This window comes from Somniosus microcephalus, chromosome 2, assembly GCF_052327205.1.
Source record: "Somniosus microcephalus isolate GS21.2 chromosome 2, FLI_Smic_1.0, whole genome shotgun sequence".
Lineage (NCBI taxonomy): Eukaryota > Metazoa > Chordata > Chondrichthyes > Squaliformes > Somniosidae > Somniosus > Somniosus microcephalus.
The window spans coordinates 212582394-212870751 of record NC_140988.1 but is presented as its reverse complement, the minus strand read 5'-3'; the positions used below and the strand labels follow the sequence as shown (position 1 = coordinate 212870751).

The 288358-nt window shown below is 45.4% G+C and overlaps 3 protein-coding genes and 2 long non-coding RNA genes across 10 annotated transcripts; 1 reads left to right on the top strand and 4 right to left on the bottom strand.

Annotated features, from left to right (window-relative positions):
- Positions 1 to 3314: 3314 nt before the first annotated feature.
- Positions 3315 to 24982, bottom strand: LOC147123215 (uncharacterized). 2 transcript variants are annotated; one of them, XR_015080448.1, is made up of 2 exons: positions 24905 to 24982; positions 3315 to 4020 (listed from the first exon to the last, which is right to left on the bottom strand). It is a non-coding gene; the product is annotated as an uncharacterized LOC147123215 (long non-coding RNA). The 2 variants fall into 2 exon arrangements; XR_015080449.1 differs by lacking the exon at positions 24905 to 24982 and adding an exon at positions 24770 to 24893.
- A 23722-nt stretch (positions 24983 to 48704) lies between these two features.
- rhoh (ras homolog family member H) lies at positions 48705 to 72285 on the bottom strand. 2 transcript variants are annotated; one of them, XM_085968988.1, is made up of 2 exons: positions 71997 to 72285; positions 48705 to 50084 (listed from the first exon to the last, which is right to left on the bottom strand). In XM_085968988.1, the coding sequence occupies exon 2, from the start codon at positions 49927 to 49929 to the stop codon at positions 49363 to 49365; it is 567 nt and encodes a 188-aa protein (XP_085825114.1). In that variant the 5' UTR covers positions 49930 to 50084; positions 71997 to 72285; the 3' UTR covers positions 48705 to 49362. The 2 variants fall into 2 exon arrangements, with proteins under 2 accessions (XP_085825114.1, XP_085825113.1); XM_085968987.1 differs by lacking the exon at positions 71997 to 72285 and adding an exon at positions 50578 to 51557.
- A 7984-nt stretch (positions 72286 to 80269) lies between these two features.
- LOC147123213 (uncharacterized) lies at positions 80270 to 86404 on the bottom strand. The gene is made up of 2 exons (XM_085965640.1): positions 85421 to 86404; positions 80270 to 80443 (listed from the first exon to the last, which is right to left on the bottom strand). The coding sequence occupies exons 1-2, from the start codon at positions 86402 to 86404 to the stop codon at positions 80270 to 80272; spliced, it is 1158 nt and encodes a 385-aa protein (XP_085821766.1).
- Positions 86405 to 130132: 43728 nt separating this feature from the next.
- Positions 130133 to 263028, bottom strand: n4bp2 (NEDD4 binding protein 2). Of its 4 annotated transcripts, none has more exons than XM_085968969.1 (17): positions 262384 to 263027; positions 242984 to 244508; positions 230423 to 230547; positions 221275 to 221363; positions 209909 to 209985; positions 187041 to 187190; positions 178306 to 180653; positions 176179 to 176264; positions 175329 to 175374; positions 173761 to 174029; positions 172857 to 172970; positions 169482 to 169603; positions 166794 to 166923; positions 166419 to 166607; positions 153234 to 153402; positions 140519 to 140642; positions 130133 to 134326 (listed from the first exon to the last, which is right to left on the bottom strand). In XM_085968969.1, exons 1-17 carry the CDS (start codon positions 262655 to 262657, stop codon positions 134281 to 134283), a joined length of 5883 nt encoding a protein of 1960 aa, XP_085825095.1. In that variant the 5' UTR covers positions 262658 to 263027; the 3' UTR covers positions 130133 to 134280. The 4 variants fall into 4 exon arrangements, with proteins under 4 accessions (XP_085825095.1, XP_085825106.1, XP_085825101.1 ...); XM_085968980.1 differs by lacking the exon at positions 262384 to 263027 and adding an exon at positions 244662 to 244879; XM_085968975.1 differs by lacking the exon at positions 172857 to 172970 and having other exon boundaries at positions 262384 to 263024.
- Positions 263029 to 264203: 1175 nt separating this feature from the next.
- Positions 264204 to 273061, top strand: LOC147123211 (uncharacterized). The gene is made up of 2 exons (XR_015073848.1): positions 264204 to 264626; positions 272766 to 273061. It is a non-coding gene; the product is annotated as an uncharacterized LOC147123211 (long non-coding RNA).
- The last annotated feature ends 15297 nt before the right edge of the window (positions 273062 to 288358 follow it).

The window sequence follows — 288358 nt, the reverse complement described above, 5'->3', positions numbered from 1 at the left end:
GCCTTAATTTTGCACGCTAATCTCTTATGCGGGACCTTATCGAAAGCCTTCTGAAAGTCCAAATACACCACATCCACTGGTCCTCCCTTATCTATTTTACCAGTTACATCCTCAAAAAATTCCAGTAGATTAGTCAAGCATGATTTACCTTTTGTAAATCCATGTTGACTTTGTCCGATCCAGTCACTGCTTTCCAAGTGCTCTGCTCTTACATCTTTTATAATGGACTCTAGCATTTTCCCCACTACCGATGTCAAGCTTACCCACCTTTTCTCTACCACCTTTTTTGAATAGTGGGGTAACATTAGCTACCCGCCAATCCATGGGTACCGTTCCAGAGTCTATCGAGTTCTGGAAGATGACCAGCAATGCATCTACTATTTCTAGGGCCACTTCCTTAAGTACCCTGGGATGTAGATTATCAGGCCCTGGGGATTTATCGGCCTTCAGTCCCATCAATTTTCCTAACACCATTTCCCTACAAATACTGATTTCTTTCAGTTCCACCCTTTCATCAGACCCTATGTTCCCCGGCATCTCTGGGAGGTTATTTGTGTCCTCCTTTGTGAAGACAGAACCAAAATATGTATTTAGTTGGTCTGCCATTTCTTTGTTCCCCATTATAAATTCCCCCGATTCTGACTGCAAGGGATCTACGCTTGACTTCACCAATCTTTTTCTCTTCACATATCTATAAAAGCTTTTACAGTCAATTTTTATGTTCTCTGCGAGCTTACTCTCATATTCTATTTTCCCTTTCTTAATTAATCCCTTTGTCCTCCTTTGTTGAATCCTAAACTGCTCCCAATCCTCAGGATTATTGCTTTTTCTGGCCAATTTATATGCCCTCTCCTTGGACCTTATGCTATCCCTAATTTCCCTTGTTAGCCACGGTTGGGTCACCTTTTTTGTTTTATTTTTATGCCAAACTGGGATGAACAAATTCTGTAGTTCATCCATTCGGTCTTTGAATGTTTGCCATTGCCTATCCACCGTCAACCCTTTGAGTGCCATTCCCCAATCAATCCTACCCAACTCGCTCCTCAGACCATCATAGTTTCCTTTATTTAAATTGAGGACCCTAGTCTCCAACTCAACTACTTCATTCTCCATCTTAATGAAGAATTCGATCATATTATGATCGCTCCGACCCAAGGGGCCTCTTACAACAAGATTGCTAATTAATCCTTTCTCGTTACATAATACCCAGTCTAAGATGGCCTGATCTCTGGTTGGTTCCTCAACATATTGGTCCAGGAAACCATCCCGTAAACACTCCAGGAATTCATCCTCCACAGTATTGTTACTCATTTGGTTGGCCCAATCTATATGTAGATTAAAGTCACCCATGATGACTGCTGTGCCCTTATTGCACGCTTCTTTAATTTCTCTTTTAATGCCATCCCCAACCTCTGCCTTACTGTTTGGAGGTCTATAAACCACTCATCCAAGTCATTGATATATATTGTGAATAGCTGGGGCCCAAGCACTGATCCCTGCGGTACCCCACTAGTCACCGCCTGCCATCCCGAAAAAGACCCATTTACTCCTACTCTCTCTTTCCTGTCTGTTAACCAATTTTCAATCCATGCCAGTATATTAACCCCAATCCCATGGCTTTAATTTTGCACACTAACCTCATATGAGGGACTTTATCAAAGGCCTTCTGAAAATCCAAATACACCACATCCACTGGTTCTCCCTTATCTCTTCTACCAGTTGCATCCTCAAAAAACTCCAGTAGGTTTGTCAAACACGATTTCCCTTTCATAAATCTATGTTGACTTTGTCTAATCCCATTGATATTTTCTAAGTGTCCTGTTATCACATCCTTTATAATAGACTCTAGCATTTTCCCTACTACTGATGTTAGGCTAACCGGTCTGTAGTTCCCTGTTTTCTCTCTCCTTCCTTTTTTAAATAATGGGGTTACATTTGCCACCCTCCAACCTGTAGGAACTGTTCCATAATCTATAGAATTTTGGAAGATGACAACCAATGTATCCACTATTTCCATGGCTACCTCTTTTAGTACTCTGGGATGCAGATTATCAGGCCCTGGGGATTCATCAGCTTTCAGTCCCATTAATTTCTCCAGCACTATTTTTTTACTAATACTAATTTCCTTTAATTCCTCCTTCTCACTAGACCCTTGGTTCCCTAGCATTTCTGGGAAGTTATTTGTGTCCTCTTCCGTTAAGACCAGAACCAAAGTATTTGTTTAATTGCTCAGCCATTTCCTTGTTCACCATTATAAATTCTCCCGTTTCTGACTTTAAGGGACTTACATTTGTCTTCACTAATCTTTTTCTTTTTACATACTGGTAGAAGCTTTTACAGTCCGCTTTTATGTTCCTTGCAAGTTTACTCTCATACTCTATTTTTCCCTTCTTAATCAATCTCTTGGTCCTTTTTTGCTGAACTCTAAACTGCTCCCAATATCTACTTTGAATAAGTGGAATTAACACTGAGTAGGACTTTTGCTCAAATTTTGGAAGATGCAGAGCTCAATGTCAATGTACTCTTTTACGTGCAGTTTGCATGCATAATTGCACACTTTCTACTCGAGCTTTATAGATGTAATTTTATGATTTTGCACTCCCAGCAGGGAGCCTCGCCCATCAGCAAAGCGTATTGGAAATCCCAGTACGCAATCATGCTTCTGATGGGCGAAGCTCCCTGCCAGAATTGCAGGGTCAGGAGATGAATCCTTATATGCCAGTATGAATTGTGTGGTCTACTTTCAGAGGGGGCTCGGCAAAGTCTTGCAGACAGCATTTTCTAGGCCTCACTCTTACTCACTCACTCTCACTCTAGGCCTCACTCTCCTTAATGTTTATACTACACTGCAATGTAATTTCTAACTTTCTTATTTGAAAGCTGTTGACCTCGATTACTTTTATCATTATAGACAGTCCAACATACATGGTGCACAAAGTGAGTTGACTTAAAGGATCCTCGAAGAACAGCACATTCATTAAGCAGTTGCAGAAAATAGCAGATGCTCTGAAAATAGTGGAAGTCAGTGTATCTGTGCAAACGGTATAACAATGTATGACCGTTGATAAGCCACTTGAATACTTACTCAATCTGTGTGGTTACCTCTGAACAAGAGGATATTGATAGTATCTTTACTGTTCATGATGCAGGTGTACAAGTCAGGCGAGAAAGGAAAAGATGTGTGTGTAGAGTCTACAAGCTGAACATGACTGGGACAGTGGTGAAGAGAGATCTGTTCTGGCTTTCACAGCTATTTCCATATTCCGCGCAGTGAAATAAATTTAACTATCGACATAGCAACAGTGAGTCTGTGATGTAATTACATGATTAAATGTTTAATTTTTATAAATGGAAATTACATTCATAATTTTAGAATGTTCTTATTACGTGCTTATTATTAACATTAATTGAACATTTGGAACAATATCAACAGTTGCAGTTAAAATATATACAGTAAGTTATATACAAAGTACAATGAATAATTAGACAAATATAGGGGTACATTTTGAACTTTAGCGCTCCTAGTGCACAGCTTCACACGCTGGGAGTGCATGTTGGGAATTTGGGTATGTGCCCCCCCCACATTTTTTGCCTATGATGGAAAGAAAATCACATCTGAATTTCCAATATGCTCTCTGCTGGGAGATCTAAAGAGGACAAGTACCCAATGCATCTTTCAACACATGTGACACACATAGATGCACACCTACAAACATAGTGGATAGATGCATATGCTTAATGATTAAGAAACATACATGATGGAGAGAGAAACAGAGTTAACGTTTCCAGTCGGTGGCTCTCTGCACAGATGCTGGCTGACCTGCTGAGTATTTCCAGCATTTTCTGTTTTTAATCCTGATGGAAGTGTCAAGTGAAGTGAGCTCAGCTCCCTTGGTCACCCTCTTTCTGGGTTGAATAGCCAGCTGATGTCCACTGGCCAAATAGATGGAGAAAGGCCATTAAGGCAGGTATGGGGAGGCTACCAGCGCCCATGGAACTATCCCAACATGAGTCCCACCTCTAAGGAAAAAGGGATCAAGGAAAAGAAATCAGAGGGGGAAATAAAAATTTGACAAAAAATACAGGAGAAACATTTAAAAGCATTGATTTTTTTTCTGTTCATAGAGTTTGTAAGGCAGGACGTAGTCAAAACATAAACACAACCTTTACTGAAAAAGTGGCAGAGATGGGTTAAATTGATTGTTAAGCAAAATGTGTTTCTTGCGGTTTCTCGAACCTGCTCAGCAGAAGCGCTAGCACCGTAGTAATTGGTACAATCGGAGCACACGTCAGAAGCGACTTATTAACCAACATCCTGCCCAGAACAGCGCAGCAAGATTGAAACCTGTACTAAAAGTGGGTGGAGAAGTGGTGAGGACTATACCACTTCACAACAGGTGAAAACATTGTAGCAGAGGAACAAAAGGTTTAACATAATTAAAAGATTGCGACTGTCTCAACATCCAAGATAAACACTGAAGTTAAATAACAAGCCCAACCCAGTGGGAGCGTACACGCGCTTTCAGAAACACAATTGAAACCAAACTCTAATTTAACTGACAGGGCACGAATGTTTACTCCCTGAGAAGTGGCCAGGACTCTTTAAACAGCAGTATGACATGTAATGGTAATGGAAACCTTGCGCTGATGTCTGATACATTTTAGTGCAAAAATAATTGGCTAAAATAAAAACCGACACGGCAAGAGAGCCCCAGGTGAGCAGAGGAAACGCTTCAAGGACACCCTCAAAGCCTCCTTGAAAAAGTGCAACATCCCCACCGACACCTGAGAATCCCTGGCCCAAGACCGCACAGAGTGGAGGAGAAGCGTCCAGGAAGGCACCGAACACCTCGAGTCCCTTCGCTGGGAGCAAGCGCAAGCAGCGCAAGGAGCGCACGTCAACCCAAGCACCCCACCCATCCGCCCCTTCAACCACCGTCTGCCCCACCTGTGACAGAGACTGTAGGTCCCGCATTGGACTCATCAGTCACCTGAGAACTCATTTTTAATGTGGAAGCAAGTCATCCTCGGTTCCGAGGGACTGCCTAAGAAGAAGAAAAGAAAATAAAAACAGAAATTGCTGGGAATACATAACATCAGCATGTGAAAAGAGAAAAGAAACGTTAATATTTTGGGTGTAAACCTCTTATCAGAACCGAAGAACCTAATGCAGTGAAGAATGCACTAACTTCATCGTAAAGGCATTGTACTCCATCAGGTTCGGATAGGCCTGCAGTGTATTTCCATCATTATCTGTTTGCATTTCAGATTCCCAGTCTGTGCATTTTTCTAAATCTCCACAAATTAAATTCCCTATTCGATAATTAGGTACAAAGAGTAAAATTTTATGATTTAGCACACAGAGCTTTGCACAATAGGGGTTCTTGTTGGGACTTCAGGCGCAGCCTAAGTCAGCACACCTGATATAAGGCCCGCATAATTAGTAACCTGAACATTGTGAAAATTGTGAATTGGGCACATCAAATCCGTAGTGTTCATTCTCCTCATGCAAAGCTCAGCGCCAGGAGAGCTAACTCCATATATTTCATCCAATATATTTAACAAATGACAGATAGCTTTATTATGTTTTACGGTCACTTTATTTTTTTTAACTTTTAGACTGATAACAGACTGCGAAATATTAAAATATGCAATAATTGATACAGCATATAACATAATCAAAGTGATTCCGCGATTCACTGCTTCCTGCTGGGAACGCTGGATTGTGGAATCAGCCTTTTTTGAAAACTTATCAGAAAGCCAAAATCATTTTTGAGTAAATTTTGTTGGCAGGCTTAAGAATAGCATTATTGATTATTATATAGATGTAGGCATGTATGGCGTGTTATTTAGCAAATATTAATGAGGAAAATAACATTTGAAAAGTCTAAGATCACTCGGACTTGGAAGTCACCCCAACATTTCAGTTCTGGTTGAGATATTGAAGTAGTCTGTAAGTGTTATATCACTTGAATATTGAGGATAACATCATAACCCCCTGTAACTAGGCTATCTCTGTGATGTCACTCTGGTTATCCCCAGCATGTTTATGAGTGGCTTCCTCATAAGTGACCTTTACTGAGTCATTTCTTTATACACAAGTGTATAGTTTACAGAATTTGTGGGTGTTATGTACCGTGCTAAAAGAAACAGCACTTTGACTTCAGGCTGAATTTCAATAATTCCTGTATTTTATCCTGTTCCACATTTGTAAAATTGTAAAAAGAAAACTTGCATTTATATAGCTCCTTATCATGCCCTCAGGATTTCCCAAAGCACTTTACAGCCAATGGACTACTTTTGAATTCACTGCTAGCATAGAATCATAGAATGGTTACAGCACAGGAGGCCGCCATTTGGCCCATCAAGCCCATGCCAGCTCTCTGCAAGACCACTTCAGCTAGTCCCACCTTTAGGTACTTATCCAATTCCCTTTTGAAGGCCATGATTGAATCTCCACCACCCTCTCAGGTAGTGCATTCCAGATCCTAACCGCTCACTGCATAAAAAAGTTTTTCCTCATGTTGTCTTTGGTTCCTCTTAAATCTGTGTCCTCTGGTTTTCAACCCTTCCGCTAATGGAAACAGTTTCTCTCTTATCTACTCTGTCTAGACCCCTTAAGATTTTGAACACCTCTGTCAAATCTCCTCTCAACCTTCTCTGCTCTAAGGAGAACAACCCCAGCTTCTCCAGTCTATCCACATAACTGAAGTCCCTCATCCCTGGAACCATTCTTGTTAATCTTTTCTGCACCCTCTCTAAGGCCTTCACATCCTTCCTAAGGTGCGGTGCCCAGAATTGGACACAATACTCCAGTTGCGGTCGGACCAATGTTTATAAAGGTTCATCATAACTTCCTTGCTTTTGTACTCAATGCCCTCTACTTATTAAGCCTAGGATCCCGTATGCTTCTTTAACCGCTTTCTCAACCTGCCCTGCCACCTTCAATGATTTGTGCACATATATCCCCAGGTCTCTCTGTTCATGCACCCCCTTTAGAATTGTACCCTTTAGTTTATATTGCCTCTCCTCGTTCTTCCTCACAAAATGTATCACTTCTGTGTTGAATTTCATCTGCCACGTGTCCGCCCATTCCACTAGCCTGTCTGTCCTCTTGAGGTTTATCACTATCCTCCTCACTGTTCACTATACTTCCAAGTTTTATGTCATCTGCAAATTTTGAAATTGTGCCTTGTACACCCAAGCTCAAGTCATTAATATATATCAAGAAAAGCAGTGGATCTAGTACCGACCCCTGGGGAACACCACTGTGTACCTTCCTCCAGTCTGAAAAACAACCATTCACCACTACTCTCAGTTTCCTGTCACTTATCCAATTTCGTATCTATGCTGCTGCTGTCCCTTTTAATCCATGGGCTTCAACTTTGTTGGCAAGCCTATTATGTGGCACTTTATCAAATGCCTTTTGGAAATCCATGTACACCTCATCAACCGCATTACCCTCATCAACTCGCTCTGTTACCTCATCAAAAAACTCAATCAGGTTAGTTAAATACGATTTGCCTTTAACAAATCCTTGCTGGCTTTCCTTAATTAATCCACACTTGTCCAGGTGACTGTTAATTCTGTCCTGGATTATCATTTCTAAAAGCTTCCCCACTACTGAGGTTAAACTGACTGGCCTGCAGTTGCTGGATTTATTGTTACACCCTTTTTCGAACAAGGGTGTAATATTTGTAATTCTCCAGTCCTCTGGCACCACCCCTCCCGTATCTAAGGAGGATTGGAAGATTATGGCCAGTACCTCCGCAATTTCCACCTTTACTTCCTTCAGCATCCTAGGATGCATCCCATCCGGTCCTGGTGACTTATCTACTTGAAGAACAGCCAGCCTTTCTAGTACCTCCTCTTTATCAATTTTTATTCCATCCAGTATCTCAACTACCTCCTCTTTCACTATGTCTTTGGCAGCATTTTCTTCCTTGGTAAAGACAGAATCGGCCCCTTGGGCCGGTTTCAGTGAAAAAATGGCAGCCGCCTCGCTTCCGCCCTCTTCTGGCACGGAATGCGATGGCCACCATTTTGGGCATGTCAGCAGCGCTGCCGTTGCCTGTGCTCACTGCAAATATATAATTAGTCAGATCATGAAGTCAATCAGTGTGCAACGCTGAATTGACACACAACCTGGTATTTTGGATGTTGCCGCTCCTTTTAACACCCTCTCCAAAGCACGCACAGCTGAACGAGCGTTCAGCTATATGACAGACTCCCCACCAGTGCTTCTTAAAGGCACACACACACCTTTGAGGTAAGTTTAGACTTTAGCTTTTGTACTGCTTTCTTTATATTTTATTTGAATAGTGGCATGGTGTAAGACATTTAAAAAGTTGTTAAAGTGTGCAGGGAGTACAATGAGTGCTGCTGGACATTTGCAAGGCTTTGGCTCTGAAAAGAAGGCTTCTGAGAAGACCACTTGCTCCCAGTCCTGGGGGCTCTAGTTGCAGTCCCCCTTGGGCTGCAGCATGACATGGAGATGGAGCAGAGGCAGCAAAGGGGACAAGCAACTCACAGAGGGAGGAGGAGGAGGAAGAGGAGGAGGAGGAGGAGGAGGAGGAGGAGGAGGAGGAGGAGGAGGAAGAAGAAGGAGAAGAGAACGAAGCAGAAGAGGAAGGAGCAGAAGAAGAGGAAGTGGAGGGGAGGAGGCAACCCAGACAGCCCCTTTCTGGCTGGGATATCGTGGATTGAACCATCCACCTCTTCTTCTTCTTCTTAGGCAATCCCTCGGAACCGAGGATGACTTGCTTCCACATTAAAAATGAGTTCTCAGGTGACTGATGAGTCCAATGCGGGACCTACAGTCTCTGTCACAGGTGGGGCAGATGGTGGTTGAAGGGGCGGGTGGGTGGGGTGCTTGGGTTAACGTGCGCTCCTTGCGCTGCCTGTGCTTGGCTTCCGCTTGCTCCCGGCGAAGAGACTCGAGGTGTTCGGCGCATTCCCGGGTGCTTCTCCTTCACTTTGTGCGGTCTTGGGCCAGGGATTCCCAGGTGTCGGTGGGGATGTTACACTTTTTCAAGGAGGCTTTGAGGGTGTCCTTGAAGTGTTTCCTCTGCCCACCTGGGACTCTCTTGCCATGTCGGTGCTCCGAGTAGAGCGCTTGTTTTGGGAGTCTCGTATCGGGCATACGGACAATGTGACCTGTCCATCGGAGCTGATCGAGCGTGGTCAAAGCTTCGATGCTGGGGATGTTGGCCTGAGCGAGAACACTGACGTTGGTGCGCCTATCCTGCCAATGGATTTGCAGGGTCTTGCGGAGGTAGCTTTGGTGGTACCTCTCCAGTGCTTTGAGCTGCCTGCTGTATATGGTCCATGTCTCTGAGGCATACAGCAGGGCGGGTATCACTGCTGCTCTGTAGACCATGAGCTTAGTGCTGGGTTTGAGGTCCTGGTCTTCAAACACTCTCTTCCTCAGGCGACCAAAGGCTGCACTGGCACACTGAAGGCAGTGTTGGACTTCGTCATCGACCTCTGCCCTTGTTGCCAGTAGGCTCCTGAGGAATGGAAAGTGGTCCATGTTGTCCAAGGCCTTGTCGTGGATTTTGATAATCGGGGGGCAGTACTGTGTGGCGGAGGCAGGGTGGTAGAGGACCTTTGTCTTACGGATGTTTAGTGTAAGGCCCATGCTCTCGTACGCTTCAGTGAAGGGGTTGACGATGGTTTGGAGTTCGACCTCCAAGTGAGCACAGACGCAAGCGTCGTCTGCATACTGTAATTCGACGACAAAGGGTGGGACAACCTTGGATCTGGACTGGAGGCGGCAAAGGGGACAAGCAACTCGCAGAGGGAGGAGGAGGAAGAAGAAGAAGAAGAAAAAGGAGAAGAGAAAGAAGCAGAAGAGGAAGGAGCAGAGGAGAAGGAAGCAGAAGAGGAAGAAGCAGAAGAGGAGGAAGTGGAGGGGAGGAGGCAACCCAGACAGCCCCTTTCTGGCTGGGATATCGTGGATTGAATCATCCACCTGCAGTACCAGGGAACACAACCTCAATTCTCCTTTCAACATTTGACCCACATCTTATCATCCCTCTGTTACTGACCATCGCAGCATTCTCTTGGCCACGATGCTGAAATAAAAGCTACCACAAAGCAAACTTTCCAATCCAACTTTATCCATATATTTATCCAATATTACATCAAAAAATCAACTAATCACCCTTGCGCATTCCCTTAGTGAGTGTCTTGTGTGTGCCTTTGCCTATCCTAGTCCTATTGCATAGTGCTACCCCAGTGGCTGCAGCATGGCTGCTGACTTTCAGTGAGAGAGGCTGCAGATGGACTTGCAGGATGACCTTGAGCAGCTGGTGGCTGGGAGTGTCAAATCAAGTGATGGTGTTTCTTCTTCTTCTTCACTCTCCTCTCCCTCTTCTTGGCCAACCACTGGCTAGGCAAGCTGAATTTCTTGCATGTCTGAAATGAGGAAGGCACAACAGTAGGGTTGTGGTGAGGAGAGGGCAGGAAAGCAAGACATGCATGCTTACACCATGTGCAGCTTGTAAATCAGAAGATATTGTGGGATGAGGGTGAAGTGAGATGTGAGAAGGAGCATAACGTATGAGGACACGGGCATCATGTATTCTTTCAGCCCTGCTGCTGGCCAAGGGCTCAGTCATGGCCCTGCTATGAATGGCCAGCACCATCTCCTCCAAGGGGGTGAGGTGAAGCTAGGAATGTGAGGTGTGCCTCATGTTTGGTACAGATTGTTGGTAGGTGGGGGGGTTGTGCTTTGAGCAGTGTGTGAGGCTACAGGTGCAGTTGGTAGGAGATGGCTTTTGAAGATGCATTCACTGACCTTGACCACTTATCTGAGATCATGAGATTTCTTTGGGCACTGGAGCTAGGTTGTGGGGGCGACACAGCTGGCAGTGATCGACTCGGCGATCTGGTCCCACATCTTCCTTTCTGGAGGGCCTACTGGCCCCCTGTGGGTAGAGGACCTACTGGCCCTCTGTGGGTAGAGGACCTCTCTACCAGTGTTCACCCCTGCACAAAGGCCTCGTGTGCTGCATCAGGGACCCTGGATGCCCATTCCCTGAACATTTGATCCCTTTGGGTTAGTGCTGAAGCAGTTTTTAAAAAATTTCAGCACCAGAAGGCAGCTCACCTTTAAGAGGTGCAAACTGCCTTTAAGAGGTGCAGGCTAGCTTTATGTAACGCTAGCCTCGCTCGAACATTGAGAACTTTGGCCCCCTGCTGAGTGCACAACCTGTCAGCAGCGCGTTCAGCACTGGGCTGTGCGCTACAATCAGTATAATTAGCAGGCAGCACAAATTGATGTGTGTGGTGTATGTAACCTGTTCCACCTTAAGAGAACATAAGCCTGTTCCACCTTAAGAGATGTACTACTTTCTCTGGCTGCTGTATACGTAATACCGGTGGTGACCACACCAGTATATAAGCACTGTGTAGTAATATTGTATTCAGTATAGTCCCGACCTCCAACCAGTAAAGACCTGTTCAATTTACTCTTGTAGTCTGTGTAGTAATTATCACTATAACACACAGACTTAACAGTGGCGACGAGTCCGATTCTTACCCTGCGGCAGTTATTTCCACGGCGGCTTCGTCCACAGACAGGATGTCGAAGAGAGGTTTCCACCCTCATCACCCTACTGGAAGACACGTCGAGCGGCAGGCATCGAGAAACCGGAGTGCAGAAGACATCCTGACCTCGAAGCCTCCATCAGCGACTGTCAGCTTTCTTCTTTCTACCTCGGTGGTGGGTAAGCCGGGCAGCGACGCAACAGAAAGTCAACCGCGTTGGCTGTACAGACGGGGCTGGGAAGACGGAGGAATAAGGGCGGTGAGATCGATCGCGACCGGAGATAAGGGCCGGGCCGCTTTCGAGCGAGAGGCGCAGTGCGGGGACATCGATCGCGACCGGAGATAAGGGCCGCATTCGGGCTAAAAGGCGCAGCGTCTGGGGAAACTGAAGGCGCGAGAGCCGCGGTGAAGCGGAGACAGCGTCGGGGGACGGTTGAAGACCGCCAAGCGCGGGAAAACCGCCATTTTGTGGGCGGAGGACGACGACAAGAGCGGGAAGCCGCCATCTTGGATAACATAAAAATACAATAAATTGCAACGATGCCTAAACATGGGAACATTAATACCTTTGATAGTGACATCGAAGATTGGGCCATGTATGTAGGACGCATACAAAATTATTGTAAGGCAAATAAAATTCCTGATGCAGATAAAGCACTAACATTATTCAATTTAATGGGTGCGAAGACATACGGGCAATTGAAACACCTGTTATCACCAGATGAACCGGCGGATAAGACGTTCGATGAGATTGTTACTGTCCTGAAAAATCATCTAAACCCCACGCCGCTGATGCTAGCGGAACGATTTAAATTTTATGACAGAAGGCAGCTGCAGAATGAAAGCAATGCTGAATATTTGATGGAATTACGTAAGCTAGCAAAATATTGTCAGTTTGGAACGGGACTGACAGAGGCACTACGAGATAAATTTGTGTGTGGTTTATTTAAACAGGATACACAAAAGCGACTGCTCGAGGAGAATGAGCTGACGCTTGAGAAGGCGGTCACTATGGCAGCAGCACACGAAGCCGCAGCGAGAGGCACGGCAGTAATGCAGCTACGGTCACCGGAACTCGGTACAAACAAACTGGGTTTGAGTTCTGTCAAATGTTATCGTTGTGGAAAGACAACGCACGATCAGAACCAGTGTTGGTTTAAAAACCAAGAATGCAGAACGTGTGGCAGGCTTGGCCACATAGCTAAAGTATGCCGGTCAGGAAAGAAGACCAGCAACAAAAAGTCACCGCAAGGAAAATACGCAAAGGTACACAAGGTGACAAAGAACAGTTTGACCGAACAGAAGTCAGATTCAGACGCTAGCAGTAATGAACTGGATAGCTTAAGAGTACACAACGTTGGTAAGGATGCAGATCTCCAGACAATTTGGGTCACTCTTCAGATAGCAGGAGTCCAAGTAAAAATGGAATTGGACACTGGATCGGCATTGACGGTCATGAATAAGAAAGATTACAGAAGGTTATTCCAACATATTCCCCTACAGGATACGGAGATTATATTGAAAACATACACGGGGCAAAGAGTGTACCCCATCGGAAAAATAGAGGTAGAAGTGGTCCACAAGGGCGAAGAAAGCCAAGTAATGGACTTATACGTGCTACCTGAAGGAGGTCCACCACTACTAGGACGGGAGTGGATTAGGAAAATGAATATGGACTGGCACTCCTTGAAGGCACTAACGGTAGATTCCGGGGAAACAGATGTCAAACCTAAACGATTGTCCAGAATATTGGATGATGCTAAAGAGGTGTTCCAGCAGGGACTGGGAACACTGAGAGGAATTACGGCAAACATCAAGATTGATGAACATGCACAACCAAAATTTTTAAAGCCAGACCGGTACCCTATGCAATACGACCTACTGTTGAAGCGGAACTGGAAGCACTAGAACGTTCAGGTGTACTGTCTAAGGTAGATTGGAGTGAGTGGGCTACGCCCATTGTTCCCGTTATGAAACGTCCTGCGAGCAACAAGCCAGGAGATCCAGGGAAGGTTCGCATCTGTGGAGATTTCAAAATCACCGTTAATCCGGTGCTTCACACGGTGCAGTATCCGCTTCCACGGATTGAGGATATTTTTGCTTCATTGTCTGGCGGGAAACACTTCACCAAGATAGACCTGGCGCAGGCATACTTGCAGATGGAGGTTGAGGAAGAGTCACGCCAATACCTCACGATCAACACGCATCGAGGGTTGTACCGGTACAATAGGCTGGTTTTTGGAGTGGCATCGGCTCCAGCAATTTGGCAGAGGGCCATGGAGCAGGTATTACAGGGAATTCCAGGCACACAATGTTACCTGGACGATATTCTGATCACAGGTGATGGTGATGAACAACATCTCGCAAACTTGGAACTGGTGCTCAACAGACTGAAAGAGTATGGACTTAGAGTAAATCGGCAGAAATGTGAGTTCTTCCAGAAGCGGATCTCGTACTGTGGCCATGTCATTGACCGGGAGGGGCTTCATAAGTCTCCTGACAAGATTGAGGCAGTTGTAAAGGCTCCCGCTCCGGAGAATGTCTCTCAGTTGAGGTCGTTTCTAGGATTAATTTACTATTACCATAAATTTCTGCCAAATCTATCCACGGTACTGCACCCGTTAAACGCTCTTTTACAGAAAGGGATACCATGGGAATGGGGCGAAAACTGTAAGAAGGCATTTCGCAAAAGCAAAGAATTGATCACCTCAGAGGAAGTGTTGGCTCACTTCAACCCGACACTGCCTATTCGGTTGGCTTGTGATGCTTCTCCATATGGTATTGGGGCAGTACTCTCACACAAGTTGCCAAATGGCACGGAAAGGCCAGTCGCGTTTGCATCCAGATCATTGACCTCCGCTGAGCGCAACTATGCGCAGATCGATAGGGAGGTTCTTAGCCTTGTATGGGGAGTGAAGAAGTTTAATCATTACCTGCAGGGCCAAAAATTCACACTTCTGACAGACCATCAACCGTTGGTATCCGTTTTTAACCCTAAGAAGGGTGTTTCGGTGATGACAGCGCAGCGTCTCCAGAGATGGTCTCTTTTCCTAGGGGCATATCAATATCAAATAGAATTCAAAGGTACGAAACAGCATGGCAATGCTGATGGGCTGTCGCGCCTGCCACTACCTGAAGAAGAAGACACGACGAAAGTTGACCCTGTTGAGTTATTTCATTCGACCATCATCGAGTGTTTACCAGTCACCAATGCAAGTATTGAAAGAGAAACCAGGAACGACCCGACACTGTCCAGAGTCTACGAAGTGACAGTGAAAGGATGGCCAACACGGGGTGATCCTCTGTTACCGGCATTTTCGGCAAGGCAAGACCAGCTGTCCGTCTGCCATGGTACCTTGATGTACGGGACAAGAGTGATTATTCCTCCCAAGTTAAGGGAAAGAGTTTTAAACGAACTGCATGAAGGTCATCTGGGGGGAGTTAAAATGAAAAGTCTTGCTAGGGCTTATGTATGGTGGCCGGGTATTGACCAACAGATTGAGGAGTTAACGAAAAGCTGCGCTGGGTGCCAAAAAGTGCAAAATGCACCTCCGATAGCACCGCTACACCCATGGGAATGGCCTTCAGCCCCATGGCAACGCGTACACATTGACTTTGCTGGTCCATTCATGGACTCCATGTTCCTAATTGCGGTGGACGCACATTCCAAATGGCCAGAAGTCATCAAGATGAATACCACTACTTCAGAAAAGACAATTGCGGTGTTAAGAACAATATTCGCAAGGAACGGATTGCCAGAACAGATCTGTTCGGACAACGGACCACAGTTTGTATCGGAAGAATTCCGACAATTCTTAAAGAAGAATGGAGTAAAACATTATACCTCTGCCCCATATCATCCGGCGACAAACGGGTTGGCTGAAAGATTTGTCCAGACATTCAAAAAGGCAATTAAGGCCATGAACGATGATCAGATTCCGCTGCAACACAAGGTCGACAAGTTCCTGATGTCATATCGAAACGCCGATCATGCAGTGACTAACCAAAGTCCTGCCATGATGTTTTATAACAGGAGGTTGCGGTCCAAGTTGGACTTGTTAAAACCAAATGTGTGGAGGGAAGTGGAAAACAAACAGTTTCGGCATATTAACAACAAGACCACTCGAACTTTCGACGTAGGACAACCAGTGTTGGCAAGGGGCTATGGAAACGAAAAATGGCAGTCCGGAACAATTCGGGCCAGACAAGGACCTCTGATGTACACAGTAGATATTGGTCATAATGTGATAAGGCGTCATGCGGATCAACTGGTAGAGTCGAGAGCAAGGGTCGAACCCATGGTTGTGACAGAGACAACTGTGGAAGACGTTAATGAACCTGAAGCATCTACCTCGGCAGGGAATGTACTTGATGATGATGACACCCAATACATTGCAAACCAAATAGAGGAGGCACCTCAACAACAAGAATCAGAGACTACTGAGAGGCGTTAGCCAAGCCGCATCAGAAAGCCTCCTGAGAGACTGAACCTTTGAACTGTTATACCTGAAGTTATATATGTATATATGTTATTATGTTATGTTAAATGGGGATATGACTGTTAAGCTAAAAAGGGAGGATTGTGGTGTATGTAACCTGTTCCACCTTAAGAGAACTTAAGCCTGTTCCACCTTAAGAGATGTACTACTTTCTCTGGCTGCTGTATACGTAATACCGGTGGTGACCACACCGGTATATAAGCACTGTGTAGTAATATTGTATTCAGTATAGTCCTGACCTCCAACCAGTAAAGACCTGTTCAATTTACTCCTGTAGTCTGTGTAGTAATTATCACTATAACACACAGACTTAACAATGTGCTGCCTGAAGTCCTTTCAACAGGCGTGGGCATATCATGTATTGCGCTGCCCATGCCCATTTTTCTGCGTTATCGAATTTCACCCCCTTAGAATCTTACAGCACAGAAGGAGGCCATTTGGCTCATCGTGCCTGTGCCGCCTCTTTGAAGGAGCTATCCAATTAGTTCCACTGCTCGCTCTTTCCCCATAGACCTGCAAATTTTTCCTTTTGAAGTATATATCAAATTCCATTTTGAAAGTTACTATTGAATCTGCTTCCACCACCATTTCAGGTAGTGCGTTCCAGATCATAGCAACTCACTGTGTATCATGGTCTTCCTCAGGGAAGCGTGCTTGCACTGCTGCTGTACAACATCTACACGAATGACCAACCTATAGACGGTGTTACATGCCGTTTTATATATGCTGATGACTTATGTGTCACTGCCCAAAGCACTGATTTTAACACCGTGGAGAAAACGCTTTCTGAGGCCTTGGAGGGACTAAAATCCTACTATGAAGGAAACCATCTTCGCGCAAACCCATCAAAGACGCAAGTTTGTGCATTCCACCTCAGAAACCGTGAAGCCAAACGCCAGCTGAAAGTAACCTGGTGTGGAGCAACACTGACGCATTGCGAGCACCCTATCTACTTAGGAGTCACCCTTGACCGATGCCTCACCTTCAAGAACCACATCGAGAAGACAAAGGCAAAAGTGAGCGTACGAAACAACATCCTGAATAAGCTCACTAACACAAGATGGGGAACAAGCCCGAAAACATTGCGAACCAATGCACTTGCTCTTTGCTATCCCACTGCCGAATACGCCTGCCCTGCATGCGAAAGGTCTACTCATGCCAAGAAGATGGATGCCGTTCTGAATGCAAGCTGCCGATTTATCACAGGTTGCTTAAAACCAACAAACACCAACAACCTATATATCCTGGCGGGTATCGCTCCCCCTGATATAAGAAGAACGGTAGCCAGCAAGAAAGAGCGACTCCATCAAACATCATGTAGTGGCGCTCCGTAGTTTTCAATATGCAGGCACTGAGATTTAGCTTTGAGGCTTTTAGCAGCGAGTAGACACGTGTCGAAATAAAACGTTTCAAAACGTAACTTTGTCTTTTAACTGTTTACTGTAATACATTTCAAACAGGATTTCAAAGTAAAACATGTTTAAACACAGTCAAAAACTGTTTTGCTCCACAGCCATCAAAGCCTCTACCTTCCCTAGCCTCGTGGTGCTTGAACTGTAAAAATGGCTGGATATATCATGTGACAAGCTTAAGGACTATACCATTGGAGCAAGAATAAAGGGGGTCTCTCAGACTATACTATTGGAACAAGAAAAGAGGGGGTTTCTCAATACAATAAGTCAGTCAGGTAAATTAACTATATTCTAGAATATGCATCAATAATAAACAAATGTACATACATACTGTACCATAACATTTAACCAATATTTTAAGGTATTTTCTTTCTTCTTTACACTTTCTTAAACTTTCATGACTCTTACACATTAGATGAGAGACACCCTCTGCATTGTCATACACCTACACCCAGCCGCCTAAAGTCAAGAAAGAGCTTCATGAACAGTGTTGTTCCATTACAATCAACCTCATCTGAAGCCCACATCGCCCTGTGGAAAGATCGGCTCGCCAGTCTTGAACAACCCCCAGCGATGGAAATTTGACTTGATGAAAGCCTTCCCCCAGGAGCTAATTGCAACTGGGCAACCTGGAAGTGCCTTAACAGACTTAGGACCGGTGTAGGTTGCTCAAAGGTGTCACTAAGCAAATAGGGATATTCAACCAGCCCGACAACTTGTGAATGTGGAACTGAGGCACAAACTATGCAACATCTCCTGCAATGCCCATCGTTAGAGGAACCCTGCACTGTTGCAGATCTTGCCGAATTCAACAACAAGGCGCAAAAATGTGTCCAGTTTGTAGTGTATGTACCTTTAAGAGATAACTACTTTTACAGCTCCTGTACACTGTAGTACCGGCAGTGACCACACCTGTATATAAGCCTTGAGCATGCCTCTGTACTGTTAGTCTTTAGACTACCCTCCTCCAGTAAACACCTGTTGATTGTTAAGTTACAGCCTCCGTCTAGTTATTGGAAAAACATCATACTTTAAGAATCACGGATTCAACAGTGGCGACGAGGTCGGTTCGAATCTACCTGCAACTCTGCATTTCCTTTCAAGGGTTCGCTCCGGGAGGACGGTGGAAGAAAGTCGAGGCCAGAAGCACGGGCGTCGACCACGAGCAACCGCCCAGTCATCCGGCAGAGAGTGAACATCGCAGGGGAGGCTGTTGAGAGCTGGGCTTGGTTCTCCAGCCATGACGATCCAGCAACAGACTGGCAACAGGTACAGCGCAGACCTTTCCCGGACAGCGGCGGCTGGAGCCGACCAATGGCACAGAAAAGGCCAAGCAGCGTCAACGGGGTAAGAGAGAGGGTGAAGCACACAGGGCGCAGCCAGGGGTTGAAAACCGAGCGGCGTCGAGGGAAAACAAAAAAAAGAGAGAGAGGGTAAAGCAGCAGCCGGGTTCAGGACCGAGCAGCGGCAACGAGAGAGGCGCACAGGAGAACACGCAGAGCACAGCCAGGACTCAAGGGCTGAACAGCATCCGCGGGGGCAAGAAAGGAAGCGCGGGAGACGCCATTGAGCCGCGGAGAAGAAGGGAGAGCGCGGGAGACGCCATTTTAGAAGCCACAGCGGAGAAGAAGGGCGAGCGCGGGAAGAAAGGAAAGCGCGGGAGACGCCATTTTGTGCCAGCGGAGAAGAAGGGAGAGCGCGGGAGACGCCATTTTAGACAGTTTAATCACACCCAGGGATGCCGAAGAGTGGCAGTATCACTGCGTTCGACAATGAAGTCAAAGATTGGGCGACATATGTGGAACGCATTGAGGTGCACTGCAAGGCGAATGAAGTGCCAGATGCTAGGAAAGCACTGGTTTTGTTGAATTCCATGGGTGCAAAAACTTATGGCTTACTGCGAAACCTAATAACCCCAGAGAAGCCAGTGGATAAGAATTTCGAAAGCATAGTGGAAATCCTACAGGACCACTTAAACCCCACACCGCTGCTGATAGCAGAAAGATTTAAGTTCAACAAAAGGAACCAGCATAAAGATGAAAGTAATGCTGAGTACTTAACGGAACTGCGCAAGCTATCGAAACACTGCCAGTTTGGATTGGGACTAGCACATACGTTAAGGGACAAGTTTGTGTGTGGGCTTCAAAGTGAAGGAACCCAGAAACGGCTTCTATCAGAAAAGGATTTTACGCTGGACAAGGCTTTCAGCATGGCAGTATCACACGAAGCAGCTGCACGGGGCGCTGCAGAGATACAACGGAGACCGCAAGAATATGGCACCAATGAAATGTCATATGGAGCAGGGAAGTGTTATCGCTGCGGCAGAACAACACACGACCAGAAGGATTGTTGGTTCAAGGACCAAGTGTGCAGACAGTGTGGAAAAGCAGGACACATAGCAAGAGTCTGCAGGTCAGGGAAGAAAACCAGCAGCAAGAAATCTCCACAGGAGAAGTACAAAAAGGTACATAAGGTGATGGACAGTAGTTCAGACGAACAGAAAAGTGATACAGACTCCGGAAGCAAGGAGCTGGGTTGTCTGAAACTACATAAGGTAATCAAAATGGAGGATCACCAGACTATCTGGGTCACGCTCAAGATAGACGGAGTCCAAGTGAAAATGGAATTGGACACAGGATCAGCCCTAACAGTCATAAACCAAAGGGACTACAAGCGGCTATTTTCACATATACCCTTGAAAGCTACAGAGATTGTCTTAAAGACGTACATGGGGCAAAAAGTCTACCCCAAAGGAAAAATAAGGGTGAACGTGATATACAAAGGCCAGGAAATACCCAAAATGGACCTATATGTATTGCCAGATGGAGGACCACCACTACTAGGACGTGAATGGATCCGGAAGATACAATTAGATTGGCATTCCATACAGGCACTGAAGGTTGAGGCCAAAAAGGATGACGACGTCACACCTGGACGACTGTCAAAAATGCTAACTGACGCACAGGAAGTGTTCCAGGAGGGACTCGGAACACTAAAAGGCATAACAGCGACGATTAAAATAGAGGAAAATGCAAGCCCAAAGTTTTTTAAGGCCAGACCGGTGCCTTATGCGATCCGACCAGCCGTCGAAGCAGAGCTGGAAGGGTTGGAACGTTCAGGAGTACTGTCCAAAGTAGACTGGAGCGAGTGGGCTACACCCATCGTTCCTGTAATGAAGAGGTCGTTGAGTAATACGCCTGGGGAACCAAAGAAGGTCCGCATCTGTGGGGATTTTAAGGTGACAGTGAACCCAGTCCTTCACACGGTACAATATCCACTTCCACGGATTGAGGATATTTTCGCCTCGCTATCTGGAGGTAAACGCTTCACCAAAATTGATCTGGCCCAGGCGTACCTGCAAATGGAGGTAGAAGAAGCCTCGAAACAATACCTCACGATCAACACTCATAAAGGTCTCTACCAATACAACCGGCTGGTGTTCGGGGTAGCATCAGCTCTGACTATTTGGCAAAGGGCAATGGATCAAGTCCTGCAAGGGATTCCAGGGACCCAGTGTTATTTGGACGACATCCTGGTCACAGGCGAAAATGACAGTGATCACCTCGCCAACCTGGAGAAAAGGTGCTCACTAGATTAAAGGAATATGGGCTACGAGCTAATCGCCACAAGTGTGAGTTTTTCCAGAAGCATATCTCATATTGTTGCCACGTTATTGATGAAGAGGGGTTACATAAGTCCCCTGAAAAGTTTGAGGCAGTAGTCAAGGCTCCAGCACCGGAAAATGTGTCACAACTGAGGTCGTTCCTCGGGCTGGTGAACTACTACCATAAGTTCTTACCAAATTTGTCTACAGTATTACACCCACTGAACACCCTACTGCAAACGGGGGTACCATGGAAGTGGAATGACGAATGTAAACGAGCTTTCCAGAAGTGCAAAGAATTGATCACATCAAAAGAGGTGTTGGCCCATTTCAACCCAGCACTACCAATTCGGTTGGCATGTGATGCATCACCCTATGGTATTGGAGCAGTGCTGTCGCACAAATTCCCAGACGGATTGGAGAGGCCAGTAGCCTTTGCGTCTCGGTCACTAACCTCAGCCGAGCGCAACTACGCCCAGATCGACAGGGAGGCCCTCAGCCTAGTATGGGAAGTAAAAAAATTCAACCACTATCTGCATGGGCAGAGGTTCACCTTGCTGACTGACCAGCAACCACTTGTCTCCATCTTTAATCCAAAGAAGGGCGTTCCGGTGATGACTGCACAACGGCTACAAAGATGGTCCCTTTTTCTAGGGGCAAACCAATATGAAAGAGTATAAGGGCACGAAACAGCATGGAAACGCTGATGGGCTATCACGCCTGCCACTGCCTGCTGCGGAGGAAGCACCAGCAGTGGACCCTATCGAAATATTTTATTCGTCGATAATTGAACGATTGCCAGTAACTAACGCGGATATAGAGAAGGAGACCCGCAATGCTCCGACACTGTCTCGGGTATATGATTTGACGGTGAAGGGATGGCCAACACATGGCGACTCACTGTTGCCAGCATTCTCATCCAGAAGAGAACAGCTGTCAGTATGCCAGGGGACAGTGATGTGTGGATCCCGAGTGGTAATTCCACCCAAGTTAAGGGAGAGAGTGCTCAATGAGCTTCACGAAGGCCATCTGGGAGGGGTGAAAATGAAAAGCCTTGCTAGGGCTTGTGTGTGGTGGCCGGGGATCGATCAACAAATCGAGGACCTAACAAAGAGCTGCTCAGGATGCCAGAAGGTCCAAAATGCACCAGCACATGCCCCTCTACACCCATGGGAGTGGCCCTCCTCTCCATGGCAACGGGTGCATATTGATTTTGCTGGTCCATTCATGGACTCAATGTTCTTAATAGCAGTGGATGCACACTCGAAATGGCCTGAGGTGATCAAAATGTTCTCAACCACTACAGAGAAAACGATTGCAGTCCTATGGACCATATTTACCAGGAACGGCTTGCCAGAGCAGATTTGCTCTGATAACGGACCACAGTTTGTGTCCGAAGAGTTTCGGAAATTTATGAGAAGGAATGGGGTAAGGCATTACACATCCGCCCCGTATCATCCAGCCACAAATGGATTGGCTGAGAGGTTCGTACAAACCTTTAAAAAGGCGATAAGGGCCATGTGCGATGATGAAATTCCACTACAGCATAAGGTGGACAATTTCCTGTTAGCCTACAGAAATGCAACACATGCAGTTACCAACCAGACCCCGGCCATGATGTTCTTTAACCGAAGGTTGAGATCTCGTCTGGATTTGCTCAGACCAAATGTGCGAAGAAATGTTGAGGATAAGCAATTCCAGCACATCAATGAGAAGCCGACAAGGAGCTTCAATGTAGGACAACCGGTCTTGGCCTGCGACTACCGAATAGAGAAATGGCAACCCGGAACGATATGCACACGGCAGGGGCCATTAATGTACACAGTGGATGTCGGGGAGAACATTGTGAGACGCCACGTCGACCAGATCCTAGCGTCACAGGAACGAGTCAACCCCATGTCTCGCATACCTGGGGATGAACCCGACATACCGGTAGCATCTACCTCAGAAACAGTAGCAGCGGAAACTGATGAACTAACCGACGAAAGGGGGCCAGAATCGCCTCCGCACCAAGAACAAGAACCTCAGGAAAGGCGCCATCCAGAAAGGATCAGGAAGCCGCCCCAAAGACTGAATCTATAAATGGACTATTTCAGTTTATTGTGCATGTTAAAGTGTTAACTGTTATTTGAATGTTATGGGTACTGTTAATCTAAAAGGGGAGGAATTGTAGTGTATGTACCTTTAAGAGAGAACTACTTTTACAGCTCCTGTATACTGTAGTACCGGCAGTGACCACACCTGTATATAAGCCTTGAGCATGCCTCTGTACTGTTAGTCTTTAGACTACCCTCCTCCAGTAAACACCTGTTGATTGTTAATTTACAGCCTCCGTCTAGTTATTGGAAAAACATCATACTTTAAGAATCACGGATTCAACACAGTTCTGGCTGGGCTATGTATAGACTGTCTGTGGACACGATAAAAAGACTGTGTAAAAAAGATTCTCATCGCCCTTCTGGTTCTTTTGCCAATTATATTAAATCTGTGTCCTCTGCTTATTGACCCACCTGCCATTGGAAGCAGATTCTACTTAGTTATTTTATCAAAACCCCTCAAAATTTTGAACACCTCTATTAAATCTCCCCTTACCCTGCTCCGCTCTAAAGACAACAATACCAGTTTATCTCATCTCTCCACATAACTGAAGTCCCTCATCCCTGGAATCATTCTGGTAAATCTCCTCTGCACCTTCTCTATTTCCTTGACATCTCTCCTAAAGTGTGGTGCCCAGAATTGGACACAATACTCTAGTTGAGGCCGAAGCAGTGATTTATAAAGGTTTAGCATAACGAGGTCCTACAAACAGCAAATGGTGGTAATGTTTGGGGGATGAATTTAAAGCCTCACTCAAAATATGGCACCTCAGTACAGCAATTAAATATTAGGTTAGATTATGGGGGTTGAATTTGTCACCTACCATGTGTTCAAATCTGTAATGTGATTTGAATCCACAAACTTTAGACTCAGGCAAGGGTGCTACCAACAAAGCCAAGCTAATACTTGCAGCATCATTTTATCCATAAAAAATGCATGCATGCAGGGATCGATCTGCTTTTGATGATTTCCATGTATATCTAGGTAAAGTGTACAAGTATGTCTGGGCTGACTAATTTTTAATACATAAACTAGATTTTAAATGTCACAGAAAGGGCACAGTGACCTTAAAGGGAGAAACTTCTTGTAAATTCAACATGCATTGGAGACTGATTAAAATATAAACAATTATTGGTTTGTATGGCATTTGCAACCAAGTAGGAATCATTAGCTGTAAGTCCATGAGTTGTAAGTACTTCCAGATTAATGCACGTGTTTATATGTTTTCACTGTCAAATGCTTCATTACAAAGTAAATGCACTTTTCATCTGTTACACTTTCATCTTATCCCAAATATTAAAAAAGGATAGATATTCTTTACTTTCCATTTTCTCTGCACTTGTTGAAACTTTTCCCCACCCCATTAATAAACAACCAAACTGGCAAAAATACAAGTATTTGTTCCAAAGAAACAATCCTGAATTGATGTGTTGTCTCAACTCACCTACTCCCTGTTTACTGTGTTTTACCTAAACTCCAAACAAACCTCTGAACTTATTTGTTATTATAAAAACTTTAGCAGCAGCTGATTGGCTGGCCCAAGTTCCTTATTGGGAGATGCTGCCATTCCATTCACTGATGTTCTTCTTCCTGTCAGTTCCTACCTGATATTATGTTTCATTCTGGGACTGAAATCTGTGCTGCAAGTGAAACTCCTGGTCTTACAATGGCCCGTAACTTCCGATCGGGGGCTTCCTGTGTGCGGATGCCTCCTATCGGGAAAAAATCTACGCCCTTACCTGAGGGCTCCCGAGGTGCGGCCATTTCCGCTCCTGGGCCTCTCCACAGTCGCAATGCGCAGGGCTCACGTATCCCAGGGGCGCAGGCGGTTCGCAAGCGTCCCTCGGATCACGTGGGCCAGGCCAGCCAATGGGAGAAGGGAATCTCCGTTCATACTTTTGACAGATAGACCTGTCAAAAGTATGAATAGAGATCACCCCAAAAACACATCAAAACATTAAATACATTTTTACAAAACCATCACTTTTTAAAATGAGTTAAAATTACATTAAATTAAATATTTTAAACAAAAATGTAATTTTTTGAAAAAATAATTAAAGTTTTCTATGGGGCTAAAAATAAACTTACCTTTTTTAAAAGTATTTTTAAATTATAAATGAGAGAATTTTTTTTTTACTTTTTTAAACTCGTATGCTGGTATGCTTTTACCAGGCGTATGATTTTTAAGTGTTTTCAGCGGGCGGAAGTTCTCCAGAAAGCGGAACTCTCCACCAGCAGAGGCCCTTCTCCAGGGCAGGCGTCCGATCTGTCAAGAGCATTCTTGACAGATCGGAAATGCCAGTTTTCAGCGCATGCGCTTCGCATACCTGAAACCGGCATTTCCGATGTCCCTAAGGGTGTGTACACAGCGCATATGCACCCGTAGGCATCGGAAAATACAGGCCAATAAATCAGGAATTCCTGCCTGCAGCCACAAAGTCCGATCCTGGAACAAAGCAGGGAAGTCAGGTAGGAGCTGTAGTCAGGACTGGCAGAGAGAACATCAAGGAGGGAGAGAGTCTCTATGAATTGGGGGAAGGAGGTTAGAGGAATTAGAGTGTCTCTGTGAATTGTTGGGCGGTCTTGGAGAATGAATGGCCCAGAAATTCGGAAGCACCCATTTCTGAGCGTATGGTGGGTGCACAGGATATATACCCTGCACCAGGATGTTGAGGTCTAAGGCTCCTCAGGTATTGGGCTTCGGGCCTCATTATAATGGAACCAGTGTGGCGCAACAGCTTGCCGTCAAAGAGTAGTGAAAAATCGCACCGCTACTAGTGTCACAGCGGCTCTCAGGTAAGTGGGTCCGGGGTGGCGATGAGGCAACACGGGACTGGTGGTCCAGGATCATTTTTTTAAACAATAAATGTAATATAAAAGAAAACCATTGTGAAATAAGCCTGATAAGGGCCCTAGATAAATGAAAGATAAATAGAAAAGTCCTCATATAAATGCTGAGCACCTCAAAAATAGCACCAAATGCCATTAAAAATAGTGGCTTCTTTCTGTTTAAATGGTCTCCTATTAACTTTACTAAAAAAAAGTTCCTCCCATAACATTGCACACAGGAAGTCAAGATTAAGTGAAATCTTCAGGTGAAGCAATGTTAAAAAATGGTGATAATTGGGCCAGTGCATGCAGATGTAATTCAGCCCCCATTTTAAAGTCATGCATTCTGTACTTACTTTTATATCCCCATTATAAATTTCTATGTCTACATTTATAATGAAAATCTAAAAGTAAGTACAGAATGTATGACTGGTACAAACTCTCGCCCAAGTCATTTACAACTGCACTTTCAAACTCCCAGCTACCCAGCCTTTGGCCTTCCATTCACCACACTACTTCTGCAGTTGTTGATTTGCTCAACCACACCCTCACCTTCACCTCTGATGCTTTTGGGCCCAGCAAAACCTTTACTCTCTCCCATCCTGATTGTTCCCCCTGGTATGGCCCCCATCTTCGCTCCCTCAAGTCCAAGGGCACAGACTTGAGTGTATCTGACACACAACTGGTTTAGCCATCCATCACTAGATCTGGCTGGACCACACCAAGTACTATCGGGCCTAACTCTCATGTGCCAAAACCACGCACTACTCCAGGAGTATTGTGGAGAGCAAAGATAAATATATAAGAAATAGCAGTAGACCATACGGCCCCTCGAGCCTGCTCCATTCAATAAGATCATGGCTGATCATCCACCTCAACTCCACTTTCCTGCTCGATCTCCATATCCCTTGATTCACCTAGATTCCAAAAATCTATCTCAGCCTTGAATATACTCAAAGTCTCAGCATCCACAGTCCTCTGTGGCAGAAAATTCCAAAGATTCACAATCCTCTGAGTAAAGAAATTCCTCCTCATCTCAGTCTTAAATGGCCGACCCCTTATCCTGAGACTATGCCCCCTAGTTCTAGATACTCCAGCCAGGGGAACAACCTCTCAGCATCTACCCTGTCAATCCACTTCAGAATCTTATATGTTTCAGTAAGATCACCTCTCATTCTTCTAAACTCCAGAGAGTATAGGCCCAATCTACATAATCTCTCATCACAGGACAGCCCTCTCATCCCAGGAATCAATCTAGTGAACCTTTGTTGCATCGCCTCCAAGGCAAGTATATCCTTCCTTAGATAAGGCGACCAAAACTGTGGACAGTACTCCAAGTGTGGTCTCACCAGGGCCCTGTTCAATTGTAGCAAGACTTCCTTACTCTTATACTCCAACCCCCTTGCAATAAAGGCCAACCTGCCATTTGGCTTCCTTATTGCTTGCTGTACCTGTATGCTAGCTCTGTGTTTCTTGCACAAAGACACCCAAATCGCTCTGAACACCAACATTTAAAAGTTTCTCATCATTTAAAAAATATTCTGTTTTTCTATTCTTCCTACCAAAATGAATAACCTCACATTTCCTTACATTATATTCCATCTGCCACCTTACTGCCCACTCACTCAGTCTACCTATATCCCTTTGCAGACTCTTTGGCCTCGATTTTCCTGGAGCCGTCAGGTGGGGTTTCAGGCGTGTGGGGGGGGGAAATTGCAAAAATAGGGGGTCGCGACCCCCCCCCCCGCCTGATTCCCCGCCCCGTCCGACTTTCGCCCCGGCATTTCAAAGCGACCCAAATCAGTCCTGCCCGCAGCAGGCAGGACTGGTCGTCGGGAGCCTAATCACCAATAATTGGCATCTATAATGCCATTTTAAGGGGCCCTTGCTATTTTCAGCCTTTTCCCACGCTAAACACGCCTGGTGGGAACACCGCTGATGAAACCTGGCGTGAACAATATCGGCTCGCTTACTTTCAGCTGCAGGTCAATCAGGAAAGAAGAGATTTAATCAGACAGCATTTGTAGGTTGCAGGACCTTGTTGTTTCAGGCTTGGGGCAACTTGTTCAAGGCTTAGGCACAGCTGTGGAAGGTTGGAGCCTCACACACTTCTCCAGTGTGAGCTCCTGTGAAGCACCGCTCGGCACCCTCACTCAGCGCTTCCTCAACGGAGGCATCTACCAGAAGTATGGGAGGCCTTTTTTCCCTTTCCTTCATGCCATTAGAGGATCTCCAGCAGCAGAGACGTCAACAGCAGAACCAGAAGCAGCAGCATCAGCAGCAGGAGCGCCAGGCTGCTGCTCACTCACCTGAAGCTGCACAGGCCAGAAGGGGCCAGCGCTTGGATGTGGCTTGAGAGCACCTTGCTGCACATCAGGGGGCCATGGGGACCTGTATCTGCACTGGCAGTCCTACTCAAAAGGACTTCCATGAAGGTCTGGTTTCTCTGTTCAATAGATGCCCATCGCTCCTCAAGAGATGTCATTCTATAATAAACACTCACCATGTTTTCCATACTCTGGCGACTTATCTCCTCCATGGAGGGTGCCAACCATGCATGGTGATGCGTTCATGCGCCAATGACTACGCAAAGGCTCAGCTCATCTTCGCTATGGACTCCTCCATTCGCTCCACACTCGCAGCAACCCTGGAGACAAAACCTGCCGGAAGATGTAGGAGGGGTTCTGAATGAATTTTTTGCGTCTGTTTTCACTATGGAGAAGGACGATGTAGACATAGAAATAGGGCGGGGGGACTGTGATATGCTCGAACATATTAACATCGAGCGGGGGGAGGTATTGGCGGTTTTAGCTGGCCTAAAAATGGATAAATCCCCAGGCCCGGATGAAATGTATCCCAGGCTGCTGTGTGAGGCAAAGGAGGAGATTGCGGGGGCTCTAACACATATATTCAGGACCTCTCTGGCCACAGGGGATGTGCCAGAGGACTGGAGAACCGCTAATGTAGTTCCATTATTCAAGAAGGGGAGTAGGGAAAAACCGGGGAACTACAGGCCAGTGAGCCTAACATCAGTGGTAGGAAAATTATTGGAAAAAATCCTGAGGGACAAAATGTGTCTCCACTTGGAGAGGCAAGGATTAATCAGGGATAGTCAACATGGCTTTGTCAAGGGAAGATCATGTCTGACTAATTTGATTGAATTTTTTGAGGGGGTGACTAGGTGTGTGGATGAGGGTAACGCAGTGGATGTGGTATACATGGATTTCAGTAAGGCCTTCGATAAAGTCCCGCACAGGAGACTGGTCAAGAAGGTAAGAGCCCATGGAATCCAGGGTGCCTTGGCACATTGGATACAAAACTGGCTTAGTGGCAGAAGGCAGAGGGTGATGGTCGAAGGTTGTTTTTGTGACTGGAAGCCTGTGGCCAGTGGGGTACCACAGGGATCGGTGCTGGGTCCCTTGCTGTTTGTGGTCTACATTAATGACTTGGATATGAATGTAAAGGGTATGATCAGTAAGTTCGCGGATGATACAAAAATTGGTAGGGTGGTAAATAGCGAGGAGGGTAGCCTCAGTCTGCAGGACGATATAGATGGGTTGGTCAGATGGGCGGAACAGTGGCAAATGGAATTTAACCTGGAAAAGTGCGAGGTGATGCACTTTGGGGGGACTAACAAGGCAAAGGAATACACAATGAATGGAAAGACCCTAGGCAAGACGGAGGGTCAGAGGGATCTGGGTGTGCAAGTACACAGATCCCTGAAGGCGGCGGAACAGGTGGATAAGGTGGTAAAAAAGGCATATGGGATACTTGCCTTCATTAGCCGAGGCATTGAATATAAGAGCAAGGAGGTTATGATGGAGCTGTATAAAACACTGGTTAGGCCACAGCTGGAATATTGTGTGCAGTTCTGGTCGCCACACTACAGGAAGGATGTGATCGCGTTAGAGAGGGTGCAGAGGAGGTTCACCAGGATGTTACCAGGGCTGGAGCGCTTCAGCTATGAAGAGAGACTGGGCAGGTTGGGTTTGTTTTCCTTGGAGCTGAGGAGGCTGAGGGGGGACATGATTGAGGTGTACAAAATTATGAGGGGCATAGATAGGATGGATGCTGAGGAGCTTTTTCCCTTAGTAGAGGGGTCGATAACTAGGGGGCATAGATTCAAGGTAAAGGGCGGGAGGTTTAGAGGGGATTTGAGAAAGAACTTTTTCACCCAGAGGGTGGTTGGAGTCTGGAACTCACTGCCTGAAAGGGTTGTGGAGGCAGAAACCCTCACAACATTTAAGAAGCATTTGGATGTGCACTTGAAATGCCATAGCATACAAGGCTACGGGCCAAATGCTGGAATATGGGATTAGATTAGACAGGGCTTGATGGCCGGCGCGGACACGATGGGCCGAAGGGCCTCTATCCGTGCTGTATTACTCTATGACTCTATGACTATGAGACTCCTGCATCTGTGTATGGAGATCCATCACCTCTTCTCTTGCGGATAGACCCAGAGGCAGAGGGTTGACATGCAGCTGAGCTGAGCTGGCAGAGTCCTGCACCCTCCGACGAGGACTCTCCACTGCTGTCCCTGTCTCCACAATCTGCTGATGCTCACTTGTGAGCTGTGAAATACCAGGTGACAACACTACTCTATGTCCCGAAGGTCCCCCCGAGGTGTGAGTGTCTGCGCTGGTGCGCTTACTTCTGCTGACGCTGCGTCCTCAGAGGTTGGAGCTTCCTCTGAGGAGTTTGGCTGCACAGCCTCTTCCTCCTCCAAAGTGGGGACGAGGCCTCTGGATGATATTGTGGGGGAGTAAAGGAAGGAGCTAGAGATGTAATGCCAAGGTTCTTCTGGTGAATCCCAACGAGTTGACATCTGCTGACACCTGCATCCATGCAGCCTTGGTCTCAGTGGGAGGCCTCTTCCTCCCTGACCTAGGGAAGAGGACCTCCCTGTGGGCCCTAACCCCATCCAATAATGCCTGCAGTGAAGCCTCGTCGAATTTGGAGGCAGCTCGGGGTCTGGCACTGGCCACAGCTACTGCAGGCTCCTCTGCCATCCTGCATGGTTCGTTTGGAAGCCTTCAGATGATGCAGTGCTTGCTGTGGACCTTGAAAGCACCACGAATGATGACATCATACTGTGGGGCTTTCTGACTGGAAATAGTCAATTAGCAAGGGTTCCCTCACGCTGGAAATGAATTGGCCAATTGAGGGAAAATTGCATCGATGTGGCAGACCCATTTAGATTCGTGTCGGAACCCGACATTCGGGGAACCCGACAATTCCCCGCACCTGCGGTAAAATCGGCCCCTTTGTGTTCTCTTCACAGCTTACTGTCCCACCTAGCTTTGTATCATCAGCAAAATTGGATACATTACACTCGGTCCCTTCATCTAGGTCATTAATATAGATTGTAAATAGCCGAGGCCCCAACACTGATCCTTGCGGCACCCCACTAGTTACAGCCTGCCAACCTGAAAATGACCAGTTTATCTCTACTCTTGGTTTTCTGTCTGTTAACCAATCCTCTATCCATGCTACAGGTAGACTATCCCTTATCCGCAATTCTGAAATTCGAAAACCTCTGAAAACCAAAAGTTTTTTTGTGGAGCGTAACTAGAGTATTTATGGTCTATATTTATCCCACTATTTAATTTACCAAATTATTACTGTACAAATAAACTGTAATACTATTTATAGTCTTTATTTATCCCACTCAGTGTGAATATTCATAAGGTTCGCTGCAGAAATATTAATGTGTTTGCTTACGGGGTGCTGCCCAGACCCCCGCTAGGGTGTTACATACTGATTCTGAATACCATTCTGAAATCCGAAAAATTCCGAATTCCGAAAAACATCTGGTCCCAAGGGTTTCAGATAAGGGATAGTGCACCTGTACTATATTACCCCCAACCCCATGAGCCCTTATCTTGTGTAATAACCTTATATATGGTACCTTATCGAATGCCTTTTGGAAATCCAAATATATTACATCCACTGGTTCCCCTTTATCTACCCTGTTAGTTACATCCGCAAAAAACTCTAATAAATTTGTCAAACACGATTTACCTTTCATAAGGTAATCCCCTCTCACCACCCCTTTAAAAGCTTCATTGTCTACCACCTCCACAACGAGTTTCTCACCGAAGTATGGACTGCAGTGGTTCAAGAAGGTGGCTCACCACCACCTTCGCAAGAGCAGTTAGGCATGGGCAATAAATGCTGGCCTTGCCAGCGACGTCCACATCCTGTGAACGAATTTTTAAAAACCTGCCCTCCTTTTCTCTAGACTGAGCAACTTCTTATCCTCTGATTTCTAGCTCCCCTTGCTGAATTCACTGCCCTCCTGTCCTCCCTAAGCCTCTCTTTCCATATAAACACCCCTTGACTTTGCCATTTCCTATGGCATCCCTACTGCTATAGTCTCGATCACAGACAAGACAATCTCCAATTACTTCCTTGTATCACTCATCACCCACACCCCTCTTATAATATTGCTTCCTTCTGCATCTACCTCCAGAAAAAAACTCTTCCTCAATTCACTTGCAATTGCACTTTCAGAATCCCAACTGCCTAGCCCTCCATTCACCACACTACTTCTGCAACTGTCAATTTTCTCAACCATTCCCTCACCTCAACCTTTGATTCCTTTGTCCCAGTAAACCTATTGCAGTTGTTCCCCTTATCTTCACTCCCTCAAGTCCAAGGGGCGCACAAATGAACGTAACTGGCGCACAACTGATTTAGCCATCCCTCACCAGGGAACCGCACCTCAGGAAGGATATATTGGTCTCGGAGTGGATACAGCGCAGATTCACCAGAATGATACTGGGGCTTAAAGGGTAAAGTTATGAGGACAGGTTGCATAAACTAGGTTTATATTCCCTTGAGTTTAGAAGGTTGAGGAGTGATCTAATTGAGGTGTTTAAAATGATAAAAGGATTCAATCGGGCAGATACAGAAAAACTATTTCCTCTGGTGGGGAATCCAGAATAAGGGTGCACAATCTTAAAATTAAAGCTAGGTCATTTAGGAGTGAAATCAGGAAGCACTTTTTCACACAAAGGGTTATGGAAATCTGGAACTCTCAGTTGTGGATGCTGGGTCAATTGAAATTTTCAAGACTGAGATAGATCGATTTTTATTAGGTGAAGGTATCAGAGGATATGGAGCAAAGGCGGGTAAATGGAGCTGAGGTACAGATCATCCATGATCTGATTGAATGGCTGAATAAGCTTGAGAGCCTGAATGGCCTACTTCTGCTCCCATGCGCCCGTGTTCCTATGTAGATCTGGTTGTACCATATCAAGCACGATCATGCCTCACTCTCCGCTGCCAAAACCATCCAATACTCCAGGATCATTCTGTAGAGCAAAAATAACCCCAGCTTCTTTTGTCCATTACCAATCGTATCCTTAAACTCCTCGTCCCTGTCTCCTCTACCTTCATCTCCAGCAAGTTCAACTTATGCAACTGCTCATGGACTTGTCACTAAAATTGAGAAAATCGATTCAGCTGCCTCTGCTCCTCAAACCCCCTCCTCAGCCTCCTTGACCTCTCTGCAGCCTTTGACGAGGTCGACCACACCATCTTCCTCCAGGGTCTCTCCTCCATTGTCCAGCTCAGTTGGATAGCCCTCGCTTGGTTTCACTCTTACCTATCTGATCATTGCCACAACATCTCCAGAAATGCCTTCTCTTTTCATCCCCGCACCATTACCTCCAAAGCCCACCAAGGATCTATCCTTGGCCCCTTCCTCTTTCTCATATACATGCTCCCTCTTGGCGACATCATCCACAGACATGGGATCAGCTTCCACATGTACGTTGATGAAACCCAACTCCACCTCTCCACCACTTTGCTCAACCCCTCCACTGCTCATGTGTTTTCAGACTGCTTGTCTGACATTTTGAATGAGCCAGTTTCCTCCAGCTAAATAACGGAAGACCAAAGTCAACATCTTCGGCGTCCTCCACAAACCTCGTACTTTTGACATTCATTTCATTCCCCCCCACCCCCCCCCCCCCCACTCTCTGGCCACTGTCTCAGGCTGAACCTGACTGTTTGAAACCTCAGCATTCTATTTGACCCTGAGCTGAGTTTCTTACCCCATATCTGTTAGATCCGTGGTTCAGTGGATAAATAATCACACGGATGCTGTACATTAACAAATAACAGGTCTTTACTGGAGGAGGGTAATCTCTAGACTGGGGTACAGAGGCATGCGCAAAGCTTATATACCGGTGTGGTCACTGCCGGTACTACAGTATACAGGAGCTGTAAAAAGTAGTTCTGACTTAAAGGCACATACACTACAATTCCTCCCCTTTTAGATTAATAATAACCCCCTTAATATTCAAATAACAATTACATTTTTACATGTACATTAAATAACAAAAGTCCATTTATAGATTCAGTCTTTGGGGCGGCTTCCTGACCCTTTCGGGATAGCGCCTTTCCAGAGGTTCTTGTTCTTGGTGCAGAGGCGATTCTGACCCCTTTTCATCGGGTAGTTCATCAGGTTCCACTGCTACTGGGTCTGAAGTAGATGCTATCGGTATGTCGGGTTCATCCCCAGGTACTCGAGACATGGGGTTGACGCATTCCTGTGACGCTAAGATCTGATCGACGTGGCATCTCACAATGTTCTCCCCGGCATCCACTGTGTACATTAATGGCCCCTGCCTTGTACATATCGTTCCGGGTTGCCACTTCTCTGTTCGATAGGCATGGGCCAAGACTGGTTGCCCTACATTGAAGCTCCTTGTCGGCCTCTCATTGATGTGCTGGAATTGTTTGTCCTCAACATTTCTTCGCACATTTGGTCTGAGCAAGTCCAGACGAGATCTCAACCTTCGGTTAAAGAACATCATGGCCGGGTCTGGTTGGTAACTGCAGGTGTCGCGTTTCGGTAGGCTAATAAGAAATTGTCCATCTTATGCTGTAGTGGAATTTCATCGTCGCACATGGCCTTTATCGCCTTCTTAAAGGTTTGTACGAACCTCTCAGCCAATCCATTGGTGGTTGGATGATACGGGGCGGATGTGTAATGCCTTACCCCATTCCTTTTCATGAATTTTTGGAACTCGTCGGACACAAACTGTGGTCCATTATCAGAGCAGATCTGCTCTGGCAAACCGTTTCTGGCAAATATGGTCCGTAGGACTGCAATCGTTTTCTCTGTAGTGGTTGAAGACATCTTTATCACCTCAGGCCACTTTGAATGAGCATCCACTGCTATTAAGAATATTGAGTCCATGAATGGACCAGCGAAATCAATGTGCACCCGTTGCCATGGAGAGGAGGGCCACTCCCATGGGTGTAGAGGGGCATGTGGTGGTGCATTTTGGACCTTCTGGAATCCTAAGCAGCTCTTAGTTAGGTCTTCGATTTGTTGATCGATTCCCGGCCACCACACATAAGCCCTAGCAAGGCTTTTCATTTTCACTCCCCCCAGATGACCTTCATGTAGCTCATTTAGCACTCTCTCCCTTAACTTGGGTGGAATCACCACTCTGGATCCACACATCACTGTCCCCTGGCATACTGACAGCTGTTCTCTTCTGGATGAGAATGCTGGCAACAGTGAGTCGCCATGTGTTGGCCATCCCCTCACCGTCAATTCATATACCCGTGACAGCGTCGGATCATTGCGGGTCTCCTTCTCTATATCCGCGTTTGTTACTGGCAATCGTAAAATTATCGACGAATAAAATATCTCGATAGGGTCCACTGCTGGTGCTTCCTCCACAGTAGGCAGTGGCAGGCGCGATAGCCCATCAGCGTTCCCATGCTGTTTCGTGCCTTTATATTCTATTTCATATTGATTCGCCCCTAGAAACAGGGACCATCTTTGTAACCGCTGTGCAGTCATTACTGGCACGCCCTTCTTAGGATTAAAGATGGAGACAAGTGGTTGGTGGTCAGTCAGCAAGGTGAACTTCTGCCCATGCAGATAGTGTTTGAATTTTTTTACTCCCTGATGCGCTATCAATTACTCAAAAGACTGAGGTTAAGCGAGTAACTAACAGGCTTTTATTAACAAGAGAATGAAGGTGTGCCTCGAGTGGTCGACCAGTCCAGAATACAGAGGGACTGTGGAACAGTCACCTTTATACCTGGACTCGTGGGAGGAGTCAGCCGAGGCATGTACAGACATGTACACAGTGGAATACAAACAGTGGTTTACCACATTCACCCCTTGTTTAAAAATGAGTCCGGCGGGGTGAAGTGTATTAAAAGTTTGTGTATTGGAGTCTCTCCGGAGGTCTTGTCTGCCGCTGTGATCGACGTGGCGACGGCAGGGGTAGTGAAGCTTCCGGCGTCGAGTCCCGCGTAGGCTGGGGCACTGGTGTGTAGTCCTCGTGGGTGTCGAGCGGGTCGCGGGGCCCTGGCGTGCCGTCTGCTGGGGTTGGATATTGGATCATGGGGGGGGGGGTGGTAGTGGGTAGTGGGTTACTGGGGCCCCCGAGGGTGCGAGGTCTCGTATGGAGACTGTGTCCTCCCGCCCGTCCGGGTACGCAATGTAAGCGTACTGGGGGTTGGCGTGGAGGAGGTCGACCCTCTCGACCAGGGGGTCCATTTTATGGGTGCTCACATGTCTTCTCAGTAGGACCGGCCCTGGGGACATCAGCCATGGCGGTAGCGATGTCCCCGATGTGGACTTGCTTGGGAAGACAAACATTTTCTCATGAGGGGTGGCGTTAGTGGCAGTGCAGAGCAGTGACCGAATAGAGTGGAGCGCATCGGGGAGCACATCCTGCCAGCGGGAGGTCGGAAGGCCCCTAGACTTTAAGGCTAGCAGGGCGGCCTTCCAAACTGTCGCATTCTCTCTTTCCACCTGTCCGTTCCCCCGGGGGTTGTAACTGGTGGTCCTGCTTGTGGCAATACCCCTAGCGAGCAGGTACTGGCGGAGTTCGTCGCTCATAAACGATGAGCCCCGGTCGCTATGGATATAGCTGGGGAAACCGAACAGGGTGAAGAGGTCGTTTAGACATTTAATGACCGTGGCACTGGTCATGTCCGGGCAGGGGATGGCGAACGGGAAACGGGAGTACTCATCAATAATGTTGAGGAAGTACACATTACGGTCGGAGGAAGGGAGAGGCCCTTTAAAATCAACACTCAGGCGCTCGAAGGGGCGAGTGGCTTTTATCAGGTGAGCCCTGTCTGGTCTATAAAAGTGCGGTTTGCACTCAGCGCAGACTTGGCAGTTCCTGGTCATGGTCCTGACCTCCTCAATGGAGTAAGGTAGGTTGCGGGCCTTGATGAAGTGGAAGAACCTGGTGACCCCCGGGTGGCAGAGGTCATTGTGGAGGGCCCGCAGTCTATCGATCTGCGCGCTGGCGCAGGTGCCACGCGATAGAGCATCCGGGGGTTCATTGAGCTTCCCGGGCCGGTACAAGATCTCGTAATTGTAGGTGGAAAGTTCGATTCTCCACCTCAAGATCTTGTCATTTTTGATTTTGCCCCTCTGCTTGTTGTTAAACATAAAAGCAACTGAACGCTGGTCAGTGAGCGGGGTAAATCGTTTTCCGGCCAGGTAGTGCCTCCAATGACGCACAGCCTCCACAATAGCCTGGGCCTCCTTCTCAACAGCGGAGTGTCTGGTCTCCGGGCCCTGGAGGGTTCGTGAAAAGAAGGCCACGGGTCTCCCCGCCTGATTAAGGGTAGCGGCCAGGGCAAAGTCGGACGTGTCGCTTTCCACCTGGAAGGGGATGGATTCGTCCACTGCGTGCATGGTGGCTTTGGCAATGTCTTCCTTGATACGGTGGAAGGCTAAGCGGGCCTCTGCCGTCAAGGGAAAAGAGGTGGACTTGATCAACGGACGGGCCTTGTCCGCATAGTAGGGGACCCACTGGGCGTAATAGGAGAAAAACCCTAGGCACCTCTTCAGGGCCTTGAGGCAGTGGGGCAGTGGGAGTTCCATAAGGGGTCGCATCCGGTCGGGGTCGGGACCGATGACTCCATGTTCCACAACACAGCCAAGGATGGCGAGGCGGGTTGTGCGGAATATGCACTTCTCCTTGTTATACGTCAGGTTCAGGAGTTGGGCGGTGCAGAGGAATTTTTCGAGGTTTGCGTCATGGTCCTGCAAGTCATGGCCGCAGATGGTCACATTGTCCAGATATGGGAAAGTGGCCTGCAACGCATTTTGATCGACCATCCGGTCCATCTCCCTTTAGAAGACGGAGACCCCATTGGTGACGCCAAAGGGAACCCTAAGGAAGTGATAGAGGCGGCCGTTTGCCTCAAAGGCAGTATACTGGCGGTCCTCAGGGCGGATAGGGAGCTGGTGGTACGCTGATTTCAGGTCAATGGTCGAGAAGACGCGGTACTGCGCGATCTGGTTGACCATATCAGCTATGCGGGGGAGTGGGTAAGCGTCCAGCAGGGTGTAGCGATTTATTGTCTGGCTGTAGTCGATGACCAGGCGCTGCTTCTCGCCGGTCTTAACGACCACAACCTGGGCTCGCCAGGGGCTGGTGCTGCCCTCAATAATCCCCTCCTTCAGGAGCCGCTCCACTTCGGTTTTAATGAAAACCCTGTCCCCGGCACTGTATCGCCTGCTCTTTGTGGCGATGGGCTTACAGTCAGGGGTGAGGTTAGCAAACAGTGGGGGGGTGACTCTGAGTGTGGAGAGGTTGCACCTGGTGCGCGGCGGGCAATTTGGAAGCTGCTGGCTGCGGACTGTGAGTGGGGGGAGGGGTCCACCGTACGCCATCGTAACACTTTTAAGGTGGCACTGAAAATCTAACCCCAGTAGGACGGCAGTGCAGAGGTGGGGCAGGACCAGAAGTTTAAAATTATCGTACACAGTCCCGTCTACTAAGAGTGTCACCACGCAGTAGCCGCCAATGTCTGCCGACTGGGACTCGGAGGCCATAGAAATCCGCTGGTGCGCAGGCAGGACTGGTAGGGAGCAACGCCGCACCGTGTCGGGGTGGATGAAGCTCTCCGTGCTCCCAGAGTCAAAAAGGCAGATTGTTTCGTGACCATTTACCTTAATGTCCATTGTGGACCGGGCCAGTTGGTGCGGTCTCGCTTGGTCCAGCGTAACGGAGGCCAGCGTAGGGGTCGGTGTGTCGTTGCGGGTATCAGATGAGGCGGTGTTGGGGGCCAAGATGGCGGCTGGCGTCCAAGATGGCAGCGTCCATGATCCCCATGTGGCTGGAGGCGTCCAAAATGGCTGCTGTTCCGGTGGTTCGCACATGGCTGGGGAGGCCCAAGATGCCGGCCCGCACGGCCCACACGCGGCGCTGCTCGGGTTCGGGGTGGCTTTGGCCCTGCAGACGCTGGCGTAGTGTCCCTTCTTCCCGCAGCCCGAGCAGATCGCATTTTTCGCCGGGCAGCGCGCTCTGGGGTGTTTGGCCTGGCCACAGAAGTAGCATTTCTGGCCTTGGGACACTGCTGCGGTAGTTGGGCCGTTGCTGGGATGTGGCTGGGATGGCACGGCGCTATGAGACGGTCCTACCGTGTCCCAGGCTGTCGTTCCCCGCGGCGTCCACGGTGCAGAGGAGTAGGCATCCATGCCCCGGTAGGCTGCGTCCAATGATAGTGCGAGTTCAGAGGCCTTGTTGAGGTCGAGGTCACTCTGCTCCAACAGTCGCTGTCGGGTATAATTGGACCTGTGGCCCGCCACAAAAGCGTCCCGGATAAGTTCCTCTGTGTACACGGCGGCCTTTACATCCTTACAACCACAGGCCCGGCCAAGCACAGACAGTGCCTGAAGGTATTCCTCGGTCGATTCCCCAGGTTGTTGTTTACGACTCCCCAGGAGGTGCCTGGCGTACACCTCATTCACTGGGCGCGTGTGCTGGTCCTTGAGGAGCTTGAGAGCAGCCGTGTACGAGGTCGCGTCCTGGATGACCGAGTATGCTCGGTGGTTCACTTTGGAGATCAGGACATCCAGTTTGTCCTCATCCAATTTGACCGTTGCAGCGGAGGCGATCAGGAATTTTTCAAAGCACTTAAGCCAGTGAGCAAACTTGGTGGATGCGTCCGCCTCCCGATGGTCTAAGTCCAGGCATGCTGGTGTGAGGATCTTCTTCATTATAAAAAAATCTTGTTAATAAAATTGATACGCTATCAATTACTCAAAAGACTGAGGTTAAGCGAGTAACTAACAGGCTTTTATTAACAAGAGAATGAAGGTGTGCCACGAGTGGTCGACCAGTCCAGAATACAGAGGGACTGTGGAGCAGTCACCTTTATACCTGGACTCGTGGGAGGAGTCAGCCGAGGCATTTACAGACATGTACACAGTGGAATACAAACAGTGGTTTACCACACTCCCCATACTAGGCTGAGGGCCTCCCTGTCAATCTGGGCGTAGTTGCGCTCGGCTGAGGTTAGTGACCGAGACGCAAAGGCTACTGGCCTCTCCAACCCGTCTGGGAATTTGTGCGACAGCACCGCTCCAATGCTGTAGGGTGATGCATCACATGCCAAACGAATTGGTAGTGCTGGGTTGAAGTGGGCCAACACCTCTTTTGATGTGATCAATTCTTTACACTTCTGGAAAGGTCATCTACGTTCATCATCCCACTTCCATGGTACCCCTGTTTTGCAGTAGGGTGTTCAGCGGGTGTAATACCGTAGACAAATTTGGTAAGAACTTGTGGTAATAGTTTACCAGCCCAAGGAATGACCTCAGTTGTGACACATTTTCCAGTGCTGGAGCCTTGACTACTGCTTCAATCTTGTCAGGGGACTTATGTAACCCCTCTTCATCGATGACGTGGCCGCAATACGAGATCTGTTTCTGGAAATACTCGCACTTGTGGCGATTAGCTCGTAGCCCATACTCCTTTAATCTGGTGAGCACCTTCTGCAAGTTAGCGAGGTGATCACCGTCATTTTCGCCCGTGACCAAGATGTCATCCAAATGACACTGGGTCCCTGGAATCCCTTGCAGGACCTGATCCATCGCCCTTTGCCAGATAGCCGGAGCCGAGGCTACTCCAAACACCAGCCGGTTGTATTGATAATGACCTTTATGAGTGTGATCGTAAGGTAATGTTTCGAAGCTTCTTCTACCTCCATTTGCAAGTACGCCTGGACTAGATCAATTTTGGTGAAGCATTTACCACCAGATAGCGAGGCGAAAATATCCTCAATACTTGGAAGCGGATATTGCACCGTGTGAAGGACTGGGTTCACTGTCACCTTAAAATCCCCACAGATGCGGACATTCTTTGGTTCCCCAGGCGTATTACTCAACGACCTCTTCATTACAGGAACGATGGGTGTAGCCCACTCGCTCCAGTCCACTTTGGACAGTACTCCTGAACGTTCCAACCCTTCCAGCTCTGCTTCAACAGCTGGTCTGATCGCATAAGGCACTGGTCTGGCCTTCAGAAACTTTGGGCTTGCATTTTCCTCTATTTTAATTGTTGCTGTTATTCCTTTTAGTGTTCCTAGTCCCTCCTGGAACACTTCTTTTGCGTCAGTTAGCATTTTTGACAGTCGTCCAGGTGTGACGTCGTCATCCTTTTTGGCCTCAACCTTCAGTGCCTGTATGGAATGCCAATCTAATTGTATCTTCCGGATCCATTCACGTCCTAGCAGTGGTGGTCCTCCATTTGGCAATACATATTTTAGGTATTTCCTGGCCTTTATATGTCACTTTCACCCTTATTTTTCCTTTGGGGTAGACTTTTTGCCCCGTATACGTCTTCAAGACAATCTCTGTAGCTTTCAAGGGTATGTGTGAAAATAGCCGCTTGTAGTCTCTTTGATTTATGACTGTTAGAGCTGACCCTGTGTCCAATTCCATTTCCACTTGGACTCCGTCTATCTTGAGTGTAACCCAGATAGTCTGGTGATCCTCCATTTCGGTTACATTATGTAGTTTCAGACAACCCAGCTCCTTGCTTCCGGAGTCTGTGTCACTTTTCTGTTCGTCTGAACCACTATCCATCACCTGGTGTACCTTTTTGTACTTCTCCTGTGGAGATTTCTTACTGTTGGTTTTCTTCCCAGACCTGCAGACTCTTGCTATGTGTCCTGCTTTCCCACACTGTCTGCACACTTGGTCCTTGAACCAACAATCTTTCTGGTCATGTGTTGTTCTGCCGCAGCGATAGCACTTCCCTGTTCCATAGGTCATTTCATTGGTGCCATATTCTTGCGGTCTCCGTTGTATCTCTGCAGCGCCCCTTGCGGCTGCTTCGTGTGATACTGCCATACTGAAAGCTTTGTCTAGCATAAGGTCCTTTTCTGATAGAAGCCTTTCTGGGTTCCTTCACTTTGTAGCCCACACACAAACTTGTCCCTTAACATGTCTGCCAGTCCCGCTCCAAACTGGCAGTATTTCGATAGCTTGCGCAGTTCCGTTAGGTACTCAGCATTGCTTTCGTCTTTGTGTTGGTTCCTTTTATGGAACTTAAATCGTTCTGCTATCAGCAGCGGTGTGGGGTTTAAGTGGTCCTGTAGGATTTCTACTATGCTTTCAAAATTCTTGTTTACCGGCTTCTCTGGGGTTATTAGATTTCGCAGTAACCCATAAGTTTTTGCACCCATGGAATTTAACAGAACCAGTGCTTTATTAGCATCTGGCACTTCATTCGCCCTGCAGTACACCTCAATACGTTCCACATATGTCGCCCAATCTTCGACTTCATTGTCGAACGTAGAGATACTGCCACTCTTCGGCATCCTTGGTTGTGCGTTAACTATCACCAATGGCGCCTCCCGCGCTGCCCCTTCTTCTCCGCTAGCACAAAATGGCGTCTCCCGCGCTTTCCTTCCTTCCCACGCTCTTCCTTCTTCTCCGCGGCTCAATGGCGTCTCCCGCGCTCTCCCTGCTTCTCCGCGGCTCAATGGCGCCTCCCGCGCTCTTCCTTCTTCTCCGCGGCTCAATGGCATCTCCCCTTGCTTCGCCCCGCGGACCCTGATCAGCCCGTGATCCCTGGCTGTGCTCTGCGCGTTCTTCTTTTGATATTTTTCGACGCCGCTCAGTCTAGAACCCGGCTGTTTCTTACCCTCTCTCTCTCCGGTTGCTTTATTTTTCCTCGACGCCGCTCGGTGTTTAACCCCCGGCTGCGCCCTGCGCTCTTCACCCTCTGTCTTACCCCGTCAACGCTGCTCGGCTCTCTCTCCGCCGTCGGTCGGCTCCAGCCGCCGCTGCTCGGGAAGGGTCTGCGCTGGACCTGTCGTCGGTCTCTTACTGCTCGTTGTGGCTGGGGAACCAAGCCCGGCTCTCCACAGCCTCCCCAGCGAAGTTGGATCTCTGCCTGACTGCTGGGCGGTTGCTCGTGGTCGACGCCCGTGTTCCTGGCCTCAACTATTTTTTTTTTTCTTTTATGTTGCAGGTAGATTCGAATCGACACTTGTCGCCACTGTTAGATCCGTGGTTCAGTGGATAAATAATCACACAGATGCTGTACATTAACAAATAACAGGTCTTTACTGGAGGAGGGTAATCTCTAGACTGGGGTACAGAGGCATGCGCAAAGCTTATATACCGGTGTGGTCACTGCCGGTACTACAGTATACAGGAGCTGTAAAAAGTAGTTCTGACTTAAAGGCACATACACTACAATATCCTTGCCATCAAAAAGACCGCCAACTTTCACTTCTATTACATCACCTGCTTGCACCCCTACTTCAAGCCCATCTGCTGCTGAAAACCCCATTCATGCCTTTGTTGCCTCCAGACTTGACCATTCCAATCCTCACCTCGCTAGCCTCTCATTCACCATAAACTTCAATTCAGCTAAAATCATCACTCCTGTGCTCACTGACCTACTTTGGTTCTTGGTCCCCCAAAAATTCAGATTTAAAATTCTGATCCTCGTGGTTAAATCCCTTTACAGTCTCGCCTCTCCTTATCGCCTCCATTCCTACAACCTCCCTACCCCCAATCGTTCTGCCGATTCTGGCCTCTTGTGCATCCTCCACTTCATTTCTCCAGACCATTGACAGCCATGCCTTCAGCTACTTAGGCCCCATGCTGTGGAATTGCCTCGCTAAACTCCTCTGCCTCTCCACCTCACCCTCCTCCCTTAAGGTCCTCCTCAAACCCACCTCTTTGACCAAGCTTTTAGTCACCTCACCTAATATCGCCTTCTTTTGGTTCAACATCCATTGTGTCTGATTATGCCTGTGTGAAGTTTTCTATGTTAAAGGTGCTAAACAAATGCAAGTTATTATAAATAACAATTTGGAAATAAACTGCAGCATTTGGTGGGAAGAGTTTAAGTGTTATTTTATATATGATGTCACAATGCTGTGCATGAGGGGAAGCTGGAACTGCCTGCCTGCAATCTTGGTTACATTGAGGGAAGGGATATACGCTTCAGCTGTAATGCCTTAGATGCGGGTCTCACTTGCACTGAGGAGTTGCTGATCTGATTCCATAATTGCACTACAACTTTAGTGTTGCAGTGAGGTGAAAACTGCTTTGCTGCAACACTATAACTTTAGAATGTAAGCACCACTAATGAAACTTAAACTTCCCTTTTCTGCACTTGTGGCTTAACTGCCTTGTTATTTCTGGAATCCCTTTGCATAAGGAAAGTACAGTCTAAAACATCAGTATGAAATTCAATAGCAAAATACTGCAGATGCTGGAAATCCGAAATAGCAAAATACTGCAGATGCTGGCACTGACCTCATCTCCTCTGGAGATCTTCCCCCCGCGGCCACCAACCTCATAGTTCCCCAACCCCGCACAGCCTGCTTCTACCTCCTTCCCAAGATCCACAAACAGGACTGCCCTGGTAGACCCATCGTTTCAGCCTGTTCTTGCCCCACCGAACTTATCTCTTCCTATCTCGACTCTATCTTTTCTCCCCTTGTCCAGTCTATTCCCACTTACATCCGCGACTCTTCGGACGCCCTCCGCCACTTTAACAGTTTCCAGTTTCCTGGCCCCAACCGCTTCCTTTTCACCATGGACGTACAATCCCTCTACACCTCCATCCCCCACCAGGATGGCCTGAGGGCGCTCCGCTTCTTCCTTGAACAGAGGCCCTACCAGTCCCCATCCACCACTACCCTCCTCCGCCTGGCTGAACTTGTTCTCACATTGAACAACTTCTTCTTTAACTCCACTCACTTCCTCCAAATCAAAGGTGTTGCTATGGGTACCCGCATGGGTCCTAGCTATGCCTGTCTTTTCGTGGGATATGTGGAACATTCTTTGTTCCAGTCCTACTCAGGTCCCCTCCCTCACTTCTTTTTCCGATACATTGATGACTGTATCGGTGCCGTTTCCTGCTCTCGCCCCGAACTAGACAATTTCATTCACTTTGCCTCCAATTTCCACCCTTCCCTCACCTTCACATGGTCCATCTCCGACTCTTCCCTTCCCTTCCTCGACTTCTCCGTCTCCATCTCAGGGGTTAGGTTATTGACCAATATTCACTACAAGCCCACTGACTCCCACAGCTACCTGGACTACACTTCCTCCCACCCCACCTCCTGTAAGGACTCTATTCCATTCTCCCAGTTTCTCCGTCTCCGCCGCATCTGCTCTGACGATGCCACCTTCCACACCAGTGCTTCCGACATGTCTTCCTTTTTCCTCAACCGAGGATTCCCCTCTACCGTGCTTGACACGGCCCTCGACCGTGTCCGTTCTATCTCCCGCACTTCTGCCCTCACCCCTGCCCCTCCCTCCCGTAACCACGATAGGGTTCCCCTTGTCCTCACCTTTCACCCCACAAGCCTCCACATTCAACGGATCATCCTCCGCCATTTCCGCTATCTCCAAAGTGATCCCACCACCAAACGTATCTTCCCCTCCCCTCCCCTTTCAGCATTCCGTAGGGACCGCTCCCTCCGAGACACCCTAGTCCACTCCTCTATCACCCCCAGCACTCCTTCCCCTTCGCCTGGCACCTTCCCGTGCAAGCGCAGGAGATGTAACACCTGCCCCTATACCTCCCCCCTTCCCACTGTCCAGGGCCCCAAACACCCCTTCCAGGTAAAACAGCGATTTACTTGTACTTCTTGCAATCTAGTATACTGTATTCGCTGCTCACGATGCGGTCTCCTCTACATTGGGGAGACCAAACGCAGATTGGGTGACCGCTTTGCGGAACACCTCCGTTCAGTCCATAAGGGTGACCCCGAGCTTCCGGTCGCCTGTCATTTTAATTCACCGCTCCATTCCCACTCGGACCTCACCGTCCTTGGCCTCTTGCATTGTTCCACGGAAGCTCAACGTAAACTCGGGGAACAGCACCTCATCTTCCGATTAGGCACTTTGCAGACTTCCGGACTCAATATTGAGTTCAACAATTTCAGATCATAACCTCGGCCCCTATCACATTTTTATTTACATTTTTTTTTCCCGCCGCTTTGTTTTGGGTTTTCCCTCCGCCCCCCCCCCCCCACCTTCCTCTTTTTTTTACATGGCAGCCATCTCTCATTCTGCCAGTACATTTCACACCTAATCTGAGCCGTCTTTTGTCTCTTTACTAGTCCTATAACCATCTCGTCTCGTTTTGAATCCCTCTTAATGTCTCTTCACTTCTTTTGTTCCCTCCCCAGCCCTGCCTTTTGATCTATTTCATTTCCTTTCCTGTTTTGAAAAAGGGTTAGACCCGAAACGTCGATTCTAATTTCTCTCCACGGATGTTGCCTGGCCTGCTGAGTTTTTCCAGCATTTTCTGTTGTTATATCAGTATGAAATTGTTGTGTACAGGCTGACCTTTCTCACATTTTATCCCCCATTCTGATTTTATTGTGTATCTGGGTTATTTATGTTATAAAAGTATGGATTTGTCTAGTGTTCTCACTTACTGCTTCAGTACATTAATCTCATCCTCTAAGTTTGACCAACATTGCTCCAAAGCAAAAAATATTGCTTCATCTTGACTAGAATCAATTTTGTTTAATGCTACATAGGTTGTTTAAGTTTCTTGATGTTACTTCCCACTTCAGCCATTAACTGCAGCATGATAGTCAGATACAGATATTATTATAATGGCTCTTCGCTCGGCTGTGTGAATTTCGCTGTTTAAAAAAAAATTAAGTTAAGTCAGTTTGTTCATCTCCACCCTTACCTCAGCCTCCTGTCATTAAAAACCCTTATGGACACCTTCACTAACTCTAGATTCAAATTCTCCTGTCCTGCACCCTCACATAAATTCCATGTCATAGTCAGAGTCAGCTATGACTCAGTTGGTAGTGCACTCGCCTCTGAGTCAGAAGGTTGTGGATTCAAGTCCCACTCCAGGCACTTGAGCACATAAAGCTAGGCTGACACTCCAGTGCAGTGCTGAGGGAGTGCTGCACTGTCGGAGGTGCCGTCTTTCGGATGAGACGTTAAACTGAGGCCCAGTCTGCTCGCTCAGGTGGATGTAAAGTATCCCGTGGCAACTACTTTGAAGATTTATCCCTCAACCAACATAACAAAAACAGATTATCTGGTCATTATCCCATTATGGGACCTTGCTGTGCACAAATTTGCTGCCACATTTCCCACATTACAACCGTAACTCCACTTCAAAAGTACTGAGATGTCCGGTGGTCATGAAAGGCGCTATATAAATTCAAGTCTTTCTTTCATACAAAACTCTGTCCCTGCTCACCTTACACTGGTTCCCTGCCCCCAACCACATTGAATTCAAAATACTAATCAGCTCCTTCTACAATTTGCCCACCCCACCTCTGAAACCTCTCCAGCCCTATACACTTTTGCTCTCCAGTCTTGTGTACATCCCTTTCATCGCTCCCCTTTGAGTGGCATTTCACTACATTAAAGGCTCTATTTAAATGTAAATTGTGGTTGCTGATGATATGACAATGCAATCCAGCATCCCATTTTCAGTTCTGATGAAGGGTCATCAACCTGAAACGTTAACTCTGTTTCTCTCTCCACAGATGCTGCCTGACCTGCTGAGTATTTCCAGCATTTTCTGTTTTTATCCCATTTTCTTTGTTTATTGTCACACTGTTTAGACATGGTGAGCAAAAAGTCAAGTAACACCCCTAGATCTCTTTCAGCTTTCCCCATGGATTACAAGTGCCTACTAGCTTTACTTCCAATATATGCAGTATCTTACACTTCTCTATATAGAACTTAATTTACCACCGCCCAAATATAAAGCCTGTTGTGCTCTCTTTGTAAGATCTTGGCTGCCTTCTCTGGGTCCAGAATCCTCCCCAGCTTGGTGTTACAGGTATCTGTAAATTTAACTACTATGTATTGACAATTCATTTACATATACCTGGAACAGGATGGATCTCAGGATTGACCTGTGGGACACCACCCAGCACCTCTCTCCCATTATGATTATACTCTGCTTCCTCCCCTTTTAGCCAGCTACTAATCCATATCCATGTCTTATCCCTGATACCCACTGACAGTTAGTAAATGAATCTCTCAAGCAGTACTTTATAAAAGGCCCTTTTGAAGTTTTAACTACAGTAAGGATGCCAGTTACCCTTCAGTGCCTCATCCAATGGGCATTCTTTACCTATGAGATAAGCAGCAAATATTGCCAAGCTACTTGACCATGTGGGGCATCACAACCAAGCTGGACCCTGTCCTAATCTGACATCAGCACACAAGCACTTTCCAGCATGGATCATTTGAAAGTGATCAGGAGTGGATTCCTGTCTAATTTTCCCACTCACTAATCCAGCAACTCTTGATTGCCCTATCACTCCCCTGACTGAGATCAATTAACTCATTACAGACCAGGAATTCAATTTTCAACCTTCTTGGTCTGTGTGGCTCAATATCATGCCACCCTAAATTCCACTTTCTAATATGGAAAATAGTGGAACAATCTCTGATTGTAAAAAACAGTTAATTTATTGAGCCATATTCTGTAAACTGATAGAAAATTACTACAAAACTACACTGTAAACCTTCTTACCACAATATTTGTACATGTTTCTCATCAGAGGTCAGTGATAACAAGGTGGAAATAAGTATAAAATTATTAAATATTACAGTCAACAAAAGTGAGTACTTAATATATACTCCAGGGTGGATCACTGAGATTGGTGCACTTTATCAGCGAGTACAAAAGTACAGTTTTATTTAATACGTCGTCTTTAAAGTATCCGGCATTGTGGTGGCATGCAGTTCAAATTAAATACAACTTGTAACACAAAGTAAGATTGTCAGCCATCTTTCCATAGTGATCAAACACCAAAATGTCAAAATATTTTGAACTCCTAAAAGTCTATGATAGTCAATCCTGAAATTAGTTCCTCCTCTCAGTTATATTTTTTGTTAGCGTTCCTGACGGAATCCGTTACTTCAGTAGAAATGAATCAGAGCCACACTGATAAAGATACAACAGCACAAGTGGACAAGACCAAAAAAGACCCATGTGCCATGATCAACACAGCCAGGTTGAAAGCATTTAGGTGACAGCTTCTTTAGTATTTGTTGAAAAATTGGAGAGTCAAAATGATTTAAATTACCGTACCAGTCTAATGGAAGTCAGGCTATCACACATTTATTTAGGTCTATGATCCTCCTCCTGGTTTGTTTTTTTATGTAGCTGACAGCAGTCCTCACTCCGCATTCAAACACTTCTTGCACCCCTCTGTTAGTAATTGCTGAACACTCCAGGTAACCTCGTGCTCTGATATCTCTTGCCAACCTCTTCCCATCAACAGATGTGATGGTGCGAAAAGTGCCCGTGTCACGCTGGTCTACTTGTGTGGCAATGACCAATACTGGAGTCTTTGGTAAGAAACTTCTGACTTCTGGCATCCATTTATTCCTAACGTTCAAGTAGGACATAGGGTTTGCCACAGAGTAGCAAATTAGCACCACATCAGCCTGCTGGTAAGAAAGAGGGCGAATTCCTTGAAATGAATCACTTCCTGATGTGTCCCAGAGTCCCAGGCTGATTTGAGTTCCATCCATAAACACATCTACTCCAGTATTGTCATAAACTGTGGGCTTGTAGATATCTGGGAAAGTCTCTGATGTAAATCTCACCAGTAATGCTGTTTTCCCCACCTTTACATCACCCACGAGAACACATTTTATGGCGCTCATGTTGCCTTCAAGTCTATGCAAACAGCTTTGCACAAGTCTTTTCAATCTCTCACAGCAGGAGTAAGATTCTTCAAAGAAATACTCTTCCTTTTCAATACAGCAGTTCACTATAAAAGGATGTTCATACAGAAAGTTCCACCAAAGCTTTCTTTCACCTGTGAAACAAGAAAGAAACATTTAGCGATTAAAAAGTTCTGGTAAAGTGTCATACCCAAAAGATTAAGTAATGTTTTTCTTTCAGATGCTGACCTATCACTGTTTATTTGCAACTTTTTACTTCAGAAGTAACAATTGGTTGGCACGAAGGTTTGGTTTAAAGAGTCTGGAGATTGTAGGAGGAAGGGAAGGATTTCCACAGTCGTGGGAAAGAATAGTCAGAGCAGAAGACTGACCGATGAATCCTGACTTTAAATACAGATAAAATGAAGACAGTAACATAATTAATACTAATATGGAGTGAAGAATTCCTCTGTGTGCTAGCTGTAGCAAAATTTTAAGCCTGTTTACAGAGAATGAGCTTACAGTTTCAATACACATAGTGCACAGAGGAAACCTTCCCCTATGCTTTTCTTTATATTTACAGAAATTAAGAGGAAAATCATGTTAGCATTTTAACACATTTAAATTAATTGCTGTTGCAGCTTTTACCTCTAATAAACCACTCAACGTTGTCATTAATTTCCACCACAGGCTTTGCGAATAGATTTTCATATAGCTTGTGCTCTTCTGTTAATGTATTGTACTTCTCACACTTCAGTTCTGTAGCTCTCACTTCTACATATATATATTGCTCTTCCTTCCTGGTAAGCTTGAGAACAGACGTGACAGCTGTGCTCTGAGCAGTTCTTGAAACATTCTGGTGACGTACCCAAAGGAAATGGACTAACATACTTCCTTCTAAATTCAGGCTAATATATTTTTACTTTCACAGAAAAGATGCATCACAAGCATGATCTTCTGCAGCCTTTTCCTGGCAATGTGGTGGATGGGAATGGAAATTCGGGGCAAGTCCCATTTCACTGGCAAGGGGTCCTGATGCATTTTCTGGTGAACAGGATGAGGAGCATTGGAAACACCCACCAAGAGGAATCCCTTTATCAGACATGTCTGGAAGAAGAGGAGGTGCTATAGAGGGTGGCAGGCATGTCTGTGAAGGAATAAGCCAAATAACCTATTCAGAAAAATACACTATCTGATGAAAGAATTCTGGTCTTATTAAAACATGGCAAACTGGGTCTGGAAATCTAGAAACCTAACTATGAAATAGCTATGAAAGCATTCTGGCTATTGAGATAAGGTAGTTGTTGACCCTGAATAAATAACCTTACTGAAACAGAAGGTTAAGGGCTCCGACAGGCTGAACTTTTGGAACGAAACAATGGTTCACCATGGATAAGGTGTTCTAATTTACACTTCGTAAAGAAGCACATAAAGTAAGGAACATCTGCCCTCGTAAAGATGACATAAAGTAAGGAACACCTGCCGTCCCACCGTTTTTATATGGCAAACTTAGAACACCTAGAGATGAGACATAAGTCTGGCTGAGCTGGCAGTAAGAATTGCAGAGGTCAGCAGAAAAATGACTAGAGATAATTAACTTACATCAGTAGAAAACCTTAAAGGAAATACCACTGGAAAAGGGTATAAATATTGAACTCTCAAATGGGATAGTAGACTCGCTTTAATCGGGCAAAGCGATTCTCGGCTTCAGAGGCGGCTCTGTAAGTCTCCGACTCTTTGTACCTCGGGGATCAAAGGTATTTGATTTTGGTGGATATCCTGCAGACTTTAAGAACTGTAAAACTGTAGCGAAGTTAAGATTTGAAAGTAAGGTTCTCTGATAATAAAACCGTAAGCTTTCTCTTTTTGGAACTGTTAACGTTGCAATTGACTCACCAACTGTAAATAACATGTTGGTTCTTTAATAAAATCTATATATTTTTAGAATAGTCTCATATAAAACTTCTGTATCAAAAACTTGCGAGCTCAATCTCTGTACACTCTTTGGTGAGGAGTTGCAGAATTCTGGGGGAGTTTTCCAGACCCTCATAACATCCGGAACATTACAATCTAGCTAAACTTATTAAAAGTGCAATCTGGAGGATGGTAACATTCTTGGGCTGTTCCTTTCCTTTAGGGAGAGATAGTCCGGGCATTTAGACCCAATTAAGCGTCTTTAGGATTCGACTACCTCAAACTTTAGTTGAAAGTGAACGTCTGAGAAATACGCCTGATCCGGGGTAGCCCTAAAGGGGCTAGGACTAGTAATTATCCCTTCATGTCAAGCTGCATAAGAGATGCTCTGTGCCCACCAATGTTCCCTTTAGGCTGCACAGCCGTCGGGAGCTCCTGTGCAGGCCGCTTGCCGGCTTCACAATAGGAAAGACCGCACATGCACAGGAACTTGAATGGGCTGCGCAGCCCATTAAAGGGGCCGTGCACTTCCAAAAAAATTAAAGGGAAAATTGGTGCCCACCCTTCAAATTTGACTTACACACAGTTATCTTCTCCTATCACGAGTCCTTAGATTTAATTAAATTTACAGCTGAAGTGATGCTAATAAGTTGACAGTAAAATTGGGTGCAATCCCCCTCCCAATTAGTCACTGCAGAATAAATTATGCCAAAAGAAGAAATCCTAAATCCTTGCATATCCACTAAGAGTTAATCTGCTGTTGTACTTTACTGCCATGGATATCTGTTTACCTACAGAACAACAGTCACTGCACTTCAAAGTAATTTATTGTATGTTCTTTAGGATATTTCTTTTTCCGAGTGGCAGGCAGTGACTAGTTGGGTACCGCAGGGATCGGTCCTAGGACCCCAGCTATTCACAATATATATTAATGATCTAGACGAGGGAACTAGATGTAATATCTCCAAATTTGCAGACGACACAAAGCTGAGTGGGCGTGTGTGCTGTGAGGAGGATGCCGAGAAACTCCAGGATGATTGGGACAGGTTGGGTGATTGGGCAGAAGCATGGCAGATGCAATATAACGTGGATAAATGCGAGGTTATCCACTTTGGTGGCAAAAACAGGAAGGCAGATTATTATCTGAATGGCAATAGATTGGGAGAAGGGGAAGTGCAACGAGACCTGGGTGTCCTTGTGCACCAGTCGCTGAGGGTAAGCATGCAGGTGCAGCAGGCGGTTAAGAAGGCAAATGGTATGTTGGCCTTCGTAGCGAGAGGGTTCGAGTACAGGAACAAGGATGTCTTGCTGCAGTTGTACAGGGCCTTGGTGAGACCACATCTTGACTATTGTGTGCAGTTTTGGTCGCCTTATCTGAGGAAGGATGTTCTTGCCATGGAGGGAGTGCAGCGAAGATTCACCAGGCTGATACCTGGGATGGCAGGAATGACGTATGAGGAGAGATTGGGTCGATTGGGCTTATACTCGCTGGAGTTTAGAAGAATGAGAGGGGATCTCATTGAAACATAAAATTCTAACAGGACTAGACAGACTAGATGCAGGAAGGATGTTCCCGATGGCCGGGGAGTCCAGAACCAGGGGTCACAGTCTAAGGATAAGGGGTTAGCCATTTAGGACAGAGATGAGGAGGAATTTCTTCACCCAGAGAGTGGTGAACCTGTGGAATTCTCTACCACAGAAGGCAGTAGAGGCCAATTCATTAAATATATTCAAGAAGGAGTTGGATATATTTCTTAAGGCTAAAGGGATCAAGGGATATGGAGAGAAGGCAGGAACAGGGTACTGAATTTGGATGATCAGCCATGATCGCATTGAATGGCGGAGCAGGCTCGAGGGGCCGAATGGCCTACTCCTGCTCCTATCTTCTATGTTTCTGAGACAAGTGAAAAGGCACTGTGGCAATACTAGACTTTTTTGCTAAACTACTGCCAGTATTAATTTTGTCTGCATTCCTTATGACTTGTCTCAGGGTAAATTGTTCAAATGTCAAACTTTGAGCTGTTGTAAAATCTGAAAAAATTTCAACTTTTATAGTTCCAATAGATCTAAATTCCCCAGAGTACTTCATAAAATACAGCACTAACTAGGATAGCAATTCCAAGTACCTCTGCCAACAATGTATATGAAACATAAATGCATGTGTCACTTCACAAACATCTATTTAATGGCTGCACTTATCCTGGCTCTGTCTGCCTGCTTCAATGTCTTTTCTCTATAGCTGCACAATTAAAAGTGAAGCAACAATGATGTCTCACTATGTCAGGAATGAAATCTGAAATGGTTTCACAAAAGATATCCTAGGAAACTTTCAGGCTCTCTAATGGCAGGAACACTACAGAAATAGCACTATTAAAATATGTTATTCAGCAATGTCCAGCTCTGACTGTACCTGGAAAAATATCAAGCAATCAGGGCCCCATACTTGGAGACTCACTCAGCACAAACAGCAGCTCCCTCTCCAGTAAAGCCACCTACTCATTAATCACAAAGGACAATAATCCAAACCGACATGACCAGTAGTAAGCAGGCTCTATTCCCATCCCTGCAGATCTAACTAGTCGCCAGAAATGGATTAAACAAGTCATCTGAACCCCTTGATTCACACTGTTCCCAGAACAAGCACAGTCATGGCAGGAAATCTGGATATATCGATGCAGTCCTCCTGCAATCACAATAGGCAATGATTTCAGAAAAGATATAAATGAATGGACACTTTTAAGAGCAAGAAAAAAGTTACTCGAGTCTGTCATCAGGTTTGTTGAAAGTGGTTGAGTTTTACTGCGGTTTTGTAGTTTGCATTGTGGCTCAGGGAGGGGCCCAACGAGGCATTCAAGTTTTGCCTAAGAGCCTCAAATTTTTAAGAAGAGAAATGAATTCAGTGCCCTTCCAATTTTCAGGTATGCACACCATGGGGGGAAATTGAGTCGCACTCCTTTGGGGCACTAACTTCGTCGGGGCACTACCCCGAAAAAATTAGCGCCCCCGCGGCCGAAATTCATCGGTAGCACCTCAAGAGGGAAGCGGGGTGCTACTGGAGGTGCCCCGCCTCCCTCTTGGAGCACTGCGAGTGAATATCGTGGCGCAGCGCAAGCGGGGCGCTGTGCACGGCGATGCACAGCACCACGGGGCACTAACGGTTATCGCTGCTGCTAACCTCCCGCTGAATTTGGCAGAAAGCGTTGGCGGCGCCGTGCCCGGGTGCTAGTTGCTTTGCACCTCGTTAGCACCCAGGCGCAGAGCAACCAAATTTTTAGGCCCATATCCCTTATTTCTCAGCCAGGAAATTAAGAAAGGCTGTGATCCTTAGACAGGGAGAACTGATCTAAAGTCCTTCCATCAGATGCTCCTCTGACAGGCCTGTTATATGCTGCAAGCACACTATCTGCATACAAACCATGCACACACAAAACTGAAAGTATTAACTCCACCTTCAATTTGAGGCAGAGCAGCACTGCGTGTCTAATCCGCAGCTGTCGTTTCTGATACGAACATTGCCAAGAAATAAAAGGAAGTCAGTTATTCAAATTCAGTTGCTGCAAACTCTCCGAGCATGTATGAACAGAGCGACACTTGTAATGCCAGCTTCTTAATGGAGAGGTAAACTGTGCAACTTTATTTTTGACTACATAACAACAATCACTACATTTCAAATTAATTCATTGAAAGTGGTATCAAGAAACAGCTAATCGCACTGGATACAGCAAAGGCTATGGGCCCCAACAACATCCCGGCTGTCGTGCTGAAAACTTGTGCTCCAGGACTAGCCGTGCCTCTAGCCAAGCTGTTCCAGTACAGCTGCAAAACTGGTATCTACCCGAGAATGTGGAAAATTGCCCAGGTATGTCCTGGCCACTAAAAGCAGGACAAATCCAATCCGGCCAATCAGTCTACTCTCAATCATCAGCAATGTGATGGAAGGTGCTGTCGATAATGCTATCAAGCGGCACTTACTCACCAATATCCTGCTCACCAATGCTCAATTTGGGTTCCACCAGGACCACTCGGCTCCAGACCTCATTGCAGTCTTGGTCCAAACATGGACAAAATTCCAGAGATGAGGTGTGTTGTGTCGGTACCTTTCTACCTAGACACAATTTAGGACTCAGAACTCAGAGATTCAAATATGAAGTGCTTTATTGGAAGGAAAGGAAGTTCTGGAAAGTTCCGAACAAAGAGAGCTAAACTTAACAGAGAACACCCAACCATTTATCTCCTGTGACAGCGCCACCACAGGTGGGAGGAGAACACACAATAGAACACACAATACATAACAAGGTGAGAGTGACAGCCCTTGACATCAAAGCAGCATTTGACCGAGTGTGGCAACAAGGAGCCCTGGTAAAATTGAAGTCAATGGGAATCAGGGGGAAACTCTCCTCTAGCTGGAGTCATACCTAGCACAAAGGAAGATAGTTGTGGTTGTTGGAGTCCAATCATCTCAATCCCAGGACATCGCTGCAGGAGTTCCTCTGGGAAGTATCCTAGGCCCAACCATCTTCAACTACTTTATCAATGACCTTCCGTCCATCATAAGGTCAGAAATGGGGAGGTTCGCTGATGATTACACAGTGTTCAGTTCCATTCGCAACTCCTCAGATAATGAAGCAGTCTGTGCCCGCATGCAGCAAGACCTGGACGACATGCAGACTTGGGCTGATAAGTGGTAAGTAACATTGACGCTACACAAGTGCCAGGCAATGGCCATCTCCAACAAGCGAGAGTCTAACCACCGCCCCTTGACATTCAACAGCAATACTATTGCCGAATCTCCCATCATAAACATCCTGGGGGTCACCATTGACCAGAAACTTAACTGGACCAGCCACATAAATACTGTGGCTACAAGAGCAGGTCAGAGGCTGGGTGTTCTGCGGTGTGTGTCTCACCTCCTGACTCCCCAAATCCTTTCCACTATCTACAAGGCACAAGTTAGGAGTGTGATGGAATACTTTCCACTTGCCTGGACGAGTGCAGCTCGAACAACACTCAAGAAGCTCGACACCATCCAGGACAAAGCAGCCCGCTTGATGGCACCTCATCCACCACCCTAAACATTCACTCCCTCTACCACCGGTGCACCTTGTCAGCAGTGTATACCATCTATACGATGTACTGCACCAACTCACCAAGGCTTCTTCGACAGCACCTCCCAAACCCGCGACATCTACCACCTAGAAGGACAAGGGCAGCAGGCGCATGGGAACACCACCACCTCCAAGTTCCCCTCCAAGTCACACACAATCCTGACTTGGAAATATATCGTCAATCCTTCTTCGTCGCTGGGTCAAAATCCTGGAACTCCATCCCTAACAGCACTGTGGGAGTACCTTCACCACATGGACTGCAGCGGTTCAAGAAGGCGGCTCACCACCACCTTCTCGAGGGCAATTAGGAATGGGTAATAAATGCTGGCCTTGCCAGTGACACCCACATACCATGAATGAATAACAAAAAAGAAACACTTCAAGACATTGCTGAGCTATATTACATCAATTTAAGTCTTTTAGAAAAAAATTTAAGTTTGCTTTTAAGAGGGCTAATAATTTTCATTTACTATATTTTTCTGCACACTGGAGCAATAGTAACGCAAATTACAACATTAACTTGTATTTATATAGCGCCTTTAACATAGTAAAACGTCCAAAAGTGCTTCACAGGAGCATTATCAAACAAGATTTGACACCGAGCCACATAAGGAGATATTAGAACAGGTGACAAGAGGTAGATTTTAAGGAGCGCCTTAAAGGAGGAGAGAGAGCTAGAGTGGAGGAGAGATAGCTAGAGCGGCAGAGAGGTTTAGGAAGGGAATTCTAGAGCTTAGGGCTCAGGCAGCAGAAGGTACGGCCACCAATGGTTATACACTGCAAGTACACTATCGAGATATGAGCAGATTCGGGCAGCAGAGCTTTTGTTGAACTCAAGTTTATGGAGGGTGGAAAATGAGCCGGCCAGGATAGCATTGGAATAGTCAAGTCTAGAGGTAACAAAGGAATGGATGAGGGTTTCAGCAGCAGCAGAGCTGAGGCAGGGTCAGAGACGGGCGATGCTACGCAAGTAGAAGTAGACGGTTTTGGTGATGGAGCAGATATGTAGTCAGAAGCTCATCTCAGAGTCAAATAGGACGCAAGGTTGTGAACAGTCTGGTTCAGTTTCAAACAGTGACCAGGGAGAGGAATGGAGTCAGTGGCTAAGAAATGGATTTTGTACTTTTGACAGAATATTATTTAGCATCCCCAATGGTTTAGTGGGTAAATGCAACACCCAGGTTGGTACCGAGCTATACAGAACAGGTTTGGTCCTCAGTCAATGCTGAATTATGTGATATCTGCCAGGACACCAATATACATGCTACACTTGGGCTCAGCTCTTTTGGATTAAGGAGAAGAAAGTCAGCAAGAGTTTTTGTTCCTGATTGCTATCCATTGACTCCTGATAGATAGTGTGCTGGTATGGCTATTGAGTTAAGATAAGATTGTACTCGTCATCTGTGCTGCTCTCACTGATCAAACAGCCTGCTCACACTCGAGCATAAATGTCCAGGTCCCTTAACACACACCAACTTCCCACTGGCCTGTACGCCTGAGATTTTCTTTAGGTCAGTCCTAATTAATTATTCAAGGAAAGCTCTTCTGTCATATTAGGGTTGGCACTGGGCCTCGCGAAGGAAAATTGCCCTTAAATAGCTTCTGCAAATATTCAAAGGCTATTGCAACAATACCGCTTATCAGATAGAATTGAACAATGGGAGGCCTTCAAAGAGGAGATGGTTTGGGTACAGAGTAGACACATTCCCATGAGGGGGGAAAAGGGAGGGCATCCAAAGCTAGAGCTCACTAGATTACCAAAGACATTGGCCTAGAAATTGGGTATAGCCCCGCCAGCTCGGTTGCGCCGAAAATTTTGCACTGGCCGCGAAGCCAGTTGCGCCCGTCCCATATTCACTTTTAGCGCCCCAAGGCGGAACCGGGTGCTGTTCCAGGGTGTGCCGGCCCCCGCTTGGGGCGCTGAAAGTGAATTTCAGCGCTCCAGGAGCCGCTGCGCCACCCGATGCGGTGCGGCAGGCTGCTGTACTGCAGGCCTCCTCCTTCTCTTAAGGAGGAGGTGCCTGCAAGGGGGAGATCGCCGCTGGATTGTGCCGGCAAATGAGCCCGGCACCACGGAGAAGTGCCGGGCTCGCGGAAAGCAGCCGGGGGGGTGGTGGAGGAGGCCGGGGAGGGAGGTGCGGCCAGGCGGCCGCCGAAAAAGCGGCCGGCTGCACCTCCACCTTTATGCGCCCCACTAAGGCTGCAGGAAGGCCCTGGTCTCCCGATGTTAGTAGCAGCCGCCACGGAGGAGGCGGCCGCAACTAAATATGGGGGTCGGGCCGGCATCGGGGCGGAACCGGGGCACTGCGCACACCGATGACGTCATCGGTGCCGGCGCAGCGCTACCGGCTACCGCCGCCATTTGCGCAGGGCTCAATTTCAGCGCAAACTCCTCCAATGGCGCAGAGGCCCTCTTTGGGCCTTAACTGGGCGCAAAGCCCACCGAATTTCTAGGCCATTGAGATTAAAATGAGACAGAAAAAGGAGGCTTATGATAATTGTAAGGTTCACAATACAGTAGAGAACCAAGCTGAATATAGAATGTACAGAGATCTAAAAAAGGGGAATAAGAGGGGCAAAGAGAGACCATGAGAATAGATTAGCGGCTAACATAAAAGGGAACCCAAATGTCTTTTATAAACACATAAATAGTAAAAGGGTAGTCATTAGGGACCAAAAAGATCATCTTGTGGGGGCAGAGGGCATGGCTGAGATACTTTGCATCTGTCTACACTGGAGAAGAGGATGCTGCCAGTGTACAGGAAACTCTTTTTTATCCAGCACCGACGGGACCGGCGTGGAGCCAGTTTATCAAAAAGTCCGGATTACAGAGAGTTATAGTTAAAAGGTACGAGAGCTCCGTACACAGCAACAAATCCAGGCTTCCCTGTTGCTTAGCAACAGCTGCAGGAACCCTGGCCACAAACCAAGCGTCCCTGTTGCTTAGCAACAAGTGCAGAAACCCCCGATTACACAGCCACAGATCCAGGAATGGCCACTAATATGAAGAAAAACTTAACTGAACCTACTCCTGAATTTTGCCAGTTAACCGAGATTTTCGGTTGTTTGGGTGCCGGTAAATCGAGAGTTTCCTGTAGCAGTAAAGGAGAAGGCAATAGCAAAATTGGCTAGGATAAAATATAAAGAGAAGGTACTTAAAAGGTTGGCAGGCCTCAAAGTAGAAAACTCACTAGGTTACTGAAGGAAGCAAGGGTGGAAATTGCAGAGGCTATGGCCACAATCTTCCCATTCTCCTTGTATATGGGGGTGGTGCCAAAGGACTGGAGGATTGCAAATGTTACATCCCTGTTTAAAAAAGGGGGAGAGGGATAAACTCGACAACTACAGGCCAGTCAGCCTAACATCGGTGGTGGGGGAACTTTTAGAGACAATAGTTCGGGACAAAATTAATTGCCATTTGGAAAAATATAGGCTAATAAATGAAAGTCAGCACGGATTTGTTAAAGGCAAATTGTGTTTGACTAACTTGATCGAGTTCTTTGATGAAGTAACAGAGAGGGTTATTGAGGGTAGTGCAGTTGATGATGTGTACATGGACCTTTAAAAGGCGTTTGACAAAGTACCACATAATAAACTTGTTAGCAAAATTAAAGCCCATAGGATTAAATGCACAGTCGCAGCATGGATACAAAATTGGCTAAGGGACAGAAAACAGAGAGTAGTGATGAATGGTTATTTTTTAGGGAGGTATACAGTAGTGTTCCCAGGGGTTGGTATTAGGACCACTGCTCTTTTTGATATATATTAATGACCTGGACTTGGGTATACAGGGCATAAATTCAAAGTTTGCAGATGACATGAAACTTAGAAATGTAGTAAACAATGAGGAGGATAATAACATACTTCAGGAGGACATAGACAGACTGGTGAAATGGGCAGATACATGGCAGATGAAATTTAACACAGAGAAGTGTGAAGTGATACATTTTGGTAGGAAGAATGAGGGGAGGCAATATGAACTAAATGATACAATTTTAAAGGGAGTGCAGGAAAAGAGAGACCTGGGGGTGTACGTACACAAATCTTTGAAGGTGACAGGACAAGTTGAGAAGGTCGTTAAAGAAGCAGATAGGATCCTTGGCTTTATTAATAGAGGAATAGAGTACAAAAGCAAGGAAGTTATGCTAAGCCTTTATAAAACACTGGTTAGGCCTCAGCTGGAGTATTGTGTTCAATTCTAGGCACCACACTTTAGGAAGGATGCCTTAGAGAGGGTGCAAACGAGATTTACTAGAATGGTACCAGTTATGTGGAGAGACTGGAGAAGTTGGGGTTGTTCTCCTTGGAGCAGAGACGGTTAAGAGGAGATTTGATAGATATGTTCAAAATCATGAATGGTTTTGATAGAGTAAATAAGGAGTGTCAGTAACCAGAGGACACAGATTTAAGGTGGTTGGCAAAAGAACCAGAGGCAACATGAGGAAACATTTTTTTACACAGCGAGTAGTTGTGATTTGGAATGCACTGCCCGAAAGGGTGGTGGAAGCAGATTCAATAGTAACATTCAAAAGTGAATTGTATAAATATTTGAAGGGGGAAAATTACAGAGCTATGGGAAAAGAGCAGGGAGTGGGATTAATTGGATAGCTCTACCAAAGTGCCGGCACAAGCACGATGGCCCAAATGGCCGCCTTCTGTGTTGTATCATTCTATGATTCTAAGAAGGCCTAAGTATGCATGTCACAAAACATTGCCCATTTATGGCTGGCCCATACTAAGCCTTCATATGATCTTGAACTCATCAGCATGCCAACCCATATATTCAAGCTGCAACTTGGTCTAGTCACATCTTCAAAAGACTTCATATATAAAATCATTGTAACACAACCTAGCTGTGTGATGCATGGTCACTTACTGACACCCAAAATAGGCTTCAGGTTGGGCATATGTCTGTCACTGTGTATGTGCTCCTAAACTTACAGTATCTGAAGACTACTTCTGTGTTTGCAAAGCAAGATGGCACAGAAAGGGTCATTTAACGAGTAGGAGTTGTGAGCAGATAGTCTTGCCCACCAGCAGCACACATCGGAAATTTGGACAACATACACCTGAATTTCCCAAATGCGCTGCCCAAGAGTATGGATTCGTAAAATTACTCCTAGAATAACAAAGGGGCAGATCCCGACTGGGGGAAAGCTCAGAAATTGCAAGTCTTACATTCTCTTGGAGGAGACTACCCTGGACTTTCTTGCGTATGGAGTGTAGATATCAGCAGAGGTTGAGGAGGCTGCTGGGCTATTCCATTTTTTTTTGGTACAGCTCAGTAATGAATTTTATAAATTTAGAAATAACTGTATCTGATTTCATAAGGTTCTTGCTTTTTGAAGGAGAGGAGTCCTTTTTTCTAAAAAAATGTTTTTTCTTATAGTTAATGTTCCTATCATTGGGACAGGATAGTCCAAAAAAATCTTTCTTCCTCCATATAAAATTAGCTTTGTATTACAAATTCAAAATGATTAAATTGCAAAGTCAGGCACTTTGGTTTATTGGTGATACGCTTCCAGATGCAATTATAACATTACTTTCATCGGTACACACCAACACAGCATCTGATGCTGCAGCTATACTGGGCTACTAGTCGGAGACTGATAAGATGCAGAGTACAGTTCATAGTCAGCCTGAGAGCAGTGCTTCGCTCCAGCGGATAATTCTGTACATGCTTACGTGTGTACATACAGCTCCACACCCAGCCACAAGAGCTCAGCCAAGACCATCAGCTTTCTAAAATCATCAAAAAAAGCCTTGCTTCAGGTCAGAAAGTGCCCAGGAGGTCCAACAATGTCAGTCCCAAGCAGTATTAAATGCCCATTCCCTCCCCCCAAAGCTGACTCACGATCCTGCATCCCAAAGTCAATTCAGAACCTGACTCTGGGGTTATATCCTCACTTTACACGACAGCGACCTAAAAGTGGCACTGTAACTGCACTAGTAATATGAAATTACAATCTACATGCATTGTTTGATTTCCTGGTTTCCAGAAATCTGTTTTCAAGTCCTATAATATCAGAATTACATCCTTTGGAAAGGGTTAATTGAAATGTTAAGTATTTCTGAATTTGAAGATAAGGAAGGAGTCAAAATATATTTTTATATGGAGCAGTTTTAAGAAAGCTTTGTTCAGAGGAGGGGACTTTGAAGAAGGCAGTCTAAACCCTAACTCATTTTTAAGTACTTTTTGCTTGTATGAACTGTCTTTGCAGGAATGGAGATTGGTTAATTGTTTTGTTTTATCCTACTATTGTTGCCTATAGTTAATATTCTGTGTTTGTATTGATCTTATGATGCTATTTTACTGTTATTGTAACCATTAATCTTAATAACAAGTTGAAGGCAAAAAACTGTTTTCATGTTCACAAATGTCACATGTAGCTGTAACCAGACAAAAAGCTCATTTTCACTAAATAAATAATATTAAATGGAGCCCAAAGCCTCATTCTAATGATGCATTTTAATTGGTTTCTTCAATGATGCTTTTTGATTGCAAACCCGAATGATCCTATGTGGGGAGAGGGGGAGAAATTCTGGGATGACGAAGCCTAATAAATTATGCATTTCAAGTCCTCAGCCATGTGTAATGGAATTCACGTACCTAGTAAAGCTATGGATACTACACAACAGTCACTACAGCAAAGACATATAAAGAGATAACAACAGAAAGTGCTGGAAACACTCAGCAGGTCAGGCAGCATCAAGGAGAGAGAAACAGAGTCAACATTTCAAGTCGAACCCTTCGTCAGAACTGGAAAAGGTTAGGGAAGAGAGATTTTTAAGCAGGGGCAGGGAGGTGGCGAGGAAAGAACAGTCCTATAGTTATGAAACTAAAGTCAGTGTATTTAAGCATCATATGACAATATACTACAACTGACTGTAAAATAAATGTAAACGTGAATACCACTGTGTAGCACAATGGAGTGGCGGAATAGGAAGGAAATCCCCAGACTATTCTCATGCATTTCTGTGCATTTACTCATAGCAGCATCTGCTCAAACCTCTCTGCTGCAAGAAGGAAGACCCTAAGTGAGGAATGAAAAAAAATAGAATGTCTTCTTCCCTCACAAATAATAAACAGATATAAATGTATATGAATGCTGAAATGGAAAAGCCCTAATCAGTTTTGACCGCACCTTAAGATGCAACTGACACAATTGTGTCTTTGTGGAATAATGTTCACTTTATTTTTTTTTAAATCCTCCCTACGTTATGTATACGCTTTAAAAACATGCTTGAACTTAGCTGACTAAAACTGGAAAATTCTCTGGTACAACATGCAAAACAGCTTGAAAAAAATAGACGATTCTAATCAGAGTGATTATGAGCCATGTTGTGACACCTTTACACAACTCTTGTCTAGTCCCTGCAGCTACAGCAACTGTTCCTATGATCACCACGACCAGCCATCGGTCTTGCATATAAATAAAATCAATTCCAACAGAGTTGTTCATTTTTGAGACGCCTTAAGGTAATAGCCACTGTGACAGATAACATTTGAATTCCTACTCAAACAGTTTTAGCCTAAAAATCTGTCCTGGAAATTAATTCATCTATCTAAACCCTTCATTTGCATATAGGTCAGATCAGACTGCGCTATGAAACAATTGATGAAAATATTGAAAACCTTTAAAAACAAAAACTAGTAAGTAATCCAACTCAAATTAATAAATGGCAATGCAGCTTCTCTCCCTCACAGATTTTCCTGCTTTGTGTTGAACATTTTCTGGGAGCTCATGATCCCATTTAGCACAGGTTCCAAATTCCTGATAATCTCTGTGAATTTGAAATTACAACATTGGAAAGATGGAATATTGTTTTAATAAAAAGCAAATTGCACAACTTTGGCCATTAAAGTTATGCTTAATTATTTTTATCGCAATCAATTCTGTTCTAATTGTCTATATTTATATGGTCAATACCATTGAAAATAAAATAAGTGAACATTTAGGAATGCATCGGTTAATAAAGGACAGCAGCATTGACTTATTCAAAGCAAGTCATGTTTAACGAGGTAACGATTTGAATAAATAAAGGGAACACAGTAGATGTAGTGTATATGGATTTTCAGAAGGCATTTGATAAGGTATCTCATAGGAGGCTTGTTAGAAAAATTCAGAGCATGATATAAAAGGAAACATAGCAGCATGGACAGAAAGTTGGTCGATGGACAAGAAACAACGAACTAGGGTAAACGGCTGTTGCTCGTATTAGAGGATTAGGTCAGTGTTGGGTCGATTTTTGTCCTCAGTATATATAAATGATTTGCATTTGGGCATAGGGAATGCAATCTTAAAATTTGCTGATAACACAGAAGTAGGAAACTTGGTAAACAATGAGGAGGACTGTAAAAGATTTCAGGAAGATGTAGACAAGTTAACAGAATGTGCAATTAGGTGGAAGTGGCAATTTAATGTGGATTAGTCTGAAGTAATACATTTTGGGAGGAGAAACAAGGAATGCGATTATACACTCAATGAAAAGACATTGAACGGTGTGGATGAACAGAGAAACGTAGGGTTTCAAATATATAAATCTCTGAAAGTGCAAGTGCAGGTAGATAAAGCCATTAAAAAGGCTAATAAAATGTTGGGTTAACAGGAGTATAGAGTACAGTAATGCCAACCCCACCATCTCATAAATCATGAGACAAACTCTTAAAAATCATGAGATTTGGTAAGAAATCATGAAGTTTTTTTTAAGGCCGTTGCTGGCAAGGCCAGCATTTATTGCCCATCCCTAATTGCCATTGAGAAGGTGATGGTGAGCCGCCTTCTTGAACCGCTACAGTCCGTGTGGTGAATGTACTCCCACAGTGCTGCTAGGGAAGGAGTTCCAGTATTTTGACGCAGCGACGATGAAGGAGCGGCGATATATTTCCAAGTCAGGATGCTGTGACTTGGAGGGGAACTTGGAGGTGATGGTGTTCCCATGTGGCTGCTGCCCTTGTCCTTCTAAACCAATATAGATTGACAGTTCATTTATAAACCTCGTTTTTAGGCTTTATTTAATCTCTAACATTTACAAAAACTATATTACTGCATCTGAAAATGCTTTACAAAGGTCACGGAGCCAATTGGCGCAACAGGGACCATGGCGCTGTCGTCAGCCGGGGCCAGAGGGGAGGAAGCTGAGCGTGGCTCCCTCTGCTCGGAGGGAGGAGGAGGTGGCCCACTTAGTCGATTGTTCACCCTGATTAATCCTAGCCTTTGCCTGTGCTTGTTTTTATATGAGGGCGGCCGGGCCGAGCTGAGCCCGCAAACTTGGATGCGGCGGAGAGAGGAGGAACCCAATGGATGTTATGGAAAGCCCTCTGAACCTGGTGGAGTTTTTTGCGCATGCACAAATCGCATTTTTTTTCCCATCACGAGTGAAGCTTTATTTCACTTGGAAATCATTGTCGCGTGATGGAATCACAAGAGTTGGCAATACTGAGAGTACAAAAATAAAGAAGTAACAATATATTTGTACAAAATATTGGTTCGGTTACATTTTTTGTACTGTGTGCTGTTTTGGGTGTTTCATTATTCAAAGGACATTAAAGCCACAGAATGTATATAGCTTGGATTCACCACAATGATGCCAGGGATGGTAAACTATTGTAATGGGGAGAGACATAAGCTATTGGAACAGAGGAGATTTAATAGAAGTTTCTAAAATTAAAAAGGGTTTTGGTAAGAGTCAAAAGGGAAAGACTATTTCCTCTGGTTGGAGTCAGTGTCGCCGAGAGTGAGAAGAGAGGTTAGGAGAAATGTCTTTACGCAGGGTTGTTGAAGCATGGAATATGGGCCCAGACTAACTTCTATCCCATTGTGTCTTAATAAGCCAATCATATGACACATTATGCATCAACACAAAGCAATTTCAGCTTTCCATTTATGCAAATCGTTTACTAGAATCCATTCCTGAGGAATTCTGTAGTGTTTTTGTTTTCTTTATATGTACAGGGTTACATTGCTGCTGATATTTTGTTATGTTGCTTGTGATCACAGCTGGTAGCTCAGGGAAATTAAAATGCAGGTGCCAGTTGAGTGTTGTCCAGGCAAAACATAAACCACAAACATTTTCAGTTACTGGCCAGGGTGTCTCATGGGGATATTGTGCCAGAATGCAGTTGATAGCACAGCATCTGGGTAAGTACAATTTCCATTGTCATTGGCCTATTTTACAACAGCCTTTAACACTTGTCAAAGTTATTACACTCAGAAATATCTGGAATATTGCATAAATGAAGTGCAGTGTTGAACATGAGCAGAATCTGTACCTCTAACACTACAACAACTTTAATTTATATAGCAGCTTTAACATAGCCCCAAGGCACTTCACAGGAGCATAATAAAACAAAAATTGTCACCAAGCCAAAGAAGGAGGTACTAGGACAGGTGAGTAAAAGTTTGGTCAGAGGTAAGTTTTAAGGAGTGTCTTAAAGGAGGAGAGGTGGAGAGACGGAGAGGTTTAGGGGGAGAATTCCAAAGCCTATGATTTTCCACCCATTACAGTAAGTCACAGGTTGGGGAGTGCGTAATGAGAATTGATATCCTTTTGGATCATAAATTATTCAGCCACATTACAGTCCACAGTGTACAATTAACTATGTTACTTTAAATAATAAACTGTGACTATAAATCTTAAAACTGAAATGATGGGCATGGCATAGTATAACTTTATATTTTAATGTAGCAAATTCATGATCTGTGAACAACACATTTACATGAAATATATTGTTAGCAGTTCCACTTTTTGTGGAAATTATTGAGTGGAGAGCTCTGTCCCTTATCAAATAATACTTTGCTTAACAAAGAGCTCAGAATTTTAGATTTCAATCCTATGTGATATTGTGTCTTTCTAGGCCAATTATAGGACATCCTATGCATCAACACAAAGTAATTTTGGCTTTACATTTATGCAAACAGTTTACTGTACTTCAGATGTGAAGCTGCTCAAATTGCATCTATGTGTGACAACTCAAGGAGAAGTATCATACTGCTTTGGCTTCACTGTGGCTGCAGTATAACTATAGCCTAAAATACTACAGTTGCAGTCTGAAGAAACTTGATACAGCATGCACTAGGACTTTCGCCAGAAGACTGAATGGATTAGGTAGTCATTGACAGGGTGGATTGTACATGGTCTATGGGAAAGTCGGACTTGATGTACCGAATAGCATTTTCTTGTTTTGTGCTTTCTTATATTGCAACATGTTTAGTAATAATAAAGATGAATACAGAAAAGTCAAACTAATGTGACCTTAAGAAATGTATAACAACAACAACTTGCATTAATATAGTGTCCTTAATGTAGTAAAACGTCCCAAAGTGCTTCACAGGAGTATAATCTGACAAATATTGACACCAAGCCCAAGAAGGAGACTTTAGGATAGGTGACCAAAAGCTTGTTCAAAGAGGTAGGTTTTAAGGAGGTTCTTAAAGAAGTTCTTTAGGGAACATTCTGATATTTATTGCCCTAGTGGGCCTTCTTCTTGAACTGCTGCAATCCATGTTTGTAGTAGCTTGAGACAACTGAATGGCTTGCTAGGCCACTTCAAAGAGCAGTCAACCACGTTGGTGTGGGACTGGAGGCCAGACTGGGTAAGGACGGCAGGTTTCTTTCCCTGAAGGACAGTAATGAACCAGTTGGGTTTTTACAGCAATCTGACAGCTTCATGTTCACTTTTACCGATACCAGCTTTTTATTTCCAGATTTTTTTAAACTGAATTCAAATTCTCAAACTACCATGGTGGGATTGAAGCCACGTTCTCTGAATTGGCAGTCCAGTGCCTCTAGATTACTAGTCCAGGAACATAACCACTACACTACTATACCCACTGACATAACAATATTAATACTAAATTGTTGACTATTGGCATGAAATTAATTTACACTAAACAAACTTACTTGAGGTATTAGTGACAATTTACTGCAGTAAAATAATGTAGTAATGAAAGAAAAAAATAATGATTCTTCTGCTTTCCACTAAAGAAAAATCAAAGTCTGCTACTTCTGATCATGCCAGCTTACTAAAAATGACCTACTGAACAGTTTTCTGTTATTTTGATATTGATCTGGGTTTTTTTCCAATTGTGAATCCTGATATGGCACAGATGTGACAGTTATCCAGAAGCCAAATACTCCAAAGTTACATTACAGCATGCTAAAAGGCCTCACCTGCAATAATTCAGCATTGCCAGTTGATCACTACTCTGTGAGTTAACTGATCTCAGCCAGAGTAGCAGATGAGGTACTTGGCTTAAACACCACTGGGCTAGAAAGGGGGAGGGGGGAAAATTAGCCAGGGTTCCCACTCCAGATCACCAACTCAGTGATCCCTGCAGTAAAGCACTTACATTTTGATTGGGCGAGGACAGGATCATGCTCAGCTGGTTGTATAGCCCGCCAACACTTGCTGTCTAGGCTCACGTGTAAAGAGTGGTCACTGAGGACCAGAGGTGGTTAATGCCCATGGAACTATACTCCAGCAATTCAGGCCTTCCAGAGAGTAATGCAGAAAAAAAAGGAGAAAATTAGAAGAAAAAACAATTACTGAAGAAAGCTAACATTGTGTTTTGTTTTCTAGCCTAAAAAGAAATGAAAGCTACAAAAAATAAGATAATAAGACAGTAAAAGGGAAGGAGCAAGATAAATTAAAATTACCCAATATATGTGGGGAGGTGAACTATTGAAAAAAATGAAAGAAATCAAAGAATAAACAGAAAACAGGAACTGTTTGAAGATTTTGTCCACCCACCCCTCCAAAATGGTGGTATTTTGATGCCACTCCTATATTCGAAATGTAATCCATGAGTAAAATGGACGTGCTACCCTAACCAACAGTTATGAGCTTCCACTCATTTACTGTGGGCTTTGAACCATTCCTAGAGTGGATCTCACAATAAACGTTTAAAGAAAATAGAAGGTTCCAACAGCTTTCTAACAGATGTCTCCTTTATCAGTTATCATCAATAAAACCAATATTCTGACAAATAGCAATGTACCCGCACAATTGTTTTTGTTTTGTTACCCAAGCTATCAGTCACACTTTATACATTTTAACCCAATCTTTCTTCCAGCTGTATGGAAAAAGTATTTATTTTAAACAATAGAGCAGTGAGAGCCACCCACACGTCGGTGCATATGTGGTGCATGGAATATTATGCGTAACAAACCACCTCCACTGTACAATCAAGTTACTAACAAATAAGGTAAACATGTCAAACTTCCTTACAGCACCAAACTATTCTCCTCAAAAAATTGTCTGAAAGTTATTTTCTTTCCAGATTAATGTCTTTCTATAGCACCTCCAGTCTAAATATCATGGCTTTTGGTGAATCAGAAAACTTAAAATTAGTTTGAACACTTCAGTGAAATAATACATCTGTTTTGTTGACTTCGTAAGTTTAAACATTGAAAAATTGTAATTCTTTTCAGTTATTAATTTGTTTGTACTACCTTTTGTTTGGCCTCAAATCTAAACATAAAGGTAACTTGGTCTGGAATTCAATTTGATTTATCACCACATTCTTTAAAAATATTGCCGACTTGATTAATTATTGAAAAAAATCTTACTATGTGACAGTTTAAAGCTGCTGCATAGTTAAATTACTGCACTGTAAGTTTATTACTGCACAAGCCATGCTTCATATCTAAAAGATAATGTTTTACTCTGCATGTAGTTATTGTCTGATAAAGTGTAAGCTCACTGCAGAACAGCAAACCCTAATGTACAACAAGGCCTATTGGCAGAAAGCTTCTATGTACAATCCACTTCCAGCAACCGCCTGATTATTTTAATGCTTTTCTTTAAATAATGAATCTGTAGAAATTGAAAACGACATATTATTTGTAATCCTATCTGCATTGCCACACTACATCATATATGCTGAAATGTGTTGTCATTGTACCTTGGTACTTCAAAGTTCATATGAAATAAACAAGGCAAAGATGCTGCCTTCTCTCCATGCAGAAAGATTGGCATTGTTTTGGTGTACCGTTTAAACACTGAATTAATTAATACGCATTCTTCTGAACAAGTTGGATTACTTCAACAAAATTACCAACACAACAGTAACTATCACTTTTGAAAAACAAACTTTGTGGAATGCTGGCAAATTTTACCCAGTACTTTCATTTAAAATGTCAGCCCTCCAAGACATGTTGAAGACATTTTAATAGTGCTAGCTTTGATATAACTGACTTGAGGCTCTAGGTGTTGCACATTGTAAGTGTATATTTTAGTATTAGTGAACATTATTAACAGTGTATTGTTGGTGTATGAGTGTACCTCGAAAGTGCTGCACATTGCAGATATACATTACTGCGCATTATTGGTGGTTATCATATTTGTGCATTATAAAGACATTATTCTCCCACTTCATTTCCCAACATACTGTACAGGTCATAGCCACGGTTTATTTTCTGCTCATTTCTGCCAAACTTACTCTTTTCAATTTTTAAACCCTCTTCAGTTGATTTTTTAAAAGTTTAAATTTGTTTCTTGTTCTCATTTTGCCTCAAGCGTAAAAGAAAATGTGCCCTCCTCGCGTGACTAAATTCAACACGAATCGATGGGTTTAAGTAACGAAAATAACGAATAGCCCGAGTCCAACTCCACAGATAAAAGCAAACGGTGCCGCTCGGCTCCGACAATTCTTCCGATGCTTTCAGTATTTATTTAGTGATTTTATTAGCAACAGGACGAGGTGAAAAGCGCGGCAGATCCTCCTGGGGCCGGCCCCCAGACTCAGGAAACCCTCCGCACTCTGCCCAAGTTTCACCATTTAACAAATATTTCCACAAATATTGCAAAATCTGAATTTTGACTCAGAAAATTATATTTTCATTTTTATTTTTGATGCTAAACAATTCGAAAAAGCCTTTCACTGTGATTTTTTTAAGCAATGTCTTTTTATTTTAGTGTGTTTTATTAAATTGGATCTATGTTCCCAATGAAATCAGCCTGTAATTAGAACCAAGGATAGGAAGAGAGACATGTCTCGGTAATTTTTTTAATAAGGCTATTATCTGATTATTGCGCCGACCTACCTCAGCACCGCTCCCCCTTCGGCTCCTTCAGACTGGCGCAGCACGGCCCCGCTCTGCGCTGCCAAATCACCGAAACCTCTCAAACCGGCGGAAGCTGCTCACAGGCTCAACCTGTCTTTTCTTTTATATATGAAGCAGCCCGTCCCTCACACCGGACATCTTCTTCAGTTTGAGCACTAGTTCTCACGACTACCTAACATATCCACAGGTAACAGTGGCCATCAAAAGGAGCAGCAAGAGCCAAGTTGTGACAGAGTGACTGAGCCAGAGACTGACTACGCTGCAAACTTCCACTCAGACTAGGTAGGACATCCTGTGCCGCAAGCATCAAACCAAAAGAGCTGTAGGTTGCAGTTTCACCTACCTCTTTTTGTGGTTTGTGCTTAGCAGCAACACTAAAGGACAACATAACTATAGAATTTGGTCCAAACCTGACTCTAGAGAAGAGGCGTGAAACCCCCTAGAGGATAATTTCTCACACTGTTTTGGTTTGGCTCCGCATGGAATATAACTCCAGTGTGGTGTCAAATCTGGTTTCGATGTGCTCAGGGGCTCCTGCCCACACACATTCGTGACATTTAAAATTTAATGGCCAGGAGCACACTTACATAAAGCACTCTCTTGGCCATGGTAATTCAAGCGATAATTCAACTAGGAGCCAAGCATTAGAAAAAAGGTACTGCCTTGCTGGAACAGATGTTGTACCTATTGGTCTCAGACCGGTAGCTACAGTATAAACACGCCAAAAGTGAATTGTTTTTGCACTCAGGGCAACAATGGATTTCATTGTACATCAGTGCCATTCAAACGGGAATGTCTGTAAATCAGTTTAATCACAGCATGACAGAAGGGCCGATTTTCCAAATGCACAGTACTAGAATGGAGCACTTTCCATGATTTTCCATCCATTAGTGGGAGGGGGTGTCACCTGGAAGTGATGCCCCAGGGGCTCTGTGAACCATGGGAGGAGGTGGCAGGCTTTGGAAGCAGGCATCATGCCAGGAATAGACACTTGCAACTTTTGGCTTACACTGTATTGCAAACTTTATTTGCTCTGTCCTAGAAATGCAATGTTGCCAAATTCCTGGATGTTACCCAGGAAACAGCTTTATCTTCTTTCAAATGCTTACTGCACTTTTACTGACTTTGGAAGGAGTAGAAGTGCAGTAAGTGCTTTGACTCCAGAGCTCATTACTGCCTTGATCCAGACATGGATGCAAGAGCTGAATGACAGAGGAGATGTGAGAATAGTCATCCTCGAAAGTAGGTCTTTTCCTTGTGAGCATTTTTTGTATATTCGTATGTTACATAGAAATTATGGAACAGAAACAGGCCATTCAGGCCAATTTGTCTATGTCAGTGTTTATGCTCCACACGAGCCTCCTCCCACACTACTTCATCTAACCCCATCAGCATATCTTTTATTCCTTTCAATCTCGTGTTTATCTAGCTTCGCTTTAAATGCATCTATACTATTTGCCTCAACCACGCCATGTGGTAGTGAGGTCCACATTTTAACCACTCTCTGGGTAAAGAAATTTCTCCTGAATTCTTTACTGAATTTATTAGTGACTATCTTATATTTACAGCCCCTAGTTTTTGGATTCCCCCACAAGCAGAAACATCTTCTCTACATCTATCTTATCAAACCCTTTCATAATCTTAAAGACCTCTATTACATCACCCCTCGGCCTTCTCTTTTCTAGAGAAAAGAGCCCCAGCCTGTTCAGTCTTCAAGGCAGAATTCAACTGAGTATGGCACCGAGTAGCCCATGCCAAACTGAAGTCAACGTGGGTCAACAGGAGAAACTGTCCAGTGGCTGGAGTCAAATCTGACACAAAGGGAGATGGTTGTGGTTGTTGGAGGCCAATAATCACAGCACCAGGATAGCAGTTCTTCAGGGAAGCATCCTCAGCCCATCCATCTTCAGCTGCTTCATCAATGACCTTCTCTCCGTCATAACGTCAGGAGTGGGGTTCTTCTCTAACTATTCCACAGTGTTAAACTCCATTCACAACTCCTCTGATAATGAAGCAGCCCATGCCAGCCGAGAGCAGGACTGGAATAAGATCCAGGCTTGGGCAGATAAGTGGTAGGTAACATTCATACCTCACAGGTGCCAAGTAATGACCATTTTGAACAAGAGAAAGCACAACCATCTCCCCTTTACCTTCAACAGTACCACCGTTGCTGAGTCTCCCACCATCATGGTTGGCGGACGGGACTGTCGTATGAGAAGAGATTGAGTAAACTAGGCCTGTATTCTCTTGAATTCAAAAGAATGAGAGGGGATCTCATTGAAGCATACAAAATTATTACAGGGCTTGATAGGGTGGATGCTGGGAGAATGTTTCCCTTGGCTGGGGAGTCTAGAACCAGGGGCCACAGCCTCAGGATAAAGGGTAGGCCATTCAGGACTGAGATGAGAAGAAATGTCTTCACACAGAGGGTGGTGAATCTTTGGAATTCTCTACCCCAGAGGGCTGTGGAGGCTCAGTCATTGGGTATATTCAAAACAGAAGTTGATAGATTTCTGACTAGTAAGGGTATCAAGGGATATGGCGATAAGGCCAGTGAATGGAATTGAGGCAGAAGATCAGCCATGATCTCATTGAATGGCGGAGCAGGCTCGAAGGGCCAAGTGGCCTACTCCTGCTCCTATTTCTTATGTTCTTATCAATATCTTGGGGGTCACCACTGACCACAAGCTTAACTCAACCAGCCCTATAAACATTGTGGCTACAAGAGGCTAGGTAATCTGCAATGTGTAGCTCACTTCCTGGCCCCTCAAAGCTTCTCCACCATCTACAACAACAACTTGTATTTATATAGCACCTTTAAAGTAGTAAAATGTCCCAAGGTGCTTCACAGGAGCATTATCAAACAAAATCTACTAGGCTCAAGTCAGGAGTGCAATAGAATACTCGCCACTCACTTTGATGGATGAAGCCGCAACAATGCACGAGAAGCTCAACACCATCCAGGACAAAGTCGTTCACATGATTGGCAGCCCCGTCACCAGACTCAATATCTGCCCTCTCCATCACCGACAATGGCCATCGTGATTTTATTGGATTAACGCCCCTTTTCATGTTGCGGCCAATTAGACTGAAAAATAACGGTACAGCTGACCTGATATTTGTTGTGTATGTACCTTTAAGAGAATAACTGGTCTCAGACTGCAGTACCGGCAGTGACCACCCCTGTATAAAAGGCGCTAGAGAGCCTCTGTTGGTTAGTTTCGTTTATGCCTTTCACCAGTAAAGATTTGTTTGTTTCTCTCCTGCTAGTCCGTGTCTCAATCATTCACGGACTTAACACTGGCGACGAGTTAGAAAGAACTTACCTACAACTCAGCAGCAGCTCCGACGACGTTGAAGGTCGGAAGAAAAAAAAAAATAGAGTCCATTGAAACTCGAGGAACGGGCGTTGACCGTCAATCATCGGGTTCAAGGCTTTGCAGGAGCGACGTTCCAGAGCCAGGCTGGGTTCCTCGGTCCGTGGTTTCCCAGCTAATCGGGCTGGTGGCAGGTAGTGCTCTGATCCTTCCTGGGCTGCAACGGGGCCGGGCAGCGAGTCGGGAAGCAAGGAGAGAGAGAGAGGGTGGAGCATACAGGGCACGGCCGGTGTTTCAAAGCTGGGCAGCGATCGGACCTCAGAAGAGGGAGGGAAGTGTTCCAGAGGGTCCGCTCCACGACGGGAAAATAATAAAAGAGAAAGAATACGCGTAAGAAACCGTGGAAAGCAGCGCTAACAACAGCGGGGAAGAAGGAAAAGCGCGGGAGGTGCCATTTTGTTAAATCGGAGAAGAAGGCAAAGCGCGGGAGGCACCATTTTAGATTTGCAAGATGGCGAAGACTGGCTGTATCACTGCTTTTGATAATACATTAGAGGACTGGACCACGTATGTGGAAAGAGCCGAGGTATATTTCGAGGCAAATGAAATAGCGGAGGGGAAAAAGGCATCAATATTGCTAAACGTAATGGGCGCTAGAACGTACGGCCTATTGCGGGATCTGATTACTCCAGCCAAACCGAAGGCGAAGAGTTTTAATGAAATTGTTGCTGTTCTACAGGAGCACTTAAACCCTGCACCGCTGTTGATAGCAGAAAGATTTAAATTCCACAGGAGAACTCAGCACAAAGATGAGAGCAATGCTGAGTATCTTACGGAACTACGCAAGCTATCAAAGCACTGCCAGTTCAGAGCAGGACTGGCAGATACCCTACGGGACAAATTTGTCTGTGGACTCCTGAATGAAGCAACACAGAAGAAGTTACTCGCAGAAAAAGAGCTGACACTAGATAAGGCTTTCAGCGTGGCAGTATCGTATGAAGCAGCAGCCAGGGGAGCTGCAGAAATTCAACAAAAACCACAGGAATACAGCACCCACGAAATGACACGGGGATTTGCAAAATGTTATCGCTGCGGCAGAACTAACCATGACCAGAAGGACTGCTGGTCCAAAGACAAAATATGCAGACAATGCGGGAAGATTGGACACATTGCACGAGTTTGTAGGTCTGGGAAGAAGACCAGCGACAACAAAAAGGCTACTAAGGAACCGTACAAGAAAGTACAAAAGATGACGGACAGTAGTTCCGAAGACCAGATGAGCGATAGTGAATCCGAGAACAGGAGATTAAGCTGTCTCAAACTTCACAATGTAATTGCAAAAGAGGATCACCAAACCATTTGGGTCACCCTCACGATAGCAGGGTCCCAAGTTAAAATGGAATTGGATACAGGATCAGCGCTAACCGTCATGAATTGACGAGACTATGAGCGGCTATTTTCACACATACCCTTGAGAGAGACATCCATCATCTTGACGACGTATACGGGGCAAAAAGTATACCCCAGAGGAAAAATAAGGGTGCCTGTCAAATACAGTGGCAAGAAAATACGGAAATTGTATCTCTACATACTGCCAAATGGTGGACCACTGTTATTGGGACGGGAATGGATCAGGAAGATAAACTTAGATTGGCATTCCATTCATGCAATGACGGTGGATGGTAAAAAAAAATGAAGACGTCACTCCTGGACGATTGTCAACAATCTTAGCTAACGCCAAAGAGGTATTTCAACAAGAACTGGGCACGCTTAAAGGCGTAACCGCCTCGTTAAAAATAGAAGAGAATGCAGTTCCCAAGTTTTTCAAAGCGAGACCGGTACCATATGCAATTCATCCAGCCGTCGAGGCAGAGCTGGAGAATCTGGAGAAGGCGGGCGTGTTGTCTAAGGTCGACTGGAGCGAGTGGGCGACACCCATCGTTCCTGTCATGAAGAAAACGTTAAGCAATAAGTCCGGAGAGCCAAGGAAGATTCGCATCTGTGGGGATTTCAAGGTGACGGTGAATCCTGTCCTTCACACAGTACAATATCCTCTTCCAAGGATAGAAGACATCTTCGCCTCACTGTCTGGAGGGAAGCGTTTTACAAAAATTGACCTAGCACAAGCATATTTGCAGATGGAGGTTGAAGAGTCCTCTAGGAAGTATCTCACGATAAACACTCACAAGGTCTTTACCAGTATCATCGATTGGTATTCGGAGTAGCATCGGCTCCGGCGATATGGCAAAGAGCAATGGAACAAGTCCTGCAAGGGATTCCGGGGACTCAGTGTTACTTGGACGACATCCTTGTAACAGGTGAAGATGACAGTGAACACCTTAACAACCTAGAACAGGTGTTCACTAGACTACGGGAACATGGGCTGCGAGCCAACCGCCCCAAGTGCGAATTTTTTAAGAAACAGATATCGTATTGTGGCCACGTGATTGATGAAGAGGGGTTACATAAGTCCCCTGACAAAATTGAAGCGGTTGTTAAGGCCCCAGCGCCTGAAAATGTGTCGCAACTGAGGTCATTCCTCGGGTTGGTGAATTACTATCATAAGCTTTTGCCGAATTTGTCGACAATTCTGCATCCACTGAACGCCCTGCTACAAACGGGGATAGCATGGAAATGGAGCGATGATTGTAAACGTGCTTTTCAGAAGAGTAAGGACTTAATCACTTCAAAGGAAGTATTGGCTCACTACAACCCAGCACTGCCAATCAGGCTGGCGTGTGATGCGTCTCCCTACGGCATTGGGGCGGTACTGTCACATAAATTCCTTGATGGTTTGGAGAGGCCGATAGCTTTTGCGTCACGCTCGTTAACTTCTGCCGAGCGTAACTACGCCCAGATTGACAGAGAGGCCCTCAGCCTAGTGTGGGGGGTGAAGAAGTTCAATCACTATCTGCACGGTCAAAAATTTACTCTACTAACCGATCATCAACCTCTTGTCTCCATTTTCAACCCTCAGAAGGGCGTACCGATGATGACAGCACAACGGCTGCAGAGATGGTCCCTTTTCCTAGGGGCACACCAATATGACATTGAGTACAGGGGAACTAAACAGCATGGAAATGCTGATGGATTGTCACGTCTACCGTTGCCGACGGTAGAAGAAGAAGACCTTGCAGTGGATCCAATGGAGTTATTCTACTCGACCATAGTCGAATGTCTCCCTGTGACGAATGCAAACATAGAAAAGGAAACACGGAATGACCCGACACTATCACGGGTCTATGATTTAACGGTGAAGGGATGGCCAGCACATGGCGAACCACTGCTGCCAGCATTTTCGCCAAGAAGAGAACAGCTGTCAGTGTGCAGAGGAACCTTGATGTGTGGATCCAGAGTAGTAATTCCACCTAAGTTGATGGATAGAGTGCTCAATGAGCTTCATGAGGGTCATCTGGGTGGGGTAAAAATGAAGAGCTTAGCCAGAGCGTTTGTGTGGTGGCCGGGAATCGATAGAGAAATCGAAGAGATGACCAAGAGCTGTGCAGGATGCCAGAAGGTCCAAAATGCCCCACCACAAGCTCCTCTGCATCCATGGGAGTGGCCCTCATCTCCATGGCAAAGGGTGCACATTGATTTTGCTAGTCCCTTCATGGACTCGATGTTTTTAATTGCGGTGGATGCACATTCAAAGTGGCCAGGGGTAATAAAAATGTCCTCAACCACCACGGAAAAAACTATCGCAGTTTTACGAACCATATTCACCAGGAATGGGCTGCCTGAACAGATTTGCTCTGACAATGGACCACAGTTTGTGTCTGAAGAGTTCCGGAGGTTCTTAAAGAACAATGGTGTTAAGCATTACACATCTGCCCCATATCATCCAGCCACTAATGGATTGGCCGAGAGGTTTGTCCAAACATTCAAGAAGGCTATCAAGGCAATGTGTAATGAAGATATGCCCCTACAACACAAGGTGGACAACTTCTTGTTTGCCTACCGGAATGCGACACATGCGGTTACCAACCAAACTCCAGCCATGATGTTCTTCAATCGAAGACTACGATGCCGCTTGGATTTGGTTAAGCCAAACGTCTGAAGAGATGTGGAGAACAGGCAGTTTCAGAATATGAATGAAAGGCCGACCAGGAGTTTTAAGATAGGTCAACCAGTTTTGGCCCGGGACTACCGCACTGAGAAATGGCAGCCAGGAACGATTTGTACACGACAAGGACCTCTCATGTATACCGTGGACGTTGGGGAGAGCATTGTAAGACGCCATGCTGACCAGATTCTAGAGTCACTGGAAAACATCAACTCCACACCACGATCTGATACACCTGGTAATGAAATCGACGTTCCAATTGCAGCTACCGCAGAACCGGTAATATTGGAAGCAGATGAACCAAACAACGACATTGATTCCGACTCAACATTGCCAGAAGAACCTGATACTCCAAAGAGGCGTTATCCAGACAGAATCAGGAAGCCTCCTCAAAGACTGAACTTATAATTGCTTAAACTTAACCAATGTATCTAGCAACAGTAATTGTGATTGTAATTCGTTATCATTAGTTGTTAAATGAATGTTATGTACTGTTTATCTAAAAGGGGAGGAATTGTTGTGTATGTACCTTTAAGAGAATAACTGGTCTCATACTGCAGTACCGGCAGTGACCACCCCTGTATAAAAGGCGCTAGAGAGCCTCTGTTGGTTAGTTTCGTTTATGCCTTTCACCAGTAAAGATTTGTTTGTTTCTCTCCTGCTAGTCCATGTCTCAATCATTCACGGACTTAACAATATTGACGTGATTTATGGCCCACACAGGACTCTCAGACCAACAAAGGGGCCATTAAAACTGTGGAGCCTCACCCCTGCGGTCTGGAAATTATTCTCAGTTTTGCCATCTAGAGTCCTGTTAATGTCTGAAGTGTAAGATATAGCCTAGAATGCCTATACATGCTTATTTAGATATTTTACATATTGCAAAGGTTAAGTATCCCAGAATCCTTTTCCAACAGGCCAAGAAGCCCTTGATGAGTTGTAGCAGCTACTAATCTCCCACAATCGCCAGACAAACAGGCTGCAAATAACAAGACAAGAGGGAAGTCCTTGATTAGATCCAGCAAGCTATCAATCTCCCACAATAGCTAGACTAAAAAGAATACGAACAAGATAAGCAATAAGTGCCACATAAACAGGCAGAGAAGGAATAGAGTCCGAACGTCAACATTTCTCTCAGTGGAACCTGGTAGTATCGAGTCTGTTGTATTAATCACTGTAACTTGTGTTTTGCTAGTGAGTCAGCTTGTTAACTCTGTGACTGCTGAGTGTTCTTTTAAATCTGTTAATAAAATAATCCCACTATATATCCATATTGGTTTGGTCTCCTTCAGAATCTCTTACAGTAAGCAATTACTTTCAGGATCCCACCTCTAGCTACATGTTAAGGGGAAAGCATGGCAATGGCTATCCAGTCAAGATGCTCATGGAGCCGAAGGCTCATGGGTGGTGGCTGCCCGGTGACAGTGGCCAGGGCAGACAGAGAGCAGCTAGTGGCTCAAGTGTTTGGATAATGATACCCTGTCCCCCACCCAGCCCTCATTTCCCCCCGCGCCTCCCCCCCGTCCAGGAAATCTGAAAATGTTTTGCCATGAACTGATCCTCATGAAGCTGTGTCTGCAAAGAATGACAGGCAAGATCGAAACAAACAATTGAACTTTTATTCAGTACAACAGTACAATAACCATAAATTAGCAAACAACATCATGTAAATTCAGGAGAGAACAAGGAACTTTCATCACAAAAACTCAACAAGAGGCAACTACTGTAAGGGGTTCTAAGATCGCAGAGGTTTCTCTCTCTAGAGGCCTCTCTCTCTTGCACAGTAAAAACCTTGAGTGGTTCGACCCACTCGCCCCTTAGGTTCTATACACTGGACTTTGAGACAGGAACTACAATGTAGAGAATACTCTATAGATCAGGTTTAATGAAAACGAAATGAAATTTTATTGCATAAAAGAACAAATTGAATGTAAGCCAATAAGGTACATGGGAGGGAAAAACAAATCATAATACAGGACTAACCAATGTATATACAGGCATGTTATACTTTACAAAAGTCATCTCGAAATGGGGAAACACACGGAACATCGAGGGACAACAACTCATAATTAATTATACCCCAAATGCCCACCCCCTAAGCCTAGCTAGATCAGATTATGAGGGGCCAGAAACATGCTCACCAATCCAATGAGAAAGTATAATATTTTGAAAGGTCTGCATTTTGATCCTCTCAGGCGTCCTGTCTCCACGTGGTCAACGCTGCGGACTGCGACACTCTCTCTTCTTCCTTGAGGTGAAGGTCATGGACAGGCTGGATGCTGGCAGGCCTGGACGTCGGCGTGGACGGAGACCACCTATTTGATCATGGTCAGATAGGTTTCTTCGCAGAGCCCAGCTGGTTTACCATTTTCAGATAGGTTTCTTCTGAAGGGCTGCTGTCCTTCGTCTCATCAACAGCCCGGGGTTTGTCGATGGTCTCCCAATGGTTACCCCGGGGCGGGACGCAGACTCGAATCACCTTCTTGGCTGGTCTCCGGATCGACGTTCCTCTCGAAAAAGCAAGCTAGCTCAAAAAATTACCGACCAAGCTCCAAGAAGCTACCAGCTACAAGCTACCGATGGCTACCCCGGGACTCCAGTTATACTTTTCCGTGGAGGCCCTTTTCTCCCACCAAATCAAGGTTAGTCTTTGTTTAACTTTTGGCGGGCTTGTAGCACAGCGGGGTAGTCTTTGTTTTCAAAGTATCTTCGGATGGCCGGTAACTGCCATCTCTGGTCTGGAACGACCCTGTATTGTCTTTAATGTCCTTCTGATGTCTTAAACGGTGCTTGATGTTCCCCCTATGAATATGAAACTGTTTCCCTTTGTCTGGGTAAACATTTTGATGGCCTTTATCTACAGGCCGATCTGATCGGACCTGCATCCAATCTATATGTATGGGGCTCTGTCTGGTTTCGTTTTCCCTGAAACTGCCTTCCAGAACCTACTGTGGGCTGAATCCACAAAAGCTGTCTGGGGAATGCAGAAACCATTTTAAAGTGTCCCAAAAGCTGGTCATGGGGTCTGGCGGCCATTTTGTGTGTCCCTTTTTCTGGGCTTCTTTTAAAACAGTCTTTAAAAGTTAAGGCCTTTTCTGCCAATAGACCCTTATAGGACAATGTTCAATTTTGCGAATTCCACACTACTGAAAATTGAACTGTTTTGAAACCAGCAGTCACAAATGGCGAGGCCCGCAACCATCTGCAGAAAGCAGCATTGTTGGGCAGCAACCAGGAAAGTGGTCGAGGATTAAACAGCAGCAGTGGTAACACTGCCTTGAAGTAGTCAGTTATAAAGTAGTGCATAGTATTAGAAATAATGCAAAAACTTTTATGTGGCAACACTTTAGGTACAATTGTTTCTAACAGTTGTAAATAACTATTCTATAATGAACGTGTCTGCATCATTGCCTGTAAACTAAGCTACAGCAGTGGTAATACTACGTTGAGATATTAAATTAAAAAGTAGTGCATAACATTGGAAATTGTGCAAAACTTTTCCTGTAACATCACTTTAAAGGGAAATTTGTTCAACAATTTTTGAAAGAACAAAATGTGTCAACATCATTTCTTATACACTTAAATTTCAAACTATTTACAAGCAATTCTGTAGTCCTAAGGCTGACTCAGAGCCAATGAGGTTGAGAATGAGCAGGAGGAAGAGGCCCCTACAGGTAGGCGACGCCCAATCCCTCACACCCCTGCCTCCCAATGCACCCTGGTGCCTGACAGGTCGACTCTGACCATGAGCTATCTCAGTCCCGTCTAACCAAATCGCCGGGGACATGGCTGCAAGTGGGAAGGCATGTGCGCCTGCTGCAGGGCGAGAGGGGCTGTGCGGCGGTGAGAAGGTGGCACTCTAATGGGTGGGTGCGAGGAAGGTGGCCACTGTCACATGTCCCCTCCATGTCAGCACCCTCATGGTGCAGTGTGAGGATGTGAGTCCCCACGCCACTTCTTCCGTCCAACCCCCCCCCCCCCGTCCCGAGGAGGTGCTTAACCACCTTGTCCTCTTCCTGGTCTTGCACAGTCACTGCTGTAGGGGGTGGTGTGTGGGGTCAGCCTCACCTCTGACTTATTAGTGGTTCAAATCGCTCCCACTCCCTTGGTTCTAGACCTTGGACTTATTTGGGGGTTGTGACAAAAGTGCAGCAGACAACTGGTTTTGGTGCAAGAAACTTTGAACTTTATTCAAGAGAGAAAATACAACACAATAATCTTAACACGCTAATAAAATGGGGAAACACTTCGACATACACAAGGGAAAAATTACAGTAGACAACTACCTCACTCCTCCCAATCCCACCTTACTAGCTAAGTTAGGCTCTAAAGAGACCAGGGATAATGCTCACCAAAACGGCTCCTTGACAGTTGAGCTGGTTCGCGATTTCGGGGTTTGCTAGATGTGTCAGTTGGGGCCTGCTGTACCCCGGACACGATAGAGGACTTCACCTGCGTATCTGGTCAGTCTTCGCGAGCCCGCTGATGCGGTAGGGTGCGTTTTGGATCTATCAGGTGAGTACCCAATTTTCTTTGGTTAGAAATAGGGCTTAGAGTCTTTTGAACAAAATCTTACCCAGGAGTAAGTCAGGATAGTTTGAAGAGTGGAAAAACTTGCGGATCTTCGGTTTCTTCCAAGTTGGTTTTTCATTGGTCGCAGTGGCCCAATATTACCCGGTTGGCTGAGGGTAATATTCGGTTGGTTGTTTCATGGGGCCCTTGGTGCCGCGAGGTGTCCAATGGTGTGTTACTTCTTTGAGAAAAAGAACTGCTTTGAGATGCTTGCTCCTTGCTCCTTGATCTTGAAGTTACTCGACGGTGGCTCTTCTTGAACTTGTACTTGGAACTGTTTTCGTGGGGCCCTTGGTGCCGCAAGGCTTTGAGTTTCCTGTGGGGCCTGAGATTCTTTGTAGGTTGGCGAAGTGATTTGTTTTATGCATGTTTTTTTGGATGGGTCCTGTGAGGCTGTTTTTCCGTGGGTCTATTGTTAGCATGTAAATTTGCTGATAGGGGCTGAGTGACGTTTATAGTTCCCCCAGACAGTTTGACTATCTCGAATACTCAAACTGTCTACTGCAGAGGTAGATCCCAAATTCTGTAACAGCTTTTTTCCAAACATGCCTGAACATGCCTTTTAAAATGCCAAGTCTGTTTCTGACCTTGAATCTCCTTGTTAGGTCCAACATGCCCTTTTATCACTCCTGAAGTTTTTAGCGAGTGTCCAAGGTCATTTTAATAGGGTTTTCCTTCATTTTGGGGATCTGTTAATTTTGAGAATCTTACAGTTCCCCCCTGTGATACTTTACTCGCTAGAGTATCATACTGGGTGAGCAAAATTGCTGATCCCTGAGAACCAACTTTCCCCTGTATTTTACCTATCTAAAACCCAAAAACACCTTTAGGTGTCGTGTTCAGATACATAAAATTTGGTTACATTCATATCCAAGCACGGAGGGAGTCCAACACCCCTGCACCACTTGGAAGAAAAAATATGGTAAATACATAGAAAAGAAAATTCATGGTCACAATCTTTATTTTTAATAACGATTAAGGCTCGTCTCATACCTGGTCATGTAATGCACGTCCCATGCTCTCTCATGTTGGGATCGGAGCATTCTGTCCCTCCCCTTGCACTTTGTGCATAGTAAGTAGAAAACTATACCGAGCTGGCAGACCACTAAAATGTGGGAAGCCATTCTGATCCAAGAAGGGACCTCTATATTTTCAAAAATATCCCACCAGGGTGGAACTACGATATCCAAGATCTTGGCCCCTATCTCGACTGTCTTCTGTTCTAGTGTGTAGAAATGTTTTTGTGATATAACAACTGCTTTTAGTAGGGCGGTAAGATGTTCGGGTAGAGGTGGAATTTCATAGCCGAAATGTGCGATATAGTTTTGCAGGTTGGTGATGTTTTCAGTTACAGTGAGGTGAACAGTGGAGGGTTCAGGAATGGGGACAATCCGTTCCTGGGCCACTTGAACTTCTGCCTCAGGTTTAAAGCAGAAACTGCAGTCACTTACCGGACACCAGATGTGCTGTCCATGCTGGTAGTGGGCCGCACTTGTGGTGACACAATATGTCCCACCTCCTATGAATGTTACCTGCGGGGGAACATGGTCTTGTGCCATTACCTCCATGGTACAGTTCACAGGTTGTGCGCCAGCAGCTTTAAACCCGCACTGTGGTCTAGAATAGGCGTTCAAGTGCTGGGGACACAGGATTATGTGTGCACCCCGGCTCCGGCACCCGGAGAGGTCTGTACCTGTCATAGCGTGCTCCCACTTTATGACATAAGGTGGGACCGCTGCGAAACGGACGTGTGCACCCCCTTGAATGACTCCAATGTTCTCCACCCTGTATACCGGTGCGGGTCGGGCTGTCCCACCCATGACCGGCATCCTCACTAGTATCCCCATGATAGTGTGATTGGAACATCCACAATCTACTGGGACAGGGTAGGCTTCAGAGGCTAGACGAAGCTGACATGGGCTCAGCAAATTATTAAATGGGTGGATGGCTGCGAGGTGCTTGTTGCTAATCCAGGAGGGGACTAAACCTTGTTTTAAATCCTCCAGATTGCTGCAGCCCTTGCCCAGCAACCATGCCCCGTATAGCACACACACCTCATTCTGTGCAGCCTGATCCGAAGCATTCCTATCCTCCCGTATGAGTGCATTTACTGTTTTAGCATGTCTCTCTAGCTCAGCAATGATTTCTTTTAAATGGACCATCACAGCTTGGTCCTCGTTTAGCTCTGAGCCTACCACTGTGTTCTCCTCTGTTAGGATCTTTCGTAATTGGGTTTTTAAGCCATTTATCTGCGTTTGCAGTTCTATATCATCCAGGCTATTTATTACAGAGGCTCCTGTATTATAAGTGGTGAAAATATCGTTCCAGGTTCCCTTTCTTTGTCTCCCCGCGCCCATAGTATGCTCAGCCTGTAGAGTGTATAGCTCTGCTTTGTCTACGTTGGTAAAGTCAAATTCGTAAAATTTCCTAAACATTTCCTTTAGTAGGGCCTGGTCATAGAGTCATAGAGTCATAGAGTTATACAGCACAGAAAGAGGCCCTTCGGCCCATCGTGTCTGCGCCGTCCATCAATCCCTGTCCAGTCTAATCCCATTTTCCAGCATTTGGTCCATAGCCTTGTATGCAATGGCATTTCAAGTGCTCATCCAAATGCTACTTGAATGTTATGAGGGTTCCTGCCTCTACCACCCTTTCAGGCAGTGAGTTCCAGATTCCAACCACCCTCTGGGTGAAAAAGTTGCTCCTCAAATCCCCTCTAAACCTCCTGCCCCTTACCTTGAATCTATGCCCCCTTGTTATTGACCCCCTTACTAAGGGGAAAAGTTCCTCTTTATCTACCCTATCTATGCCCCTCATCATTTTGTACACCTCTATCAGGTCCCCCCTCAGCCTTCTTTGCTCCAAGGAAAACAACCCCAGCCTGTTTAGTCTTTCTTCATAGCTGAGGCGCTCCATCCCAGGTAACATCCTGGTGAATCTTCTCTGCACCCTCTCCAAAGCAATCACATCCTTCCTATAGTGAGGCGACCAGAACTGCACACAGTACTCCAGCTGTGGCCTCACCAGCGTTTTGTACAGCTCCATCATAACCTCCCTGCTCTTATATTCTATGCCTCGGCTAATGAAGGCAAGTATCCCATATGCCTTTTTAACCACCTTGTCTACCTGTTCCGCTGCTTTCAGGGATCTATGTACATGTACACCAAGGTCCCTCTGACCCTCTGTACTTCCTAGGGTCCTACCACTCATTGTGTATTCCCTTGCCTTATTTGTCCGTCCAAAATGCATCACCTCGCACTTTTCAGGGTTAAATTCCATTTGCCACTTTTCCGCCCATCTGACCAACCCGTTTATATCATCCTGTAGCCTGAGGCTTTCCTCCTCGCAATTTACCACCCCACCAATTTTCGTGTCATCTGCGAACTTACTGATCATACCTTTTACATTCTCATCCAAATCATTTATGTAGATCACAAACAGCAAGGGACCCGGCACCGATCCCTGAGGTACCCCACTGGACACAGGCTTCCAGTCACAAAAGCAACCTTCGACCATCACCCTCTGCCTCTTGCCACTCAGCCAGTTTAGGATCCAACGCGCCAAGGCACCCTGGATCCCATGGGTTCTTACCTTCTTGACCAGTCTCCTATGCGGGACTTTGTCAAAAGCTTTACTGAAATCCATGTATACCACATCCACAGCATTTCCCTCATCCACACACCTAGTCACCCCCTCGAAAAATTCAATCAGATTGGTCAGACATGATTTACCCTTGACAAAGCCATGCTGGCTATCCCCGATTAATCCTTGCCTCTCCAAGTGGAGACTAATTTTGTCCCTCAGAATTTTTTCCAATAATTTCCCTACCACAGATGTTAGGCTCACTGGCCTGTAATTCCCTGGTTTATCCCTACTACTCTTCTTGAATAATGGTACTACGTTAGCTGTTCTCCAGTCCTCTGGTACATCCCCTGTGGCCAGAGAGGTTCTGAAAATTTGTGTCAGAGCCCCTGCAATCTCCTCCTTTGCCTCACACAACAGTCTGGGATACATCTCGTCCGGGCCTGGGGATTTATCCCCTTTTTGGCCTGCTAAAACCGCTAGTACCTCCTCCCTCTCGATGCTAATATGCCTGGTATAATTGTTCTGTCTCCTTAGGGCATCATTCAGGTAAGTGTACTTCGGTAAGGTTTAGGATAACTGAAGCGACTGCATACTGTACCCCCTGGTATAGCACCTTTTCAGTCAGCACCAGCACTAACCCATTCCCTGGTCCCTTGGTGGTGGTAGGACACCTCTCTATTACTGTCCGTGATGTCGGGGTCGTGGGCAGGGGTTTTCGGGGGCATATTACAAGTTCGGTGGCATTGACTGGGATCGGGGAGCATGGGAGCGCGCACGCATGCAGGCTAGAATCCCACCCCATCCCTTTCCCGGTATCTTGCCATTGTCTGGAGAAGATGATGGATATGCCTGTGGGGCAGGCTCTCTCTGATCCCCACATGCAGATATAGATTCCCTGTTCCGACTCCCACCACTTATCCTAACCCACACTCACTCCCCCTTGGGTCCCTGTGATCGTCCGATGGGTGTTGTTCCCCAGTCGTTCCCAGTCGGCTGTACGGCCCCCTATGTCCCTGCTCAGCTTCCTGAGCCACCACCACCTATCCAGGGGAATCCTTCCCTTGCATGCAAGACACACACGTTTCCCCTCAGTGACACTGACCCTTGTAGCAACGACCTGTACCCTGGGGCACGGGATGGAGGCCTCCCCGTAGGTGAACCCGGCCTGGCTGGAGTATTGTGTCGAGTTAGACCCCAGCCACCCTGGCCACCTTCCCTCATGGAAGTAAATGGCGAGCTCCTCCACACCCGGTTCGCCACCCCCAGCGGTAACGATCAGTGCTCTCTCTCCCGAGCACCCATAAATGTGGGAGTCTTCCACGTCACCTCGGTCACCGATGCTCACCCCTACCAGGGCGAGCAGGAGCAGAACCCGCCTCATGCCGATTTCCTCTCTGTAGGGACACACAAAACAGATAGTCATGTCCCGAGAAGGTTCTCTGGCTTGACAAGTGATCAAGTCTCGAAACTTAAACTTATCATAACGAATTAAACACCTAGAACTATCAAAAGTATAAAACACACTTAAAATTCATCAGAGAAGCTATGTACATCCGCCGCCCGTCTCCAGACGGCCAGGTTAATTCCTGTTCGGCCTCTGTCTTTTGTGGCCTCTGGGCAGCTTGTACGCCTGGGCGTAAGGTGGTCTGTGCCATCGGACCCGGAGAGTCCTTCTTAAAACAACTGGGAGTTTCCCTGAACCCCAGATGATCGGGGGAATGTGCCCTCTTGTACTGCAGCACACTACCCCTTTCTGTGTGGCTGCTGTTGTGTCGGTACCTTTCTACCTAGACACAATTAGAACTCAGAACCCAGAGATTCAAACATGAAGTGCTTTATTCAGGAAGGAAAGGAAAGTTCTGGAGAGTTTCGAACAAAGAGAGCTAAACTTAACCAAGAGAACACCCAACCATTTATCTGCTGTGACAGCGCCACCACAGGTGGGAGGAGAACACACAATACATAACATATTCCTCCCCTCTTAAATGAAAGGTCCACATTATTCCTCAACGGCTAAGTTACTTTCAATGCACTCAACTAACCAAGGGTAGAGGTAGTCTGCCTCAAACCCTGACTTTACCCTGGGGTTTATTCTGCCCCAGTCTTGTGGGTAAGTCACTAAGCCTACAGATCTAAGCGTCTTGGAGGCCGCCGCTCTCTGACAGGATACCGGCGGTCATCACTGGCTTCCACAGCAGTAGGCATTGACACAGGCCTAGATAGAGAAGGTGCCTGTGTCAGTCGAAAGTCAGGAGTTTGCACAGGTGGAACAGTCTCTATGACTTCCTGTGTTGGAGAAGAGCACTGTGGCAAAGGATGCTGGTTTGCAGTATCATCCGGAAACAGTTCAGGCCAACCAGCCATTGGAGCCTCTGTGGCTGTCTCTGCTCCTAGCAACAGTTGATCTGTGTGTCTTCTCCAGACGACGTCCTCAGCAGTCTCAACTGTGTAAGACACAGGGCCCGTCTGCGCGATCACCGTAGCAGGAACACATTTCAGTCCAGTGTTGTAGTTTCGAGCTAGGACGTGCTCTCCAGGGTGAAACCGTCTCTCCTTGGCTCTTTTCTCTCTCTTTTCAACTTGAGCTTGTTGTTGACAATGGACAACCTGTTCTGCCCTTGGAGGTTTGAGTAAGTCAAAACTTGTCCGCAACTGCCTCTTCATCATGAGCGAAGCGGGGGAAGTTTTGGTTGTGGCATGCGGCTCGTTCCTGTAGGACAACAGGAAGCTGTTCAGACGTTGGTGGATTGAGTCCTGACCTTGCGATGCCTTCAAGGCGTGCTTCAAAGTTTGCACGAACCTTTCTGCCAGGCCGTTAGTAGAGGGATGATAGGGCACAGACCTGATGTGTTGGACACCATTCACATGCAGGAAGGTTGCAAACTCCTGTGATACAAACTGTAGACCGTTGTCACTTACGAGTTGTTCCGGTGAGACATAACTGCTGAACATCTCACCAAGTTTCTCAATTGTTTTCTCTGCCGTGGTAGACCTCATCACAGCGACCTCCGGCCACTTGCTACGAGCGTCCACAACCACCATAAACATCTTCTCTTCGAAAGGACCGGCGAAGTCCACATGTACTCGCTGCCACACTTCTGCAGGCCAACCCCAGGGGTGTAGGGTTGCCAGCTGTGGAATATTCTGGAACCTTTGACATGGGGAACATGTTTTGGCTTTCTCCTCAATATTTCCATCGAGACCTGGCCACCAGAAGTAGCTTCTTGCCATTTCCTTCATCCGAACCATCCCACTGTGGCCTGTATGAAGTTGTTGCAGTATAGGTTCCCTCAGAGGTGGCGGAATGATGACACGGCGTCCCCAAAGAAGACAACCTGCCTGGACGGAGAGCTCATTTCTTTTTGAAATGTAAGGTTTCAAACTGGGAGAATCTCCTATAGCTCTCCCTCGAATGACATCGTCCATTACCTCAGACAGGACTGGATCATTGCGGGTGTACCTTCGCACCTGAACTGCCGTGACAGGTGCTCCCTCCACTTGTCTAAAGTAGAAGATGTCTATCTGACGAGGCTCCGTGGGAGTAACAGGCAAGGGTAGCCTCGAGAGACCGTCTGCATTGCCGTGCAAGTCTGATTTGCGATATTTGATGTTGCATGTGTGTCCTGACAACAGTAAAGCCCATCTTTGCATCCTGCTTGCAGCAAGAGATGGAATTCCGGTGTGGGGCCCGAAGATTGAAGTCAATGGACGGTGGTCCGTCAGGAGTGTGAACCTTCTCCCAAACAGGTACTGATGACATTTTCAAATTCCAAAAACGATTCCCAAGGCCTCGCGCTCAATCTGTGCATAGTTACTCTCGTCCTTGTTCAAGGTGCATGATGCGAAGGCGATAGGTTTCTCTTCACCAGAAGGCATGATGTGGGATATGACTGCTCCCACACCATATGGTGACACATCACATGCTAGCTGCACGGGTAGCTTTGGGTCGCAGTGTGTCAGGACCTCCGATTTCAGCAATGCTTTCTTTGCTTGGGTGAAAGCTTCATTGCACAGTTCAGTCCATTTCCATGTTTTGCCTTGACATAGCAACTGATGTAACGGCTTCAGCAATGTTGCTAAGTCTGGAATAAACTTCCCATAGTAGTTAAGTAGCCCCAGAAATGAACGTAACTGGCTCACATTCTGGGGTACTGGGGCCTCCACGATCGCCTTGACCTTTGACGGCGCCTTATGCAGGCCAGTAGCGTCAATCACATGCCCCAGGTACTCAACTGAAGACTGAAAGAATTCACATTTGTCTTCACGAACTCTGAGTCCGTACTCTTTCAGTCGTTGTAGTGTCGCATCCAAGTTCAGTAGATGATCCTCCTCATTTGTCCCAGTGACAAGGATGTCGTCCAGGTAGCACTGGACTCCTGGCAGTCCACTCAAAATCTGATCCATTGCCCTTTGGAATAGAGCAGGGGCCGACGTAATTCCAAACAGAAGGCGGCAGTACCTGTATAGCCCCTTGTGTGTCACAATTGTCAGCAGCTCCTTTGATTTGTCATCGACATGCATTTGTAGATAAGCCTGGCATAAGTCTATTTTGCTGAACTTTTGCCCTCTGGCCAGGCCCGTAAAAAGATCATCAATGAGGGGAAGAGGGTACTATTCCGCAGACAGCACCGGGTTAATAGTCACTTTAAAATCCCCACAGATTCGAACAGATCTATCCTTTTTCAGGACAGGAACAATGGGTGTGGCCCATTTGCTCACGCTCACAGGCTCCAGGACTCCATTCTCGACTAAGGCCTCCAAGTTAGCCTCAACTTTTGGCCTAATTGCATAGGGTACAGGTTGGGCTTTGTGAAACTTCGGCTTGCTATCAGGTTTAATGTCCAGTCTCACGCTGATCTTTTTCATGCTCCCAAGTTCCCCATTGAAGAGTTCTGCATGTTTGTTTAACACTGCAGTCAGACCTGACCCCTTTTGACATCATGCGGACTGCAGGCCACTCCAGTGTGATTTTCTCTAGCCACGCACGTCCCAGTAACGATGGGTAATTTCCCTTTACCACATATAGTGGCAGTTTCGCAGTCTGTCCGTTCAATTTAACTGTCGCCTCAATGGCGCCTCTCATGGCCACAGGTTCGCCGGTATACGTCTTTCGCACAATGTTTGTTGGCTGAAGGGTAAGATGCTTCAGCATTTTGTTGTAGACAGTGTCTGAAACAAGGGACACAGCCACGCCTGTGTCCACCTCCATCCACACTGATTGCCCTCCACCAGTGGTGACACCCAGTAGCCATTTGAACCACCTGCAACCGTCAGTATGTGCACCTCTTCCTCCTCAGAGGTGTCGCTCCCCTCTGTTTTGCTTGTTCCATCATACTGCACTGAATGAACACTCTTTTTCCTCTCTTGTCCAAATACAGACATTTTGCTTTCATGCTTCCCAGCTCTGTCTGTTCTTTTTTTACCTCTACAGGCGCGTTCAATGTGACCCTTTTTGCCACAATTTCGACATTCCAGCTCCGTACACCAGCAGTCATTAGCGTGATGGCCCGTTTTCCCACAACGGTAACATGTGCCGTTCCGCGCACCTTTAGGCTCAGACGACACCTTGTGAACTCTCCCTGTTGAACTCAACTGGTGAGCCTCCTTTTCCGCCATCTCCATGGAGACACTAACTTCAATGGCCTTTTCAAGAGTAAGGTTGTCCTCAGTAAGAAGGCGCTTCTGTGTGGCTGCACTTTGCAGACCACACACAAGTCTGTCTCTAATGGTGTCATTCAGCATCTCCTTGAACTCGTAGTGTTCTGACAACCTTTTTAAAGCAGCAATAAACATCATCACTGATTCCCCCTCCTCTTGATTCCGTTTGTGAAATCTAAATCTCTCAGCAATAACCAGAGGTTTTGGTGAAAAATGTGCTCCAAGAATTTCCACTAGTTGCTTATATGTTTTAGTTCTGGGCTTATCTGGCTGCACAAGGCTGCGAAGTAAATTGAATGTCTTCGGCCCCATTACACTCAAAAAGGTAGGCACGACCTTTTCGTTTGCCACCGCATTCGCCAATACAAAATAGTCAAAACGTTCCGTATAAGCGCTCCATTGCTCCACATTTTCATCAAAATCACCGATGTTTCCTAATATAGTAGCCATCTCACGTATCAAATTAAAATTTCTGTTTACTCACTGCACCCGTAACATTAATGTGATGCTGCAATCTCTGTTCCGAGTGTTTTGTCGTCAAAAACAAGAAAGTTCCCACAACGCAGATTCATCCCATCCTCGTCACCACTTTGTTGTGTCGGTACCTTTCTACCTAGACACAATTAGAACTCAGAACCCAGAGATTCAAACATGAAGTGCTTTATTCAGGAAGGAAAGGAAAGTTCTGGAGAGTTCCGAACAAAGAGAGCTAAACTTAACCAAGAGAACACCCAACCATTTATCTGCTGTGACAGCGCCACCACAGGTGGGAGGAGAACACACAATACATAACAGCTGCCGAGTCCCTGTCCTGTCCTGTGTGTTCCCCGCAGCCTGAGGCTGCAGGCTGGGGATCCCTCTTGCTTTCCTTGCCCAACGCTACCTCTCCTGTGAGTCCCTCACCGTTGGAGGCTGCAGGCTGGGGATCCCTGTCCTTAGATTGATCCCTGGCCTTGGGCCTTCCTTTTCGGGTTGCGACCCCTCTGGGGCTGAACCGTTTAAACTGGTGCACAGGTGACCATGGTAGTTTAGGCTGTGGTGTGTGAGGAGACCTTCTTAAGGCTCCGGCTACTGGGGGTGTGTCCGAGTCCCAAATAATAGGTGGGACGGCCCCTCCAGTGACACAAGCCACTGCCCCCACCAGTGCGGTCTGTGAATCTGCCAGAGCAGCTGGCTGAGGAGCTCTATCTTTAGTGCGGTTCACCCTTGCTGGCCATTCCCCTTTCTCGGGTTTAAACAGTTTACATTGATTAATGTGGAACCACTTTGTGCGGCGGGGCATCTTTATGGCATAGACCATAGGGCTGGCCTTGTCTACAATGCTGTATGGCCCCATGTACAATGGTTCAAAACTCCCTAACCGGGCAAAGTTCCTCACCATGACCTGATCCCCTATCTCCCACTCGTGGTGCCTGCGGGGTTCTAACAGCAGTCGGTTACTCCAGTGCTGTTTTCCCATGTTGCTAGCAGCCTGACAGTGAATCTGTTTAAGGTGATCAAACAGATTCCTGACAAAGCTGTCCTGGTTCACCTCTCTGAGCTGACCTTCTGTGAGCACCGTCGGTGGGCTAGCACATGGGTGGGGGTCCGCATAACCCTACCAGTCATGAGCTCGTGTGGGGAATACCCCGTGGTTTTTGACTGGCTGGCTCGGATCCCCATTAGGACCAACGGTAAGACTTCTACCCACTTCTTGGGTGAGTCTCCCGTCTCCTTGCACAGCTTTTCTTTTATAGTGCGGTTTTAACGCTCCACAGGACCCGATGACTGTGGGTTGTAGGCGATGTGCCATTTCCCCTCGATGCCAAGTACCATGAGGGTCTCTTGCATTACCTGCCCGGTAAAGTGACTCCCTTGGTCAGACTCCACATACTGCGGTAGTCCACATCGTGAGAACACTTCCCTGACCAGGATCTTAGCTGCACCCAACGCGATAGCTGTTCGGCAGGGAAAAGCTCCCACCCACTTTGAGAACACATCCACCAGGACTAGGCAATACTTGTAGCCTCCCTGGGCAGTGAGTAGGGGCCCGATGTAATCGATCTGGATCGACTGCCATGGTCCCTCTACCCTCCTGATGTGTCCCAAAGATACCTTCCTTTTCTGGGGGTCAGGGTTATTGGCAGCACACACCAGACAGCCGGCACAAAACTCACGGACATGTTCCCTCAGTCCTGGCCACCATCCTGCCTGTTCCACCCGTTGCCAGGTGGTCTCAGGCCCAAGATGCCCCGCTCCTGGACCCTCATGGGCCAGTTGGAGGAATTCCCTTTGGTGCTGCTGCGGCACTACCCACTGCTCCCCCCTGAACAGCATGCCTTCCTTAACGGTGATGGCTGCTGTGCTGTACGGGCCCTCTACCTTTTCCCCTTTAGTGAGCGCATTCAGGACGGTTCTGAGGACGGGATCCTGGGCTTGGGCCTGCTTTTTAAGTCCGGGACCAAAGCTACCCCCTGTGTGCCTCCCTTGTCCCGGATTGCGGCTACCGAACCTGTTTGGTAGGGATCCGAGAACTCTCCTTCCCTGGCCCCCTGCTTGGCCAATTCATCTACCTTTTGGTTGCCCTCCCGCATGGGCTCGGTCTTTGAACGGGCTTTAACTTTATGGATATAGACCTTTCCTTCCTCCCCCACGGCTGCCATGATTTTCTCCAGCAGAGGCTTGATTGCCAGGGGTCTCCCGTCAGCGGAGGTGTATCCGCGACGGGACCAGATGGCCAGGTACACGAATTGCATGTGAACATGCTGTCCAGCAAATCGTGTACGGGGCAGGGAATTTCTCAGGGTGTGTAACCACATACACTACCGCAGACAGTTCAGCTTGCTGGGCGCTCATGGTGCTGGGGAGTTTAATTGCCAGGGCAATGTCCGCCCCTGAGTCATAAACTCCACACCCTGTAAGTCGCTCACCAGCAGATACTGTGCTCGAACCGTCCACATAGATTTCGCGGCCTGTGGGGTGTATCCTGGCCCGAAAACCTATGTTGACTTCCCATACCCCTTCAATGGATAACCGGTGGGCCATCCCTGGATAAATCATGTTGGCCGCGAGCTTAGGCTCACAGAGACCTTTCAACTTTAGGTCCATCTGGGAGAGAAGCAGGGTCCAGCGAGCAATGCGGGCACTGCTCACTGTCCCATCTTTAATTCTCCCATCTAGGAGCATCTGGGTGGGCGTGTGATGGGTGAGGAGGGTGATGGGCGAGGTACCTGTGAAGATCAATGCTCTTTTCACAGCCCAGTGAGTGGCGAGGAGGTGCCTCTCACAGTTGGAATAGCCCTTCTCCACACCTGTGAGTATCCTGGAGGAGTAAACCACCGGTCTTAGCTGGCCGTGCCGCTCTTGGAGCATCACTGCACTCAGGCTGTCCCCGCTGGCTGCTACCTCCAGGAAAAACTCTTTTCCCCCATCAATAGCCCCAAGAGCCGGCAAGGTCTGCAGATCTTGTTTGAGTTTTACGAATGCTGCCTCGCAACCCTCATCCCAAACCCACTCCACTCCCTTGTGTAGGAGTCGGAGCAGAGGGGCTGCTATGGCTGCGTAACCCTCAATAAAATCTCTGCAGTACCCGGTTAGCCCTAGAAAAGATCTCACTCCTGTGACTGTGTTGGGGGCTGGTAACTCCTGCACTGCTTCCCTTCTGGCTTTGTCGATGGCCCTTTCCCCTGCTTGTACATTCAGCTCTAGGAATTTTTTCCTGTTGGCCGATCTGTACCTTCTTCGGGTTTACTTTAAAACCTTCTTGCCTGAGCAGCTCCAGCAGTTCAGCCAGTAGTGGACCATGTTCCTCTCCTTCATCGGTGAATAGGAGCAGGTCATCCACATACTGAACTAACTGCCGAGGCCAGCTGAAGCCCTTTAAACAATTAGCCATGCATTGGTGAAAAATGCTGGGGCTGTTGTGGAAACCCTGAGGTAGGCAGTTCCAGGTGTATTGTTGGCCTTTAAAAGTGAAGGCGAACTTGTACTGGTCCTCTCTTCGTAAAGGGATGGACCAAAACCCGTTGGAAATAGCCAGCACCGTGAAGGTGGTTGCGGAGGCTGGGATACTTCCAATGAGGTCGGCGACAGCTGCGACCGTGGGTGCACAGGCGGGGATGTTTCGGTTGAGTACCCAATAGTCCACTGTGGCCCTCCAGGAGTTGTCCGGTTTTCTAACCGGCCACAGTGGAGAGTTTATGTGGGTGGCTATCGGTCTCAATACCCCCTGTTTGACCAGAGAAGTTATGGCCGTTTCCATGTCTGCCTCCGCCTCCTTGGGGAAATTGTATTGCTTTTGTGGTCGGGTCATGGGGCCCCCGTTCACACTAACCTCGACCCCGTTCACCCTTCCACAATCGTGTTTATGAGTGGCAAATGTGGCGAGGTGTGCTCGCACAAATGCCTGATACTCCATCAGAGTGTTACTGACCATTAGTTCAAGGTCGTAACCCTCCTTTGGTTTTAAGGTGCACAAGGTCCCCTTGCCCTGTTTCTCTGGGATGACTGCCACTTCATTTTCCTTGCCGGTGAATGCTCCCCACAGACTGTGGTTCCTAAGATCCACTAGAATCCTGTGGCCTATGATAAAATCAGCCCCCAGGATCCCCTTCCCTTCCTGCTCCCATTTCATTAAAACAAAGGTCCACTTGGTGTGGCGTGCCCCTAAATGAATGGACAGCGGAATGGAGAATGAGCCAGCCTGCTCATTACCTGTAAACCCCACTAAGCTGTACGGGACCCCGTTAGACAGAGGTGAGGTTGCGGGGTTAGCTGAATAGACAATGGTGCTCGATGCTCCCGTGACTAACAGATAGGTCCCTTTCACCTTTTCCACCTCCATCTTAACAAGCGGCCTCTTCCATGCATCATACTCAAGGGAACACAGGTAGACAGGCTGCGCTGGTTCCAGTCATAGGTCTGGGTTGGGTGGAGCAGATGGGGTTAAAACACCAGTGGCGGTGGCTACCTTCCCTGGGCCATTTAATAAACCTCAGCGCAGCTACTATTGAATCAAGCGTGGGGGGAGAGATCGGTGTTTCTGTTTTTGGGGCAGGAGCTGGGGTGTTTTTTCCTATGTTATCCTTCCACGGATTCCTACAGTCCCTTCTCCAATGCCCATTCTTCCCACACCCGAAGCAGTTACGCTTCGTATCGGAAGGGTTACCCCCTTCCTGGTGCCATTCTTTCTTATTCTGGCTAGGTTTCATTTCATGTACCTTTCCTTTTGGTGGGTGTTCTTCTGTCCCTCTACCGTTGCGGTAAGCCAGGGTCAGTTGTCTGACCACTGTCTCCTCGGTGACCTGGGGGCCTTTTAGGTCAAACCACAGCTCAGCCTTGGCTCTGATCCGCGGCAAGCTGTTTGCCACCAGGCTTCGGAGTCAGTCGACCAGCTCGTCCTGATTCAGGTGAGCCCGGTTGAGATCCCCATTACAGGCACTCTTGTACACAGGCCACAGCCTGTCTGCGAAAGCCTGTGGGGTCTCCCCTGCGAGCTGTGTTGTCTTCTCCACCCGGGAGAAAGGACTACCATCGTTCATGCCCATGGCCTCCAGAACTTCCTCCCGGATGGCAGCGTACCCCACCTGTCCTTTCTTGCTCTCCACAGAGAGGGACTGGTACAATTTGCCATCCAGAGAGAAAAGGAGCATTTTGGCCATCTCGGAGTCATCACAGTCGTTAATGCCTGCTGCCTGTTCCACTTCCATGAAGTGGACCGAGGGGTCTTCCTTTTGGGCGAGTTTGTTTAGGTGGCTTATCATAGCCCTAAGCTGTTGGGTACCATGGGGAACCATGAATTGGCTTTCAAGGGGTCCCTGGCCCCCACCACTGCCGGGCAGGCCAAACTTTTGCTGCCGGACCGGGCACATCGGCCCCGGCTCCGACCTTTCCTGCATTAGTTTGCCTGCCTCTTCCTGCTGCCAAACCGAGTTAAAACCCGGTGCCACAGGTGGTGGTGGTGTGCTCTCCCTGCCAGCCTCACAAATCGCCCGTCCCTCCTGCTGCCCAAACGGGTTGGTCCCCGGCACCACAGGGACGTCTGAACAGTTTTCCCTTCTACTTCCAGGTCCACCTGGGCCGCACCCGGGCTTATTAGGCACACCATGCCTTTTGCCCTGGACAGAGCAAGTTTTAAACTGTCGATCTGCTTTTGGCAGGGGCCGTGATCTCCCGCTTCAAAAACCCTAGTGCTTGCTACCTTATAAGCTGCCTGTACGTCTCTCAACCTCTCCTCCTGCTCTCTTACTTGCTTGGCAAGGTGGGCGTTCTCTTCCCGTAACACTAGTTCATTACTTTTTGCTTCGGTGACCTGACACCGAAATATTCCTGTCTGTTCCTATGTTTCTCTACAATCTGCATTTTTTCCTGGTTTTGGGTGTTTAGTTCTGCTAACAACCTTTCCCCTGCTAGAGCCCTTGCTTGAGACAGTTGAGCTGATTCCCGCAGCTCTTCTGTCAGTGCCTCGGTGCGTTTATCTAAAAGCTGGATCTGTTGCTGGGAGCAGACCAACCCGATGGCTTTCTCCACAGACTTTTTATGATCCTTGCTCTCAGTCCATTTGGCTGCAGCGTCCATGGGACACTCAGCGCGCAACAGACTGAGCACCCATTTCTTGGTAATATTTACCTTCTCAAATACATAAGAGAAATTATCTCTTCCATCTTCGTTCTCTCCTCAAAATCAGTGTTTACTGCATCACATCCCTTTCTCCAACGTTCTGCCGCAGTCACCATTATGTAGGGGGTGGTGTGTGGGGTCGGCTTCACCTCTGACTTATGAGCAGTTCGACTCGCTCCCACTCCCTTGGTTCTAGACCTTGGACTTATTTGGGGGTTGTGACAAAAGTGCAGCAGACAACTGGTTTTGGTGCAAGAAACTTTGATCTTTATTCAAGAGAGAAAATACAGTAGACAAATACCTCACCCCTCCCAATCTCACCTTATTAGCTAAATTAGGCTCTAAAGGGACCAGGGATAATGCTCACCAAAATGACTCCTTGACAGTTGAGCCGGTTCGCGATTTCGGGGTTCGCTAGATGTGTCGGTTGGAGCCTGCCGTACGCCGGACATGGTAGAGGACTTCACCTGTGTATCTGGTCAGTCTTCGCGAGTCCGCTGATGCAGTAGGGTGCGTTTTGGATCTATTAGGTGAGTACCCAATTTTCTTTGGTTAGAAATAGGGCTTAGAGTCTTTTGAACAAAATCTTACCCAGGGGTAAGTCAGGATAGTTTATAGAGCGGAAAATCTTGTGGATCTTTGGTTTCTTCCGAGCTGGTTTTTCATTGGTCGTGGTGGCCCAATGTTACCCGGTTGGCTGAGGGTAATATTCGGTTGGTTGTTTCGTGGGGCCCTTGGTGCCGCGAGGTGTCCGATGGTGTGTTACTTCTTCGAGAAAAAGAACTGCTTTGAGATGCTTGCTCCTTGATCTTGATGTTACTCGACGGTGGCTCTTCTTGAACTTGTACTTGGAACTGTTTTCGATTCCTTGACCTCCTTGAACTGTTTTACTTCTTGAACAGGCCTCCAATTATACCAATCGAGGCCTGCTAATCTGCACGCCAAATCAGTTTAGGTTTATTGTTAGATTTTGGCGGGCTCGTTAACATTGAGTTGCGTAAATTTGTTTAAGCGGTTTCGGGATGGCTTCCTGAGCTGTTGAAGTTGTTTAAAGATGTGTGAAGTGGTTTCTGATGGTTTTCCTGAGCTGTTGAACTCTTATTTAATTGTAGTGAATTGTCCTCAGGTTTTGAGTTTCCTATGGGGCCTGAGATTCTTTGTAGGTTGGCAAAGTGATTTGTTTTATGCATGTTTTTTTGGATGGGTCCTGTGAGGCTGTTTTTCCGTGGGCCTATTGTTAGCATGTAAATTTGCTGATAGGGGCTGAGTGACGTTTATAGTTCCCCCAGACAGTTTGACTATCTCGAATACTCAAACTGTCTACTGCAGAGGTAGATCCCAAATTCTGTAACAGCTTTTTTCCAAACATGCCTTTTAAAATGCCAAGTCTGTTTCTGACCTTGAATCTCCTTGTTAGGTCCAACATGCCCTTTTATCACTCCTGAAGTTTTTAGCGAGTGTCCAAGGTCATTTTAATAGGGTTTTCCTGCATTTTGGGGATCTGTTAATTTTGAGAATCTTACACTGCCTAAGTCCCCATCCACCCTAGTGTCCTCCGGCCAGTGTGGAGCTGTAGGAAGGAAGGACAAAAGGTTAAAATGGTCCTTAGATTTCAGTCAATATTACATTCAATCTACAACATGGTAAAAGGCCATTCGACCCAAGTGGTCTATGCTGGTGTCTACACGATACACAAATCTCCTCCCACTCTAATTCCCTCCTCCCATCCTGCACCCACAAGTGGAAACAGTTTCCGCACATCCAGTCTATTGAACACCTGCAAACTTCCAATATCTCTATCAGGCCTCCTCTTAGTCTCATCCTTGGCCAGATTGCTGCCCATGAAAGAAAGACTTGCATTTTATATAGCACCTTTCATGACCATCGGATGTCCCAAAGTGCTTTACAGCCAATTAAGTACTTTTTTGAAGTGTAGGCACTGTTGTAATGTAGGAAACGCAGCAGCCAATTTGCGCACAGCAAGCTCCCACAAACACCAATGTGATAACCAGATAATCTGTTTTTTAGTGATGTTGATTGAGGGATTAATATTGGCCACCACACCGGGAATACCTCCCCTGCTCTTCTTCAAAATAATGCCATGGGATCTTTTACATCCACCTGAGAGAACAGACAGAGCCTTGGTTTAATGTCTCACCCGAAAGACGGCATCTCCATGAGTGTCAGCCTAGATTGTTGTGCTCAAGTCTCTGGAGTGGGACTTGAACCCACAACCTTCTGATTCAGAGGTGAGGGTGCTACCACTGAGCCACAGCCTAACAAAAATCTATCAATCTCAGTTTTGAAATTTTCAATTGACCGAGCCTGAACAGCTTTTTGGGGGAGAATTTTCCAGATTTCCACTGCCCTTTGTGTGAAGATATGCTTTTAGATATTACCCCTGAACAGACTAGTTCTAATTTTAAGGCTATGCCCCCTTGTTCTGGTCTCCCCAGCAGAGGAACTAGTTTCTCTCTATCTACCTTATCAACTCCTTTGATCATCTTAAACATCTCAATTAGATCACCACTTAATCTATATTCAAGGGAATACAAGCCTAGTCTATGCAACCTGTCCTCATAATTTAACCCTTTTAACCCCGCTGCACCCCCTCCAAGGCTAATATATCCTTCCTGAGGTGCGGTGCCCAGAACTGAACTGAACAGAGTACTCTGAATGGGGTCTAACCAGAGCTCTGTGCAGCTGTAGCATAACTTCCACCCCTTTGTATTCCAGCCCCCCGGAGATAAAGGCCAACATTCCATTAGCATTTTTAATTTTTTTTGAACCTGTCCACTAGATTTTAGTGATTTCTGTACTTTGACCCCTAAATCTCTCTGTTCATCCACAGTTCCTAGCTTCTCACCATTTAGAAAATACTTTCTATCTTTCTTAGGTCCAAAGTCGATGACCTCACACTTTCCCACGTTGAACTCCATCTGCCACAGTTTTGCCCACTCACTTAATCTATCAATGTCCCTTTGCAACTTTCTGCTCCTATCTACACTGGTTAATGTGTCACATAACTTAGTGCCATAGAAATTACATAGAAATTTGTAATTTGTATGACATTGGGTTAGGTGACACAGCTTAAGTGTTGTCAGCATACTTAGATATATGGGTTTTGTGTTTCTATTTTGATAAACAGAATGATTCCTTCAATGCCGGTGCATCCAAACTATAGCCCCTGGGCCACATAAGAACATAAGAAGTAGGAGCAGGAGTAGGTCATACGGCCCCTCGGGCCTGCTCCGCCATTCAATAGGATCATGGCTGATCCGAATCTAGACTCACGTCCACTTCCCTGCCCTCTCCCCGTAACCCCTAATTCCCTTATCTGCTAGGAAACTGTCTATCTCTGTTTTAAATTTATTTAATGTTGCAGCTTCCACAGCTCTCTGGGATAGCAAATTCCATAGATTTACTACCCGCTGAGTGAAGGAGTTTCTCCTCATCTCAGTTTTGAAAGGGCAGCCCCTTATTCTAAAATTATGCCCCCTAGTTCTAGTCTCACCCATCAGTGGAAACATCCTCACCGCATCCATCCGATCAAGACCCCTCACAATCTTGTACGTTTCGATAAGATCGCCTCTCATTCTTCTGAACTCCAATGAGTAGAGACCCAACCTACCCAACCTTTCCTCATACGTCAACCCCCTCATCTCTGGAATCAACCGAGTGAACCTTCTCTGAACCGCCTCGAGAGCAAGTATATCTTTTCTTAAATATAGAAACCAAAACTGCACGCAGTATTCTAGGTGTGGCCTCACCAATACCCTGTATAACTGCAGCAAGACCTCCCTGTTTTTATACTCCATTCCCCTTGCAATAAAAGCCAAGATTCCATTGGCCTTCCTGATCACCTGCTGCACCTGCATACTAACTTTTTGTGTTTCATGCACCAGGACCCCCAGATCCCTTTGTAACGTAGCACTTTGCAGTTTCTCTCCATTTAGATAATAACTTGCTCTTTGATTTTTTCTGCCAAAGTGCATAACCTCACACTTTCCAATATTATATTCCATCTGCCAAATCTCTGCCCACTCACTTAGCCTGTCTATGTCCTTTTGCAGGTTTTTTACATCCTCCTCACTCACTGCTTTCCCTCCCATCTTAGTATCGTCAGCAAACTTGGATACATTGCACTCGGTCCCTTCCTCCAAATCGTTAATATAGATTGTAAAGAGTTGGGGTCCCAGCACTGACCCCTGTGGAACACCATTAGTTACTGATTGCCATCCTGAGAATGAACCATTTATCCCAACTCTTTGTTTTCTGTTAGATAGCCAATCTTCCACCCATGCCAGTATATTACCCCCAATCCTGTGATTTTTTTATCTTGATCAGTAATCTTTTGTGTGGAACCTTGTCAAATGCCTTTTGGAAGTCCAGATACACTACATCCACTGGTTCCCCTTTATCCACCCTGTATGTTACATCCTCAAAGAATTCGAGCAAATTTGTCAAACATGACTTCCCCTTCATAAAACCATGCTGACTCTGTCCTATTAAATTATGTTTATCCAAGTGCTCTGTTACTGTTTCCTTAATAATGGACTCCAACATTTTGCCAACCACAGATGTTAGGCTAACTGGTCTATAGTTTCCAGCTTTTTGTCTACTTCCCTTCTTAAATAAGGGTGTTACATTAGCAGTTTTCCAATCTGCTGGGACCTTTCCTGAGTCCAGGGAGTTTTGGAAAATAATCACCAATGCATCCACAGTCCCTACCACCACTTCTCTCAAGACCCTAGGATGTAGGCCATCAGGTCCGGGGGATTTATCCGCCTTAAGTCCCATTATTTTACCGAGTACCACCTCCTTAGTGATTTTAATTGTGTTTAGCTCCTCCCCCCCCCCTCATTGCCCCCTGTTTGTCCAGTGTTGGGATATTTTTAGTGTCCTCTACTGTAAAGACTGATACAAAATATTTGTTCAGCGTCTTTGCCATCTCCATGTTCCCCACCACTAGTTTCCCAGTCTCATCCTCTAAGGGACCAATGTTCACTTTAGCCACCCTTTTTCTAGAAATCCAGCCATTAATCCCAGGACTCAGTCTATTTACACTTAGATTCACCAGAATGATACCGGGGTTATTCCTGCCTTAACCAGCGATTGCCTTTTAAACAGATTGTATCATCCATTCATAGAATGTGCTAATCAACATAGAAGATAGGAGCAGGAGTAGGCCATTCGGCCCTTCGAGCCTGCTCCGCCATTCAACGAGATCATGGCTGATCATCCAAACCCTAGCACCCGGTCCCTACACCGACAACCATCCCACCCAAGCCCTATCCCCGTAACCCTGTAACCCCACGTATTTAATCCCCCCTAACACTAAGGGCCAATTTTTTTATCATGGCCAATCAACCTAACCCGCACATCTTTGGACTGTGGGAGGAAACCGGAGCACCCGGAGAAAACCCACGCAAACACGGGGAGAATGTGCAAACTCCACACAGACAGTCACCCGAGGCTGGATTTGAACCCAGGTCCCTGGCGCTGTGAGGCAACAGTGCTAACCACTATGCCACCATGCTGTACATATAGTACAATTCTTGAATTTTTAACCACCAAATATATATTTAACAAATTTTTCCAATTTGAATCTATGAAAATGTCATTTGAACCAGCCTATTATTCTAATGCGTATATTGTCTCACCAGCTTAATCACGGAAGTTACCCAACCAGGAAACCACTTAAAATGTTGAAACAACTTATGTGACTAGGCTTTTTACCAAGAAAAAGTTTACCTAATTAACAAGACGAATAGAGATTTTTTAGAATGGAAAAATTGCAATTTACCATCAGTATGATCTGTCCATTCCCCTTAAAAAAACACAAAAATGATATGATGCGGGCAGGAAACCCAGAAGAATGGGTTTCCCGCAGGCCCTGCCGACTTTAACGGCAGGGCCTAGTTTGCATCTGAAGCCTCTATTTCCCACCCACAGCCAGCCAGATGGAGAGGCTGGCTTGCTGTGGGTGGGTTGGCCTGCAGCACTAAGCCGCACAGAGGTGAGAGGGATTGGATGGGGGCCGGTGCCGGCCTCCGGGTGGTGGGGGGAAGGTGAGGACGACCACGGCCGGCCTCAGGATGATCGGGAGGTGGGCGGGGAGGGGTTGGGTCCGGGAAAGTGATTGGAGGCCTCGTGAGGAGGTCTCCGATCATGAGGGGTGGGCTAGGCAGGGACCCTGGATCCAGGAGGTCAGTGTAAAGACACTTACCTCATGAATGCTGCAGTCCACATCTTGCTGTAACTGCTGGGTTTTACAAAGTGTGTAAAACCCGACCAGATAGAGTTAAAAACAAAATGGTGGTTAAAGAGGCTTCCAGCCTCATTGTAATACTTAAATTGATGTCCCGCCTTCTGGCAACAGGTTGGCTGCCCACCCCCCTCCCGCATCCATTAAAACCAGAAGTGGGCAGGTTGGAGGTGGGTTCAGGTTGGGATTCCGATTTTTAACAATTTAACCTCCACGCTCCAAACTCACCCATTTTGTCAGGTAAAAATTCCCCCCAAATTGTGGTTCAGAAAATTTAGGTGAAGTTTGTTGGAATTTACATATTTAGTTCTCACATTCTTACTCTGTGTCACTTTACTGGATTTTCTGACCATTTTACTTTAGAAAGGAGTTGGAAACAGAGTTAACTCTAATTCTAGATATTAAAAGCAATCTGCCGCAGCTCATCTGCTGCTGAAACCCTTATCCATGCATTTGTTCCCTCTATACTTGACTATTCCAACATACGCCTGGCCAGCCTCCCATTTTCTACCCTCAGTAAACTTCAGGTCATCCAAATTTCTTCTGCCCGTGTCCTAACTCGCAACAAGTCCCGCTCACCCATCTTCCGTCTTCTTCTTCTTCTTCTTAGAACCAGAGGTCATAGTCTAAGGATAAGGGGTAAGCCATTTAGGACTGAGATGAGGAGGAATTTCTTCACCCAGAGAGTGGTGAACCTGTGGAATTCTCTGCCACAGAGGGCGGTGGAGGCCAGTTCATTAAATATATTCAAGAAGGAGTTGGATATATTTCTTAAGGCTAAAGGGATCAAGGGATATGGGGAGAAGGCAGGGACAGGTTACTGAATTTGGATGATCAGCCATGATCTCATTGAATGGCGGAGCAGGCTCGAGGGGCCGAATGGCCTACTCCTGCTCCTATCTTCTATGTTTCTATGTTAGGCAGTCCCTCGGAACCGAGGATGACTTGCTTCCACATTAAAAATGAGTTCGCAGGTGACTGATGAGTCCAATGCAGGACCTACAGTCTCTGTCACAGGTGGGGCAGACGGTGGTTGAAGGGGCGCGTGGGTGGGATGCTTGGGTTGACGTGCGCTCCTTGCGCTGCCTGCGTTTGGCTTCCGCTTGCTCCCGGCGAAGAGACTCGAGGTGTTCGGCGCCTTCTCCTCCACTTTGTGCGGTCTTGGGCAAGGGATTCCCAGGTGTCGGTGGGGATGTTGCACTTTTTGAAGGGGGCTTTGAGGGTGTCCTTGAAGTGTTTTCTCTACCCACCTCGGGCTCTCTTGCCGTGCCGGAGCTCCAAGTAGAGCGCTTGTTGTTTTGGGAGTCTCTTATCGGGCATGCGGACAATGTGACCCGTCCTTCGGAGCTGATCGAGCGTGGTCAAAGCTTCGATGCTGGGGATGTTGGCCTGAACGAGAACACTGACATTGGTGCACCTATCCTGCCAATGGATCACTCCTGTGCTCGCTGACCTACATTGGCTCCTGGAAAATTCTCATCATTTTCAAATCCCTCCATGGCCTTGCCCTTCCCTAGCTCTGTAATCTCCTCCAGCCTCTCCTCCTCTATAGCCTTCCAACGGCCTTGGTGAGACCACACCTGGAGTATTGTGTACAGTTTTGGTCTCCTTACCTAAGGAAGGATATACTTGCCTTAGAGGGAGTGCAACAAAGGTTCACTGGACTGATTCCTGGGATGAGGGGATTATCCTATGAGGAGAGATTGAGTAGACTAGGCCTATATTCCCTGGAGTTTAGAAGAATGAGAGGTGATCTCATTGAAATGTATAAAATTCTTACAGGGCTTGACAGGGTAGATGCTGGGAGGATGTTTCCCCTGGCTGGGGAGTCTAGTACTAGGGTTCACAGTCTCAGAATAAGAGGTCGGCCATTTAGGACTGAGATGAGGAGAAAATTCTTCACTCAAAGGGTTGTGAATCTTTAGAATTCTCTAGTTCAGAGGGCAGTAGATGCTCAGTTGTTGAGTATATTCAAGACAGAGATTGATAGATTTTTGGATATTAAGGGAATCAAGGGATATGGGGATAGTGCGGGAAGGTAGAGTTAAGGTAGTAGATCAGTCATGATCTTATTGAATGGCGGAGCAGGCTCAAAAGGCCGAATGGCCTACTCCTGCTCCTATTTCTTATGTTCTTACAAATATCTGCGCTCCTCCAATTCTGGCCTCTTAAGCATCCCTGATTTTAATCGCGCCACCATTGGTGGCCGTGCCTTCAGCTGCCAAGGCCCTAAGCTCTGGAATCCCCTCCCTAAGCCTCTCCTCATCTCTTTTCTCCTTTAGGATACTCCTTAAAACCTACCTCTTTGACCATGCTTTTGGTCATCTGCCCTAATATCTCCTTTGTATCAAATTTTGTTTGATAACACTCCTGTGAAACGCCTTGGGATGTTTTACCACGTTAAAGGCGCTATATAAATACAAGTTGTTGTTGTTTGTATTCTCACAAGTTTAAAAATTGCATCTAGATGGAACATGATTAACATGCTAATTGAAAGTTATCTTTTCCAACAACAGCTTGCATTTATAAAGCACTTTTAACATAGGACTATGTCCCAAGGCGCTCTCAGGTGTGTAATCAGACAGAAATCAACACTGAGCCAAAGAGGGAGATATTGGGAGGGGTGACTAAAATCTTGGTCAAAGAGGTGGGTTTTTAAGGAGGGTCTTAAAGGATGAGAGAGAGGTGGAGAGGCAGAGAGGTTTAGGGAGGGAATTCCAGAATTTAGAGCCTAGACTGCTGAAGCCAGTCTAGGCTGTCAATGGTGGGGTGAAGGGAGTGGATGATGCACAAGTTGCAGGAAAGCAGAGTTCTCTGAAGATTGTAGAGCTTGAGAAGGTTAGTGGTGAAGCCATGAAGGGATTTGAACATGAGGATGAGATGTTTAAATTTGAGGCACGGGGAGTCAGAGAGCCCATGTAAGTCAATCATCATAGAGGTGATCAGTGAGTGAGACTCGGTGTGGGATAGGGTGAGGGCAGCAGAGTTTTGGATGAGCTGATGTTTATGGAGGGCAGTGGATGTGAGTCTGGCCAAGAGAGCATTAGACCAGTCAAGTCTGGAGGTGACAAAGGCATGGATGAGGGTTTAGGCAGCAGATAGGCTGAGACAAGGGCAGAGATGTGCGATGTTGTGGTGGTGGAATTAGGCTTCTGATCAGTGCCAAATTAACTGATCGCCGACAGGATAGCAACAGGGTTCTACAATTTTCCAGGCTAGGGAAAGAAACAATGGGACAGAGTTCCCACTCCTGATCCTACTAAGTTAACTTTAGCTGGAAAATATTCAGCAGTTATGCGAAGATAAAATTGGGCTTACCTGTGACACTCAAATAGTGTCATTGTGATATTCAAATAGCCCACTAACACTCACTACCAAGGCTCAGACATAAAGAATGACTTGGGAAAGTACCAGTTGCTGTTGAGCAACTATACCAATAATGAGTCACTGCTTTCAAGAGGAGGAAAGAAAGTTGCAGAGGAAATAAATAAATTATAAAAAGAAAATAATGTTGGAATTTATTTGCTTATTTGTGCCTGTTATTTGTTTCCCTCATGTCATGTGTCATTCCTGATTGAAATCTCCTTCCTGGCCAATGCCAAAGTCACCTGGCCTATCTTCACAGCATGACAAAACCAGAAAGACCCCGGATGAGGTACTGTAAATATGGCCCAGGCCCAACAAGCATTGAAACACCAACATTTTTCACTACTGCTCCATTTTAGAATTGGTTTTGAATATTATAATATTAATAATGGGCCCACTAATTACTAAAATGTAAACCTTTGCACACAGCTATTGAACCTGAGGATTGAACCTGCAACGCTAATTGTGAGATCAAAACAGGATTCTGCTCTGTTCTTTAATCAAGGAAACATTTTGTTTTTTTTGACTTGGGAACCTTAACTTACATTACTCATTTCAAAAATTGGTACCTATTTATCGTAATAGACTCATTACTCAGGATTAAAACATTTCCACCCATTTTGGGGTGCGACACAACTGCATATTTTACCTCATTCCGGAAAAATATACACACACCACGTCTGTAGTAAAAAAAAATTACTTTGCTAAGTGTTGCACTTGAGTTTATTGCATTATTGTATATGGTTTCTAAGGGGCTTTCGATGAAACTCATGACTGAGACAAGTTACATTGGCCAATGTTTTAAATTTTTCTTGTGTAGTTTTTCGAACAGTTTACTATTTTCCATAAGATTACAATGATAAAAGAAATCTCGGCATCAAACCTAGTCAATGTCTTTGCTAAGCAATGTGTTGGTGCATGACTCCTGAATTTGGCTCATGAGAAAATGAAACTTCACACCATTTACAAGAAATGAAAAATAAGTTGACCACATCTAGATTAGCCAATTAAAGTTCCGTTCAGTTTAGGAAAATGATTCATTTCCACTGGTTGTTGAGCTTGCTCATTAACTTCATCACTGATTCTTCCAAGATTTACACTGTCTGCAGGAAGTTATAATTATACAAGTGTATATTTCATTGAAAAGATCAGATGATCATTTGCATTCCCAGAGATGTCAGGGAACATAGGATCTGATGAAAGGGAGGAACTGAAAGAAATCAGTTTTTGTAGGGAAATGGTGTTAGGGAAATTGATGGGATTGAAGGCCAATAAATCCCCAGGGCCTGATAATCTACATCCTAGGGTACTTAAGGAAGTGGCCCTAGAAATAGTAGATGCATTGCTGATCATCTTCCAACATTCGATGGAATCTGGAACAGTACCCATGGATTGGAGGGTAGCTAATGTTACCCCACTATTCAAAAAAGGTGGTAGAGAGAAAACGGGGAATTACAGACCGGTAAGCCTGACATCGGTAGGGGGGGAAATGCTAGAGTCCATTATAAAAGATGTAATAGCAGAGCACTTGGAAAACAGTGACAGGATTGGACAAAGTCAACATGGATTTACAAAAGGTAAATCGTGCTTGACTAATCAACTGGAATTTTTTGAGGATGTAACTAGTAAAATAGATAAGGGAGAACCAGTGGATGTGGTGTATTTGGACTTTCAGAAGGCTTTTGATAAGGTCCCACATAAGAGATTAGCGTGTAAAGTTATGGCACATTGGAATGGGGGCAAGGCATTGACTTGGATAGAGAACTGGTTGGCAGACAGAAAGCAAAGAGTTGGAATAAACGGGTCTTTTTCCGAGTGGCAGGCAGTGACTAGTGGGGTACCGCAGGGATCGGTCCTTGGACCTCAGCTATTCACAATATATATTATGATCTAGACAAGGGAACTAGATGTAATATCTCCACATTTGCGGATGACACAAAGCTGGGTGGGCATGTGTGCTGTGAGGAGGATGCCGAGAAACTACAGGATGATTTGGACAGGTTGGGTGATTGGGCAGAAGCATGGCAGATGCAGTATAACGTGGATAAATGTGAGGTTATCCACTTTGGTGGCAAAAACAGGAAGGCAGATTATTATCTGAATGGCAATAGATTGGGAGAAGGGGAAGTGCAACGAGACCTGGGTGTCCTTGTGCACCACTCGCTGAAGGTAAGCATGCAGGTGCAGCAGGCGGTTAAGAAGGCAAATGGTATGTTGGCGTTCGTAGCGAGAGGGTTTGAGTACAGTAACAAGGATGTCTTGCTGCAGTTGTACAGGGCCTTGGTGAGACCACATCTTGAGTATTGTGTGCAGTTTTGGTCGCCTTATCTGAGGAAGGATATTCTTGCCATGGAAGGAGTTCAGTGAAGATTCACCAGGCTGATACCTGGGATGGCAGGAATGACGTATGAGGAGAGATTAGGACAATTGGGCTTGTACTCGCTGGAGTTTAGAAGAATGAGAGGGGATCTCATTGAAACATATAAAATTCTGGCAGGACTGGACAGACTAGATGCAGGGAGGATGTTCCCGATGGTCGGGGAGTCCAGAACCAGGGGTCACAGTCTAAGGATAAGGGGTAGGCCGTTTAGGACAGAAATTAGGAGGAATTTCTTCACCCAGAGAGTGGTGAACCTGTGGAATTCTCTACCACAGAAGGCAGTAGAGGCCAATACATTAAATATATTCAAGAAGGAGTTGGATATATTTCTTAAGACTAAAGGGATCAAGGGGTATGGGGAGAAAGCAGGGACCGTGTACTGAACTTGGATGATCAGCCATGATCGCATTGAATGGCGGAGCAGGCTCGAGGGGCCGAATGGCCTACTCCTGCTCCTATTTTCTAAGTTTCTATGTTTCTTTCGTAATAATGGTCATCACAAAGACTAATTTTCCCACATAACTCTCCAAAAAGCTCAGCTTTCATAAATCACTTTGCATAAGCAAGGCTGATTTTCAGTTTTTAAGTTTATGGCCTAGAAATTCGGTTGGTAGCGCCGGTGCTGAGCGCCTAAAGAGACCTAGAATTGGGGCGAAGCCCTATGTTGGGGCGAACGCTATGAGGATAGCGCTGACTCAGAAATTGACTATACATTTAGCGCCTGCGCTAAGTGTTTGCGCGCGCCCGCGTGCGCAAACAGCTCATGACGTCATTTCAGTGTGCAACGCCTTTTAGGAGCGCCTGAGCGCATATTGGGTGGCGCCCAGAGCCTTAGCGCCCAGCGCTATTAGTGACAGTTCGAGGGAGGGCTAGCAGGCCCTTCTCGGAGTAGGGCGGCGCTATTTAAAGGGGACAGCTCTAGTGCAGAATCTTCTGACACTTGGCCTGCTCATTGCGATCGCTGCTAGAGAGAGTTGGCGAGCTAATGTGGAGCGGAGTTCTGGGATTTGAGCTTTACACTACTTGGGACCTTCAACCCTGTCCGAAGCACTTGCAGCACTACACCTAAAAGCCTTTTGACCAACTGGCATCGGAATGGGAGCTTGTTTGGAGGGTGACGGCCTCATCGCCCAACACTGTGAAGGGGCAGAGAGACGGCGGGAGAGAGGGCCGGGATTGGCCAGAAGGAGGAGGGGCAATGGAGGTCGGCCAATCCGACGGGAGGCTGCGAGGGTCTTTAGGCAGCAGGTGACAAGCCTTGACATGTCGGAGGAGCAGTGTTTGCGAAGGCTCCGAATCTGGAGGGACATTGTTACTGATCTGTGCCACCTGCTTGGTCAGGATCTGCAGCCGCGTGAACGCTGCAGAACCTCTCTGTCCGTGATGGCTACACTGACTGAAGGCCTCCATTTGTATGCCAATGGATCCTTTCAGTCAGCCATTGGGGACAATGCGACTGTCGCTCAGGCTGCAGTCCGCTGTTGCATCCGGCAAGTGACAGATGCCCTTTATAGGCGAACGCGTCCATTCATTACCTTCCCTCGGACCCTGCACAAGCAGGCGGAGGAGGAGGAGTATGAGGAGGAGGAGGAGGAGGAAGAGCAGGCGGAGGAGGAGGAGGAAGATGGAAGGGCTGCTGAAAGTGGAAGGTCCATTCGTCAGAGGCTCCTCTGGACTCGTCTTGACACCCCTGTCGCGGAATGATGAGAGTCTTACCTCATGCGCACTTTGGATGTTTGAGGGCCTCTGCATGCCAGCATCACTGAAAGTAGTCACATGCACCAAGCAACATTTAAACTTCTGTTTATTGACACAAAAGTCTTCCATTACAGCTAAACAACGTAAAGTGAGCAGAAACCATAACTGCCAAAATAAATGTGACCTGTTCGGCAAAGCAGCAAAACTCAACAAAAATCTGCACCTATAACAGCAGGTGAGGGTGTCCTTGAATTTGGACAAACAAACGTCTCAGCACCTCCCTCTACAACTGGCCCCTTGAGGGAGAACGACTTCTCGTTCGCGCCCGGCCCCTTCCCTCCCTGCTGCTCCTACGTAATTGCACCCCAGTGGCGGCCTCAAGGCTGGGGGACGCTTGCCGACTGTCTGGAAGCGCAGAAGCCCGAGGTACGGCCTGGCCGACCTCTGGGCTTGGAGGGTGCGGACGCGGGATGCTTGCTTTGAGCATGGCTGGAAGCAGTGTGGGCTGCAGGTGGTGGCAGCTGCAATGCAGGCGTCCCAGCGCTGGCATGTGCAATGGTCTCCTGCCGAGAGAGGACACCTGCACCATGGTCGGACGACACACTGGCTATCTGAGGGGAGCGGCTCGGCTCATCCGCCACAATCGCAGGCTCCACGGATTCCTGGCCTTGTACGGGAGTGGAAGGGCCCGGGGTGATCCTATCTGATGCAGAGAGGGTGGCTGCAGTGAGACATCACGTTGCGTCAATCTGGCTGTGGAGGAGCCCAGCAAGTGAATGCGTGGCAACAGTGAGGACCTGTGTGCCAGGTGCCAGTGCTTCGGAGAAGGCCTGGACAGTTCTTCCCATGGCTTCGGACAAGACAGGAGCCGACCGCTCCACTGCCTCGGACAAGCCCTGCACAGACCTTTCCAGGGATTGTCCGAAGCCCTGAACAGTCCTTTCTATTGCCGACTCAAAGCCGTGGACAGTCCTCTCCATTGTTGGGCCGAAGCCCTGGATAGTCCTGTCCATTGTGGCCCCGAAGCCCTGGATAGACCTGTCCATTGTTTCCCCGAACACCTGGAGAGACCTCTCCATTGTTGCGCCAAAGCCCTGCAGAGTCCTCTCCATTGTTGCCCCGAAGTCCAACATACTCCTAGCCAATGAATCTATTGACTCAGGCATCTTCTCCACTGCAGCCATCAGCTCCGTGTGTCTGACCCGGGCCTGTTTGCTCATCTCTGCCAGGCGACGGACCTCATCTGCACTCTGTGCAGCAGTCATGACGACCTACCTTGCCCTGCAGGGAGACGGTGGCCGAGCTTGCCTATCCCCCCTGCGTTGCTCCATGCCGCTTGGTCTGGCAATTGGTTCAACCTCAGAGCCACCCCCTCTCCCCTCCAGGGGACTACTATCCCCAGTCTGCAGATGTCTCAACTCCCCGGATTCTGCAACGGCTGGGCCGGATTCCTTCTGGTCCTCGCCTCCGGTGGCACTGGCACTGGCAGCTTCAGCGCGTTGAGCCAGAGTTGGTGCTGCTTCATCTGAAAGTGGGAGGTGGAAGAGTGGCTTTAGCAAAAGGACAGGTTTGCTGAAAGGCATGCCAGATTGCGGCATGGTTCTGACATGGCTGCACACTGAGGATGCATGCTGGCGGGGGGACCAAGTGGAAGGCAACAGGTGGAAAAGGTGAGAGTCTTACCCTCGCTGTCGGTAATGGGGTCGGCAGATGCAGTGGTCACTGGACCAGACAGACGTCCTCCAAGTATCTGGTGCACTCTCTCCTCCAGATCCGTGAGAGGGACCACTTGTGCAGGTCCGCCACCGGTTCGACGCTGTTCTTTTCTAATCTGCGCCATCTTGGACTGCAGGGGAAAGAAGGGGAGGTTCTGTTACGAGGCCTTGAGACATCATCGCATGCCCCCCATTGTGCAAGAGCCCTTACATGAGGCCTTGAGACATCATCGCATGCCCCCCATGGTGCAAGAGCCCTTACATGAGGCCTTGAGACATCATCGCATGCCCCCCATTGTGCAAGAGCCCTTACATGAGGCCTTGAGACATCATTGCATGCCCCCAATGTGCAAGAGCCCTTACATGAGGCCTTGAGACATCTGTCCATGTGTCTGCCCAGAAAGGGCCATGGGTGCATACTGACAGATGGCCAGTGGCACATCATTGCAGCAGGGTGCCCGAAGTCAGCTGCAGATGGAGGGAAGCACAAGTTTGGTAAACCATCACTCACCCTAACGATCCGTGTGAGGTCGTTGAATTTCTTCCTGCACTGAACAGGGGTCCTGGTCGCCATGCTCCTGGAGTTGACCCTCACAGCAACCTCCCTCCAAGATCGCCGGTAAGCCTTCTGATTTGGCCTCTTGCCATTATCCGGGTACAGCACCTGTTGACGGTGTTCAACTGCAGCCACCAATTGGTCCAAAGCCTCAGTGCTGAAGCGCTCTGCTCTCTGCCTAACCTTCTCCATAATGATCAATTTTGTACCGCCAGACAAGGGTGAGCGCCGAATCTGAGGCCTACAGGGCGTTGGGTGTTGAAGCTCAGTCTGACTGACCCACCCCTTTAAGAGCCGGCCGGCGCCTGCAGGTCTCGTGCTTTGCCGTAATTGAGTTCACCTGCGCTGCGCCCGTCCACGTCGAAATTGAGTAGCGCCTGACCTTTTGCGCCTTAAGAGCACCGTGCAACGGCTGATTTAGCGCCTCAATCCCCTTTGGGGGCGATGCAACCCAATATCGCGCCAGGCGCGGATAGCTCTCGTCTGGCTATAAACTTAGCGCATCGCCAGTTCTAACGCCTCAAGCGGGGCTATACCCAATTTCTAGGCCTATATATTTAAACATTTTCCACATTTTTTGGGGAATACTCACATATTCACAATATTTCCCCTTGGTTTCAGATTTTAGAAGGTAAGACCACGAGGACCCCCTTCCCCAAAACACAGTTACGAAGAATAGGATTAATTTGATTATCATTTTATTCCTTTCTGCTTCTATAGATTTATTTAATATTTTGTTTAAATAGTGAGTACTGATACACAATATGAGGAACTTACTGACTGAATGTTTTGATTGCAACATTGGGTTGCAAGCTCAATTAATATACATCGTTGAAATGGCACAATCGCTGAAGGAATCCAGGTAGTAATTATAGCTCTGTGCATCTTAATTCAGGCTCAGCAATTATTCCCAGTCAGCTCATCCAATTAGGTCATCAGCACTTATTTAAAGATAATGAAAACAATCAGTAGAAATAGACACAAAATAACCTAACTTTCTGATCGTTCTTTTAAACATTTTGTGGTAGAATTTCTGTGAGCATTTATGCCATTTCTCCGAGGTTCTAATCATCTGCAGAAGTTGCGGCCTGAGATTGGGAGAACCCCCATTGTCCCCAACCTATCCCTAGAACCCAGGGCCAACTACTGCATTTGCATTTTGCATGGCCCCATCCACTTAAGGTGCTGCTTTTAATGTCTTATAAACCTGAATCCCCAAATCCCTCTGCTCTGCCACATCATCCAGCCTTCCCCCATTCAAAGTATAATTATTACTTTTATTTTTACCCCAATATATCACTTCACACTTACTGACATTGAATTCCATCTGCCACTTTTTGCCCATTTCATTATCTTATTAATATTCCATTGCAGCTTCCTTTTGTCCTCAGTTATTTACTATGCTCCTATTTTAATATTGTCTACAAATTTCAGCACCATTCCCTCTAGGTCTATATCCAAATGATTGATGTACACAATGAACAGAAGTGGTCCTAGCCAGAACCCCATGGAACACAACTACCCACCCACTCTGCAAAACTGTCCTTAACTGGAGGAGAGAGAAGAAGTTAAGTGATAAGGGTCAGGGCTAGAGTGGGATGGGGGACTGGGAGTTTGTTTGGCATTGTGAGCAATGGGAAGGGGCAAATCAGCAGAATGGTGGTCTATATTGTTGACTAAGAAACAGTGTGCTAGTTATGCTCATGTTTGTGCCCTTAGACTTGAAAGAATTAATATGGGGGCTGTACCAGAGGGAACAACAGGAGTGGGAGACAATGAAGGTTTTGCTGGGGATAAGGCTATCAAAAGCAGAGGTGAGGGAGTGGTTGAGCAAATCACCAGCTGCAGAGGTATTGTGGTGAATGGAGGGTCAAAGGCATTGGGAGTTTGAAACTGCAGCTGTAAGTGATTTGATGCTGAAAAAAGTGGAGTTGAAGAAAGGTAGACGGATGTGGTTGGTGAGGTTGTCATCCTCGCTTATATGCACTGTCGCCCTGTCTCCCAGCACATTACATCTAAAATCTTTATCTTATCTATAATTCCCTCCATGACCTTGCTTCACCCTTTCTGTCCCATTCTGATTCTCGCCTTCTGTTCATCCCTCTCCCTTCTTAGGTAATCAAGCACTCAACCACATTAGTCATACACTTTGAAACACCTGACCAGAATCTCTCTATCTTCACTTTTAAAAACCTCTTTGACCAAGCCTTTGATCGCTCTTACTATTCTCACCCTACTGGCTCAGTATCTATTTTCCTTACACCTATTTGTGAAGCGCCTGGAGACTTTTTAATATTAAAAGTGCTACATAATTTTTTTTTTTGCCTTTTGTGTCTGTTTTAGGCAATGCTGAACAAGGACATTAAGGAGTTGGAAAGTAAGCATGCATTCCAGGATGTAGAGTACCCAGATTATGAAGACTTTCGGGCTGAAGCAGTTCTGCATCATCGCAAGCAGAAGGGGTGCTTCAGTAAGGCAGCAGAAGCTCATCCAAGGGGCATGAAAGCGGTGGCCACATTTTATGCACAGCAGGTGAGTACACTAAAAAACAATAGTGATCAAGGAGCCAAGTAACGAGCTGACACTGACTTTTTCTAGTTTGGGCACCTACAGATTAACCAAACAGTGACACCAACTTTCCGTGCAAGTGAATGTGACCTAATAGAGGTCTTTAAAATTATGAAAGGTTTTGATACAGTAGACACAGAGAGAGTGTTTCCACTTGTGGGGAAGAGCAAAACTAGAGGCCACCAACATAAGATTGTCACTAAGAAATCAAATATGGAATTCAGAAGAAACTTCTTTACCCACAGAGTGGTGAGAATGTGGAACTCACTACCACAGGGAGTGGTTGAAGCGAATAGTATAGATGCATTTAAGGGGAGGCTAGACAAGCATATGAGGGAACAGGGAATAGAGGGTTATGCTGATTTAGGTGAGGAAAGACGGGAGGACGTGCGAGTGGAGCATAAACGGCAGCATAGATTGGTTGGGCCGAATGGCCTATTTCTATGCCGTATATCCTATGTAATAAATAAAAGTTCTTGTAGCAGTACTCATAGGAATGTTTACATTATCATTGATTTTTGCCTGATCAAATTTTAATTAGTAATGGAGCTGATTTTCTACATAGTTTGCTTATAAAATATCCTGCAGATCAGTGAAGCCAATCTTAGGTTATTCTGCTTCATTAACTTTTTTTTCTTTTTTCAATTCATGATTGCTTTTCTTTCCTCTTGCTTTTTAATCTGACTCCACACCACACTTTGAAAAAGAACCTGATCCTGTAGTGAGCAGGTTTGAAAATGTGAGGCTTTATTTTGGCACATGCAGATCTTATTGAAACATATAAGATTGTGAAGGGGCTTGATCGGGTGGATGCGGTGAGGATGTTCCCAATGATGGGTGAAACTAGAACTAGGGGGCATAATCTTAAAATAAGGGGCTGCTCATTCAAAACTGAGATGAGGAGAAACTTCTTCACTCAGAGGGTGGTAGGTTTGTGGAATTTGCTGCCCCAGAAAGCTGTGGAAGCTACATCATTAAATAAATTTAAAACAGAAATAGATAGTTTCCTAGAAGTAAAGGGAATAAAGGGTTACGGGGAGCGGGCAGGAAATTGGACATGAGTCTGGGTTCGGAATGGTCATGGCCCTGTGGGTAGTGGAGCGGGCCCAGGGGCCGTGTAGCCTTGTTCTGCTCCTACTGTGTTCTAATTCTGTTAGATTTCAGGAGATGGTTTTATTCCTGTTCCTGGTTGGGGTGGAGATCGCCTTTACAGAAGGTAAGTACTGTAGAAAATATAGGGACAGAGTGATCTCCTGGAAGAATTTCGATCGCCTAGATGGGTCGGAGAGGAATTTCCCAGATTTTTTTCTCCCAAATTGGCCATTGGGTCTTTATCTGGTTTTTCGCCTCTCCCGGGAGATCACATGGGTTCGGGTGGATGCAGAGTGATAGAAGATTTGAGGTTAGGATCAGATCAGCCATGATCTTATTGAATGGTGGAGCAGGCTCGAGGGGCCGATTGGCCTACTCCTGCTCCTATTTCTTATGTTCTTATGTAACAGGGGAAGGGAGCGATAAAATCAATTAGATCTACCAGCCAGTTTCCAAGCAATAGCTGAAAAGCTTTTATGCACTGACAACCAACCACTTAGCCTCATAATAATGTTGGAACCCTATTGTCAATGAGGCAATCATGCTCTATTGTCTGGTGTGACAAGCAAACAAAACATTAATTATATTCTGGCATGCAGTGCAGCACCATCTGGTGTACGAACAAACATAAGATTAGTAGGGCTTACAAGGAGAGGAAGAAAAGTAATTTTTGCATTGTGGCTTTTTGGTGCTATTAACAAATGGTTAAGAATCCAGCACTCACAAATACCAGTAACTCCCCCAGCATTGTTTTTATATTGATTGTTGTGGTTTGAGTTAGAATGGATTGGCAATCATTTGTGTTGGAACTACATTGACCGAATTCAGCATATCAGATTGTAAGACAAAATTGAATGCACTCTGGGAGAGTGGAAGATTCAACTACAATCAAGCATCTGGTTAATAGTTTTATACAGTGATAGCCTGCCTGCCTCTAGAATGCTCATATTTTATTACCCCATTTAAACCTCAACTGCTTATGTAATGGGAAACCTTTTCTATCTGAGCTCCAGTAACAGGTGCTACGATTGACAAATACTGATGAGTATGTTTGGCAGAATGAGGGTTGGCATATGTAGAAGGATGTGTGTAAAAATATTTTGTGTTATAAACTTTGAATATGCTACTGTAAGACAGACCTATTGCTTAACAAACAAGATAAGGCCAATTAATCCATTCAGACGCTTCATCAAAACTCAAGCTCATGCATTTTTGTCCACATTCAATGGCATTTTGCCAGATCCATGTCCCGCTACTCTTTGCTGAATCATGAATTGATACATTTTCCATGTTTGTTGAAATGCATGCAGAATACTGAACTGTTACCAATTAGTAATAATGGAAGCTGACATTGTTTTGCCATCAGAAAAGTTCTTTCCAAATATGCATACCCGTAGGATTTTCTCAATGGAGATGAGTTGGAGGCAGGACTGCTGCTTGTCAGGTCTATGTCCCGCCTCCATCATCTTCTGACCAACCAGAGGGATTTTCCCGATTGACCTAGTTAAGCCCGCCCTGCGGGCTCAGCAGGCCAATTAGGGGGGAAGTCACTAACAGAGCACATCAACGTCTGTGAAGCTGTCAAACACTGACATTCTGTGTAGTTTGATGAGTCCTTGTGTTCAGGACTCATCAAACCTTTCAACTTTGTAGATTTCAGATGGTTGTTGGGTCAGAGGATCCAACAGCCAGTCTGTGAAATCGACAAGGAAGATGTCGGGTCTCCCGATCCAGAGTGGATGAATGCTGTAGGCAGAAAACAAGGTAAGTGAACATTTTTTAACACTTAACACTCACCTTCCAGACTTACCACCCCACACTTGCACCCATCACTCACCTCTACATCTTACTTTTAGATGCCTCGGACCCCCGCAGACCTCCTTCACGTCTCCTCCAACCCGGCGAGGTTCCCCGCGGTCGGGAAGCCTTCACCTGAGAAGGCAAAATGGCACTAATCCTTTTTTCTGCCTGTTAACAGGCAGTTAAAAGAACTTAATCCCTTTCCCACCTCCGGGAGATGGGACCCGAAGCAGCACATCTTCCTGCCTCCTGGCAAAAGGGCACGGAGGCGGGATGGGGGCGGGTTTGCCATCCACCCCCACTTTCTGCTACTTTACCGGCAGTCCCGCCTCCATGCCCGCCTCCTCAGGGCTGAGAAAATCCAGCCCATAGTGTTCTGTGCAATTTATTTCGGTACAGGTTATGGTAGGCATTAATCTGAACTATGAATAGGTATTGTGGAATTTTTTACCAAATAATTATCACATGCTCTCAAATTCAAAGTAAATGCTAATTTGGAGCCAATTCATACATACCTACTTGTCATAAATGGCGAGAGCCCCACAGAACTGATGTAGAAACAAGAATCTGCAGAATTTGGATTCACGACCACTGCGGAATTTTGGTTTAATCTATGTGAACATAAATATTTTAAAGGTCTAAAATAAAATCTGTCTGTGAAAGAATGCAACAAAATCTATTAACCCAAAATTAGGTTACAGGAAACTTTCGATTAACCGGCCCCTAAATAACCGGAACGCTCTATCCACCGGCAAAATTCAGGAGTCGGTTCAGGTAACTTTTTTTACTTTTAGTTACTTTTTTTAATTGATTTGTTGCTGTGCAAGGGTGTAGTTGAAGCTGTTGCTAAGCTACAGAGACGCTTGCAACTTGTGCCGATTGTTTTGAAGCTGTTAAGCAACAGGGTTTGTTGCTTTATACGGAGCTCTGAGCTCCGTATCTTTTACTATAGCGTATGGTTATCTGGAATTGTTGATGAACCGGCACCACGTCGGTCCCGTCCGTGCCGGATACCAGAAAGTTTCCTGTAAATACTTCTGAGCAGTACTGAACTTTTGAGTAGCATTATTACGCTGGAGTGACTTTCAGAAACCGTGAGAATGGAAATCTCCACTCAATAATAACGCACCGAGCTGAAAGCAATCCCATCGAGTATACGCTCCAATAGGATCTATTCTAAATGGCAGGTCTCCAGCAAACTGTTTTTTGAAGGATACAAATAAAATATCTCCTCTTAGGAAGGAGGCAATTTTATAGACCCGCCTGACTTGCTGAGTGTTTCCAGCAATTTCTCTTTTTATGTAAGTGAATATACAGCGTACTTTGTGAATTAGTTCCTAAAATTAAAATCAGAAAACAGCCTTTCAATGGCTTAATGAGTAAAGGCACAACTCTCTATAGCGCTAAGCTATAGAACAAGCAACTTTGGGTGTCAGCTATGGCTCAGTGGCAGCACTCTCACCTCTGAGGCAGAAGCTTGTGGATTCAAGTCCCGTTCCAGGGACTTCAGCACGTAATCCAGGCTGATGTTCCAATGCAGTACTGAGGAAAAGCTGCACTGTTGAAGGTTCTGTCTTTTGGATGAGACATTAAACCAAGGTCCAGTCTGTCCTCTCAGGTAGACGTGAAAGATCCCATGGCACTATTTTGAAGAAGAGCAGGGGAGTTCTCCCTGGTGTCCTGGCAAATATTCATCCCTCAATCAACACCTAAAAACAGATTATCTGGTCATTATCACATTGCTGTTAATGGGACCTTGCTGTACTCAAATTAGCTGCATTACAAGTTGCCTACGTTACAACAGTAACGACACTTCAAAAGTACTCTATTGGCTCTAACGTGCCTTGGGATGTCCTGAGGTTGTGAAAGGTGCTATATAAATGCAAGCTTTCTTTCTCTAGGTCTGCAGCAAATCAGCCAGGCACCATTAAGAGTGCTAAAATTGGCCTCAGCACTTCTGGTCTTGAAAGTGGGAAAAAAGCAGCCAAAGCGCTTGCTCCTGTTAACTATCTGATAACACCTGCTGGAAAATGAACATGTGCATATATTGGGTGAGGAGAGAATTGAGCTCGGCCGTGAAAGTTGGCACTCACTGCCTATGCTTATACATGAAGAATGGCCATTTCTGTTAGGTACTGGAGGCTGTCCAGTAGGAGTTGGTGCCTTCAGGAGGAAGGAATGAAAACAGAAAAATACCAGAAATGCACGGCACATTCATCAGCATCTGATAGAAGGTTAAATTTTTTTTGGATGTGACCTTTCATCAGATCTCGCAAGGCCCCGCTGGAAAACTCCCTTAAATAGGGCAAGTTAGGCCAAAGAATTAAAAGCGGGAGAAGGAAGAGTAGGTGGAGATCAGTATTGCGGTTTTTTAAAAATTCGTTTGAGATGTGGGCATCGCTGGCGAGGCCAGCATTTATTGCCCATCCCTAGTTGCTCTCGAGAAGGTGGTGGTGAGTCACCTTCTTGAACCGCTGCAGTCCATGTGGTGAAGGTACTCCCACAGAGCTGTTAGGGAGGGAGTTCCAGGATTTTGACCCAGTGACAATGAAGTAAAAGTGATATACTTCTAAGTCAGGATGGTGTGTGACTTGGAGGGGAACTTGGAGGTAGTGGTGTTCCCATGCGCCTGCTGCCCTTGTACTTCTAGGTGGTAGAAGTTGCGGGTTTGGGAGGTGCTACCGAAGAAGCCTTGGCGAGTTGCTACAGTGCATCTTATAGATGGTACACACTGCAGCCACGGTACGCCAATGGTGGAGGGAGTGAAGGTTTAAGGTGGTGGATGGGGTGCCAATCAAGCAGGCTGCTTTGTCTTGGATGGTGTTGAGCTTATCAAGTGTTGTTGGAGCAGCACTCATCCAGGCAAGTGGAGAGTATTCCATCACACTCCTGACTTGTGCCTTGTAGATGGTGGAAAGGCTTTGCAGAGTCAGGAGGTGAGACACTCGCCACAGAATACCCAGCCTGTGACCCGTTCTTGTTGCCACAATGTGTGTGTGGCTGGTCCAGTTAAGTTACCCCAGGATATTGATGGTGAGGGATTCGGCAATGGTAATGCCGTTGAATGTCAAGAGGCGGTGGTTAGACGCTCGCTTGTTGGAGATAGTCATTGCCTGGCACTTGTGTGGCGTGAATGTTACCTGTCACTTCCCTCCAACATAAAGTCAGATGACTGCAGTGTTCAGCGCCATTCACAACTCCTCAGATAATGAAGCAGTCCATGCCCGCATGCAACAAGACCTGGACGACATTCAGACTTGGGCTGATAAGTGGCAGGTAACATTCGCGCCACAGAAATGCCAGGCAATGACCATCTCCAACAAGCGAGAGTCTAACCACCTCCCTATGACATTCAATGGCATTACCATCGGCAAATCCCCCACCATCAACATCCTGGGGGTCACCATTGACCAGAAACTTAACTGGACCAGCCACATAAATACAGTGGCAGCAAGAACAGGTCAGAGGCTAGGTATTCTGTGGCGAGTGTCTCACCTCTCAACTCCCCAAAGCCTTTCCACCATCTACAAGGCACAAGTAAGGAGTGTGATGGAATACTCTCCACTTGCCTGGATGAATGTAGCGCCAACACTCAAGAAGCTCGACACCATCCAGGACAAAGCAGCCCACTTGATTGGCACCCCATTAAACATTCACTCCCTCCACCATCAGCATTCTGTGGCTGCAGTGTGTACCATCTACAAGATGCACTGCAGCAACTTGCCAAGGCTTCTTCGGCAGCACCTCCCAAACCCGCGACCTCTTCCACCTAGGACAAGGGCAGTAGGTGCATGGGAACACCACCATCTCCAAGTTACACATCATCTTGACTTAGAAGTATATCGCCGATCCTTCATCGCCGCTGGGTCAAAATCTTGGAACTCCCTACCTAACAGCACTGTGGGAGTACCTTCACCACACAGACTGCAGCAGTTCAAGAAAGCAGCTCACCACCACCTTCTCTCAAGGGCAATAAATGCCACCCTTGCCAGCGCCACCTGCATCCCAGGAACAAATACAGAAAGTATGCCAGACCGGTAAGGATGGCAGATTTCCTTCCCTAAAGGACATTGGGTTTTCTGATACATAGTGTTGCTTCATGTATTGGATATCACATGTTCTCCACACACAGCTGTGGAAATTATCTCACTGCAGACATTCTCAAACATTCAGATTTTAATTTTTTTTAAAGAAACTGTTCAAATCAAGATATAGATGTAATCAAAAAGCCAGCTACTGGATTGGCTAAGCTGATAGATTTTTAAATGTCAACTGCTAATCAGTATATAAAGGGGTTCAAAACAGAAAGAATAGTAGCGTGAATGATATCGGGAGATTTGAGCAAGAAAATAGGGAAGACAGCTAAGATGTGAACTTGTTAAATGTTTAGACGAAAAAGCTGAAGCGTAGGAAAATGATGATATTATTCCTGAGGGATACTTTGTGGTCAGTTGCGTCAGGGCAGCAGGCCAAAAATGGAAAGGTTAAAGTAAGAACGCGAGGAGTTGGAGACGAGGTGCAGGAGGTTATTGGAAGCAATTTAGATGTTCAACAAAGCAATCAATGTCAGTTTTCCCTGAAGCTGATTTATGTGGAGTCATGGAAGTCCTTTCCTCAATAGTTGATGTCACTAGATACCAGCAAAACTAGATATAAACAGGAAAGGGTTCCTTGCCTTAGTGTTCTGCGTGATCTTTGAAGATCGTGCTAGTCAGAGTAGAAATAGAAGGATACTTCAGATGAATACGTGGCTAGAGGAATGGTGCCAGGGGGAGGGATTCAAGTTCCTGGGACATTGGAACCGGTTCTGGGGGAGGTAGGACCAGTTCAAACCGGACGGTTTGCACCTGGGCAGGGCTGGAACCGATGTCCTAGGGGGAGTGTTTGCTAGTGCTGTGGGGGAGGGTTTAAACTAAAATGGCAGGGGGTTGGGAACCTAAGCAGGGAGACAGAGGAAAGGGAAACAAGGATAAAAGCAAAAGATAGGAAGGAGAAAAACAAAAGTGGCAGTCAGAGAAATCAACGGTTTAAATCAAACGTGGCCACAGTAAATAATAATTCTAATAGGTCTAAGAGCGTTAAAAAAAAAAAGCCTGAAGGCTTTATGTCTTAATGCGAGGAGCATTTGTAATAAGGTGGATGAATTGGCTGCGCAAATAGAGGTAAACGAATACGATTTGGTTGGGATTACGGAAACGTGGCTCAAGGATGGCCAAGACTGGGAACTCAACATCCAGGGGTATTCGATATTCAGGAAAGATAGGCAAAAAGGAAAGGGAGGTGGGGTAGCATTACTGGTTAAAGAAGGGATTAACACAATTGTAATGAAGGATATTAGCTCTGATGATGTGGAATCTGTATGGGTAGAATTGAGAAATACTAAGGGGAAAAAAACATTAGTGGGAGTGGTATATAGACCTCCAAACAGTAAGGCGGAGGTTGGGGATGGCATTAAAAAGGGAAATTAAAGAAGCGTGCAATAAGGGCACAGCAGTCATCATGGGTGACTTTAATCTACATATAGATTGGGCCAACCAAATTAGTAACAATACTGTGGAGGAGGAATTCCTGGAGTGTTTACGGGATGGTTTCCTGGACCAATTATGTCGAGAAACCAACCAGAGAGCAGGCCATCTTAGACTGGCTATTATGTAACGAGAAAGGATTAATTAGCAATCTTGTTGTACGAGGCCCCTTGGGTCGGAGCGATCATAATCTGATTGAATTCTTCATTAAGATGGAGAATGAAGTCGTTGACTCAGACTAGGGTCCACAATTCAAATAAAGGAAACTACGATGGTCTGAGGAGCGAGTTGGGTAGGATTGATTGGGGAATGGCACTCAAAGGGTTGACGGTGGATAGGCAATGGCAAACATTCAAAGACCGAATGGATGAGCTACAGAATTTGTTCATCCCAGTTTGGCATAAAAATAAAACAAAAATGGTGACTCAACCATGGCTAACAAGGGAAATTAGGGATAGCATAAGATCCAAGGAGAGGACATATAAATTGGCCAGAAAAAGCAATAATCCTGAGGATTGGGAGCAGTTTAGGATTCAACAAAGGAGGACAAAGGGATTAATTAAGAGGGGGGAAATAGAATATGAAAGTAAGCTTGCAGGGAACATAAAAACTGACTGTAAAAGCTTTTATAGATATGTGAAGAGAAAAAGATTGGTGAAGTCAAGCGTAGGTCCCTTGCAGTCAGAATCAGAATTTATAATGGGGAACAAAGAAATGGCAGACCAACTAAATACATATTTTGGTTCTGTCTTCACAAAGGAGGACACAAATAACCTCCCAGAGATGCCGGGGAACATGGGGTCTGATGAAAGGGTGGAACTGAAAGAAATCAGTATTTGTAGGGAAATGGTGTTAGGAAAATTGATAGGACTGAAGGCCGATAAATCCCCAGGGCCTGATAATCTACATCCCAGGGTACTTAAGGAAGTGGCCCTAGAAATAGTAGATGCATTGCTGGTCATCTTCCAGAACTCGATAGACTCTGGAACAGTACCCATGGATTGGAGGGTAGCTAATGTTACCCCACTATTCAAAAAAGGTGGTAGAGAAAAAGCAGGGAATTATAGACCGGTAAGCCTGACATCAGTCGTGGGGAAAATGCTAGAGTCCATTATAAAAGATGTAGTAGCAGAGCACTTGGAAAGCAGTGACAGGATCGGACAAAGTCAACATGGATTTACAAAAGGTAAATCATGCTTGACTAATTTACTGGAATTTTTTGAGGATGTAACTGGTAAAATAGATAAGGGAGAACCAGTGGATGTGGTGTATTTGGACTTTCAGAAGGCTTTCGATAAGGTCCCACATAAGAGATTAGCGTGCAAAATTAAGGCACATGGGATTGGGGGCAAGGTATTGACTTGGATAGAGAACTGCTTGGCGGACAGAAAGCAGAGTTGGAATAAACGGGTTGTTTTCTGAGTGGCAGGCAGTGACTAGTGGGGTACCGCAAGGATTGGTCCTAGGACCCCAGCTGTTCACAATATATATTAATGATCTGGACGAGGGAATTGGATGTAATATCTCCAAATTTGCAGACGACACAAAGCTGGGTGGGAGGGTATGCTGTGAGGAGGATGTCATGAAACTCCAGTACGATTTGGACAGGTTGGGTGATTGGGCAGAAACATGGCAAATGCACTATAATGTGGATAAATGTGAGGTTATCCACTTTGGTGGCAAAAACAGGAAGGCAGATTATTATTTGAATGGCAATAGATTGGGAGAAGGGGGAAGTGCAAAGAGACCTGGGTGTTCTTGTGCACCAGTCGCTGAAGGTAAGCATGCAGGTGCAGCAGGCGGTTAAGAAGGCAAATGGTATGTTGGCCTTCGTAGCAAGAGGGTTCGAGTACAGGAACAAGGATGTCTTGCTACAGTTGTACAGGGCCTTGGTGAGGCCGCACCTTGAGTATTGTGTGCAGTTTTGGTCACCTTAACTGAGGAAGGACGTTCTTGCCATGGAAGGAGTGCAGCGAAGATTCACCAGGCTGATACCTGGGATGGCAGGAATGACGTACGAGGAGAGATTGTGTCGATTGGGCTTATACTCACTGGAGTTTAGAAGATTGAGAGGGGATCTCATCAAAACCTATAAAATTCTGTCAGGCCTGGACAGACTAGATGCAGGAAGGATGTTTCTGATGGCCGGGGAGTCCAGAACCAGGGGTCATAGTCTAAGGATAAGGGGTAAGCCATTTAGGACTGAAATGAGGAGGAATTTCTTCACCCAGAGAGTGGTGAACCTGTGGAATTCTCTGCCACAGAGGGCAGTGGAGGCCAGTTCATTAAATATATTCAAGAAAGAGTTGGATATATTTCTTAAGGCTAAAGGAATCAAGGGATATGGGGAGAAGGCAAGGACAGGGTACTGAATTTGGATGCTCAGCCATGATCTCATTGAATGGCGGAGCAGGCTCGAAGGGCCGAATGGCCTACTCCTGCTCCTATCTTCCATGTTTCTATGAATGCTGATCAACAACAAAGCCATATCCTACCTGATGAGTTTCTAGAACGGATTAACGTTTTTCATCATGATCACTGACATCGCTCAGAGTATTCAAAGTTCCTATATCAAAATAACAAGTTAGTAGATACACCTCTGATCAATGATGTCAATTATGACTCCCTGTTCAGCTCAGATTGATATCCATTCACTAACTAAGAGGATATTGAAGTATGTGCTTTGACGTTGCGTGAAACTTAAGTTGTATCTATGCCCATCTATGTATCTATGTGAACCAGATGACAATGGATTTGAATCCTAAATCTTATTTCTAGACTGGATTCTTGTGTAGCCATTGGGCAGAATCAAATGTGCAAATTTAGAATACTGTGAGCATCCTTCCATCAGAAATACGCAGATGCATTTGAGAAGATTCTGAGAATAGTGACACTGGTAAACCACTGTTGTTCACTTCACTGTTGTTCACTCTTGCCCATTGTTGTACCTGTCTGTGCATGCCTCAGCTGGCTCCGCCCCTGGCTCCACCCATATGCCCTGGTATAAAGGCGGCTGCTCTGCAGTTCCCCAGGCATTCAGGACCGGTCGACCACTAGAGGCATGCCTTCGTTCTTTAGCTAATAAAAGCCTGTTTGTTACTCTCTTAACTTCCAGTCTTTCTCAGCGCATCAGTGACAAAGATGATTTCAAGAAGCAAGCTGTAAGTTATGAAGAGACTCATGGAATGAATGTGTTTTTATTGAAGAGAAAATTGAGTGCAGACAAGCTCTGCGTCTTTAAAATACTGGGAGGCATATAAAATGCAGATGAAAACGTTATTTAACTGGGACTGTTCAAAAACCTAAAAAGGATACAAGTACAAAATGTCAGGTAGTAAAAAAAAATACAAATATGAAACGTAAACATCTTTATTAGAAAAAATCTTGTAAAATACATTACATCATATTCTGAAAAAATAAAAATCCAATATTAGTTTGATAGATTTAAACCACAAAATTTCAAACCATAAGGAAAAAAATGTAAAAACATTTTAAAATTTATAAACTTCCAGTATTTACTTCATATATTGTTAAAAAAAATACATCAAAATGTGTAAATACTGAAAAATTTGGTCCTTATGGCTAATGTGAAAGGTAAATGTAGCATGAAGATTACACACTGTGCTTCTAGTAACAAAAATCACAAAATTAAATTTTCAAATTCAAATAAACTGAAAATAAGCCTTTCAACAGCAAACATCTGTACACTGGTAAAAGAAAATCACATGGTCTAAAATAGCCAAACACATACTCAACATTAATTTCAAAGTACCCATGCCCATCAATTTTCAACTTATAATTGATCAATAATAGACAAAATTTGCACATATCTTTAAAGTCAGCAATGACGTTGGTTCGATCCCAAACCCTCAAACACAGGAAAAAAAGTGTTTATATAGTACCTTATCACACCTCAAATGTCCCAAATATCTTATACCTTGCAATACTTTTTAAGTTTACTATTAGTGCTAAATTCAGTTACTCAAAATTAAAGATGTTTTAGGATGAAATTATATTACCACTTTTGTATCAACACAAAGCTGTTTGCAGGCATAGCAAGGCAAAAGTGACGGTAGTACTTGGGATGCAGATCCTGATCTGACTCCTGAACACATTAAAGCCAAGTTGTATGATCTCTTACCAGGCTATATCATTCTGGTTTGAGTTTGCACTGGGTGCAGCATTACTCCATCACAGTGTAAGTCCAGTGAACCAACTGGGCACTTTATAAATATACTTTTCAATGTTCTTAATGTTCAATGTTTTTAAGGTTAGGAGGAAGCAGATGCTCTTTCCCAACATTAAACATTAGCCTCCTGAGAAGCCGAGTTCTATTAATGAGTCCAAGCTCTCTGGTTGCTGATCTCTGCAATCCACAAATACCAGTTTGAGACCAAGATGCAGTATAGCTGCAGCGTTACTGATTGATATGGATCTCATGTGTTTTAACTTCCTCTGGTTAACTCATGAAGAATGAGCTGATACTAAATTGTGCAACTGGATGGAAAGCACACAGCAAACTTTAGTTTTGTAGTTGTATTGCCCTCAGAACATAAAGCATACAGATTGCAAAACCAACAACAAAAAATCACAATGGTTGTTTTTCTTACTTATCTTTTAAAGAAGTCCAATTGAGATGGGAAAAAACCCCCAACATTTTCAATTCTGGTTTGGAATATGTGAAATATTTAATTAAAGGTTCATCAGCAATCATTCTTAATGTACTAGGACTTTTAAAAGTATTACCCCATTACATGGTGGATATTAGACACAAGCAAACATTAGAAAAACATCTAAAACACAAAGAAAAATACAGCAGATGCAGGAAATCTGAAATACAGAAAATGCTTTAGTCAGAAAATCTCTCCACAGATGCTGCCTGACCTGCTGAATGTTTCCAGCATTTTCTGTTTATATTAGTAAAATATCTATTTTATGAAAATACAACTGATAATTGAAAGGAGAAAGCAACTTTACAAGCAAGTACAATCACTGATGGCTGCTATTTAGCCAACACTTAAACATTCTCCCCAAAGGCAAACTGAGATATTGTAAAATATGCTGGATGGGATTCCCCTAACTAACATACATGTTCCATACCCTGTTCTGGAAAATGAATATTAAGTTTAAAACATTTTTTGATATAACCCAGAAGGATTTACATGGATAAAGCAGTTTTGAGTAACTGAACTTATCCATAGTGCCTTTCCCCTTTTAAAAAAACCTACATTCTTGTACCTGCATTTAGCTCTACAGAAATCCATTAAATAAACTTTAGTAATGGGTGATATTTTTCATTGTCAGAAATATATACATACACACTATATTTATTAAATATAAATTGTTTCAGGTGTTCAGTGCCTTTTACAACCTTGTAAACACGATTGCTTCTTTTGTCTGCTGAAATCACAAGTAAGGATCAACGTCGACTTCCTCCCTTCACATAATTATCTATCGGCTCAACCCACTTGGTTGAGAGAGCACTTCCTATATATTTAATAGCTGTCTTATTCAGCTATTAAACATCTGTGCATTTTAATGTGGTGGAAATTTAGCACATTGTTTAGGCACACAAGTTATTAATTGCTGCACAAATACACTTTCCACCATGCTTAAAATAATCTTTTGTCTAATGACCACTCTTGAAAGTCTAGTTATGATAGGCAGGAGGATGGTATAGTATGTTATAACTCCAATATGCTGCACCATGGAGTGTTTGACTGTGGGTCTGCACTCGATTCCTCACACTGTTACCAATTTTAGCCATGCAACATGGGGATCCATGGGGGAGATGGAATAAGAGGGAGAATCTCTTAGGTCCCTCCCATGCAAGGTATAAAACTGCAGCACAGGCTGAGAAGCAAGGGACAATACGTGCCTTGGGAAGAAACTTTTGAAGTATTAAATTTTTTTAAATCTAACTGAAGTGGTCATGTGTAGGTAGGAATGGGCATATGTATGTACTGTTTTCAACTTGCTGAACAGTGAAGCAAACTTGGTGACCTGAGGAATACATTTCTATACAACTACAAACTCAGTTGATAAATTTGTGTAACTTTTAAATTATCCCCTAAACATTCTCTCTCTGTTCATTCCCAACAATGTTCAGTATTTCAGCACTGCTCACCGCTTTGAGTGTGAAACACTGAAAAAGCCTTTCTTTCATACTTGAAAATATTTAATTACACATTTAAATGATCAATCTGATCTGCTAAGCATTAGGCTATGATTGGATTATGGCACACTATGTCAGACATAATATTCAATATCATAATCACTTCTTTCTCAATCATAATAAAAATGTGGAAGTATAGGAGAGAAAGGATAGGGATTAAAGTTGGAAACAAAATGCACTGTTTTAAAGTATTTGTAAGTTTCATAAAACTGCAAAAACAGAATAAATCCACTTTCTTTGTTGCATTGTTTGAATCTAGTTACTGAGCAGCATTATAGCTTTAAGTACATTGTCTTTATTACATGTTCCATGGTGGAAATGTACATAATTTCTACTCCAACAAAATGCAATCCTATACAGTCACTACAACGCAAGACTTCTGCAAACTTGTCCAATAAGTTTTAAATAGAGTCTTTTTAAAACTCTATAATCACTAAATTGATAAGATTTGCATAAAATAATGTACGCAAATCTCTTGTAAAGTTTCAAATATTAATTCATGGTAAAGTAGTGCTGAGCAATCAAACTTGGTGCTCTTTTTCTCTGTCACAACAGAGGTATTTTCAGTCTACAAATATTTGCTGCACTGCAACTTCACACTCTTTTAAAACAAAATTGTGGTTAAAAACTATGTATTTACTGAAAAAAAAGCAAATTATTTTTCTTGACAACACTTTCCCCCACCATTATTACATCAAATTTCAAACTAACTTAAAAATGTGTTGTATTTTTTCTGCTTTAAAATTATAGTGAAGAACTTTATTAGTTAAAACCTGGGTGTCACATTTGCAATCTTAATTTTTGCACAAAAGGCTACAAAATTTAAAACTTAAGTTTTTCTTTCTTAAAAAAAAATCTTTGAATTTACCCACAATCTCAGTAGAGAGGTCTAGATCCCCTCAAGTTTGACATTGGATCACATTGTATCAGCACAGGCAGTTGGGGAAAAAAATCCTTTTCAGCTATGATATGCATGTTAGAACAATCAACAAAACAGAGTGAATTGCTCAAGCTTTGGCAGCCCCAAGATGTTTCAGAATAGACATTTCCTAACCACGTACGAGTACATTTATCAGAACAACGTTTTCAGTGTAAAAGACACTTTAGTAGGAGTCAAATAGGTACTCTAAGTGGACTGGAATAATTTTAAACATTTCACTATAAAGGGAGTTGATTATTAAAAAAAAGTTTCACTGTATTCAGTCCTGCTTGATCTCCCCGAGTGTTGCCATTTAAAAAATGTTTGAAACAGTGCACTAACTCTGTAAGCCTCTAAGATAGTTGCATACTCTCAGAATTAGGAAAGAATCTTCTCGTCAAATCATCCTTCACTTCAACCTGATTTTCATAACACCTTGCTGTGGCTCCGTGAACCTATAACAAACCAAGCATGTATTAAGTCAGTATAGTTACCAATAGCACACCCATTCACCCAGTTGTATTTAATATCTGAAAATGTTGTAATTTATGCAGTGAGGATCAATTACAAATTGATGCATTTGGCAATATTAAGCACTTGAACTGGATCATGACTGTAGACATTACACCAATAATGCAAGATTACTTATCCAAACATTGTAGATTTACCAGTTTTGCTGAAAGCTCAAGTAGTTTCTTTTTGTAATCAGTATGGTTATCTATAGAGTCTACCACCACCCCCACCCAAGATATACTTCTCATACCAACAATGTTCAGTGCAGGACCAAAATCTGTCAGCAGTAATGAATGAAGCACACTCAGTGTTTACAACAACATTCATTTACACACAGACTAATGTAAAGAATCTCCAATGCACTTCCCAAATGGAAAAGTAGAGGAATAGACACCGAGTCATGGAGGGAGATTAGAATGACTGATTAAATGCATGGCCAAAAAGACCAGTGCCAGTGCGAGCAGCACTGAGTGCGAGTAGCAGAGAGTGCTGTGAGTTTGGGTAAGTGGGGTGTTAGGTGCTGTTTCTGTCTTGTTTCTGGCCTTGTTTTTCCTGCCAGTCTCAGGATTAACAGACATCACGCAGGCGGAGCAGCGAGGCGAGGCCCAGTCGAGGCAGCCGGGAGCAGCAGTGGGTGTTGAGTCGAGCCGGAGCAGCGAGGCAAGGCAGCCTAAACAGGCTCCACAAGCAACATTCCAAGGGGAGGTCAGAATTCAAAAGTGACATCACAGCCAAGCTGGTAGGTGATTGGCTGGTTGGTGAGTACTTTTCCTTCCCTTTTAAACCTTTATAAGTTGGTAAGTTCAATTAAATAGAGTTGTGATATTCATCATCTAGAATCAGGGCAGAGGGTATTTAAAAATAATAATAAATTTAATTAATTACATAGAATGGGAGAGCAGGTGATGTGTTACTGCTGCAATATGTGGGAGCTGGTGGACACCATTGATGTTCACAGTGATCACATTTGCAGTAAGTGCTGGCTGCTCGATGAACTCCAGCTCCGTGTTGATGAGCTGGAGTCCAAGCTTCAAACACTGCGACACATCAGGGAGGGGGAGTGTTACCTGGACTCTGTGTTCCAGGAAGTAGTCACACCAATTAGATTAACTAATTCAGATGTAGTCCGTGGACAGGGACAGGAGGGTGTGACTATGAGTGAGGCAGGTACGGGGATCCAGGAGGTAGTGTTGGAGGAGCCGTAGCCCTTGCTCTTGTCCAACAGGTTCGAGGCTCTTACTCCCTGTGAGGACGGGAACGGGGACTGCAGGGAGGATGAGCAACCTGGCCACAGCACCGTGGAACGAGGGGCCATTCAAGTGGGGGGAATAAAAAGAAATGTTGTAGTGGTAGGGGATAGTATCATTAGGGGGATAGATAGGGTTCTTTGCAGCCGAGAGCGAGAGTCCCGAAGGTTGTGTTGCCTGCCCGGTGCCAGGGTTAAGGACATCTCCTCTGGGCTGGAGAGAAATTTGGAGTGGGAGGGGGAGGATCCAGTTGTCGTGGTCCATGTTGGTACCAACGACATAGATAGGACAAGGAAAGAGCTTCTGCTGAGGGACTATGAGCAGCTAGGGGCCAAATTAAAAAGCAGAACCACAAGGGTAATAATCTCTGGATTACTACCTGAGCCACGAGCAAATTTGGCTAGGGTAAATAAAATCAGAGCATTAAATGCGTGGCTCAAAGACTGGTGTGGGAAAAATGGGTTTTGCTTCTTGGGACACTGGCACCAGTACTGGGACAGGAGAGAGCTGTTCCGCTGGGACGGACTTCACTTGGCCAGTGCTGGGACTAGAATCCTGGCGAATCGAATAACTAGGGCTGTAGAGAGGGCTTTAAACTAATTAGTCGGGGGGAGGTTTCAAGAGAGCAAAAAATAAAAATGTCAACGGAAAAGGCAATAGAGCAAGGTAGCAGTGGGGGAATTAAAAACCAGAGCATGTCAGGAAGGGACAGAATATATAAAGATAAAGGTAAAGTAGTAAAGGGGGTAAAAGCAGGAATAAATTGTCACAAAACATATTTAAAAGTTCTTTATCTGAATGCACGCAGCATTCGTAACAAAATAGACGAGTTGACGGTACAAATAAATTTAAAACGGAGAGAGACAGTTTCCTAGCTGATAAGGGAATTAGGGGTTACGGTGAGTGGGCAGGGAAGTGGACGTGAGTCTAGGTTCGGATCAGCCATGATCCTATTGAATGGCGGAGCACGCCCGAGGGGCCGTATGGCCTACTCCTGCTCCTACTTCTTATGTAAATAACTGCACATGGGTATGATCTGGTGGCCATTACGGAGACATGGCTGCAGGGTGACCATGACTGGGAACTAAACATCCAGGGGTATTTGACTATTAGGAAGGACAGACAGGAAGGAAAGGGAGGTGGGGTGGCTGTGTTAATAAAGGATGGAATCACTGCAATAGTGAGAAATGATATTGGGTCAAAGGATCAGGATAGTGAAACGGTTTGGGTGGAGATAAGGAATAATAAGGGGAAAAAGTCACTAGTGGGCGTAGTCTATAGGCCTCCTAACAGTTGCAACTCTATTGGTCAGAGTATAAATCAGGAAATAGTTGGGGCTTGTAATAAGGGAACAGCTATAATCATGGGAGATTTTAACTTTCATATTGACTGGACAAATCAAATTGGGCAGGGCAGCCTTGAGGAAGAGTTCATAGAGTGCATTAGAGGCGGGTTCCTTGAGCAGTATGTTACTGAACCAACCAGGGGGCAAGCAATCTTAGATCTGGTCCTGTGTAATGAGACAGGATTAATAAAGAATGTCCTAGTAAAGGATCCCCTTGGAATGAGTGACCATAACATGGTTGAATTCCAAATTCAGTTGGAGGGTGAGAGAGTTGGATCTCAAACCAGCGTACTAAGCTTAAATAAAGGAGACTATGAAGGTATGAGAGCAGAGTTGACTAAAGTGGACTGGGAAAATAGATTAAGGTGTAAGACGGTACATGAGCAGTGGTGTACATTCAAGGAGATATTTCACAACTTTCAAGAAAAATATATTCCACTGAGGAAAAAGGGGCATAAAAGAAAAGACAGCCATCCGTGGCTAAGTAAAGTAATAAAAGATAGTATCCGAATGAAAACAAGGGCATATAAAGTAGCCAAATCTAGTGGGAGGATAGAAGACTGGGAAGCATTTAAAAGCCAGCAAACAATAACTAAAAGATTAATTAAGAAAGGGCAGATAGATTATGAAAGTAAACTAGCAAAAAATATAAAAACAGATAGCAAGAGTTTCTACAGTTATATAAAAAGAAAAAGGGTGGCTAAAATGAATGTTGGTCCCTTAGAGGACGAGACCGGGAAATTAGTGTTGGGGAACATGGAGATGGCAGAAACGCTGAACAAATATTTTGTATCAGTCTTTACAGTAGAGGACACTAAAAATATCCCAACACTGGACAAACAGGGGGTTATGGGGGGGGGGGGGGGGGGGGAGGAGCTAAACACGATTAAAATCACTAAGGAGATGGTACTCGGTAAGATAATGGGACTTAAGGCGGATAATCCCCTGGACCTGATGGCTTACATCCTAGGGTCGAGAGAAGTAGCGGTAGGGATTGCGGAAGCATTGGTGGTAATTTTCCAAAACTCCCTGGATTCAGGAAAGGTCCCAGCAGATTGGAAAACTGCTAATGTTTAAAAAAAGGGAGGTAGACAAAAGGCTGGAAACTATAGACCAGTTAGCCTAACATCTGTGGTTGGTAAAATGTTGGAGTCCATTATTAAGGAAACAGTAACAGGACATTTGGATAAGCATAATTTAATCGGACAGAGTCAGCATGGTTTTATGAAGGGGAAGTCATGTTTGACAAATTTGCTCGAATTCTTTGAGGATGTAACAAACAGGGTGGATAAAGGGGAACCAGTGGATGTGGTGTATTTGGACTTCCAAAAGGCATTTGACAAGGTGCCACACAAAAGATTACTGCACAAGATAAAAAATCACGGGATTGAGGGTAATATACTGGCATGGGTGGAAGATTGGCTATCTAACAGAAAACAGAGAGTTGGGATAAATGGTTCATTCTCGGGTTGGCAATCAGTAACTAGTGGTGTTCCGCAGGGGTCAGTGCTGGGACCCCAACGCTTTACAATCTATATTAACGATTTGGAGGAGGGGACCAGGTGCAACGTATCCAAGTTTGCCGACGATACAAAGATGGGAGGGAAAGCAGTGAGTGAGGAGGACATAAAAAACCTGCAAAAGGACATAGACAGGCTAAGTGAGTGGGCAGAAATTTGGCAGATGAAATATAATGTTGGAAAGTGTGAGGTTATGCACTTTGGCAGAAAAAAATCAAAGAGCAAGTTATTATCTAAATGGAGAGAAACTGCAAAGTGCTACAGTACAAAGGGATCTGGGGGTCCTGGTACATGAAACACAGAAGGTTGGTATGCAGGTACAGCAGGTGATCAGGAAGGCCAATGGAATCTTGGCTTTTATTGCAAGGGGATGGAGTATAAAAGCAGGGAAGTCTTGCTTCAGTTATACAGGGTACTGGTGAGGCCACACCTGGAATATTGCGTACAGTTTTGGTTTCCATATTTAAGAAAAGATATACTTGCTCTTGAGGCAGTTCAGAGAAGGTTCACTCGGTTGATTCCGGAGATGAGGGGGTTGACTTATGAGGAAAGGTTGAGTAGGTTGGGCCTCTACTCATTGGAATTCAGAAGAATGAGTGGCGATCTTATCGAAACATATAAGATTGTGAGGGGGCTTGATCGGGTGGATGCGGGGAGGATGTTTCCACTGATGGGTGAGACTAGAATTAGGGGGCATAATCTTAGAATAAGGGGCTGCCCTTTCAAAACTGAGATGAGGAGAAACTTCTTCACTCAGAGGGTAGTAAATCTATGGAATTTGGTACCCCAGAGAGCTGTGGAAGCTGCGACATTAAATAAATTTAAAAAGGAGATAGACAGTTTCCTAGCTGATAAGGGAATTAGGGGTTACGGGGAGCGGGCAGGGAAGTGGACGTGAGTCTGGGTTCGGATCAGCCATGATCCTATTGAATGGCGGAGCAGGCCCGAGGGGCCGTATGGCCTACTCCTGCTCCTACTTCTTATGTTCTTATGGGTTTTGAGACTTTTTTTTTTAAAGGAGAGGGCGCTGGAAAAGTGGATAGGGTTAGGAGGGAGATCCAAAGAGAGGGGTTAAGGCTACCGATGGTGGGGCAAAGATGCACAATGGATGAGAGTAAGAAGACCAGAGTGCGGGAGTGGGTACAAGGCTGGAGAATGTTACAAAGGTAGCGTGCCACAAAGCCATGCAGGAATTTGAAGAATTTAAAATGCAGTATGTTTGGGGCAGGCAGCCAGCCAGTGTAGATTAGTTAGGACAGGGGTGACAGGCAATAGGACTTAGCATAGTACAGTATATGGACAGCTGCATTTTGCACAAGTTGTAGTTTTTGGAGGATAGAACATGGGAGGCCAGTGAGGAGAACATTGGAGAAATCAAACCAAGAGGTACAAAGCATGGTTAAGGATTTCAGTGGCAGAGAAGTAGAGATAGAAGCAATGTTGAGAAGATAGAAATAAGCTGTATTGATGATTGTTGAGATATGGGGTTTGGAACTTGAACACCAAGATAGCTGGTCTGGTGCAACCTGAGTGAGTGACAGGGGAGGGGGAAGGGAATAGAGTTTATGGCAGGAGCTGAAAACAATGTCTTCCCCATGATTAGTTCAAAGACAGTGATTCAACCAACTACATTATCCTGTAACACTTGTTCCTCCTAACCAAAAAGCAACCCAGCATTGTAGGATTATCTTCAGTGCTTTATAAACAATCCAGGTAGAGACAACAATTTTTTACGAAATATTAAATATAATTTGACTTTAAAAATAGCATGATAGTTCCTGCACTTCTCCTTTTAAGAAATAGGAATCTAATCCCAATAAATTTGCAAGGAGTGATGAAAACATGCTAAAAGACAGAGACAATGAACTGCTGCGTAGTGCTACAGTAAAAGGACTTCCCTATTCTTGTCATTGCAGAAGGCAGGAAACAAGATTTAAAACAATCTACAGTGTGTCAACTAAAACAATGTTCTTGGTTTCTTAGACAACAAAAGTTAAAAGTAGAAGCACAGCCTAAGTGTACCTGAAGTTGTGGCTTTTGAGGTAGTCAATGACAGCTGGTTTAATACGTGCCACTCCTCCTTGGCTGTGGCTTCCTCTCCCAGTTATGACAGACAGGTAAGATTTACCACCTTTTTGCTGGAATTCTGAAACAGAATTATAATGGTTTAAGCACTTTCTGTCACTCTAAGTAACAGGAATGTATAGACTCAATTAAACAATTGTCTACCAGAGTTTTAATGCTCCATTAATTATTTTAAATGTTGATTCAAGCCAGCAGTTCTTTAGATTCCCAACTGGATGGGTTCAGTTAAAAACTCAACTTTTACTCGAGCTCATTTGCTATACTGAAGTATTTCCAGAAACAAGAAGAATACAATCATGAAGATACTCAATTTAATCTAATCACTTTCGTGATAAATGGCCCTGAATTTCTGATCGGCGGCTTCCTGCGGGCGGATGCCTCCGATCGGAAAAAATCTACGAACTTACCTGCTGGTTCCATAGATCCCGGGACTTGCGATCCTGGAACTCTCCTCTTTGAAATGCGCAGAGGCCCACGTATCCCAGGAACGCATGCTGTTCGCAAGCGCCCCTGGGATCACGTGGCCAGGCGAACCAATGAAAGAAGGGAATCCCCCTTCATACTTTTGACAGTTCTGTACGCACAAAACTGTCAAAAGTATGAATGGAGATCACATTTAAAAACACACTAAAACAATAAATACATTTTTTTTAAATTACATATTTTAAATTAATTAAATGCCATTTAATTAAATATTTTAAACAAAAATTAAATTTTTTGAAGAAAAAAATTTAATGTTTTTATGGGGCTAAAAATAAACTTACCTTTTTGAAGAGTATTTTTAATTTATAAATGATTACCAAATTTCATTTTTCTATTTTTTAAAACTCTTAAGCTGGTAAAAGCAGGCCTTACGCCTGCTTTTACCAGGCGTAAGAATGACAGTCATTCATTCAGCGGGCGGAAGTTGTACAAAAAGCGCAACTCTCCACCCGCAGAGGCACTTTTCTTGGGCACGCGGATCATCTGTCAAGAGAATTCTTGACAGATCGCAAGTGCCGGTTTTCAGTGCATGCGCTTCACATGCCTGAAACTGGCACTTGCTCGGCCCCTATGGGTGCGTACGCACCCGTAGGGGTCACAAAATCCGGCCCAATGCTAAAGTTTTACCATTTCAATTTTCTTCACGTCAGCCTCTGCTCAGCGTTAGCACTCTCACCTGAGTTAGAGGGTCATGGGTTCAAACCCCACTCCAACTCCAGAGATTTGAGTACATAATATAGCTTGACATTTCAGTACTGAGAGAGTGGTGCATTGTCGGAGGTGCCATCTCTTGCAGGAGACGTTAAACCAAGGTCAGGTCTGCCCTTTCGGGTGGATGTAAAAGATTCCATGGCACTAATCAAAGTAGTTGTCCCGGTGTCCTGGCCAATATTAATCCACAATGAACCCCACCAAAACAGATTAACTGATCACTTATTTCTTTGCTGTATGCGAGGCCTTGCTGTGCACAAATTGGCTGCATTTCCTTACATTATAACAGCAACTACAATTCAAAAGTAACACATTGGCTATGAAGTACAGGTTGAACCCCGGTAATCCAGCACCCGACGGTCCGGCACCTTCAGTGGTCCGGCACGAGGAAGGTCCTGCTGTCACATTCCCTCCCTGGGATGGGTCCGGCTCGGGTCCCGGGACCACTGCCGGGTCAGGATCAGCGCCTGGGCCGCGCAGCATCACTGACGGCTCGGCGGAGCGATGGAGCCAGAGCAGCCCGTGGGCAGCGGCACAGGGAGGGCAGCAGCAGGAAGAGGAGGAGCAGGTGGTGGCGGTGTTTGTGGTGACTTTCGACACCTTCAGTGGTTCAGCACCGGCCTGGTCCCGAGGGTGCCGGAGTACCGGGGTCCAACCTGTACTTTGGAACATCCTGAAATCATGAAAGACGCTATATAAATGCAAGTTCTTTTCTTTCCTTTAATTTATCAGTACTATATACTATTCTTTCTTGTATGTGATTCTGATACAATCCAGTCAGCTGTGGCTCAGTCGGTAGCACCCTCGCCTCTGAGTCAGAAGGTTGTGGGTTCAAGTCTCCCTCCAGACTTGAGCATAAAAATCTAGGCTAACACTCCAGTGCAGTACTGAAGGAGTGCCGCACTGTCGGCGGTGCTGTCTTTCGGATGAGACTTTAAACTGAGGCCCCGTATGCTCTCTCAGGTGGACGTAAAATATCCGATGGCACTATTTCGAAGAGCAAAGGAGTTATCCCCGGTGCCCTGGCCAATATTTATCCCTCAATCAACAACACTAAAAAAGATTATCTGGTCATTATCACATTGGTGTTTGTGGGACCTTGCTGTGCGCAAATTGGCTGCCACGTTTCCTACATTACAACAGTGATTACACTTCAAAAGTACTTCATTGGCTGTAAAGCGCTTTGGGACATCCGGTGGTCGTGAATGGTGCTATATAAATGCAGGTCTTTCTTTTTTTTCTTTCAGTCCAGCAAAATAATGGCCTAGCTACTGCCCATCAAAACTCTACATTTCTGCTCTGGTGGTTGTACGGCATTGGTAAAGAGGGAGTTGCGTTTTATTTTTGGGTCTTTTCTAACCTTCTTATCTATCTATATATATATATCTTCTGTCTGTCCCGATGTCTGTCTGTCTGTCCGTCCGTTCTCTATACGTTTGAAAGTTACAGAGCATACCGACGCGCGCGTCGCCTCAAAAGAAAGCTTGCGATTCCGGACCGGTCATAGGCGTATTTACGTTTCGGCCGCACAAAAATCCCGCCCGCGGTATCCGAAAAACGTTCAGCCTTCCGCTCATTAGCATCTCATTAGCGACCGTGTGACGTCGAGGTCGACCAATCGGACGGCGGGTTCCTTCCTACAGTTGAGTGTCGAGTGACTCGACGATTGACCAATCCTACGCTTCGGTGACCTGACCGGTCGACCAATCGGTGCGTGTGTGGGCGGGCCTTATCCTTCTGAACCGAGGTGAGTGGCCGCCATCTTGATTTTTCACGATTTTTTCCCCACACTTTCAGTGTGTTAGGGAAGTAAGGTAAATATTTGAATTATGTGTTAGGGAATTAATTAACAATTTATTTGAGTTTTATATTGTGTTTAGCAACCCCCCCTCCTCCTCACCCTCGCGCAGGGGGGACTCGGGGCCTGAAGCTCAAAAAATTTCTCTCTCTCTCTTTCGTCCCTCTCTCTCTCTCCTTCTCCTCTTCCCTCTCTCTCCTTCTCCTCTTCCCTCTCTCTCCTCTTCCCTCTCTCTCCTTCTCCTCTTCCCTCTGTCTCTCTCTACTTCCCCCTCTCAGGTTTCACGGTGTCGCGGGCGGAGCGCGGGCGGGCCGCCCGCCCGAAGTTTCCCGCTCGCTAACGGCTGCCAAGCCGCCCTTGCCTGCTCCCTGCGGGCCGCCTCGCGCCGCCCGCACTGACCGCGCATGCGCCGCCCACACTGACCGCGCATGCGCCGCCCGCAGCGGCCATCCATCAGCCGCGCGATACGCGGGGGACCTCAGCTCCGGTCCGTCCTGGCCTCAGAACCCGACCGCGCCTTAAGCGCTAGGCCCCGCACGGCCGCTATCGCAACGGCACCGGACCTCAGGCGCTAGGCAGGGGGAGGGGCCGGAGAGAGGGGAGGAGGGGAGTGGAGGGGTGGGGGTGGGCGAGGGGAGGGGAGGGGGGAGGGAGACAGGGGAGGGGAGGGAGGGAGAGGAGGGGAGGGAGGGATAGGACAGGGAGAGGACATGACAGGGAGAGGGGGGACACACAGGGGCAGGGAGACCAAGCGCCCCAAAATTGCCCTCGCAACGCGGGGCTCCCCAGCTAGTCTATATATATATAAAAGGATACTTCTGTCTGTCTGTCTTGATTTAACTCGAAAGTTAGAGCGTACCTACACGTGCGTTACGTCTAAAGAAAGCTGACGATTCCAGAACCGTCCTAAGTGTATTTACGTTTCGGCCGGACAAAAATTGCGCCCGTGGTATCCAAAAAACGTTCAACATTCCGCTCATTAGCATCTCATTATCCGCTCATTAGCGACAGAGTGACCTCGAGGTCGACCAACCGTACGCCGGGTTCCTGGCGCGTGCGGGTGGGCCCTCCTACAGTCGAGTGACGGGACGATTGACCAATCCTACGCTTTGGTGACCCGACGGTCGACCAATTGGTGCGTGTTTGGGCGGGCCTTATCGTTCTGAACCGAGGTGAGTCGCCGCCATCGTGATTCTAAACTTTTCATTTCTTTTTCCCGCTTTCTGCGTGTTTCTTTTCAAATCTACATTTCCAGCAAAAAAAAAGTTGCTTTTAAAACACAAATTGTTTTTAAAAAAAGTTAATTAATTTGTAAATCTTTTCTCTAACCTCTATAATTCTCCTACCTTTCACCGTTTTTCCAGGCCCGGGGCCTAGGCTTCTCCAACTGCCAGCAGTGCAACTCTAGACCCAGGCTCCCGGCCTAGGCAGAGACAAACACTGGCAGAGGAGAGAGGGTGTGCTGCCTCAGCTCCATTCCCAGGGTCAGTAGGTGGGGAGGCTTCATAAGCAACTGGGGTAGGTCGCAAGCCCCGAATAATAATCTGAAGATCCTGTGTTTGCAGCTGAGGAAATTTCTTCTGCTGACAGCCCCAGATTAACGGCAGCCATCTTTGTCAAGGAGGGCGAAAAGTTTCAGTGCGACGCCATTTTGATTCAGTGTGTAACAGAGTGCCTGCGTGGCCATCTTAGTACAGGAACATAGAGTGGGTGGGGCTTCTGTGCTCCAAATCGGGTCCTGGTGACAGACAGACAATCGATTGTGTGGGCGGGGCCTAATCTTTCCAACTGAAAAGCAAGCGGCGGCCATTGTTTGTGGTACAACACTGAGAGGTGAGGACCACTTTTTTAATAAAAAGATTGGTGAGGTTGTAAAGTGTATGTTATAGAAAGATTTACCAAAAATGTTTTATAAGTACAGGAAACTTTGTGCTATCCGGAGGTGAGCTATCCGGCAATCTGGAGCCACCACAAAAATCAGCAGCCGTTTTTTATTCTTTGTTTGTTTATTTTCCTTTGTTTGAACAGTCAAGCTGGGCAAGGTCTGTAGCTATAGCAACAGCTTCAGCTGCAGAGCTTTAGGGCCACACCCGAAGCTGTTGCTAAGCAAGTGTTTGTTGTCAAATACGGAGATAAGAATCTCCGTATCTCTCAACATTAACTCTGGAGAGTAGGGCAGTTTTAAGGCAAGGCAGCAGCTCGGTCCCGTGGGTGCCGGATAGCACAAAGTTTCCTGTACTTGAAGTATATCTCCCCCCTCCCTTTCCACCCCCCTTCCCCCTCCTCCCCCCCTCCCCCCCACACCGACCTCCTTCCCCTCCCCCTTCCCCTCCTCCCCTTCCCATCCGCTCTCTCTTCCCCCCCAGTCGCTCCCTCTCTTGCCCCAGTCGCTCCCTCTCTCCCCCCCAGTCGCTCCCTCTCTCCCCCCGTCGCTCCCTCTCTTCCCCCCCAGTCGCTCCCTCTCTTCCCCCCCAGTCGCTCCCTCTCTTCCCCCCCAGTCGCTCCCTCTTCCCCCCCAGTCGCTCCCTCTCTTCCCCCCCAGTCGCTCCCTCTCTTCCCCCCGTCGCTCCCTCTCTTCCCCCCCAGTCGCTCCCTCTCTTCCCCCCCAGTCGCTCCCTCTCTTCCCCCCCAGTCGCTCCCTCTCTTCCCCCCCAGTCGCTCCCTCTCTTCCCCCCCAGTCGCTCCCTCTCTTCCCCCCCAGTCGCTCCCTCTCTTCCCCCCCAGTCGCTCCCTCTCTTCCCCCCCAGTCGCTCCCTCTCTTCCCCCCCAGTCGCTCCCTCTCTTCCCCCCCAGTCGCTCCCTCTCTTCCCCCCAGTCGCTCGCTCTCTTCCCCCCAGTCGCTCGCTCTCTTCCCCCCGTCGCTCTCTTTCTCTTCCCCCCAGTCGCTCTCTCTCTTTTCCCCCGTCGCTCTCTCTCTTCCCCCCAGTCGCTCTCTCTCTTCCCCCCAGTCGCTCCCTCTCTTCCCCCCAGTCGCTCGCTCTCTTCCCCCCAGTCGCTCGCTCTCTTCCCCCCAGTCGCTCGCTCTCTTCCCCCGTCGCTCTCTTTCTCTTCCCCCCAGTCGCTCTCTCTCTTTTCCCCCCAGTCGCTCTCTCTCTTTTCCCCCGTCGCTCTCTCTCTCTTTTCCCCCCAGTCGCTCTCTCTCTTTTCCCCCCAGTCGCTCTCTCTCTCTTTTCCCCCCAGTCGCTCTCTCTCTCTTTTCCCCCCAGTCGCTCTCTCTCTTTTCCCCCCAGTCGCTCTCTCTCTCTCTCTCTTCCCCCCCCAGTCGATCTCTCTCTCTCTTCCCCCCCAATCGCTCTCTCTCTTCCCCCCCCCCCCAAGTCGCTCTCTCTCTTCCCCCCCCACCCTCAGTCGCTCTCTCTTCCAACAACATGCCCTCAAAAGACCCTCAGCACCGCCGGGCACTTCAGCTAGTCCTATATATTTTGATTCATGTTTCTTAGATCACCCTCGTGGATTAAACCTACTTCCCCATACCTCTGATGATGTGTATCCCTGCATCAAGATCCAGGTAAGCTTTCGGTAATGTATAGTAAATCTATCAATTAACCACCTTTAGTTTACTGGACGTATCCTGTGCTTCCACAAGATTGCACTCAGTCATTGAGTGGTACAAGATCACACCTTGTTTTAAGTTTAAACTATCAAGCAAACTTATTTTATAAGAGATAAACAAGCACTCAAGTATCAGTCATACAAGAGTTATGTATTTATACATCCACCTAATTTAAGTAGACAAAATACTAAACAGATTACAACTCTAAGTAGTGTTTTTTTTGTTAGAGTTTAACACCGTGGAGACTAATTAATCTAAACTGTTCCTTGGAAATTTAAAACTCTATTTCCAGAATTTCAAATTGATCAGTTGCTTGTCTGAAATTTTCAAACAATTTTTTTGATTTGAACAGAATAGTTCTTTTTATATCTCAGAAAAGTGTTACCGCGAATTGCTGGATTTTGAATACAGCACTACTCACAACTTAAAAAGCTTCCACAAAAAACTTTGTTTCTTCCTTTCAGATGTCAAGGATCACAAGCTTCAACAACTCTTGGACACCAACGCCCCTCCGGATCCTTCTTCCCCTTCACTTTCCTCTGACCCCATCCCTTCTTCTAATCTCACCGTCTGCCGTGTTTTCACTATCCCCTCTGACCTTCCCCTCTCTGACCATGAACAATCAGTCCTCAGCAAAGGCCTGAGCTTCATCCCCTTACACCCCCATCTGAATGAATTTCGAGCTTGGCACAATGAGCTCTTTTTCCATTGCCTTCGTCTCCATGCCCACTTCTTTGGCCAGGAGTCTTCCCCCAGCACGGCGGATCCCGTCTCCCGCTTTCAGAATTCTCGTTCTACCTGGACTCCTCCCCTCTGACCTCTTACCCTCTCTAGATCTTTTCATTGCTAACTGCCGGTGTGACATCGGCCACCTCAATTTCTCTGCTCCCCTCACTCACTCCAACCTACCTCCCTCTGAACTTGCAGCACTCCGTTCTCTCCGATCCAACCCTAACATTGTCGTTAAACCTGCTGACAAGGGTGGTGTCGTTGTTGTTTGGCGAACCAACCTCTACCGTGCGGAGGCTGAGCGCCAACTCTCTGACACCTCCTCCTACCTCCCGCTGGACCATGACCCCACTACCAAATATCAAGCCATTGTTTCCAAGACTGTCACTGACTTCATCTCCTCTGGAGTTCTTCCCTCCATGGCTGTCAACCTCATAGTCCCCCAACCCCGCACAGCCCGCTTCTACCTCCTTCCCAAGATCCACAAACAGGGCTGCCCTGGTAGACTCATCGTTTCAGCCAGTTCTTGCCCCACGGAACAGATTTCTTCCTATCTCGACTATTTCTTCTCCCCTTGTCCAGTCTCTTCCCACCTACATTCATGACTCTTCCGACGCCCTCCACCACTTGAACAGTTTCCTGGCCCCAACCGTCTACTTTTCACTATGGACGTCCAATCCCTCTACACCTCCATCCCCCATCAGGACGGCCTGAGGGCACTCCGCTTCTTCCTTGAACAGAGGTCCAACCAGTCCCCATCCACCACCACCCTCCTCCGCCTGGCTGAATTTGTTCTCACATTGAACAACTTCTCCTTTGAATCCACTCACTTCCTCCAAATTAAAGGTGTTGCTATGGGAATCTGCATGGGCCCTAGCTACGCCTGCCTTTTCGTGGGATATGTGGAACATTCTTTGTTCCAGTCCTACTCAGGTCCCCTCCCTCACCTCTTTGTCCAGTGCATTGATGACTGTATGGGTGCCGTTTCCTGCTCTCACCCTGAACTAGAAAATTTCATTCACTTTGCTTCCAATTACCACCCTTCCCTCATCTTCACATGGTCCATCTCCGACTCTTCCCTTCCCTTCCTCGACTTCTCTGACTCCATTTCTGGGGATAGGCCATCAACAAACATCCACTATAAGCCCACTGACTCCCACAGCTAGCTGGACTACACTTCCTCCGACCCTGCTTGCTGTAAGGACTCTGTTCCATTCTCCCAGTTTCTCCGTCTCCGCCGCATCTGCTCTGACGATGCCACCTTCCATACTAGTGCTTCCAATATGTCTTATTTTTTCCTCAACCGAGGATTCCCCTCTACCCCATGGTTGACATGGCCCTCGACCGTGTCCGTTCCATTTCCAACACTTCTGCTCTCATCCCTTGCCCTCCCTCCCAGAACCACAACAAGAGTTCCCCTTGTCCTCACCTTTCACCCCACCAGCCTCCACATTCAACGGATCATCCTCCGCCATCTCGAACGTGATCCCCCCCCCCCCTTTCAGCTCCCTTCGCACCCTGGTCCACTCCTCTATCACCCCCAACACCCCTTCCCCTTCCGACGGTACCTTCCCGTGCAAGCGCAGGAGATGCAACACCTGCCCTTTTACCTCCTCCCTTCCCACTGTCCAGGGCCCCAAACACTCCTTCCAGATGAAACAGCGATTTACTTGTACTTCTTGCAATTTAGTATACTGTATTCGCTGCTCACGATGCGGTCTCGTCGACATTGGGAAGACCAAACGCAGACTGGGTGACCGCTTTGAAGAACACCTCCATTCAGTCCGTAAGTGTGGCCCCGAGCTTCCGGTTGCCTGTCACTTTAATTCCCCACTCCACTCTCACTCTGATCTCTCCATCCTTGGCCTCTTACACTGTTCCAATGAAGCTCAACGTAAGCTCGAGGAACAGCACCACATCTTTCGATTAGGCACTTTACAGCCTTCTGGACTCAACTTCGAGTTCAACAATTTCAGACTTTAACCTCGACACCTATGTTTTCTTTTTTCTCTCACATGGCCGCTGTTGATGATTCTGCCATTGCCATTTACACCTCAGCTAGAGTCATCTTTTGTTTCTTAACTTGCACCATCATCCCTTTTGTCTTTTAATCTCTCCTGCCTCCCACCCTATCACAGACCTTCCCTTTGTTCTTTCCTCCCCATCTCCCTTACCCTGCCCCACACTTGCTTAAAAATGTTACCCCTCCAACTTTTTCCAGTTCTGACGAAGGGTCATCGACCTGACACGTTAACTCTGTTTCTCTCTCCAAGATGCTGCCTGACCTGCTGAGTGTTTCCAGCATTTTCTGTTGTTGTTTAAAATGCTCCTGTCAGCCATATATAAACTGAATCAAGCACACAACACTCTAAAATTGAAATAGTCCTGTGAGAAGAAAAATCGGGCAACTGCTAGCATTGCAGCACCCCTCGGGTAACTGGGGCCTAGAGTCCATGATCGGGCTTGGGGGGGGGGGGGTCCATGATCAGGGGTTGGGCCCAGGGGAGCATGAGAGCAGCGATCAGGTCCTATAACCTGGGGTTGGGAGGAGCAACCCTGCTCCTCCCGGTTCCACATTCAGCTAAGTTACTTACCTTCATGGTTGGCAGGATGGATGGTGCTTACTTACCTTTTGGTGGCAACCACCAGCTAGGCAATCCACGACAGGAAAATCTGAGCAGAGCTGGCCCAATGCCAGCCAAATTTGTCAGAGGAGTCCTAAAATAGGAGGTAGGCCATGTGCAAGAGGCCGAACACCTGTAGTGTATGTACCTTTAAGAGGAACTATGTTTTTTTGAAGCCCCTGTGTACTGTAGTACCGGTAGTGACCACTCGGGTATATAAGCCTGTATAACGTCTTGTATAGTTAGTTCACCTCCAGACTTTGTTCAGTAAACACTTGTTAAATCAACTCCTGCATTCCGTGTCTCCATTAACACACGGATTCAACAACACCAGTTTTAGACAGCCACCAATATGGGATCAGACTTATTTCAGGTGACCTGTTGTGAAGGACATAGCTCTGCGAAATTGGTAGTTTGTTCCCCCCATTTCTGCCCAGAACGGGTGCAACAAGATTCAATTTCTATCCCATAATGTTTAAATCTTCACGACAGTGTTATTAAAGTTGAATGAAGAACTTTGGGATACTACAATGAGTGATATCTGGTATTTCTTTTCTGAGCATGTCAAAGCATTATCATACTATCTTAAAATATTAAATGCACCAGAATACCACTTCAGCATGTCTCTGACATAAAAACATGAAATATAATTAGAGTGCAGTGGGTAATTTTCAGTGAAAAATTCCAAGATTTTAAGATAAATCAAAAGGACAGAATATACATAATGACATGATGGTTCATCCAAAGCAGTGTTGTAGGTGTGTTATATCAACCATGTGCCAGTCGTTTATTTACCCGAGACACTTCATATCTAGGTGCATTTTTATGTGTATATCTACATATAAATATCTACTTTATCTATATATATAAATCGGTACTTCTGTCATTCTGTCTGTCTATCTGTCTGTCATCGCGTGTGCTTATGGGTATGCACTCGAAAGTTACAGGGCGTACCTACGCGCGCGTTACCTCCAAAGAAAGCTTATGCTTCCGAGACGGTTTTAAGCGTATTTACGTTTTGGCCGGGCTAAAATCCCGCCCGCGGTATCTCAAAAACCTTCAACATTCCGCTCATTAGCATCTCATTATCCGCTCATTAGCGACAGAGTGACCTCGAGCTCGACCAATCGTACACCGGGTTGCTGGCGTGTGCCGCCGGGCCAATCGGTGCGCGTGGGCCGGGCTTTATCGTTCTGAACCGAGGTGAGTCGCCGCCATCTTGATTCCAAACTTTTCCTTTCTTTTTCCCGCTTTCTGCGTCTTAAAAAAAACGTTGCTTTTAAAACACATTGTTTTAAAAAAAAATGATTTAGAAAGTAATTAACTTATCTAATCTCATTAATTTTCCTACCTTTCCCCGTTTTTCCAGGTAGGCCTAGAAGCCTCGGCATCTCCTCCGCACCCACGCCCGAGCTAGGCACCTCCCGGCCCCACTCGAAGGCTGGAGGGCCGAGCCTCAGCCCAGCGCCGCTAGGGTGCGCGCGCAGCAGGAGCGGAGACGTCTCTCTCTGCCGGGGCTTGCTGAGCGTCCAGCGTTACCCTGGCAACCGGGCCCGCCGGACGTCTCGCACAGCCGCAATCGGCGGTCTTCACCTCAGGGGGAGGGGCGGCCGCGACCCTCGGGGGGGGGGGGGGGGGGGGGCCGCGACCCTCGGGGGGGGGGGGGGCCGCGACCCTCGGGGGGGGGGGGGGGGCGCGCGCGCAGCAGGAGCAGCTGAGACGCGGCGTCTCTCTCTCTGGCTTGGTCAGCGTCACGGTTGCCCTGGCAACCGGGCCCGCCGGCCGAGAGAGACGCCGCGTCTCAGCTCCTGCTGCGCGCGCAATTGGCGGTCTTCACCTCGGGGGGGGGGGGGGGGGGGCGCGACCTTCGGTGGGGGGGGGGGGGGCGCCCGCCGCCCTCCCTCCCCTCCCTCCATCCCCCCCCTCCCCTCCCCCACCCTTCCCCCCCGCCCTCCCCCCCTGCCCTCCCTTCCCCCCCGCCTCCCTTCCTCCCCCCGCCCTCCCTCCCCCTCCTCCCCCCGCCCTCCCCCCGCCCTCCCCCCCCTTCCCCACCCTCCCCCTCCCCGCCCTCCCTTCCCCTCCCTCCCGCCCTTCCCCTCCCCTGCCCTCTTCCCCCCCTCCCTCCCTTCCTTCCCCCCTTCCCCCGCCCTCCCTTCCTTCCCCCCTCCCCTCCCCCCTCCCTCCCTTCCCCACCCTCCCCCCCCCGCCCTCCCCTCCCCTCCCTCTCTTCCCCCCAGTCGCTCTCTCTCTTCCCCCCAGTCGCTCTCTCTCTTCCCCCCAGTCGCTCTCTCTCTTCCCCCCAGTCGCTCTCTCTCTTCCCCCCAGTCGCTCTCTCTCTTCCCCCCAGTCGCTCTCTCTCTCTCTTCCAACAACAACATGCCCTCGAAAAAGCCTCGGCACCGCCGGGCACTTCAGCTAGTAAATTTATATATTCAGGTGGAAAACTTGTTTTTTCCTCCTACAATTCCAGGATTTTTTAAATTGGAAATTATGTTTGCTGAGGTGGAATTGCTCATGCTATAATACATCGGTGATGTCTGCAGTTCATTAAGGCTCTGCCAGATAGCAGGCTCTCAGTAGATGTGCGTATTTGTGCGCGTGCAGATGTCCATTGTTCAGCTCTGGAAGCTAGTCTGGAAGGGGCAATGATAAATAAGCAGAGACATTGAGATAAGGAGAAATGAGAGACTTTCTTTTTCTTTCACAAGTTGACTCTCAGTAATCCTTTGACCATATGCGTTACCAGTGACCTACCATTAATCTTCTCAAGCAGCACTTTGTCCAGGTGGTACAGGGCTTCGTCCACATGAAGGCCATGCAGGTCAAAAACATTTTGTGGAAGCAATGACACATTCACTCGCTTCAAAATTCTTACAGCAGCTCTGTGGTTAGCTTCTTTCATCTTTTCTCCATGAAGGTGACCCTTTAAAAATACTTGATTATATTAAAACTCAAATCATAACATTACAGACACAGTTAAATTAATACATTTCTGACCAAGTAAAATAGTACTGTACTTATTGTACCAAAGAATTGGCGCAATTCCAGTAAATGTAACACAGCTTTCAAAGACAAGTAAACATGCTCTCACTACTCTGAACTATCTGGATGTTCACCAGCATTATATAGGTAGCACAAGATGTACATCAGTATGAACTTTACTTCTGGTTGCAAGCAGACTTGCATATTATGATAATTTATGTTCAGATACATTTTGTTCAACAAAATGCTTGGCTTCTTCCCTGATGATTCAATGGGTAAATGCACTTTGTGATGACAAAGTATTTAGACCAGGAAGGTCTCATGCTTCAATCCTCGGTCTGTGCTGAGGTAACTGATCCCAGCCAGGACAGTGGTGGGCACTACAATTCACCTCACATGCACATCATGAATGGTGTTGAAATAGCTAAGGATAAAATTGAGAGAGATCCAAGAATCTTTTGTCAGCTTGATGGTTAACATATCCAATCAAATGTAAGAAGTCACACAACACCAGGTGTTGTGTGACTTCTTACATTTGTCCACCCCAGTCCAACTCCGGCATCGCCACACCATATCCAATCAATGCAGCGCAGCAATTAACAAAGTTGGTAGGTAGTTGAACTACAATAGAATGCCAATCGGAGGTAGTCACAATCAAGCTGTACAATGCTCTGGTCAGTCGGTATCCTGTATCTTGAGTATCGTGTAGTTCTGGTCGCCAAGAAACATAAAAGAGACAGTCAAGTGCTGGAGGCAGTGCAGAGAAGAGCCACAAGGCTGATCCATAGTGTAAAAGGTATAAGTAATGAAGGAAGACTGGAGAAACTGACTTTTGAGCATGAATAAGAGGTGTCTGAGGAGTCATTTTATAGAAGCATATTAGATAGTTAAGAGTATGGAAAAGGTAAATCTGGAATAATACAAATTAAAGTGCAAATGTGGGACAAAAGAATACAAGTTTAAACTAGTATAAGGTAAATTTAAGACAGTTATCAGGAAACTGTTGCAGAACAATCAGTAAAGTGTCAGTCTTGGCTCAGTGGTAACACTCTCCTCTGAGTCAGTAGGTTCAAGCCCCACTCCAGAGTCCTGAGCACATTACCTAGGTTGACACTTCATTGCAGCACTTCATCAGCGAAGATGCTGTCTTTCAGATGAGATGTTAAACCAAGGTCCTGTCTGCCCTCTCAGATGCATCTTAAAGATCCCATTACACATTTGAAAGAAGGGCTGGGGAGTTCTCCTGGTGCCCTGGCCAATACTTACCCCTCAATCAACATCACCAAAAACCAATTATCTGGTCATTTACCTTATTGCTCTTTGTGGGACCTTGTTGTGTAGATTTCCCTGTATTACAACAGTGAGCACACTTCAAAAGTAGTTTATTGGCTATGAAGTGCTTTGGGACATCCTGAAGTCATGAAAGGTGATGCATAAATGCAAGTACCTTCTTTTTTCTTTCAACACATGGAATGGACTTACCAATAGAATAGAGGAGGCAAAAACCCTGGAATCAATTGTTGGGCAATTAGTTGCTGCAAGGAAGAGAACGTAGGGTCTTTCTAATTGAATAAAGATGGAACCAATTAGCCGTCCACATTTTTTATTATCTTGTGACCTTGTAATCTAACTGTCGCCAATGAACACCTACTGTAATTTGCATAGGTGTAGACATCAAATAAGGACATGGCCCCCTTCTATTTCTCATCTACATGCTGCCCCTCGGTGAGATCATCCAAAAATGCAGCGTCAGTTTCCACATGTACGCTGACGACATCCAGCTCTATCTCACCACCACTTCTCTCGACCCCTCCACTGCTCGTCCGACATCCAGTATTGGATGAGCAGAAATTTCCTCCAAGAGCGAAGCCATTGTCTTCGGTCCCCACCACAAACTCCATTCCCTAGCCACCGACTCCATCCTTCTCCCTAGCATCTGTCCGAGGCTGAACTAGACTGTTCGCAAACATTTAGTCATATTTGACCCTGAAATTAGCTTCTGACCACATATCCGTACCATTGCTAAGACCGCCTACTTCCACCTCCATAACATCGCCCGACTCCACCCCTGCCTCAGCTCATCTACTGTTGAAACCCAAACATGCAGCAAAGGCAGAGTAGTTTTAAGGGGGATTTTAATTTCACATAGATTGGGATAAGCAGACTAGCATGTCAGAAAGGTAGTGAATTGAGTGTATCCGGGATAGTTTTCTGCAACAATATGTCCTAGAACCAACAAGGGGGCATGCCATATTAGATTTAGTAATGAGTATGAGCCAGATTTAGTTAACAGCCTCATGGTGCGTGAACATTTATCTAATAGATATCGTAACATGAGCGATTTCAACGTAGTCTTTGAAAGGGAGAAATGCGAAACAGCTACTAAGATTCTAGATTTAGGTAAGGCTGACTTCAATGTGATGAGACAGAGACTGTCCACAGTAAACTGGGCAATTCTGTTAATGGGTAAAATGACAGATGATCAAGGGGAGGTGTTCAAAAAAGAATTTAACGTGATACAAAACCAGTTTATACCCCTAAGGGGCAAAAGCTCTACTTGCTAAAAAAAAAAGCTATGGATGACTAAAGAGGCAAGAGACAATATGAAACTAAAAGAAAAAGCATACAAAAATGCAAAAAATAGCACAGATCCTGGAGAATGGGAAAGATACAAAGAACAGCATAGACAGACAAAACAGACAGTAAGTGCTACAAAAAGGGAATATGAAAAGAAACTTGCAAGGGATATCAAAATCTTCGCAAAAGACAAGGCTGAAGCGTTTGCAACCATCTTCAACCAGAAGTGCTGAGTGGATGATCCATATCGGCCTCGGCCTCAGGTCCCCACCATCACAGAAGCCAGTCTTCAGCCAATTCGATTCACGCCACGTGATATCAAGAAACAGCTGAGTGCACTAAATACAGCAAAGGCTATGGGCCCTGACAACATCCCGGCTGTCATGCTGAAGACTTGTGCTCCAGAACTAGCCGCGCCTCTAGCCAAGCTGTGGAAAACTGCCCCGGTATGTCCTGTCCACAAAAACACAGAAAAATAGGAGCAGGAGTAGGCCATTCGGCCCTTCGAGCCTGCTCCACCATTTAATATGATCATGGCCGATCCTCTATCTCAATACCATATTCCCGCTCTCTCCCCATACCCCTTGATGCCTTTTGTGTCTAGAAATCTATCTATCTCCTTCTTAAATATATTCAGTGACTTGGCCTCCACAGCCTTCTGTGGTAGAGAATTCCACAGGTTCACCACCCTCTGAGTGAAGGCATTTTTCCTCATCTCAGTCCTAAATGTCCTACCCCATATCCTGAGACTGTGACCCCTCGTTCTAGACCCCCCCAGCCAGGGAAAACATCCTCCCTGCATCCAGTCTGTCTAGCCCTATCAGAATTTTATACGTTTCAATGAGATCCCCTCTCATTCTTCTAAACTCTAGTGAATACAGGCCTAGTCGACCCAATCTCTCCTCATACTACAGTCCTGCCATCCTAGGAATCAGTCTGGTGAACCTTCGCTGCACTCCCTCTATGGCAAGTATATCCTTTCTTAGGTAAGGAGACCAAAACTGCACACAGTACTCCAGGTGTGGTCTCACCAAGGCCCTGTATAACTGTAGTAAGACATCCTTGCTCCTGTACTCAAATCCTCTTGCAATGAAGGCCAACATACCATTTGCCTTCCTAACTGCTTGCTGCACCTGCATGTTTGCTTTCAGTGACTGGTGTACAAGAACACCTAGGTCCCTCTGTACATCAACATTTCCCAATCTATTACCATTTAAATAATACTCTGCCTTTCTGTTTTTCCTACCGAAGTGGATAACTTCACATTTATCCACGTTATACTGCATCTGCCATGTATTTGCCCACTCACTCAACTTGTCTAAATTGCCTTGAAACCTCTTTGCAGCCTCCTCACAACTCACAATCCCACCTAGTTTCGTGTCGTCAGCAAACTTGGAAATATTACATTTGGTTCCCTCATCCAAATCATTGATATATATTGTGAATAGCTGGGGTCCAAGCACAGATACCTGCGGTACCCCACTAGTCACCGCCTGCCACCCTGAAAAAGACCCATTTATTCCTACTTTCTGTTTCCTGTCAGTTAACCAATTTTCAATCCATGCAAGTATATTACCCCCAATCCCATGTGCTTTAATTTTGCACACTAACCTCTTATGTGGGACTTTATCAAAGGCTTTCTGAAAATCCAAACAAGCAGGTCAAATCCAATCCAGCCAATTACCGCTCCATCAGTCTACTCTCAATCATCAGCAAAGTGATGGAAGGTGTTGTCGACAGTGCTATCAAGCGGCACTTACTCACCAATGCTCAGTTTGGGTTCCGCCAGAACCACTCAGCTCCCGACCTCATTATAGCCTTGGTCCAAACATGGACAAAAGAGCCTTGAAACCTCTTTTGACCATGTTTGGACCAAGGCTATAGAAGTGAGGCAAGAGTGACTGCCCTTGACATCAAGGCAGCATTTGGCAGAGTGTGGCATCAAGGAGCCCGAGTAAAACTGAAGTCAATGGGAATCAGGGGGGGAAACTCTCCACTAACTGGAGTCATACCTAGCACAAAGGAAGATGGTTGTGGTGGTTGGAGGTCAATCATCTCAGTCCCAGGACATCGCTGTAGGAGTTCCTCAGGACAGTGTCCTAGGCCCAACCATCTTCAGCTGCTTCATCAATGACCATCCCTCCATCATAAGGTCAGAAATGGGGATGTTCGCTGATGATTGCAGTGTTCAGTTCCATTTGCAACTCCCCAGATAATGAAGCAGTCCATGCCCGCATGCAGCAAAGAATGGCCAACATTCAGGCTTGGGCTGATAAATGGCAAGTAACATTCGCACCACACAAGTGCCAGGCAATGACTCCTCATACGACAACCCTTTTGTCCCAGGGTTTAGTCTGGTAAACCTTTGTTGAACCGCCTCTAAGACAAGTATATCCCTCCTTCGATAAGGAGACCAAAACAGTACACAGTACTCCAGGTGTGGTCTTGCCAAAGCCCTGTACTCTTGTACTCTAACCCCCTAGTAATAAAGGCCAACATGTCATTTGTCTTCCTAATGGCTTGCCGCACCTGCACATTCGCTTTAAGTGACTCATGTACAAGGGCACCCAGGTCCCTTTGAACATCTGCATTCCCCAATCTTTCACCATTTAGGAAATACTCTGCCTTTCTGTTTTTTCTACCAAAGTGGATAACTTCACATTTATCCACATTATATTCCATCTGCCATGTTCTCGCCCACTCACTGAGCCTGTCGAGATCCCCCTGAAGCCTCTTCACAATTGACACTGCCACCTAGCTTTGTATCATCAGCAAATTTGGAAATGTTACATTTAATCCCCTCATCCAAATCATTGATCTAGATTGTGAATAGCTGGGGCCCAAGCACCGATCCTTGCGGGACCCCACTAGTCACAGCCTGCCATCCTGAAAAAGACCCGTTTATCCCTACTCTTTGTTTTCTGTCTGTTAACCAATTCTCAATCCATGCTAGTATATTACCCCCAATTCCATGTGCCCTAATTTTGTTCACCAACCTGTGTGGGACCTTATCGAAGGCCTTCTGAAAATTCAGATACACCACATCTACCGGTTCCCCTTTGTCGACTCCACTAGTTACATCCTCAAAGAACTCCAATAGGTTTGTCAAACAGGACTTCCCTTTCATAAATCCATGTTGACTCTGCCCAATCTTACTGTTAGTTTCTAAGTGCCCAATTATTGCATCCTTTATAATAGATTCCAGCATTTTCCCAACTACTGATGTGAGGCTAACAGGTCTGTAGTTCCCCGTTTTCTCTCTCCCTCCTTTCTTAAATAGCAGGGTTACATTTGCTATCCTCCAATCTGCAGGAACCGTTCCAGAATCTATAGAATTTTGGAAGATGACAACCAATGCATCCACTATTCGAATGGCCACCTCTTTCAAAACCCTAGGATGTAGGTCATCCAGTCCTTGGGATTTATCGACTTTTAGTCCCATTAATTTTGCTAGTACTGTTTCTTTACTAATAATAATTTCTTTAAGTTCCTCATTCTCGCCACGCCCTTGGTTTTCTTGTATTTCTGGGAGTTTTTTTGTGTCTTCCTCCGTGAAGAGTAGGTGAGCACATTGCAGATGCCCTAACTATATTCTTCCAAAGTTCTCTTGATTCAGCATCCATTTCTTTAGACTGGAAAATTGAGCATGTCACTCCGCTATTTAACAATGGCAAGAGAAGGAAACCAGGGAATTATAGTCCAGTTAACCTAACATCTCTTGTCGTGAATTTACTAGAGTCTATAATTAAGAATAGGGTGACTGAACACCTTGAAAATTTTCAGCTGATCAGAGAGCCAGCATGGATTTGTGAAAGGTAGGTCACGCCTAATGAACCTGATTAAATTTTTTTGAAGAGGTGACTGAAGTAGTGGGGAATGTCTATGGATGTTACTTATATAGACTTCCAGAAGGCAAATAATGTCCATGGAATTGAAAGCAAACTATTGACCTGGTTAGGAAATTGGCTGAGCGGCAGGAGACAAAGAGTAGGGATAACGGGCAGGTACTCTAATTGGCAAGATGTGACTAGTGGTGTGCCGCAGGGATCTGTTTTGGGGCCTCAACTATTCACTGTACTTATTAATGACTTAGATGATGGGATAGAATGCCAGATATCCAAATTTGCCGATGACACAAAGATAGGAGGCATTGTAGGCAGTGTGGATGAAAGCATAAAATTACAAAGAGATACTGTATTGATAGATTAAGTGAATGGGCAAAACTGTGGCAAATGGATTTCAATGTAGGCAAATGCGAGGTCATCCACTTTGGACCTAAAAAAGGATAGAACGGGGTACTTTTGAAATGGTGTCAAGCTAAAAACAGTGGAGGTCCAAACAAATAGTAGTTTCTTCTAAAGTAGCTTCCTGCAATTTTTATACATCATTGCACAACTCGTGTTTCTATTAACACTCCACTAAACGTTTAAGAGGAAATCTATATTTACATTATTCCTGAGATTTGTTAGGACTATAGAATGACAGACAAAATAAAATTAACCAGCGAAACACACACTTCAAGAGCTGCAATTAGGATTGGCTCCGAGGTCGCAAGACTTGCAAATGACTCTGTCTGGGTTCCCAGGGCCATTGTGTATTGGGCCCCTCCCCCGCTCCAGCTACTGTCCAGTTCTCTGCGTGGCATTTAATTTGAAGTACGGGCGAGCTCTGGAACATGTGATTGGCCGCGCACCTTAGAGGGAACAGTGGGTCCAAAGAGACTTGTAGGTCCAGGTACATAGATCATTAAAATGTCATGAACAGGTACAGAAAATAATCAAAAAGGCTCATGGGATGTTGGCCTTTATATCTAGAGGACTTGAATACAAGGGGGCAGAAGTTATGCTACAGCTATACAAAGTCCTGGTTAGACCACACCTGGAGTACTGTGAGGAGTTCTGGGTACTACACCATAGGAAGGACTGGGTATTATGTAATGAGAAAGGATTAATTAGCAATCTTGTTGTGCGAGGCCCCTTGGGGCGGAGTGATCATAATATGATCGAATTCTTCATTAAGATGGAGAGTGAAGTAGTTGACTCAGAGACTAGGGTCCTGAATTTAAATAAAGGAAACTACGATGGTATGAGGCGCGAGTTGGGTAGGATTGATTGGGGAATGTTACTCAAAGGATTGACGGTGGATAGGCAATGGCAAACATTCAAAGATCGCATGGATGAACTACAAAATTTGTTCATCCCTGTTTGGCATAAAAATAAAACAAAAAAGGTGACTCAACTGTGGCTAACAAGGGAAATTAGGGATAGCATAAGATCCAAGGAGAAGACATACAAATTGGCCAGAAAAAGCAGTAAACCTGAGGATTGGGAGCAGTTTAGGATTCAACAGAGGACAAAGGGATTAATTAAGAAAGGGAAAATAGAATATGAGAGTAAGCTACCAGGGAACATAAAAACTGACTGTAAAAGCTTTTATAGATATGTGAAGAGAAAAAGACTGGTGAAGTCAAGCGTAGGTCCCTTGCAGTCAGAATCAGGGGAATTTATAATGGGAAACAAAGAAATGGCAGACCAACTAAATTCATACTTTGGTTCTGTCTTCACAAAGGAGGACACAAATAACCTCCCAGAGATGTCGGGGAACATAGGGTCTAATGAGAGGGAGGAACTAAAAGAAATCAGTATTTGTAGGGAAATGGTGTTAGGGAAATTGACGGGATTGAAGGCCGATAAAACCCCAGGGCCTGATAATCTACATCCTAGGATACTTAAGGAAGTGGCCCTAGAAATAGTAGATGCATTGCTGGTCATCTTCCAAAATTCTATAGACTCTGGAACAGTTCCCATGGATTGGAGGGTAGCTAATGTAACCCCACTGTTCAAAAAAGGTGGTAGAGAGAAAACGGGGAATTATAGACCGGCAAGCCGGACATCGGTAGTGGGGAAAATGCTAGACTCCATTATAAAAGATGAAATAGCAGAGCACTTGGAAAACAGTGACAGGATCGGACAAAGTCAACATGGATTCACAAAAGGTAAATCGTGCTTGACTAATCTACTGGAATTTTTTGAGGATGTAACTGGTAGAATAGATAAGGGAAAACCAGTGGATGTGGTGTATTTGGACTTTCAGAAGGTTTTCGAAAAGGTCCCGCATAAGAAATTAGCGTGTAAAGTTAAGGCACATGGGATTGGGGGCAAGATACTGACTTGGATAAAGAACTGGTCGGCAGACAGGAAGCAAAGAGTTGGAATAAACGGCTCTTTTTCCGAGTGGCAGGCAGTGACTAGTGGGGTACCGCAGGGATCGGTGCTAGGACCCCAGCTATTCACAATATATATATATATAAATGATCTAGATGAGGGAACTAGATGTAATATCTCCAAGTTTGCAGACGACACAAAGCTGGGTGGGCGTGTGTGCTGTGAGGAGGATGCCGAGAAACTCCAGTATGATTTGGACAGGTTGGGTGATTGGGCAGAAGCATGGCAGATGCAGTATAATGTGGATAAATGCGAGGTTATCCACTTTGGTGGCAAAAACAGGAAGGCAGATTATTATCTGAACGGCAATAGATTGTGAGAAGGGGAAGTGCAACGAGACCTGGGTGTCCTTGTGCACCAGTCACTGAAGGTAAGCATGCAGGTGCAGCAGGCGGTTAAGAAGGCAAATGGTATGTTGGCCTTCGTAGCAAGACGGTTCGAGTACAAGAACAAGGATGTCTTGATGCAGTTGTACAGGGCCTTGGTGAGACCACACCTTGAGTATTGTGTGCAGTTTTGGTCGCCTTATCTGAGGAAGGATGTTCTTGCCATGGAGGGAGTGCAGCGAAGATTCACCAGACCGATACCTGGGATGGCAGGAGTGACGTATGAGGAGAGATTGGGTCGATTGGGCTTATACTCGCTGGAGTTTAGGAGAATGTGAGGGAATCTCATTGAAACTTATAAAATTCTGACAGGACTAGACAGACTGGATGCAGGAAGGATGTTCCCGATGGCGGGGGAGTCCAGAACCAGGGGTCACAGTCTAAGGATAAGGGGTAAGCCATTTAGGACAGAGATGAGGAGGAATTTCTTCACCCAGAGAGTGGTGAACCTGTGGAATTCTCTACCACAGAAGGCAGTAGAGGCCAATTCATTAAATATACTCAAGAAGGAGTTGGATATATTTCTTAAGGCTAAAGGGATCAAGGGATATGGGGAGAAGGCAGGGACAGGGTACTGAATTTGGATGATCAGCCATGATCTCATTGAATGGCGGAGCAAGCTCGAGGGGCCGAATGGCCTACTCCTGCTGCTATCTGCTATGTTTCTATTCCCTTGGAGGGAGTACAGCGTAGGTTTACCAGAATGATACCTGGGCTCTAGGGGTTAAATTACGAGGCGATTTTACACAAACTAGAGTTTGTATTCCCTGGAATTTAGAAGGTTAAGGGGTGATTTGATCAAAGTTTTCAAGGTAATAAGCGGAACAGACAGAAACTACTTCCGCTGGTTGGAGAGCCTAGGACTGGGGGGCAGAGTCTAAAAATTAGAGCCAGACCTTTCAGGAGTGAAATTAGGAAACACAAAGGGTATTTCTGCAAACAATAATTGATGCTAGATCAATTGTTAATTTTTAATCTGAGATCGATAGATTTTTGTTAACCAAAGGTATTAAGGGATATGGGCCAAAGGCAGGTATATGGATTTAGATCGCAGATCCGCCATGATCTCACTGAATGGCGGAATAGGCTCGAGGGGCTAAATGGCCTACCCCTGTTCCTAAACACTCATCCATGCCTTTGTTGCCTCTAGACTTGACTATTCCAACGCAGTCCTGGCTGGCCTCCCACGTTCTATCCTACATAAACGTGATCCAAAACTCTGCTACTCGTGTCCTAACTCGCACCAAGTCCCGTTCACCCCTCACCCCTGTGCTCACTGACCTACACTGGCCCCCAGTTAAGCAATGCCTTGATTTTACAATTCTCATCCTTGTTTTCAAATCCCACCATGGCCTTGACCCTCCCCATCTCTGTAATCACCTCCAGCCCCACAACCCTGCGAGATATCTGCGCTCCTCTAATTGTGGCATCTTGAACATCCCCGACTTTATTCGCTCCACCATTGGCGGGCGTGCCATCAGCTGCCAAGGCCCTAAACTCTAATTCCCTCCACAAACCTCTATGCCTCGCTACCTCTCTTTCCTCCTTTAAGACACTCCTTAAAACCTACCTCTTTAACCAAGCTTTTGGTCATCTGCATCTCCTTGTGTGGCTTGGTGTCAAAATTTGTTTTATAACACACCTGTGAAGCGCCGTGGGACATTTTATTATGTTAAAGGCGTTATATAAATACACGTTGTTGTTGCATCAAGTTCAGCTGCGAAACCCATAACAGCATTGGCAAGCTAATTGACCAAGCTCAGGACATGAAAATCTGCACAATATATTTTCTTCTAGGAAAAGGAAACAAGTCTTCTTCATGCCTAACCTTTATAGATTCTTTTCCAGAAAAATTGATAAATATTTACAATTTAAAAATTTGGAGTGACGTTTTTTAAATGTTTTGACTACTTACTACTGTTCCGTCATTCTACAGAAAACAAATCTCTCATCAGGTTACCATCACAAGAATAATATTCAAATACAAATAACACTGTTGTACATTTAGTATGCCCTAAAAAGAGTCAGTAATGTTAGGGGTTAAAAGAGTATCAATGATTATATGTTCAATAATTGTAATTAATGACTGTGACATCAAGAGAGGTACTTGGCACATTCATTTCACTGCTTGAAACTGCAATAGTGATGCAGTTTTCAAATTACCCACAGTGCAACAAGGCAAGTGTGCATTTTTAGCAGATGGCATAACCACAATGAACATTTATCATTAATAATTTTTTTTGCTTGCAAGCGTAAAATTGACAATGCAGTGTTAAACAAGAAAAACCTGGAGGAGGACTACTTCCAGAACAAAATAATCCAACAGTGAGGATGATACCAATCGACTGCAACAGGACATAGAAAGGCTAGCAGAATGGGCAGACAAGTGGCAGATGGAATTTAATAGAGAAGTGTGAGGTGATGCATTTTGGCAGAAGGAACAGGGAGAGGCAATATACACTTACTGGCACAGTTTTAAAGAGTGTGCAGGGACAGAGGGACCTGGGAGTTAATGTGCATAGGTCCCTGAAGGTGGCAGGACATATTGAGAGAGTGGTTAGCAAAGCATATTGGATCTTGGGCTTCATAAATAGAGGTATTGAGTACAAAAGTAAGAAGTTATGCTGAACCTTTATAAAGCGCTGATTAGGCCACAACTGGAGTAGTAGCTACAAGGACAGGTTGAAGCAGCTGGATTTGTTTTCATTAGAGCAAAGGAGGTTGAGGGGTGATTTGATAGAGGTGTACAAGATTATGACGGGTTGGGATAGGCTAGACGGGGAAAGGCTGTTCCCACTAGTTGATGGTACAAGGTCTAGGGGACACAGATTTAAGGTTTTGGGCAAGAAATACAGGGGGGATGTGAGGAAAAACATTTTTACGCAGCGAGTGGTGAGGACTTGGGACTCGCTGCCGATGGAAGTGGTGGAAGCGGAGACACTCAATGTTTTCAAGGGGAGACTGGGTAGGTACTTGAGGGAAATAAACTTGCAGGGCTACAGGGATAGAGTGGGGGAATGGGACTGACTGGATTGCTCTACAGGGAGCCGGCACGGACTTGATGGGCTGAATGGCCTCCTTCTGTGCTGTTATGACTCTATGACCTGTAATTTTCTTGTGTTATTGCAGGTTATCTCCAGTAAGATAAATCTGCTTTTTGGTTTTTCATTTTCCCTCCAAGGAGATCTGCCATTTCAGGTTTCCACTCACCCAGAACTTCTCCAGTGAGATGGCACTTGTGTGTATTGGAACAGTTCAATTCATAGGATTACATAGGATATACAGCACAGAAACAGGCCATTCGGCCCAACTAGTCCATGCTGGCGTTTATGCTCCACTCGAGCCTCCTTCAGTCTTTCCTCGTCTAACTCTATTAGCATAACCCTCTATTCCCTTCTCCCTCATATGCTTATCTAGCCTCCCCTTAAATGCATCTATACTATTCGCTTCTACCACTCTGTGGTAGCGAGTTCCACATTCTCATCACTCTTTGGGTAAAGAAGTTTCTTCTGAATTCCCTATTTGATTTCTTGGTGACTATCTTATGTTGATGGCCTCTAGTTTTGCTCTTCCCCACAAGTGGAAACATTCTCTCTGTGTCTACTGTATCAAAACCTTTCATAATTTTAAAGACCTCTATTAGGTCACATTCACTTGCACGGAAAGTTGGTGTCATTGTTTGGTTAATCTGCAGGGGCCCAAACTAGAAAAAGTCAGTATCAACTCGTTACTTAGCTCCTTGATCACTATTGTTTTTTTAGTGTACTCACCTGCTGTGCATAAAATGTGGCCACCGCTTTCATGCCTCTTCGGTGAGCTTCTGCTGCCTTACTGAAGCACTCCTGCTGCTTGCGACGATGCAGAACTGCTTCAGCCCGAAAGTCTTCATAATCTGGGTACTCTACATCCTGGAATGCATGCTCACTTTCCAACTCCTTAACGTCCTTGTTCAGCATTGCCTAAAACAGACACAAAAGGCAAAAAAAAATTTTTTTTAGCCGTAGTGATAAATTTGAAAGCAGCATCAATTCCCCCTGATTATTACAGGTCTGATTTTTTTTGCTAAAACCATAAAGTGAATAATTTACAGTAATTATAGTCTCTAGACTCCAAGTATTTTTAAGAAGTTCCAATCCAGGGCTTACCATGTCCTTATTTCTGCCTACTATCGGTTCATTTTCATGGACACTTTCATGAACTTTAATTGTGTTTGTTGACTCTAGATCACAGTCAAATATGGACTTCAAAAACTGCTCTGTCTGCTCAAAGGAATAACTAAAGTAAAAAAAACAAAAATTAGTTAAAGCAAGCCTTCCTCAATCATCCAACTGGATGCGAACTGCAGAAACAACAACTTGCATTTATCCAGCATCTTTAATATAGAAATACATCCCAAGGCACTTGACAGGTGTCACCAGAAATGGAAATGGTCATCGAGGACAAGTGTGATGGGGGAGTGGGACATGGTGCTGGATAGGATATGAGCAGTAGAGTTTTGAAAGAGCTGAAGTTTACAGAGGATTGAGGGTGGGAGGCCGGCCAGGAAAGCTTTCAAATAATTGAGTGTGGAGGTAAAAAAGGCATGGATGAGGATTCCAGTAGCAGATGGGCTGAGGTCAGGTTGGAGGTAGGTGATGTTGGAGGTGGAATTAGGCAGTCTTTATGATGGAGTGGAGATGGGCTCAACTCAGGGTCAAATACAATGCTGAGATCTTCCAAATATTGAGTTGGAGGAAATTGCAGCTCATCCAAGACTGGATGTTGAATAAGTTGTCTGACAACACAAAGGCAGTGAGGGATCTAGAGTTAGAGCTGGGTGTCATCAGTGTGCATATGGAAACTGATCCCCTACCTGCAGATGATGTTGCCAAGGGGCAGCATGTAGATGAGGAAGAGGAGATCCCTGAGGGACTACCAAGATATCGGCGTGGGGGCTGAAAGAGAAGCCATTGTTGGAGATGCTCTGGCTATGATCAGATAGGTAAGCATGGAACCAAGCAAGCTGGACAATGGATGAGAGGCACTGGAGGAGGATAGTGTCGTCAATCGTGTCAAAGGCTGCAGAGAGACCAAAGATGAGAAGGAGGGATAACACAGTCACAGACGATGTCCTTTCTTTGGTTGGGCTGTTTCAGTGCTGTGGCACTGGTGAAAACCCAATAGGGAGTTGTGGGAAAGAGGACATGGATTTTGGAGGCAACATGTTCAAGGACTTGAGAGGAAAGGAAAGTTGGAGATTAGGGCAGTTGTTTCCAAAGACATAAAACTAGGATGGGTGTTATGAGGAGCAGGGTGATGTCAGCTGTTTTGAAAGGGATGGAGACAGTATCCAAGGAGAGGGAAACATTTACAATGACAGCTAGCATGGACGCCAGGAAGTGAAGTTGGTTGGTCAGCAGTTTAATGACAATGGGGTAAAGGGAACCAGAGGTGGTCATGATGAGCTCAAAGATGGCATTAGGGGAGATAGAAGAAAAACTAGAGAAAGAAGGGGGTTTGGTTTGTTAGGCAAGGGAAGGGGGGGTGGCAAAAGCAGCAGAGGATGAACAGATAGTCGAGGTGAGGGAGTGGTGGTGCAAATCGACAGCTACAGAAGTATTGTGGCGAACGGAGAGCCAAAAGTTAGGCAATTGGGATTTTGAAAGTGCAGTTGTAAGTGACCTGGGGAAATTTCTTTTTCCAGGAGCAGATGCAGAAGGAAATGAGTTGGGGGATGTGGGTATTGATGGATACACGGAAGTGGTTGGAGATGGTCTTGTCTGTGATCAAGACCATAGAGATGCAGTAGATGGCAAAGTCAAGGGGGCCGAGGAGAGTTTATATGGAAGGAGAGGTTTAGGGAGGACAGGAGGGTAGTGAATCCAAAGGAGACAAAGCAAAGTGAGTAGAGATGGAGCTTGAAATCATACTTGCCACTCACTATCATGTTCACTTTTGTTTTTTTTTTAAAGTGGTATTTGGTGAAACTCTGAAGACTATACCTCTATTCTTTCGCTCGTAAGCTCAAAGGAGAGAAGCTTTCAGACATAAAATCCATAACCAGTCACACAATGATAGAAATTCTGAATTCATTAGAAAGCTTTTCAATTTATTTCACTTATGATCTAAATGAGCCTCATCAAGGGTGAAAGTCTGTTAATTATAGATTGGGTATCTTTACAAGTAAATTTTAAGATAAACATATAACGGACTTCATAAGGAATTTGCTTACATTGCAAAACTAAAAAAAAAAACTCTGAACTTTAATTATTCCAATTTATCGTGGCCCGTAAGATTTGGCACTAAGTATTTACATTAGGTTTGTAACAATAGTTACATACCCAACATTAGATTTCAAAGCTTTGGGTAACCTGTGTATTGGACTGACTGAGAAAAACGGATTTTAAGTAACAGAAAGTGGAAACAAAAGAATGCTAAATAAATCATTAAAGCTTTGAATGTTCAAGAGTTAAGATTCAACATATCCTGAAGATGTGATCTAATACAAGTTGAACGTCCCGAATCCGGCAACCTCGGGACCAAGGCCGAGCCGGTTTTCCCGGACTTCGGAACGTGTTTCTGATGTCCGAAGTCCGGAAATATCGCAACCTGGGCTCGGGCATTTCCGGACTTCGGACATCAGAAACACGTTCCGAGTCTGGAAATGCCTGGGCCCGGCTGGCGGTGGAAACAGGGTGTCTGGATTCCGGAACATTTTACGGATTCCGGACGACCCTGCCACCAATTGTCCCAGAGTCCGGATTTTGGGTGCTCAACCTGTACTGCATAACACTTAAAACATCAAAATTAACGATTACAATTAACTGCTGAATGAAATTTTGATTGAAACTCACTTGTTGTCTTTATACATATCCATGATGAAGTGCTCATCAATGCCCGGAAACATCTCGAGGAGGTGCTTTTCCTTCAACTTCGTTGCACAGTCCTTTGTGGATAAGAGTGATCTCATAATGGACTACAAGGGATAAAAAGCAAATCAAGTTATGAAAGGTTTTATAATTATTAAATAATTTAGTGTTCATTTGATACTTTGCCAGTACTGTAAATTTTACTGGAGTGGAATCCCATAATATGCAGTACAGTGAGTGACAAAAAGGTTGGTACAACTTGCCCTCATCGACAGTAATACTTCTTACACAGCACCATAAACAAATCTGAACTCAACTCTCTTTTCCACTATAGTGTAAACGTGAAAAATTACTGAGAGCAAAAACTCTCAGGGCCTTACACCATCTCTTTTAATTTAACTTTCTACTCAGTAGCCAAAAACATCAATTGCTCATATAAAAAGGTAGTACGTTCTGGTAGAACTGTACCATTACTCAAATTTGGAGGGAGGTTATTGAGCAACAGCAGATCGCTCATGGTGCTGTTGATGATGAGTCAGGGGTTATGCTGTTGTAAGGGGACAGGGTTGCTGAGGTGTGGAAGGGGTGGGGGGCACATTGCGACTGAAAGCATTTGGAAAGAAATTTGTAAGAGATCTCAGCAGAGACACGAGTGTTTTTTGTACTTACGACGTTTAATCAAAAGATCTGCTAAGTTATTCATGAAGATATTTGGTAAAGAAGTAAATATGTAAATCAGAAAAGATTAAATGAAATAGTTCTTGGCCTTTGCTATAAAAAGCTACACTCTAAACAGACATTAAAGGGTAAACTGCTGCTTCCCCCTCCCATATTACATGGGGGGATGCAAGTGTAGGAGGCACAATCGATTTTCGTGTTCGAGCTTCATTTCAATACAGAAGGCGAGTTGCTATTGCTAATCATACTGCTTACAGGCAACTGGCCATCTGGGAGGATGGAAGAGACAGAGACTAAAGTGGGCCTGCAGCAGCACTTGAAAGGGGAGAGTTGAAAAGATCAGGGAAAGAGATCAACAGAACAGCAGATTTAAGTGGCAGGAAAATGTAAAGAGCAAACCAAGCAGCAAGGAGTTGAAATTAAGGGAGTCTTTAATGCTTAAAAGTCTCAAAACTAAGAAGAAAAAGTAAATGCCAGACCTGGCCAATCTTCCATATTGTTGGGTAGTTGCCACTGTCATAGCTATACTGGAACAGTTTGGATAGGGGAGTGGCAAGCTTTGGTGTGAAGGTCTTCAGTACTACAGCCAGGACATTGTCAGCACCAATAGCTTTTGCAGTGTTCAGTGCACTCAGCCACTTCTTAACATCATGTGGAGTAAGCCAAATTGGTTGGACACTGGTGTCTATGATGGTGGGAACTTTGGGAGGAGGCAGGGTAGAACTGTCCACTCAGGTCTTTTGTCAAAAGACACTTGCAACACTGCAACCTCATCTCTTGCACCTTTGTGCTGGCAGTAAGATCTGGGAGAGTACAGGCCACAAGGACCACAGGTTGCTTATGGGAACAGTCTGTGACACCGAATCCGAGGAAAATATCCAGTATAAAAACTCAAAAATGTAACAATGCCATTCAGGAAAAGACGCAAAATTAATACTGTTCTCAAGTCCCTCTCAGGAAGTGTCTAAGGATGTATCCAAGGGAGATGTTGCCAAAGAAAATGGCATTAATGTTTACAATGTTTGTGAACTTTACCTTTCCTTCACAGTGGGGCTTTGGGCATTATGCCATGCCTGTTCTAGTAATGTTGGTAGTTCCCCCTTGGAAGAACTTTTTTTTTTATTCGTTCTTGGGATGTGGGCGTTGCTGGCAAGGCCAGCATTTATTGCCCATCCCTAATTACATTACATTAGATATATGGCACAGAAACAGGCCATTCAGCCCAACCAGTCCATGCCAGCGTTTATGCTCCACACGAGCCTCCTCCTGTCGTTCCTCATCTAAATCTATCAGCATGACCCTCTATTCCCTTCTTCCTCATATGCTTGTCTAGCCTCCCCTTAAATGCATCTATACTATTTGCTTCAACCACTCCCTGTGGTAGCGAGCTCCACATTCTCACCACTCTTTGGGTGAAAAAGTTTCTTCTGAATTCCCTATTGGATTTCTTGGTGACTATCTTATACTGATGGCCTCTAGTTATGCTCTTCCCCACACATGGAAACGTTCTGTTGCCCTTAAGGTGGTGGCGGGGAGCCGACTTCTTAAACCGCTGCAGTCCTTGTGGTGAAGGTACTCCCACAGTGCTGTTAGGGAGTGTTGAGTCTGTGTGTTCCAGATATACTTATTTTAAATAACTGGACACAGACAACAGGAAAAACTTAAACAGGTCTTTACTACTTGAAGGTCAGGGCTGAACTGCTTTACAAATTACTACACAGAGCTTATATACCGGTGTGGTCACCACCGGTACTACAATATACAGTAGCAAGAGAAAGTAGTCCATCTTCTTAAGGTAGTTCTCTTAAGGTGGTACAGGTTACATACACCACAGGGAGGAAGTTCCAGGATTTTGACCCAGTGACGATGAAGGAACGGCGAAATATTTCCAAGTCAGGATGTGTAAGTGTGTAACTTGGAGGGGAACTTGCGGGTGATGGTGTTCCCATGCGCCTGCTGCCCTTGTCCTTCTAGGTGGTTGAGGCCGCGTGTTTGGGAGGTGCTGCCGAAGATGCCTTGGCATGTTGCTGCGGTGCATCTTGTAGATGGTACACACTTTATTTGGTTTTACTTGGATTGCCCCTAAAAGAGGTCTAGCTTGAAAACTGCCAAATATCGAGCTTTGCTGGGAAGCCCCTGACACCATCCTTATGGATGTTAATGTAATCTTTTTGTTGAGGAGTACCTATGCCAATATTTGTATTGCTGGTCCAACAATTTTGTCCTTGGAGAAATCAAGTATATTTTTCCTTTGACTTCTGCTGCACTCAGTACTAATCAACACCAACGTGTCTTTGGCACCTGGTATCAGCACAGCTCTGATGCCAAGTGGTATTGGTAAATCTTAAAGATTAATTGGTGCCATAAAGTCTTTGGCATGGATGGATGTTGGTACATCAGCTTGTGCCAGTGAGCGCTAGGCAACATCCAAAAGTGGCCAGATACACTGCTGACTCCTGACTTAGAGGGACAATTTTTGTCATGCTTTCTCTTATTTAGATTTTTCCCACTATAATATGGGAAATAAGGTTCCAAAGCTCTCTATAAATGTTTTTGGAGAATCCAGAAAAGTATGGCAGGGAGCACTGTTGTGTGTTAGTAACAAGCATTTTATGCATTGATCATGACCACCAGCAATCATGACTATTAAAAGTCTTTAGACTGAGGTTGGTGTCAACATACTTGAGCAAATTCAGCAAACATGTACTCCCAATGGGGAACCACCCTCAAACGGAGTGCAGATCGAGATGGGATTACAACACTGTAGAACGGATTCCCCCGACCTGCATTCCCTTCCTGAGAAAATTAAGAGAAGTGCACAGTACGCAGTTGGAAATTAAATACACTTATAAAACTACAAGGGGCACCTAATTTAATCTGTTCCTAAGGGGGAAAAAATCATAATCAAGTGCAAAATTTCAATAGATAAAGCCCATCAGAAGTACAAATATCAGTGCAATGTTTCTTTTGTATGAATATTAAATGGCACTCAAATCAGGGTCATTATGCTGAATAGTTCAGTGGAATTACAAGGTGACTTCCAGCTGGAAAAAGATGATCAAGCAGTCTCTCAAAAACATTTAGAATAAACCATGAGCAATATAATTTAAAAACAATCAAAATGTATTAAAATATATTTTCTCACTGTGGCACAGAAAAGAACCCACCGCTATTCAACATCACTCTAGAGGGACAAGCATGATGGGCTGCTTGGTCTTCTCTCATCCTCGACTGCTCTTAAGTCCATTATGTTGATGAAGTGCCAGCCATTACTTCTACCATTTACACCTATCATCTTGTATCTCTGCAGTTTAGTAATGGAGCGTTTACACATATCATCCACTTATTTCTGAAGGTCAAAAAGGATGCTCTGACACTACTGAATCTGAAAACATGTGAATACAAAATTCAGCCCATTTTAAAACAGGTTCCATATTCCTAAATGAATGGATAGAATTAATGGAAGTTATAAATACAGCTCATCTCTGCTGTTCAGTATTACCAATTACAGAACTACAAAGTGAGGAGAATAAACCCCAATAAACTAAATGAATAAACTATGTTTTACATGCAGACATATACATACCTGGTCTTGCTTTATTTGAAAATCCATCTCCTCAGACATGATATCCCTTAATGACACGCTAGGAACCCGAGCACTCCAATGGTCCATAAAAGGAAAGCCTTCCACCACATCTGTCTTGGCAGTCAATGCAGCAGATAAAGGGACAGCTTTCTTTCCATCCTTTTTCTTTGGCTGTTTGTCATCACATTTCAGAGAAGAAGAAACATCCTCCTCTTCCTCCTCCACTTCACCCTCAAGCTCCCACTTTAACTTCTCAGATAAATTGCCGCCTAAAGAGGAAATGTTACAATTTTTGTAGCTTTTAATTCACACATAATATACCATACAGCTAAAGTGATAGCACAATGTAATGAAGTTCTGAAATTTATCACAAGGAGGAATGTGAAAGCAGCCCAAAGGGACTGTTTCACATGAAGCTCTGATGTGGCACAGAAGATTCACACCCATGATACTCCACAAATAAGTTCCTATGCTGCTGTAGGATAGCAAATTTGAGATCAGGCACTATTTCACAAGTGGAGGACATAATCAGAGTCAGATGCCACTTCCATCCAGTGTCGCGCTTACTTTTCCTTGTAACCAATTTCACAGCGGAGGCTGAGGAACAGGTTCTCCTCAAGTGTGTGGGGCAGGACAACCCAAGAATGAGGAAGAGAGTTTCATTATCAGAGAAACTGTGACTGGAGTTGAACACTCTGGGGCCAGCAGCAAAGAACCTCACCCCTGACCTTGTGATGGAAGGAAGGTCATTCATGAAACAACTAAAAATGGTTGGATCATGAACAATGTTCCCGCTAATTACTTTTTTGGGTGCGCGGGCCATTTAACGGGCAGTGTGGCCCATTCAAATTTCCACACATCCGCAGTTTTTACGATTCAAAAGCTGCTGAGCGGCCTGCGCGGGACCTCCAGACTGCTGTGCGGTCGCGCAGCTTAACAGGAACATTGGTCGTGGATGCTTTCCTGAGAAATGCCTGCAGTGCAATGTTCCCACTAAGCTGCATGGCCGCGCAGTAATGGGAAAGGTCCCACGTGTACTGCTCACCGGTTTCTCCATGTGCAGAAATTTAAAAGGGACTAGAGGCCATCATTATAAGACAGTCACCAAGAAATCCAATAGGGAATTCAGAAGAAACTTCTTTACCCAGAGTGGTGAGAATGTGGAACTCGCTACCACAGGGAGTGGTTGAAGCGAATAGTATAGATGCATTTAAGGGGAGACTAGACAAGCATATGAGGGAGAAGGGAGTAGAGGGTTATGCTGATAGATTTAGATGAGGAACGACAGGAGGAGGCTCATGTGGAGCATAAACGCTGGCATGGACTGGTTGGGCCGAATGGCCTGTTTCGTGCCATATATCCTATGTAATCCTATCTAAACTTGCAATGGTGAGATTTGAAGTTACAATCCGAATTGCTAGTCCAGTACCATAACCACTAGGCTACCCTTCCTCGTTCTCCTTACTTATTGTGTGTGCCCTTGACTTTCATCATTTCTTAAGAATGAAAAATCACTTGTCAACAAAATAAATTAGGTCCTCAGTCAAGGCGTTAACAATATTTATTACCTTCCAAAAGGAGCTGGTATGACAGAGATTCTTGTTTTTGTCGTTCCTGGAAAAGAGAATATGTTACATTCAAGCAAGATAAACTGATCAAACAATTAATTACAAGTACGAGATAACATAATACCTTTAAAATTCACACAACACACATGATATAACTGTGGAATAGATAGTGTGGCTGAAATAATGGGGAATTATGCTGCATTTGGTTTTATCAATTGCTTCACTGGTTTTCACAAATTATTTTAAACTTTTCAAAAGGAATGCTTAGATATTTTAATATGACAATTTTAGTTGCAGAATCTTTTAAGATTTTAGTGTTGAAAGCTGCATTTTAAAGAAAAATCACTGAAAGAGAAAAGGAAATAGATTTCCTAATATAATACCACTTCACACCACTCTAAGTTGCCTGAAGTGACAAGGCATTGCAACAAAATTTAATCTGCTCAGTACGTCCATCAGCAAAATAGTGACCCCATGGCAGCTTGACAGCTGTTAATATTTTTTTCTTTAATTTTTACTACACATTTTGAAAGATTGTTGGCAGTACGATTAATGAAAATAATTTTGTAATGTATAAGTCACATCTTCTAAAAACTATACCGATAAGATGCAAACCTACTTAACAGAGGATCTCTGACTACCATAATAGGAATAAAAAGACATTCATACTCTCTGAATTGGAATCAAACCCAGATCCACTCCTCATATTCGCCTGCACCACCTATTCACTCAAAATATACTACATGGAAATATCAATCACAATAAGTAATCAATACATTTCTTAAGGATTTCCAAACTCTGGAGTCTAGACTCTAGATGAGAATATACGACGAACAAAAGTTATACTAACCACTATTGTCTCTTTCCACTTCTGATGAATAATTTTTGCCAAATTCAGATCTATCTGGACAACACATTCCTCTGGAGTCAAAAAATCTAAGAAGCAGTAATGGTCACAGTTGAATAAATGATAAAGAGACAACAATATAAACAATACATACTACTACACATTTTGGGGAGAATAAAGACCATTCGGAAAACAGGACACTTACTGTACATCATTTTTAAAAGGCACTTTTAAGATTTCTATTCATCTCGTAAACCACTTCCTGAAATTCGGGGAAACATTCCAGGAAGTACATCACAGAATAGATGACTGCACTGTTCAGTGTTTTGTGACTAACAGTGGCCAGGATGTTCTGTAATCTGCCACGATCTTCAAAAATGTTTATAATTTTTTTTTATAAAGAGCAGGATTGAAACTATTTATGTAAAAATATCTGACTATTTGTATGATTTTATACTTTCCATATAAGGTAAAGCAGCTCTGAAAGACAATCACGTTTAGAGTTCCCTTGAAATGATGAGTGTTATGCCTTCTTAGAACTCTCTGGTCTGCCCAATATTTGTCAATGAGAGGGCACAGATATTTATATATATATATATACTATAGGCAAAGTAACCAGAGAACAGTGAGAATGATAAAACAAAAGGCTGTAGAATAGAATTAGGTACAGAAATGCAAATTTTCCTTGAGCTAGGGCAAGTAACAGCGTTCCGTGAAGTAAAGGGATCAACAGGAAGGGGAGGAGGAACAGGGAAAAAAAAGGAATCCATGAAAGAATTACCAGACATGGAGGGGGGGGTAGAAATTCGGTTGGTTAGCGCTTCCCGTTAGTGCCTCCGGGGGACGCTAATGGGGTGCTAGGGACTTAGCGCCGCTCGCGAAATTGACCAGTCATTTTGTGGCAGCGCTAAACACTACTGCCACGATCTCCTGCGCCCGCAGATCATGACGTCAGTCAAGCGTGCAACGCCCCGGATCGGATATTGAGTCGCGCTCCCTGCCTTACCGCCTGCCGCTAGAAATGACAGGTAGAGGGAAATGTTTTCAAGTCGGGAAGGGGCTGGGGGAGTGCTATTTAAAGGCGGGCGCTTCCTACCTTTTCTTGTTGGCGAAATCTTTGGAACACGCAGGTTGAGAGGGAGAGAGACGTCTGGAGAGATTCGACGCTGTCTGAAGGAGTTTTGGGTCCCGAGAACCACTTGCAGTTCCTAAGTGCCGAGCTCTTTCCCTGGGCCTATCCATTAGTGCTTCCAACACAATTGCTTTCAAGGTCTCTCCAGGCCGAGATTCAAGGCTGCAGTGAGCAGGGTGTGGCTGGCCAGCAAGATGGCCCCTCCCCTTTAAGAACTGGACGGCGCCAGTCTGTCTGGCTTCCATGATAACTGACATTGCCTGAGCTTCGGTAGCGTTCTGAGGTAGCGCCTCGCTCTCCGACGTTAGCGCCTTAAGAGAGGTGTGTAGCGCTTGATTTAGCGCTCAAATCACCTCCAGGGGCAATAGAGGCGAATTTTGCAGTCGGAGGCGATAATTAGCGCCGGACGTTAAACTTTGCGCCCAGCCGATATTAGCACCCCAAAGTGGGCGATACCCAATTTTTCCCCCATGGACTCTGAATGGAGCCAAATGGTCTTTCATTCCAAACATTATGCTCTTATATTTAAGGCATAAAATTATTTGGAAACATCAACATTCCCTTTACTTATTTATAAATAACATTTTTAGTGAGATTAGTGACAAATAGCTTGCACTTTCAAGTGTAAATGCTAAAGTTTTCAGAGCATCACGAGAAAATGGACTAGAAATATCGTTGAACATACATAACTTATAAGGCACAACATGAAGCTGCCAAAGAAAGTTAATTTAAGCACTTCATTTAAGTTAGACAGACATCGAAGTTGAAAATTTAAGTATTAATTTTGGCAGAATATTTTCCAGTAAGGTTCTGCCATATTATTTAAGAATTTTTTTGATGTTTGTTAACGAGAAATAACATGACCATTGTTGATCTAGAGACACACATCGACATGCATACTTCCGGATATTTGTGTCCTTCCTTGAAGTCTAAAATGCAAACAAAAATAAGTGAATTAATTAGCAGTAGAGTCAACTTAGAACAAACTCCTTGCTTACCTGGATCAAGGCCTACTGACCCAAACAGGTCATTAAGTTGAATTGCCAGTTCTGGTGGCAAGCACAATTCCAAAGATTGAATGTGCAGTCGATCAGAGTACAATCCGAAACCATCCTGATTTGTACTTCCACCTTCGATGGTTTTCACTTCATTTCCATTTTCCTTTTGTGCTGAGATTTTTACTGTGTCAGAGCTGGATTGATTTTCTGTTAAATTTTCTGTATCGGAATTAAGTTCTGGCTTTGATATTGAAGTGGTCTCATTTATGTCTATATATTCAGACAAACCAACATTTGTTTCTTTTATTATCTTTACATTTGAAGTAACAGATATGTCACCTTCTATGCACATTACATTGTTATTTACCAGATCCTTCCTAAGCATTGAATCATTGTATTCTGCTCCTACATTATATCCCTTGCTTGGATTAGTAAACTGTTCACAATCAATGTTAAATGTCGGACTGGCATCACGCAATGCATCACTTGTACTTTTCAACTCTTCAGCTAGAATTACAGGTTCTGTAGTAATGTCAGGTGATGGAGTTATGGCTTCACGGTCAAGGTAAGACACCAGATATTCCATGGTATTATTCTCTGTATTCGTCTCTGATGATTGACTATTTATATCTGTTGTAATTTTATTGGCATCAGACAACTGATTTGCTACAGATGTAGATTTATCATTTGGCAATTGTTCACCCAAGTCTATTTTCTCTTTTTGTGGCACTTGGCTCATTTGTGCAATACTGCTGCTTGCAAGTTCATGGTTTGCAATTGACGGTTGGTTCATTGGATCCTCATTTGAAAGCTTCACACCAGAGTCAAGCAATAAATTGGTTGTCCATTCTACATCTTTGTTGCACTTCTCATATAAATCATTCAGATGCTCAAAAGGGACAGATTTAAAACAATCACTGAGCATCTGCAGATTCTCCTCTTTATTAACAAAGGCATTTTCATCGACATATGTGCTTTTATCATGCACAACTCTATAGGGCACTGATTCCTTAGGATTTACAGATTTTCGTGTTGCATCTAAATCTGTTCGTTTAAATCCATCTACAGTTCCTGTCAATATTTTAAACTCAATAAAACTAGCTTTTTGTTTCTCAATTCTCCATAACAGAGCAAAATCTTCAGGTGCAGTTTGCGTTGCGTTCTCCTGTCCTGAATTATCTGGAATTACAAGAGTGTTCTCCATTTGACCAGAGGTCAAGGGGACAGGCTCCAGAAATTCTGCAGCGATGGGGCTGCTACCGGTGAATGTTAGTGCCAGTTTGCAGGCTTTTCCTACTCTCCTGTTCTGCCAAGATTTTTTATTTGTGTGCTTTTCAGACAATGCTTCTGAAATTTGCTCTTCGAAGGTTTCTGGACTTTTAAGCTCCTCACAGTTTTCAGAATTTCTTTCCAAAATAGAGGTTTTAGCAGTTGAAGACATTACATAAACATCATCAAAACTATCTACAGAAGCCTCAGAGCTGTTTGATCCATGTGAGATCTCTACATTCTTCTGTTCAACTAAACTGCCGGCAGCTTCTTTTAATAAATCACTTGGAATGACAGATTCCAAGTTACTGGATTGATTTAAATTATCCTTATTTCTGATGTTTTGTTCTGATGTTTGTCTGGTTCTCCTTTTCCTCTGATCTTGAGGTTTCAGTGTTTCTGCTACAGGCCAATCTCCAACAAAGTTCAAGGATTCTGGTTCAATATTCTGATTAGATTGTTCCAGAGTTTGTGACTCTTTTATGATCAAAGTGCTTTCTCCAGATAGTTCTCCTTTAACCGGCAGTTTTGGTGTTCCTTCTTTTTCTAAAACATTATTTGTACTGTCAGCACTTTGCCGTTTACCTCTCCTAATTCTTTGACTAATAGATGTACTAAATGCAGTTGGCAAATTATCAGAATGTGTTAAATTATCTCTGTAACACTTCACCTGATCAATATTTTCTGTTACTTCAACCTCAGATTCAACAGTTCTAACACTGATTACTTTCCTTTTCTCATCTTCAATTTCGGAATGAGGTGCTGAATTATAATTGCTGGCATCTGATCCAACAGCTTCATCTATTTTTTGTATGTTTTCTTCATTTATAAATTCTGAATAGCTGGTACTACAGCCAGTGTCATGTCCAGTCCCACATTTTCTACTTTCACAGGGGAAATCTGCAGGTGGCCATATGCATTCCTCCAAGTTATCAGAGGATGCTATGCTTGTTTCGATAGATGATGGGTCTTCTGTACAAGTTAAAAGAGGCATCAGGTCGCAAGGTAAACCGTGGCGATCTGGAGAAGCTGCTGGTCCTGCTGTCACAGCCACGGGATTCACATCTGTATTCATTGCTCTACATAAAGCCAAAAACAAGTAAATGTCTTATTTTAAAATAAGCTCGGAATGGGATATTTTAAGATTTAAGTAAATGCTTTAAGCTGGTTAACAAGTTTGGAACGTGACTTATCATTAATGGTAATAAATTTATGACGCCTGTACATTTAATCTTTGGTGCTTAAAAACAATTTTCTAAAAGGCAGATTAAGTCCACAGTGCGTACCACCTGCCTTAACAGTCAGCAGCACAGAATTGTTTCCCCAAACCTTCTACCTACCTGCATTCTTTAAAACATTTTTACAGCTCATGCAATTTCCCATTTTGCAGAGGAGAACCGTGAAGCAGACGGGAGAAAAATAATTCTTTCACCTCCCATTCTACTATTACCATCAAGCAAGGGGACCAACCCTGGCTCAATAAGAAGTGTAGAAGAGTATGCCAGGAGCAGCACAAGACTTACCTAAATATGTGGTGCCAACCTGGGGAAGCTGCAACACAGGATTACATGCACGTTAAACAGCAGAAGCAGCATGCTATAGACAGAGCTAAGCGATCCCACAACCAGCTGATCAGATTAAAGCTCTGCAGTCCTGCCACATCCAGTCGTGAAAGGTGGTGGACAATTAAACAACTAACGGGAGGAAGAGGCTCCATAAACATCCCCATCCTCAATGATGGTGGAGCCCAGCACACAAGTGCAAAAGACAAGGCTGAAGCGTTTGCAACCATCTTCAGCCAAAAGAGCCGAGTGGATGAACCATATCGGCCTCCTCCTGAGGTGTCCAACATCACAGAAGCCAGTCATCAGACAATTCAATTTACTCCACGTGACAAAGAAACAGCTGAGCACACTGGATACAGCAAAGGCTATGGGCCTTGACAACATCCCAGCTGTCGTACTGAAGACTTGTGTTCCAGAACTAGCCACGCTGTTCCAGTACAGCTACAACACTGGCATCTACCCGACAATGTGGAAAACTGCCCAGGTAGGTCCTGTCCACAAAAAGCAGGACAAATCCAATCCGGCCAATTACCGCTCCATCAGTCTATTCTCAATCTGTAAAAGCTTCTATAGATATGTGGAGAGAAAAAGATTGGTGAAGTCAAGCGTAGGTTCCTTGCAGTCAGAATCAGGGGAATTTATAACGGGGAACAAAGAAATGGCCAACCAATTGGTTCTGTCTTCACAAAGGAGGACACAAATAACCTTCCAGAGATGTCGGGGAACATAGGGTCTGATGAAAGGGAGGAACTGAATGAAATCAGTATTTGTAGGGAAATGGTGTTAGGGCAATTGATGGGATTGAAGGGCGATAAATTCCCAGGGCCTGATAATCTACATCCTAGGGTACTTAAGGAAGTGGCCCTAGAAATAGTAGATGCATTGCTGGTCATATTCCAAAATTTGATAGACTCTGGAACAGTTCCCATGGATTGGAGGGTAGCTAATGTAACCCCATTATTCAAAAAAGGTGCGAGAGAGAAAATGGGGAATTATAGACCGGTAAGCCTGACATCGGTAGTGGGGAAAATGCTAAAGTCCATTATAAAGATGTAATAGCAGAGCACTTGGAAAACAGTGACAGGATCGGACAAAGTCAACATGGATTTACAAAAGGTAAATCATGCTTGACTAATCTACTGGAATTTTTTGAGGATGTAACTGATAGAATAGATAAGGGAGAACCAGTGGATGTGGTATATTTGGACTTTCAGAAGGCTTTCGATAAGGTCCCGCATAAGAGATTAGCGTGCAAAGTTAAAGCACATGGGATTGGGGGTAAGGTACTGACTTGGATAGAGAACTGGTTGGCAGACAGAAAGCAAAGAGTTGGAATAAACGGGTCTTTTTCCGAGTGGCAGGCAGTGACTAGTGGGGTACCGCAGGGATCGGCGCTAGGACCCCAGCTATTCACAATATATATTAATGATCTAGACGAGGGAACTAGATGTAATATCTCCAAGGTTGCAGATGACACAAAGCTGGGTGGGCATGTGTAGTGTGAGGAGGATGCAGAGAAACTCCAATATGATTTGGACAGGTTGGGTGATTGGGCAAATGCATGGCAGATGCAGTATAATGTGGATAAATGCAAGGTTATCCACTTTGATGGCAAAAACAGGAAGGCAGATTATTATCTGAACGGCAATAGATTGGGAAAAGAGGAAGTGCAACGAGACCTGGGTGTCCTTGTGCACCAGTCGCTGAAGATAAGCATGCAGGTGCAGTAGATAGTTAAGAAGGCAAATGGTATGTTGGCCTTCATAGCGAGAGGATTCGAGTACAGGAGCAAGGATGTCTTGCTGCAGTTGTACAGGGCCTTGGTGAGACCACACCTTGAGTATTGTGTGCAGTTTTGGTTGCCTTATCTGAGGAAGGATGTTCTTGCCATGGAGGGAGTGCAGCGAAGATTCACCAGACTGATACCTGGGATGGCAGGAATGACGTATGGAGAGAGATTGGGTCGATTGGGCTTGTATTCGCTAGAGTTTAGAAGAATGAGAGGGGATCTCATTGAAACTTATAAAATTCTAACAGGACTAAACAGACTAGATGCAGGAAGGACGTTCCCGATGGCGGGGGAGTCCAGAACCAGGGGTCACAGTCTAAGGATAAGGGGTAAGCCATTTAGGACAGAGATGAGGAGGAATTTCTTCACCCAGAGAGTGGTGAGCCTGTGGAATTCTCTACCGCAGAAGGCAGTTGAGGCCAATTCATTAAATATATTCAAGAAGGAGTTAGATATATTTCTTAAGGCTAAAGGGATCAAGGGATATGGGGAGAAAGCAGGGACAGGGTACTGAATTTGGATGATCAGCCATGATCTCATTAAATGGCGGAACAGGCTCGAGGCCTACTCCTGCTCCTATCTTCTGTGTCTCTATGTAATCATCAGCAAAGTGATAGAAGGTGTCTTCGACAGTACTATCAAGCGGTACTTACTCACCAATAACCGGTTCACCGATGCTCAGTTTGGGTTCTGCCAGGACCACTCGGCTCCAGACCTCATTACAGCCTTGGTCCAAACATGGACAAAAGAGCTGAATTCCGGAGGCGAGACGAGAGTGACTGCCCTTGACATCAAGGCAGCATTTGAGAGAGTCTGGCATCAAGGAGCCCTAGTAAAATTGAAGTCAATGGGAATCAGGAGGAAACTCTCCACTGGCTGGAGTCATACCGAGCACAAAGGAAGATGGTTGTGGTTGTTGAAGGCCAATCATCTCAGCCCAAGGACATCGCTGCAGGAGTTCCTCAGGGCAGTGTCCTAAGCCCAACCAATTTCAGCTGCTTCATCTATGACCTTCCCTCCATCATAAGGTCAGAAGTGGGGATGTTCACTGATGATTGCACAGTGTTCAGCTCTATTTGCAACTCCTCAGATAATGAAGCTGTCCATGCCCGCATGCAGCAAGACCTGGACAACTTTTAGGCTTGGGCTGATAAGTGGTAAGTAACATACTTGCCACACAACTGCCAGGCAATGACTATGTCTAACAAGAGAGAGTCTAACCACCGCCCCATGACATTCAATGCCATTACCATCGCCGAATCCCCCACCATAACATCCTGGGGGTCACCATTGAACAGAAACTTAACTGGACCAGCCACATAAATACTGTGGCAACAAGAGCAGGTCAGAGGCTGGGTATTCTGCAGCAAGTGTCTCACCTCCTGACTCCCAAAGCCTTTCCAACATCTACAAGGCATAAGTCAGGAGTGTGATGGCATACTCTCCACTTGCCAGGATGAGTGCAGCTCCAACAACACTCAATAAGCTCGATATCATCCAGGACAAAGCAGCTCGCTTGATTGGCACTCCATCCACCACCTTAAACATTCACTTCGTCCACCACCGGAGAACCGTGGCTGCAGTGTGTACCATCTACAAGATGCACTGCAGCAACTCGCCAAGGCTTCTTCAGCAACACCTCCCAAACCCACGACCTCTACCACCTAGAAGGACAAGGGCAGCAGGCACATGGGAACACCACCACCTTCAAGTTTCCCTCCAAGTAACACACCATCCTGACTTGAAAGTATATTGCCGTTCCTTCATCATCGCTGGGTGAAAATCCTGTAACTCCCTCCCTAACAGCACCGTGGAAGTAGCTTCACCACATGGACTGCAGCGGTTCAAGAAGGCGGCTCACCACCACCACCTTCTCAAGGGCAACTAGGGATGAGCAATAAATGCTGGCCTTGCCAGTAGCGTCCACATCCCATGAACGAATATTTAAAAAAAATTATCTACCTGTCCTGCTACACTTCAGAGATCTGTGGACATGCACTCCAAGCTCCCTCTGTTCCTCTACATTTCTCAGTATACCACCATTTATTGTGTATTAAAAAAAGAAATGTCTCTTAATCTCTCCTGCCTTCCATCTAGAGCCATCTTTTGGTTCTTAACTTGTCCCATTACCATCTCCTTTTGCCTTGCACCATCTCTTAATGTCTCTTAATCTCTCCCACCTTCCATCCTATCACAGGCCTTCCCTTTTGTTCTTTCCTCCCCTCCCCCCTTTCTCTGCCCCTGCACTTGCTTAAAAACCTGTTCGATCTCCAGCTTTTTCCAGTTCTGATGATGGGTCATCGACCTGAAACGTTAACTCTGTTTCTCTCTCCACAGATGCTGCCTGACCTGCTGTTTCCAGCATTTTCTTTTTTATTTCAGATTTCCAGCCTCTGCAGTATTTTGCTTTTGATTTATTGTGTATTTCCTTGCCATCCCCAAATGCATTACCTCACACTTCTCTGGATTGAATTCCATTTGCTACTTTCTGTCCGCCTGACCAATCTATTGATATCTTCCTGCAGTCTACAGCTATCTTCTTCACTATCAACCATACGGCCAATTTTTGTATCAGCAGCAAACTTCTGAATCATGCCCCTTACACTGAAGTCTAAATCATTGATATATACCACAAAAAGCAAGGGACCTAGTACTGAGCCCTGTGGAACCCCACTGGAAACAGTCTTCCAGTCACAAAAACACCATCTTTGGTTTAACTGCTAATCAATTTAACCTGATGTTTCTTGTTTTGAATTTACAAAGGAACAGGAGATGACCTGGCCCATGTGAGATAGTTAATGTGACCTTACTAATAGCTGCTCATGTGTTAGCTTCAATGCCTCTGTTGTTCTGGCCAATCTGCTATTAGCACCTCATCTGGGAGGAGTCCCGATCCGCCTGTTTCGTTCTACTTCACCATTGTCCCAGCTAATCTCCAATATTAGTATATCCGAATTGGACAAGGACCTCTGATTACCTCGACCTATGATTAACTTTGATGAGACACCTGACAGAGCAAATTCTAACATGAGACACGTGTAATATAGTTTTTGTAAGAGCTGTGACCGGTTAGAGATTAAATAAAGCCACTAATGGCATTTATAAACCAAAAAAAAGCAACTGATTTCATGATTTTTAAGAGCTTGTCCGATTGTCTCATGATTTGAGACAGTGAGATGGCAATATAGCATTAATGTATATATGCTTTTAAGTGGTTGCTGTTGCTGTGGTTGTAAAAGTTGTTGTTGTAAAATTTGCCCACTGACAAAAAGATCACGCACAAAGGAGTTTGTGGCCCGCTCAGTACAAAATAAATTAGAGGGAACATTGCCCCCTGTGGATAGAGGACCTCTCTCCTCCTGTCCACCTGCTCCACCAAGGCCTCCAGTGCACCATCGGAGTACCTTGGAACGTGCTCTCTCCACTGTTGCACCATATTTCATTGTACTTCCAGGTCAGACTCTCTTTCCCATGTACTTCCAGGTCAGACTCTCTTTCCCAGCCACTTCCAGCACCTGCTGAAGGCAGAGTGCACATACCCTCTAAGAGGTGCAGACTGGCTTTAAATCGTGTAGGCTAGCATGAAATTGGGGTCCCATGCTGAGGCGCTCATCAACAGAACAGCTCGTTTAGTGCTATCTCAATGCTGCAATCATGTAAATTACCAGGCAGCATGTAGTTTGCGTGCTGCCTGCATCAGAAGCAACGGACCTAGGTTAATCGCGTATCGCGATCACTGCGCCCATTTTCGGAGGCTATCGAATTTTGCCCCAAGTGTCTCCAGATCATTTATGGTAGCAAAAAAAACCCTAGATTTTAGATAGATTCAAATTCCTCCTGCTAGAATAACTCAAATATCGAGAGATGTTTAAACCTATATTATCACCATCTGCAACAAGAAAAAAATCCGTTCAGGTGCAGTTTTTAATCTAGTTTGCACCAAGGTATGGAATGTGAACAAAAGCCAAAGTTTCCCCATTTTTGCATAATAGCGCAACAAACAAGAACGTAGAAAAAAAAGAATGCTCTCACACTCCAATTCAGTATTCTCTGGAAAATATAAAACTCAAATCATATTGATATATCATGGTACATATTTTTACTTCACTTACCCAATTTCTGCACTCTCAGTAGGTTCTACAGCTTTTGTTTTAGGGAAGATAGGTTGTGATGACATCATTATAGTGCTGACAGTCACATGACGCTCATAATGCTCTAAAATTGCTTTAATTTTCTCTTTTGACACGCCATGAATATTACGTCTAAGGACAAAATAAGCATAATTTCAAAAGTGTACTTTGGATAACAAAAGAATAAGAGAAAAAGCCGACCCAACAATCAATCTGGTTAAAATCTTGGGGTGAAATTCGACTTGGATGGTAGTGCAAAACGGGCGATAGCGAGTTGGCAGCCCATTTTACACTGTGCCCAAATTTCTTCACTATCCCTTCCAAACCCACTCAGGCTTCAAACTGCTTCCTAAATCAGACAGTAACAGTGTACAATAATTTTAGCCATCAATTAAAAATAAAAACAAATGTCACCAGCTTAAAGACAGAACAATTAATACCCGAGTAAGTTACAAGGCAGGAGCCATAAAGATGTTCAAATATTGTTATATACTATGTCTGCATACTCCATGGCTTCAATAATTTTATAAAAACTAGTTAATCTCTCAACACAATGCTTACAAACAAATAAAAATATTCTCTGTAACTGAGCGTCTGCTTCTTTCCCACTCACTAATTCTGCTGAAAACCTGTCTCAGCATTTCTATTTGTTTGCACCCTCTCTCTCGGTATGGCTCTCACACACTTATGATGGTATCTGTGTATCTCATTATTTGTCTCACTTTCTGTAAACCTCTTACTCCTCTCTCCTGTATATAGCTGTTAATTAAGATATACATCCAAGTATTCACTGTAATCCTTAATCCTGTGATGTTGTTAACTGTATTGTCAGATATAGTTCAATAAAGTAGGGTTACTTAACGCATCCCTGTGCCTCAATCTTTGAAGGCTTCGGAAAATAGAAATTAATTATACTTCAGTGTTGCACTATGGTCTTGTACTTGATTTCGCTTGCATAACTATGCATAGAATTTGCACTGGGTTACGTGAAATGGTTCAAAGGTGAACTAATTTAGACATTGAAAAACCATAGACATCTTATGAATGATAAATCCAAACCTACTTCTCTACTGCATACTTGTTATGAAAAAGGGGAACAGACTCATCGTTCACACTTTCACTAATATCAATTGGCTATTTGGATTTTAAATACAATAGTCGTTGCATATATTATTGGAATCATCAATGTTACACTGGGAGTACTCTAGAGGTTGAATGGCTGGGGAAGGACTGGGAACTGGGAGAAATCAAAAAAGGGTTCTGGAGCACTAACGGGTCAAGGCTGGAAGCCAGAAGGACCGACAGCTGAGAACACTGGGCAGAGGAGACCTGAAAATGTTGAGGTGTGGAGCTTGATGAAGGGCCACAGGCCCAGAATACAGGCAGTGTTTGCTTGTAGCACCTCACTGTACTGCTGCCAAAAGCAGGAAATGGTCACAAAGATTTTATAGGGCACATGCAAATTATATGTCGCATATACACCAGTTGATTGAATGTATCACACAATACCACGCGGTACGCATTTTGTGCTGTATTTTGGGACAGAGGTGTTGCAATGCCAGAAGCATTAAGTTTCTGGAGCATACTGAATCTATATGTGGTGGAAGTGGTTATCCTGCAACATAATGGCATTTAAAGGGCACTGTCTGCTTTTGCATTAACGATTATCACTCTATGTACTAAGCATTTTGAACACAGACACTTGGGGCTGGATTTTCATTGAGGAGGCGGGACTACAACTTTCGGGGTTGTAGTCCCGCCTGCATTGAGTTGTGGCCAACCCACGCGATTTTCACTTGATTGACCTTGTTGAGCCCACCCAGCGGGCTCAGCAGGCCAATTAAGGGCCACCCGGCAACAGGTGACGTCACAGATTGATATTTCATCTGTCAAGACCTTTTGACAGATGAAATATCAGCGTTCGACAGCTGTTTGAAGCTGTCAAACACTGACAATCTGTACTCCAGCTTAATTCCTTCCTTTCAGGATGATTTAGAGATCTCCCCAGAACAGAAAGCTGAATGCTGCAATTTTTGACAGATCGCGGCCATTCTGCTTTCTGTGCCAGTGAGATGAGGGACTCTCGAGACCTGAAGGAAGGAAGGCTGTAAAGGTAAGTAAATCTTCTTTAAACACACCAAACACACTTACCTCTTAACTCATGCACCCATCACTCACCTGAACACCGGACATCTCGAACCCTCCAAGCCCTTCATCCTGACCACCCACCTCGCTAACTTGGCGTGGTTTGGAGCCGTTGGGAATCCCACATTTCACCAATGAAAATAGGGATTAGGCTAAAAACTGCCTGTTAACTACCTGTCAACAGGCAGTTAATTGTCACTAATCCCCTTCCCGCCTCGGGGAGGCGGGTCCCAGTGCAGGTCGGGTATCCGCCTCCTTTGAAACTGGCATGGAGGCGGGTTGGGGGTGGGATGGGTTTGTGCCCCCCGATTTTGGGATTTTAACCCCCCATACGCCTCCAATCCCGCCTCCACGGCCCAATGAAAATCCTGCCCTTGGAGTTCAAATGCAGAACTGCCTGAAAGTGAGAGTGCAGATAGATAAATCCATTAAAAAAGGCCAATAGTATTTAAGGTTTAAAAAATAAGGCCATAGAATACAAGGGTAAAGTGTGGTAAATTTATACAAAATGTTAGGCCACATTTAGAGTTGTGTACAGTTTAGGACACCCCATTATAGAAATGATATTAAAAACTATACAGCAGAGGTTCACCAGGCTGAAACCAGAGATGAGAAACTAAAGTTATGAGGAGTGTCTCAGGTACTATTTCAACTGGAGCAGAGAAGGATAGGAGATTTAATAGAAGTTTTATAAATTAAGATGAGTTTAGACTGAATGAATAGCAAAAGACCATTTTGTCTGGTTAGGGAGTCGGTGACAATGGGACATCAATTTAAATTGTCAGTAAGAGAGCGAGGAGTTAGGAGAAATTTATTTTCACAGAGGGTTGTTGGAGCATGGAATGCTTTGCCATAGGGAGTGGTTGAGGTAGAGGCCATTGTATCTTCAAAGGGAATGGCTGAATAATATTTGATGCAGTGGAAGATACAGGGCTATAGGGAGAGTGAGACAGTGGAATTAGTTTTGGATAGCATCCTTCTATGCTGTAATCATTTATATTTCTATCTGATCAGACAGGAGATCTAGAGATATCTTTAGAGAAGAAAAGTTTAGAAGTAAAAGAAGACAGAAAATAAAGGATTATGTAATTTATAAAGCTTCCCCACAGCCCTGTTGATCACTTCTCCAACACAGGGAGTTCGCTGATGAAATTAATAAGACAAGTTAAAGTTTGGTTAAAGTAACGTGCAGCTCATTGGATTTCAACTGCCAACTTCTTTAAACATCCTAAAAAAACTAATTAAAACAGGAAATGATTCAATACCAAGAAGGTGCATGATATTTACCAAAATAGGACACTAAAATGGCATTTGGCAATAGTGTTGCTGAAGTGATAAGACAACCTCTACAGTTCAAAGATAGACAACCAACATAACTCCAATCATATACCGATGGCTCAGAATGGGCCAGATGTAGGCCATCCAGTTTCTATTCCATTTAATGAAAAATGGGTAGGCTGCAGCCAGGCCTGAGAATTAAAACACAGGCAGCTGTGAAAAATGGACCCGAGGCTGCACCTAGAAGAGTGGCAGATGTGACAGGAGAAAGCAGGCCAGAGGCCAGCGAGCACAACTGAAGATCTGCCATGGGTGACTCTTTGCTGGGTGAGGAGAGAGGACTGAACCTTGGAACGAAGCTGTTACAACAAATAGTGAATTCATCAACTTGCACAAAAGGTCAGCAGCAGGAGCCCATCTTAAGTATCAAGACGAATAGAGGAAGTGGCAAGCCTCATGTCCTAGGCCATCCCAAAGCACTTTACAGCCAATAGATTACTGTTAAATAATCAAATGCAACAATTTTCACATAGCAAAGTCCCACAAAAAGCAATGAATAAAACACGTTAAAATGCCCCCCAGCCCCATGGTGTTGGTTTAGGGAGGAATGCTGGCTAGGACACCAAAAGAACAGCCAGCTCTTTTTCAAATAGTGCCATGGGATCTTACATGTCTATATAAGTAGGTTAATATATTTTGAAATGTAGAGCCAAGTTTTTAAAATGCAAGCATATCTCTTGTTTTTCTAAAGCTTTAAAAACAAAAAGGAAATAAAAAAGAAAAATTCCTAACCAAATACAACAGTGCTCATTTTGCACCTGAATAGAGAACCAAAGTGACAATACCAAGAGCAAGTGATCTCAATGTCAAATAAGCCTTGATAAACATACAAAAAAAGTTTGTACAGAAGAATCTATTAAACAAACACAATCTAAGGCAAGAAGCACAAAGGGGACATTAGCAAGTGAAGAAAGCTTTGCATTTATATAGCGCCTTTCACTACCTCCGGGCAGCATTTTACAGCCAATTAGGTACTTTTGAAGTGTAGTCATTGTTGTGATGTAGGAAACGCGGCAGCCAATTTGCACACAGCAAGATCCCACAAACAGCAATGTGATAATGACCAGATAATCTGTTTGTATGTTGGTTGAGGGATATATATTGACCTGAACTCCAGGGAGGAATTTCTTCTGAGGGTCATGAATCTTTGGAATTCTTTACCCCAGAGAGCTGTGGAAGCTGAGTCATTGAATATATTCAAGGCTGAGGGACAGATTTTCGAGCAACACGGGAGTCAAGGGTTATGGGGATCGGGCAGGAAAGTGGAGTGGAGGCCAAAATCGGATCAACCATGATCTCATTAAATGGCGAAGCAGGCTCGAGGGGCCGAATGGCCTGCTCCCGCTCCTGTTTCTTACCTCCCCTGCTCCTCTTCGGAATGGTGCCATGGATCTTTTCATTCCACCCAAGGGGTAGGCAGGGCCACGGTTAATGTCTCATCCAAAAGACGGCACCACCAACAAGGCAGCATTCTGTAGTGTCCGTGTGTAGATAAAGACACTAAAGACAGGAGTTGGTTCATAGGTATTTACTAAGCAAGTCTGGGGGGGGGGGTTTTCTAAAGGATATACACAATACACAGGCTTATATAGCCCAAGTGGCAATTACCGGCATTACGCACACCTGGGGCTCTTAAAGGCACATACACCACAATTCCTCCCCTTCTAGCTAACTAGTACATCATATTTTAAGTAATTATTAATTACATGTTATATGCAAAATAATATACATTGCTGTATTAATTAATTATAAGTTAGTCTCTCAGGAGGCTTCCTGACTCGGTCCGGATAACGCCTCGGGGGTGTAGTAGTTTCTGGTGGTGTAGTAGGTTCTTCTGGCAAGGCTGATTCAGCTTGAAGGCCAGTGTCGGGTTCATCGGGCTCCAGTATCACCGGATCGGAGGTAGATATGGGTATCTCTACTTCATCGTTAGATGTATAGAGTGGTGGTGTAGGTTGTCCCTTTTCGGATGACTTGATGATTTGGTCAGCATGGCGCCTTGTTATGCTGTCTCCGATGTCCACGGTATACATCAGTGGTCCTAATCGTGTGCAGATAGTTCCAGGCTGCCATTTCTCGGTGCGGTAGTCCCGGGCCAAAACCGGTTGGCCTATCTGGAAGGCCCTAGTTGGCCTTTCATTCATGCCCTGAAACTGCCGGTTCTCCACGTCCCTTCGGATGTTGGGCTTGACCAAATCCAGCCGGCATCTTAGGTTTCTATTATAGAACATCATGGCGGGAGTTTGGTTAGTAACCATATGCGTTGCATTCCTATATGCAAATAAGAAGTTATCCACCTTGTGCTGAAGTTTTATGTCTTCATTACCCATGGCCTTGATGGCCTTCTTGAAGGTCTGGACAAACCTTTCAGCCAATCCATTGGTGGCGGGATGGTATGGGGCGGACGTGTAGTGCTTTACCCCATTGTTCTTTAAGAACTTTCTGAATTCTTCGGACACAAATTGCGGTCCATTATCAGAACATATCTGCTCCGGCAGCCCATTCCTGGCAAATATGGTCCTTAATACTGTGATGGTTTTTTCCGTGGTGGTGGAGGACATCTTTATTACCTCCGGCCACTTGGAGTGTGCATCAACTGCGATTAAGAACATTGAGTCCATAAATGGACCAGCAAAGTCGATGTGCACCCTTTGCCAGGGAGATGAGGGCCACTCCCATGGATGTAGAGGGGCCTGTGGCGGAGCATTTTGGACCTTCTGGCATCCTAGGCAGCTCTTGGTTATGTCTTCGATGTCTCCATCGATACCTGGCCACCATACAAACGCCCTAGCTAGGTTCTTCATTTTCACTCCACCCAGATGCCCCTCGTGAAGCTCCTTTAGAACTTTATCCTGGAGTTTGGGTGGAATCACCACTCTGGATCCACACATCAAGGTTCCTCGGCACACTGACAGCTGTTCTCTTCTTTGCGAGAATGCTGGCAACAGTGGTTCGCCATGTGCTGGCCATCCCTTCACTGTTAAATCGTAGACCCGTGAGAGAGTAGGGTCATTTCTTGTCTCCCTTTCAATGGCAGAATTTGTCACCGGTAGACATTCCACTATGGTAGAGTGGAATATCTCTACTGGGTCTACTGTAGGTGCCTCTTCTATCGTTGGCAACGGTAGGCGTGATAAACCGTCAGCATTCCCATGCTGTTTTGATCCTTTGTATTCAATGTTGTATTGGTGTGCCCCTAGAAAAAGGGACCACCTCTGTAGTCTTTGTGCCGTCATAATGGGGACACCTTTTTTAGGGTTGAATATGGAGATGAGGGGTTGATGGTCAGTCAGCAAGGTAAATTTTTGTCCGTGTAGGTAATGGTTGAATTTCTTCACTCCCCATACCAGGCTGAGTGCTTCCCTGTCTATCTGGGCATAGTTACGCTCAGCTGAGTTCAATGAGCGTGACGCAAAAGCTATCGGCCGTTCCGAGCCATCAGGGAATCTATGGGACAATACCGCTCCTATGCCGTAAGGGGATGCATCGCACGCCAGTCTGATTGGTAGTGATGGGTTGTAATGAGCCAAAATTTTCTCGGATGTGATTAAGTCTTTACATTTATGGAAGGCACATTTACAGTCTACGTTCCATTTCCAAATCACTCCTGTCTGTAGAAGATCATTAAGAGGGTGTAGAATAGTTGATAAGTTCGGTAAAAATTTATGATAGTAATTTATTAATCCCAGGAATGACCTTAATTGTGAAACATTTTCAGGTGCTGGGGCTTTTATAACTGCTTCAATTTTTTCAGGTGACTTATGCAACCCTTCCTTATTAATTATGTGGCCACAATATGATATCTGATTTTGGAAAAATTCGCACTTGGGGCGATTTGCTCGTAGGCCTCGTTCTTTCAGCCTAGTGAGCACCTGCTCCAAATTGGCAAGGTGCTCGTTGTCGTTTTCTCCTGTTATAAGGATGTCGTCTAGGTAGCATTGAGTCCCCGGAATCCCTTGCAGGACTTGCTCCATAGCTCTTTGCCAGATAGCTGGAGCTGATGCTATTCCAAAAACCAGTCGATTGTACTGGTACAGGCCTTTGTGTGTGTTTATTGTGAGATACTTTTTAGAGGTCTCCTCAACCTCCATCTGTAGATATGCCTGTGCCAAGTCAATTTTTGTGAAACGTTTCCCTCCGGATAGTGAGGCGAAAATATCTTCTATCCTCGGAAGAGGATACTGTACCGTGTGAAGGACCGGGTTTACAGTCACCTTAAAGTCCCCACAGATGCGAATTTTTTTCTGTTCCTCAGTTATTTTTCAATGTTTTTTTCATGACTGGAACGATGGGTGTTGCCCATTCGCTCCAATCTATTTTGGATAATACGCCTGCCTTTTCCAAATTCTTCAGCTCTGCCTCGACTGCCGGACGTATTGCGTATGGCACCGGTCTTGCCTTAAAAATTTTTGGAATTGCTGTATCTTCCACTTTTATTGAGGTGGTGATGCCTTTCAAGGTTCCTAGTTTCTCTTGAAATACTTCTTTGGCGTTGGCCAAGATGTCTTTTAATCGTTCAGGTATGATGTCATCATTGTTTTTTTCCTTACTGGTCACCGTCAGTGCCTGAATGGAGTGCCAGTCTAAACGTATCTTCCTTATCCATTCACGTCCCAACAACGGTGGACCACCATCTTGTAGAATGTATAAATACAACTTTTGTATTTCTTTGCCATTGTATACCACAGGCACCCTTATTTTTCCTTTGGGGTAGACTTTCTGCCCCGTATATGTTTTTAAGATAATGGATGTGTCTTTTAGAGGTATATGCGAAAATAGCCTCTCGTAATCTCGTCGATTTATTACGGTTAGAGCTGATCCTGTATCTAGCTCCATTTTAACTGGGGACCCTGCTATTGTGAGGGTAACCCAAATGGTTTGGTAATCCTCTTTGGCAAGTACATTATGTAATTTGAGACAGCTTAGTCTCTTGTTTCCGGAGTCGCTATCGCTATTCTGGTCTTCGGAGCTATTGTCCGTCATCATTTGTACCTTCCTGTACTTTTCTTTATTGATTTTTTGTTTTCTGTCAGTGGATTTATTTTGTCCAGATTGGCATACCCGTGCAATGTGTCCAATCTTACCACATTGCCTGCATGCTTTGCCCTTGAACCAGCAGTCCCTCTGGTTATGGGTGGATCTGCCGCAGCGATAACATCTTCCGAACTCCTGTGTCATTTTATGGGTGCCGAAGTCCTGTGTCTCTTGTATCTCTGCAGCTCCTTTTGCTGCTGCTTCGTATGATACAGCCATACTGAAAGCTTTGTCCAATGTTAAATCTTTTTCAGAAAGCAGTCTTTTTTGTGTTCCTTCACTTAAGAGACTGCAAACAAATTTGTCTCGAAGATAATCCGATAGTCCTGCTCCGAATTGGCAGTACTTTGATAGCTTTCTTAATTCGGTTAGGTAATCAGCGTTACTTTCATTCTTGTGTTGATTTCTCTTGAAGAACTTGAATCGTTCCGCTATCAGCAGCGGTGTTGGGTTTAAATGCTCCTGCAGGGTATCAACAATTTCTTTAAAAGTCTTGTCCTTTGGTTTGGCTGGAGTGATTAAATTTCGTAACAGCCCGTATGGCTTCGCGCCCATTAAGTTCAGAAGTACTGAAGCTTTTTTTTCATCTCCTATTCCATTTGCAGTGCAATAAACCTCTACTCTTTCCACGTATGTGGTCCAATCTTCTATTTCGCCATCAAAAGCCTCAATATTACCAGATTTAGGCATTTCAGAAAAGATATGGCGCTTCCCGCGCTTTTTTTTTTTCCTCTCTCTGTAGCAACGATATGGCGCTTCCCGCGCTTTCCCGCCGCTGCTACCGATAACAACGCTGTTTTACTGTGGTTTCCGTTTATTCACTGTTGGAGACTCGTTCCCGACGGAGGTCTAAACGCTGACCTGCTTGCCGCGCCGGCCGTCTCTCGAGTGCACCCTCCCAGTCCGTTATTGCTTGCCTCCGATTTCGCTGCCTGTCTCAGCTGTAGAGCCCGCCGCTGGAGCTCCAGCCTGACGCCCAGGAAGGATTAGCGCAGTACCTGTCACCAGCTTGGGCAGCTGGTGAAACCACAGTTTCTCTTACTTCCTTGAGTCTTCTGGACGCTGGAGGAATCGATGTCCTTGAGGTGCTGCCGAATTGCAGGTAAGTCCGTTTCCACTTCGTCGCCACTGTAGTGTCCGTGTGTAGATAAAGACACTAAAGACAGGAGTTGGTTCATAGGTATTTACTAAGCAAGTCTGGGGGGGGGGTTTCTAAAGGATATACACAATACACAGGCTTATATAGCCCAAGTGGCAATTACCGGCATTACGCACACCTGGGGCTCTTAAAGGCACATACACCATAATTGCTCTTAAAGGCACATACACCACACATTCCTTCCGTGCTGCACTGGAGCATCAGTGTCAAATTACTTCAAATGTTGTGCTGAAGTCTCTGGAATGGGTCTTGAACCCACAACCTTCTGACTCAGAGGTGAAGGTGCTACCACTGAGCCAAGGCTGACACAGTAAGAAATTGACCATTTAACAGAGTGATACATCAAGCCAATTCTCAGCAACATGGGGGAAGGCTAAATGACAACAGCATCCCAACTACACAGGTGAATACATTTCATTATCAAGAGAATCCACAACTGACAGTAAAGGCTGAAAGGCCCCAAACTCTAGAAGAACAATTGGTGACAAAACTGTAACATATAAACTATTTTCAGCAGTCATGAATTCTATAAATGCTCAGCCGCTCAAGACTTTACTGATCTGCTACACTTACTGGCTGAAAATTGCTAAATAATACTGATTAATTACAGCAAATCTGTGTTTTCACATAATTAAGTTAAACATTACTCTGCAATCTACTGTACTAGTAACAGGGCCAAGTAAACTGCATTGTTTATAGAAAAGATATAGATATGGAAATAGAGGAAATTCTATATTATGTTGCACTGAGTGCTGGGAAGTGAATAGTTAATACATTTTTTTTTAAGCAATCAAGTCATCAAATCATTATCCCTGGCTCAGGTCTAGGGAAGAAACACTTCTGATTTGCAAACAGGTCACAAACCCTCGTATTTGTGTGGGTCCCATTGTAAAAGTAAGGGATGCAAGGTAAAGGGGATTGTAAAAGTGGAGTCAATCTGTCTGCAGGTCAATGCTTGAATACTGACTTGTTGGGGATGACTGACAAAAATGTGAGCGCCCTTCTGACACACGAGTCATTCAGAAGCAGAGTTTTTCTTTGACTTTGATAGAAGTAGCAGTCTTTCTTGGTCTCTATGATAATCAGAAGACTTTTATTTCCTTATTCTTCTACTGTAAGAACTTCTAACAAGTAGCTGTAAGTGGTATCCTTACCAGTACAAGGTAGCTTTAAGGACAGGGAGTCAGAGGTTAGAACAATTATGGTTACACAATCCCATTACAAACAGAACTAAGATTTGTGTACGTACACCCCCAGGTCTCTCTGTCCCTGCAGCCCCCTTTAGGGTTCACTAGTGTAGTGGATTCGACAGAGGATTAGTAACTCAAGAGGTTGAGAGTTCAAATCTCATCATGTAACCAACTTTTAAGTTGTGATTTGTAACCAATAATGATTGACTTTAATGAATGACGTGGTCTGGCTTCTTCCTTGATGATTTGGCAAAAAAAAAAGTAATTCACTCACTCAGCAGCTTGAAAGTAACCTAATCAAAGGTTAGTAAATTAAATCCATCTCGATCCAAACTAGTTAATGTAAGGTCGTTTGGCGAGCTGAGTCATTCATCCCTAGACCTATGTTGGAGGTAAAACCCCAGACGATTTCTTACTAAGGTGTTAAAAGAGGGAATTATGGATTTGTCTGTTTCCTCAGCATACATTTTTCATAAGAACATAAGAACTAGGAGCAGGAGTGGGCCATACATTCCCTCGAGCCTGCTCCACCATTCAATAAGATCATGATACAAAAATTGACCGTGCGATTCACATTGCAGGCAGATAGCAATGGACTGGTCAGGTGGGCAGAAAAGTGGCAAATGGACTTCAAACCGGAGAAGTGCGAGATAATGCATTTGGGGAGTGCTAACAAGGTAAAAGAATACACAATAAATGGTAGGATACTGAGAAATGTAGCGGAACAGAGGGCCCTTGGAGTGCATGTCCACAGATCACTGAAGGTAGGACAGGTAGATAAGGTGGTTAAGAAATCATACGGGATACTTTCCTTTATTAGCCGAGACATAGAATATAAAAGCAGGGAGGTTATGCTTGAACTGTATAAAACACTAGTTAGGCCACAGCTGGAGTACTGCGTACAGTTCTGGTCACATTACAGGAAAGATGTGATTGCACTAGAGAGGGTACAGAGGAGATTTACAAGGGTGTTGCCAGGACTGGAGAATTTAAACGATGAGGAAAGATTGGATAGGCTGGGGTTGTTTTCTTTGGAACAAAGGAGGCTGTGGGGAGAATTAATTGAGGTGTATAAAATTATGAGGGGCCGAGATAAGAGTTTTTTTTTTTTTTTAAATGCGTTTACGGGATGTTGGCGTCGCTGGCAAGGTCAGCATTTATTGCCCATCCCCAATTGCCCTCGGAAGGTGGCGGTGAGCCGCCTTCTTGAACCACTGCTGTCCGTGCGGTGAAGGTACTCCCACAGTGCTGTTAGGGAGGGTGTTCCAGGATTTAGGCCCAGTGACGATGAAGGATCAGCGATATACTTCTAAGTCAGGATGATGTGTGACTTGGAGGGGAACTTGGAGGTGGTGGTGTTCCCATGTGCCTGCTGCCCTTGTCCTTCTAGGTGGAAGAGGTCGCGGGTTTCGGAGGTGCTGCCGAAGAAGCCTTGGCGAGTTGCTCACTGCAACCACGGTACGCCGGTGGTAGAGGGAGTGAATGTTTAAGGTGGTGGATGGGGTGCCAATCAAGCGGGCTGCTTTGTCCTGTATGGCATCGAGCTTCTTGAGTGTTGTTGGAGCTGCACTCATCCAGGCAAGCAGAGAGTATTCCATCACACTCCTGACTTGTGCCTTGTAGATGATGGTAAGGCTTTGGGGAGTCAGGAGGTAACAAACTCGCCGCAGAATACCTAGCTTCTGACCTGCTCTTGTTGCCATGGTATTTATGTGGCTGGTCCAGTGGATAGGTAGGAGCTATTTCCCCTAGCAGAGATGTCAATAACCAGGGGGCACAGATTTAAAGTAATTGGTAGAAGAATTAGAAGGGAGTTGAGGAAAACTTTTCACCCAGAGGGTGGTGGGGGTCTGGAACTCACTGCCTGAAAGGGAGGTAGAGGCAGAAACACTCCTCACAGTTAAAAAGTACTTAGATATGCACTTGAAGTGTTGTAACCTACAAGGCTACAGACCAAGAGCTGGAAAGTGGGATTAAGCTGAAAAGCTCTTTTTCGGCCGGCACAGACACAATGGGTCAAATGGCCTCCTTCTGTGCCGTAAATTTCAATGATTCTACGACTGATCTTCGGCCTTGACCTTAACGCCACTTTCCCGCCCGATCCCCATATCCCTTGATTCCCTTAGTATCCAAAAATCTATCGACCTCTGTCTTGAATATACTCAACAAGTGAGCATCCACAGCTCTCTGCAGTAGAGAATTTCAAAGATTCACAACCCCGAGTGAAGAAATTTCTCCTCATCTCAGTCCTAAATGGCCGACCCCTTATACTGAGACTGTGTCCCCTAGTTCTAGGAGACCAAAAGCCAGCTTTATGTTCTTACAATATAGCAACTTTAGTGCAGAAAAACCTCCCGTGGTGCATCACAGAAGGGTGATCAAAAAAACCAAAAAGATGCTTGTTGTGTATGTACCTTTAAAAGAACTGATTCTATACTGCAGTACCAGCAGTGACCACCCCTGTATATAAAGCCATAGCAGGCTTCTGTATTTCAGTCTTGAATTACTCTGTTCAGTAAATACCTGTTTTATTGTTCTCCTGCAGTCCGAGTATTATTGATACCCGGACACTACATTGGCGACGGGCAGGTTCGAACTCACCTGCAGTACTGCATCACCTCACGGGGATCTTTTCCCTGAAGAGAAGCTTCTTGGAGGTCAAAGTCAGAACGGCGGGCGTCGACCGCGGGCAACCGCCCAGGGATCCATCGGAGAGTTGCAGGGGAGGCTGTGGAGAGCTGGGCCTGGCTCCCCAGTCGAGGTGTTCCAGCAAGTCGTGCTAGTCGCAGGTAGTGCGCTGACCCTTCCGGACTGCGGCGGGCTCGGGCTCGATCGAGCGGCTCTGCAAAGGGGCCGTGCAGCGTCGTCGGGAGGAAGAGAGAGAGAGGGTGGAGCACACAGGGCGCGGTCGGTGCTCAAGAACCAGGCAGCGTGGAGAGGATAGAACGAGGGGAAGGAAAAGTGATACGCGCCGAAGCCGCGGGTCGCCATTACCCTGTAGAACGCTAGGAGCAGCGTGGCAGGAAGGGGAAGAAGGAAAAGCGCAGGAGGCGCCATTTTATTCCACTGGGGAAGAAGGAAAAGCGCGGGAGGCGCCATTTTATTCCATTGGGGAAGAAGAAAAAGCGCGGGAGGCGCCATTTTAAATCACTCAAGATGCCGAAGAGTGGCAGTATCACTGCTTTCGACAACGAGGTAGAAGACTGGACCACGTATGTGGAAAGAATTGAAGTGTACTGCGAGGCAAATGAGGTGGCCGATGGAAAGAAGGCGTCGGTATTATTAAATTTGATGGGCGCGAGAACGTACGGCCTATTGCGGAATTTAATTACCCCAGCTAAACCAATGGAGAAAAGTTTTGAAGAGATTGTTAATATCTTACAGGAACACCTAAACCCTGCACCGCTGCTGATAGCAGAAAGATTCAAGTTCCATTAAAGAAACCAGCACAAAGATGAGCAATGCTGACTATCTTACGGAACTACGCAAGTTATCGAAGCACTGCCAGTTCGGAGCAGGACTGGCAGACACCTTACGGGATAAGTTTGTCTGCGGACTCCAGAGTGAAGGATCCCAGAAACGACTACTTTCGGAAAAGGACCCGACGCTAGAACAGGCTTTCAGCGTGGCAGTATCCTACGAAGCAGCAGCACGGGGAGCTGCGGAAATACAACAGAAACCATAAGAATACAGCGCTAACAAAATGGCGTATGGAGCAGAAAAGTGCTATCGCTGCGGCAGAACAACCCATGACCAGAAGGACTGCTGGCTTAAGGACAAAGTATGCAGGCAATGTGGGAAAATGGGACACATAGCAAGAGTCTGCAGGTCGGGAAAGAAAACCAACACTACAAGAACTACTAAGGAAAAGTACAAGAAAGTAAAGAAATTGACAGACAGTAGTTCGGAAGATCAGGAGAGTGATAAGGGCTCCGGGAGCAGGAGACTAAGCTGTCTAAAGTTATACAACGTGATCGCAAAGGAGGATCACCGAACCATTTGGGTCACCCTCATGATAGCAGGGTCCCCAGTAAAGATGGAATTGGACACCGGATCAGCCCTAATTGTCATGAATCGACGAGACTATGAGCGGCTATTCTCACACATACCCTTGAAGGACACGTCCATTGTATTGAAGACATACACGGGGCAAAAAGTCTACCCCAGAGGAAAAATAAGGGTGCCAGTTGAATACAACGGCAAGGAAGCACAGAAACTGTATCTATATATACTACCAGATGGAGGACCACCATTATTGGGACGTGAATGGATCCGAAAAATACAATTGGATTGGCATTCCATTCAGGCGCTAACTGTGACTGATAAAAAGGATGATGACGTCACACCTGGACGACTGTCAAAAATTCTAACTGACGCGAAAGAGGTGTTCCAACAAGGACTTGGGACTCTAAAAGGAGTAACGGCAACGATAAAAATCGAAGATAACGCAAACCCAAAATTTTTTGCGGCCAGACCGCGATCCACCCAGCCGTTGAAGCAGAGCTGGAGTCTGGAGCGTTCGGGTGTGCTGTCCAAGGTGGACTGGAGTGAGTGGGCCACACCCATCGTTCCTGTAATGAAGAAATCATTGAGCAGCACGCCTGGGGAACCGAAGAAGGTTCGCATCTGTGGGGACTTCAAGGTAACTGTGAACCCAGTCCTGCACACAGTACAATATCCACTTCCACGGATAGAAGATATTTTCGCCTCACTATCTGGAGGGAAACGCTTTACAAAGATTGATCTGGCCCAAGCGTATCTACAAATGGAGGTGGAAGAATCGTCTAGGAAATACCTCACGATAAACACTCACAAAGGCCTTTACCAGTACAATCGTCTGGTATTCGGGGTAGCATCAGCCCCGGCTATTTGGCAGAGGGCGATGGAACAAGTCCTGCAAGGGATCCCGGGGACCCAGTGTTATTTGGACGATATCCTGGTTACGGACGAAAATGACAGTGAACACCTTGCCAACCTGGAGCAGGTGCTCACGAGATTACAGGAATATGGGCTACGAGCCAACCGCCCCAAATGAGAGTACTTCAGGAGACAAATCTCGTATTGTGGCCACATGATTGATGAGGAGGGGTTGCATAAGTCGCTGGACAAGATTGAGGCTGTAGTCAAGGCTCCAGCACCGGAAAATGTGTCGCAACGGAGGTCGTTCCTCGGGTTGGTGAACTACTACCATAAGTTCTTGCCGAATTTATCTACAATTCTGCACCCACTGAACGCCCTACTGCAAACTGGAGTAACATGGAAATGGAGTGATGAGTGTAAGCGTGCCTTTCAGAAATGTAAATGCCTAATCACTTCAAAAGAAGTATTGGCCCACTACAATCCAACACTACCGATTCGGTTAGCATGTGATGCGTCTCCTTACGGCATCGGAGCGGTGCTGTCACACAAATTCCCTGACGGTTCAGAGAGGCCAATAGCCTTTGCGTCGCGCTCGTTAACCTCAGCCGAGCGTAACTACGCCCAGATTGACAGGGAGGCCCTCAGCCTGGTGTGGGGGGTGACGAAGTTCAATCACTATCTGCACGGGCAGAAATTCACCCTACTGACTGATCATCAGCCCCTGGTCTCCATTTTTAACCCAAAGAAGGGCGTTCCGGTGATGACGGCGCAACGGCTGCAAAGATGGTCACTTTTTCTAGGGGCACATCAGTATGACATAGAGTACAAGGGTACGAAACAGCATGGAAACACTGATGGGCTGTCGCGCCTACGGTAGAGGAAGCACCCGCAGTGGACCCTGTTGAGATATTCCATGCGACCATAGTCGAATGTCTACCCGTTACAAACTCAAGTGTAGAGAAGGAAACCCGAAATGACCCGACACTCTCTCGGGTCTATGATTTGACGGTGAAGGGATGGCCAGCACATGGCGACTCACTGTTGCCAGCATTCTCGCCAAGGAGAGAACAGCTGTCAGTGTGCCGGGGGACCTTGATGTGTGGATCCCGAGTGGTAATTCCACCCAAGTTGAGAGATAGAGTGCTCAATGAGCTTCATGAGGGTCATCTGGGAGGGGTAAAAATGAAGAGCCTAGCCAGGGCGTTTGTGTGGTGGCCGGGAATCGATAAAGAAATCGAGGATATGACCAAGAGATGCACAGGATGTCAGAATGTCCAAAACGCTCCACCACAGGCCCCGCTACATCCATGGGAGTGGCCCTCATCTCCATGGCAACGGGTACACATTGATTTTGCTAGTCCATTTATGGACTCAATGTTCCTAATCACTGTGGACGCCCATTCGAAATGGCCAGAGGTCATCAAAATGTCCTCCACCACCACGGAGAAAACTGTTGCAGTCCTACGGACCATCTTCACCAGGAATGGCTTGCCAGAACAGATTTGCTCCAACAGTGGGCCACAGTTTGTGTCAGAGGATTTCCGGAGGTTTCTGAGGAATAGTGGGGTGAAGCATTATACATCTGCCCCATATCATCCAGCCACAAATGGATTGGCTGAGAGGTTTGTTCAGACCTTTAAAAAGGCCATAAAGGCAATGCATAATGACGACATACCACTACAACACAAGGTGGATAATTTCTTGTTTGCTTACCAGAATGCGACACATGCAGTCACCAACCAAGCTCCAGCCATATATTGTTCTTCAACCGAAGGCTAAGATGTCGCCTGGATTTGCTCAAACCAAACATAAGACGAGATGTTGAGGATAAGCAATTCTAGCACATAAATGAGAAGCCAACCAGGAGCTTCAAGATAGGGCAACCAGTCTTGGCCCGCAACTACCGAACAGAAAAATGGCAGCCAGGAACGATATGCACACAGCAGGGACCACTAATGTACACAGTGGACGTTGGAGAGAGCATCGTGAGACGCCATGCTGACCAGATTCTAGAGTCACAGGAACAAGCCAAACCCATACCACGAGCAGGTGCACCTGGTAATCAACCCGAAGTACAGATTGCGTCTACCTCAGAAGCAGTGGTATTGGAAGCTGACGAACCAACCAATGACAATGAGCCAGAATCAACTCCACCGCAAGAACAGGATACTCGAGAAAGGCGCTATCCAGTCAGGATCAGGAAGCCTCCTCAAAGACTGAACTTATAAATGATTATTTCAGTTGATGTATATCGTACAGAGAAAATTGTAATTGTAATTAGTTATTATTTAGTTGTTAAATGAATGTTATGTACTGTTTATCTAAAAGGGGAGGAATTGTTGTGTATGTGCCTTTAAGAGAAGAACTGATTCTATACTGCAGTACCGGCAGTGACCACCCCTGTATATAAAGCCATAGCAGGCTTCTGTATTTCAGTCTTGAATTACTCTGTTCAGTAAATACCTGTTTTATTGTTCTCCTGCAGTCTGAGTATTATTGATACCCGGACACTGCAATGCTGAGCCAAAGGAGATAACAGGAGGGGAGGTGGGTTTTAAAAAGATTCTTAAATGGAGAAGAGGGAGGTGGAGATACAGTGGGGGTTGCCGGGGAGGCGGTGGGAAGGGGAGGACCATTACCAATGTAGGTCATTGAAAACAGGGATGATGGGCAAGTGGAACAGGATGAGCTGAAGTTTATGGAGAATGGAAGAAGCAGGCGATGTTACAGAGGTGGAAGTAGGCAATGTTTGTAAAGGAGAGCTCAGGTCAAAAAGGACCAGGTAAAGAAGATGGTGGCGAGCCGCCTTCTTGAACCGCTGCAGTCAGTGTGGTGAAGGTATTCCCACAGTGCTGTTAGGGAGGGAGTTCCAGGATTTTGACCCAGTGACGATATATTTCCATGTCAGGATGGTGTGCGACTTGGAGGGGAACTTGGAGGTGATGGTGTTCCCATGTGTCTGTTGCCCTTGTCCTTCTAGGTGGTAGGTCGCGGGTTTGGGAGGTGCTGTCGAAGAAGCCTTGGCAAATTGCTGCAATGCATCTTGTAGATTGTACACACTGCAGACATGGTGCGTCGGTGGTAGAGGGAGTGAATGATTGGAACCCCATCCACCATCTTAAACAAACAGGCTGTTTTGTCCTGGATGGTGTCGAGCTTCGAGTGTTGTTGGAGCTGCACATATCTAGGCTAGTGGAGGGTATTCCATACACTCCTGACTTGTGCCTTGTAGATGGTGGAAAGGCTTTGGAGAGTCAGGAGGTGAGACACTCGCCACAGAATACCCAGCCCCTGACCTGCTCTTATAGTCACAATATTTATGTGGCTGGTCCAGTTAAGTTTCTGGTCAATGGTGGCCCCCAGGATGTTGATGGTGGGAGATTCAATGATGGTAATGCCACTGAATGCCAAGGGGAGGTGGTTAGACTTTCTCCTGTTGGAGATAGTCATTGCCTGGCACGTGTGGCGCAAGTGTTACTTGCTACTTATCAGCCCAAGTCTAAATGTTGTCCCAGTCTTGCTGCATGCAGGCATGGACTGCTTCATTATCTGAGGAGTTGCAAATAGAACTGAACACTGTGCAATAATCAGTGAACATCCTCACTTCTGACCTTTGGATGGAGGGAAGGTCATTGCTGAAGCAGCTGAAGATGGTTGGGTCGAGGACACTGCCCTGAAGAACTCCTGCAGCAATGTCCAGGGGTTGAGATGATTGGCCTCCAACAACCACAACCATCTTCCTTTGTAAGAACGTAAGAAATAGGAACAGGGGTAGGCTATATGACCCCTCAAGCCTGCTCTGCCATCCAATTAAGATCATGGCCGATTTCAACCTCAACTTCACTTTCCCGCCCGATCCCCATAACCCTTGATTCCCTTAGAGTCCAAAATTCTATCAATCTCAGCCTTGAATATACTCAACACAGCCCTCTAGCGTAGAGAATTCCAAAGATTCACAACCCTCTGAGTGAAGAAATTCCTCATCTCAGCCCTAAGTGGCCGGCCTCATATCCTGAGACTACGCCCCCTAGTTCTAGACTCTCCAGCCAGGGGAAACAGCCTCTCGGCATCTTGTGCTAGGTATCTCAGTCAGCGAAATACTCCAAGGATCCATCCTTGGTCCCCTTTTCTTCCTCATCTACATGCTGACCCTTGGCTACATCTTCCACAGACATGGAACCACTTTCCACGTGTAGGCTAGATCTGACACCCAGATCTACCGCTCATTAACTTCTCGCAACACCTCCATTACCTCTGTGCTGTGAGATTGTTTGTCCAACATCCAGTCTTGGATGAATCTCAACTTCAATATCGGGAAGCAACCGTCATTGGCTTCCGCCCCAAACTACACTCCCTTGCCACAGATTCCATTTTCTTCTCTCAGGCTGAACCTTATGGTTAGCAACCTTAGCATTCTATTCGACCCAGAGCCGAGCTTCAGACGCCATGTCCTGTCCATCACTAAGACCGTTTACAATACTAACCACCTCTATCTCTCTGCTGCTGAAATCCTTTGTCAACTGTACACTTGACTACTCCAACACTCTTCTTGCTGGCAGCACATCCTCCACCTTCTACAAACTCCAACTTGTCCATATCTCTGCCCTGCACTAGCTCCTATTCAGAAATCACCCCAACCTTCAATCTAAGCTGGCTGCCCATCTTCCAATGCCTCAAATTTTAAATCCTCATCAACTTCCCCTATAGCCTTACCCCACCCTAACACCACAACCTCCTCCAGCCCCATACCACTCCCCAAACACTCCTTTCCTCTGGCTCCAGCCTCTAGTGCATCTTTCCCTCCCTTCACGTCACTGCTAGCGGCAGAGCCTGCAACCATCTGTGTCCTGTCTGGAAAACTCTTCCTACACCATTCAATTCTTCTCTCCTTCTTTAAAAATCTCCTCAAACCCCATCTCTTCAGCCAAACCTTTGGTCAGCCCTCCAAAGCTCTCCATTCCCAGTTTGGCATCCATTTTCCATCTACTTAGCTGTGCACCTTGGGTTTTTTTTTTACATTAAATTCAAGTGCTGTTGTTAATCATTAATGTCATTTTATATTTCCCTGTGGACATTGCCCATTCTAATATAGGTGGTGTGGTTTTGACAGCCTCCAGTTATGACTTTCAACTGATCTGATTATTAATATGAACCAATCTCCAATCCCAGTGATTAAAAAACCATTTTTTTTTATTGTATAATACTGACAAGCTGATGCATTGGGTTGAAAAGCTGACGATTGGTACGCATGTTTGTGTTGCAAGGGAATGTGAGAGTACACGGTACACTATCTGGGCAGATTTTATACAGCACATGCAAATTATATGTGGTATCCAGGATATGCAACAGGAAAAAAAATTTAAATAATTTTTTGTACAAGCTTCAAATTTTACAGAAGCAACTTATGGTGCGAGACCACTACATTTCACAGCATCTTAGCAGTTATATGTAGTGAAAAGCTTAAGTCATATGATCTGACATTTTGACTGTGATAGCACAAACTTAACATAAATGAAACCACTCTCTATACAGAGGAAACCTGAAAAGTGCCACCATTTTAACCTACAAACTGCTCTTTAAATGGTGCAATTTTGCCATGCTTTGTTAGAACATTGTTTTTTGGATGACTTTGGATGTGATTGCTTTGGAGAGGGTGCAGAGAAGATTCACCAGGATGTTACCTGGGATGGAGCGCCTCAGCTATGAAGAGAGGCTGGACAGGCTGGGGTTGTTTTCCTTGGAGCAAAGAAGGCTGAAGGGGGACCTGATTGAGGTGTACAAAATGATGAGGGGCATAGATAGGGTAGATAAAGAGGAACTTTTCCCCTTAGTAGGGGGGTCAATAACAAGGGGGCATAGATTCAGGGTAAGGGGCAGGAGATTTAGAGGGGATTTGAGGAGGAACTTCTTCACCCAGAGGGTGGTTGGAATGTGGAACTCAATGCCTGAAAGGGTGGTAGAGGCAGGAACCCTCACAACATTCAAGAAGCATTTGGATGAGCACTTGAAATGCCATTGCATACAAGGCTATGGACCAAATGCTGGAAAATGGGATTAGACTGGACAGGGATGGATGGGCGGCGCAGACACGATGGGCCGATGGGCCGAAGGGCCTCTTTCTGTGCTGTAAAACTCTATGACTCTATGACTATGACTTCCAAGCATTCCAAGTACATAATAACATTTTCAACACCAGCAAAAAAAAAAGAATTGTTAATGTACCTTTGGGATTATTACTGTTTGGTTGGATTGTTTGCAAAACATCTGAAGTGTTCCTCTGATGTGGATCTTACTGTTCAGGCACCAAAAATACCATTTTGAAAGTTGTTTTACCACTTCAGCTTGGCTCAGCTGATAGCACTCTCACCTCAGTCAGAAGGTTGTGGGGATTCCACTCCTGGATTTAAGCACACTCTTTAATGGCGTACTACACTATCAAAGGTGCCATCTTTCAGAAGAGATGTTAAACCAGGGCCCTATCTATTGGCTCAGATGAATATAAAAATATCATGGAATTATTCAACCAGATCCAGGGAGTTCTCCCAGCATTCATTCTTCAACCAACACCACCAAACACAAATTGCCTGGTCATTTAATTAATTTATTATTGGTGGGACCTTGGTGTGTGCAAATCGGATGTAGAGTTTCCCTACATAACAATAGTGACTTTACTTCACAGGTAATTATTGGATGTGAAGCGCTTTGGGTCACAGAATCACAGAAACCCCACAGTGCAGATAGAGGCCATTTCGGCCCATCGAGCCTGCACCGACACATATCCCACCCGATCCCCGTAACCCCCACACCAACACGTAACCCCACGTATTTAATCCCCCTAACACTAAGGGTCAATTTATCATAGCCAATCAACCTAACCCGCACATCTTTGGACTGTGGGAGGAAACCGGAGCACCCGGAGGAAACCCACGCAAACACGGGGAGAATGTGCAAACTCCACACAGACAGTCACCCGAGGCCGGATTCGAACCCGGGTCCCTGGCGCTGTGAGGCAACAGTGCTAACCACTATGCCACCCAAGTTATTTACTTTCCTTCAGGTCATGAGCAAAGTAACTAGTGTTGCCATAACTTCACATCACCAAGACGGGAAAAAAGTAATCTCACCGTTCAAGCTCCCGTGGTTTAAACTTCCACCAGGTATCTGGTTCACGAAATACAACTTTATAGTTGTGTTTAAAAGCCTGTACAAAACAAGTAAAAGAAGTCAAAATATGTGATAAAATAAGTTGAGACAAGCAATTGCAGTTTTAACAGACATCTCACATCTTAAAATATCTTAAGAACTCTGAGTTTTCAATAAAGGCAGATGCTGGTACATTTATGTAATACTTCTATATTACACACACACATTCTAATACTAATAATATTAAAAATTGCATTCTGAAGAATTATTTTTATACTCTGCTTAAAAATGGATCTCCCATGTCGCTGCTCATGGCAAGTTGGAGATCCTATGCCCTACAACACACAATTTTATCAGGACCACAGATTTACAGTAAATTAATTACATCTAATTCTGTTTATTACATATTCCAATTTTTCCTTCTGCTTTCGGTCAAATTCTGCAACTCTGTCCAATATTCGTGAAAACCATAAATGACCTACATTGATTATTACTTGTTCCTTAATTTATGTATTTGATTTTTCATCGCTTAACTTTATTTATTCACACAACTTAACCATATTTTTTCCAAACGATTTTAAAACCAGCTGCCGCGTAAATTTAATAACTTTTTTTTAGGTATAAAGAGAAAGATAGATTTGTATGGACAAATGAGTACAGCAATTTTTTTTTAAACTTATGTTGAGAATTCAAAAGTAACCATTGCTTATAAAGATATATGCAGCTGGGCTACCTATTTTATTTAGCTGCTTTAAGAAAAACACTAATTATTTGCAATCCAGCAAGCAATTAAAAACACTTGCTTCAAGGGAATCTAAAAATGAGACCACTGAAACCAGTTTCCGAGATGTGTTGTGTACTTGTGCCAAAATAAGTTGACCTTGCAGGATAACAGATGCTTAACACTGGCTGGCTGCATTGAGCAGCACTGAGCCCAACAGGCCTCTACGCTCAATAATGTAGAGAATGGGCACCTGATACTTTGAAAGTACATTAGGGGCTGGATTTTCATTGAGGAGTCGGGTAGGAGGCGGGACTACAACTTTTGGGGTTGTAGTCCCGCCTCCATCGAGTTCTAGCCAACCCACGCAATTTTGACTTGATTGACCTTGTTGAGCCCGCCCAGCGGGCTCAGCAGGCCAATTAAGGGCCACCCGGCAACAGGTGACGTCACAGATTGATATTTCATCTGTCAAGACCTTTTGACAGATGAAGTATCAGTGTTTTCACAGCTGTTTGAAGCTGTCAAACACTGACAATCTGTACTCTAAGTTAATTCCTACCTCTCGGGATGATTTAGAGATCTCCCCAGAACAGAAAGCTGAATGCTGGAACTTTTGACAGATCGCGGCCATTCTGCTTTCTGTGCCGGTGAGATGAGGGACTCCCGATACCTGAAGGAAGACTGTAAAGATAAGTAAATGTAAGTACAACTTCTTTAAACACTTTACACACACCAAACACACTTACCTCTGCACTCATGCACCCATCACTCACCTGAACACCGGACATCTCGACCCCTCCAAGCCCTTCATCCCGACGGCCCGCCTCGCTAACCTGGCGTGGTTTGGAGCCATCGGGAATCCCACATTTCAACAATGAAAATAGGGATTAGGCTAAAAACTGCCTGTTAACAGGCAGTTAATTGGCACTAATCCCCTTCCCGCCTCAGGGAGGTGGGTCCCAGTGCGGGTCGGGTACCCGCTGTCATGAATCTTATCATACATGGAGAAATGGCTCGTGAAATAACACTGTGCGGCCAGCTGGTGGCGCAGTCCAAGGAGTATAAATACTCGGGCGTGGGCCCAGTTTGTTCAGGACATTTTTGCAACTAGAATCTCATGATTGTGAAACAGTTGATTAAAGCCTTGTTTTACACTCAAACCAAGTGCTCAGTAGTCTTTTTACATCAATTTAATCAACTGACCTGCTCCACGCTCGGAGTGGTTTTGGGAACAGACGGCTACGACTCAAACTGTAGAAGGGAACTCGGACGAAGTAATCGATCCATCATGGAGAAACTACTCAGACCCGCCCGCCTCGACCTGGACCCGAATTCACTTGCAGCTGCTAAGGTATGAAAACACTGGTATCCTACCTTCAGCAACTTCCTTGAGGACTGTGGCGAGAATGTTCCTAATAAGTTATGAATGCTTGCCAATTATGTATCCCCTCATGTGTTTGACTATATCGAAGACTGTGTAGACTATGATGCCGCTATCCAAATACTACAGCTACTATATGTTAAGGCCCTAAACAAAATTTTTGCTCAGCATCTACTGGCCACAACTCGACAACAACCCGTAAATCTGTTTTAGATGTTGCTATAAGTTCAATGACATCAGCAAATCTTGAGATTTTTAAAAATCTTGCCACATAAGGAGCCTCCTCCAATATCATATTTAGCACAAGATTCATTACTGCTTCCAATACTAGATTAAATAAATCAGGCAACAGTGTGCATCCTTGTCTCACCCCAACTGTTGATCTAAACCAATTCATCAGTTTCCTATCAACTCCAACAGCTCTCATGGACTTATTATAGATGTTTTCCATCAATCTAACACATTTCTCAGGAATATTACACATCCTTAAGTCATGCTATATCCCTACTTGTCATACACTGTCAAAGACCTGCTTAAAATCTATGAAGTTGTTGTAACAATGAATGTTGTGTTCTAGAAATTTCTGAAATCTGTCTCATCACAAAGAGTTGATAGAAACATAGAAGATAGGAGCAGGAGTAGGCCATTTGGCCCCTCGAGCCTGCTCCGCCATTCAATGTGATCATGGCTGATCATCCAAATTCAGTACCCTGTCCCTGCTTTCTCCCCATATCCCTTGATCCCTTTAGCCTTAAGAAATCTATCCAACTCCTTCTTGAATATATTTAATGAATTGGCCTCTACTGCCTTCTGTGGTAGAGAATTCCACAGGTTCACCACTCTCTGGGTGAAGAAATTCCTCCTCATCTCTGTCCTAAATGGCTTACCCCTTATCCTCAGACTGTGACCCCTGGTTCTGGACTCCCTGACCATCGGGAACATCCTTCTTGCATCCAGTCTGTCCAGTCCTGTCAGAATTTTATAAGTTTCAATGAGATCCCCTCTCATTCTTCTAAACTCCAGCGAGTATAAGCCCAATCGACACAATCTCTCCTCATACGTCATTCCTGCCATACCAGGTATCAGCCTGGTGAATCTTCGCTGAACTCCCTCCATGGCAAGAACATCCTTCCTCAGATAAGGCGACCAAAACTGCACACAATACTCAAGGTGTGGTCTCACCAAGGCCCTGTACAACTACAGCAAGACATCCTTGTTCCTGTACTCGAACCCTCTCGCTACGAAGGCCAACATACCATTTGCCTTCTTAACCGCCTGCTGCACCTGCATGCTTACCCTCAGCGACTGGTGCACAAGGACAACCAGGTCTCGTTGCACTTCTCCTTCTCCCAATCTATTGCCATTCAGATAATCTGCCTTCCTGTTTTTGACACCAAAGTGGATAACCTCACATTTATCCACGTAATATTGCATCTGCCATGCTTCTGCCCAATCACCCAACCTGTCCAAATCATCCTGGAGTTTCTCTGCATCCTCCTCACAGCACACACGCCCACCCAGCTTTGTGTCGTCTGCAAACTTGGAGATATTACACCTAGTTCCCTCGTCTAGATCATTAATATATATTGTGAATAGCTGGGGTCCAAGGACCGATCCCTGCGGTACCCCACTAGTCACTGCCTGCCACTCGGAAAAAAAAACGTTTATTCCAACTCCCTGCTTTCTGTCTGCCAACCAGTTCTCTATCCAAGTCAATACCTTGCCCCCAATCCCTTGTGCCTTAACTTTACACGCTAATCTCTTATGTGGGACCTTATCGAAAGCCTTTTGAAAGTCCAAATACACCACATCCACTGGTTCTCCCTTATCTATTTTACCAGTTACATCCTCAAAAAAATTTCAGTAGATTAGTCAAGCACTATTTACCTTTTGTAAATCCATGTTGACTTTGTCCGATCCAGTCACTGTTTTCCAAGTGCTCTGCTATTACATCTTTTATAATGAACTAGCATTTTCCCCACTACTGATGTCAGGCTTACCGGTCTGTAATTCCCCGTTTTCTCTCTACCACCTTTTCTGAATAGTGGGGTAACATTAGCTACCCTTCAATCCATGGGTACTGTTCCAGATTCCATCGAATGGTGGAAGATGATCAGCAATGCATCTACTATTTCTAGGGCCACTTCCTTAAGTACCTTAGGATGTAGATTATCAGGCCCTGGGGATTTATCAGCCTTCAATCCCATCAATTGCCCTAACACCATTTCCCTACAAATACTGATTTCTTTCAGTTCCTCCCTTTCATCAGACCCTATGTTCCCCGACATCTCTGGGAGGTTATTTGTGTCCTCCTTTGTGAAGACAGAACCAAAATATGTATTTAATTGGTCTGCCATTTCTTTGTTCCCCATTATAAATTCCCCTGATTCTGACTGCAAGGGACCTACGCTTGACTTCACCAATCTTTTTCTCTTCACATATCTATAGAAGCTTTTACAGTCAGTTTTTATGTTCCCTGAAAGCTTACTCTCATATTCTATTTTCCACCTCTTAATTAATCCTTTGTCCTTCTTTGCTGAATCCTAAACTGCTCCCAATCCTCAGGTTTGCTGCTTTTTCTGGCCAATTTATATGTCTTCTCCTTGGATCTTATGCTATCCCTAATTTCCCTTGTTAGCCACGGTTGGGTCACCTTTTTTGTTTTATTTTGATGCCAAACAGGGATGAACAAATTCTGTAGTTCATCCATGCGATCTTTGAATGTTTGCATTGCCGATCCACTGTCAACCCTTTAAGTAACATTCCCCAATCCATCCTAGCCAACTCGCACCTCATACCATCGTAGTTTTCTTTATTTAAATTCAGTACCCAAGTCTCTGAATCAACTACTTCAATCTCCATCTTAATGAAGAATTATTTTGATTAGCTGACAAAAATAAAATCATAGCTATTTATTCCAACTCAACTAGAGTCAAAAATCTAGCAAACCACAGCCAACCAAATAATTTATTTTCAAATTCCTTTCAGCGCCATTTTTCTTAGTAACCAATTTGTAATGTCCAAAATAAAATTGTAACACAAGCACATATTGTACATTTCACAATCTCACCTATAAAATTGCTTTTTGGATCTTGGAGAGGCTTTATTAATATTTTATCATAGAATCATAGACTAGTACAGGAGGCCGCCATTCGGCCCATCGAGTCCCCACCGGCTCTTTTGAAGAGCAATCCAGTTAGTCCCACTCCCATGCTCTTTCCCCATATCCCTCATGTCTCAAAAGCCTAGACTTCGAGCAGATATGAAGTTACTAACTAGACTGACATCTCCGGTTCTGAGCAACTGTTTTATGCAGAATTCCCAGCAGTGCATCAGTAAGATTGTGTTAGTATAACGAATACAGTAACATTTCCTACATTACAACAGTGATTACACTTCAAAAAGTACTTCATTGGCTGTAAAGCGCTTTGGGATGTCTCAAGGTCATGAAAGACTCTATACAAGTTCAACTCTTTCTGTCTATCTTCTTTCTTAATTTGGCCTACCATTCAAGTTCACCCATCAGTTTCCTTACTGTGATTTTGGAATGAATAGTCTTGTATTTTTTTTTCCCCGAATAGAAATTCATCCAGTCCTTTTCTAAAATCTGCCATAGCTTTCTGTTGGCAATCTGTTCCACAATTCTATCACTCTCTTAATAAAAAGTTTCCTATTATTTGTGCCATCTCCTAGTCATAAAATCCTGAATCTGACAGAAGAACTTTCCTGGATCCAAATTCTCCATAACTGTGAAAATCTTACAAAACTCTATTTATTCCCCCTCGTCTTCCCCGTCTCCAGAGAGTAAAGTCTCAGGGTAAACAATATTGCCTCATAACTCAGCTCTCCAATTTCAGGAATCGGTCTCACTGGCTCACCGTGACAGCTCCTCCCAGTTCCATGACCTCTACCATCAAGAAGGACAAGAGCATCGACACCATGGGGGAAACCATGATCTCCAAGTCACACACCATCGTGATTTGGATGTATACTGTTGTTCCTTTATAGCTGCTTGGTCAAAATCCTGGAATTTTGAACCTAAAACCATCATGGAAGCATCATCACCGTAAAGACTGCAGCAGTTCAAGGAGAAAGTCCATCATCACCGCCTTTGCAGGGCAACTAGGAATGGGCATAAAATACAGCCTTGCCAGAGTTGTCTACATCCCAAGAAGTAAAAAATTTGAATTGCAAAACAATCAATGCTAATAGAAAATGTATTTTCTCCTTAGAAAATCCAACACACATCTTGGCACTGTACACATTTGATTTACCAAATAGTTTGAAAATTCCAGAAATGCCCCTTACTTCACACAGTGCTACCATACCCTGGGACTTTCCTCACCCCAGCCAAACTTCATAACTTCCTGCCCGACTACTGCTAGATTCTAGGAATTGCAGAGTAAATCAAACTTCACGTTCCACTCCCTAGTGTTACCAAACTAAATTATACCAATGCCGAGCAATGCCTTAACTGCTGCTAAAACCCACAAATACTCACTGCTGCTAATCTGCACATAACTACCTCTGATTTGATATATATTGCCTACCATCTTACTTTGCATTGTGGGCCTTATAAAAGATTAGGTAAAAATTAGATGAAGAATAATATACTAATCAAGGCCATTGATTTATAGTTTTCACAGAAGAATAAATACAGCAGGATCCGAATTCCGAGTATCCATTAAAAATTCCAGAATACCACGCAATAAAAACTGAATTGAACTTGTTCAATCACCATAAATCAGTGGTCCTGTGGCTGTGATAATACATTGTGCATTGCAAGGCACACAATCCTGATTATAAAAAAGGTATCCTGCAACTTATTGTGAGCACAGGAGATGCATCATACACACACAGAGAACAACTGTGGAATCTAAATTCAAGTGGGCTGACCTTATAATTTGTAAATGATGGTTAAGATCTGCTCCACAAGTGGAATATAATGGCATTACATGGTTCCTCGTGCTCCATTTATACCACACGTTGGGCAAGTAATTAACATGACTAAAGTTAAAACATAATTATACATGGAACCCAACTAATGTGACTGTAAAATGGGCTCTCTCTCATCCACAGTATCATCTTTTGTGAATCTTAAGTTACAGTTATTACCATAACTGGAATACACAAAGTCCAGTGAGAAAAGGCCATACAACCTGCTCCACCCAAAGTCCATGTATGATTATTTGATCATGGACATCCCCCAACTGTCAATCCCCTTTTTAAAAGGAACATTACATTTTTCCCCTACCGCCCCTGAAAAAAGTTTAGTAGTGTTAATAGCTCCATAACTTACAGATCTTAATAATGTATATCCTATTAAAAAAGTTAATTAAGAGGTTAAAACATATTTCACATGAGATGGGGGTTTATGACCAAAATGACTGTGCAGAGATTGGCTTGTTTGTCCACAAACATTCTCAATAGCTTCCCGCCTACCCCAGGTTGTGTTGCAGGGGCTTATTCCATGATGGTACCCAATAACAATGCATGTTGTATTGAAGCATCAATTTTACTGTTTGTGTGATATACTTTGTGATTTGGTTCCACTGCAGCTGCAAACAGTGAGTGCTGATTACTGTGTTATGTGGTGTAGGTTTAGAAATGTATGCATTCATATTCTCTTAACAACTTGTATTTATATAGCACCTTAGAATCATAGAATGGTTACAGCACAGGAGGCCGCCATTCGGCCCGTCGAGCCCGTGCTGGCTCTCTGCAAGAGCACTTCAGCTAGTCCTACTCCCCCGCCCTTTCCCCGCAGCCCTGCAGATTTTTTTCCTTCAGGTACTTATCCAATTCCCTTGTGAAAGTCACGATTGAATCTACCTCCACCACCCTCAGGCAGTGCATTCCAGATGCTGCGTAAAAAAGTTTTCCCTCATGTCGCCTTTGGTTCTTCTGCCAATCACTTTAAATCGGTGTCCTCTGGTTCTCGACCCTTCCGCCAATGGGGACAGTTTCTCTCTACCTACTCTGTCTAGACCCCTCATGATTTTGAACACCTCTATCAAATCTCCTCTCAACCTTCTCTGCTCTAAGGAGAACAACCCCAGCTTCTCCAGTCTATCCATGTAACTGAAGTCCCTCATCCCTGGAACCATTCTTGTAAATCTTTTCTGCACCCTCTCCAAGGCCTTCCTAAAGTGCAGTGCCCAGAATTGGACCCAATATGCCAGTTGAAGTCAGACCAGTGTTTTATAAAGGCTGCTCATAACTTCCTTGCTTTTGTACTCTATGCCTCTATTTATGAAGCCCAGGATGCCGTATGCTTTTTTAACCGCTATCTCAACCTGCCCTGCCACCTTCAACGATTTGTGCACATACACCCCCAGGTCTCTCTGTTCATGCACCCCTTTTAGAATTGTACCCTTTAGTTTATATTGCCTCTCCTCGTTCTTCCTACCAAAATGTATCACTTCGCACTTTTCTGCGTTAAATTTCAGCGCTCGCCATTATTACAGGGTAAATCTGACAGCAACTTCTGGCATCTGCACATGCGCAGTTAAACGTGGAAATCCAGAAGTTGCTGTCAGAGATACGATGCACCTCCACAGGGTGCGCTGTTGTGCGATAGACTCGGCACTAAAACCACTGTAATGGCGTGAACTTGGGGTAACTGCCCACTCGCACCGCACTAAAAACGGCTGAAAAGGTTAGGGCTGGTGCATTCAGGATTGAGTTTTTAAACAGTATAATAAGTGATACTTACTGCTGAACAACCTCTCTGGCCCTGAAAAATTAATTTTACAAGTGTGGAGTCTCATTCCCTTGGAAGAAAATTAATGTTGGAGATTTAAAACATTTTTTTTTTTTTTTAACATTTTTCTAGCTGTCTCTGATCTCTCTCCCTTAATCCCATGTGTATGTCCCAATCTTTATTTCGCTTCCTGTATATTATTTTAATGTAATTTTTATTTCCTGTTTTTTACTTCCCGGTTTAGACTCTACGTGGCTCAGTGAGGATTCTTCAATGTAATTGGTTGAAGAGCCTCACTGTTTCTTTACCTGCTCACAGACACCACAGATTCCCTGTAGAGGACACCGCATGAAAGAGACGCTGGATTAGTGCAAATCTCTGCTGAGAAGCCTGTGGGCAACTGTACGCAAGATGAACAGCGAAAGCTGTTCCGTCGCCGCCGAGAGGAAAATCCAGGCCATTTGTAAGGTAAAGTTTTTGTTGAAGATTCATTTCATGGTGCACTAGGATATAATAAGTGCTGGATAACATTCATTCACGTTGGTTTCTCCTTTCTTCGCACATTCACAACTACAGCTGCTGATTAAGGGCTGTTCTGACCCAGAATTTAATCTCTATGGAAAAACTTGGGGCTTGTTGCTTTTAATACTCATCACAGGTAGTTCTGGCTACACTCCTCGTGAGGCTATTAGCCGGAATTTGCGTTCGGAGGCGAATCTCCGGAGTACACCTCCGACCTGAAAAAAAATACGAACCTACCTGCTGCCCCCTGGGCTTCGGGTCCTGGGCCTGCAGGCGTATGCCTGCATAAAGGCCCAGGGATCCCAGGGACACGGGCATCTTGGGATCACGTGAGCCAGGTCCTCCTATCAGAAAGGAGGATTCCATTGCTGACATTTCTGAACGGAATCCCCTAATGACAAGCAATGGAATCCCCAAATAATTCAAGAACTTACACAATTCTAATGAAAAATGTTCCCATTTTCAAAATTAATTAGAATTCCCTTTAATGAAGCATTTAAAATAAAAGCTAATTTTTTGCAAAATAATTTCAATCCAGGCCAAAATTTACATAAACTAATTTTGAGTGTTTGTGTATTTTTTTATTTTAATTTAACATTTATATTACCCCTTACGCTGGTGAAAGCAGGCTCTTTGTCTGCTTTTCCCAGGCGTAAGGGTTTCGTGGGCATTTGCTGGGCAGTAGTTGGGCAAATCTGCACCAGCAAAAGTGTTTTTGGGTCGCAGGCAGGCGATCTGTCAAAGCGAACCTTGGCAGATCGCAAGTTCCGGAGGCATGTGGAAACCCGGAACTTGAGGGGCCTTGTACAAGGCTTACGACAGCGTACGCAGTCACAGAGACCGCAATTTCAGGGCCAATATTTTCCCCCAAGAGTCTCAAAAGTTGAAATCAAAAATTATTTCAAGCCCCTCTCAAATCTTTTGCCAGAGTATTGTTTTTATAAATAAATAATTTTTTTCTCTCAGTTTTTCTTCCATATATGGTTTCTCGCTGATGCACAATTTTCTGTAAGGAATATTGCTAGCAAACTGACATAAAATTGCATAAAAAGTATTACAAAAGGACCAGCACTGGGAGGCATGATTCTGCTCAGTGAAAATTAAAATAAAAACAGAAAATGCTAGAAACACTCTGCAGCTCAGGCAGCTTCTGTGGAGATACGAAGTTAGGGATAACATTTCAAGTCTATGATCCTTCATCAGAACCCTCAGTAAAAATGATTTGTTCACACCTTCAATGACTTTCAGGTGGAAAAGGAGCTGTTAACCATTTCTAGAGTGGGATATTTAAGCTTTGTCTGATAAATATACAAAAGTAACTCACATTTAAAAGGAGACAGGAGATGGATAAAAATAATTTTAAAAGATGTGATAAATTAGGAGCACCACATTTTATAGGAACAGTTAGGTAGTTTGATCACCTATAATGTAGCAAGTGATATGTTGCATTAACAAGATGAGTAAAGGTGAGCTTAAAAATAATTTGTAATGATTTTGCTCAAAAGCTTCAGTATTTTGCCCCCGCCTCGTGAGCTTTGCCAACCCACACAGGTTGCCTGCTCGCTCTCTTGGCTAGGACTCCAGTTTGCACCTGTGTGTGGTAAATAGCAAGTTTTTTTCTCCCCCTTGGTCGCAGATGTGATGAGAAAAATAACGGTGATATCTAGCTGTGCCTTTGTCAAATTGTGGCACTTTTGCCCTAAATTCATCTCAACACTTTGGGTACTTTGTTTTGTGCCAGAAAACATCAATTCCCTCTTCAAAGCACTGTGCATTGAACAGCATTAGCCAACCAAGAACTCAACCATTACAACGGTTCAATTTCTCAACTCAACTTACAAAGCATTGTTGAATTATTTCCACACCATCTAGTACATATAAACATAAAAGTGGCAAAATGCATATAAAAAAAATGAAGCAACATTTAATATTTCAAAGAAATTGACATACTTTACAAGATACTGCATGTTTATAGAAACATCCAGACTATAGTCATTACTGAGTAGGTTTGACTAACCATAAAAATGTACGGTTTCATCTCCCAGGCCTGTGTGTTTGTGTTATCTATTATAACAGGAGAATAGCCTTTTTCCATGGCTTCTTTGGCTGAAATAAAATGATCAGAATTAAATTTTACTCAAAAATTTACAATTAATGATGGCAACAGTGCATATTACTTGAGACTCAAGTTTAATTAAATAAGTTGCTTGAAAAGTTCAATAAGCTTGATTTATCTGCTCACGTTTACTTTAAATTTACAAGTGTTCGATGAAAACATTATACAAATCATTCAAAAATTAAATCTAATAAAAATATGTATAATATGCAAATCTTAGTGTAAACTAAGCTTTAAAAGGGGCACTATTTTTGTGCGGAGTGATTATTTCCAAGGTATTTCTGGGTGGGTCTTGTCCACCAAGGGGACCAATCAGAAAACTGGTGTTGGAAATAGACGCAGACATTTTTGTGTCAAAAGCTATTGTTTCTTTTGTAATTTTTTCTTCTTGCACCCGATTTCCCCATTGGTGCTGAATGTTTGGAATTCTGTTTTATCACATACTGTAAATTTAGTACCCCAAATTTCTACAGAATGCTAACTGGGACAAGGTCCATTACAGTTATGCTTTGTAAAATAATGTTTTGGTCTAGACTGTGGAAATGAATACTTATTCTAGTTTTCACATTCAATTTAGGGCAGGAATGGCAGCTCAACATTCCTGGTTATAGGCTTTTCAGCAAGATAGAGGGGGGGCAGTTACACCAGCGGCAGTGAGTCAGCAAGCAGCCCGGCTAGAGCGGGCCTGTGTGGGAACACAGCATCGGCGGCAGTTACACCAGCGGCAGTGAGTCAGCGAGCAGCATACTAGTTCAACAGCAGGGGAGAGAAGTAAAAAGTAATCAAAGTGTGACGTCACCAGGAAGCAGGTAAGTGATTGGTTGGTGAGTATTTGGTTGGTGAGTATTTCTCTTCTCTTTTTTTTAAACTTTAACTCTGGTTTATAGTTTCTAAGGTCTCTCTGGTGTAGCAGAGACTGTTGATAAACCAGTTAACTGTAGTGTAATTAGTGGGATTGATTGATTTAATTTAAATTCAATTAATTAAAGGGTAAGTCATGGCAGGACAGCCGGGCCCCGTGATCTGCTCCTCCTGCGATATGTGGGAACTCCAGAACATCTTGGAAGGGGAGGGTGAACAGCCAGTTGTCGTGGTGCATATAGGCACCAACGATATAGGTAAAAAGCGGGATGAGGTCCTAAAAGCGGAGTATAGGGAGTTAGGATATAAGTTAAAAAACAGGACCTCAAAGGTAGTAATCTCAGGATTGCTACCAGTGCCACGTGCTAGTCAGAGTAGAAATAGAAGGATACTTCAGATGAATACGTGGCTACAGGAATGGTGCCAGGGGGAGGGATTCAAGTTCCTGGGACATTGGAACCGGTTCTGGGGGAGGTGGGACCAGTTCAAACCGGACGGTTTGCACCTGGGCAGGGCTGGAACCAATGTCCTAGGGGGAGTGTTTGCTAGTGCTGTGGGGGAGGGTTTAAACTAAAATGGCAGGGGGTTGGGAACCTGAGCAGGGAGACAGAGGAAAGGGAAACAAGGATAAAAGCAAAAGATAGGAAGGAGAAAAACAAAAGTGGCAGTCAGAGAAAACAACGGTTTAAATCAAACATGGCCACAGTAAATAATAATTCTAATAGGTCTAAGAGCGTTAAAAAAACAAGCCTGAAGGCTTTGTGTCTTAATGCGAGGAGCATTTGTAATAAGGTGGATGAATTGGCTGCGCAAATAGAAGTAAACAAATACAATTTGGTTGGGATTACGGAAACGTGGCTCAAGGAAGGCCAGGACTGGGAACTCAACATCCAGGGGTATTCGATATTCAGGAAAGATAGGCAAAAAGGAAAGGGAGGTGGGGTAGCATTACTGGTTAAAGAAGGGATTAACACAATTGTAATGAAGGATATTAGCTCTGATGAGGTGGAATCTGTATGGGTAGAATTGAGAAATACTAAGGGGAAAAAAACGTTAGTCGGAGTGGTTTATAGACCTCCAAACAGTAAGACGGAGGTTGGGGATGGCATTAAAAGAGAAATTAAAGAAGCGTGCAATAAGGGCACAGCAGTCATCATGGGTGACTTTAATCTACATATAGATTGGGCCAACCAAATTAGTAACAATACTGTGGAGGAGGAATTCCTGGAGTGTTTACGGGATGGTTTCCTGGACCAATATGTCGAGGAACCAACCAGAGATCAGGCCATCTTAGACTGGGTATTATGTAACGAGAAAGGATTAATTAGCAATCTTGTTGTAAGAGGCCCCTTGGGTCAGAGCGATCATAATATGATCGAATTCTTCATTAAGATGGAGAATGAAGTAGTTGACTCGGAGACTAGGGTCCTCAATTTAAATAAAGGAAACTATGATGGTCTGAGGAGCGAGTTGGGTAGGATTGATTGGGGAATGGCACTCAAAGGGTTGACGGTGGATAGGCAATGGCAAACATTCAAAGACCGAATGGGTGAACTACAGAATTTGTTCATCCCAGTTTGGCATAAAAATAAAACAAAAAAGGTGACCCAACCGTGGCTAACAAGGGAAATTAGGGATAGCATAAGATCCAAGGAGAGGGCATATAAATTGGCCAGAAAAAGCAATAGTCCTGAGGATTGGGAGCAGTTTAGGATTCAACAAAGGAGGACAAAGGGATTAATTAAGAAAGGGAAAATAGAATGTGAGAGTAAGCTTGCAGAGAACATAAAAACTGACTGTAAAAGCTTTTATAGATATGTGAAGAGAAAAAGATTGGTGAAGTCAAGCGTAGGTCCCTTGCAGTCAGAATCGGGGGAATTTATAATGGGGAACAAAGAAATGGCAGACCAACTAAATACATATTTTGGTTCTGTCTTCACAAAGGAGGACACAAATAACCTCCCAGAGACGCCGGGGAACATAGGGTCTGATGAAAGGGTGGAACTGAAAGAAATCAGTATTTGTAGGGAAATGGTGTTAGGAAAATTGATGGGACTGAAGGCCGATAAATCCCCAGGGCCTGATAATCTACATCCCAGGGTACTTAAGGAAGTGGCCCAAGAAATAGTAGATGCATTGCTGGTCATCTTCCAGAACTCGATAGACTCTGGAACAGTACCCATGGATTGGCGGGTAGCTAATGTTACCCCACTATTCAAAAAAGGTGGTAGAGAAAAGGCGGGGAATTATAGACCGGTAAGCTTGACATCGGTAGTGGGGAAAATGCTAGAGTCCATTATAAAAGATGTAAGAGCAGAGCACTTGGAAAGCAGTGACTGGATCGGACAAAGTCAACATGGATTTACAAAAGGTAAATCATGCTTGACTAATCTACTGGAATTTTTTGAGGATGTAACTGGTAAAATAGATAAGGGAGAACCAGTGGATGTGGTGTATTTGGACTTTCAGAAGGCTTTCGATAAGGTCCCGCATAAGAGATTAGCGTGCAAAATTAAGGCACATGGGATTGGGGGCAAGGTATTGACTTGGATAGAGAACTGGTTGGCGGACAGAAAGCAAAGAGTTGGAATAAACGGGTCGTTTTCCGAGTGGCAGGCAGTGACTAGTGGGGTACCGCAAGGATCGGTCCTAGGACCCCAGCTGTTCACAATATATATTAATGATCTGGACGAGGGAATTGGATGTAATATCTCCAAATTTGCAGACGACACAAAGCTGGGGGGGGGGGGGGGGGCGGAGGATATGCTGTGAGGAGGATGTCGTGAAACTCCAGCACGATTTGGACAGGTTGGGTGATTGGGCAGAAACATGGCAAATGCACTATAATGTGGATAAATGTGAGGTTATCCACTTTGGTGGCAAAAACAGGAAGGCAGATTATTATTTGAATGGTAATAGATTGGGAGAAGGGCAAGTGCAAAGAGACCTGGGTGTTCTTGTACACCAGTCGCTGAAGGTAAGCATGCAGGTGCAGCAGGCGGCTAAGAAGGCAAATGGTATGTTGGCCTTCGTAGCAAGAGGGTTCGAGTACAAGAACAAGGATGTCTTGCTGCAGTTGTACAGGGCCTTGGTGAGACCACACCTTGAGTATTGTGTGCAGTTTTGGTCGCCTTACCTGAGGAAGGACGTTCTTGCCATGGAAGGAGTGCAGCGAAGATTCACCAGGCTGATACCTGGGATGGCAGGAATGACGTATGAGGAGAGATTGTGTCGATTGGGCTTATACTCACTGGAGTTTAGAAGATTGAGAGGGGATCTCATCGAAACCTATAAAATTCTGTCAGGCCTGGACAGACTAGAGACAGGAAGGATGTTTCTGATGGCCGGGGAGTCCAGAACCAGGGGTCATAGTCTAAGGATAAGGGGTAAGCCATTTAGGACTGAAATGAGGAGGAATTTCTTCACCCAGAGAGTGGTGAACATGTGGAATTCTCTGCCACAGAGGGCGGTGGAGGCCAGTTCATTAAGTATATTCAAGAAAGAGTTGGATATGTTTCTTAAGGCTAGGGGGATCAAGGGATATGGTGAGAAGGCAGGGACCGGGTACTGAATTTGGATGATCAGCCATGATCTCATTGAATGGCGGAGCAGGCTCGAAGGGCCGAATGGCCTACTCCTGCTCCTATCTTCTATGTATCTATAAGGATTGGGGGGGGGGGGGTCGCAATATTGGTTAAAGAATCAATTACAGCTGAATGGAAGGATGATATGCGAGAAGGATCATCAAATGAGGCCGTATGGGTTAAACTGAAGAACAAAAAAGGGGCAATCACACTGCTGGGAGTGTACTATAGACCCCCAAACAGTCAGAGTGAGATAAAAGAGCAAATATGTGGGCAAACTTCAGAGAATTGCAAAAACAATAGGGCAGTAATAGTAGGGGATTTCAACTACCCCAATATTAACTTGGATGGAATCAATATAAAAAGGTATAAAAGACACAGAATTTTTAAATTGTAATCAGGAGAACTTTTTTTTAGCAAGAACGTAGCAAGTCCAACAATAGAGGGGGCAGTTCTGGACTTGGTTTTAGGGAATGAAGCTGGGCAGGTGGAAGGGGCATCAGTGGGAGAGCATTTTGGTGATAGTGATCATAAGTCAGTTAGATTTAGCATAGTTATGGAAAAGGACAAAGATAGACCAGGAGTAAAAATTCTCAATTTCGGAAAGGCCAATTTTACAAGCTGAGATGTGATTTAGCAAAAGTGGATTGGAAACAACTACTTGAAAGTAAATTGGTGGCAGAGCAGCGGGAGGCATTCAAGGAGGAGATACTGAGGGTTCAGAGCAAATATGTTCCCACAAAGAAAAAGGGTGGGACTCCCAAATCTAGAGCACCCTGGATGTAAAGGAGCATACAGGGCAGGACAAGGAAAAAAAGGGAAGCTTTTGTCAAGATACCACTCAATTCTGCAGAAACCCTAAAGGAGTATAGAAAGTGCAGGGGTGAAATTAAAAAGGAAATTAGGAAAACAGAGTGGTCATGAAAAAATATTGGCAAGTAAAGTCAAGGAAAACCCAAAGATGTTTTATAAATACATAAAGAGCAAGAGGATAACAAAGGAAAGAGCAAGGCCTATTAGAGACCAAAAAGGTAACCTGTGTGTGGAGGCAGAAGACGTGGGTCTGGTTCTTAATGAATACTTTGCAAATGTCTTCACAAAAGAGAGGAACGATGAAGACATTGTAGCTAAGGAGGAGGCGTGTAAATTATTAGATGAGATAAACATAGTAAGAGAGGAAACATTAAGGGGTTTAGCATCTTTGAAAGTAGATAAATCACCAGGCCTGGATGAATGTATCCCAGGCTGCAAGGGAGGAAATAGCAGAGACGCTGACCATCATTTTCCAATCCTCTCTGACTACAGGCGTGGTGCCAGAGGACTGGATAATTGTTAACATTGTACCATTGTTTAAAAAGGGAGAAAGGGCCAGACCAAGCAATTATAGGCCACTCAGCCTAAACTCGGTGGGCAAATTATTGGAAAAAAATTCTGCTGGACAGCATAAATCGTCATTTAGAAAGACACGGATAAATCAAGGACAGGCAACATGGATTTGTTAAGGGAAGGACATGCCTGAATAACTTGATTGAATTTTTTGAGGAAGTAGCAAGGAGGGTCGATGAGGGTAGCGCGTTTGATGTAGTCTACATGGACATCAGCAAGGCTTTTGACAAGGTTCCACATGGCAGACAGATCCAAGGGAATGTGGCAAGTTGGATCCAAATTTGGCTCGGTGGCAGGAAGCAAAGGGTAATGGTCGACGAGTGTTTATGTGACTGGAAGGTTGTTTCCAGCGGGGCTCAGTACTAGGTCCCTTGCTTTTTGTGGTATAACAATGATTTAGACTTCAATGTAGGAGGCATGATTCAGAAGTTTGCAGATGATACAAAAATTAGCCATGTGATTGATAGTGAGGAAGAAAGCTGTAGACTGCAGAAGATATCAATGGACTGGTCAGGTGGGCAGAAAAATGGCGAATGGAATTCAATCCGGAGAAGTGAGGGGTAATGTATTTGGGAAGGGCTAACAAGGCAAGGGAATACACAATAAATGGTAGGATACGGAGAAGTGTAGGATACGGAGAAGTGTAGAGAAACAGAGGGACCTTGGAGTGCATGTCCACAGATCCCTGAAGGTCAATAAGGTGGTTAAGGCGGCATACGGGATACTTGCCTTTATTAGCTGAGGCATAGAATATAAGAGCAGGAAGGTTATGCTAGAACTGTATAAACACTAGTTAGGCCACAGCTAGAGTACTCCGTACAATTCTGGTCACCACATTACAGGAAAGATGTGATTGCACTGGAGAGGGTACAGAGGAGATTTACGAGGATGTTGCCAGGACTGGAGAATTTTAGCTGTGAGGAAACATTGGATAGGCTGGGATTGTTTTCTTTGGAACAGAGGAGGCTGAGGGGAGATTTAATTGAGGTGTATAAAATTATGAGGGGCCTAGATAAGAGTGGATAGGAAGGACCTATTCCCTTAGCAAAAAGGTCAATAACCAGGGAACATAAATTTAAAGCAATTAATAGAAAGATTAGGGAGGAGCTGGAGAACTTTTTTCACCGAGAAGGTGGTGCGGGTCTGGAACTCACTGCCTGAAAGGGTGGTTGAGGCAGAAACCCTCATCGCATTTAAAAAGTACTTGGATATGCACTTGAAGTGCCGTAACCTACAAGCTACAGACCAAGAGTTGGAAAGTGGGATTATGCTGGATAGCTCTTTTTCGGCCAGCACAGACACGATGGCTGAGCCATAAACTTCTATGATCACACCCTCAAAGATTAAAGTTCTCTCTCATCTCTACTCTATCCCAACATTCCTTAATCCCAAACTCAAAAGGACGTTAACAGTGCCAATGTTTTTTACTTGCTACACCATCCATCATTTCTGCCAATTTTCTCTTCTCTCCTCTGTTGACTCCTAACAAGCACGATTCCACAGCTTCCTCCATACCCCACCCAAGTGATTATTTCTCACATATGAATCTAGACAGGCATTGTTGGCAGCCAATAAAACCATATGAAGCATCACAAGCAAGTCCAGACCTGCTCTCATCTGACATCTGCATTCCAACAGGAGATTCTGGTTAGTAAACCCTTTACAATTTCCCCTCCCTTACCCAGCAGTGTTGAGCTCAATTATAGCATCCTACCGCCACCCGAGTTCCAACACCTCAGCATAAACCACAAATGGAATCTAGGAACTTCCTGGTTTCTGTGGCTCAGCTACTCAATGCCTGCACCAGCTGGGTCTTCAGGGAACCCAACACTGCCTCTTTACAACAACAACATGCATTTATTTACCAACATTAACATAGAAACATGTCCCAAGGCATTCCACAGAAGTGTATACAGTCAAACACCCACACCGAGCCAAAAAAGGAAATATTAGGAGATCTTGATCAAAGAAGTAAGTTTTAAGGAGAGTTTTAAATGAGGGGGCGGGCGGTGGAGAGCTGGAGGTGTTTAGGGAGCACTTAGGTCCTAGATGGCTGAAAGCAATTAATATCAATTTCTGTCAGATTCTGCACTTTTCTACAAATTTTAAAGAGGTACTTCAGCAAACAGCAATGATAAATGGGCAAAATGGTTGCATCCATTGGTCCAGCCAGGATTCAAACCTGGATCCTAGAGGTGCAAGAATAGTCGGCAAATCCATTTTGAAGAATAACATTTTTTGAAAAAGCTGGGGGTATGGCAAGAGAAAATAGTTTGTCAAGCTTGCACTGTATACCAATGTAAGGCCACTACTGCCCCACTACCTTTCAGTTTTGTTTTACTAACTAAAAGAAAATGATGAGTCATCCCAGCCTGTTCTTGCATACTCAAAGATGGCACTCAGCTTTTTAAAGACATTCCTAAACTTGCCCATTTTTAATAAGAATCGTACATCTATGAGAGGAGAACATTCAAGTAACCTTTGAAATTACTGAGATGACAAGTTAGCGACAGTTCGCCTGAACAGTCTGTGTAAACAGCATTGTAATACATTCCCATCCTCTCACGTACTGCAACAATATCTATACAGGTTGACTATCCCTTATCCGAAAACCTTGGGACCAGCTGTGTTTCGGTTTTCGGAAATTTTCGGATTTCAGACTGGGAAACTCTGAACATTAAATTAATTTGGTAATTAGTATTTGTATTTAATATAAATTTTAAAAGTTCAGGCTACCTCTTGCGACTGTTCCGTGTCTCATTCCCCTTCCTGCTTCTCTGTGCTGCCGCTCCCAGTCTGTTTACAGCTCCCCCTGCTCCGTGTCTCATTCCCCTTCCTGCTTCTCTGTGCTGCCGCTCCCAGTCTGTTTACAGCTCCCCCTGCTCCGTGTCTCATTCCCCTTCCTGCTTCTCTGTGCTGCCGCTCCCAGTCTGTTTACAGCTCCCCCTGCTCCGTATCTGAATTCCTTGACTTAGCGGGGGTCTGGGGCTCGACTGCCGCCGCCAGTTGTGGGAAAGCCGGATATCGGCTGACTCCTACGCTAAGCTGGCCCACAAATCAGGTCAGAAAAGCATCGGCCGTGTCGGGTCATGTTTGGCGCCACTCGGGTTATGTCGTGCGCACGACTTACGCTCCACAAAAAAACTTTCGGTTTTCAGAAGTGCGGATAAAGGATAGTCTACCTGTAGTAACCAAGAACATAGTACAGAATTTCTCACCTCTTTTTTGGTTCCACTCATGAGCCTCTCCAATCAAACTGGGATCAAACTGGTAGTGTCCATTCTGACAAAAATATTCATCTGTGCTGAAAATCATTCCATTAGGCCCCTGTTGAACAAGCATTCTGTGAAGTGCAATGGAAACTCATTAGTTATGTGGGATATCTCTTCAAGTTCTTGTAACTAAACTATGTAATAAGCTGGTATTAGAAAAAGGTGTTCTTTTTCAATTTCAAAACAGCTTTTGTTTATTTCCATGGTAACATAAATTTTAGTATAGGTGGTCGATATTGGGTCCTTCTTGTCTGTGCTGAAAAATAGACCCTTCATTTAGAGGACCTCTATCAATCTCCCCCTTCTCCATCTACTCAGTTTGAAAGAATACAGTCCTAGTTTCTCTCGTCTTCTTACCTTGTACCTCAGACCTCTCAATCCTTGGTATCATCATTCTCATAAATCTGCACTGCATTGTCTCCAGATTTAGTCTCTCCCACCTTTAGGTGAGGAGCCCAGAAGTGCACACAGTATTCCACATGTGGGCCAACCAATATCTTGTAGAGTCAGCATGACTTGTTCAATTTTGTATTCAATTCCTCTTGGTGTTAAAAGGGAAGTGGATTAATATTTGAAAAGGAACAGTTGAAAAGGGTGGAGGGAAATAGTAGGGGAATGAGGCTTTGAGAGGGCACAATGGGCCAAATGGCCTCCTTCTGTGCTGTAAAATGTTATAGTTCTACATGATATGCTCCATTAGCCCAGCCAAGTCTGTATTGCATCTTAACTTGTTGAGTTTGTGATATACTGACTCAGAAAACAGACTCAAATGGATTCTACAAATCCCATCTCATTTTCCCTCCCTCAGATGTGTTCACCTAATTTATCCCTCAAAAGGTTAAAATTTCACTTTATTACTGCATTATTTCTACATTCCTCTCTGAACTTTCCTCTGAACTTCTTTTAAACAATTTGGCAGTCTCTAAATGACACCCGTTATACCTGTTTTTACTCCTTAGTTCAACCAACTGAAACTCCAGAAGTATATTATTACTCAAAAACATTTTTCCCCCCTACGGCTGAAGCCACCATCTTACTATGTAACAATATACTCCCTCCCTTTTTGCTTTCTCTACTTCTTAAAAATGTTGTAACCCAAACCTTTTCCTTATTGTTATGAGTAAGCTTTTCTCCTTCACTATTTCCCTCTTTTGCTCACTACTATACTTGTGGATTGTCCCTCTTTTGTCCCTTCTCACTGTCCCTCCATCCTAGCTTCTCATCCTAGTCCGATAATGGTTTATGCTATTTTTCCCCTCCCTTTGCTATGCAAAGCCTTGTTTATCTGTGGTTAGCATCTTGGAATTCAAGTTATCTATTTCTGTCCATCTTGCCAGTCCCTCACATTTTAAAATCTTCCCTACTATCCAACTAACTATGGCACCACTGTTCTTGAGAAGACCATCCCTTCTGTACAGCTTCTGCTTTTTCCAGAACTGATCTCAACATCCCAGACATTTGAAAGCTTCACTTCCGCACCATTTCTTAAACCACAAATTGAGACATGCAATTTTCCTCTCCCTAACTCACACGAGGAATAATCCTGAGACTACTACCCTGAGGTCTTGTTCTTCAGCTTAGATCCTAACTCCATGGACATCAGCAATCCTTGAATACCCAATTTTGATTCTTCATGCACACACTTATTACATTGAAATTACAATACAAAACATAGAAATTACAACAAGGAAACAGTCCAACTCGTCTGTGTTGGTATTTATCTTCCACACCAGCAGTAGTTCTAACCCCATGTGCCACCCTATTGCCATATCCCTTTATTCCGCTTTCCTTCAAATGCCTATCTAACCTATTCCTAAATACTGACATTGGCTCTGCTTCAATTGAGTGGTATCTTATCAAAGGCTTTCTGAAACTCTATGTACATCATGTAACCTTGCAGATCAAGAGCAAGAGGCAGAATTTTGTAACTGTCAAACAGCCACACGTTTTCAGGCTCTTACACGTTACAGCTAGGGCCTAACTGCAGAAATGGGAGCAGGAGTAGACCATTTGACCCTTCAAACCTGCTCTGCCATTCAACAAGATCATGGCTGATCTTCTACCTCATCTCCACCTTCCCACACTAACCCCATATCCCTTAATTTCCAAAATTTTATCGACCTCTGTCTTGAATGTACTCAACGACTGAGCAGCCACAGCTCTGTGGGGTAGAGAATTCCAAAGATTCACCATCCTCTGAGTGAAGAAATTTCTCCTCATCTCAGTCCTAAATGGACGACCCCTTATTCTGAGACTGTGACCCCATGTTCTAGATTCCCCAACATTAATCCCATCAAGCCTCAAGAATTTTATATGTTTCAATTAGATCACCTCTCATTCTTCTAAACTCTTAAGGAATATAAGCCTAGTCTACTCAATCTCTCCTCATAGGGCAATCCCCTCATCCCAGGAACCAGTCCAGTGAACCTTCACTGCACTCCCTCTAAGGCAAGTATGTCTTATAAAAGGTTTTGCTTTTCTACTCTATTTATAGTCATGGATCCCGTACACCTTTTTAGCAGCCTTCTCAACTTGTCCTGCCACCTTCAAAGACCCCCAGGTGTCTCTGCTCCACACCTCCTTTAAAATTGTACTATGTAGTTTATATTGCCTCTCCTCATTCTCCCTACCAAAATAAATCACTTCACATTTCTCTGCATTAAATGTCATCTGCCATGTGTCTGCCCAGTTCACCAGTCAGTCGATGTCCTCCTGAAATGTGCTAATCATAGAATTGTTACAGCACAGGAGGCTATTCGACGTCAAACCCGTGCCGGCTCTCTGCAAGAGCACTTCAGATAGTCCCACTCCCCACACTTTCCTGTTAGCCCTGCAAATTTTATTAAAATTTGGTGGTGTATGGAAACGTTAGGGGATGGGGAAGTGAGGGACGGAAAAGGTGGGGGAAGAGGAAAGGTTAAGAGAGGGGTGAAACAACTGTCCCTCCCTCCCTTCTGGCTGGGGGAGGGGAGGGGGCAATATTAGTTTGCCTTCCTTTCACTGTCGGCCCCAATTCTGCTTTTGAGAGGCGAAGCGTTATAGATCCAAAGTACCTGCTTTGTTCCAAGTCTTTGTGTGGGGGGAGGAGGAGATGTATTGAGAACAGATCCTACAGTTCACAACTCATATTCCCAGTTCCTACTTGTTTGATTGTGAGGGACAGTTGGAGTTCCTCACCAGCTTCACTTTTGCTTCCATGGGTTGGAGAGGGTTTGGTTGGAGAACTTTATCCTCCCTAGCCCTGTTTTGTTCTCTGATGTTGGGAGGTCAATATAACTGTCTCACCTTAAAGAGTCAAGCTAAGTTGTGAGCAAGGATTATGATTTGTTTGGGACGGGGGGAGGGACGGAGGGGGGTGGTGAAGAGGCTAGAGGGAGCTGTCTTTGCAGGTCCAACCAGGCAGAATTGCATTCCATGCATTCCAGAAGCTGTCTATTTTCTTTCTTAAAGGTTGCTTAGAGGTTTACAGAGGCTGCATGTCCTGATGCCTTGAGGGGAATCTTCTCTGCATTAATATTTATTCTGCACTTGCACTAGTTGACATGAATCAGTCATTCATGAAAGAAAGACTAATAAAATAATACTGAGTGGCCTACGGGTGGCGCTGTCCAGGGAGAGTATAAATACTCGGGCACGGGCCCAGCTTGCGCAGGGCATTCTTAACAGGAACTAGTGAAGGACACAACTAGACCTCCATGTTGTAAAACAGTTGATTAAAGCTTTGTTTAACGCTTAGACCAAGTGCCTAGTAGTTTTCTTATGTCACTAGTATTTTTTTGAAATGGAGCTGCATGCTTAGACAAAATATGACCAAGGACAAAAATACAGTTTCAACATTACATGACAGGTCTTTTTAAACTAGTAAGGGGGGAGGGATCTACAAGAAATGTAAGCAGCCTAAATATAAACAAAACAGGAAAAGTGAGCATAGGAAAGAATAAAGGGAGGACATTGATGGCAAGGGAGCAAAGAGAGTTGTAGAACAGGAGTCTAAAAAGATGGTTAAACATAAAGTGAGAGGAAATCCTATTAAAAATGAGTTAAACTGTCTGTACAGCAATGCACGCAGTGTCTGTAATAAAACAGGGGAGCTGGAGGCAATCATGCGTTGCGAGGAACCAGACATACAGGAAACTTTGGTTTATCCGGAGGTTAACTGTCCGGAATGCTCGAGCCACCGGCAAAAATCAGGAGCCGTTTCGTTAGTTTTTTTTTCTTTTCGTTGCTTTTTTTTCACCAGTCAGGCTCTGCAAGGTCTCGCTGAAGCTGTTGCTAAGCTACAGAGACGCTTGCAAGGTACGGCCGACTGTTTAGAAGCTAAGCAACAGGGTTTGTTGCCAGATACGGAGCTCAAAATCTCCGTATGTTTCAACATTAGTGCTGGTTTGTCCGGCAGTTTTGATGGGACGGCAACAGCTCGGTCCCGTCGGTGCCGGATAGCACAAAGTTTCCTGTAGTAGGGATTACTGAGACATGGCTACAGAAAAATCAGGACTGGAAATTAAACATTGCAGCATATAACATATTTAGAAAAGATAAGAGGGAAAAGGGGGAGGTGGAGTAGCTGTACTTATTAGGGATAACATAATGGCAGTAGAAAAAAGGGACGTAGATATCAGCAAGACAAAAATAGAATCCATATGGATCGAGATAAAAGATAATAAAGGGTCAATCACACTAACAGGCTTAGTCTACAGACCACCTGGAAGGGAGGTGGAGGAAGAAATATATAGACAAATTAGGGAAATGAGTAAAAAACATAGAATAATAATCATGGGGGGTTTCAACTACCCTGATATTAATTGGACAGAAGAGGTAGGTAAAGGGGATAAGGGAATGGAGTTCCTACAATGTCTACAGGACTCCTTTCTAACCCAATATGTAAAAAGCCCAACAAGGGAGGATTCGCTATTGGATCTGGAAATGGGGAATGAAGCAGAGCAGATAAGAGAAGCAAAAGTAGGGGAACATATAGGCAATAGTGACCATAATATAATACGCTTTAAGATGATATAAGTGAAAAGGACATAAGTTGATTTTGAGTGGCTGAGAATAGAACTTGGGAAGATAAAATGGGCAACAATATTGGCGAACGACAATGGGAAACATTTAAAACGGTGTTCAACAGAGTGCAGGAAAATATATTCTGCTAAAAGGAAAGAACAAACTAAACACTAATGAGACTCCATGAATGAATAAAGCCATAAGGAAACAGGCGTACATTAAGTACATAGGCAGCAGAGGAGTGCATGATGAGAGAATATGAAGGGATTAGGAGAGAAGTCAAAAAAACAATTAGGAAGGCAAAGAAGAACTATGAAATTAAATTATCAAGGAACATAAAACAAAATAGTAAAATATTTTACAGGCACATCAATCAAAAAAGGAAGGGTGGAATGAGAATAGGGCCATTAAGAGATAGACAGGACAATACCATAGGTAATGATAGGGAGATGGCTGAAATATGAAATCATTATTTCACTTTGGTATTTACCAGGGAGATAGAACAGGTGGACATGACATTGGATGATGAGATGAGTAATGAGATAAGTGCATTTAAAATAAAAACAGGGGATATATTAAATAAACTAATCAAACTCAAGAGGATAAAACCCCTGGTCTGGATGGATTGCATCCCCGCATTTTAAAAGGATTTAGGGAAGAGATAGCAGAGGCATTACTACACAGATTTAATAATTCGTTAGAAAAAGGTGTAGTGCCAGAGGACTGGCGGATAGCTAACGTAATACCGATATTTAAGAAAGGGGATAGAAAATGTCCAGGGAATTATAAACCAGTCAGCTTAACATCGGTGGTAGGAAAAATAATGGAATCCCTACTAAAGGCGAAAATAGAAGAACATCTAGAAATGAAAAGTATAATAATGAATAATCAGCATGGATTTCAAAGGGAAAATCTTGCTTGATCAAACTTATTGAATTTTTTGAAGAGGTAACAGAGAGTAGACAATGGTAATGCAGTAGATGTAATTTATCTAGATTTTCAAAAGCTAGTATTAAGTCAAAGGAGGAAGCTTATAAAGTTGCCAGAAAAAGCGGTCAGCCTGAGGATTGGGATCTTTTTAGAAATCAGCAAAGGGGACCAAGAAATTGATAAAGAAAGGGAAAATGGAATATGAGCACAAACTAGTGAAAAATGTAAAAACGGATTGTAAAAGCTTCTACAAGTATGTGAAAAGGAAAAGACTGCCGAAGGTAAATGTAGGTCCTTTACAGTCAGAGACGGGAGAATTTATAATGGGGAATGACGAAATGGTAGAGAAATTAAATAAATACTTTGTTTTTGCCTTCAAGGAGGAAGACACAAAAAACCTCCCAGAAATACGAGAAAACCAAGGTAGTGACGAGAATGAGGAACGTAAAAGAAATTATTAGTAAAAAAACAGTACTAGCAAAATTAATGGGACTAAAAGTCATATAAATCCCAAGGACCGGATGACCTACATCCTAGGGTTTTGAAAGAGGTGGCCATTGGAATAGTGGACGCATTGGTTGTCATCTTCCATAGAATCTATAGATTCTGGAATGGTTCCTGCAGATTGGAGGATAGCAAATGTAACCCCGCTATTTAAGAAAGGAGGGAGAGAGAAAACGGGGAACTACAGACCTGTTAGCCTCACATCAGTAGTTGGGAAAATGCTGGAATCTATTATAAAGGATGCAATAACAGGGCACTTAGAAACTAATAGTAAGATTGGGCAGAGTCAACATGGATTTATGAAAGGGAAATCCTGTTTGACAAACCTATTGGAGTTCTTTGAGGATGTAAACTAGTGGAGTAGACAAAGGGGAACCGGTAAATGTGGTGTATCTGAATTTTCAGAAGGCCTTCGATAAGGTCCCACATAAGAGGTTGGTGAACAAAATTAGGGCACATGGAATTGGGGGTAATATACTAGCATGGATTGAGAATTGGTTAACAGACAGAAAACAAAGAGTAGGGATAAACGGGTCTTTTTCAGGATGGCAGGCTGTGACTAGTGGGGTACCGCAAGGATTGGTGCTTGGGCCCCAGCTATTCACAATCTATATCAATGATTTGGATGAGGGGACTAAATGTAACATTTCCAAATTTGATGATACAAAGCTAGGTGTGGTAGTGTCAGTTGCGAAGAGGCTTCAAGGGGATCTCGACAGGCTCAGTGAGTGGGCGAAAACATGGCAGATGGACTATAATGTGGATAAATGTGAAGTTATCCACTTTGGTAGAAAAAACAGAAAGGCAGAGTATTTCCTCAATGGTGAAAGATTGGGGAATGCAGATGCTCAAAGAGACCTGGGTGTCCTTGTATATGAGTCACTGAAAGTTTGGCATAAAAATAAAACAAAAAAGGTGACCCAACCGTGGCTAACAAGGGAAATTAGGGATAGCATAAGGTCCAAGGAGAGGGCATATAAATTGGCCAGAAAAAGCAATAATCCTGAGGATTGGGAGCAGTTTAGGATTCAACAAAGGAGGACAAAGGGATTAATTAAGAAAGGGAAAATAGAATATGAGAGTAAGCTTTCAGGGAACATAAAAACTGACTGTAAAAGCTTTTATAGATATGTGAAGAGAAAAAGATTGGTGAAGTCAAGCGTAGGTCCCTTGCAGTCAGAATCAGGGGAATTTATAATGGGGAACAAAGAAATGGCAGGCCAACTAAATACATATTTTGGTTCTGTCTTCACAAAGGAGGACACAAATAACCTCCCAGAGATGCCGGGGAACATAGGGTCTGATGAAAGGGTGGAACTGAAAGAAATCAGTATTTGTAGGGAAATGGTGTTAGGAAAATTGATGGGACTGAAGGCCGATAAATCCCCAGGGCCTGATAATCTACATCCCAGGGTACTTAAGGAAGTGGCCCTAGAAATAGTAGATGCATTGCTGGTCATCTTCCAGAACTCGATAGACTCTGGAACGGTACCCATGGATTGGCAGGTAGCTAATGTTACCCCACTATTCAAAAAAGGTGGTAGAGAAAAGGCAGGGAATTATAGACCGGTAAGCCTGACATCGGTAGTGGGGAAAATGCTAGAGTCCATTATAAAAGATGTAATAGCAGAGCACTTGGAAAGCAGTGACTGGATCGGACAAAGTCAACATGGATTTACAAAAGGTAAATCATGCTTGACTAATCTACTGGAATTTTTTGAGGATGTAACTGGTAAAATAGATAAGGGAGAACCAGTGGATGTGGTGTACTTGGACTTTCAGAAGGCTTTCGATAAGGTCCCGCATAAGAGATTAGCGTGCAAAATTAAGGCACATGGGATTGGGGGCAAGGTACTGACTTGGATAGAGAACTGGTTGGCGGACAGAAAGCAAAGAGTTGGAATAAACGGGTCATTTTCTGAGTGGCAGGCAGTGACTAGTGGGGTACCGCAAGGATCGGTCCTAGGACCCCAGCTGTTCACAATATATATTAATGATCTGGACGAGGGAATTGGATGTAATTATCTCCAAATTTGCAGACGACACAAAGCTGGGTGGGAGGGTATGCTGTGAGGAGGATGTTGTGAAACTCCAGTCCGATTTGGACAGGTTGGGTGATTGGGCAGAAACATGGCAAATGCACTATAATGTGGATAAATGTGAGGTTATCCACTTTGGTGGCAAAAACAGGAAGGCAGATTATTATTTGAATGGCAATAGATTGGGAGATGGGGAAGTACAAAGAGACCTGGGTGTTCTTGTACACCAGTCGCTGAAGGTAAGCATGCAGGTGCAGCAGGCGGTTAAGAAGGCAAATGGTATGTTGGCCTTCGTAGCAAGAGGGTTCGAGAACAAGAACAAGGATGTCTTGCTGCAGTTGTACAGGGCCTTGGTGAGACCACACCTTGAGTATTGTACGCAGTTTTGGTCGCCTTACCTGAGGAAGGACGTTCTTGCCATGGAAGGAGTGCAGCGAAGATTCACCAGGCTGATACCTGGGATGGCAGGAATGACGTATGAGGAGAGATTGTGTCGATTGGGCTTATACTCACTGGAGTTTAGAAGATTGAGAGAGGATCTCATCGAAACCTATAAAATTCTGTCAGGCCTGGACAGACTAGATGCAGGAAGGATGTTTCTGATGGCCAGGGAGTCCAGAACCAGGGGTCATAGTCTAAGGATAAGGGGTAAGCCATTTAGGACTGAAATGAGGAGGAATTTCTTCACCCAGAGAGTGGTGAACCTGTGGAATTCTCTGCCACAGAGGGCGGTGGAGGCCAGTTCATTAAATATATTCAAGAAAGATTTGGATATATTTCTTAAGGCTAAAGGGATCAAGGGATATGGGGAGAAGGCAGGGACAGGGTACTGAATTTGGATGATCAGCCATGATCTCATTGAATGGCGGAGCAGGCTCGAAGGGCCGAATGGCCTACTCCTGCTCCTATCTTCTATGTTTCTATGAATGTGCAGGTGCAGCATGCCATTAGGAAGGCAAATGGTATGCTGGCCTTCATTACAAGAGGATTTGAGTACAGGAGTAAAGAAGTCTTACTCCAATTATATAGGGCCTTGGTGAGGCCACACCTGGAGTACGGTGTACAATTTTGGTCTCCTTACCTAAGGAAGAATATACTTGCCATAGAGGGAGTGCAACGAAGGTTCACGAGATTGATTCCTGGGATGGCGGGACTGTCGAATGAGAAGAGATTGAGTAAACTAGGCCTGTATTCTCTTGAATTCAGAAGAATGAGAGGGGATCTCATTGAAGCATACAAAATTATTACAGGGCTTGATAGTATGGATGCTGGGAGAATGTTTCCCTTGGCTGGGGAGTCTAGAACCAGGGGCCACAGCCTCAGGATAAAGGGTAGGCCATTCACGACTGAGATGAGAAGAAATTTCTTCAGGAGGGTGGTGAATCTTTGGAATTCTCTACCCCAGAGGGCTGTGGAGGCTCAGTCATTGGGTATATTCAAAACAGAAGTCGATACATTTCTGACTAGTAAGGGCATCAAGGGATATGGCGATGGGGCCAGTGAATGGAGTTGAGGCAAAAGATCAGCCATGATCTCACTGAATGGTGGAGCAGGCTCGAAAGGCCGAATGGCCTACTCCTGCTCCAATTTCTTACGTTATGTGCCCCATAATAGACTAATGAATAAGGTCAGAAAATGCGGAGTCAGGGGACAAGTAGCAGAATGGATTGCTAGCTGACTTCAAACCAGATAGCAGAGAGTGGGAGTAAAGTGTAGCTATTCACAGTGGCAGAAGGTGGATAGTGGTGTTCCACAAGGATCAGTGCCGAGACCACTGCTGTTTACAATTTAGACTTTGGAATCAAAAACACAATTTCTAAATTTGCGGACACCACCAAATTGGGGGGGATAGTCAATACTGAGGCGGACAGCAACAAATTACAGGAGGACATTAATAAACTTGCAGAATGGGCAAATAATTGGCAAATGAAGTTCAACACAGATAAATGTGAGGTATTACATTTTGGTAGGTAGAATAGGGAGGTCACTTATCACTTGGAGGGTGTGAGTCCAAGTGAGGTAGAGGAACAAAAGGATCTAGGAGTACAAATACACAAATCACTAAAAGTTGCGCCACAGGTTAGCAAGGCCATAAAAAAAGCAAACCAAGCACTAGGGTTTATTTCTAGAGGGATAGAATTGAAAAGTAGGGAAGTTGTGCTAAACCTGTATCGAACCTTGGTTAGACCACACTTAAAGTACTGTGTACAGTTCTGGTCGCCATATTTTAAAAAGGATATAGGAGGCACTGAAGAGGGTGCAGAGAAGATTTACAAGGATGATACCAGAAATGCGAGGGTATACATGTCAAGAAAGGATGAACAGGCTGGGTTCTTTTCTCTTGAAAAAATAAGGCTGAGGGGTGGGTGACCTAATAGAGGTCTTTAAAATTATGAAAGGTTTTGATAGAGTGGATACAGAGAGAATGTTTCCACTTGTGGGGAAGAGCATAACTATAGGCTATCAATATAAGATAGTCACCAAGAAATCCAACAGGGAATTCAGGAGAAACCTCTTTACCCAAAGAGTGGTGAGAATGTGGAACTCGCTACCACAGGGAGTGGTTGAAGCGAATAGTATAGATGCATTTAAGGGGAGGCTAGATAAGCATATGAGGGAAAAAGGAATAGAGGGTCATGCTGATAGATTTAGATGAGGAAAGACAGGAGGAGGCTCGAGTGGAGCATAAACGCCGGCATGGACTGGTTGGACCGAATGGCCTGTTTCGGTGCCGTCTATCCTATGTAACATTATAAATACCAATCACAGTGTCACATACAGGCATAAGAGAGATGTAGCAAGACAGAGGGGCTTTGGGAAAAAAATTTACAGAGTAGGATGATGGTGGCTAAAGGGCAACAACAACTTATATTTGTATAGCGCCTTTAACGTAGTTAAACGTTCCAAGGCGCTTCATAAGAGTATCAAACAAAATTTGACACCATGCCACATAAGGAGATCCTAGGGCAGATGAAAGGTAGGTTATAAAGAGCGTCTTAAAGGTGGAAAGAGAGGTAAAGAGGCAGAGAGGTTTAGGGAGGGAATTCCAGAGCTTAGGATCTTTGCAGCTGAAGGCACAAGACGTCAGTATTGAAAGATTAAAAGACACAAGCTGAGACATGTTGTCAGAGGAGGTTGCAAAGACAGGATGGGTTGAGGCCATGTAGGGATTCCAAAATGCACAAAAAGACTTCGAATTCAGTGCAATACTGGGCAACGGTTGCTGAGGACAGGTGAATGACAGGATGCAGCCAATGGGTTTTGGACAGGTTGCAGCTATGTAGAGTGGAGCTCAGGAGGTCAATAAGGAGAACAATAAGATGATCTGACACTTACAATCAGAAAATCTGCACAAAGTTAACAGATTAAAATGTAAATCAGTAAAAAAAAAATTCAACCAACTGAACTAGTTAGCAGGTACAACACTTTTTACACTATTATTTGCTTTTGCCGACTTAAGAACAGTGCAACTGCACTGCTAAACAAAAAAAAGTTGTATTAATATAGCGCCTTTCAAAGTGCTTATAGCCAATTAATTATTTTTCAGGTGTAGTCATTGTTGTAATGCAAGGAAACTCAGCAACCAATTTGCCAACAGCAGGGTCACACAAACAGCAATGAGATAAATGACCTGTTTTAGTGATGTTAGTTGAGGGATAAATGTTGGCCAGGACAACGGGAGACCTTCTCGGCTCAAATAGTGCCATGGATCCACAGGTAGACGGGACCGCAGTTTAGTGTCTCATCTGAAAATGGCACCTCCGACAGTGTAGCATTCCCTCATCACTCCACGGAAGTGTCAGCCTAGATTATGTGCAAGTCTCTGGAATAGGACTTGAACCAGAGACCTTCTGACTCAGAAGTGAGAATTCTATGACTGAACCAAAGCTGACACTTAAAGTAACCCACTGGTTGTAAAGCTCTCTGAGAACACACTATGGTGCTATAGAAAGGCAAATTCTTTTCTTTCTTCAATTGGTCTCCTAATTATGTATAAAAATGTAAAAAACCGTTTACCGTTATGTCATACCTGGCTAGGGTACTTTTTCCTGATCCAGGTAGTCCCCTCATCAAAAACAGCACTCTAGCTGTTCCCAGTGTCTTCCTGTTCATATGCTGTGGAAATGGATACTCATAAGTCTGCAACTGCTGAATGCCATATTGGTTTAACCATGGCTTTGAATGCAAGTTGTTGGCACCCAATCTCATAGCCAGATGAGGTGGATCACGACTAGGCACAGCTCCTGTAGATCTCCAAGGTGAAGCAACGCCAGGCCTCGGTTTTACAGGACTCATTGCCACAGGGGTGACAAAAGTTTTTGCCATAGGCTGGAACTCAGGAGCCCACGGATTCCATGAGATTGGAGATGCATTTGAAATATTTGTAAAAAGTACACTATTGGAATATTGAGGATAGTTTGCTTCCCCACTGTTCATTAATTTGGGCAGTTTTTCACCACTGGTAGCTTGCCCTACATCAAACCAATAAGGAAAACAGGTTGTATTTTGTTGCATATTGTTTGAAATACTCTCTTTATTTGCCAATGGTTTTGTTGAGGGGGTACTGTTTTTTGGTTTTAATTCATTTGTTCCTTTATACTCTTGAGGTTCTTCAAATAATTCACAATTTTCTGAAGATGATGAATTTCTGTTCAGTTTGAACCATGATATTTCATTTCCACCTGTATCAGAAAATCCTCCTACTACTTTATCAGAAATGCTACTACTTTGCGATAATCCAGTTCGCTGGTCCTCTGTATTTGGATGCAGGTCGTACTTTTGACTAGAATGCTCTGAACCACCATACGTGTTTGAGCCAATAGTGCCAATATTCATAGAAATGGCTGCTGACAGACTGTTACTTTCACTTTGATTTGTCCAAATATCTGCACTATTTGTCCTTATAGCGCTTGGAAATACAATTTTCACAACTCCAGGCTCAATGGAGGACTTCTTGTTGACAGGCCTTTCAACAGCTTCCAAAGAAAATTTGCTATAATTTGACTGAACTTCTGATCTTTTCTCAAATATGTTGTTTTCACTATCAAAACATCGGTTCAAATTTTCTTCATAGTCTTTTGAATTCAAGGTAAATGGTGAGTGCCTGAGAGATACCCCATCATCTGCACCGGTTTGCTGTTGATGTGACATACCACTCAAAGTAGAGTTCAAATTTGACTGAATTAGCTGAGGCAACTGGTCACCGACATAGACTCTAGAAAACTGGCTGATGGGAGAATTGTATTGGTTCATAAACGGCTGGTAAGACATGCACTGTTCTGGGCCAGTTTCATAACTTGCATTTATACAATACTTCTCCAATTCACTTTCAATTGTAGAGTCCAATTTTTCAGTTAAATCGAATCCAGATGCTCTAATATTTTCAGAAACAGCAACTGAATTACTTCTGTTGTCGGTCATGACTACTTTGCTGTCATTATTGACTTGATCATCACTCAGAGCAGCTGCCACACATTCAAATCCGGAGAAGCAGGAAGACGCCACTCCTTCAGCTGCATCAGACAGTACCAACAAAGAATCCATTGCATCGTCAGCTGAGCAAAACAAAAAAGGAATTTTCACACTTATGATAACCATACAAGAACATTTTCTGACGCTGCTTTACACCAAGTTAAATCATAATTTCAGATAGTATGTTCTAAACTTTTATACATGCAAAAATGTCTGTTGATATCTATGTACTGTACCAGGCAGCCACCAATCCATGCAAGCTCATACAAGCAAGAAGGAATTTTCAAATATATTCCTCAAACTGTATGGGGGAGAGAAGAAACAACAAAACGGGATTGTAACAAGAGAACAATTATGGAACTTAACAATAACTTGTATGTATTGGCAACATGCATGTTATTCATCTTCTCATAGTGCTGTATTATCTATTAAAATTGGTGTGTGGTCTCAGCAAGGCAACAGACTGTATCTGTATATGGCACTGTAAACATAACTTTGTGACTAATTGATTGCAATGGAGCAGCACCCAATGATATGTGGCAGGCAGCCGTGCCCTCCCCCCCCCCACCTTAACAACAGAATTTTCTTTCAGAAAAAAAAAATCACAGGACCAAGCGACTGGAAGCAATCTATTAAATATTGCAGTGCAGCAAATAGGTCCTTCGTAAATTCAAACACTACCCTGCAGACAACATGTATTTATAACAGCACCTTTAACGTAGTAAAACATCCCAAGATGCTTCACAGGAGAGTTATCAAATAAAATTTGACACCGAGCCACATAAGGAGGCCTTAGTGAATTTTTAAAACTGGAAACATCTACAGGAGTTAGAAAGTGATGTTATCCCCACAAAATATTAAATGGAAATGACATCACGCATATAGCAAAAACACATATGATCATGAAACAAAAATAATTCAGTTGCCCCATATATTTTCAAACTAAAAACAGTTCACCTTAAGATGTCCATGGCCTGGATTTTGCTGTAATAATAACGGTGAGGTTATTACAGCATAAATCTGACAGCAACTTCTGGTGTCTGCACATGCGCAATTAAACACAGAAATCCAATAGCTGCTGTCAGAGATACCCTGCAAGTTTAGGGAGGGAATTCCAGAGCTTAGGGCCTTGGCAGCTAAAGCACAGCCGCCAATGATGGAGCGATTAAAATCGGAGTTGCTCAAAAGGTCAGAATTGGAGAAGCGCAGATATCTGAGGGTTGTAGGGCTGGAGGAGATTACAGAGATAGGGAGGGGCGAAGCCATGGAGAGATTTGAAAACAAGGAATTGAATTATAAAAATCGAGGCATTGCTTAACCGGAGCACAGGGGTGATGGGTGAACAAGGCTTGGCAAGTTAGGACACAGGCAGCAGAGTTTTAGATGACCTCAAGTTTATGGAGGGTAGAATGTGGGCGGCCAGCCAGGAGTGCGTTGGAATAGTCAAGTCTAGAGGCAACAAAGGCATGGATGAGGGTTTCAGCAGATGAGCTGAGGCAGGGCGGAGGTGAAAATAGGCGATCTGAGTGATGGCGTAGATATGTGGTCAGAAGCTCACCCAGGTTGTGAACAGTTTGGTTCAGCCTCAGAGAGTTGCCTGGAAGAAGGATGGAATTGGTGGCTAGGGAACGGAGTTTGTGGCGGGGACCGAAGACAATGGCTTCGGTCTTCCCAGTATTTAATCAGAGAAATTTCTACACATCCAGTATTACATGTCAGACAAGCAGTCTGAAAATTTAAAGACAGTGGAGGGGTCGAGAGAAGTGGTGGCATGGTAGAGCTGGGTGTCATTGGCATACACGTGGAAACTGATGCTGTGTTTTCGAATGATGTCGCTGAGGGGCAGCATGTACAGGAAACTCTTTGGTATCCGGCACCGACATGTTGCCGGTTGATCAAAAATTCCAGATGACGGAGAGGGTTCTCTACCGAGGCTATTTTTAACAAAGAAAATTTTTTAAAAATCAAGAAATGTGCAGTATACAGTAATTGGGTACTCACCTACAGAATGTTGTGTTAAATGGATGGTGGAAGATGCTTGATTAAGTACAGTACTGCCAGTTGAGGGTAATGCAATGCAATGACTACCAGCAGCATGGGAGACACACAGTGCCCCTGTAAAATGGCGGATCAGAAGAGACTACCAGCAGCGCGGGAGTCAGACTCCTGTTACAGGGGTATTAAGTTGTTCCGACTCCCGACAGCGCCAAGAAGCCGAGTAGTGGCAGTTTGGAGAACTACCCCACTGACTAATTCGGCCACCGCGGGAGACTCGGAAACATTGCCGGTTATTGAGGTGTTGTTTTCGGAGTGAGAATTTTGCCGGTTAATAGAGAATTCCGGATATTTAGGTGCCGCTTAAACGAGAGTTTCCTGTAGATGAAAAACATGAGGGGGCCAAGGATATATCCTTGGGGGGCACTAGGGGTAACGGCATAAAGATCAAGAGATATGTACTGAATGTGAACCCTAATGCAATAAGTCAAAGGAATAATTTTAAAAGCTTGTCAGGAAGGTTCCAGTCTTATGGATCAGAGCAGACATTTTAAAACAAGGCTCATCTGATTTGCCACATAACGTGTTAACCTAAACCCCCATAACTCGCTTACTGCATAAATCATCAGCAGTTCATCTGGCTCACTGATCTGCGGACATCAGCAATGACAAATTGCCATTGATCAGAGATTATCCCATATTCCACGATGCACATAAAGGAAAACTTGCCAGGCCCCCCAACCACCCGAAGTCCAAAATGCAGACTTACCATCGACCTACAAATCCACAACCAGAGGTTCAAAAGATATGAACCAGACGCAAAAGGCTACATTGTAGGAGTTTACGTACTCCTAGCAAAAAATACTGAACTTGGAGAGGTTCAACAGAAAAGGTTTAATTGTTGAGGCTGCATGCTGAACACAAAATGGAGTCAGAGACTACACAAAGTACGACTGCCTTTCATCAGTGCACAGCTTCGACTCCTCCTCCCCCGCTCTGGGCTTAACTATGTTGCAGATCGAGTTTCTTAAAGGTGCGATCCTTCTTAAAGGCATGACGCCTGATTTATAGTCTACGGACCGGAAAGCGGATTGTGTCCGTTCTGTGATTGGTACGCCACACAGCTCCCCCCAGAATCCGCTAGTAGGGAGTGTACGAACCGGCGTGGCGGCTTGATGGCACAGCCGGAACGGCTCTTGGCGGTTGGTGTCGGGAGCGGGGCGGTCGGACGCGTCGGGCTCTTAGGCGGTCTGCCCCGCGGTGGGGGTTGGCCCACTGGAACGGGTTCGTCGGGCTCTAGGTGCGCCAGCTTGAGCCGGTCGACCGACACCTTGTCAGTTCTGCCGCCCACTTCAAGGAGAAAGAACTTGTTCCCCGTCTGGAGTACCTTGTAGGGTCCGTCGTATGGGGGCCGTAGAGGTCCTCGGTGGGCGTCATGGCGCACGAAAACAAATTTGGCCATGTGCAGGCTAGGTGGTACGCAGGTTGCTGGTTCACCGTGGCGGCCGGTGGGTACCGGAGCGAACTGTTGTGCTCGGTTGGCGAAAGCGCGGCGTTGTTGGTCAGCCGACCGGGAGTCGTGGCGGTGGGCAGGAACTCTCCGGGTACGCGCAGCGGCTGGCCGTACACGAGTTCCGCCGCCGAGGCTTGCAGGTCTTCCTTGACCGCGAAGCGTAGGCCGAGTAGCACCCACGGGAGGCGGTCGATCCAAGCCTCGTCCTCGAGGCTGGCGCGGAGGGACGCCTTCATGGACCTGTGGAAATCGCTCGCACAGTCCGTTGGCTTGGGGGTGGTAAGCCGTGGTGCGGTGAACGGCCACCCCGAGGTTTCGGGCGATGGCGGCCCACAGATCAGAGGTGAACTGCGGGCCTCTATCCGACGTCATGTCGGAGGGGACGCCGAACCGAGCGACCCAGGTACCGACGAACGCCCTCGCGATGTCGGCAGTGGTGGTGGACGTCAGTGGAATGGCCTCGGGCCAGCGGGTGGTACGGTCCACGATTGTCAGCAGGTGCGTGTGACCTTGTGATGGCGGCAGGGGGCCGACGAGGTCGATGTGGACGAACCTTCTTTCTGTCATGGTGAACTCACAGAATCCTCACAGTGCAGATAGAGGCCATTTCGGCCCATTGAGCCTGCACCGACACATATCCCACCCGATCCCCATAACCCCTACACCAACACATATCCCACCCTATCCCCGTAACCCCACGTATTTAATCCCCCTAACACTAAGGGTCAATTTTATCATAGCCAATCAACCTAACCCGCACATCTTTGGACTGTGGGAGGAAACCGGAGCGCCCGGAGGAAACCCACGCAAACACGGGGAGAATGTGCAAACTCCACACAGTCACCCGAGGCCGGATTCGAACCCGGGTCCCTGGCGCTGTGAGGCAACAGTGCTAACCACTATGCTCGAGTGGGGCTTTGACGTGCTGGTGGATTTTGGCATGCTGGCAAGCTATGCAGGATCTGGACCAGACGTGCACATCTTTGCGCAGGCCGCGCCAGACAAATCGGTTGGCCACCAGTCTAATGGACGCGCGGGCGCCGGGGTGTGAGAGGCCGTGGACGATGTCGAACACCCGTTTTCGCCAGGACACCGGGACTACGGGGTGGGGTTGCGCCAAGGAGGTGTCGCATTTGACTGTGACGGCGGACGGGCCGCAGGCGACGTCAGTCAGTCGCAGCCCTGGGAGGGTTGTGGGTGCGGAGAGCAGATCGGGTCGGTGCGTTGCTCCGCTGCCAGTTGAGCATAGTCCACTGCCAGGTGGGCGCCGTGGACGGCGGGGTGGGATAGGCAGTCGGCCACCGCGTTGTCTCGACCGGAGACATGCCGGATGTCCGTGGTGAATTCGGACACCGCGGCGAGCTGGTGTTGTTGCCTGGCTGACCACGGGTCCGCAGATTTCGCCATCGCGAATGTCAGGGGTTTGTGGTCGACAAACGCGGTGAAGGGGCGGCCCTCCAGAAGAAATCTAAAATGGCGGACTGCCAGGTACAGTGCGAGGAGCTCGCGGTCAAAGGCGCTATATTTGGCCTCCGGGGGGGCGCAGTTGGCGGCTGAAAAAGGCCAGCAGTTGCCAGGCCCCGTCGACCCACTGTTCGTACACGGCGCCGACCGTGTGGTCGGAGGCGTCCGTGGTGAGGGCCACCCTGGCGTTGGGCTGTGGGTGAGCGAGCATGGTGGCGTCGGCGAGCGCCTTTTTGGTCGAGTCGAAAGCGGTCAACATGTCCGCCGACCACTCGATCGCCATTCTGTCTTTCTTACCCCGGAGGGCTTCGTATAGGGGCCGCATGAGGGAGGCCGCTCCGGGAATGAAGCGGTTGTAAAAGTTGATCATCCCCAAGAACTCCTGGAGGCCTTTGATGGTGGTAGGCCGGGGGAACTGCTGGACAGCTTGCACCTTGGCGGGCAGGGGAATGGCTCCGTCCTGCGTGATGTGGTGGCCGAGGAATTCGATCCTGCTGAGGCCGAATTGGCACTTGGCTGGGCTGATGATGAGCCCGTGCTCACTGAGCCGCTGGAACAGGGTGCGGAGGTGCTCGATGTGTTCCTGCTTGGAGGAACTAGCTACCAGGATGTCATCCAGGTAGACAAAGAGGAACTTCAAGTCCCGGAGGACCGAGTCCATGAGCCGCTGGAAGGCCTGGGCCGCGTTTTTGAGGCCGAAGGGCATTCGGAGGAACTCGAATAGCCCAAAAGGGGTGATTATGGCCGACTTGGGAACGTCCGTGGGGTGGACTTGCACCTGATGGTAACCGCGCACCAGGTCGACTTTGGAGAAGACTGAGCGGCCGGCCAATCTAGCCGAGAAGTCTTGAATGTGCGGTATGGGGTACCGATCCGGCGTGGTGGCGTCGTTTAGGCGCCGGTAGTCCCCGCAGGGGCGCCATCCCCCGTCAGGTTTGGTGACGATGTGGAGTGGGGAGGCTATGGGGCTGTTGGAGCGGCGGATGATGCCGAGCTGTTCCATTGTGGCGAACTACGCCCGCGCGATCTCCAGCTTGGCCGGGTCCAGCCTGCGGGCGTGGGCATACACCGGTGGGCCTGTGGTGGGGATGAAGTGTTCTACCCAGTGCTTAGCAACCTTCGCGGAGAAGGTCGGGTTGGTGAGGGCTGGGAACTCAGCCAGGAGTGCTGAGTAGTCGTCCGTTGAGCGGGCGCGGCACTGCCACGCCATTTCGGCGGGTTGGGGGGGGGGGGTGCCATGGCACCTGGGATAGGTGACATGGTGTTCATGTCCACGAGGCGGCGCCTAGGCATGTCGACCAACAGGCCGTGGGCGCACAGGAAATCCGCACCAAGGAGCGGGCAGAGCATCTTGGCGGTGATAAACTCCCAGTGGTAGCGGCGGCCTGCGAGGTCGATGGTGACGGTGCGGGTGCCGTATGTCCGGATGTCGGTGCCGTTGGCGGCAGCCAGCGCAGGACCGCGGCCGCCTCGCTGGATCTCGAGGGCGGACGCGGGGATGATGCTGCGCTGCGCGCCCGTGTCGCATAGGAAATGGCGTCCGGAGGCGCTGTCCGTAACGTACAGCAGCGCGCCTGCTTGCCCCACGGCCATCGTGTAGGCCGGTGTGGGGGCGGTTGGAAACATGCAGGGATGGCTGCAGCGGCGTGCCCGTGCACCGAACCGGGTATGGAAGTAGCAGTAGCCCTGGGTCGGAGGGCTTGGGGGACGTGGGGGCCTGGGGGGCTTCGTGGCCGAGCTGTGTGGCCGCGCGATAGAGGGTGCAGCGCGCGCCGACGCTGCGGAGGCCAGGTCGAGGGTGACGGCGTGGTTGGAGCTGGCAGACAGGAGCTTATCAGCTTCGTCGGCCAGGGCCTCGAGGTCCGTGAGGCTGGACGCCACGATCGCCGGGCGGATGCTGGGAGGTAGTTGGCGGATAAAGAGCGTGCGGAAGAGGGAGCCGGGCGGTTTCTCGTCGGTTAAAGCAAGCATGTGTGAGAGCAAGTCTGACGGCGTGGAGTCACCGAGGCCCGGGAGGTCGAGGAGGTGGCAGTTGCGCAAGAATTGGGAGGCTGTGAATTTTTTAATGAGCACGGCCTTGAGATGTGCGTACTTGCCTTCCTCCGGAGGGTTTTGTAGTGTTGTCCAGACTTTCGTGATTGTGGAGCTGCCCAGGGAGGCAAGGAGGTAGTCGTACATCGTTGCGTCGGCGGTGATGCCGCGGAGTCGGAATTGCGATTCAGCTTGAAGGAACCAGGCGGTGGCCAGGTTCTCCCAGAACTCCGGCAGCTTCACAGAAACTGCGTTTGTGTCAGCCATGGTTACGCTTAGGAGTCGTCCTGAGCGTCAGGTTTACCAATGTAGGAGTTTACGTACTCCTAGCAAAAAATACTGAACTCAGCGAGGTTCAACAGAAAAGGTTCAATTGTTGAGGCTGCATGCTGAACACAAAATGGAGTCAGAGACTACACAAAGTACGACTGCCTTTTATCAGTACACAGCTTCGACTCCTCCTCCCCCGTTCTGGGCTTAACTATGTTGCAGATCGAGTTTCTTAAAGGGGTGATCCTTCTTAAAGGCAAGACGCCTGATTTATAGTCTACAGACCGGAAAGCGGATTGTGTCCGTTCTGTGATCGGTACGCCACAACATATCGCTTTTCAGCTGTCAGACAGGACATCAGACAAACACTTGGTGACTGACTGGCAATTAGCGGATTCCTGGCAGTTAACAGATTCCTATCACGTGCCCAAGGAGTAATTCTCTTGTGTTTTGTCTGCGACTCCTGACCGGTTCAGTAGTGTCCACAATTTTGCACGTAACCAGTGTTAAACTGGCCAAATATTTGGGAGACATAAAATAGCTCTGTAAAGTATCCACTGCACATATATCACATTCAGCAGAAATTGAGTAATACTCACCCCAAAACGCTAATTAGCAGACCTTTAGATGAGGCACAACATTCCCCCAATAAGCAGAGATTGGGCAATAATCCCCTGGACTCAGTGGAAAATCCTCCTCCCATCGTAATCAGGCAATAATACCCAAGCCAGCCACTGCCCCCGCCATTCCATCCACCCAACAGCAGAAAACCCGATAAACCCCTTCACTCTCTTCCGAGAACATTGATCGAGCGCTATTCTGGACTGAATACACAGCGGACTTCCACCTCTCCCAGCAAAAGTCGGTCACTTTTCCTCTAGACCCCACTGAGCAATCATCATCAAGCAGCACCGACCCCCCTCCCGCCCCCACCACCACCACCCCTGCGCCTACAAAAGCAGAGATAGGGCCACATTTTCCCAGATTGCACCTAGCAGTCACGCCACCACCCCAGCAAAAAAAATCAAGAGCCATGCCCTACTCCAAATTGTGCAGGCAGCACAGGCAAATGAACAGATGATAGCCAACAACAACCATGTTTTGCACCGCCTACCACAGTTCACAACCTCCCTTGCCCCTTACCGAGCAGAGATTTCAGGATCCCCACCAGCCAGAGATGAAAATGTGATGACGAAACAAGCTCTGAAATGACCAATTACTGAAAACGATGGAGTGAAGTGCAGATGAATCATGGTTAAAAATTGGAAACGTTGTGCAGAACAGTCATCACAACCCCCTCCCCTCTGTGTACAGGAGGTGTTTCCATCAAGCCACCCAACTGAGCAGGAATACAGCCATCAAGCTTCACCCAACAAGCGGAAACAAGCACACAAATCCACCCACTCCCACTCGTCAGCATAAGTCACAGCTAGTATTCCTTCACCGCATGGAGCTGAAAACAGGGTACCATGACCACCGAGTAGAAGTCGGTATGCAAACCATCACCACTCCAAGAAGTCCAACTACCGCCCTTCACTGAACAGCAACCCCGCAAACCAACCCCCAGGCCCCACCCGCAACATTGAATGTAAATACCAGCAGAATCCCACAACCAGGAACAGAAATCCAGCAGTTAAACCCCATCCCCCACATAGCAAATGTTTGATCAACCTCCCCCAACAGAGGGCAAACTCTGCTTTCCCTACCCCTCAGAGGACAAAGAGTTCCTGCACCACGACCCCCTCCCCTCTATTCCACTTCCCCATCTTACCTTGGCTGCCCCAACTCCCCCTTCCCGTCCCAACTTCAACAGCCAATTATCTCACTTGCTTGACCTGAAGACTGGACTTGAGGTTCCCCCCCACTCCCCCGTTGCTTTGAAAAGTGTTTTGAAATGGTGATATAAATAAATATATAAAATCTGAAGAAAAATGAGAGCCCAAAAAAACAGAAGTTCAGAAATAATCAGTTTTTAATTTGAACATTACTAACCCTCAAGAAAGCAACTAAGAGATTAACAAGGCACAGTTAAGCTAAATGACAACCTACAATTATTTTCACAGTTCAGACACCAGTTTTTGTGGGCCTCAATAGCAGTTCCACAAATAGTACAATACAAATGTACATGATCACAAACTAACGTAATGCTTAGCATTAAAATACATTTTAGTAATTATAGATGGTCTATGCGCTGCAAAATGTTGATTGCTAAAATTAACATCTAAAATAGCACACCACCATAGTATTGTGAAGCACAAATATTTTTTAACATCTGATTGATATGAAATAATTGATACTAAGAAAATTATGTTATGATCACTGTAGGAAGTATATATTTTTTGTTACTATCACCATTTATTATCAAGGCTCTTCAGTGTGTGCCCTGACATTATAAATGTCACACAATGTAGGGTGTCCTCGGTGTGAAGACAGGACTTGGCTTCCACAGTCATTGTGGAAACAGTCTTTACAACGTGGACATGTTCCACAGTATCGTGTGGCGCTACCACCATGCTAAATGAGTTCGATTTACAGATTTAACTGAACATCCCTGAGGTGCTTTGGGCCACCATCAGCAGCAGAACTGAATTCCACCACAATCTGTAATCTCATGGTCTGGCATATGCCTCAATCCTCCATTATCAGCAAGCCACATGACCAACCCTGGTACAATGAGAAGTGTAGACAGGCCGCTGCAGGCATACCTACAATGAGATGTCAACCTGGTGATACTCCAACACAGGATGACATGCATGCTAAACAGTGAAGCAGCATATTATAGACAGACCTAAGCAATCCTATAACCAACAGATCAGTGCAACCCTGCCACATCCAGTCGTGAATGGAGGTGAACGAGGGTGCATGAACATCGGCATCGTCAACAACAGAGCCCAACAAAAGGCTTAAACGTTCGCGACCATCTTCAGTCAGAAGCGCCGAGGGGATGATGCATCTCGGCCTACTTCTCAGGTCCCCACCCACAGATGCCAGTCTTCAGCCAATTCGAATCACTCCAGTGACATCAAGAAATGCCTAAGTGCACGGGATGCAGCAAAGGCTATGGGCCCTGGCACTATGCCGGCTGTAGTGCTGAAGACCCATGCTCCAGAACTAGCTGTACTCCAAACTAAACTGTTCCATTGTAGCTACAACACTGGCATCTACTCGATAAATTGCCTAGGTATGTCATGCCAAAAAGAGCAAGACAAATCCAACCCGGCTAATTACAGCCCCATCAGCCGACTTTCAATTGTCAAAGTCATGAAAGGTGTCGTCAACAATGCTATCAAGTGGCACCAATAACCTGTTCACCGATGCTCAGCTTGAGTTCCATCAGGACCACTCGGCTCCAGACCTCATTACAAACTTGGTCGGAATAATGGACACAAGACCAGAGGTGAGGAAAGAGTGACGTCCCTTGACATGAAGGCAGCATTTGACCAAGGGTGGCACCAGAAAGGCCAAGTAAAACTAAAGTCAATGGAGACCAGAAGGAAAACTCTCCACTGGCTACAGGCATATTTGGTACAAAGGAAGATAGTTGTGACTGTTGGAGGCCAATCATCTCAGTCCTAGGACATAGCTGCAAAGGTTCCTCAGGGCAGCGTCCGAGGCCCAACTATCTTCAGCTGCTTCAAAGACCTTCCCTCCATCATAAGGTCAGAATCACAGAAACCCCACAGTGCAGATAGAGGCCATTTTGGCCCATCGAGCCTGCACCGACACATATCCCACCCGATCCCCGTAACCCCTACACCAACACATATCCCACCCTATCCCCGTAACCCCACGTATTTAATCCCCCTAACACTAAGGGTCAATTTATCATAGCCAATCAACCTAACTCACACATCTTTGGACTGTGGGAGGAAACCGGAGCACCCGGAGGAAACCCACGCAAACACGGGGAGAATGTGCAAACTCCACACAGACAGTCGCCCGAGGCCGGATTCGAACTGATGACTGCACAGTGTTCAGCTTCATTCGTAATTCCTCAGATAATGAAGCAGTCCATGCCCACATGCAGCAAGACCTGTACAACATCCAGGCTTGGGCTGATAAGTGACAAGTAACAGTCGTGCCACACAAGTGCAAGGCAATGACCATCTCCAACGAGGGAGAGCCTAACCATCACCCCTTGTCATTCAATGGCATTACCATCGCCAAATTACCCACCATCCTGGGAGTCACCACTGACCAAAATCCTAACTGGACCAGCCACATAAATGCCATGGCTACTAGAGCAGAGGTTGAGTATTCTGCAGCCTGACTCCTCAAAACCTCTTCACCACTTACAAGACACAAGTCAGAAGTGCAATGGAATACTCTCCACTTGCTTGGATGGATCCAGCTACAACACTAAAGAAATTCTACACACCAGTAGGGACCTCGCAAGTGCCGGTTTCAGGCATGCGAAGTGCATGCGCTGAAAACCGGCACTTCCGATCTGTCAAGAGTCCTCTTGACAGATCGCACAGCTGCCCTGGAGAAGGGCCTTTGCGGGTGGAGAGTTCCGCTTTCTGCAGAGCCTCCGCCCGCTGAAATTCCTTAAAAATCTTACGCCTGGTAAAAGCAGGCGTAAGGCCTGCTTTTACCAGCATAAGAGTTTTTAAAAGTTTTTTTTTATGTCCACTCATTTATAATGTAAAAAAAATACTTTTAAAAAAGGTAAGTTTAATATTTAGCCCCATAAAAAACTTTAATTATTTTTTTTCAATAAATTAAATTTTTGTTTAAAATATTTAATTTAATGTAATTTTAACTCGTTTTAAAAAGGTGATTTAAAAAAAAGTTATTTAATGTTGTAGTGTCTTTTTTCAGTGAGCCCCATTCATACCTTTGACAGGTCTACCTGTCAAAAGTATGAAGGGGGATTCCCTTCTCCCATTGACTCGCCTGGCCCACGTGATCCCAGGGACGCTTGTGAACTGCCCGCGCCCCTGGGATACCTGGGCCTCTGCGCGCGCGCACCAGAAGAGGCCCAGGAGCGGAAGAGTCCGGACCTCGGGAGCTCTCGGGTAAGGGCGTAGATTTTTTCCCGGATGAGGCATCCGCACGCAGGATGCCTATCGGAAATTACGGGCCATGGTAAAAATAAAGGATTAAAGATGTTTTTTGCAAAATTAAAAATCAATTTTTCCCCCAGTCCCAGCAGCAGTGCGGACCTGGGAGGAGCAGCGGCGGCGATAAAAGGCGAGCCCGAGGCGCAGGTAGGCCCCACAGCAGCAGCAGTGGCAGTGCGGACCTGGGAGGAGTGGCGGCGGTGATAAAAGGTGAGCCCGAGGCGCAGGTAGGCCCCACAGCAGCAGCAGCGGCAGTGCGGACCTGGGAGGAGCGGCGATGGCGATAAAAGGCGAGCCCGAGGCGCAGGTAGGCCCCACAGCAGCAGTGCTGACCTGGGAGGGGCGGCGAGGCGGCGGCGGCGATTAAAGGAGAGCCCGAGGCCCGAGAGGTTTACCAATCTCAGAGCTCCGAGAGCGTGAGACAGAAGTAAAAAGTAATCGAAGTGTGACGTCACCAGAAAGCAGGTAAGTGATTGGTTGGTGAGTATTTTGCGTCTTTTCCAAACTTAAATTTTGTGGTTTATAGTTTCTCGGGTCTCTGTTGTGTAGCAGGGACTGCTGTTTAACAAGGGCCCTTGAGTATATCATTTAATTGTAGTATAATTGGTGGGATTGATTTGATTTGAATTAATTAATTAAAGGGTAAGTCATGGCAGGACAGCTCGGTGCCGTGATATGCTCCTCCTGCACTATGTGGGAAATCAGGGACACTTCCTGTGTCCCTGACGACCATGTGTGCGGGAAGTATATCCAGCTGCAGCTACTGGCAGACCGCATTGCGGCGCTGGAGCTACGAATGGATGCATACTGGAGCATTCGCGATGCGGAGGACGTCGTGGATAGCATGTTTAGGGAGTTGGTCACACCGCAGGTAAAGGATGCACAGGCAGGAAGAGAATGGGTGACCACCAGGCAGAGTAGTAGGCGCAGGCAGGTAGTGCAGGGGTCCCCTGTGGCCATCCCCCTCTCAAACAGATATACCGCTTTGGATATTGGTGAGGTAAATGCCTTATCAGAGGAAGGCAGCAGCAGCCAACTTCCTGGCACTGTGGGTGGTTCTGCTGCACAGGACGGGAGGAAAAAGAGTGGGAGAGCTATAGTGATAGGGGATTCTATTGTAAGGGGAATAGATAGGCGTTTCTGCGGCCGCAAACGAGACTCCAGGATGGTATGTTGTCTCCCTGGTGCAAGGGTCAAGGATGTCTCGGAGCGGCTCCAGAGCATTTTGGAAGGGGAGGGTGAACAGCCAGTTGTCGTGGTGCATATAGGTACCAACGATATAGGTAAAAAACGGGATAGATCCTAAAAGCTGAACATAGGGAGTTAGGAGGTAAATTAAAAAATAGGACCTCAAAAGGTAGTAATCTCAGGATTGCTACCAGTGCCACGTGCTAGTCAGAGTAGAAATAGAAGGATATTCCAGATGAATACGTGGCTAGAGGAATGGTGCAAGGGGCAGAGATTCAAATTCCTGGGACATTGGAACCGGTTCTGGGGGAGGTGGGACCAGTACGAAACGGATGGTTTGCACCTGGGCAGGACTGGGACCGAGGTCCTAGGGGGGAGTGTTTGCTACTGCTGTGGGGGAGGTTTTAAACTAAAATGGCAGTAGATTGGGAACCTGTGCAGGGAGACAGAGGAAACGGAAAGAAGGATAGAAGCAAAAGACAGGAAAGAGAAAAGCAAAAGTGGCAGTCAGAGTAATCAAGGGTTTAAATCAAACATGGCCACAGTAAATAATAATTCTAAAAGGTCGAAGAGTGTTAAAAAAACAAGCCTGAAGGCTTTGTGTCTTAATGCGAGGAGCATTCGTAATAAGGTGGATGAGTTAGCTGCGCAAATAGATGTAAACGGATATGATATGATTGGGATTACGGAAACATGGCTCCAGGGTGACCAGGGCTGGGAACTCAACATCCAGGGGTATTCAATATTCAGGAAAGACAGGCAAAAAGGGAAAGGAGGTGGGGTAGCATTACTGGTTAAAGAGATTAACACAATTGTAAGGATGGATATTAGCTCTGATGAAGTAGAATCTGTATGAGTAGAGCTGAGAAATACCAAGGGACAGAAAACGTTAGTGGGAGTTGTATACAGATCCCCAAACAGTAATGCGGAGGTTGGGAATGGCATTAAACGGGAAATTAGAGACGTGTGCAATAAGGGCACAGCAGTTATCATGGGTAACTTTAAACTACATATAGATTGGGCTAACCAAATTAGTAACAATACTGTGGAGGAGGAATTCCTGGAGTGTGTGCGGGATGGTTTCCTGGACCAATATGTCGAGGAACCAACTAGAGATCAGGCCATCCTAGACTGGGTATTATGTAATGAGAAAGGAATAATTAGCAGTCTTGTTGTGCGAGGCCCCTTGGGGCGGAGCGATCATAATATGATCGAATTCTTCATTAAGATGGAGAGTGAAGTATTTGACTCAGAGACCAGGGTCCTGAATTTAAATAAAGGAAACTACGATGGTATGAGGCGCGAGTTGGGTAGGACTGATTGGGGAATGTTACTCAAAGGGTTGACGGTGGATAGGCAATGGCAAACATGTAAAGATCGCATGGATGAACTACAGAATTTGTTCATCCCTGTTTGGCATAAAAATGAAACAAAAAAGGTGAATCAACCATGACTAACAAGGGAAATTAGGGATAGCATAAGATCCAAGGAGGGGACATATAAATTGGCCAGAAAAAACAGCAAACCTGAGGATTGAGAGCAGTTTAGGATTCAACAAAGGAGGACAAAGGGATTAATTAAGAGGGGGAAAATAGAGTATGAGAGTAAGCTTGCAGGGAACATAAAAACTGACTGTAAATTCTATAGATATGTGAAGAGAAAAAGATTGGTGAAGTCAAGCGTAGGTCCCTTGCAGTCAGAATCAGGGGAATTTATAATGGGGAACAAAGAAATGGCTGACCAATTAAATACATATTTTGGTTCTGTCTTCAGAAAGGAGGACACAAATAACCTCCCAGAGATGTCGGAGAACATAGGGTCTGATGAAAGGGAGGAACTGAAAGAAATCAGTATTTGTAGGGAAGTGGTGTTGGAGAAATTGACGGGATTGAAGGCCGATAAATCCCCATGGCCTGATAATCTACATCCTAGGGTACTTAAGGAAGTGGCCCTAGAAATAGCAGATGCATTGCTGATCATCTTCCAACATTCGATGGAATCTGGAACAGTACCCATGGATTGGAGGGTAGCTAATGTAACCCCACTATTCAAAAAAGGTGATAGAGAGAAAACGGGGAATTGCAGCCTGGTAAGCCTGACATCGGTAGTGGGGAAAATGCTAGAGTCCATTATAAAAGATGTAATAGCATCCGACAGGATCGGACAAAGTCAACATGGATTTACAAAAGGTAAATCGTGCTTGACTAATCTACTGGAATTTTTTGAGGATGTAACTGGTAAAATAGATAAGGGAGAACCAGTGGATGTGGTGTATTTGGACTTTCAAAAGGCTTTCGATAAGGTCCCGCATAAGAGATTAGCGTGTAAAGTTAAGGCACATGGGATTGGGGGCAAGGTATTGACTTGGATAGAGAACTGGTTGGCAGACAGAAAGCAAAGAGTTGGAATAAACGGGTCTTTTTCCGAGTGGCAGGCAATGACTAGTGGGGTACCGCAGGGATTGGTCCTTGGACCCCAGCTATTCACAATATATATTAATGATCTAGACAAGGGAACTAGATGTAATATCTCCAAGTTTGCAGACGACACAAAGCTGGGTGGGCATGTGTGCTGTGAGGAAGATGCAGAGAAACTCCAGGATGATTTGGACAGGTTGGGTGATTGGGCAGAAGCATGGCAGATGTAATATAACGTGGATAAATGCGAGGTTATCCACTTTGGTGGCAAAAACAGGAAGGCAGATTATCTGAATGGCAATAGATTGGGAGAAGGGGAAGTGCAAAGAGACCTGGGTGTCCTTGTGCACCAGTCGCTGAAAGTAAACATGCAGGTGCAGCAGCTGGTTAAGAAGGCAAATGGTATGTTGGCCTTCGTAGCGAGAGGGTTTGAATACAGGAACAAGGATGTCTTGCTGCAGTTGTACAGGGCCTTGGTGAGACCACACCTTGAGTATTGTGTGCAGTTTTGGTCGCCTTATCTGAGGAAGGATGTTCTTGCCATGGAGGGAGTGCAGCGAAGATTCACCAGACTGATACCGGAGATGGCAGGAATGACGTATGAGGAGAGATTGGGTCGTTTGTGCTTGTACTCGCTGGAGTTTAGAAGAATGAGAGGGGATCTCATTGAAACTTATAAAATTCTAACAGGACTAGACAGACTAGATGCAGGAAGGATGTTCCCGATGGCCGAGGTGTCCAGAACCAGGGGTCACTGTCTAAGGATAAGGGGTAAGCCATTTAGGACAGAGATGAGGAGGAATTTCTTCACCCAGAGAGTGGTGAACCTGTGGAATTCTCTACCACAGAAGGCCGTAGAGGCCAATTCATTAAATATATTCAAGAAGGAGTTAGATAGATTTCTTAAGGCTAAAGGGATCAAGGGATACGGGGAGAAGGCAGGGACAGGGTACTGAGTTCGGATGATCAGCCATGATTTCATTGAATGGCGGAGCAGGCTCGAGGGGCCGAATGGCCTACTCCTGCTCCTATCTTCTGTTTCAGCATCAAAAAACAAAGAAAAATTAGACCTCAAATTTAGCAAAAAAATCATCTTTTTATTTAGAACATCACTAGAAGTCAAGGAAGCAAAGATCTTTTCTAAAAAGAATTTTTTTTTTTCCATTTATATAGTGTCTTTCACAGCCTCCGGACGTCCCAAAGCACTTTACAGCTCAGCCAATGAAGTACTTTTTTGGAAGTGCAGTCACTCTTGTAATGTAGGAAACGCGGTAGCCAATTTTCACACAGCAAGCTCCAACAAACATCAATGTGATAATGACCAGATAATGGGTTTTTTTGTGATGTTGATTGAGGGATAAATGTTGGCCAGGACACAGAGTATATAACTTTAAGATAGACAGTACTATGGGCAAGAACAGGTCTTTACAGAGCTGCAATTTTATTTTTAACTTTTCCTGCATTTACAATGCAGAATAATTATAGATGGGACAGGGTAAATAATCAGAATCTGCAGAACAAACACTAGGTTCAAGGAAATGCTCCCTCAACAAAAATAAGCCCAGTTCGGCTTGAATATTGCACATATTTAGAACAGTGGGACAAACAGTATTTGGAACAAAATTATATAATCCTAAAAATTAGGGTCATGGCTCTATTAAATTGCTTGAAAAAAATGCAGCCGGTCGCATTTTATTCAAAAAATATTGTCAATGAAAAGCATTATTGTAATGTTGCCATTACTCGTTGCCTATTGGATATACAATGCTGCAAATTCTGAACTGCCTGCAAGTCTTCAAGAATTCTTACACCCTTGGAAGAATCTGGCACTCAGTCAGACCAGAGATGAGTGCCTATTACGTTAGTGACGTATGGCATATACATCATCATGTGCGCGATGACATTAATGTGTTCGACATGCATCTCAGGATCCAACTTTCAGTACAAAAAACGGAAGAGTGAAAGTCTGATCGGAAAGGGCGCTGCTCCTGCTGCCGCGCCAACCCTCCCTCCCTACCTTTGAAGTCACATTCGGACAGCACCACGTACACCACGCTCGGGTCCAGATGAGAGAACATCTCCGTCATACGGTCCAGCAGCTCCTCCTTGTTCACACCGGCGCCCACGGCAACAGCGGAGGCAGCGACCGAACTAGAGCCCGAGGCCCGAGTTGGACCTGGGGCCCGATCATCTGTGGCCGGAGTCGCCGCGGTGCTGATCCCGGGCGGAGGCCCCAGTCCAGGCGGTCGAGCCGGGCTCGATGCGGCGGGATTCCTCCTCTTTTTCGGCATTTTTCGCCTTTCTCTCAGCCGAGCCCCGGCCTGGGGAACGACATCAGCGTGAGATCGGGAGGGGCGGAGTCGGGGGTCATTGCGTCACCTACAGGAGCCCGGCGAGGCGGGGTCAGTTCACGTAGAGAAAGCCCGGGCTGGCGTTTGGCCCAATGAAGTGCCTGATTGGCTCTCCTGCCTCTGAACCTGCAGACTTGAAATCCGGAACGGTTCATGTTGAACACGGCTATGAATTTCCCATTTCTATTATTAGTTTCGTTTCAGTAAATTTATTGAACTTTTATGGTTCCACAAATTGAGGTTTGGTTTGAAGTGTGCTTTTTTTTTCTACCTCTGACATCATACAAATTTACGGCAAAGAACATGAGAAATAGGAGCTGGAGTAGGCCATACAGCCCTTCGAGCCTGCTGCGCCATTCAATAAGATCATGGCTGATCTTCAACCCCAAATCCCCTTTCCTGCCCGATCCCCATAGAGTCCAAAAATCTATATCTCAGCCTTGAATATACTCAATGACTCAGCATCCACAGCCCTTTGGGGTAGAGAATTCCAAAGATTCATAACCCGCTGAGTGAAGAAATTCCTCCTCAGTCTTAAATGGCCTACCCCTTATCCTGACAATATACCCCCTAGTTCTAGACTCTCCAGCCAGAGGAAATTGACGGGATTGAAGGCCGATAAATCCCCACAGCCTGATAATCTCCATCCTCGGGTACTTAAGGAAGTGGCCCTAGAAATAGTAGATGCATTGCTGGTCATCTTCCAAAATTCTATAGACTCTGGAACAGTTCCCATGGACTGGAGGGTAGCTAATGTAACCCCACTATTTAAAAAAGGTGGTAGAGAGAAAACGGGGAATTACAGACCGGTGAGCCTGACATTGGTAGTGGGGAAAATGCTAGAGTCCATTATAAAAGACTAGCTGGAGTGCCTGGTGGTGCCGAGGGTTTTTTGAGGGCATGTTGTTATGAAAAAAGTAGAAATAATTTTTATTTATTTATTTACATATATATATAAATAAATGAGTTTGTCTGTCTGTGTGGGAAGGAGAGAGAGGGGGAAGGAGAGAGGGGCAGAGCGAGAGAGAGAAGGAGAGAGAAACTGGGGGGAGAAGAGAGATGGGGGAGAGAGGGACTGGGGGGAAGGATATATATAAATGAGTTTGTCTATCTGGGAAGAGGAGAGAGAGAGCAAGGGAAGGAGAGAGAGAGGGAAGGAGATAAAGAAGAGAGGAAGACACCCCGGCGAAGGGGCTGGACTCAGAGCCCGGCAGTTGAAGAAGGGCGGCCGCCATTTTGTGAGGTCAGCGGGAAGTTTGAACTGCGGTGGCCGAAGGAAGGAAGAAGGCGAGCTATCCCTCCCTCTCCCACCCCTTCACTCTTTCCCTCCCTCACCTTCTCTCTCCCTCACCCTCTCTCTCCCTGCCGCTCTCTCCCCGCTCTCTCTCTCCCGCTCTCTTCCCTCCTTTCCTCCCCCTCCCTCCTTTCCTCCCCCTCCCTCCTTTCCTCTCTCTCCTTTCCTCCCCCTCCCTCCTTTCCTCTCTCTCCTTTCCTCCCCCTCCCTCCTTTCCTCTCTCTCCCTCCCTCCACTCTCCTTCCCTAGCGCCTCAGGCCCGGCCCGACTCACCTGAGCTGAGCTCCCGCTCCGACCCGAGCCCCCGTGCGCGGCCTAGAACCTGAGGCCCGGCCCGATGGACCCCTGCCGCTCCGGTGAAGCGGAGCCCCCGCACGCGGCGTAGCGCCTCAGGCCTGGCCCAACTGCCACTGCAGCCCGCCGCCACTCACCGGAGCTCAGCTGCTGCTGCGGCTCACCGGAGCTCAGCTCCCGCTGCGGCCCGCCGCCGCTGCTCCCCCGCTCGCTGTCTCTCGGGCCGCGTGGTTGTATATTTTCCCACGCAGCCAGCCAGAGAAAAGAAAAACTAAAGAGATGAAGATTCTAATTTAAAGCAGCCTCTTCCCCCGCTAAAAGGTGAGAGCCGGAGGGAGATTTTGCGGGTGAAATGGGGCGGCCGCCATTTTGGGGGGAAAGAGAAAGCGACTGGGGGTAGAGAGAGAGCGACTGGGGGGAAGAGAGAGAGTGACGGGTCGGGGTGGGACTCAAAGGAAAACAGTAAACAACGCATGCAGGGCGGAACTAGGCCAATACCCATTAATAATCACTATCCAAAAAAGAGCCACCAAATTTTGGAATCACCTACAAATGAGCAACCCCCAATGCTATCACTACGACGCCCTGAAATGCCAAGAGCTGACCATAAAGAAGAATACCCTCAGTCAACTAGTCCTGGGACTCAATAAAGTAACTAATAACAATACTAACAATAACCAGCCCCAGGACAGTGACAGGGTAACACAAAGAATTCGACCCAACACAATCGTCGCTAAGCAAAAGGAAAAATATCTGTCATATTGGGCAGAAACAACAAAAACCCAAAGCAAACTCAATTGCTACTTGGCCCTAAACAGACAATACAACATAGCTGATTACCTGACCATGGTAAAGGATAACAAACTGAGAAGAACCTTGACAAGGTACAGACTTAGCGAACATAGCCTAGCGATCGAAAAAGGCAGACCAGGCTGCCAAGAGAAGACAGGATATGCTCTCACTGCAGTCAGGGAGTAGTTGAGACAGAGATGCACTTCCTCACAGCCTGTGGAAAATATCAGGGCATCAGAGAGAATTTCTATCAAAAATTCTCACAAATATGCCCTGAATTCAGAAATCTGACTGACAACCAAAAACTCCCATTCCTACTGGGGGAGGAGAGAAGCTGTGTAACACTGGCGGCACACTATGTTACAGCTTGCCATGAACAGAGGGACAACCAGTAAACTAAGACAAGAGTATATATAAACAAGGCGAAAATATATTTATAAACTCAGGGATATACCTGTTTATACACTGTATGAATGGAACCGCGTTTATGTGTTCAACCATAAATGTATTTTGATGCTTTGGCAACATAAGATGTACCTTATCATGCCAATAAAGCGATTTGTATTGTATTGTATTGTATTGGAAGGGTGGGGTAGGAGGGAGGTAGGGGGGGGGTAGGAGGGAGGTAGGGGGGGGTAGGAGGGAGGTAGGGGGGAAGGGTGGGGGTAGGAGGAGGTAGGGGGGGAAGGGTGGGGGGGGGAAGGGTGGGGGTAGGAGGGAGTTAGGGGGGGGAAGGGTGGGGGTAGGAGGGAGGTAGGGGGGAAGGGTAGGGGGGGAAGGGGGGGTAGGAGGGAGTTAGGGGGGGAAGGGTGGGGGTAGGAGGGAGGTAGGGGGGGGAAGGGTGGGGGTAGGGGGGGGGAAGGGTGGGGGTAGGAGGGAGGTAGGGGGGGGAAGGGTGGGGGTGCCCTGAATTCAGAAATCTGACTGACTGACAACCAAAAACTCCCATTCCTACTGGGGGAGGAGAGAAGCTGTGTAACACTGGCGGCACACTATGTTACAGCCTGCCATGAACAGAGGGACAACCAGTAAACTAAGACAAGAGTATATATAAACAAGGCGAAAATATATTTATAAACTCAGTGATATACCTGTTTATACACTATATGAATGGAACCGCGTTTATGTGTTCAACCATAAATGTATTTTGATGCTTTGGCAACATAAGATGTACCTTATCATGCCATAAAGCGATTTGTATTGTATTGTATTGGGTAGGAGGGAGGAAGGGGGTGGGTAGGAGGGAGGAAGGGGGGGGTAGGAGGGAGGAAGGGGGGGTAGGAGGGAGGAGGGGGGGTAGGAGGGAGGAAGGGGGGGGGTAGGAGGGAGGAAGGGGGGTAGGAGGGAGGAAGGGGGGGTAGGGGTAGGAGGGAGGTAGGGGGGGGAAGGGTGGGGGGGAAGGGTGGGGGTAGGAGGGAGGAAGGGGGGGTAGGAGGAGGAGGAGGGTGGGGGTAGGAGGGGGGTGGGGGGGGAAGGGGGGGGGAAGGGTGGGGGTAGGAGGGAGAAGGGGGAGGGGGGTAGGAGGGAGGGAAGGGGGGAAGGGTGGGGTAGGAGGGAGGAAGGGAGGGGGGTAGGAGGGAGGGGTAGGAGGGAGAAGGGAGGGGAGGGGGGGTAGGAAGGGAGGGGAGGGGGGTAGGAGGGAGGAAGGGAGGTGGGTGGGGGGAGGAAGGGGGGGTAGGGTGCGGGAGGGGGGTGGGGGTAGGAGGGAGGAAGGGGAGGGGGGTAGGAGGGAGGAAGGGGAGGGGGGTGGGGGGGGAAGGGTGGGGGTAGGAGGGAGGAGGGGAGGGGTAGGGGGGGAAGGGTGGGGGTAGGAGGGAGGAAGGGGAGGGGGGAAGGGTGGGGGGGTAGGGGGGGAAGGGTGGGGGTAGGAGGGAGGAAGGGAGGGGGGTGGGGGGGGAAGGGTTGGGGGTAGGAGGGAGGAAGGGGAGGGGGGGAAGGGTGGGGGAGGAAGGGAGGGAGGGGGGGTAGAAGGGAGGGGGGGTAGGAGGAAGGGGGGGTAGGAGGAGGGGAGGGGGGGAAGGGTGGGGGTAGGAGGGAGGAAGGGGGGGAGGGAGGGGGAAGGGAGAGAGGGGGAAAGGGAGTGGGGGGAGCCAGCAGACCCTCTCCCCTCTGCCGGCGATGGATCCGCGGGGCTCCGCGGAGCTCCGTGCCGCCGCAGGCACTGACATGGCCCAGCCGAGCGCAGCGCCCCGGTCAGCCCGAGCCCCGCCCCCCCACGCCCCTCCCGAGCCCCGTTGCCGGGGTAACCCTTCCCCCACCTTCCCACTCTCCCGAGCACCGGCCTCCCGAGCCCCGCCCTCCCGAGCACCGGCCCCCGAGCCCCGCCCTCCCGAGCACCGGCCCCCCGCCCGAGCCACGGGGGGGAAGGAGAGAGAGAGCCGCCGCTCCTCCGGTCGATGTGTTGCGGGCCGACCCCTGATGAGCGCCCGATCAGCTGAGCCCGAGCCCCGCGGTGACCCGCAACTCACCTCCCGCTAGGCTCCCTCCCGCCCCGCCAGCCTTTACCAAATGGTGGCGATGGCTACGCTCGGCCCAGTCCCGCGCCGCCAGCCTTTACCAAGATGGCGGCGATCGCGGGGCGGGCCCAGAGGGAGGGGCGGTGCCTAGCTCGGGCGTGCTGGGCAACAGAGGCCCAGGCTTCCAGGCCTGCAAAAACGGTGAAAGGTAGGAAAATTATAGAGGTTAGAGAAAAGATTGACAAATGAATTAACTTTTTTTAAAAACAATTTGTGTTTTAAAAGCAACTTTTTTTTTGCTGGAAATGTAGATTTGAAAAGAAGACGCAGAAAGCGGGAAAAAGAAATGAATTTGGAATCAAGATGGCGGCCACTCACCTCGGTTCAGAATAATTAGGCACGCCCACACATGCACCGACTGGTCAACCATCAGGTCACTGAAGTGTAGGATTGGCCAATCGTCCTGTCACTCGACTCTAGGACGGCCGCCCACAGGTGCGACGAACCCGCCTCCGTGACGCAGCGATTGTCGACCGTCGGGTCGCTCGACTGTACGATTGGTCGACCTTCACGTCACTTGATGCTAATGAGTGGATAATGAGCGGAATTTTGAATAATGAGCGGTTAATGAGCGGAATTTTGAACGTTTTTTGGATACCGTGGGCACAATTTTTGTCCGACCGAAAAGTAAATACGCTTATGACCGTTCCGGAATGGTAAGCTTTCTTTTGATGTAACGCACGTGTAGGTACGCTCTATAACTTGAGAGTGTATAGCGGACAGACAGACAGATAGACGGAAGGACAGACAGAAGTACCGCTTTATATATAGAGAGAAGATAGATGAATAGAATAGAATAGAAAGAATAGATAGATATAATAGCAGAGCACTTGGAAACAGTGACAGGATCGGACAAAGTCAACATGGATTTACAAAATGTAAATCGTGCTTGACTACTGGAATTTTTTTGAGGATATAACTAGTAGAATAGATAAGGGAGAACCAGTGGATGTGGTGTATTTGGACTTTCAGAAGGCTTTCGATAAGGTCCCGCATAAGAGATTAGTGTGCAAAGTTAAAGCGCATGGGATTGGGGGTAAGGTACTGACTTGGATAGAGAACTGGTTGGCAGACAGGAAGTAAAGAGTTGGAATAAACGGGTCTTTTTCCGAGTGGCAGGCAGTGACTAGTGGGGTACGCAGGGATCGGTGCTAGGACCCAGCTATTCACAATATATATTAATGATCTAGACAAGGGAACTAGATGTAATATCTCCAAGTTTGCAGACGACACAAAGCTGGGTGGGCGTGTGTGCTGTGAGGAGGATGCAGAGAAACTCTATAATTTGGACAGATTGGGTGATGCAGTATAATGTGGATAAATGTGAGGTTATCCACTTTGGTGGCAAAAACAGGAAGGCAGATCATTATCTGAACGGCAATAGATTGAGAGAAGGGGAAGTGCAACGAGACCTGGGTGTCCTTGTGCACCAGTCGCTGAAGGTAAGCATGCAGGTGCAGCAGGTGGTTAAGAAGGCAAATGGTATGTTAGCCTTCATAGCGAGAGGATTCGAGTACAGGAGCAAGGATGTCTTGCTGCAGTTGTACAGGGCCTTGGTGAGACCACACCTTGAGTATTGTGTGCAGTTTTGGTCGTCTTATCTGAGGAAGGATGTTCTTGCCATGGAGAGAGTGCAGCGAAGATTCACCAGACTGATACCTGAGATGGCAGGAATGACGTATGAGGAGAGATTGGGTCGATTGGGCTTATATTCGCTGGAGTTTAGAAGAATGAGAGGGGATCTCATTGAAACTTATAAAATTCTAACAGGACTAGACAGACTGGATGCAGGAAGGATGTTCCCGATGGCTTGGGAGTCCAGAACCAGGGGTCACAGTCTAAAGATAAGGGGTAAGCCATTTAGGACAGAGATGAGGAATTTCCTCACCCAGAGAGTGGTGAACCTGTGGAATTCTCTACCACAAAAGGCAGTTATAAGAACATAAGAAGTAGGAACAGGAGTAGGCCATACGGCCCCTCGGGCCTGCTCCGCCATTCAATAGGATCATGGCTGATCCGAATCTAGACTCACGTCCACTTCGCTGCCCTCTCCCCGTAACCCCTAATTCCCTTATCTGCTTGGAAACTGTCTATCTCCGTTTTAAATTTATTTAATGTTGCAGCTTCCACAGCTCTCTGGGGTACCAAATTCCATAGATTTACTACCCTCTGAGTGAAGAAGTTTCTCCTCATCTCAGTTTTGAAAGGGCAGCCCCTTATTCTAAGATTATGCCCCCTAGTTCTAGTCTCACCCATCAGTGGAAACATCCTCACCGCATCCATCCGATCAAGCCCCCTCACAATCTTATATGTTTCGATAAGATCGCCTCTCGTTCTTCTGAACTCCAATAAGTAGAGGCCCAACCTACTCAACCTTTCCTCATACGTCAACCCCCTCATCTCCGGAATCAACCAAGTGAACCTTCTCTGAACCGCCTCGAGAGCAAGTATATCTTTTCTTAAATATGGAAACCAAAACTGCACGCAGTATTCCAGGTGTGGCCTCACCAATACCCTGTATAACTGCAGCAAGACTTCCCTGTTTTTATACTCCATCCCCCTCGCAATAAAAGCCAAGATTCCATTGGCCTTCCTGATCACCTGCTGCACCTGCATACTAACTTTTTGTGTTTCATGCACCAGGACCCCCAGATCCCTTTGTACTGTAGCACTTTGCAGTTTCTCTCCATTTAGATAATAACTTGCTCTTTGATTTTTTCTGCCAAAGTGCATAACCTCACACTTTCCAATATTATATTCCATCTGCCAAATCTCTGCCCGCTCACTTAGCCTGTCTATGTCCTTTTGCAGGTTTTTTACGTCCTCCTCACTCACTGCTTTCCCTCCCATCTTTGTATCGTCGGCAAACTTGGATATGTTGCACCTGGTCCCTTCCTCCAAATCGTTAATATAGATTGTAAAGAGTTGGGGTCCCAGCACTGACCCCTGCGGAACACCACTAGTTACTGATTGCCAGCCCGAGAACGAACCATTTATCCCAACTCTTTGTTTTCTGTTAGATAGCCAATCTTCCACCCATGCCAGTATATTACCCCCAATCCTGTGATTTTCTATCTTGATCAGTAATCTTTTGTGTGGAACCTTGTCAAATGCCTTTTGGAAGTCCAAATACACTACATCCACTGGTTCCTCTTTATCCACCCTGTATGTTACGTCCTCAAAGAATTCGAGCAAATTTGTCAAACATGACTTCCCCTTCATAAAACCATGCTGACTGTCCTATTAAATTATGTTTATCCAAATGCTCTGTTACTGTTTCCTTAATAATGGACTCCAACATTTTGCCAACCACAGATGTTAGGCTAACTGGTCTATAGTTTCCAGCTTTTTGTCTACTTCCCCTCTTAAATAAGGGTGTTACATTAGCAGTTTTCCAATCTGCTGGGACCTTTCCTGAGTCCAGGGAGTTTTGGAAAATAATCACCAATGCATCCACAATCCCTACCACCACTTCTCTCAAGACCCTAGGATGTAGGCCATCAGGTCCGGGGGATTTATCCGCCTTAAGTCCCATTATTTTACTGAGTACCATCTCCTTAGTGATTTTAATCGTGTTTAGCTCCTCCCCCCCCCCCCCCCCCCATTGCCCCCTGTTTGTCCAGTGTTGGGATATTTTTAGTGTCCTCTACTGTAAAGACTATACAAAATATTTGTTCAGCGTCTTTGCCATCTCCATGTTCCCCACCACTAGTTTCCCGGTCTCATCCTCTAAGGGACCAACGTTCACTTTAGCCACCCTTTTTCTTTTTATATAGCTGTAGAAACTCTTGCTATCTGTTTTTATATTTTTTGCTAGTTTATTTTCATAATCTATCTTCTCTTTCTTAATTAATCTTTTAGTTATTGTTTGCTGGCTTTTAAATGCTTCCCAATCTTCTATCCTCCCACTAGATTTGGCTACTTTATATTCGTTGTACTGCACTTGTGCACTAACAATGACAATAAAAGTTGATTTGATTTGATGCCCTTGTTTTCAGTCGGATACTATCCTTTATTACTTTACTAAGCCACGGATGGCTGTCTTTTCTTTTACTCCCCTTTTTCCTCAGTGGAATATATTTATCTTGAAAGATGTGAAATATCTCCTTGAATGTAGACCACTGCTCTTGTACCGTCTTACACTTTAATCTGTTTTCCCAGTCCACTTTAGTCAATTCTACTCTCATACCTTCATAGTCTCCTTTATTTAAGCTCAGTATGCTGGTTTGAGATCCAACTCTCTCACTCTCAAACTGAATTTGGAATTCAACATATTATGGTCACTCATTCCAAGGCCAATTCATTAAATATATTCAAGAAGGTGTTAGATATATTTCTTAAGGCTAAAGGGATCAAGGGATATGGGGAGAAAGCAGGGACAGGGTACTGAATTTGGATGATCAGCCATGATCTCATTGAATGGCGGAGCAGGATCGAGGGGCCGAATGGCCTACTCCTGCTCCTATCTTCTATGTTTCTATTAAAACAACCTCAACCTATTCAATCTTTCCTCATAGCTAAAATTCTCCAGTCCTGACAACATCATCGTAAATCTCCTCTGTACCCTCTCTAGTGCAATCACATCTTTCATGTAATGTGGTGACCAGAACTGTATGCAGTACTCTAGCTGTGGCCTAACTAGTGTTTTATACAGTTTAAGCATAACCTCTCTGCTCTTATAAAGCAGAAGGAGGAAATGTAAATGTTTAAATATATATATAACATATATAAATAAACAACGTATATATTTTGGGAGTGAATGGTCAGGAGCCCTCTTCATCACCAAGCCAATGCCTACAGCTAACTTATCACCATAGCAATAGGAAAGCCTCACTGAATAGCCAAATGATCAGAAACTAGAGGCCAACTTTTGGCTTTCCATAAGATAGGGTTGCCAACTCTGGTTGGACGATAACCACATGCCTCCAACCGCCTTGCCCTATCAATCAATCTTTTCCCATTTCCAGTATTTCTGTAACTAATGATCTAAAGTGTTCAAAGAAAATGAAAAAAATGCACATTCTCGCACCAGTGTCCAGGAGATTAATCTTTAATTCCTGGCGATTCCAGGACAATTCTGGAGTGTTGGCAAATCGTCAGTTTTTCTGAATTTGTACAATAGGTTCAGGTTTTTCAATCTCTTTTCATTCAGCTAGCTGTGGGAATCAGGATTCCCTGTGCTGATTGAACTCAAGCCAAAATACCAAGCCCACTTCAAGATGGAGAACGATCTGAGACTCTACCTGTAGGTCCAAATAGAAAAAGTGCAAAGCTAAGAAGCAAGTTCATCCATTCCACTAATGGCAAAGACAGCTGTGCAAATTAATCAGATCTGTACTTAATTTTTATGCCATTTGCATATTTTAACATTAATGTTTATATTTTGTATTTTACCATGATTTGTTTTTCCTGTGATTTGTAGTTTACAAATAAAATCAAATGTTTTTACATTGCTTTGTCTGATGTGGTTGGAAAACAACACTTTTACATTTCCTTCTTTTGCTTTGTTGATTAACAGCTAGGGAGGTTTCAAGATTTTTCTCAGCTGGTTGAATGGCCCAGTCTTACAAAGTTTGAGAACCTGTGACTTATCAGATATTGTCTGGAAGAGGTGTATTTCAGAATGGGAAAGAGACACTGGCTGTAGGAGAATACCAACTGGTGTAAAGATCTACCAAGTAAAAATAAAACAAATTTTGGTAGTCTGCTGTACCACTATTTACATTTTTATGAAAAGGACAATCACGTCAGCTAATTCCCTCATCAAAATTCATGCTGGTGATAAAACACTGGAGCAGCACTGTATGTGGATTATTTCCTTCTACATCTTCACAACAACAACTTGCATTTATATAGCTCCTTTAACGTAGTAAAACATTCCAAGGCGCTTCACAGGAGCGTAATCAGACATAAATTAACACCTAGCCAAAGAAGGAGATATCTGCGCTCCTCAAAATCTGGCCTCTTGCGCATCTCCGATTTTAATCGCTCTACCATTGGTGGCTATGCCTTGAGCTGCCAAGGCCCTCAGCTCTGGAATTCCCTCCCTAAACTTCTCACCTTTATTATTTCTCTCTCTTTTAAGACACTCCTTAAAATTTACCTCTTTGATCAAGCTTTTGGCTCGCATCAAATTTTGTTTGATAACGCTCCTGTGAAGTGCCATGGGATGTTTTACTACATTAAAGGTGCTATATAAATGCAAGTTGCTCATAGAATCATACATACGAACATACGAATTAGGAGCAGGAGTAGGCCACTCGGCCCTTTGAGCTGCTCCACCATTCAATAAGTTCATGGCTGATCCGATTACTCCACATTCCCGCCTACCCCCGATAACTTTTCACCCCCTTGCTTACCAAGAATCTATCTACCTCTGCCTTAAAAAATATTCAAAGACTCTGCTTCCACCACCCTCTGAGGAAGAGAGTTCCAAAGACTCACAAACCTCTGTGAGAAAAAAATTCTCATCTCTGTCTTAAATGGGCGACCCCTTATTTTTAAAGTGACCCCTAGTTCTAGATTCTCCCACAAGAGGAAACATCCTCTCCACATCCACCCTGCCCAGACCCCTCAGGATCTTATATGTTTCAATCAAGTCACCTCTTATTCTTCTAAACTCCAGCAGATACAAGCCCAGCCTGTCCAACATTTCCTCATAAGACAACCCACCCATTCCAGGTATTAGCGTAGTAAACCTTCTCTGAACTGCTTCCAATGCATTTACATCCTTAAATAAGGAGACCAATACTGTACACAATACTCCAGATGTGGTCTCACCAATGCCCTGTATAACTGAAGCATAACCTCCCTACTTTTGTATTCAATTCCCCTCGCAATAAACAATAACATTCTATTAGCTTTCCTAATTACTTGCTGTACCTGCATAGTAACCTTTTGTGATTCATGCACTAGGACACCCAGATCCCTCTGCACCTCCGAGCTCTGCACTCTATCACCATTTAGATAATATGCTTTTTTATTCTTCCTGCCAAAATGGACAACTTTACATTTTCCCACATTATACTCCATTTGCCAGATCTTTGCCCACTCACTTAACTTATCTATATCCGTTTGTAGCCTCCTTATGTCCTCTTCACAATTTACTTTCCTACCTATCTTTGTGTCACCAGCAAATTTAGCAGCCATACCTTCGGTCCCTTCATCCAAGTCATTTATATAAATTATAAAAAGTTGAGGCCCCAGCACTGATCCCTGTGGCACACCACTCGTTACATCTTGCCAATCAGAAAATGACCCATTTATGCCTACTTTCTGTTTCCTGTTAGCTAGCCAATCTTCTATCCATGCCAATATGTTACCCCTTACACCATGAGCTTTTATTTCCTGCAATAACCTTTGATGTGGTACCTTATCAAATGCCTTCTGGAAATCTAAGTATAGTACATCCACCGGTTCCCCTTTATCCACAGCACATGTTACTTCCTCAAAGAACTCCAATAAATTGGTTAAACATGATTTCCCTTGCACAAAACCATGTTGACTCTGCCTGATTACTTTGAACTTTTCTAAATGCCCTGCTATAACGTCTTTAATAATAGCTTCTAACATCTTCTCTATGACAGGTGTTAAGCTAACTGGCCTGTAGTTTCCTGCTTTCTGTCTCCCTCCCTTTTTGAATAAAGGAGTTATATTCACTATTTTCCAATCTAATGGAACCTTCCCCGAATCTAGGGAATTTTGGAAAATTAAAACCAATGCATCAACTATCTCACTAGCCACTTCTTTTAAGACCCTAGGATGAAGTCCATCAGAACCCGGGGACTTGTCAGCTCGCAGCTCCAACAATTTGCTCAGTACCACTTCCCTGGTGATTATAATTTTCTTGAGTTCCTCCCTTCCATTTCCTGATTTACAGCTATTTCTGGGATGTTACTTGTAACCTCTATATTGAAAATATCTGTTCAATTCAACTGCCATCTCCTTATTTTCCATTATTAATTCCCCAGACTCACTTTTTATAGGACCAACACTCACTTCATTAACTCTTTTCTTTTTTAAATATCTATAGAAACTCTTACTGTCTGTTTTTATATTTCGAGCTAGCTTTCTCTCATACTCTAATTTTTCTTTCCTTATTAATCTTTTAGTCATTCTTTGCTTTTTTTTATATTCTGTCCAATCTTCTGACCTGCCACCCATCTTTGTGCAATTATATGTTTTTTCTTTAAGTTTAATACTATCTTTAACTTTTTTAGTTAACCACGGATGGTGGGTCCTCCCCTTGGAATTTTTCTTTCTTGCTGGAATGTATATATTCTGTGTATTTTGAAATATCCCCTTAAATGTCTGCCACTGCAACTCTATTGACCTATCCCTTAACCTAATTTGCCAGTTCACTTTAGCTAGCTCTGCTTTCATGCCCTCATAATTGCCCTTATTTAAGTTTAAAATACTAGTCTTGGACCCACTCTTCTCTCTCTCAAACTGAATGTAAAATTCAATCATATTATGATTGCTGCTACTTAGGGGTGCGCCTTCACTATGAGGTCATTAATTAATCCTATCTCGTTGCACAATACCAGGTCTAGTATAGCCTGCTCTCTGGTTGGCTCCAGAACGTGCTGTTGTAAGAAACTATCCCGAAAACATTCCAAGAACTCCTCATCTCTGCTACCTTTGCCCATCTAATTTTTCCAGTCTATATGCAGATTAAAATCCCCCATGATTATTGCCGTACCCTTCTGACAAGCTCCCATTATTTCTTCCTTTATACTCCATCCTACCATGTGGTTACTGTTAGGGGGCCTGTACACCACTCCCACAAGTGACTTCTTGCCTTTATTATTTCTCATCTCTACCCAAACCACTTCTACACCCTGGTTTCCTGAACTTAGGTCATCCCTCTCTATTGTGCTAATACCGTCATTAATTAACAGAGCCACCCCTCCACCTTTTCCCACCTTGCTGTCCAACCTAAATGTCATGTACCCTTCAATATTCAGGTCCTAATCTATGTCATCCTGCAGCCATGTTTCTGTAATGGCTATCAGATCATATTTATTTATTTCTATTTGCGTTATCAGTTCATCTGTTCTGTTTTGAATGCTACATGCATTCAGGTGCAGAGCCTTTAGTTTTGTCCTTTTATTATTTTTGTAACCTCTAGCCTTATCTGTTGATTTACTCTTAGATTTGTACTCTCTATCCCTTCCTGTCACGGTCTGTTTATCATTTCCCATATTAATACCTTTCTCTATTGTTTTGTCTCTAATCTTTGAATTACCACATCTTCCCACATTTGATCCCATGCCCCCAATATTTAGTTTAAAGCCCTCTCTACCGCCCTAGTTATACGACTCGCCAGAACACTGGTCCCAGCACGGTTCAGGTGAAGACCGTCCCAACGATACAGATCCCACTTTCCCCAGTACTGGTGCCAGTGCCCCAGGAATTGAAATCCATTTCTCCCACACCAGTCTTTGAGCCACGCATTCATCTCTCTAATTTTATTTACCCTATGCCAATTTGCTCGTGGCTCAGGTAATAATGCAGACATTATTACCCTTGAGGTTCTGCTTTTTAATTTAGCCCCTAGCTGCTCATACTCTCTCAGCAGAACCTCTTTCCTAGTTCTACCTATGTCGTTGGTACCTACATAAAACACGACCACTGGCTCCTCCCCCTCCCACTGCAAGTTCCTCTCCAGCCCAGAGCAGATGTCCCGAACCCTTGCACCGGGCAGGCAACACAGCCGTATCGACTCTTGCTCTTGGCCGCAGAGAATTGTATCTATCCCCCTGACTATGCTGTCCCCAATTACCACTACATTCCTATTAACTCCCCCCGCTTGAATGGTTACAGCACGGAAGAAGGCCATTTGGCCCGTCGAGCCCGTGCCGACTCTCAGCTAGTCCCACTCCCCTGTCCTTTCCCCATAGCCCAGAACATTTTTTTCCTTCAGATACTTATCCAGCTCCCTTTTGAAAGATAACATTGAGTCTGCCTCCACCACCCTTTCAGGCAGTGCATTCCAGATCAAAACCACTTGCTGCATAAAAATGTTTTTTCTTACGTCGCCTTTGGTTCTTTTCCAATCACCTTAAATCTGTGTCCTCTGGTTCTCAACCCTTCTGCCAATGGGAACAGTTTCTCTCTATCTACTCTGTCCAGACCCCTCATGATTTTGTTGTTGTTGTTGTTGTTGTTAGGAGAGTTTTTAAGGAGTGTCTTAAAGGAGGAGAGAGAGGTTGAGAGGTGAACAGGTTTGGGAAGGGAATTCCAGCGCTTAGGGCCTGGACGGCTGAAGGCACAGCCGTCAATGGTGGGCTGAAGGAAGTGGGGGATGCACAAGAGGCCAGAGTTGGAGGAATGGAGAGTTTTTGGAGGGTTGTAGAGCTGGAGGAGGTTACAGAGATAGGGAGAGGATGCAAGGGGGCAGAAAAACATGGCTTCCACTTATATCACTGTGAAATAGAACTAATACAGCATCTTTCGGTGTTGTATAAATATATTTGTCTCAACTTCTTTTATCCTCTTTTTTTTCCTTTTTCACACTTTATTGTCTATCTTTTTGTCTGTCATTATTTTCTTTCTTTTTCAGCCCCTTTTTCTCTCTTCATTTTCTGTTTACTGTTCTCTCTTATTTTGTTTTCATCCGTCATTGGCTACTGGTGTGAGTGCCGCTATCATGGTCTTCTTTTGCTTTTTTTTATTTGAGAGTAACAAGTATGTAAAGAGAAACTGTTCAAGGAGCTGAAGACACTGCCTTTTCATAGGTAGGAATGGTGCCATGAAGGAGATTCAGTGAAGAAGAATGGAGTGGTTGACAGTATCAAAGGCAAAAAAGTATAGGAAGATGAGGAGGGACAATGAGTCATGGTATCAGTCACACATGGGACTGGATTTTCCTCTGCTATCCTAGAATAGCAGCGGCAAAAAGGGTGAAATTGAATGGTAAAGCGAAGGAATCTGCCCTGAGCTCAATTTCCCAGCCCATATTCCGCCTTACTGCCACTGTATCAAATCTCCTCACAATTGCCAGAAGAAAGATGGTAGTAGGCCTTAGGGCAGTGGTGGTAAGTTCCCAAAGTCCATCAGTGGAGGGACAGGAACCTAATAACAGACAATTTATACAGTACTAGCTGGAGTGCCCGGCGGTGCCGAGGCTTTTTTGAGGGCATGTTGTTGTTGGAAGAGAGAGAGAGCGAGCGACTGGGGGGAAGAGAGAGAGCGACTGGGGGGAAGAGAGAGAGCGACGGGGGGAAGAGAGAGCGACTGGGGGGAAGAGAGAGCGACTGGGGGGAAGAGAGAGAGCGACTGGTGGGAAGAGAGGGAGCAATTGGAGGGAAGAGAGAGCGAGTGGGTAACAGAGAGAGCGACTGGGGGTAAGAGAGAGCGACTGGGGGGAAAGGGGGAGGGGGAGGGGGGAAGGGGAGGGGGGTGGAGGGGAGGGGGAGGGGGGAAGGCGGTGGGGGAGGGGGGTGGGAAGGGTGTGGGGGGAGGGGGAGGGGGTGGAAAGGGGGTGGGAAGGGTGTGGGGGGGGAAGGGTGGGGAAGGAGGGGGGAGGGGGGAAGGGAGGGGGGGAGAAAGGGGGGAGCCAGCAGACCCTCTCCCCTCTGCCAGCGATGGCTCCGTTGAGCTCCGTGCTGCCCCACGCACTGACATGGCCCAGCCGAGCGCAGCGCCCCGGTCAGCCCGAGCCCCGCCCCACGCCCTCCCGAGCCCCGGCTTCAAGACCGCCGATTGTGGCTGGGCCTGCGCTGGAGCAAAGTCATGGGAACGGGCGTGAGCCGGCTTGAGGCTGTGAGAGGGGGCCGGGCGCGGTTGCCGGGGTAACCCTTCCCCCCTTCCCGCTCTCCCGAGCACCGGCCTCCCGAGCCACGCCCTCCCGAACCCCGGCCCCCCGCCCGTGCTGTGGGGGGGGAAGGAGAGAGAGAGCCGCCGCTCCTCTGGTCGATGTGTTGCGGGCCGACCCCTGATGAGTGTACGATCAACTGAGCCCAAGCCCCACGGTGACTGCAACTGACCTCCCGCTAGGCTCCCTCCCGCCCCGCCAGCCTTTACCAAAATGGCGGCGATGGCTACGCTCGGCCCAGTCCCGCACCGCCAGCCTTTACAAAGATGGCGGCGACCGCAGGGCGGGCCCAGCGGGAGGGGCGGTGCCTAGCTCGGGCGTGGCTGGGCAACGGAGGCCCAGGCTTCCAGGCCTGCAAAAACGGTGAAAGGTAGGAAAATTATAAAGGTTAGAGAAAAGATTTACAAATTAATTAACTTTTTTTTAAAACAATTTGTGTTTTAAAAGCAACTTTTTTTTTGCTGGAACTCTAGATTTGAAAAGAAACACGCAGAAAGTGGGAAAAAAATTAACTTACGAATCAAGATGGCTGACACTCACCTCAGTTCAGAATGATAAGGCCCGCCCACACACGCACCGATTGGTCAACCGTCAGGTCACTGAACTGTAGGATTGGTCAATCATCATGTCACTCAACTCTAGGATGGCCTGCCCGCACACACAATGAACCCACCCCCACTCGATGCTAATGAGCGGAATTTTGAACGTTTTTTGGATACCGTCGGCACAATTTTTGTCCGACCAAAAAGTAAATACGCCTACAAGAGTCCCCTAATGATGAGCTTTCTTTTGATATAACATATGTGTAGGTACGCTCTATAACTTTTGATTGTATAGCCGGACAGACAGAGAGACATACTGTTTTATATATATGTATGTATGTATGTAAGATGGTAAACGTTTCACCTTTGGGATTCCTCAGTGATTTGGCTTCAATTGTCTTGGTTTGTTTGCAGATTTCTTTTCTTATTACTGTCCTATATTTTGAGAACTTGGCTATTATTGGATTGCTTTTTTCTGCACTGCCACTTTCTAAATAGGTACAGTATTATACTTTTCTACCATTCAAGATCCTTTTCATAGTCCCAAATTCTCCTATTTTCTATTCTTCTCCAGATGATCTTCCTTATATTTGGAGGCTTAGTTTTCAACTCATGTAAAGTTATCTGTCAAAGCACTTTCTCGTAGTAGATTAATTGTCATCAAGTTTTGGCTCCTACTTTTAAATTACCCCAATTTTTTTTTAATTCATTCCTGGGATGTGGGCATTGCTGGCAAGGCCAGCATTTATTGACCATCCCTTATTGCCCTTGAGAAGGTGTTGATGAGCCACCTTCTTGAACCACTGCGGTCTGTAGTAATCCCATAGTGTTGTTAGCGAGGGAAGTCCAGGATTTTGACCCAGCGACGATGAAGGAATGCCGATATATTTCCAAGTCAGGATGGTGTGTGTCTTGGAGGAAAACTAGCAGGTGATGGTGTTCCCATGCGCTTGCTGTCCTTGTTCTTCTAGCTGGTAGAGGTCGTGGGTTTGGGAGGTTCTGTCGAAGAAGCCTTGGCGAGTTACTGCAGTGCATCCACGGTTCACCAGTGGTGGAAGGAGTGAATGTTTAAGGTGGTGGATGGGGTGCCAATCAAGCAGGCTGCTTTGTCCTGAATGGTGTCAAAACTCTTGAGTGTTGTTGGAGCTGCACACATCCAGGCAAGTGGAGAGTATTCCATCACACTCCTGACTTGTGCCTTGTAGATGGTGGAAAGGCTTTAGGGAGTCAGGAAGTGAGACACTCACCACAGAATACCCAGCCTCTGACCTGCTCTTTTAGCCACAGTATTTATGTGGCAGGTCCAGTTACGCTTCTGGTCAATGGTGACCCCCAGGATGTTGATGGTGGGAGATCTGGCGATGGTAATGCCATTGAATGTCAAAGGGCGGTGGTTAGACTCTCATTTTTTGGAGATAGTCATTGCCTGGCACTTGTGGTATGCGAATTTTACTTCCTTCTTATCAGCCCAAGCCTGAATGTCGTCCAGGTCTTGCTGCATGCGGGCATGGACTGCTTCATTATCTGAGGAGTTGTGAATGGAAGTGAACACTGTGCAATCATCAGCGAATATCCCCACTTCTGACCTTATGATGGAGGGAAGGTCATTGATGAAGTCGCTGAAGATGGTTGGGCCTAGGATATTGCCCTGTGTCACTCCTGCAACAATGTCCTGTGGCTGAGATGATTGGCCTCCAACAAACACAACCACCTTTCTTTGTGCTAGGTATGACTCCAGCCAGTGGAGAGTTTTCGCTTGATTTCCATTGACTTCAATTTTACTAGGGCTCCTTGGTGCCACACTCCGTCAAATGCTGCCTTGATGTCAAGAGCAGTCACTCTCACCTCACTTCTGGAATTCAGCTCTTTTGTCCATGTTTGGACCAAGGCTGTAATGAGGTCTGAAACCGAGTGGTCCTGGCGGAACCCAAACTGAGCATCAGTGAGCAGGTTATTGGTGTGTAAGTGCTGCTTGATAGCGCTGTCGACGACACCTTCCATCACTTTGCTGATGATTGAGAGTAGACTGATGGGACGGCAACTGGCCGGATTCGATTTGTCTTGCTTTTGTGGACAGGACATACCTGGGCAGTTTTCCACATTCTCGGGTAGATGCCAGCGTTATAGCTTGGTTAAAGGCGCAGGTTGTTCTGGAGCACAAGTCTTCAGCACAACAGCTGGGACATTGTTAGCGCCCATAGCCTTTGCTGTATCCAGTGTGCTCAGCCATTTCTTGATATCACGTCGAGTGAATCTAATTGGCTGAAGACTGGCTTCTGTGATGGTGGGGACCTCAGGAGGAGGCCAAGATTGATCATACATTCGGCATTTCTGGCTGAAGATGTTTGCAAATGCTTCAACCTTGTCTATTGCATTTGCATGCTGGGCTCTGCCATCATTGAGGATGGGAATGTTCATGGAGCCTCCTCCTCCCTTTACTTGTTTAATTGTCCACAACCATTCATGACTGGATGTGGCAGAAATCCAGAGCTTGATCCATTGGTTGTGGGATCGCTTAGCTCTGTCTATAGCATGCTGCTTCCACTGTTTAGCATGTATGTAGTCTTGTGTTGCAGCTTCCCCAGGTTGGCACCTCATTTTTATGTACACCTGGTGCTGTTCCTGGCATGCTCTTCTACAGTCCTCATTGAACCAGGGTTGATCCCCTGGCTTGATGGAAATGGGAGAGTGAGGGATATGCTGGGACATGAGGTCACAGAATTCTGCTGCTGCTGCTGATGACCCACAGTGCCTCATGGATGCCCAGTTTTGAACTGCTAGATCTGTTCTGAATCTATCCCATTTAGCACGGTGGTAGTGCCACACATCACGATGGAGGGTGTCCTCAGTGTGAAGACGGGACTTTGTCTCCACAAGGACTGTGCGGTGGTCACTGCTACCAATACTGTCATGGACAGATGCATCTGCGACAGGTAGATTGGTGAGGATGAGGTCAAGTAGGTTTTTTTCTTGTGTTGGTTCTCTCACCACCTGCCGCAGGCCCAGTGTGGCAGCTATGTCCATCAGGACTCGACCAGTTTGGTCAGTAGTGGTGCTACCGAGCCAGTCTTGGTGATAGATATTGAAGTCCCCCACCCAGAGTACATTCTGTGCCCTTGCTACCCTCAGTGCTTCTTCCAAGTGGTGTTCAACATGGAGGAATACTGATTCATCAGCTGAGGGAGGGCGGTAGTTGGTAATCATCAGAAGGTTTCCTTGCCCATGCATGCCCTGAAGCCATGAGGCTTCATGGGGTCCGGAGTCAATGTTGAATACTCCCAGGGCCACTCCTTCCTGAATGTATACCACTGTGCCGCCACCTCTGGTGGGTCTGTCCTGCTGGTGGGACAGGGCCTATCCAGGGATGGTGATGGAGGAGCCTGGGACATTGACTGAAAGGTATGATTCTGTGAGTATGATTATGTCAGGCTGTTGCTTGACTAGTCTGTGGGACAGCTCTCCCAATTTTGGCACACTGTCCCAGATGTTAGTGAGGAGGACTTTGCAGAGTCGACTGGGCTGGGGGTGCCTTTGTTGTAGAATCATAGAATTGTTACAGCACAGTGGGAGGCCATTCAGCCCGTCAACCTGTGCCAGCTCTCTGCAAGAGCACTTCAGCTAGTCCCAATCCCCCGCCCTTTCTCTGTAGCCCTGCAACTTTTTTTCTTTCAGGTACTTATCTAATTCCCTTTTGAAAACCAAGATTCAGTCTGCCTCCACAACCATGTTAGGCAGTACATTCCAGATCATGATCACTTGCTGCATAAAAATGTTTTCCCTCATGTCGCCTTTGTATTTTCTGCCAATCACCTTAAATCTGTGTCCTCCGATTCTTGAACCTTCCGCCAATGGGAACAATTTCTCTCTTTGTACTCTGTCTAGACCCCTCATGATTTTGAACACCTCCATCAAATCTCCTCTCAATCTTATAGAGTCATAGAGTCATAAAGGCACAGAAGGAGGCCATTCGGCCCATCGAGTCCATGCCGGCTCTCTGTAGAGCAATCCAGTCAGTCCCATTCCCCAGCTCTATCCCCGTAGCCCTGCAAGTTTATTTTCCTCAAGTGCTTATCCAGTCTCCCCTTGAAAACATTGAGTGTCTCCGCTTCCACCGCCAGCGAATTCCAGGTCATACCACTCGCTAAGTAAAAAAGTTTTCCCTCACGTCCCCCCCTGTATCTCTTGCCCAAAACCTTAAATCTGCATCCCCTAGTCCTTGTACCATCAACTAGTGGGAACAGCCTTTCCCCGTCTAGCCTATCCAAACTCGTCATAATCTTGTACACCTCTATCAAATCACCCCTCAACCTCCTTTGCTCTAATGAAAACAAATTCAGATTCTCCAACCTGTCCTTGTAGCTACAATCCCCCATCCCCGGAACCATTCTGGTAAATCTCCTCTGCACCCTCTCAAGGGCCTTCACATCCTTCCTAAAGTGTGGTGACCAGAACTGGACGTAATACTCCAGTGTTGGCCTAACCAGCGCTTTATAAAGGTTCAGCATAACTGCTCTACTTTTGTACTCAATACAGGTACCTCTATTTATGAAACCCAAGATCCCATATGCTTTGTTAATCACTCTTTCAATATGTCCTGCCACCTTCAGGGACCTATGCACATTAACTCCCAGGTCCCTCTGTCCCTGCACACTCATTAAAACTATGCCATTAAGTGTATATTGCCTCTCCCTATTACTTCTGCCAAAATGAACCACCTCACACTTCTCTGTATTAAATTCCATCTGCCACTTGTCTGCCCATTCTGCTAGCCTTTCTATGTCCTGTTGCAGTTGATTAATATCATCATCACTGTTTGCCACCCCCCCAAGTTTGGTGTCATCAGCAAATTTAGAAATTCTACTCTGTATTCCAATATCCAGGTCATTTATATATATCAAAAAAAGCAGTGGCCCCAACACTCACCCTTGGGGAACACCACCGTCTACCATCCTCCAGTCTGAAAAACAGCCATTTACCACAACTCACTGTTTTCTGTCCTTAAACCAATTCCTTATCTAAGCTGCCACTGACCCACCTATTCCATGAGCCTCAATTTTGTTAACCAGCCTTCTATGTGGTACTTTGTCAAACGCCTTCCAAAAATCCATGTAGACAATATCCATTGCATTCCCTTCATCAATCTTCTCTGTTACTTCATCAAAAAATTCAATTAGATTAGTCAAACACGATCTGCCTTTTACAAATCCGTGTTGGCTCTCCTTAATTGGCTTAAACCTCTCCAAGTGCCCGTTAATTTTTTCCTTGATTATTGTTTCTAAAACTTTACCCACCACTGATGTTAAGCTGACCAGCCTGTCGTTACTAGGATTGTCCTTACACCCTTTCTTGAACAATGGTGTCACATTTGCCACTTTCCAATCCTCAGGCACCTCCCCCGCATCTAGGGAAGATTGGAAAATTATGGCAAGCCCTTCCGCTATCTCCTCCCCCAATTCCCTTAGCAACCTGGGATGCAAGCCATCTGGACCAGGCGACTTGTCCACTCTAAGCATACCCAGCCTTTCTAGTACACCCTGCCTATCAATTTGCACTCCTTCCATTGCATCTATCTTTTCCACTTCTACCGATATTTTGTCAGCAGCCACCTCCTTAGTAAACACTGATACAAAGTACTTATTGAGTATTCTAGCTTTGCCCTGCGCCTCTAAGCATATATCACCTTCTTTCTCTCTAATAGGCCCCACCCCGCCTCTTACTACCTGCTTATTGTTCACATGCCAGTAAAAGATTTTTGGGTTCCCTTTTATGTTAACCACCATTCTACTCTCATATTCTCTCTTTGCCAATCTTATTTTCATCTTCACTTCCCCTCTCAACTTATTGTATTTGGTCTGGTTCTCCCTTGAAGAATTCACCTGACGTGCATCATACACCCTCTTTTTTTGTTTCATCATCTTCTCTAGCTCCCTCATCATCCAAGGAGCCCTTGCTTTGGTTCCCTTACCCTTCCCTCTTGTTGGAATGTACCTAGCCTGTACTTTTTGTGTGAAAAAGATCTGCCCAATTTCACTCCTAAATGGCCTAGCTCCAATTTTAAGATTATGTCCCCTTGTTCTGGATTTCCCCATTCGAGGAAATCGTTTCTCTGTAACTACCCTATCGAATTCCTTTAACATTTTAAACACCTCAATCCTCAATCTTCTAAATTCAAGCAAATACAAAGTTTATGCAACCTGTCCTCATAAATTGACCCTTGATCATTCTGGTAAATCTGTGCGGTACCCCTTCCAAGGACAGTGTATCTTTTCTGAGATTCATTGCCAAAATCTGAACACAGTACTCCAGTTGGGGTCTGGCCAAGGCTCTTTACAACTGAAGCATCAGTTCCTCACTTTTGAACTCCATCCCCCTCGAGATAAAAGCCAACATTCCATTGGCCTTTTTTACCTGTGCGCTAGCTTTTAGTGATTTTTGTGCATGATCACCCAAATTCATTTGCTTTACTTCCATAATTTTGCACAACAGAATGATCAGCATACCCCCTTCTCATAAAAGAGGGAAATAAAAATGCTGGCACAAAGGAAGCACAAAATACTGTTCACAGATGTATATTTTCAATGACTTCACAAAATAAAATGTAGCCTTTTCCACAACACTGAAGTTATTTTGAAATAAAATTTTATAGTTAGATTTGCAATTTGCAGTCATGCAATGTTTAAGATCCCAGAATTGCTTGGACTTCCTCTGTTGGAATCATCCTATAGGAAAGTCTGTAGATCAGCCAATTTCTCTTTCTCCAGTGTCTAAAGTGTGTCCAATTTATTTATTGCAAAGAATACACACTGACTTTTGGTAGGAAATGCTTAAAGGTCAAATAAATAATTGGAAATGGTTGCTCTTTAATCATTCTTCATGTATCCAGTTGATCTCCAGTTGACTTACAGGAGATTGGTGGTTAAATATAACAACGGGAGAGTGGTGTAGGGAGGCCATTTCAGCATTGTTCTCTGAGAACCTGAATTACAAGGAACTGTAATGTACAAAGAGCTCAGCATTAAACATAACCAAACTCTTGTTGGTGGGAGAGTGCTATCATATCATCAATGTATTTAGTTCCAAGAAAAATTCTGGAGAGATGTAAACCTAGTTATTAGATGACTGTATCCCTACCATGTTTTATCCTATGAACTCACTAATGGCCTGGAATTTGTGGTTGTAATGATGGCGAAATTGTCAGCGCTCGCCGTCATTACTGTGTAAAACTGACAGCAAGTTCTGGCATCTGCACATGCATAGTTAAACGCAGAAATCCGGAAGTTGCTGTCAGTGATACCCACCTCCACAGTTGTGGCCTAACCAGCACTTTATAAAGGTTCAGCATAACTTCTCTACTTTTGTACTCAATACAGGTACCTCTATTTATGAAGCCCAAGATCCCATATGCTTTGTTAACCACTCTCTCAATATGTCCTGCCACCTTCAGGGACCTATGCACATTAGCTCCCAGGTCCCTCTGTCCCTGCACACTCTCTAAAACTGTGCCATTAAGTGTATATTGCCTCTCCCTGTTCCTTCTGTCAAATGCATTACCTCACACTTCTCTGTATTAAATTCCATCTGCCACTTGTCTGCCTATTCTGCTAGCCTTTCTATGTCCTGATGCAGTCGATTGGTATCATCATCACTGTTTGCCACACTCCCAAGTTTGGTGTCATCGGCAAATTTAGAAATTCTACTCTGTATTTCAATATCCAGGTCATTTATATATATCAAAAAAAGCAGTGGCCCCAACACTCACCCTTGGGGAACACCACTGTCTACCATCCTCCAGTCTGAAAAACAGCCATTTACCACAACTCGCTGTTTTCTGTCCTTAAGCCAATTCCTTATCTAAGCTGCCACTGACCCACCTATTCCATGAGCCTCAATTTTGTTAACCAGCCTTCTATGTGGTACCTTGTCAAACGCCTTCCGAAAATCCATGTAGACAACATCCATTGTATTCCCTTCATCAATCCTCTCTGTTACTTCATCAAAACATTCAATTAGATTAGTCAAACATGATCTGCCTTTTACAAATCCATGTTGGCTCTCCTTAATTAGCTTAAACCTCTCCAAATGCCCGTTAATTTTTTCCTTGATTATTGTTTCTAAAACTTTACCCACCACTGATATTAAACTGACCAGCCTGTAGTTACTAGGATTGTTCTTACACCCTTTCTTGAACAATTGTGTCACATTTGCCACTTTCCAATCCTCAGGCACCTCCCCCGCATACAGTAGAATCATGGAATGGTTACAGCCCATCGAGCCCGTGCCGGCTCTCTGCAAGAGCACTTCAGCTAGTCCCACTCCCCCGCCCTTTCCCTGTAGCCCTGCAAATGTTTTTCTTTCAGGTACTTATCCAACTCCCTTTTGAAAGCT

Coding starts and splice junctions, on each gene's coding strand:
- rhoh (XM_085968987.1), bottom strand. CDS start 50,818: ATGTTAGTCCATTTCCTTTGGGTACGTCACCAGAATGTTTCAAGAACT. Junction 50,085..50,577: donor CGTTGAGTGGTTTATTAGAG/GTAAAAGCTGCA, acceptor CTTGTTTCACAG/GTGAAAGAAAGCTTTGGTGG.
- LOC147123213 (XM_085965640.1), bottom strand. CDS start 86,404: ATGTTTAGGAAATTTTACGAATTTGACTTTACCAACGTAGACAAAGCA. Junction 80,444..85,420: donor GACAGCACATCTGGTGTCCG/GTAAGTGACTGC, acceptor TTTTTAGTCTAG/CTATTGTGGGAGATTGATAG.
- n4bp2 (XM_085968969.1), bottom strand. CDS start 262,657: ATGCCGAAAAAGAGGAGGAATCCCGCCGCATCGAGCCCGGCTCGACCG. Junction 176,265..178,305: donor GTCAGTAGGCCTTGATCCAG/GTAAGCAAGGAG, acceptor ACTGCTTCTTAG/ATTTTTTGACTCCAGAGGAA. Junction 169,604..172,856: donor TGTTTGCTGAATTTGCTCAA/GTATGTTGACAC, acceptor TATCCCTTGTAG/TCCATTATGAGATCACTCTT.